General features: G+C 40.7%; 3 protein-coding genes, 2 long non-coding RNA genes, 1 other non-coding gene and 1 pseudogene across 11 annotated transcripts; 3 read left to right on the top strand and 4 right to left on the bottom strand.

The window, feature by feature from the left end:
• Window positions 1-25,512: 25,512 nt before the first annotated feature.
• TRNAA-CGC (transfer RNA alanine (anticodon CGC)) lies at window positions 25,513-25,585 on the top strand. The gene has a single exon. It is a non-coding gene; the product is annotated as a tRNA-Ala (tRNA).
• Window positions 25,586-83,311: 57,726 nt separating this feature from the next.
• Window positions 83,312-264,502, bottom strand: LOC125963039 (uncharacterized). The gene is made up of 2 exons (XR_007474792.1): window positions 263,228-264,502; window positions 83,312-83,355 (listed from the first exon to the last, which is right to left on the bottom strand). It is a non-coding gene; the product is annotated as an uncharacterized LOC125963039 (long non-coding RNA).
• On the bottom strand, window positions 121,075-143,076 carry LOC117198686 (uncharacterized). Its single transcript, XR_004479907.2, has 3 exons — window positions 142,955-143,076; window positions 132,783-132,903; window positions 121,075-121,499 (listed from the first exon to the last, which is right to left on the bottom strand). It is a non-coding gene; the product is annotated as an uncharacterized LOC117198686 (long non-coding RNA).
• Window positions 143,239-148,136, top strand: C1GALT1C1 (C1GALT1 specific chaperone 1). Its single transcript, XM_004285590.4, has 2 exons — window positions 143,239-143,377; window positions 145,460-148,136. Exon 2 carries the CDS (start codon window positions 145,465-145,467, stop codon window positions 146,419-146,421), a length of 957 nt encoding a protein of 318 aa, XP_004285638.1. The 5' UTR covers window positions 143,239-143,377; window positions 145,460-145,464; the 3' UTR covers window positions 146,422-148,136.
• MCTS1 (MCTS1 re-initiation and release factor) lies at window positions 157,972-166,405 on the bottom strand. 2 transcript variants are annotated; one of them, XM_004285589.2, is made up of 6 exons: window positions 166,062-166,405; window positions 164,717-164,869; window positions 164,089-164,186; window positions 160,958-161,091; window positions 158,945-159,012; window positions 157,972-158,181 (listed from the first exon to the last, which is right to left on the bottom strand). In XM_004285589.2, exons 1-6 carry the CDS (start codon window positions 166,070-166,072, stop codon window positions 158,100-158,102), a joined length of 546 nt encoding a protein of 181 aa, XP_004285637.1. In that variant the 5' UTR covers window positions 166,073-166,405; the 3' UTR covers window positions 157,972-158,099. The 2 variants fall into 2 exon arrangements, with proteins under 2 accessions (XP_004285637.1, XP_004285636.1); XM_004285588.3 differs by lacking the exon at window positions 166,062-166,405 and adding an exon at window positions 165,438-165,985.
• Window positions 177,768-178,553, bottom strand: LOC101288369 (60S acidic ribosomal protein P1-like; annotated as a pseudogene).
• CUL4B (cullin 4B) lies at window positions 195,556-234,068 on the top strand. 5 transcript variants are annotated; one of them, XM_033416229.2, is made up of 21 exons: window positions 195,556-195,715; window positions 200,445-200,993; window positions 203,077-203,192; window positions 212,961-213,064; window positions 214,518-214,587; window positions 215,350-215,423; window positions 216,223-216,385; window positions 216,665-216,754; window positions 217,055-217,137; window positions 217,760-217,827; window positions 218,726-218,844; window positions 219,449-219,641; window positions 220,998-221,102; window positions 221,597-221,707; window positions 222,164-222,255; window positions 223,364-223,471; window positions 224,343-224,456; window positions 225,467-225,572; window positions 226,674-226,846; window positions 229,178-229,330; window positions 231,432-234,068. In XM_033416229.2, the coding sequence occupies exons 1-21, from the start codon at window positions 195,694-195,696 to the stop codon at window positions 231,525-231,527; spliced, it is 2,709 nt and encodes a 902-aa protein (XP_033272120.1). In that variant the 5' UTR covers window positions 195,556-195,693; the 3' UTR covers window positions 231,528-234,068. The 5 variants fall into 5 exon arrangements, with proteins under 5 accessions (XP_033272120.1, XP_004285634.2, XP_033272124.1 ...); XM_004285586.4 differs by lacking the exon at window positions 195,556-195,715 and adding an exon at window positions 199,579-199,705 and having other exon boundaries at window positions 222,164-222,249; XM_033416233.2 differs by lacking the exon at window positions 195,556-195,715 and adding an exon at window positions 199,579-199,705.
• Window positions 264,503-288,358: the final 23,856 nt, after the last annotated feature.

Here is a 288,358-nt window from a genome sequence, read left to right as displayed (position 1 = left end):
TTCTTTCAATGGTGAGAAATAAACATGAGTGACATGGATTGTGGGGTCTGATACGGATGGTGGGGTGGGGTGGGAGGAGGGCTCTGCTCCAGGCAGTTATTCAGATATCCAGCCTCCTTCCACTATGTGGCATCTTTCAGGGCCTCTGAGTCCTCCACTAGATCCTATTCATCCAGCAGGCAGATTTTGAAAAGAGAGTGAATGGAAGGTTATGAGAGAGGGTTCGGCGGGCCAGGGTTAGAAGTGGCACTCATCATTTCAGGTCACATTCCATTGGTGAGAACTGTGATGCAGCCCCATCTAGAGCAGGAGGGCAGGGAAGGGCAGTGTGGTGCTGTGCTCAGGAAGAAGAGACACAGACATTAGTGATCCCTGGTAGTCTCAACCAGGCCGTGAGGACAGAAGAAGGGCCAAGTCAGGTGGTGGTAGTTACTGTCTTTGCTCCCTCTCCAAAAGGCTGTGTACAAGGCTTTTCACGAAGTAGATGCTTAAGGAGCAAAATCTATAGTAATACGAATTCCCTGAAATAGCATCTGTTTTTAGAGCAGAAGTTGCCTGAAAAGATAACTAACGCTCTGGAGAAGACAGGAAGAAGTGAAGTTCCTCACGCTAAAAGCTGCCTGACTGAAGGTTTCAGACTAGAGCAAAAAAGCATGAGCAAGTCACTTTGAAAGCTGTAATGACATATCTTGATTACAGCTATAATGAGTCATAAAGCTTGGAATTTCATCCTGTGTCAAAGCCTCCAGGTATGGAGCATTCTTGAATCTCATTTTTATTCTAACCAAAATGTGAGAAGCCAACCACCAACAAGCCAGCCAAAAAAGCCAGAATCCCCTTGACACATTTTACTCTTAAGGGAACACAGACCAAAAGCACTCAAAAAGAACCATCGAGATGCAAACCCCAACCTTCCAAAGTGCAAAATATCGACAAATCATATCTACAATACAAATTGTGGTGTTTTCTTTTGTAAATTAAATCCCGTTTTAAAAAATAAATATTTCCAGAAAAATATGAAAATATTTAAGACATGTACGTATAGGAGTTGCAAGCTGAGGAATTCCTGCAATTGTTACTTTTTTCCTATTTGCCATGGATTTTTAAAAACTTAAGGTTTCTCTGAGAAGGGAGAAAAATATTGGCAATACCAATTTGTAGCTTAAAAAGATCATTTTTAAATGTACAAACATCCTTAAGGCTTTTAAGGTTCTAATCTGAAAATCAGCTGTAACAGTTGCATTTTCACGGTTACAGGTATACATGGTCAGCCTGCAGTTAGCCAGAAAATTCCATTCTGTGAGCATTTTGTTTAAAAGAGGCTTTGCTAGAAATGCGTATTAAATGAATAAATAATGAAATTGAACCAACTTGACTGCACATGTCCCTGGCTGATCTATAGATCTAAATGTCTTCTGAAGCATGAATTGCCTGACATTTTATCTTTGGATGAATATTGCTGCCAATCATTCATTTACCCTTTCAAAAGTTTCATTCATTTCCCCACAAGAAACTCTGAACCCCAAAACACTAAAAGAAAACTGGGAGGATTTGTATTCACAGGCTTCTAGGGGCTGTCTGAGGGTCACCATGGAGGTTATCTTCATGTTGAATGGCTTTTCGGCCAAAGCCCACTGGCCACCCAGCCCAAGTCCATCTAAGACAAGAGGCTAGTCTCCTCCTGATGAGGAAAAACATCCTCTCTCCCAGGGAGTGACCTTGTCAAATTTGAAGGTCACAGCTTATCCCCTTCCTGTCTGTTAGAGTATTTGCTCAACAACTGAGATAAGTTATCTTTACTAGCTTAAGAGCAGACCTTCCTTAGAGCCTACAGAGCAAGGGCCCCACAATAATGTCCCTACTGAGCATTCTGAAAATTCTCTCTCTTCTTCCATCTAAACCTTTTATTCAGTCAACATCTACATTGATTTGACCTAAACTGCAATGGAGTACCTGTTGCTGCTATTTTGGAAGAAGGATTTATTGAGCAAATAAATAGTAAGTTTATTACACAAGTAAGTTGGGTGTGGGGCTTCATGAGCTCCAGTTTAAAAAGCTCCCTCAACACACACCTCATTTTATCCTCATAATCATCCTATGAAACAGGTTTTATTGTCCCTGTGTTACAGACAAGGGAACTGGGGCTCAGAAAGTAAGGTGACAAGCTCCAGGTTACACAGATTGGGTTGTAAATAAGGACACAGACATCATCATCATCATTATCATTATAAACAATAATAGCATTTAGTATGTATTGACCAGTAATTATGTAACAGGTATTTTATTAACTGTTTTACATGCGTTACTGAATTCAATGTATATAATCAGCCTGTAGATTAGGTATTATTATCGCTCCCATTTTACAGATGAAAAACAGTGTCTCAGAGAAATAAAGCAACTTGCCCAAGGCCATACAGTTAATAAGTCTTGGGATATGTTTAACCTGTCTAAGAAAATAAACTGCATTTTAGAAATTTGGCAAATTCATTTTTTTTTTTTTTTTTTTTTGCGGTACATGGGCCTCTCACTGTTGTGGCCTCTCCCGCTGCGGAGCACAGGCTCTGGACACGCAGGCTCAGCAGCCATGGCTCATGGGCCTAGCCGCTCTGCGGCATGTGGGATCCTCCCAGACCGGGGCACGAACCTGTGTCCCCTGCATCGGCAGGCAGACTCTCAACCACTGCGCCACCAGGGAAGCCCTGGCAAATTCATTTTTTAAACACAGTTATCAATTAAAAATAATTCTTACCTACTCATAAAAATTGGGGAGTGCTCTAGATGAAATATTATTGGTAGTCTGAGTTACCATGAGATATAAAACTGAATTTCTGTATTAATCAATTTAGATTTTTCACTCCTCCAAAATCCCCACATTTTGACTGAATTAGTGATACTTTATTATAGTTCTGGCATTTTGGAGGGATGAGAAACATCCAAATTATAATTTGAAAAAGCATATTCTTGTAATTGCTTTGATTTGCTTTAAGTCATGATATTTATTTATTTACTTTTATTTTTGGCTGCCTTGGGTCTTCGTTGCTGCTCACGGGCTTTCTCTAGTTGTGTCAAACAGAGGCTACTCTTCGTGGTGGTGCACGGGCTTCTCATTGCAGTGGCTTCTCTTGTTGCTGAGCACGGGCTCTAGGCACGCAAGATTCAGTAGTTGTGGTACGTGGGCTCAGTAGTTGTGGCTCGCGGGCTCTAGAGCTCAGGCTCAGTAGTTATATTTTGAAATTTCAAACTGCATGGAAAAGTTGTGAGATTCTATACATATCAAAAGGCAGTCAAAAGTTATCATTGCTATAGTTGATTCTCCTCTCCAATGCATACAAACACACACACACACACACACACACACACATTCCCTCATCTCTGGTCTTAGAGATTCCCACCAGGGCTTACGGGATAGTGCACACACACACAAACAGACACACAAACAGTAAACCCATAGCAAACTAAGCCCCTACTATGTGCCCACAAGCTCATGACATTAGAACACATAATACTCCTCCTGGAGCAAACAATCTGACTGGAGAAATAAAACTCACACAAGAAGAGCTGAGGGAACACTTAAAGCAACAAGTGCTACCCAATGGTCAATTCTTTTGGCTGTTCATCAGAATCATCTTGGGAACTTGTTCAAATGCAGGTACCCCAGCCACATCTCTGGAGATCTGGCTGCTCCAAGGAGTCTGACTAGTGAGAAAGGGAATATTTCCTGCCAAATCAGTAAACAAAGGATGTCACAGTCATCAGCAATTGCAGCCACCACCAGACAGTGAGCTGGTGAGCCCTAAGGTAACTCAGGAAGGAAAGAATACCTGCCATCTAGCAGCCATCAGACTGCAGCCACTCCCTATGGTGAGCCCTGAGGAAACTCAGAATGTGAAAATACAGGACACTGGCCCCAGATAGCTGAGGTGCATATCAAAGGAATGATTTCGGTGAGCCCAGACTCTTGCATCTTCCCACACATAGAAAAGCGCTAAATTCCTTAACTTGACATATCTGGTTTTCTTTAATTAACAAAAATCTTTTGATGCTCCCAACTACATGCCCTTTGTTGCAAAACTCCTATATATCCTAGCTCCCCCCTCGCCTCCTCGGAGCAGTTCTCTCAGGGTTACTTGAGATGCTGCCTCCCGGGCTTTAAGTCCTAAAAATTTCCACCAAATAAAACATAACTCTCAACTTTTAGGGATTATTAATGCTGTGGACAGAACCTGAGATTATGGTTTCCGAACACCTCGTTTTCAAAGCAAGGCCAAATGGCAAACATGGCAGATCACGAGCCAATAAAGAGGGCACATTCACCCAATTTGCAGAGGAAACAAACCTGGAAAGACTAGTGAGTGACAGAAACTAACCCTAATAATCTATCTGCAATCCTATGAAGAATTGATCAAGTAGAATTCCTTGAGTGCCACCACATGCCTCACACAGGCGGTAGAAGTTAATACCCACGTTTACTCCCACACATGCACAAATGGAGAGTCATCCACACACGTCACACAGGTAGGTACCCTGCTGCCAAGCCGAGTCCCTAGTCTAGTGTCTGTGTCCCAGTAGAGAACTGCTTGCCACTCTGCCTGGCCACCCTTACATTACATGGCAGCAAGCCCTTTCTGCTTGCAAACCTCCAAAATCCTATCTGGACCTCGCATATAAAATCCCTGAGGCTGCCAGGCCTCCAGAGGAGCCTGCTATGTGCATTGTAGGAGACGGGAGACCAGATGTGCTGGTCACAGAGATGGACTTCCCAGCTCCTGCCTCAAAGAAGGACCTACTGCCCAGTTCCCAAGAAGGAGGTCAGCAGACAACCTCCAGCTGTCAGCGCCTTTCGGTTGTGCCTCAGCTGCAGAATGGCCTCACCTGAGATCACATCTGTCCAGGGACAACCTGCACCCAGTGACTGAGCAAGGCAGTGGTGGGAAAAGGCCAAGCCACTGCAGGTCTACATAGGACAGCTCTGACGGACAATCCTTATTACAGAACTTCCCCACCAAGTTGGCCAATGCTTTGACCAGCCTATCTCCCAGTTCAACTTCTGCCTCTGCCCAATCCTGCTTCTCTCCTTTCACTTCATGGGTATTAAATCCCTAACAAATAGCTTGCACCTCAAACTGTTTCAGCATCTGCCTCCAGAGAATCCACCCTGTGACACCAGGCCAGGCCAGTTCAGTGACAAGGCCAACTGCACTTGGAAGAGAAAAAAGCAAGGGACTTCTGGGGCCCTTGGTCAGGGCTGCCACTACCTTGGTGGTCCCCAAGATGCAGGAGTTTGCTTTGCTCTGGCTTCAAGTCAATCTCTGGCACTCAGAACTATGTACATAGATTTATCCAGGTCCCTGTTACTGAGGATAAATCTGATGACAGAAAGGCAGGGGGAGGAAGCCTTATCCCTGGGGAGAATTAGCCATCAATATAGAGGACTGGTTAAATGCATTAGGATACACTGCTATCCTGGAATGATCCACAGCCCTTAAAAAGAAAGGGTGGAGGGAACCTTCAAGATGGCGGAGGAGTGGCATGGACATATATACACTACCAAAAATAAAATAGATAGCTAGTGGGAAGCAGTCGCATAGCATAGGGAGATCAGCTCGGTGCTTTGTGACCACCTAGAGGGGTAGGATAGGGAGGGTGGGAGGGAGACGCAAGAGGGAGGGAATATGGGGATGTATGTATACGTGTAGCTGATTCACTTTGTTATACAGCAGCAACTAACACACCATTGTAAAGCAGTTATACTCCAATAAAGATGATAAAAAAGAGGTAAAAAGTATATTTGCTGCATGAGTGTCCAAAATACATTGTTATCTGAACTTTAAAAAGCAAGTTTTAGAACAGCTTTTGTAATACAATGCCATTTTAAAGTTAACACAGTGTAGTCCCATTTTAAATAAATTTAGATTATAAGAATTTGAAATACAGTAAGTCCCCTACATACGAACGAGTTCCATTCCGAGAGCATGTTCGTAAGTCCAATTTGTTCACAAGTCCAACAAAGTTAGCCTAGGTACCCAACTAACACAATCAGCTATATAGTACTGTACTGTAATAGGTTTAGAATACTTTTCACACAAATATTACATAAAAAAGAAAGAAAAAAATAAAGAAAAAATTGTTAATCTTACAGTACAGTACCTTGAAAAGTACAGTAGTACAGTACAACAGCTGGCATACAGGGGCTGGCATCGAGTGAACAGGCAAGAAGAGTTACTGACTGGAGGAGGGAGAGGAGGTGGGAGATGGTAGAGCTGAAGGATCATCAGCAATAGGAGACACAGCTCAAGCTGCAATTTCACTCACGCCTGACGTTGATGGCACAGGTTCTGGTTCCTTGCTGGATTCAATTCTATCTACCCTCTTGAAAAAACAATCCATGATGTCTAGGTAGTACTGTACCAGCTACATCACCGCTGCTTTTACACTTCTTCCAGCCATCCTGGGCTTGAAATAAAGATACTGTACTACTGTACTCTATACAGTACTGTACACTAAAGTACACAAAAGCACAACAACTTGCAGAGGATGCACGCACGTGACAATGTATGCCAGACACATGAACTAACTTATGTGATTGGACATGTGAATGCACGTTCGCATCTTTGAAAGTTTGCAACTTGAAGGTTCATATGTACGGGACTTACTGTATTTTGATATAAAAATATTTCAGTCCCGGTTTATACACATTTGAAATAATGCAAATCTCCCTAAATTAAAACGTCATCAAGAATCACATAATTTCAAAACCTGAAGGCCAAGTGAATTGTAAGGCATATTTCCAGTGTTGCCACATGGTGGCGCCACTTTAGCTGATAAACAAATTCTGGTCTTCCTTTGTCAAGACTGGTCTTGAATTATGCAAATTTCTAATTATGTTGGGCCCTTGGGAACACATTCCTTGCATAAAACACAGATGCCCTGAATACTGGTAGGTAGAACACTTGGAGGACTATATACCAAACTTAACCGGAGTTATCTCTGGAAAGTGGAAATGGGGAGGGTGGATGTTACCTATGTCGTACACTTCTAATTTTATTATTTTTTTATTCAGTAAGAACGGAGGTATAACAGGAAACAATTTCTGATGAAAATAAATACCTTCTTCGGATTCTTAAGTAAAATCCCAAGTGTATTTCAAATGCCAGGCAGATGGCAGATGGCATACACAGGCAAAGCAGGACGCAAGTCATCCTCTGGCCAGGCATCTGGTGTTGCATATGAAAGAGTCAAAGCCAGAGGAATGCGAATGCCTCAGCCCCTCTGGCCCTAGCAATGTCTTTGCCTTGCTGCAGGTTTCCTCCCAGGCTCCCTCAGCCCTGCAGCCTCTAGCCCAGAGCCACTGCACAACACGACGACGTTGCCCTTGTCCTGATTCTGAGCATGGAGCTTCCATCAACCTTAGAGGGAACACCTGGAGAGGAAAACTCCTGCCAGAATTGGCCAGAAGCCCCAGTGAAGCTCTAGGTCACCGTGCCACTCTGACCCTCAGAGGAGGGCTCAGGGGTTAGGCTGCCCAAATTACTAATAGCAGCAGCTCTCCTTTGAGAGCTTACCCCATACCAGGTATTGTACTAAGTGCTTTATATACATGATCTCATTTAATCCTCATAACTACCTTGAGGTGGGTACAATTATTACCCCATTTACAGATATGGAAAATGAAACAGACCAGAAAAGTTAAAGACACCTACCCAAGGTCGTACAATAAGTGACAGATTTGAATCCAGATCTATCTGACTGGGGTGCCAATGCTCAAGGTTTGCAGCTATTGCTTCTCCGTCCACACTTGAGCCCTGAAGCAAAGCAGAGCTGAATCCTCCATAGCTTGCCTAAATTTCAATGGATGAATATTATTCTATGGCTTGGAGCCTTTGAACCAAAATCATAATAATCATAATAAATTTCTGAGCCAAAGATGGACCAGATACCTAGAAATACTGCCTCTCCATCTGTTCATTCATTCATGCATTCACTCAAATCTCTATGCAGATGACGGGCTGCTTTGTTTTCTGGTCACATATTAGGTCAAGGATGTGTGGATGAGTCCAAGGCCAGAGCTCCAGGCCCTTGCTAATTAGGAGATCCTTGGCAATATTTACACCTCAGAGAGTGAAAAACATGACATAAAAGATCATCTATAGTCAGGAGGTAGAGCCAAAAGACAAGAAAATGGGAGTCAAGAAGGAACTCTGACACTGGCAGTGCTAGGAAACTGAGTACGTAGTTAGCCTTGAACCCTGAACCAAAGACCTGCTATGTATAAAGCACATAGCATAACAGAACCTAGTGCTGTGAGATTTCCAGCCCATGTATATGTCAATGCCACAGAGAGCTAGAGAACATGTATTTCTGTTGCTCTCCCTGTGTTCTCTGATTTGCTAGACCAAGAGCTCTTTGAGGACAGGAACAAGTAGCACACCCCCAATCTCTAGCACAGGGCCTGGCACAGAACTAGGGCTCAATGAATGTTGGCTGAACCAACCTCTACCTATTCTATCACAAGGAGGCACTTGATTTTGTTTTCTGCTTAGGTTTATTGTTGTCCATTCAGGAAAGATTTCAGATATATTTGCTACATGCTAGAGACAGAGGGTAATTCAAAAGGAATTGACAGGGCTTCCCTGGTGGCACAGTGGTTGAGAGTCCGCCTGCTGATGCAGGGGACATGGGTTCATGTCCCAGTCTGGGAAGATCCCACACGCCGCGGAGCAGCTGGGCCCTTGAGCCATGGCCGCTGAGCCTGTGCGTCCAGAGCCTGTGCTCCGCAACAGGAGAGGCCACAACAGTGAGAGGCCCGCGTACCGCAAAAAAAAAAAAAAAAGAAATTGACACTGTTGTTCGTGCTCTCCAGGGGCTTACATCCATATTGGGAGATAAGATGAACCACAGGCACACAACACAGTTACATAGAAATACTGGGAAGTACCAGTTATCCTCAGCTCCCAAATGCAAGTCTTAGGACCAACTCATCCATTCAGAGAGTGCTGTTATGGCTGCCCAGCTCACAGGGACTGTAAGCAATTCAGGATTATTCAAAGATATCATAACACAGAAAGTGGAGATTGGGGAACTTCCCTGGTGGCGCAGGGGATAGGACTCCACGCTCCCAAAGCAGGAGGCCTGGGTTCAATCCCTGGAGAGGGAACTAGATCCCACATGCATGCTGCAACTAAGAGTTCGCATGCCACAACTAAGAAGCCCACCTGCCTCAACTAAGGAGCCCGTGTACCGCAACTAAGGAGACCACCTGCCGCAACTAAGGAGCCCAAATACTGCAACTAAGGAGCCAGCGAGCTGCAACTAAGGAGCCTGCCTGCCGCAATTAAGACCCGGTGCAACCAAATAAAATTTTTTTTTTAAAAGTGGAGATTGGTGAATCTGAGTTAAACCCCATGCATGTCATTTACTAACTTTGAAACCAGATGATTCTCCTGCTTAACCCTCAATGTACCAGGAAAAATAGTTATAACCACTTACCATCTAGATCTAATGGACCTTTTATAGTTTTATATTTTAAGTCATTTTACAAATAAGTAACAGAAGTAAGGATAAAGGGGTAATGAAAAACAATTTGATTAGCAAGCTTAATAAGAATTCAGGCAAGTAAATCAAATTTTATTCCATATTTTCCTGGTTTTGAAGGTATATCTACCCCAAATGGGCAATATTCTTTTAATGTAACTCACTGCTCAACAACTGTCACGCACAAACCTGGAACATATCACCTTATAAATACTGACTCCAGATTTCAAACACATCTCTAAGAAGTTCTGGTTTGTTGTTGCTTCTGGTTCTTCATACACTTAAAATGTCAAAATGTAATACTTTTGAAAACTTTGATGGCTCTTAACATTTTCATTTTTAGAATTCTAGACACTGATTAGAATGACCAATTCAATGATGTTTAATTTTTCATTTCTACATTATCTTTTTCCATCCATTCACCTTTGGATATACATTACATCTGCTTTCAGCATGTCTCCACTTATGAACTATATCAAGTAAATTTTCATGCAGAAATATTATAAAAGATAAAAAGAATAGTGCCACATGTCCTTTTAGCAAAACAGGGTAGTCCAGATTCATATCACAAAATATTGCCTGATGAAGTCCTTCCTATTGAATGACTAGCTGGGTAAGAATATCATGTTTCCTTTTTGTCCTTGGAAATACACTGCTTCCTCATAGATGCTTGAGTTTGAAAAATTGTATCTAGGATATCCAGGATATCTACATCTGTAGACTCACAGTCTGAGATTTCACTTACATAATCAATTTCGCCATCACCATTAGTCTAGAGTGCTGCTGTCTCTTTCGATTCATCTTCTGATTTATCTAATAATTGGGAAACATCATCCTCTGTCAATTTTCTTCTCTTAGTAGAAAATTAAAATTTCTGCATTTTCATCTGTGTTTAATAAAAGCCTATAAAAACCTACAAAGATGTGTTTTCAGACTTCTTTATACATTTTTGCAGGACGATGCACGACTTTGGGCAACACAATAAAAAAAACTGAAAGTGGTGTAATGGTGATGATTTATTCCAGAATTGCATTATCCTTCTGGGCTATTCCAGGATTCTATTATATTCTTATTATTTTATAGTTTTTTTCCACCATAGTTGAGAATAACTGACGAGTAATAATGAAATAATTCCTGGGACACTGAAATAGCAAAGTGTTTCAAGATACAGATCTTCCTCAACTTATGATGGGGTTATGTCCCAATAAACCCAACGCAAGCTGAAAATATTAAGTAAAAAATGCATTTTATATACCTAACCTACAAAACACCATAGCTTAGCCTAGCCTACCTTAAAGGTGCTCAGAACACTTACATTAGCCTACAGTTGGACAAAATCATCTAACACAAAGCCTATTTTATAGTAGAGTGTGGAATAGCTCATGTAGTTTATTGAATACAGTGCTGAAAGTGAAAAACAGACCGGTTGTGTGGGTATAGAAGGGTTGTAAGTGTGTCAGTGGTTTACTCTTGTTATTGCGTGGCTGACTGGGAGCTGCGGCTCGCTGCGCTGCCCGGCATCACAAGAGAGTATCTACAGCATATCCTTAACCCAGGAAAAGATCAAAATTTGAAGTACAGTTTATGCTGAATGCATATCACTCTCACACCATCGTAAAGTCGAACCATCGTAAGTCAAGGACGATCCGTCTGTATAAGAAAAATAAGATCAGTAGGATACCATAATGTATCTTAACTTTATAAAAGGGTTCAGTGGACTCACATAGTAATTGCAAGACAGAATAAGTTGTATTCTGTTCTTAAAAAAATAATTCTTACAAGTTAGAACTGTTCAAAATAGACACTTAAAAGATAAAATTGCATCCAATAGGTCCTGATGATACACCTAGGGTTAAACCTTCCAAAGGTTCCCAATTGCCTTCAGGGTAAAGTCCTTGACAAGAAGGACCCTTCTAATTTGACCCTTGCTTACTGCTCTAGCTGCATCACTGGACACTTTCCACTCTACTCCAACCACCCACACTCCATGCTCCAGCTCTGCCAAACCAGCTGTGGTTCCCCTGAATACATGGAGCTGTTTCACACTTCTGTGCCTCTGCTCATACTGTTTCTTCTGCTTGTAATGCCTTCCCTCCCCAATCTGCTTGGTGAACTCCTACTTTTCTTTAATTCTTAGCTCAGCTATCACCTCCTCCAAGAAGCCTTCCCGGATCCATTCCTCAGCTCAGCTTCCCTGAGCTAGCTACGCTCAGCAGCACCTTCAGCTTACCTTTCTCGTTGTGTACTAACACACCCTCTTGTCATTGTTTGCTTGTCTGCCTCCCTTCCCAGTCAGTATACTCCTATAATTCAGGAATTGTTTCTAATTCATACCCATAAATTCAGTGTCTGGCCCCTCAGTAAATGTTTATTGAATGAACAAATGAATGAATGAATGCTCCAGCAGGTATGGGGCAGAAAGTTTCTATTGGAGTACAATGGGAAATAAGACTTGAAAAGCTGAGTAGGGCCAAACTATAGAGAGCCTTGAGCAAGGACCCTTACATTTATTAGAGTGTCCTACAGTTTAATAGGCCTTCAAATACTGATCTCATTTGATCTTCCAACAACCCTATAAAGTTGGTAGGGCAGGCAGATGAGGAAGTGGATTCTCTGATCCATCAAGTAACTAGCTTAAGGACACACTGCTAATTAGAAACTGACATGTTCTGGCCCCTGGTTCAATGCTCTATTACACCAGAGTATCTCCAGGCTGAGGCATTTGGGATTTAAACTGTGGTGTGGACAGTGGGAGAACCATGGAAATCAGTGAATAGGGGAGCAACTAGATAAAGTAAAGGTTTTCAGAATCTTAAACTAGGAGATGACTATTATTATTCTATACTAAGAATAAAGTCTGGGTATAGTGACAATATTTGCAAACTAAAAGACAAATACAAGACTACAACTTAATCTGATCATTTTACCCTCTAAAATTCACCTTCCAGAGTGGAAAGGGGGTTCAAGGCAGCTTAAAGTGCATCTTTATGTGGTGTCTTGGATCTGCTTCAAAATAATCTGGGGCTGGGTGAGGTATGGATGAAGTAAGATTGGCCCTGAGTTGATCATTGTTGAGCTGAGTGATGGGTACATGAGGATTCATGATACATTTCCATCTACTTCTGCATATTTCTTAGTTTAGGTCCCCTAAAAGCAAGGCCTGAGACAAAGACGTATGTGCTGGTAGTCTATTTGGGAATCAATTCCAGGGAGCAGGATTAAGGGAGTTGGAAGAATAAAATAGAGAAGGTAGAAACTCCAATATAAGAATATTATTCAGGTCACCACTATGGGTATTGGGAGCTCAAATCTGCCAGGATGACCTGAGATGCATACAGAATGCCTCCCAAAATTCACTGCCTAATATATGGAAGAAAAACACATTCATTCATCCATCCTCAACTTTCCCCACCCAGAGGATGGGAACAGTTCCTGAGGCAAATAGTAGAAAGACAGAAGGAACACATTAAAGGTAGGATACTTTCACTGTGAGCTGAGTCTCAGCTTGCATGGAACTGTCCATTAGAGCTGTGGCTAAGATCTGATATGGACCAAAGATATACTATGGGAGTATCATCTGCTACAGTATACATTTGATATTTTCCATGATAACAACTTAAACAAAAAATAAAGTATATCTTTTTTTTTTTTAAAGAAGATGTTGGGGGTAGGAGTTTATTAATTAATTTATTTATTTTGGCTGTGTTGGGTCTTCGTTTCTGTGCGAGGGCTTTCTCTAGTTGTGGCAAGCGGGGGCCACTCTTCATCGCGGTGCGTGGGCCTCTCACTATCACGGCCTCTCTTTTTGCGGAGCACAGGCTCCAGACGCACAGGCTCAGTAGTTGTGGCTTACGGGCCTAGTTGCTCCGCGGCATGTGGGATCCTCCCAGACCAGGGCTCGAACCCGTGTCACCTGCATTAGCAGGCAGATTCTCAACCACTGAGCCACCAGGGAAGCCCAATAAAGTATATCTTCCTCCATCTTTATCCCATCCAGGAAGGGTAGCCAGAGGGAAGAAGGCCTTCCTCAGTTTGGCCTTGGGAGTGACTACAAGAGCATGAAGGTCTCTGGGGCTTTGGGAATGCCAAGTTCACTTCCTTAGGACTGAGCTATAAAGAGATACAAATGCATTGTGATTATGCTGAGAAGTGAGATTACTGCATCTGAGTAGACTGAGAGAGCAGTCAAATGGATGGAGTCTTTTTTCCCCTTTGAACTCACCCAGTGATCTACAGCTGATGTAATTTACAAATGATGGTTTCACTGACATCTCTTTTGTCTGCATCCTTAGCAAGGCTTCCTGAGCACTGCACACCCTCAGTGGCCCCAGCTGCTCCACACAGCTTGAGACCGAGGGACCTGCCAGTCTAGTCCACCAGCTCTTGGGCCCCAGGACTCTTCCTAAGGATAGACACAGTAGATGGCCACCCTTATGGTACAGTTGAACCTACCATACAATTACTCCTAAGGGCTCACTCAGCCAAGTGGGCACTGGGTGCCCAAGATGCACATTGGCCCTGGAATGCAGAGCTGATGCTTTCTTCAACCCAGAATGACTCTTTAACTGTCTTATTCCCCCAGCCTTAAAAAGTGTCTCAGGAATATTCAACCTAGCCTTTCACCTGGAATAGAGGGACATGTAAAGGAAAGAGATGGTGTCAAGTGTCCCGAACAGGACTCTGGAATAGGATTCTGGCAACAGAAAGGAGCCAAAATTTGTTTTGGCTAGATATTGCCTAGTACAGTAAAAAGAACACAGGCTTGGAACTAAAAGGTCCAAGTTCTTATTCTTTTTGTTCTATTTAGAGCTGGGATACTACAAGGTACAGTCTTACTGGGCCTTGGTTTTCCCTTCTGTCAAATGGGGCTAATTATCTCTGCCTTGCCCAACTCACAGGATTTTGTGAATATTTAATCAAATTATAAACATGAGCACTTGGATTCCATAAATTACTCTAAACACAAAGAATAATTATTAGAATGATAATGTTAGCAAATATGTACTCCATACAAGGTCTGATTTCTTTGTTTTATTGTGTTTGTCTCTTAAAACAGTCTAAACTTACCTCAAATGCATGAAGAGGAAGAGTGATTTTCATTGCTCTCATTCAAGATTCAAGAATCTGAATTCAGTATAATGGAAGAAAATGAGGGACAAGGAATAGCTGGGGATCACTTTCATCTGAACCATTCCCTCAAAGATGGGCACTAATAATGATAATGCTAATAGCTAACACTTAATGAGTAGTAACTATGTCAGGCTCTGTTCTATGTGTACTACATATATTAACCCATTTAATCCTCACAAAAATCTTATAAGACAGGTACTATTATTAGCCCCATTTTACAGATGAAGAAACACAGGAACAAAATGGTTAAGTGTCTCGCCCAAGATCACATAGCCAGTAAGCGGCAGAGGTGGGATTTGAACACAGTCTAACTCCAGAGCTTACAATCTTAGTCTTCACCCTATACTATCAAAATATCTACTGAAAACTCTTCATCTCCCCCACCCCTCTCACCCCCTACTCCACCCAAAAATATGACTGTCACTAGTTATTAATTGATCCTGGAATTAGTATCATTGAATCACTTCTTAAGGTTAACTAACAACTGCAAGTCATTGCCTCCAAGGACCTGCTTCCATGGATAGGTGTCATCTGGTACACAAGTGGTACTTATTACACATTTGGCAATTGAGGGAGGGAGTGGAAAGTGGGAATGGGTGCCTGACATGAGAGAGGTGGTTGGACTTCTACCATGAGGATGGATTTATTTGTCAAATTTATTGAGTTCTCACCATGGAAAACAGAGTCAGCTGCTAGGGACTGGGACCTGCCTGGTTCTGAGTCCTTGCAGCTCCTCTCTCCTCACAAATGGCTCATTTGCCCCCATCACCAGGCTAAGCCCCACTTAGGTTCTAACTCTCATGCAGACCAGTGGCAGGAAGTCCAAAGGGGCCTCTAACAGTGCTTGGGGGTTCACCACCACATCCTGTTGGTCTACTAAGGATCTTGGGCCCCAGCACTTCTTCAGGCTTCTGCCTTGTCCCTTATTTAAGTCCCCACTTGCTGCCCAATTCTGGGAATGGGTTCCTTCAACTGAAACCCAGGTCCTCCAAACTTGGGGCCTTTAAATAATAAAAGTAACAAAAAAACAAATAATGACAGGCAGCTCCTTCTCAACCTTCAGTCACTTCCCATTTGGGTCAATATAAACCCAAATTCTTTACAATGGCCTTGGAAGCCCTCACAGTCTGCCACCTCCTACCTCTCTGACCTTTTCTCCTACTGGCCTCACCCTCATCCACTCCACTGCTGCCACACTGCTTCCATGCTGTTTTGCCAACACTCCAGGTATATTCTTGATTCGGGGCTCTGTACTTTCTATGCCCTGCACATGGAACACTATTCCCATGGATTCCTTATGATTTGCAAGGGAAATAACAGTAAGCATACAGTAGAAAAATGGATAACACCTGGTCAAGGTGATCAGGATTGGCACTATCAGTGAAGGGCAGATAGCTATCATGTGCTTCTGTGACACCCTGAGAAGGACCCAGCATCGCTCAGGTAGTTTTCCAGCTAAAGATGCATCACCTGAATCTCACCATGGGGAAACATCAGACAAACCCAAACTGAGGAATGTTATATTTTTTAAAAAGGACTTTATTCTCCAAAAATGTCAGTGTCATAAAAGACAAAGGCTTTGGAAATATTCTAGATTAAAAGAAGCTAAAGAGACATGACAATGAAAAGCAATATCTGACTCTAGGTTGGATCCTGTACTGGAGGGTCAAATAATGCTGTGAAAACACTATTTAATCAACTGAAAAAATTGGCATAGAGTCAGTGGGTTAGATAAAATGTTGTACCTGTATTAAATTTCCTGAAGTTGATAATTATACTGTGGTTATGTAAGAGAATATTCTTATCCTTAGGAAGTATCCACTGAAGTATTAAGAGGCCATGATCATGATGATATATATAACTTACTCTCATATGGTTCAGGGCCCCATTAAGAAAATGAAAACTCAAGGCACAGAATGAGAGAAAATATTTGCAATAACCAAACCTGACAGAGGACATTTACCCAAAGTATAAAAAGAGTAAGAAAAAATTCAGTTAACACATGGCCATAACATTTGAACAGACACTTCACAAAAGGAGATATATGAATGGCCAACAAGTGCATGAAAAGATTCTCAACAAAGAAATGCAGATTAAAACCATGAGGGACTTCCCTGATGGCGCAGTGGTTAAGAATCCGCCTGCCTGACAAAGGATTAATCTCCAAAATTTACAAGCAGCTCATGCAGCTCAATATCAAAAAAACAAACAACCCAATCCAAAAATGGGCAGAAGACCTACATAGACATTTCTCCAAAGAAGATATACAGATTGCCAACAAACACATGAAAGGATGTTCAACATCATTAATCATTAGAGAAATGCAAATCAAAACTACAATGAGATATCATCTCACACTGGTCAGAATGGCCATCATCAAAAAATCTACAAACAATAAATGCTGGAGAGGGTGTGGAGAAAAGGGAACCCTCTTGCACTGTTGGTGGGAATGTACATTGATACAGCCACTATGGAGAACAGTATGGAGGTTCCTTAAAAAACTAAAAATAGAACTACCATACGACCCAGCAATCCCACTACTGGGCATATACCCTGAGAAAACCATAATTCAAAGAGTCATGTACCACAATGTTCACTGCAGCACTATTTACAATAGCCAGGACATGGAAGCAACCTAAGTGTCCATCAACAGATGAATGGATAAAGAAGATGTGTCACATATATACAATGGAATATTACTCAGCCATAAAAAGAAATGAAATTGAGTTATTTGTAGTGAGGTGGATGGACCTAGAGTCTGTCATACAGAGTGAAGTAAGTCAGAAAGAGAAAAACAAATACCGTATGCTAACACATATATTAACACATATATATGGAATCTAAGAAAAAAAAAGTTCATGAAGAACCTAGGGGCAAGACGGGAATAAAGACGCAGACCTACTAGAGAATGGACTTGAGGACACGGGGAGGGGGAAGGGTAAGCTGGGACAAAGTGAGAGAGTGGTAGTGTGTATATGGACATATATACACTACCAAATGTAAAATAGATAGCTAGTGGGAAGCAGTCACATAGCACAGGGAGATCAGCTCGGTGCTTTGTGACCAGCTAGAAGGGTGGGATAGGGAGGGTGGGAGGGAGGGAGATGCAAGAGGGAAGAGATATGGGAACATATGTATATGTGTAACTGATTCACTTTGTTATAAAGCAGAAACTAACACACCATTCATTGTAAAGCAATTATACTCCAATAAAGATGTTAAAAAAAAAAAAAGAGAGAGAATCCGCCTGCCAATGCAGGGGACGTGGGTTCAAGCCCTGGTCCAGGAGGATCCCACATGCCATGCAGCAACGAAGCCCACGCTCCACAACTACTGAGCCTGCATTCTAGAGCCCACAAGCCACAACTACTGAGCCTGCATGCCACAACTACTGAAGCCCATGCACCTAGAGCCTGTGCTCCACAACAAGAGAAGCCACCACAATGAGAAGCGCACACACAGCAACGAAGAGTAGCCCCCGCTCGCCGCAACTAGAGAAAGCCCACATGCAGCAACGAAGACCCGACGCAGCCAAAAATTAATTAACTAATTAATTTGGGGAAAAAACCATAATGAGATATCACTCCATACCCACTAGAATGGCTAATATTCAGAAGACTGATGATACCAAATGTTGGCAAGTGAAACTCATACATCACTAGTGGGAATGTGAAAAGATATAACCATTTTAGAAAATCGTTTGGCAGTTTCTTACAAAGTTAATATACAATTATCCTTTGAACCCAGAATTTCATCCATAGGTACTGCATTAATCTTTCTATGCTGCATAATAAATTACTACAAACTTAGTGGCTGAAAACAACACAAATTTATAATCTCACATTTCTCATGGTTCAGGAGTCTGGATGTGGCTTAACTGTCCTCTCTACAGGGTCTCAGAGGGTTGCAATCAAAGTGTTAACCAGGGTTGCAGTCTCATCTGAGGTTTGGGGTTCTCTTCCAAGATTATATGGTTGTCCACAAAATTCATATCTTTGCAGTTGCCTCTCTATTATAGACTCTCTTTTAAGGGCTCACCTGATTAGGTCAGGCCCACCCAGGATAATCTCCATTTGCTTAACTGAAAGTCAACCAGAGAACTTAATTACATCTGAAAAATCCCTTCACCTTTGCCATATAATGTGATCTAATCATAGGAGTGATCTCTCATCATATTCCCAGTTCTCACCCACATTCAATGGAGGGAATTATACAGGACATATAGACCACAGAGTAGGAATCTTGAGGGCCATCTTAGAATTCTGCCTACCACAGGTACTTACCTAAGAGAAATGTTACACCTTTTGATATTGTACCACAGTTCCTGAATGTTCTGTTCTAGTAATAGTACTACTAGTAGTACTAGTAGTAGTGCTAGTAGTACTACTACTAGTAGTAATTATTTTCTCTTTGCATTTCAGTTTGGTAAGTTTCTACTGACCTGTATTCACAGTCACTGATTCTCTCCTCAGCTGTGTTGACTTTGCCAACAAGCCCACTGAAAGCATTCTTCATTTGTTACTGTTTTTTACTTCTAGCACTTCCTTTTGACTCTTATAATCTTCATCTCTCTGCTTGTATTACCCATCTGTTCCTGCATGCTGTCTACTTTTTCGATTAGAGCCCTTCACATATCAATCATAGTTATTTTAAATTCTCTGTCTGATGATTCTAATACCTGTGTCATATCTGAGTCTGGTTCTGATGGTTGATCTGTCTCTTCAGACTTCTTTTTCTTGCCTTTTGGCATACTTTGTAATTTTTTGTTGACCACCGGACATGTTGTGTCAATAGAAACTAAAGTAAATAGATTATTAGTGTATTTATGGGGCTTCAAATTCCTCTAGTGTCCTTGTTTTTGTTTCCTTTTGACCTTGGTCTTCCCCAAGTATGCCTCCTTAGAGAATGTCTGTGTCTCACAGCTCTTTTAGCTATAACCCACTGATAGCATGCCGGAGACTGGTTGGTGTGGTGGTAGTTTGTGGGGGAAGGGAGCATTCTATAATCTCCTGATTAAGTCTCAGTCTTTTAGTGGGCCTGCATCTCTAGGATGTGGCCTTCACAAGTATTTCTGTCCTTCCTCCAGGGGCATAGCACTCTTTCTACCCTGTGCCCAACTCCCTTCCTTAGCTGCAGCATTCCTAATCTATTTCCTTAAAACCCTGTCCCTTCTTGGCTATTTTGTTCTTTTCGGGTTTTGTTTTGTTTTGTTTTAAAGTGTGATAGGAATGCTGGAGCTGGCTGGAATGGGGGTAGAAAGTAACCCCCTTCTCCCAAGTGGGATTAAGTTTCAGTATCACCCAATGGTAGATGTTTTTCCCAAAAGAGGAGCCCTTTGTCATGGATCAAGCTTCAGGTGTGTGTTGCAATGGCTCCTCCTCCCCTTCCCCAGTCAGGGCCAGGAGAGCATCTTTCTCAGATCCTCACTTTGAGAGCCTGGTGGAGTTCCTGGGGGAAAAACCTGTAGACGTGGGGGGGGCCCACTTGGACTGTGGCCCCCAGGAGTTTCTCACTCTCATGCTAGCCCACATACAGCCTCTAGTAATTTGTCCAAATTACTAGCCAAGTAAGTGATCCTACTGCTTGTGGAGTCCAGTGACTTCTGCTCCATGTCAGCAAATCTCAAATGCTGTATCTCTGCAGATTTTTTTTCTTGCCTTTTGGCATACTTTGTAATTTTTTGTTGACCACCAGACATGTTGTGTCAATGTTGTACACATGTTGTGTACCTGTCTCATGTTATACATGTTGTGTACCTGTCTCTGCAGATTTGTGGATGGCAGTTTGCCTTCTGACGGGAGTGGTGATTTCCACTCTCTTTATATGTCAGAGCTGAAATCAAAAGTCACTTCCCTAAGAGAATGAAAATATGTGTCTGCACAAAGACTTGTACACAAATAGTCACAGAGCTTTATTCATGACAACCAAAAACTAAAAAAAAAAAGTCCATCAACAAGTGAATGAATTAAAAATGTGATATATCCCTACAATGAAATACTACTCAGCAATAAAAAGGAATGAACTACTAATCCATGCAACAGTATGGATGAATCTCAGACTGCTGAGTGAAGGAAGACAGATGATACATTACTACGTAATGCAAGATTCCGTTTATATAAAAGTCTAGGAAATGCAAACTAATCTGGAGCAACAGAAAGCAGATCAGTGGTTGCCTGAGGCTGGGCAGGCGGCAAAGATTGACAGCAAAAGGGAAGGAGGAAGCTTTTGGAGGTGATGGATATGTTCTATATCGTGGTCATGGTGTTGGTTTCATAAGTATATTCATATGTCAAAACTCATTGAATTGCACTCTTTCAACGGGTGCAGTTTATTGTATGCAAATTGTTACTAAATAAAGTTGATTTCCTAAGTGCTATCTTTGGTATTAGGTAGGCAGAGGTTTTAATCTCAACTCTGCTACTTATCGGCTGTGTGACCATGAGCAAGCCACTTGACCTCTCTGAATCTGTTTCCTCATAAGTAAAAGTCAATAATACTTTGTATATTTTTCATGAATATTATATGTAATGACTCACATGAAGCATATAGTATAGTATGATATCTGCCACGTATTGAATTTTCAATAAATAAAAGAGGGTAAAGACAGCAATGATGACAAATTTTAACTTTGAAACAGTTCTGTCACGGGTAGTCCCTGTATCCCATTGCCATACAGGGCAGTAAAGTCCCCGTCCTCTGTAGCTCCTATGGTCACTCCCTGTGGCCTCTGTGTTTTCTTGTCTCCTAGAACTTTTCATACTGCATGGCAATTGTTAGTTTCCTTTGCCAATGCCTAGCAGCATTTATATTCTCCTAATATACACTGCTTCAAAGATTATCTGGTTTAAAAAGGTTGGTTTTTATCACTATTCAAGGTCTTAGGTACCCACTGTCCTCATGCTAGTCAGAGCCCCCACTATGATACCTTATCTAGGCAGACCTTCTCCAAGAAGCAAGCCTTGCTACAGCCCTTGTCTTACCTATGCAAAACCTGTCTGTCCTATATCCCAGGCCTCCAGGATCTGCTGAACAATGGGAGTGGATTCAGGAAACTAATAACTGTTGACAGTATATGCCTTGTCTTCCCAGGGAGCATATTTATATTCTAACAGGGAACTTAAGCCAACCAAGAGACTTGTGGTAAAGATTTCAGGCATGTGGTACACTAGGAAAGGAACTCATTTACTGTGCCCCTTGGGTCACACACTGGATGCTACCTCTAACTCTGGCTAAAATACTGGCCCAGAGCTGGGCTTCCATTTCCTGACTATTCCCCACCATGCTCCACACTCCACACAGTCACACAATCGCAACGTTTCAGAAAGAGACCATCTTGGCGAGATCATCTAATCCAGTGATTCTCAAAGTGTTGTCCCCAGACCAGCCACATCAGCATCACCTGGGAGTTTATGGAAATGCAAATTCTTAGGCTCCACCATCTGAATCAGAAACTCTGAGGCTTATGGTTACCAAAGGGGAAAGGGGGTGGGGGAGGGATAAATTAGGAGTTTGGGACTAGCAGATACAAACTACTATATATAAAATAAACAACAAGGTCCTACTGTATAGCACAGGGAACTATATTCAATATCCTGTGATAAACCATAATGGAAAAGAAAAAAAGATCTGCGATTTGACAAGCCCTCCAGGTGATTCCAATGCATGTGAAAGTTTGAGAAACTGCACTAGACCAACAATGCCATTTTACAGATGAGAACATTAAGACCCAGGTGTCCAAGTTCACCAAGTTGATACCTGATAGAACCAGTGCTCCGACCCTCAATCCAGTGCTCCTTCTAATATACCACGTAGCTCCAGACACATGCTTGTTGACTACCAATGGAAAGGGCAGTAACCTCTTCTTTCTACTAAGAAAGAGCTTAAAATGTTATTAAGTGTTCCAGTAAACTCAGGATGGTTACCAAACATGTGGGATTAATCAAGTACAGCCACGTGCATTCCCAAGGCCAAGGAGAGACTCTTCCTGCTTTTAGCATTAATTTTGCTTCCCTTCACATCAGAGATTCTAAATAACAACCACCTCAGACAAGTATTTGTGGTGTTTAGCTTTTTCAGCCTGCTGCAAGCAGTCAGCCAGAAGCAACACGCAAAGCACAGAGCACAGACGTATCCAATCCTTTCTGAAACAGTAAATAGAGCCACTGACGCCTGGCTCCCTAGGGCACTGCAAGAAGCAGCTAGCACATCTGGCAAGAGAAGCCAACCACACCTCCCCACCTTGGAGAACAGGGTAATTGAGTAGCCAGACCTTTTAAAATGATCCTGATTAGTGGAGCAGCTGGGGACCCACATATACAGGCGGGGCCAGGCTGGTTGGGCAGCCCACTGCCTTTGATCATGTTGAAACAGATTAATGTATGTGAAAGGATGAGGCTTCAGAAATCATTCACTTGATGTAGTCAGCACTCCAGTACCATCACCACTACAACCACGATCCAGAAAAATCCTAGATGCCGCACATGGGATGGATCTGAGAAATAGTTAGCGTTTTTAGAACAATTACAACTAGAGTATGCCATCTACCATCATTGAGGCAAAAGAAATTACTCAGGGTCAAATTAGCAGAGAATCCATAAAACCATTCTGCTCATAAATCATCACTCGAGAGTAAGACTCTTGTTCAGAACTTGATAATAAGCTCAAAGTGGGAGAGATGCAGAAGGAGGGACTCTTGTTCTTTCCTTCTCTTGCCATAAGGATCCTTCCGTTTCTCCAACTTCCTAAATCTGTGACTCTACAACTTCTGCTTATACCTTGTTTTTTTTTCCTTCTTCCAGCCTTTCTCCTCTCTGCCCCACCCACCCTTGTTTCTTAGGCTCCCTCTCCTCCAACTGCAGTCCTCATGCTGTCCCAGGCCCAGGCAAGAGCCTGAGATTTGGGTGAAGTCAGCAGGCTGTGCCTCCCTCTCCTGGCAAAAGAGGGGAAAGCAGGGCCACTGCTGTTTAGGTGCGGCCCACACAGCTGCCAGAATGTTGGGACTCACTCAGCCTGTCTGGGGCCAGAGCAAGGCCTCTTTGCAGCCCTTCAGCAGGAAGGCCTCCTAAACAGCACAGACAGCTGTGCCACTGGCCTCTCCACGTCTACCCAGGCCCTGTGGGCGCTGGCAGCTTCTGTCCCCACTAGGCCCCAACCTATACGATGCTAATCTTGGGGCTACAGTGGGCCCTGTTCTGAGGAACTCCTAGGCAGGCAGGTATAGAAGTGGCCATTGTCACCATCTCTGCCATGCACCCCACAATTGCACTCCTGTCATCCTTTCCATAAGTACAGAGCCCCACAGCCTCCGTGCAATGAAAGCTGCTCCCTTCTTGTTGGGACTTGGTATTTGGACTCAGTCCCCCCACCCCACATACACTCCTGGATTTTATGCCGTTTTCCCTTCCTCCTAATCTAGGTTTTATTCCTCAGCTCCCCAGCGCTTGCTCCCAGCATGCCCTTGTGGCTCTAACAGCACCTGCTGGGGTTGAATTATAACCCCCCTCCCCCCTCCCCTTTCTTTTCTCCTCACTTTTTTCCACTCCCTCCCTCTTCTACTTTCATCCCTGCTCTCTAAACTCTTCTCCCTCCCTCCCTGCCTTCTGTACCTTCCTTTTCCTTTTCTGAATCCCTTCCCCCCACCATAATTATGGCACATTTAGTGTCTACATGAACGAGACAGAACCATCAGTCTGTGAACAGCATCTGGGGACAGAAGTGTCTCCTTATGACATTGACCATTTTACACAACAATTTTCAAAGATTTGAACCTGCTGCCCCGTCAGTCTCTGAAGCTGATCTTCCCATCTCAACAATTTTCCATTTTAACAGAGGCTGTCAGGGATGAGGATGTTAAGACAGTCAAGTGCTCTTTGCTTCCCTCCAGCCACCAAAAAGCAATTTTCACTAATACTGGTGAGGATTACATTAAAATTGTGTAAAAGAAAGGCATGACCTCATTTTTTTCTTTTGTCTGCTGGTGCTCAGCAGGGCTGTGAAGGTGCTCTCCCCCACAAGCTCCAGGTGTCTAGGCTGACCTGAAATGTTAAAAGCTCAGGGGTTGAGTGGAAAGGAGGACATTCACTCTGGATCACCATAATCCATTACCATTGGTTGAGCCTAAAACTTCACTGACCCAACTTCTCCCACACCATTGTTCATGCTTTTCTTGGAATTCAGGCTAACCTCCCATTTCAGATCTTTGGAAGGGGAAAGTCTGGTTCAAAATGATACAAAGTATAAACTGGTGATTCCCAACTGACTGTCATCAACATGGGATGGTGAGGTACAGGTGTCTGTAAATTTGAAAACGCTCCCCAGATGAATGATCTGCTATATCCCAAACACCCAGCCTTCCAGAGCTGTAACTTGTCTTCTTAATTGAAAGCACAGAGTTTGACTTTAATTGCCCTCCTCCCCATCAATCATTGCCAGGTAGAAGTCCTCGGGAGGCCTGTCTAGGGAGAAATGATAAAGCAAAGATCCCCTAAATACATACAGACTCACTTTTAAAACCTAAAACATTCCACTTGCACATTGTACTCTTAAGTAAAACTATTAGCCCTGACAGCGGAAGTGTCAACAGAACTATAATGCACTGATTTGCCACTAGATCTTTTATGTGACCTTGTGTTCTTCGACAAGAATGCCTGAAAAAGGCATTCCCCATGTTTCTAGTAAAAGAGACCTTACAGGCACATTTTGTTTTCAGTAGAAAAAAATCTCCCTGCATTTTCAAATAGCTACTTAAGCTCCAAGAAAATCTTTGTCAAATCAGATCCCCATTTTCACAAAATCTTCTCTATTTAAAACTAGCAGTGGGCATGCTATATTTAAAATGGATAACCAGGGACTTCCCTGGTGGTCCAGTGGCTAAAACTCTGCACTCGCAATGCAGGGGGCCCAGGTTCAATCCCTGGTCAGGGAACTAGATCCCACATGCCGCAACTAAAAGATCCCACATGCCGCAACTAAGACCCGGCACAGCCAAATAAATAAATATTTAAAAATAAAATAAAGTGGATAACCAACAAGGACCTACTGTATAACATAGGGAACTCTGCTCAGTATTATGTAACAACCTAAATGGGAAAAGAATTTGAAAAAGAATAGATACATGTATATGTATAACTGAATCACTTTGCTGTACACCTGAAACTAACAAAACATTGTCAATCAACTATACTCCAATATAAAATAAAAAGTTAAAAAAAAAAACTTGCAGTGGGCATACTGATCATGGGTTCTGGTCCTTGGCTTTGGTAGGCTAATTTCCCAAAGGATTGTGTGCAGTGCGTGGCTGAGGCTCTTATAGCCAAGGAAGGTAAGTTACAGCTCTCATTTCCAAACATTGACCTCCCTACTTGGGATAGGATTCTCCCTAAGGTAACCCCCTAACTTCTTTGTGCATTGGTCAGCATATTCTTTCATCATCTTGTATTCAATCATTCACTCAAATATTTATAGAATGCCTACTATTTGCCAGTCTATTGGCTGGGTGCTTATGAGAGTACAGCAGTGAGCAAGGTAGTCACACAATGTCTTCCCTCAAAGAGTTCACGAACTAGTGTTTTCCTGGGTCACACTGTCTGATTCTTGACTCAAACTCCTTTCCTAAGTCCCTTACTTGAACCAGGTGTTCCTATCCTGCTCCTTGGACCAACTGTGGGCATTGAATCCAGTCCACAGGGGTCTCCTGCCTTAACCCCATGCCTGAGACCCAAGGCCTAGCTGGAGAGATCTTGATAGGGAAGCAAAGAGGCCAGACAGGTTAGCATTACCCCTTGATCTGGAACTATCTTTTGCCCAGTCATGATCTATCCATACCCAGATTCCTGAAACCCACATCACAGGAATCTGATGGCCAGGTGATGATTGTTCCTTTGTCCCCGTGTTCCCCGACACTACCCAATCATTGGAGCTGTATGGAGCTTTTCAACATTCAAATTAGTAGTGTGGTCGTAACACCTTGAAATTGATGTCTCAGACCTGTAGGTGGAATAAAGATAGAGACATCACTCAAAACCTGTATCAGTCAGGGTCCCAGCAGGGAGTAGATGGCACACTCAAAATGGGTATTTTGGAGAGTAAAGGTTAATAAATGGACAATTTATAAAGGTGGGGGCAGGGTACCCAGGGCTAGTAACAGGAGTGGGGGATGGTCAGGCCTTTGATGTCATCCCTACAGGTCAGCCTCCCCTCCCGAAGCAGAGTGCAGGGTGGAGAAGGATGGAGAGAGGGTCTGAAGGGGCACATGGAAGCTATCCAGAACAGAAATTCTCATTCAAATTTTGCAGGAATTCAGACCAGAGCTGAGATCAGCGTCTTATGCTTTGATCTGTGAAAACTGGCTTTGGTACGCAAAGGAGTAGGATAAACTAAATGGCAAGGAGAGCTTTTATTCTTCTGAAAAAAGTAAACATTTTCAGACATTTTTAAACTAGGGAAGAATCCATTTTCATAGAACAGTGAATGATTTTTCTTATCTATTTATTAAAATAGGTTCTCACTTTGGTAACATTAGCTCCTGTTACCAACTGTGACTGAAAGGAATGAAACTGTGTATTGAAAAGAGCCTGGATTTCAGATTTACAGCTAATTCAGGTTGGTTTCCTTGTACCACTGCCTACCACCCTACCACTACCCACCCCCTGCAAAAAATAAAAGTTAGGTATACCAAATTAAGGAGCTTTACCACTTATAGTAACATTTTAACACTGTTATCAATGAACTAAACATTGCTTTTCCACAGTCCACTAGAAGAGCCTAATAACAAGAAAACAAGCTGATGTTGGGGCTTTTATTTTTTAAAAATAATAATAATAAATGGACCTTGTTCCCAGGCCTTCCTCTGCACAGCCCGTGCCCCTGAGCTCCCTCCCTGCCTGCATCACTGACCCTGAGCATCTCCCAGGTGGCTGGCATGGTAGCACTGAGACCCTGCCTGGAGCCCAGGAAGAGTCCATGAGGGACAAACACTGATAGGCTGATCTTCAGTATCAGATGGGCTCAGCTATTTACCAGATGCGCCACCTTGGGTGACTAATTTCTCTGAGCCTCAATTTCCTCAACTTTAAAATGGGGATAATGATAACGTCTATATCATCAGTTGTTGCTGGGATTAAATAAGACAATGGTCTGTAAAACACCTAGCACAGTGCCTGGCACCTGATAAGCACATGGTAAAACCCATTATTTTTAGACTCAGAAACAAGAACTAATGCGGAAAAAAAAGGGAGGAAAAAAAGCAGGGGTGAGGAGCGGGTTACGTTTCAATCAACTAGAATGTTACATTGCCCAGAGTCCCCTTCCCCAAGGGGTCCCATTAAGTCAACATTTATTGTATTGATTTTTCCCAGTGCAACGAACATTTTACAGGTTAAGCATCTCTACTGCCCGTTGCTGTTTCACAGGTGGCGCTATAGTAAGATCTCCACTCACATCAATGCAGAAGCCTTTATCTCTCTGTCAAAAGCGGGAGGTAAAGCAGGATAAGAGACCTAGGTCACTGCAGGGAAAAAAATGTGTCTAGGAATCCTCAAGGAATAGGTTGGGAGGGGAATCTGAGGCGGAATAAGAGACAAAAGAGGAAGAGAAATTGTCATGATGTGTTTGTTTGGCTCTTAATCCAGAGAAGCCACATCTGCAAATGTTAGGCACACTTTCATATCTGATTTATTTCTCCCTTTAACCTTGCGGCACAAAGTCCAGGGTTACGAACTCCCCCGACAACTGCCATTCCACCAAGGGGAGACAATAAGAGGGGACAAGAACACCCAGACAAATCCGAACACTCCCCTAACCCCCTACACAGCCTCCCTCTTTCCATCCTTGCTCCTCATAGTCTAGCCTCCCCACAGCAGCCAGAGTGACCTTCATAAGTCAGATCATGCCACTCCTCTGCTCAAAACCATCCAATGTCTTTTCATCTCACTCAAAGTAAAAATCTATCTTACAAGGGCCTACATGGCCCTGAGCAACTTGTCCAGCTGCTACCACTGCCACCATGAGCTCTCTATCTACTACTCTCCCCCTTACTTCCCTCCGGCCACACCAGGCTCCTTGTTTTTCCTAGAACACCAAGCACACTCCTGACTTGAGCTCTTTGCACTGGCTATTCACTCTGCCAAGAAGACTCTTCCTCCAGAAATCTGCATGGCTCAACCCAGGAACTTCTTTCAGGTCTTCCTTAATTGTCCCTTTTTCCATGAAGTTTTCCTTGACCACTGTTGTGGTCAAGGAAATGTTTGTGTCCCCCCAAAATTCATATGTTGAAATTCTAACTCCCAATGTGATGATAGTGAGGTGGGGCCTTTGGGAGGTGATTAGGGCCTAAGAGTGGAGCCCTCATGAATGGGATTAGTGCCCTTATAAGAGAGACCCCTGAGAGCTCTCTCACCCCTTCTGCTGTGTGAGGTCACAGGGAGAAGACAGCCATCTCTAAACTAGGAAGCAGGCTCTCACCAGACACCAAATCTGCTGGCGCCTTGATCCTGGACTTTGCAGACCCCAGAACTGTGAGAAATAAGTGTTTGTTGCTTAAGCCACCCAGTCTATGGTATTTCTGTTATAGTAGCCCAAGCAGACTAAAACAACCACCCTAATTCAAAGTGCCTCACAAATCACTCCTGCCATTCCCTCCTAACTTCCTTTATTTTTCTCCATTGTACTTACCATCATTTAACATTTTATATATATAATATATATAATTATCTTATTTATTATCTGTCTTTCCCATTAAAACATAAACTCCATGAGGGTAAGGATTTTTGTCACTTTTATTCATGGCTGTATTCCCAGGGCCTATAAGAGAGCCTGGTACATGATAAGCACTCAATACAGGCATACCTAGGAGATACTGTGGGTTCAGTTCCAGACCACTGCAATAAAGCAAATATAGCAATAAAGTCACTCACATTAATTTTCTGGTTTCCCACTGCATATAGAAGCTATGTTTACAGTATACTGTCGTCTATTAAGTATGCAATAGCATTATGTCTATAAAACAATGTACATATCTTAATTTAAAAACACTTTATTGCTAAAAAATGCTAACCATCATCTGAGCCTTCAGCAAGTTGTAATGTTTTTCCAACAGTAACAAAGATCACTGATCACATATCACCATAACAAATATAATAATAATGGGAAAGTTTGAAATATTGTGAGAACTACCAAAATGTGACACAGAGACATGAAGTGAGCAAATGCTGTTGGAAAAATAGCACCAATGGACTTGCTTGATGCAGGATTGCCATAAATCTTCAATTTGTTTTTTAAAAAAACCCCACAATATCTGCAAAGCACAATAAAATGAGGTATGCCTATATTTGTGGAATGTGCAAATTCACATAGTTTAAAGCAGTGGTTCCCAGCCCTGACTCTACTTTAGAATCGCCTGGGTGGGGTGCTTTTAAAACCTGCTGATACCAGTTAAATCAGAATCTCTGTGAGCAGGGCCCAGGAATCTGTTTTAAAACTAACCAGGTGATCCTAATGTGCAGCCACCATTACCCCCGCTTCCAAAAGTCAAATAACTCTTCATGTCTTATGAGTAACAGCAATGTCTGGGACAACACCACAGCAGAGGCAACCACTTGCAACCCTCTTACCTCGAAAGAAAGAATCTGGATGAAATCGTGTTCAAATGACCATCGAAGACAGGACCTGTTCCTCCGTGGGGTCAACTTGGGTCTGGGAGCTGGCTTTCTGTTTCAGAAATTAACAAACTGTATTTTGTCAGCCGACACAGGGGGGAATATTCTTGAGGAATTAACTCCCATTCACCAAACTCACAAGAGATCGATAACACAGGCTGCAACATTATGCAGCCACAAGACTAACTCAGGGTCCGTAGCCTTGACAGAGAGGAGGGCCACACAGAGACGCAACGCTGGATGCCTAAGTTCTAACTGTGGGGAGGGATGAGAAGGCAATCTGAAAGGGGGCACTGCCAGGTAGGCACTTCTCAAGAGAAGCATGCCATGTGGTAGCCATCTGTAGCCACTATACACGGAGCCTCTGCTTTGCCAAGGTTTTTAACACTGTTTTTAACAAGTGTTTAGAGGGGCCAAACACCTGTCAGTGAGAAGAAAAGGGGTGCATCAAATAGAGAAAAATAAATTTGCATTTCCCACTGAAAAGAAGAAGCAGAAAAAAAATGCATGGCAGGGGGACAAGAAGTTTAATAAAAACTACCATGTTGAATGAGACATAAAAAATCTCATTTAATCCTCCCAATAGTGTTGTGAAGGAGGTACTATTTTTATTCCACTCTATAAGGAAGAAACTAAGGCTCAGAGAGTTAAATAGCTTACCCAAGATCACACAGCATGTAGTAGAGATAAGGCTAAAGCCCTCTAGAACCCATGTGTGACTCACCTGGAGAGCCTGTTCAAAATGCTAACTGTGGGGACCCAGCCCCAGAGATTCTGATGTGGAGGGTCTGAGAGGGGGCCCACTAATCTGCATGTTAAAAGCCCCACTCCTGTGCCCGGGGAACGATGGTGCAAGTGGTCCTTTTTGAGGCCTCACAGCTCTTCTCTCTGTACGAAGCCCTTGGGCAAGGAAGCTGCCTCTTCCCTCTTCACAGCACATCCAGCTAGACTTTCAAAGACCCTTAAATGACGATTCTCTTGTGTTCTTTGATCCTCTTCCACTTCCTGGAGTTGCTTGATGAGTTCACAGACCCTTTGCAGGGAGCTCAGATCAGGGACAAAATGCACAGGTGTCTTTGAGTGAAGCATCTGTCCCAGCTGGCTCATATCCCAAGAGAAGGGGATGAACTCTCCCCAACAGGAGGCCCCCAAATTAGGGAGGGGTGACAAGCAGCTCTGTTGCAGATTAAGTCACCCTGAGCACCTTTAAGAAGAGAGCATCTGTTTGGCCTTAAATTGGTTTTATTTGGTCTCTGATGGTTTCTTGCTCTACAGCCTTCTCTGCATAAATCCCAGGAGAAAGGAAAGCAAACACTGGATCCGGGAGACCTGCTTGCTGTGGTGAGTGCAGGAGCCTTCCCAGCTGCTGGGAGCCTGGGCCCCACTGCCTCTGGTGGGAGGGGTTTCCATTCTCTGGCCAGAAAGCTGTTATTTTCCCAACCACAGTGAAATCACCTGCATTTGGATTTAATTCTGCTTTGGTCCTCCTTCAACACACTGTTCTCACCCTCAGCTCCTCAAAAAGCCAGCCCCAACCCCAGCTCTCCCCTTCAGCTTCTCCCCGCTCCACTCCCTCAGGCCAGGTTTCTGGGGAAAGTCGAGGTAAGATTCTCGGTGGCTTGGTGGCTGTGAGGGTCTCCAAGCATTTCATTTAAAAGTGGTGTCGCCAGAAATTGAGTTATTTGTAGTGAGGTGGATGGACCTAAAGTCTGTCATACAGAGTGAAGTAAGTCAGAAAGAGAAAAACAAATACCGTATGCTAACACATATATAGGGAATCTAAAAAAAAAAAAAAATGGTCATGAAGAACCTAGGGGCAAGACGGGAATAAAGACGCAGACCTACTAGAGAATGGACTTGAGGACACGGGGAGGGGGAAGGGTAAGCTGGGACAAAGTGAGAGAGTGGTAGTGTGTATATGGACATATATACACTACCAAATGTAAAATAGATAGCTAGTGGGAAGCAGTCGCATAGCACAGGGAGATCAGCTCGGTGCTGTGTGACCACCTAGAGGGGTGGGATAGGGAGGGTGGGAGGGAGGGAGACACGAGAGGGAAGAGATATGGGGATATATGTATATGTATAACTGATTCACTTTGTTATAAAGCAGAAACTAACACACCATTGTAAAGCAATTATACTCCAATAAAGATGTTAAAAAAAAAAGAGTGGTGTCGCCAATTCCACTCCTTCAGAAAGGATGAAACCATTCAGAAATAGCACAGAGTACTCAAAACTCCACTCTGCCACTTTGTGTAAAAGTTACTTTAATCTTTCTGAACCTGTTTCCTGTTGTACAAAAAAGGGATAATGACATCTATTATGCTCAAATAAGATGAGGATTATATTTTTTAAACTGATTATTAAAGTGCCTGGCACATAGGGGCTCAGTAATAATAATTGCAATAATAAATAGCTAACATTTATTGAATATTTATTACATGCCAGGCACTTTTCTATTTGCCACATTTGGATTAATTTACTTAAATTACAAGAACCCTCTGAAATAAATACCTTGTCTTGTGCCCGTTTTACAGACGAGTAAACAGGTTTAGAGGGGTCAAGCAAATTGCCCAAGGTCACAACATGAGTTAGAATCAGAGCTGACATTCACACCCAGGTCTGTGACTTCAAAGCCTGCTGCTGCTGTCATTGTCATTGTCTTTGTTGTTTACTAAGCAGCTGCTGTGTGCATCAAACTTGGACAGTTATGAGGACCACAAATTATGCAGGAGGGATTGTCCCCATTAAGTTCATAGTCTAGATCAGATAAGGAGGCAAGGCCTATGCATTAAAGAGAAACTAATACAAAGTAGCCCTGCCAAGTACCCAGGTGCAGTTCAAAAGTGCAGAAAGGGGAGGATATTGGGAGACATTCCTCCATGGGTCTCTTGTGCACCTGTATTTGTTGCTGGCCATGCTAACAATGCAAGACCATGAGTGCTCTTTATCTGGGACATTTCTCAGGGTTACGTTTGCAGCGAGGAATCTTGAGGGATGAATTAATGTCACCTCTGGGACAAAGAGTAGGCACACTTACTGCCTGCTACAAAATGCTGGGTTCCCCAAGCTCAGTGTCCCTCAGCCGTGATGTAAACCCAGTATGTATAAAGCATGCATCTGCCTCCCTCTGTGTTGCCCTGTGGGACTTGGGGATATGGGGAACTGAGGCAAACATGTTGATGTTCATACTACTTGCCGTGCTGTGAGTCATACAGTTTGTTGTTTCTGATCCGGGAGTCTTGTGTTTCCTTCCAGCACCCACAAAACAATAACAGGCTAAATTATGAGCTTGTAAGTAGGGTAAAATCAAATCCCAGACGTGACGAAAGATACAACCTATTGAGAAGCTGTGACATGCCACACATACTTTTAGGCCCTGGACATTACACAGTGAACAAAACAGGCAGAAGTCCTCTCTCATAGAGTATGTGGGCAGGCAGACAAAGGTACAAATAAACCAGATGAATAGAGGTGGTGATCCACGTTGTGAAGGAAATAAGCAGGGGTGAATGAACCTCAGTGTCCTCATCTGTAAAATGGGGCCAGTATTAACAGCTACACCTCAGGATCATTGTGAATGCCTGGCTCATGTAAAGTCTTCAACAAATATGGACTTTCATTATTATTCCTCCTTCTTTCTCCCATGGAAAGGAGGCAAGAAAGTGACTTCCTGGCATGCTTTGTAAGAGCTGAGGGAAGAGAGAGCTGCAGGAGAAGAGAAGAGGCTCTTGGCAGCTCCTGTGAGGGCGGAGGCCAGCAAAAACCTCCTTTCCTAAGCAGATATGAGGTAAACAGGTCCTTGCCACCTGATTGTTTTGGTGATCAGTACCTGGGAACCAGGAATTTGAAATATTACAAACAAAAAAGAACTTGGCATTACACCAGTCTATGACCTTGGTGCACCCCTCACACATGAAGGTATCCACTGCAAAGCCAGTCTCAGATGAGTGGTTCTGACCCCAGGAGCTCCCTCCCACCTCCCTCCCCCCAGTCGCTGCCCAGGGCACTGATCCAGGGCCCTAAGGGCAGACAGAGCTGGGCTGGATGCTCGAAACTCAGCAAGCCTCCTCCCACCTCCACCACCCAAATGCAGCTGCTTCCCCTGCAGCCGCTCCCCACCCCAGCGCTGATCCCCACAGCAATGTTTCCAGCCTGTTTTCTCCTCTCCAACGTCTCCCCAGCACCTGTGTCAACATGAAGCTCACGGACAGACCCCACTCCCTGCCTAGATGCAGCAGACAATAGCAAATGGGGCTGGAGTCCCATTTTTCTTTCTGAGCCATCGCACAAGAAACTATTTCGAGGACCCATTTTGCGCTATGAGTGCCTCCCTCCCCTTCAATAACTCACCCAGACATCGCCCTAATAGCTCTGTCTCTCTAGAGGACAAATAGCTGGCCTCCAATCACCCAGACCCATTTGCTGCTGCGGTGCCTGTATGTTCAAGCGATGGTCAGTGATCAAGTGGCTAATTCACAATAATGATGGGGCAGGACACCTCCTGTTTCTGTTGCAGACTTTGCTTCCATGTATTATATTTTAAAGGCCTTTCTGAGAGTTTTGAAAAAGACCTTCTTTAGAAGGGCATGTACCCCTTATTCTGTGATGGCTGGAACTGGTTTCATCAGAGTTTTCCTCTGAGCTGATTATTACCTGAGCTCCCCCAGGCCTTGCCAGGCCACACTACCAGTCCTCTCCCAAATTTTACCAGCTCTTGCCTTTATCTCTCACACGGAACTTAGCCTCGAACAAAAGACCCCTGAATAATAACTGAATGCATAAGGAATAGCTGCTTCCTGCCAGGGGCTGCTGCCACTGCACCCCTGTTTATTCTTTGGTACCTGTGCTAAGGAACTCTGTCTGCTGCGCACTCCTATCTGCAGCTACCACTGAGGCACGGAGGCCCTTGGGATGCCAAAGTCACCGTGCCATGTATTGTTATGGATGGAGATAACGCCTCTTCCCTTTGTGATACCCTTTCTTAGAGGAACAGCCAAGCAGGCTTAAGTGCTGATGTCCTACCAAGGCTTTTTTTTTTTATTTAGAGACACCCCCCCCACCCCCTGCTTCTCTTCCACCTTCTTTTTCTGAAAAGATTCCAAGATGATTTGAAAGGCAGCTGGACCAGGAGATGCACACATCTGCATTCAGTACTTTCCCCTTCCCTCCCAAGACTAAGGATTTCTTACTGGAACCAGCTCACTGTGTTTGGTTTTTGTTTCCCTCAGAGTAATGCACATAAATCAAACCTCAACCCTCTGTATTCTCTCCAACACACCAGCATCACCTATGTGCTCCTTGGTCCTCCTCCTTACAAGGGCTAAGTTAAAAGAGAAGAGAGAAAGAGGGAGAGCGCAAAGGTGGGGACACCCAAGTGGCCTTATGTCAGGTTTCCACTAGCAGTAAAAGTCCTTCAAAGGCTATATACTTATGTCAACATCAGAGGGCAAAGAAGAATGTGCAATGGCAGTTTGTGGTCAGAAGCAAAAGGTTTCCCATGTCCTCATAAGAGAAATTCAAGAGAATTCCCTGGCGGTGCAGTGGTTAGGACTTCGCGCTTTCACTGCCAGGGCCTGGGTTCAATCCCGGTCAGGGAACTAAGATCCTGCAAGCCATGCAGTGTGGCCAAAAAAAAAAGAGTTCAAGCTGAAGCAGGAGGCTATCAGACAAAAGACTGTGTAGACTATCTCAGGATGAGATGGGGGAGAGAGGATCATTAGATGGTCTTCAAGGCCCGTTGTAGTCCTGAGGATGGAGAAATTGCTTAGAACAATACAGTTTTGCCCGAAGTGTGTGAGGCAAACCACCAGTGAGATGTGAGATGATTGTTAGTCATGCCCAGATAAACATTTCTAATTAACAGTTACAGGCTAGTTATTACACTTTTATTTAGGGTATTGATACTGGATTTCAATGTACGATAGTGCTATAAAGTTTCCTTTTAATGAAAATTTGTTTAAATATAAAAAAAGTTGACTCAAAAATATTAACGAGGGGACTTACCTGGTGGCGCAGTGGTTAAGACTTCACGCTCTCAACGCAGGGGGCCCGGGTTCAATCCCTGGTCAGGGAACTAGACCCCACATGCATGCCACAACTAAGAGTTCACATGCCACAACTAAGGAGCCTGCGTACTGCAACTAAGGAGCCAGAAAGCCACAACTAAAGAGCTGGCGAGCCGCAACTAAGACACAGCATGGCAAAATAAATAAATAAATATTTTAAAAATATTAAGGAGGGGCTTCCCTGGTGGTGCAGTGGTTAAGAATCCACCTGCCAACGCAGGGGACACAGGTTCGAGCCCTGGTCTGGGAAGATCCACATGCCGCGGAGCAACTAAGCCCATGCTCCACAACTACTGAGCCTGCGCTCTAGAGCCCATGAGCCACAACTACTGAGCCCGCATGCTGCAACTACTGAAGCCTGGGTGCCTAGAGCCCGTGCTCTGCAACAAGAGAAGCCACTGCAATGAGGAGCCCGCACACCACAGTGAAGAGTAGCCCCCACTCACCGCAACTAGAGAAAGCCCGTGAGCAGCAACGAAGACCCAACACAGCCAAAAACAAATAAATTTATAAAATATATATATATTAAGGAAATACTAGTATAGACAGTACAGTCTCAAGAGGGCCAAGTTGCCCTTCTGTGCTGTCAACAGGCTATAGCGTGGGTCACTTAGCAATAAACCCTCCCAGTCCCTACTCCCCGAAACACTTGGGAACATCTCTTTCCTTACAGGTGCCTGCAAGACATCTGCAGGGAAACAAACTCCTTACAGCTCACTGTCCAAAAGCCACTCAGCCAAACACCAATGCTGCTTCCAGTTCAAGTTGTCTTTCACTTGAATCTGCATCATTTCTCTCACTTAAATATCTGAGGAAGGCCCTGGTGGTCCTCTCAGATCCCCAGATTTGGATTCTTTTTCCCATGTGAATAGGCATGGGGCTTCTAAGCAAGTCTCCTTTTTGGTTTTTCTCCTATTGAATATTCCACAAGCAGTGGCTTCCTTTGGAATCCTATAGTTTCTGTTTATGAGGATAAATTGACTTTAGGCTAAAAGTGTCAAGAGCCTTAACTGATATGGGTTCCCTGTTGGGAAAAGAGGTTTAAAGTAGACTGAAGTACAGTCGTCCCTCAGTATCCATGGAGGATTAATCCTGGAACCCTCCAGATACCAAAATCCAGAGATGTTCAAGTCTCTTATGTAAAATGGTATAGTATTTGCATATAACCTACACACATCCTCCCACATACTTTAAATAAGCTCTAGATTACTTATAATACCTAATACACTGTATAGTTGTAAATACAATGTGAATGCTATGTAAATAGTTACTGGCACAACAAATTCAAATTTTGCTTTTTTTTTTTTTTTTTTTGCGGTACGCGGGCCTCTCACTGTTGTGGCCTCTCCCGTTGCGGAGCACAGGCTCCAGAGGCGCAGGCTCAGCGGCCATGGCTCACGGGCCCAGCCGCTCCGCAGCATGTGGGATCTTCCCGGACCGGGGCACGAACCCGCATCCCCTGCATCGGCAGGTGGACTCTCAACCACTGTGCCACCAGGGAAGCCCACAAATTTTGCTTTTTGTTACTTTCTAGAATTTTTTTTTTTAACAAAACAATTTTGATCCATGGTTGGTTGAATCCACAGATGTGGAAACTGCCAATTTGGAAGGCCAACTATAGCAGGGTTTTTCAAGGCATACACCAAGGAGACAATTTAGCAGATTTAGCAAAACCCTACCCTGGAACCCCACAGAGAGCAATGTGACTCTAAATTGCCCTTTGATAATGGGGCAAGAAATCAGGGTCTCCGAAGCTTAAATGTGCTTTTTTCCAAATTATCTAAAGGGGGCCAAACTCTCCAGTCCTAACCCCAGTGCCCCAAACCTGCAATCAGTACACATGGCTAGTTTGCCCATGTTGAGAGCAGCTGGCAGCTACCTCCCTGGCTCCAATTCTCACTTGCTCTCACTTGTTACCTGTCTACTTTTCTCACACAAAATGAACTCTCCCCAGGTGAACTCTACCACCTGCAAGTTTTGGAGAAATGTGTAGAATTTCTCTACAAGTGTCTAGGCAGTTCTGATGGTCACATAGAGGTCCCTGAGAATGTTCTGTGATTGCTCCCCAGGAAAGTGGCAGAGCTCAGGAGGAGGAAGGAGGGGCCCATTGTCCAGCCTGTCCCCTGCAACTTCTAAGCCCATCTCTTCAGGCCCCCGCAGCCTTTAAACCCCTGTCCTGGCTCCAGCAGCTCTGCTGGTGGAGGCTATCATTTTCCTCACAAAGACAGACTGAGAGATCTATTAAAAGAAAATAAATTTAAGAGTTTATGAACACTTGGAAAAGCAGCATCTTAATGATGTAAGACAGATTCATATGCCACAAGCAGGAGCACACATACTGTACTTCCCAGAATGCTTTGAATGGTATTAGACTATTTTTTGTTTACCAGCCTTGAGGCATCATTACACAAACCAGATTGGGAAAGATGGTGGCTGCCAAAGCAGCTTGGATGATGTGTAGGGACCCCCCTCAAATTGAAAGCTGTTCCTCTCCACGCCCCTGTGGCCCATACAACACACAGGAAGCAGGTAAGGGGGATGGGGCCAGGTGGGTTTCACTGCCACCTCCTGAGTGGGACTTCATCTGAAAGGGACCTCAGGCCTTGGGGCTCTGGCTCTACATTGTTCAGCTGCCAGTAGATTAAGCTTTAACAGAGAAATTCTGTCTGGCTGTGGCTCCCCAAAGGATCTAAGCCTGGAGTCTCTCACCATTTATTCATTTAATCAACAAACATTTAATGAATTTCTACCATGTGTCAGCAGTGCTGACACAGCAATGGAAAAAAAAAACAAAAAACGATGTAATCTAAAAACTCATGGAGCCGAGGGTCTGATGGGAGATACAGACAAGGAAATGAGCAATTACAATGCATGATGTGAAAGAGCAAGTGCTGTGAGAGAATGAAGGAGAGCATCTCACCCATTCCAAGAGGGTCTGGGAAGGGACCCTGTGAGATAATAGAAATATATACATTGGTCTCTGCGTGCCACTCCCCCTCCCCCAGGTTCCTGGCACAGAGCTCCTAAAACCCTTGTAATTTCCTAAGTGGTAAGAGCAGTAGGAGCATCTTTGGTTCTAACATTTGATCTTTGACCCTGGTTCCCGATGCAGAGCTCCTAAATCCCTTAGAATTTCCTGGGTGATAGCAGTGTCTCTTGATCTAATGAGGCGACTCTGGGTGAGCTCCTGGATAATTTCCAGATGGGGGCTGATCACCAGAAAAACCAAGCCATGATTAGAAGCTCATAACTTTCAGCCATGCCCCTCATCCTCTGGAAAGGGGAGAGGGGCTCGAGGTTGAGTTCATGATCAATCATGCCTATGTGATGAAGCTTCTATAAAAACCCCAAAAGTATAGGGTTTAGAGAGCTTCCAGGTTGATGAACACATCTGCATGCCAGGAGGGTGGTGCACCCCAACTCCATGGGGACAAAGGCTTCTGTGCTCAGGACCGTCCCAGATCTTGCCCTATGTACCTCTTCATCTGGCTGTTCATCTCTATCTTTTATCATATCCTTTATTACATGATAAACAAATAAACGTGTTTCCCTGAGTTCTGTGAGCTGCTCCGGCATATGATCAAACCTGAGGAGTGGGTCATGGGAACCTCCAATTTACAGACAGTCGGTGAGAAGCACAGGTGACAACCTGGACTTTCAACTGGCATCTCAGTGGGTGGCAGTCTTGTGGGACTGAGCCCTTAACCTGTGAGGTCTGCGATAACTCCGGTTAGTGTTGGAAAAGAATTGACTTGTAGGACACCCAGCTGATGTCAGAGAATTGTTAGGTGTGGAAAATCCACATACCTGATGTCAAAAGTATTGTTAGTGTGAGAACAAAAGAAAACACAGTGCATTTTTCTCATAGAAATTCACACAGAAAGTGATTTCTGAACTGAGGCCTGAAAGATGAAAAGGAATTAACCAAAAAAGGGTGTTCCAAGCAGAGGGAACATGTACCGATGACCATAGGTCAGTTTGAGGAGCAGTGGGATGGAAGCATGGAGTTTGAGGGTGTGAGAGGGTTTCAGTTTAAAATGGAACCGGAAGATAGGAAGTGGAGAATCTCATGCATGCACCCTCAGAAGAACGGAACTTAACCGAGAGACGGATTTCCATTAAATGCCTGATTTACAGAGGACGGAGACTTATCTCCTAATCAATGAACATCTCTCCCCATCCTCAAGCCAGTGAACTTACTGCTTGGACTCTGGCTGGACTTCCCCCTCTTTGCGCTCCTTGCTTATAAATACAGCCCGCCCCAAACACTCAAGGGACTCACCTGTAGCTTGCTATTGTACTTTCCCCTGCTATTCCTGAATAAACAAACCCAAATTTTGGGTAAGTTGAGCTTGCCTCAGTTTACCTCCTTATTTAGGTTGACAAAAGTTAATCATAATAGGGACTTCCCTGGTGGCACAGTGGTTAGAATCCACCTGCCAATGCAGGGAACATGGGTTCAATCCCTGGTACAGGAAGATCTCACATGCCTCAGAGCAACTAAGCCCGTGCGTCACAACTACTGAGCCTGCTACGCTCTAGAGCCTGCGAGCCACAACTACTGAGCTGGCGTGCCACAATTACTGAAGCCCGCGCGCCTAGAGCCCATGCTCTGCAACAAGAGAAGCCACCGCAATGAGAAGCCCGCGCACCACAACGAACAGCAGCCCCTGCTTGCGACGACTAGAGAAAGCCGGCATGCAGCAACAAAGACCAACGCAGCCAAAAATAAATTTTAAAAAATAGCTTTAAAAAAAAAAGTTAATCATAATAACACACAGCATTTATCTAGGTTGTCTGAGTGCCGGTACTGTGCTAAGTGTTTGCTGTGCGTTGTCTCAGTTGATGCTCACAGCGTCCCTCAGATGAGACAATGGAGAATGGAGGCACAAGAAAATTAAGTGCCTTATCCAAAGATACACCGCTGGTGAGTGGTGAAGCCAGGAATTAAACTCTAGTCGTCTGGATCCAGAACCCACATTCTTAACCCCCACTCTATAATGCCCAAGTCTCTAACACAGATGAATAAAGCAAATGGTGGGACTTTAGCACAGGACTTGAACCTTTGCTCCTAAAGCCACCAACCCCACTTAGAGGTCCAAATCTCTCCCAGCTTCTGGCCCTTTGTGACCTCAGGACCTCTGTCCAGTCCCTGGTTTCTTGCCAATAACTTGTGCCCAGTCATGACTCTCTCTGTTCCCTGGATCCTTGGTCAGCATGTCAGGTTCCCAGATCTGAGGCCAACTCCCTAATTCTTCTGAAAACTGGAGCCTTTCTTGACTCTGAATCCCAGTCCCCGGTCCCCTCTTATCAGACCCACAGGTACCATACTATGCCTACTTCTCTGTGTTCCTTCCTATTCTGGTTTCCTAGGCCTCCCCAGGTTGCTTTAGTGTCTCTGTGTCTCTGTCTGGTCTCTGGGGTACAGCCATCCCCAGTCTAGCCTCACCCATAGCCCAACAAAGACCAGACTGGGAGGGGTGGGGTGGGGCAGGAAGGGCAACTGTGTGAGAGGCTGGCCAAGTGGAGAGACTAAGGAATATGGGTAGGGCTGGGGTCAAGAGCCTACAAAGAGAGCTGTCCTTATTCTAAGAAGGCATGTATGACCCAGCCTCTCCCCCAATACCCTAGTCCAATAGCTAGCTGAGGACTGATATCCCTTTAAAAAGGGGGTTCAGAAAGAAGAAGGCAACTGAGAAAGCAACAAGCCCAGGGGAAGAGAAACATGTACTTAATTTCACACTAGATCAGGGGTCCCCAACCCCTGGTCCGCGGACCGGTACCGGTCCGCAGCCTGTTAGGAACCAGGCCGCACAGCAGAGTACATGCCTTCTTTCCCAGGTGTTCACTTTGGTTGGTGGGGGGAGGCACACCTAGAACCTGAAAGGAAAAGGGAGAGGGCCTCATAGGTGAGGAAATGGAGCCAGAAGGGGAGCCAAGAGTACTCACAGGCATAGATGTCACAACCAGGCAGAGATGACAGCCTGACCCAGGTCAAGGCTTGCCTAGACATGGTGCTCTCATCATACTGTGGATGTGGTTTCTGACTTCATTTTAGCACATGGCCCAGACAGAAAACTCAACGTTACCTGCTATTTATGCAGCCCTGCCCTACAAAACCACTGAATCTGCTACAGTCCCTATGATGCAGGAGCCAATGGGAAGTTCCCATTTTAGGCAACCCTCCTCCCCTTTCCCTATTCCAGAGTTTAGGGACAGCTGTGGAGCAGATGTGGGAGGAAATTAGCAGCTAGCCCAGGGCTTCTCAAGTTTTAACATACAATTTATCACCTGGGGACCTTGTTAAAATGCAAATTTGGATTCAATAGGTTTGCGGTGGGGCGTAGAGTTTGCATTTCTAACCAGCTCCCAGGTAATCCTGGAGCAGCCAGTGGAGAGACACGCTTTAGATAGCAAGGCTATTCCTGCTGCTATAGTGCATTCCATTCCATTCCATTGCCCTGCCTCTACATAACCTGTGAAGTACTAAACAAATATGGAGGAATCTTATTGTACTTTTATTTGATAAATCTAGCAACCCTAAATAGAATGGATGAATGAACTTCCTACAGGAGAAAGATGTGGTGGCAGCCCATTAATAACAACAAGGTAAGTAAAATTACACATGCTAAGAGGGAGAGTTATATTTTCCTTGAGTTTTGTATAGTTGTTTGTTGGTCATCAGACACGTAAAACACCTTATGACCTTTCACCAACAAAGAAAAGTCTCTTCAGGCTGAGCTAGAAGTGAGGTATTAACATAGATATTAATACATCTTCACAGTTCAGCTCAATTACCACATTGTTTATCGCATTGCTTTACAACATGGTAGACCAATAAAGCTCTTTCTTCATTTTATAGGGTAGGGAACTAAGGCTGGCCAGAGAGGTGGTTCACCTTGCTCAAAGTCACGTGGCTATTAATAACAAAACTGGACTAGAACTAGAACTAGGCAATGAGCCTAGTGCTATTTTCACTACAAGAATTTGTTAAAATACTGTTTGAACAGGGGAAAGACTTTAAGTTGATTGGTCCCACGTGGTCCCCATACCCTACCATGGGGAGCTTGTTGGAGGTTTCCTACGTGGAATTTAACATTGTTTTGGACTGGAGAAGAAGTTTTCCAGACTCTCAGTCACTCAAACAAATAGACGTCTTTTTGAGCATGGCTTACCCATTTGATTATGCAGCAAGAGGGAGGGAGGGATCTCTACAGAGGTCATGAAAGGCTTTTTGGAGAGTTAAGGCTAGAGCTGAGCCTTCAAGCATGTATAAGAATTATATAACCAGAGCGGATGCTTCAGATGGGAAACACCATGAGCAAAAGGTATTGATACAAGAAAATACATTGTATATTTGAGTATAGCCCTTTGCATATCAAGTTTAAAACTTGTTAAATCACCCTTCGCCTTTTGGTTCTGTAACCGAGCAGGACCCTGTGTGGCCTTCCCCGGGCAGGCCCTTCCCCCACGTCCTCTGCTTTAGCTCCTCTCTGAAGTACCTAGATAACAGTATCTGATGCACATTTCCTGAGTTGTTTTACAGATATGAAAGCCCACCACTGAATGGAAGATGTTAACTACTTGATGAATCTGAGTATAGCCCCCAGGCCTGCTGGAGCCTGAGGACTGATAATGTTGACCCCTGTGACACTGCCCTGTTACCTCACCATCAACCAATCACAGAATTGTGCATGAGCTGATCACATATCCTGTGACTCCCCTCCCTCTCCTGGCCTTTAAAAATGCTTTCCTGAAACCCTTCGGGCAGTTTGGGGGGTCATGAGCCACCCGTCTCCTTGCTTGGCCCTGCAATAAATCTTTCTCTGCTCCAAACTCCAACGTTTTGGTATTGTTTGGCCTCACTGTGCATTGGGCACACAAACTTACATTCACTTGGTAGCACTTTTCCAAAATAGTTTCCTTTTGCATTTCCAAGTCAGTGGGTCACATTTGAATTGGTCCTTCATTCTCCAATTTCACTCTTCACTCTCATTGTACTTCTGGTAGTCTGCAAGGCCATTATGTACAGTTGTGCATGTTGTTCACTGCACAAAGATGCCCAGTCATGGAGGCAAATGGGAGCTGAAATCCAAAATGTACTGGACTCACCAAGCCATGCTTTCTTTCCTAACTTGGTACATTGTGTGTTTGCCAGGCCATGTGCCCAGAAAAGAGGGCACTTTTTCTAGTTTACACAAAAGTGCCCTAGCTGTAGCCAATGCACTATATCAGCTGTAGGTCAAATTGTGAGGTAAATGAGATTTTGCTCTGATTTCTCCTAGCTCCAAATCTTTAGAGCTGAAGCCACAAACGAAGCCACACCTGTAGACTAAGATCTGCAGCAGTTCTTATAATAACCATGACTGAAGTAAATCAAGATTCCCAGTCACCCTTTGGGGAGTTTAGAACTGCCACTCTCCTGGATCTAGCATCACATGGCCCAGGGATGACCTAGGCCTAACACGGCTCCCTTGGTTTCATTTCCTTCTAATCCTAAACGGGATGACTCTGAGTGCCACCAGTTCCCGAGTCAGTTAATCTTTACTATAGGAACACTACTACATTTCTGCATGACTCATGACCAAGCTTATTCCTTCCTTCTCATCTCTCCAACCTGGCAGTACCATCAGAATTGGAATTAGAAATCAGGGGGGCACTCACCTGCCAATACCCACCTACCATAGTGACTAGTCTTGTGCCAAGTCCTGGCTCTCATGTTCTCCTACCTGCCCTGTACCACCAAGAGCCACTCTTCTCCACAACCTACCAACTAGGGCTTTCAGACCGCCAGGGTTTCCCCTTCTTTATCAGGGTTAAAGGGCTAAGCTGCTATAACATAAAGACCCAACAATGCAGTGAAAAAAGAACAATGAAGTTTCTCTCCACATGACAGTCCAAGGCACATAAGTGAGCTACTTGGCTCCATTCAGTCATTCGTGGACTTGGGTTCATTCCATCCCATCATGTTTCTCCACCCTCCTCTAGGGCAACAGTGTCATCTGCCCAATTGAAGCTGTGTTCCAATAACAACCATGTTTCTGCTCACAGAAACAGGAAGAAAGCATAGAGGAGAACATGTGTAAAGGGCTGGTCTGAGAATAAGCACACATCACTTCTGCTCACATTCCATTGCTCACACAGACACACCTGACCACAAGGGAGGCTGGGAAATGTAGTTCCCAGCTGGACGGCCTCATCCCAGCTACAATTCCATTATTATAGAAGATGCCATACCTTCTTTCCTGTCAGGAAAAAGCATCTGTTTTGTCACAATTTCCTACCCAGAGTAGAAACTTGACAATTCAGTTCAATCAAGTTCAACCAACTTAAATAGAATTAAAACTTAATGTATTAATAAATGTGTTTAATATGTACCATACACCTTTCCCTTAGGCATGGTTTCTTAACGTATGGTGCATAGACTCTGGGTGGTCCAAGGTCACTAATTTCCCCAGAAATCTAGCAAGTGGCAGAGGAAAAAGCAATGAGATTATTTCTTCACATACCTTCCACTTATTTGAGATGTAAGGCTAATTATGATTTTTCACAGCAATCACATTACATTCTTAACAATCTTTATGTTCTTCAAGATTGGGCATGAATAAGAGCTGTATTTGTCAACACTCATTTGTCAGGGTACAATTCATCTCTGTTAACATATATTTGTGCCTTTTGCATGTTATTGCTTATGCTTGTTAAATTTGCATTTTATGTTATAGCTCTTGTGTACCATTACATCCCCAACCTAATCAACCACTCAAAAGAGGTTCACTGAATATTAAAGTAGCAATAAAAATAGTAAATTAAATGCTACAACTCAGTTAACATCATGAACATAAATAGTGAACAGGACTCCAGTATGAATACAAAATATGAATCTGTATGTGCTGGGACAAATAAATCTGTGCATGTGACAATAGCACACAAGCAGCCAAAAATGCAAATGTGAAGTAAGAAGATAAATATCTGAATATCTGATTTTGTTACCTTTGCCCCTAGTTTCCAGGATGCTGTTTGTAATAAAATCTATCAAATTGAAGCATGAAGTCATCAAAGCTTTTACATAATTATTAAACAAAGTACAGTGAACCCTGTGATAAACCAACTGAATTTTTTGAGAACAAGCATGAAGTAATTCCTTGTTGTATGAAATTGATGAATATTGTGACTAAGGCAGAGAAGATACTGAAGTGATAGGAGTATCTTTCAAAGTTGTTAGGCCTCTTGGCAAAACAAGTACAAGTCACTTTATTGTCAAGAAGCTTGTAAAACCAGGCACAACTTTAATGACAAATGACTTAGAGAAAGCAGAATGAGCTATTGGCAAAATTCCTGTAACAAACAACATCAGCGGACATCCATAATAGCTATAGCACACAATGGAGAAGGGCAATTACTAACACATGTGGGTGCTAGCAGATTTTTTTTTTTTTTTTTTTTTTTTTTTTTTTTTACTATGGAGTCCGACAAAACCACTGATATGCAGACTCTTGGCATAGCAGTGGTATATATACAGGGAGAAGTGCTCCACGACGCTTTTGCATTTTTGACCCTGAAATCCCACGCCATAAGGGGAAAGGAGTTTTTGAAATTAAGCTTGTAATTTTGAGATAATTGTAGATTTACATGCAGTTTAAGAATAATACAGAGAGAGAGCTTCCCTGGTGGTGCAGTGGTTAAGAATCCACCTGCCAATGCAGAGGACACAGGTTCGAGCCCTGGTCCGGGAAGATCCCACATGCCGTGGAGCAACTAAGCCTGTGGGCCACAACTACTGAGCTTGCGCTCTAGAGCCCATGAGCCACAACTACTGAAGCCTGCTCACCTAGAGCCCGTGCTGCGCAACAAGAGAAGCCACTGCAATGAGAAGCCTACGCACTGCAACGAAGAGTAGCCCCCGCTCACTGCAACTAGAGAAAGCCCACGCACAGCAACCAAGACCCAACACAGTCAAAAATAAATAAATGAAATAGATAATTTTTTTAAAAAAATTCTATAAAAGAAGAATAATACAGAGAGAAACCCAGGTATCCTTTACCCAGTTTCCCCAATAAGATTATCTGTAAAACTGTAGTACCATATCACAACCAGGATACTGACATTGATAGAGTCACAACACAGAACATTTCCATCGCCTCAGGGATCCCTCATGTGCTCCTTTAATAGCCACACCCACTACCCCCACCTTAATCCTGGCAACTACTAATCTGTTTTCCATTTCTGTAAGTCTGTCATTTCAAGGATGTTATACATTTGGAATCATACAGTATGTAGCCTTTAGGCATTGTTTTTCTTCATTCAGTGTAATTCTTTATAGATCTACCCAAGATGTATGTGTGAAGCAATAATTTGTTCCTTTTTACTGCTGAATACTATTCCATGACATGGATATACCACAGTTTGTTTAACCATTCACCTGTTGAAGGACATCTGGATTGTTTCCATTTTGGGGCTATCACAAATAATGCTGCTGTGAACATTTGTGTAGAGGTTTTTGTGTGAACATAAGTTTTCACTTCTTTGGGATAAACACCCATGAGTACAATTGCTGGCTTGTAGAGTAGTTGCATATTTAGTTTTATAAGAAACTGTCCAACTCTCTTCCAGAATCTGTACCATTTTACATTTCCGCCAGCAATGTAAGAGTGATCCAGTTTCTCCACATAAGAGGAAAGGTTTTCAAAACAATACAAAACCACACTCGTAGATACAGAGAACAGATGGGTGGTTACCAGAGGGGAGGGAGTTTGGGGGTAGATGAAATGGGTGAAGGGGGTCAAGAGGTTCAAACTTCCAGTTATCAAATAAATAAGTCATGGGGATGTAATGTACAGCATGGTGACTATAGTCAATAATATTGTATTGCATATTTGAAAGTTGTTGAGAATAAATCTTAAAAATTTCTCATCACAAGAAAAAATGTTTTAACTTTGTATGGTGACAGATGTTAACTAAACTCATAGTGGTGATCATTTTGCAGTGTATACAAATTTTGAATCATTATGCTGTACACCTGAAACTAGTATAATGTTAAATGTCAATTATACAGCATTTTTTTTAAGAAGAAAGATTTTTAATTCAGTTATCAAGTGTTTTTTGTGAATCACAAAGTAGACTGGAAAAAGGACACTGGGATCAATTCTGAAGAGCATTAGCCATAAGCACAGTCCAGAAATATGTTGCTAAGCAAATAAAAGAGGTGGCACCCAAATGCCAAGCCACTCACTGCTTGATACGCTGATAACAGTTAGCAATCAGTAACATGTCCCTTGATCACATTCAGTATTGAAAAAAACCATAAAAATTGTGAATATAATCAAATTGTGGCCCCTAAGGGTATGTCTTCCCAGCATGCTGTACAAAGAAATGCAGCAAATACCAACTCCACTTTTCTACTCTAAGCATGCCAGCTGTTGAGAGAAATTACTTTCCTGCAAGTTATTAAAACAAGGGATGGTGGCAGGGGGGAAGACTCTGACATTGATAATGACACTAAGGATAATTTCTCAGATTTTAAATGCCTTGCTCAAGAGGTATTTCATAGCCATATATTCAGAATCTCGAAGAGGCTGCAAGTAATTACTTCAGTGATGAAATATCACTGTGCTTAATGTTAAAGATGAAATGAGCAGGATTTCTTTAAAAAGACGAAACGATGGGGCAGTTTTATCACTAAGAATTTGACTCTGCCCCAACATGTGGAGATTTCTTCACTTCTCACAGAAAGAAATAGACTACATATTGTTGGGGACATTTAAACATCACATCCAAGTCTTTCAGTAGAACTTGCTACCACACTTTGTAGAGCAGAATCAATCAAAGAAGTGATCAGTGAATCCACACCCATCTACTTCCTGGTTTAACTATTCAGCCTTCCAGCCTTTGAGTATGATTTGTTCAAGGACTCTAGCATCTGATGGAGTGCTTCAAAGTGTCAGCAGGGAGCTTTCATTGTAATTTCTGGCCCATGTTTGTTCCAAACACCCAAAACTATACAAGGAAGCCACTAAATACTTAAGGCAGTTCCCAATGACCTATGATTCTGAGTTAGGATTTCTAACTTTTTATTATGAAAATTCTCGAACATATACAAAAGTAGGGTGGATAGGACTATGAGCTTCCATGTACCCACTACTCAGCTTCAGTATTAGTGCAAATGCCTCTGGGGCCCTACATCACAGTCCCTCCATCCACCTCTGATTTCAGCCAGAGCTGTGATGGACAGTTCTGTGCAAGCTCAGACTCATATCACCCCAAGAGCATCACACCTCAAGATCAAGCTTCTCTCTTTCTGCTTCTGCCCCAGTGCCTTCTCCAAAGCCAGTCCACATCAAAGCACAGCCTGGAAGAGTGGGAATGCTAATCCCTTTGGGGATAACCTTGAATGGGGGGAGGGGCGGGGATAGGAACAAGTGGATGAGAACTACCACCGCTCATCCATCAGGGGGACAGTTCTGGGAGATGTTTGGTATCCTTCTCAGGAAGCCCAACCAGAATCAAGCCCTTGTGGCGCAATGTAGCAACCTCACAATGCACCCTCACGTTGACTTTTCCTCCTTCTCTAATTCTCCCAAATACCTCACTCCTGCTTCCTGGGACAACACCCCAAATATACCCAACTACTCCCAAGTCCTTGCCTCAGACTCTGCTTTGGGGAAACCTAACTAAGACAAATAAGTTATCAAATTATACGATTTTTATTTCATCTATCCTGGGGTATTTTAAAGCATTTAAAGTATTTTAAAGTTTGGATTTTTTTTTAATTTAGTAGAAATAGGAAGGAAAGAAACCAGTTCAATATAGAAGTTGATCTGTGGTCAAGCTGTGCATCACCAAGGTAGACCTATACACCTTGGTGAAATATTGCCCCTAAATCTCATCCCTCTCCCTTATATTAAGTTATTATTAAATATATTATTCTAAATAATATTTTAATATAATGGTGATAAAAATGCGATAGGGTTTCTTTTCAATTTACCTCAACAGTGGTCTATGTGTAGGGGGGCTGCCCATTACGTGGCTCTTGAAAATCAACAATGAGAAACACTGACCATCCAAAGACTCCCCACAGCAGTTCACAGGAGTCTGTGAACGCCTATAAAAATGTAGGCTGACATGTGCACACACATGTGCGTTTCTGCAGGGAAAGGTCTTTCACCAGATCCTAAAGCAAGTCCTTGACCAAAAAAGGGCTAAGAATCACTGATGAAAGGCTATCAGGCATTATGAACCTGACTAGGGATGATTTTTATGGGAGTGGGAGCCTTTCTGGAACTCTTTAAATCATTCTACATGGCTGATCATCATCTTTGCCAAACTGCATGGCTAACCTCATTATGTGAAACTAACTAGAATTGATATGATTACAATGAAAAGATTTTCCCCTCCTCAAGGTCTAGTTTATAAAGAAGAGATTTTTTTTTCCCTCAAGGCCTAGTTTATAATAAAAGGTTTCTTCCCTCCTCAAGGCCTGGTTTTCCACATCTGGATTAGATGATCTGGTCCCAATTTTCTTCTCAAAGCTATCTCTCCTAGCCTCAAAGAACTTTTGGGATTTTGCCAATGAACAGGAAAAGGATTTAGATTACAGTACGTGCTTTTTGCAGACTAGCCCTAGTTCTCCCAGATAGCTCTGTACCCTGAACTGGTGCACTTCCAGGAATGTGAGAGATTCAGGGCCAGCTGTCAGTGAAGAAATTCCTTCCACCTGCATCTTGTCCAGCCCTGAAATTACTAACTCAGAAAGGAAGTTGGAAAGTTAAAGAGGCACACTTTCTCTAAAGAGACTTAATTAGGTTTAGCATTTGGGTTTGGGTTTTTCTTTTTTTCTTTCCCTATTAACAAAGAACTATTTGTACATCATAAACACAAGTAGAGGAAGAAAATTACATCTTAAAATCATTTCCACTTAAAAACCAAGACAAAAATGGTACAGGTGGCTTTTTAAAAGGCGGGGGGAAAAACTCCTCCACATAAGCCCTTTTCTTGAATAGGCCTCTAACTAGCCCTCGTGCAGCTGCAAGGACGCATTTAATGTTCCTGTGATTTATTACTCTAAAGAGGATATTCTCAGTCATCATCTGCAGAAGAGGGCCTAGCAGGATGTAGAATGGGAGACTAAGAACACATTGGAAGGAGCTGAATTTTCCATGTGGTTTTCATTTTCTTTTTGATTGTACACTGAAAATCTCTTTTTTAAAGAGTTTTTTAGACACCACAAATATCACAAAGGCACCCTGCTCCTAGGGCGGCTTGCAGCAGGCCTGAGCAAGGAACTGAGCCCACTACGAAGGGGAGGAGCCCAAAACAAGCTCCATATTGAAAGGTAAAGCTTCCTAAAGCCTCCTCTTGGCACAAAATGTCCTCCCTGACTCAAAGACTTATAACTGCTATGGTGTGTCTCCCGACCAAGTCACCATTGGTAGGTAGTAAAGAGCAGCTAACTACATGACAGGGAATGTTCTGGGCCATTTGCTTGGGTTATTTCATTTAACCTCAATTTATCATACCCATTTTACAGATAAGGAAACTTTAGCCAAGGGAAGTTTAATCACTTTACCCAAGGTCACAGAGCCTGTGAAAAGAGAGCCAGGATTTGATCCATGGTTTGTATGATTCCAACAGTAGTGCTTTTAATGACTACATAGTTTTCACCCCTTCCTTTTCTTCTAGGGTCCGTCCCTGACCACAAATGCCAGGCTTTATACTAGCTCCTGGCTACCTAGGAGCTCTAGCTACCGTAGCTATCTGGCCTGCCTTCAGGACTAATGCCTCATGCATGAAATTTCCCATTTATCCAAATATATCTAACCCCATTGAACTCTGGGTTTCCCATCAAATCTTTAAGAAAAACTATGGCACTTTATATAATGAAAAGCACTTCGGATTCTCTTGGTATTATCTCTAAAATTGCTCTTGTGTATACCCCCCCACACACACACATCTTCTCATTGTACTAGTTCACATATATTGAGCATTCACTTTGTGCCAGACATCATGTTAATTACTTCACATGAATTTTCTCATTCAATTCCCCACAGTAACCTTATGAGGTAGCTACTATTATTACTCCTGCTTTACATATGAGAAAACTGAGGCCTAGAAAAATTCCGTCACTTACTCAGGCAACTGGAGGAGCCAGAATTTGAATTCAGTTGTGTTTGACTTGAGAGCCCAAACCTCGAAAGCACTACACTCTACTTACACTCTTCTTACCAGTAATAAGTCACTCTGATAGTATATACCTGTGATATAATGTGGTGAGACCTGCACTTTACTGCTGTGTTGTTTCTCCCAAAATCCATAGCCCCAGCAAATCTTGAGCAGAAACATCAGACAGATATCATTGGAGGGGCGTTTGAAAAAATACCTGACCAGTATTCCTCAGAACAGTCAAGGCCATCAAAAACAAGGAAGAATCCAGGTGACATCAGTGAAAATGGTAGAGTAGGGAACTGCAAAAGTTCATCCCTCCACAAAAGCTATGAATAAACTGCCAAAAACCATCAGAATTAACTTTTTCAGAACTCTGGATACTAATCAAAAGCTTGCAGAAACAGGGGTATATTCAATCAAGAGAAAGCAGCTGGATCTTGCTAAGAGAGATTTGTGGCATTTTAATTTACCTTGGACCCATTCCTTGCTCCCCAGCTCGGCAGTGACCTTGAAGACAACAGCAGCCCACATTCCTGGTATAAGTACCCAGTACCCAGGACAGCAGAACAGACTTTATTCTCAAAGAATTGTGTCTGTTTATTTTAATGTGCCTGGAGACTTCCTGAAAGACCAACTCAAAGGGCCTACCTTTATTTAGACTAACTCAGAACTCTCCCAGGGCTGAGGTGACTACCCAGGGGGGCAATTGTTAAAATCATCTGAAGGCAAACATTAGTAGCTGCCACCTGGGGTAACGCATAACAGTTGGGGAAACAATAGACTAAGCAAAAATCTGGGGAGGAAAGGCTGGGCAATGAGATGCTTTGGGGAATAAGGGCTTTGAAAAGCTTCCACATATTCCTGGGAATCTAGAAGGCCACACGCATGCCCAGGACCGGGCGCATACTCAGAAGACAGCTGAGAAGGCCCTAAGTGCTATATCTGATTGACAGTGTATACTTTTCTTCTTTTTTTTTAATCTTTTGGCCACACCACGTGGCCTGTGGGATCTTTGTTCCCCGACCAGGGATCGAACCCACACCCCCTGCATTGGAAGTGCAGAGTCTTAACCACAGAACCACTAGAGAAGTCCCCCAATGTATACATTTTCTTATATAACGTAAAGAAAATTAAACAACATGTATTGTTTGTGACATGAGAAAACATAGAAATGTATTTTCATATCACATTCAGTATACATTTTGGCCACTCACCTCCCCTATTTTTAGTATGCTACTCAGGCTCACAACTGTGCACTCTTACCTTCCATCATGATATGTACAACTGGAAGACAAAACCAAAATTGTCTTCTAGAATGAGTTCCAAAGTCACCTTGTAACCGAGCAGGACTGTATGGGGCCTTCTGGAGACAGGACCCCCCATCACCACCACCACCAAGTCCTCTGCCTGCCTCTTGTTTGTAGAAAAGCTGAAGTCTCCCAGGCCTCTCCTGAGTCACAAAAGCCTGGATCGAGAATTAATGATTGAAAGGATGTGAACATGTAGTGACAAAAGTAGCAGTTGGGCCAGGAGAATGGATAAGAATTTAAATGGTAAATCAGACATACGGCAGTCACAGAATCTTAAGTTCCTCCCTGAAATACCTAGATAACAGTATCTGATGCACATTTCCTAAGTTGTTTTACAGATGCTAAAATCCTCACCAAATGGAAGAAGTTAACTACATGATGACCATGAGCACAAGCCCCCAGACCTACTGGAGCCTAAGGATTGATAATGTTAACCCCCGTGACACCAACCTGTTACCTCACCATCAACCAATCAGAGAATTGTACACAAGCTGGTCATACACCCTGCGACTCCCCTCCCTCACCTGGCCTTTAAAAATGCTTCCCTGAAACCCGCCGGGGAGTTTGGGCGTTTTGAGCATGAGCCACCCATTCTCCTTGCTTTGCCCTGCAATAAACCTTTCTCTGCTCCAAACTCTGATGTTCCAGTTTGTTTGGCCTCACTGTGCATTAGGCACATGAAAACTGTTCCATAAACAGACTTTTTATTTTTTTAACATCTTTATTGGAGTATAATTGCTTTACAATGTTGTGTTAGTTGCTGCTGTATAACAAAGTGAATCAGCTATATGTATACATATATCCCCATATCCCCTCCCTCTTGCGTCTCCCTCCCACCCTCCCTAGCCCACCCCTCTAGATGGTCACAAAGCACCGGGCTGATCTCCCTGTGCTATGCAGCAGCTTCCCACTAGCTATCTATTTTACATTTGGTAGTCATAAACAGACTTTTAAATTACCTCCAAGTTCTCAACCCTGTACTCACTGTCAAAGTTACATGGTTCCTCCAATTCCCAAGCCTATCTGAAATTTTGAAGGGAGAATCAACTTACTTTTCATTGGTCTTCTTTTGTGAGCACTTGGGATGAGACCTTCCTCCATTCTGTTCAGTCATTTACCAGTCATTCATATGCTTTTCCTCCTCATATACTGAGGTTAGGAGTTACTGATGAAGCCTGGTTTCATCAAACATGGAGAAGAAAGAGATAAAAAAATAAAATCAATGCACCAGTCCATGATATCCAATATCTGACTATTAGGTGTACTAGAAAGAGACAACAGTATAAAGGAGAGAAGGAAATATTAAAGAAAGAATACAAGATTATTCCCCAGAACTAAAGGACATGAGACTCCAGATGAGTCTCCAGCTAGAAAAGCCCACTGAGTATCCAGCACGATGAATGAAAAAAATAGCCCCAGTAAGGCTTATCATCATTACATTTTGGAAAAATCAGTGCTAAAGATAAGTTATTCTAAGCTTCCAGAGGGGGAATAATCATAACAGGACACAAACAGAGATCAAGAATACTGATTGGGAATCAGAATCACATTCAATTCCTCAATAGCAACACTGGAAATTAAACACTGGGGATTTTTTTTTCCAACTTAGAAATACACACCCAGCCAAACAACAAGAAGTTCTAGAAAAGAATAAAGACATTTTCAGATATTCAAATTCTCAATTTACTTCCGATGCATCTTTTCTTAGGAAACATCTTGAGAGGAACGTATGAAATCCAGGAAACAGTGAACGGAACGTAGAAGAGATGCAGAGAGAGATCCCAGAATGCAATTGTGCATGAGGCCAGAGCAGGGCTACTTGAAACGTGGAAATAAAACCAATATATCGTTTGCAGAAAAGTGTTGCAGATAGCTCACTGAAAGATCCTTTCCTATTGAACACCAGAAACAAAATGCAGAAATGAAAAAGAAAAAGATCAGTGGTTATTTTAAGGGAATTTCTGGAGAAAATGTATTTAAAGGAACTTTAGAATATAGTTAAATGTAGTTAACTATATATAGTTTAAATACAGTTCACATGATTATATGAACACATTCCTAGGGCCACACTCAGAGCTTCAGAAGGGCCTGGTGGAAATACAGGACCCTGTAGCTCAAGCTTCATTGGTGTCAAGGCAAATCTATCTTTAGCACAGGCATTGGCACTTTTCTGAGGGTACCATCAAAGAAGCTCCTTCAAGTAGCTTTTGGGACAGTTCCACCTCATTGTTTTTAGAGTCATACCATGTCTGTCTTAAAATGAGAAGTATGTTCTTTGCACACATAATTTTATTGAACACTTGATCTTTGCCAGACACTGTTCTAGGAATTTTACAAATACTACTACAAGCATGAATTAATTCTCACCATAACTCTGTGGGCAGATGCTATTATTATCTCTTTTACAGATATAGGAAGTGAGGTTCAGAAGATAAAACTATTTGCCCAAGGTCATGTAGATAAGTTGTAGAGGCAGGATTTAAAGTTAGGTCTCTATGATCCCAGAACTCTAACTTGTTTCACCACAGCCAAAACTCCAAAATTCTTTTCATTTACCTGATTCTTCCACTTTCCTTATCTGTCATTGAGCTTTTCCAGCTGCTTCTGACCATGGCATTCTTTGTTTAAAACCCTTGGTTTTCTTTGGCAGTAGCTATGGCTGCCATCAGCACAAACAATGCTATCACCGCTGTTATGCCAGCAAGGTGAGAAGGAGACTCCCACCTCTTGCAGTATTTACAGGATTTTTTCCAAGCATCCTGACTCAGATTCCTGGATCTGTGTATTCTAACTATAAGGGATGTAGTACTCTATATCAATCAGAGTATCAAGGCATATACTACATCCATATAATATACAGCAGCCAACCCTCTTTCTGGACCCTTAGCAGAGCCTTCAACAGCCCGTTCTATTGTTCTATCAGCTATTCTGTAAGCCCTCAGACAGTGGTGCCAGTGTGGGCAATGTGGGCAGAGAAGGTGAGTCTAGAGTAAAAAACCATTCAGCTGAGGAAGGATCACTGCCCTCTTCAGGACAGACGAGATCCAAGTAATTGATCTGACACCAGGTAGCTGGCTGGTCTCCCTGAAGAACGGTGCTGTATGAGGGCTGCCACACGTTTGGGCACCTTGCTGTGGCAGATGCTAGATCAGCTTTAGTGAAAGGAAGTCTACCCACTGGGTGTATTTCCTTCTCCACTGTCCTTCAGAGCCCCTGCTGATTGGAGCTAGAATGGGACAGCAATCCATTTCCACACGGTGCCAACATATTGCCCTGACCCATCTGCTAATCAGGCCAGAATCCGTTCCTCCTCTGTCAGTTAATAGCAGCAGACAGCACACCACCACCAACAACAACAACAACATCAGGCAACACAGGTGTGGCTTGAAAGAGGGGTGGTGCCACAGAAACAGGTGACACCTGTCTGGGCCATCTGCTCTGATGCTTTGTTCATGCCTGCTGGACCTGCTTGAGCCCAGTCCCAACTGTATCACTTCCATCCACAATAGACTGTTGCTGTTCATGCCCAACCTTACAACTCGGTATGTCAGTTAACACCCATTTTACTATGAGGAGCTCGTTTTCACAGTCGGTGTCTGTGGTGGACATACCTAAGGTGACTCCCAATGAGTCACATGCTTATATAATGCTTTCCCCTTATGTGTAGGCAGAACCTGTGACTTGCTTCTAGCCAACAGAAGATGGCCAAGGTGACAGGACAATCACTGCAGTGATTATGTTACATTATATAAACTCCACCTTGGCAGACTGGAGTGCTTCTCCTCCTGGCCTCTAAGAACTAAACTGCATGGCAACTACAGTTAATAATATGGTATTGTATACTTGAAAGTTGCTGAGAGTAGATCTTAAACATTCTCACCAAAAAAAAGAAAAAAAGTTAACTATGTAAGGTAATGAATGTGTTAATTATCTTGATCTTGGCAATCATTCTACAATGTATATGAAGAAGAAGGAGAAAGAGAGGGAGAGGGAGGAGGAGAAGAAGAAGAAGAGAAAGAGGAAGAAGAGGAAGGACGAAACGGCAATGTTGTAGGAGGACCTGTGTGAGGGCCATGTGACAAGAAACCACGGGCAGTCCCTGAGACTAAGAGAGGTGCCTGGTCAACAACCAGCAAGCAAACAGAGACCTCAGTCCTACAGCTGAAAGGAGCTTAATTCTGTCAACAACCACATGAGCTTGAAAGAGGACCCTGAGCTCCAGAAAGGAATGCAGCCTGGCCAATACCTTGATTGCAGCCTTGTGAGACCCTGAGCAGAGGATTCAGCTAAGCCAAGACCAGACTCCCAACACATGGAAACTACCAGATAATAAATGTGTGGTGTTTTAAGTTGCTAAGTTTTTGACAATTGTGTAACTCAGCAAGAGATAACTAATACAGTGCCCCATGATGAGCTGCTCAGTCTTACTAGCACACTAGATGATGTTTTTAAAAGAACAGTTTTCTGGTGGGAATGCAAATTGGTAGAGCCACTATGGAAAACAGTATGGAGGGTACTCAAAAAATTAAAAATTAGAATTACCACAAAATATAGCAGTTCCACTCCTGGGTATTTATCCAAAGAAAATGAAAACACTAATTCAAAAAGATATATGTACCCCAATGTTCATTGCAGCATTATTTACAATAGCCAAGATATGGAAACAACCTAAATGTCCATTGGTAGATAAATGGATAAAGGAGATGTGGCATACACACACACACACACACACACACACACACACACACACAGAGGAATATTACTTAGCCATAAAAAATGAAATCTTACCATTTGTGACAACATGGATGGGTCTAGAGGGTATTACGCTAAGCAAAATAAGACACAAAGAAAAATATCGTATGATCTCACTTATATGTGGAATCTGAAAAACAAAGCAAACAAAAACAAAATGAAAACAGACTCATAGATACAGAGAACAAACAAGTGGTTGCCAGAGGTGAGGGGGTGGGAGTGGGGCAAAATAGGTGAAGGGGTTAAAAGGTATAAACCTCCAGTTATAAAATAAATAAACCATGGGGCTATAATATACAGCATAAGGAATATGGTCAATTACATTGTAATAATTTTATATGGGGACAGATGGATACTACAATTATCATGGTGATTATTTCATAATGCATGCAAATGTCAAATCACCATGTAGTATACCTGAAACTAACATAATATTGTACGCCAACCACCAAGGGCATGACCCTGCTCCAGAACCTTAGAGATCTGCACTGTGACTTTCCTAGGGTTTGCCAAAGGCTTAATCTAGCACCACTGGATCTGATACATCATAAGGCCCAGAAGGCAGATCAGCTTGTCAGGTGGTCTAGTCCTCCTGCAGAGCCCTCTCTTGCTCTGGGCCTCACGTGAACCCAGCAGCCTTCTAGATTACCAAATAAATGAGTCAGAGGTGTGTTCCATGTGTTGTATCCAAAATCCCAAAAGATCTATCAGTGCTGTGCCTCTTTCTTAGTGGTAGGAGGTATAAAGTACAGGGTTTTGTCCTTTGCCTTTGAGAGTATATTCTGCCCCAGACCCTCAAACCTGCAGAAATTCATGATGTAAATATATTCATCAATATAGTGGGCTAGTGTGATATTCTTCAGTGTCAAGATGTATAAGCCCTGAATACAATATTATTATAGAAAGTATGAGAGCTAAAATAGGCCTGAGGTAAGACAGTGAGCATGTCCTTGCCATATAAAGGTGAACTGATTGTTAATTCTTTATTGATGTATGATTTACATACAAAAACTATACAGTTCTTAGTTTTGACAGCTGTATATACTGATGTAACCACCACTCAAAATAAGATATGCAACATTTCCATCACCTTGGAAAGTTCCCTCCTGCCCTTTCCAGTTAATCCCGACACCCATCCAGAGGCAACCACTTTCTGATTTTCTTTCTCCATAGATTTGTATTGTCTGTTCTTGGAAGTCGTTTAAATGGAATCATGCAGTATGTATTTTGGGGTATATCTGACTTCTTGCATGCAAATAATGTTTTTGAGATTGTGAACTGCTTTCAATTCTCCCTATGAATGAGCATAAAAAATTTCTAGAGCAGGGTGTGTACTTTTCTTTCAAAGCTGTGCCAAGATGTAATTCTGGTTATTAACTGGAGGTAGTGAGGATGGTGAGATGCATCTTGAGAAAAAAGGTCATCTCACAAGGCAGCTGCTTCAGGTGAAATCATTACATAATCTCCATGAAAAGGAAACTTACTCTCCTCTGGCAAGGGAAAAGCAGCTGCTTCTGCCAGCAAGAAAAGCTCGGGGAAACTGGAGGTTCATAATACTTGGATTCATCTATCCAAATAACCACTCCAGATCTCCATGTTCCAATTTTTCCCTATCTGATCTTGAAAAAATGCCCTGACAAGGTTGTACATTTAGTCTTTTTTGCACCTCTGCTACCCTTATTATCGGATCCTGAGCCTGATTTTTAGTATAGTCTGTCCTGCAGCTGCAGGAGATAAGGATCTCCTTTAAATCTTCCACAGAGGCAGAGTTCCTCCTGCAGTCAAAAGCAACAATTCTACTCCAAGATCCTTATAAATAACATTGTCCATATATCGATTAAGTGCCACAGTCACTTGACCTCCGCATATCTTGCCTTGTGCCTACATATCATACCAATAAAATACCACATAGCACAGGTGAAAGCCCGCGAGATTGCAATGCCATTTCATGGCAGGGGTTATCTTCACACACTTAACACCAGCAATAGGGTCCCTACTGCTTTTATTTTTTTTTTAATTTATCCTTTGGGGTTTTTTTTTTTGATAATTTATCCTTTGTTTTTATTTATTTTTTTAATTTTTATTTTATATTAGAGCATAATTGATTAACAATGTTGTGTTAGTTTCAGGTGTACAGCAAGGTGATTCAGTTATACATATAGATGCATCAATTCTTTTTCAAATTCTTTTGTCATTTAGATTATTACAGAATATTGAGCAGCGTTCCCTGTGCTATACAGTAGGTCCTTGTTGGTTATCTATTTTAAATATAGAAGTGTGTACATGTCGATCCCAAACTCCCAGTCTACCCCTCCCCCCAACCGTTCCCCCTGGTAACCATAAGTTCATTCTCTAAATCTGTAAGTCTGTTTCTGTTTTGTAAATAAGTTCATTTGTATCATTTTTACAGCTCATGTGACTCAATATCCCCAAAACAAACAACCCAGTCAAAAAAGTGGGCAGAAGACTTAAATAGACATTTCTCCAAAGAAGACATACAGATAGCCAAGAGGCATGTGAAAAGATGCTCAACATCGCTAATTATTAGAGAAATGCAAATCAAAATTACAATGATGTACCAATTCACACTGGGCAGAATGGCCATCATTAAAAAGTCTATAAATAACAAATGCTGGAGAGGGTGTGGAGAAAAGGGAACCCTCCTACACTGTTGGTGGGAATGTAAATTGGTACAACCACTATGAAGAACAGTATGGAGGTTCCTTAAAAAACTAAAGCTAGTGGGAAGCAGCCGCATAGCACAGGGAAATCAGCTCGGTGCTTTGTGACCACTTAGAGGGGGTGGGATAGGGAGGGTGGGAGGGAGGGAGACACAAGAGGGAAGAGATATGGGAACATATGTATATGTATAACGGACTCACTTTGTTATAAAGCAGAAACTAACACACCATTGCAAAGCAATTATACTCCAATAAAGATGTTAAAAAAAAAAACTAAAAATAGAGCTACCACATGATCCAGAGATCCCACTCCTGGGCATATATGGGGAGGAAAACATGGTTCGAAAGGATACATGTACCACAATATTTGTTGCAGCATTGTTTACAATAGTCAAGACATGGAAGCAACCTAAATGCCCATTAACAGATAAAGAAGATGTGGTACATATATACAATGGAATATTACTCAGCCATTAAAAAGAATTAGGTGGGCCTTCCCCTGGCACGAGCGTCCTGATGGAAAAAAAAAAAAAAAGAATTAAATAATGCCATTTGCAGTAACATGGATTGGACATGGAGATTATCATACTAAGTGAAGTAGGTCAGACAGAAAACGACAATATCATATGATATCACTTATATGCAGAATCTAAAAAAAAGAAATGATACCTACTGCTTTTAGACAGGAGAACAACACAGCTCCCAAACCCCATCCTGATAGTCTGTTTTCTAGAACCATTTCTAATATCAAATGTCTTAGCCAGGGTCTTATAAAACAGAACCTGAGGGCTTCCCTGGTGGCGCAGTGGTTAAGAATCCGCGTGCCTACTCAGCCATAAAAAGAAACGAAATTGAATTATTTGTAGTGAGGTGGATGGACCTAGAGTCTGTGATACAGAGTGAAGTAAGTCAGAAAGAGAAAAACAAATACCGTATGCTAACACATATATTAACACATATATATGGAATCTAAGAAAAAAAAAGTTCATGAAGAACCTAGGGGCAAGACGGGAATAAAGACGCAGATCTACTAGAGAATGGACTTGAGGACACAGGGAGGGGGAAGGGTAAGCTGGGACAAAGTGACAGAGTGGCATGGACATATATACACCACCAAACGTAAAACCAATAGCTAGTGGGAAGCAGCCACATAGCACAGGGAGATCAGCCCGGTGCTTTGTGACCACCTAGAGGGGTGGGATGGGGGGGTGGGAGGGAGGGAGATGCAAGAGGGAAGAGATATGGGGATATATGTATATGTATAGCTGATTCACTTTGTTATAAAGCAGAAACTAACACACCATTGTAAAGCAATTATACTCCAATAAAGATGTTAAAAAAAAAAAAAACAGAATCCGCCTGCCAATGCAGGGGACACGGGTTCGAGCCCTGGTCTGGGAAGATCCCACATGCCGCGGAGCACCTAAGCCCACGAGCCACAACTACTGAAGCCCGCACGCCTAGAGCCCAAGTGCTGCAACTACTGAAGGGTGCATGCCTAGAGCCCGTGCTCCGCAACAAGAGAAGCCACCACAGTGAGAAGCCCGCGCACTGCAACGAAGAGTAGCCCCTGTTCGCCACAACTAGAGAAAGCCCGTGCGCAGCAACAAAGACCCAACTCAGCCAAAAATAAATAAATAAATTTATTATTTTTTTTAAAAGAAAAAACAGAGCCTCAGTCAGAAAATCAAGTACTAACCATATGGGAGTTGTGCAAGCCTAAGGCAACAAGGATGAGGAAAAAAGGCAAGTGAGGCAAGGAAAGATGTAAAACAATGTGACACAATGCATTACTTCACTGGCCATCATGTCAGAAACTGCAGGTCACTTGCCAGGTGTGTTTGCTCACAATGGTTGAAAGGAAAACACGCATACACGTTTCAGAGTTGTACACAACGGGAGAAATTAGGAGAAATTGATCTGCCTGGCTCCCTCCTGCCTCCTCATTTCCACTAGTCAGTCCCCTACCCCAGGGTACTCATTCCCCTTCACTTCCAGTTGCATCATCTGGTCCCTTGGCAGTTTCTCACGAAGCCAGATCCCATTCCCATGGTATGGCATTTTCCCCAGGTATGGAAGTGGAGTGATAACTTGGCACTCACAGGTAAATGGGTAGAACATGAGGGTCATGCAGGTGTAGGGCATCAACTTAGACTACCTTGTAGCTCTGAAAGTTCAGGAGGGATGCTCCCAAAATGGAATGACGGCAGCACAATTTGGAAAGTGGGCAGCATCTCAGAAAAGAATCCAAGAAGGCACATAAGCTTGTGTCCAATACAGGTTAGCCCAAGTAAGACCAAAGGATAGTCTGGACTAGAGTAGTGACATTGGGGATGGAGAAAAGAGGACAGATTTAGGGTACATTTTGAAGATAGAGTCAACAGTACTTTCTAATGAACTGGATGTGAAGGGTCAGGGAAAGGAAGGATTCATGGATGACGCTTACATGTTTTACTTGAATAACTGGATAGTACAAGATATCATCTCTGAGATATGGAATATGGAGGAGTAGATTTGTCAGGGAGGGGAGTGATATTTAGTGTAATACTGTCGACATTTTGATCAAAAACATTTTGTGTTTATTTTTTAAAACTGAAGCATTAGACTTAACAACCACATCCCAGGACAATTCCATTCCATAATTCAAAGGCCAGCCCTACACATGGATAGGACCAGTCACAACTTGCATGATGTAGTTGGGAATACATGGACCCACCTGCCCCAGAAGATCTCCCCCACCTATTGGCCAGCTGCCCGCAATATATGTTCTGATTATCTATCGCTGTGTGACAAATCATCTCAAACTTAGTGGCTTAAAACGACAACATTTATGCTGGTCACAACAATGGACAAGGTTTGGCAAAGTGGGCTGATCTTTGCTTCATGTGACATCAGCTGGGGTGGATCAATGGGGAGCTAGAGGAACTACATCCCAGATGGCTCACTCACACTGATTGGCAAGTTCATGCTGGCTGTCAACTGAGAGCTCAACCAGGGCTGAGGGCCAGGAGCCTCATTTCCTCTCCACAAGGACCTTTAAATGGGCTGGTTGGCTTTTGTCACAGAATGTGTCCGAGTTCCAAGAGTGAACACCCCCAGAGATAGGAAGTGGAAGCTGCCAGTTTCTTGAGGCATAGGCCCAGAAACTGGTACAGTGCCACTTCTGCCATATTCTATTGGTCAATCATTCACAGAATGCAGATTCAAGGGGAGGGGATTAGACATCACTTCTCAATGGGAGGAGTGTCAAAAATTTGGGGGCCATGTTTTAAAACGACACAGCTTAGAACCCATAAGCTGCCACTAGGTAATGGTGTCTTTGGTTTCATGGTGGTGGAGTAGGGGATACTTAAGCCATTAAGTGTCCACTTATATGATTTTGTCAGGTGAACTCTTGATACCCCTCAGGTTCCTGAGAGAATGGTAGCCAGGATGGAGAGAACAATATAGATAATAATAGAGCTACCACTTTTTGAGCACTTACCATGTGTCAGACATTGTTCTGAGCACTATACATATATCAGCTCATTGAATCCTCCCAGCAATCTCATGAGATAACAATATTATTATTGCTATTTTATAGATAAGGAAAGCGTGTGTGGCACACAAGGGTTAAATGATTTGTCCAAAGTTGTACAGTCAGGGAGTAGTTGAGCTGTAGATTCCAGCACAGATCTGTCCACACTCCAGAGCCCACACTCAAAACCATTATACCACATTGGAAAGGGTAAGAGGTGGGCTTGTCAAAGACAGAGGGGCTGCCAGGCCACAGCCCTGAGCAGAGACCAAGGGTTTATCAAGCCTTCACTGGTAGCTGCCTTATAGGAAGAAGTATGTGTAAAATAACAGAGCTCTTGGGATTTTCGACCACAAAAGATTTGTGGTCTGGAAAAGCATGAAAGGAAACAAATATTCATTGTTGAGTACCTTTTTTTCAGGCATTACACTAAGTGCTTTATGTGCATTAATTTCATATAATTCTCTGAACAATCATGTGGTATTATTATTACTGCCATTTTGTAGCTGAGGAAACAGAAGGAGATTAAGTAACTCAATCAAGGTCACATAGGTGATAAGGGGCCATGATGGGATTCTAGATCAGATCCAACTCCAAACCCAAACTCTTAATCATTACATGTGAAACCTTGGGGTTCTGTCTATAGTGGCATAGACCCAGGGTTGGGACTGCTGTGTACAGCCTTGGGGAAAAGATTGCTGAAAAAGTTGGGAGAAGGTGCAGGATACTCTGAATCCATCTAGTCCGTCATATTGCTCTTAGCCAAGCATCACCTCTAGCTGGTTGCCTCCCTTTGTGCCGACTTCATTTTATCCAAGATCTCATTAACAGCCAAGAATATTGACTCTACAAGGCACAAGCTAGTCTGAGCAAATCCATCTCCAATTACTCTCCTCTTTATTCCCAGTTAATAGCTAACTATTGAAGAAAGATTAAAATAATTGACTTCCCGATGACACTGAACAATTAAGTTCTCAGCTCTCTTCAGAAATCTAATCACTACCTAAGTGGAGATTAATAGAGATGGATCCTCTCTCCATCTAATTCCCATTTTGCAACCAACTACCCATTGCAGGCTTCTGACCCTTCCAAGATAGTTTCCCTGAAGCAAGTTTAAATCTTAGCTCAGTCAAGTAAACATTTCCAATCATCAATTAACCTGTTGTTAATTGCAAAATAACTAGTCCAGAAAAGTGGGGAGAGATGGTAACAGAAGGGGGTCTAGATTTCAGGATACCAGTTGGGCCACTTAAATGCTTCTTGAAGCATGCCCAAAGAGATTAGGTTCAAGCCTACCTGGCTTCCTCCCTATAGATTTCTAAATCCTGGTAGCCTGGTCCCTTGACCTTCAGCTCTGACCCCTCTCTAGTCTGAGGCAACACAAAGTCTCTAGTCTAGAGAGCAATGAAGACCTAAGACTAGAAGACCATCACTCTGAGGCCTGTAATGGAGTCCTAACCTAAGTTTGCAGACTGATATCCCAGGGTTAACTTTAGATCCCCATCTCACTAACACTTTGAACATCTCTCATCCCAGCCTGACCTGGAGTTCAATGTGCTTCTACTCAGATGCTTCCTTCCAAAATGGTTCTCCTACCCAGCCTACCCAACTTTCACTGGCCAGACCTAGACATCAGTCTATGAGCCACTTGTCCTAGAGACACCTCCTGGAAGAGTTCACAGCAACTGTATCATTCTTAATCCTAGTTATCACAGGAGCTGAGGGAGGAAGCTACCACTTTCTGGTTGATGGCAGCAGCCTGTTAAGTAGTTGGCAATGAACTTGGCAATGAACATTAACTAATGAACTTTAGTTAATAATATGTATCAATATCGGTTAGTTAATTGTAATAAATGTACTGGAGTAATGCAAGATGATAATAAAAGGGGAAACTCTGAAAGACGGGGAGAGGAGACATATGGGAACTCTGTACCTTGGACTCAGTTTTTCCGTAAACCCCAAAGTTCCCTACAAAATAGTCTGTTTAAAAAACAAAAAAAAATTACTTATGCTGATTGCATTTCTCATTAAAAAGGATCCATGGGGGCTTCCCTGGTGGCGCAGTGGTTAAGAATCCGCCTGCCAATGCAGGGGACACAGGTTCAAGCCCTGGTCCAGGAAGATCCCACATGCTGTGGAGCAACTAAGCCCGTGTGCCACAACTACTGAGCCTGCACTCTAGAGCCCGCGAGCCACAACTACTGAAGCCCATGTGCCTAGAGCCCATGCTCTGCAACAAGAGAAGCCACCGCAACGAGAAGCTCACGCACCACAACAAAGAGTAGCCCCCACTCGCCACAACTAAAGAAAGCCCGCGCTTAGCAACAAAGCCCCAATGCAGCCAAAAATAAATAAATAAAATAAGTAAATTTTAAAAAAAAAGGATCCATGGCTCCCTGGAGAAATGGCTGTTTCCAGATCTAAAGTAGAAAATGTTCAAGATGAGACTGGGGCATCTTGTCATACCAGAAAGCAAGGACGCTATCAAAGACTGCTGAAGACATGTCAAAAAGACAGAGGAGCCAACTTGAAAGGCCTTCTACCGACCAAAGATTGTCAAATTAATTGAGCATTAAAAAAATGACTGAGGTTGATTCAAGCACATCAAATATATAAAATTCTACAACTTCATTATTATACTTAAGAAAAAAACCCATTGATTATCATTGGAGGTTTCTAGAGCAACAACTCATTAGCTAAAAATTAATAAAGGTAAAGAATTAAGCATTGATTCTGCATTTCCTGGTCAAACAGTATTTCAGGGTCACTAAAATAGTTGAGAAGGAAAGTTCTTCATCATGGAGAATGCCACTAATCAATGCAAAAGGAATGATAGGATGATAAAATCACCATTTCACAACTTCAAACGAAATAATGGATTTAGACAAAGATCATCAATGAATTCTAAACCTATTAGGTGAAAGCTTAACAAGGAACAGGCCAAACACACCTCATAATGAAATCAATCTCATGGCTAAAACTGGGACAGACACAATGTGCCTTCTGACTGATGCAATTAAATGTACACAGAATTACCTACAAAGTATTTTGCCAAAAGAAATGAACCTGAAACAAATCAATCCTCTAGTCTAGATCTAAATACCAGTATATAGGAAATAAAAGAGATAGAGTAACAAGTTAAATGGTACCAGGAGGTAATCAGCCAAATGCAGAAAGTAGAGCATTTTAAGGAACAAATGACCCAATTTCTCCAATAGTATAGTGTCTTAGCCGATTCAGGCTGCTGTAACAGAATATGTAACAGACTGGATGGCTTATAAACAACAGATACTTGTTTCTCACATTTCTGGGGCCTGGACATTCAAGATCAGGGTGAAAGCATGGTTGGGTTCTTGGTGAAGGCCTGCTCCCTGGTTGCAGACAGTTGTCTTCTTGCTGTGCCCTCGCATGGTGGGAGGGGTAAGAGAGCTCTGTGGGGCTTCTATAAAAGTGCTTCTATAAAAGCACTACTCCTATTCATGAGGGCTCCACCCTCATGACCTAATCACCTCCCAAAGGCCCAACCTGCAAAGACCATCACATTGGGGATTATATTTCAATGTATGAATTATGAATTTTGGGGGGACACAAGCATTCAATCTATAGAAACTTGGCAATTCTATTCCTTTAAAATATATATTTATTGAGGGACTTCCCTGGTGGTCCAGTGGTTAAGACTCCATGCTCCCAATTCAGAGGGCACAGGTTTGATCCCTGGTCAAGGAACTAGATCCTGCATGCCGCAACTAAAGATCCTGCATGCTGCAACTAAGACCCAGCGCAGCCAAATAAATAAATATTTAAAAATACATTTATTGAGGGATAATTTACCTTCTTTTAGTGTGCAGGTCTATGAGTTTTGAAAAGAACTCATACAGTTGTATAAGCATCACTGTGATCAAGATATAGGACATTTGCATCATATGAATTTGGGGAGGGTGGGGACACAAACATTCAGCACATAACACATGGGAAGAAAATGAGGAGGGGAAATTGTTACAGACTAAAAAAGACTCAAGAAACACAGCCACAAAATGTAATGTGTGGCCCTTGTTTGGATCCTGATTCAAATTAACCATTTCTTAAGATAAACAGGGAAATTCGAATATGAGCTGGGTATTAATAAATTACTGTTAATTTTGTTAGAAGTAATAATATCATTGTGGTTATATATTAAATAAGTCCTTAGTTTTTAAAAAGTGGGGTAAATTATATATGTATCTGTGTGTATACATACATACACATACACACACATGTGTGTGTGTATACATATATATATGTAACTTTTTAAAAAGACTTTGACTCTAAGAGTAGAAAGGTTAAGTATTGGTTGAAAGAGCAGCTTTTTTTTTTCTTCGCTTGATTGCTAGAGCACATTAGTGTCATAACAGCAGAGACAGACACAGAAGCAACTAAAGACTTTGATATTGGGTTAAAGGAAATGGGTGACACAAAGCACTCTGCTTGCAAACCCACTGACTGGAAGGCCCCCACGAAATTAGCTGGCTACTAAGGCTGCCAATGGCTTAAAAGTCTTGTCTTACCAGCTGGAAATCAATTGAGCTCCTGAACCAAAAGCTTTCTTTCCAGAAGGTGGTAAGGGAAATTGTCCAGGACGTCGAAATAGGTTTGAGTTTCCAGATTACAGCCTTAGTGTACTTCGGAAAGCCAGTGAAGCATACAGGGTGGTTTTATTTGAAGATTTTAACCTGTGAGTCATCTGTGATAAGAGAGTCTCTGTCAGGCCCTAAGATGCCCTGTTAGCCTGCTGGATAGAGTGAGAAAGACCTTAAGTTAAGGCAGTTTTTATGTGTTTAATAGTAAATTATGCAAGATATTTTGTTTTCAACTTATGACTTTTCTTACAAAGAAATGTTTATACGTTTTATTTGAGCTTACATCATCCCATCATTCACTCAAGATGAGTGTGAAGAGTGACTATCCAGATTAATGAAGGGAGCACTATGGCTCAATGGTGGCAAACTGCTAATCTATAGAATGGATGCGTGGTAGTTCTTTCTCCTAATGATGAATGTTTCTGTATATTAATGAGTTATTGGGTAGCAATTACAATACTAGAACATGTAGTGGGCTCTGTTGCAATAATATTGCTTATGATTTGATCCAAGTAGTTAATAGTTGAAACTGTTTTTTAAAAATTGAACTTGAATTCTGAGCATCATAAATGATTATGACTACAGACTTATTTACACAAGGTAAAGTTTATAAATCTTTGACTGGGAGTCAAATTTCTAACAAGGAGTCAATGACTGCTAATTTTTTATTTTGTACAACAACGGATGTCCAAAACCTAGTATTTCTGCTCTTGCTATGTCTCAATTCTATTAACTCCCTTCTGGGGAAAAAAAAAAAGACAATTCTACAGGAACTCAGAACAACTCCATGTAATAGCTTAAAATCATATTAATTCAAATTAATATTATTGGAGGAATGTATGACATTACTACCATAAAATAATAATGTGTAAATTATTAATATACTAAAATAAAATAATTTTCTTATTCCTAAAAAAAAAGAAATTGAACTTGAACCTAAGTAAGCATCTAGATCCAACTACTAAGTTATAGGAAATACAGAAGACAGAGGAACATGTTAAACACCGTGGGATAGCTTTCAGCAAAATCCAGGCTGTGGAAAATTCTACTGAACAAACAACCCAGTTTCTTCAATAACTAAATTGCAAAGAATAAAAAGGTATGAGAGGAACCTATAAATTAAAAGAAATGTAAAAGACATATCAACCAATTACAGTGTATGGCCCTTATTTGCATCCTGATTCAAATAAACAGGAAAAACAAGACATTTATGAGACAACTGAAAATTTATACATGAACGAATATTTTATTATAATTAAAGACATTAATTTAGATGTATTATGAATATTTTGTGGGTTTTTATCCTTTTTCTTTTACAAATATACACAGTCATAGTTACAGATGAAATTATATAATATCTTTTATTTGACTCAAAACAATACAGGAATGGATCTGCTCTCACCACTCCTATTCAACATTGTGTTGATAGTGCTAAATTAAAGAGAAGCTAAATAAATGGAGAGAGATACCATGTTAATGTGTTGAAATACTTAATTCGTGGGAATTCCCTGGTGGTTCAGTGGTAAAGCATCCACCTTCCAATGCAGGGGACATGGGTTCGATCCCTGGTCAGGGAACTAGGATCCCACATGTCGCGGGGCAACTAAGCCCATGCACCACAACTACTGAGCTCATGCGCCTCAACTAGAGAGGCTGCATGCACCACAACTAGAGAAGAGAAAAAATCCCGTGCACCACAACTAGAGAAGAGAAAAAATCTGCGTGCCACAACTAGAGAGAAGCCTGTGTGCCACAACGAAGAGACCTCATGCCGCAATGAAAGATCCTGTGTGCTGCAACTAAGACCTGATGCAGCCATAAATAAATAAATAATTTGTTAATATGTCAATTCTCTCCAAATCGATCTACACTTTAAACATAATTCCAATCAAAAGCCCAGCAGGATATTTTGTAGAGCTCAACAAGCTAATTCAAAAACTTATATGAAAAAGCACAAGAAATAGAAGAGCCAAAACAATTTTGAAAAAGAACAAAGTCATAGGACTCATGATTCATGCTCTCAGGGCTTTCTATAAAGCAACAGTAATCAAGAGAAGTGTCAAGATAAACAGACAGATGAATGGGACAGAATATAGCCTAGAAGTAGACCAACACATAAGTGCTCAATTGATTTTTGACAAAGGTGCAGAGGCAATCCAAAGGAGAAAGTATAGTTGTCTCAACAAATGAAATTGGATCAAATAAACATCCATATGCAAAGAAAAACAAAACAAAATATTGACCTAAATCTCACACACTATACAAAATTAACTCAAAATGAATCTTAGAAAACATAGAAGAAAATCTTCTTGATCTGGTACTCAGTAAAGAATTCTTAGACATGACATAAAAAACATGATTCATAAAAGAAAAAAATGATTAATTAGAACATCAAAAATTTTAAATTCTGCTCTTGAAAAGACACTGTATTGAAATGAAAACACAATCCATAGACTGGGAGAAAATATTTGCAAACTGTATATCTGATAAAGGATTTGTATTCTACCTATCTGTCTATACCTCAAAACTCAACAGTAAGAAAAAAAACATTCCAGTGAAAAAAAATGGGCAAAAGGTATGAACAGACATTTCACCAAAGAGGAAATTGAAATTCGTTTCCACAGAAACCTGTACACAAATGTTCATATCAGCTTTTTTCATAACAGTCAAATTTGGCAACAACCCCAAAGTCCTTCAATGGGTGAATGGACAAATTGTGGTACATCCATACCATGTGATACTATATACTATAAAGTGTCATAAAGGAACATTTTAGGGTGATGCAAATGTCCTATATCTTGATCACAGTGATGCTTATACAACTGTATGAGTTTTTCAAAACTCATAGACCTGCACAATAAAAGAAGGTAAATTATCCCTCAATAAATGTATTTTTAAATATTTATTTATTTGGCTGCGCTGGGTCTTAGTTGCAGCATGCAGGATCTTTAGTTGCAGCATGCAGGATCTTTAGTTGTGGCATGCAGGATCTAGTTCCCTGACCAGGGATCAAACCTGTGCCCTCTGAATTGGGAGCATGGAGTCTTAACCACTGGACCACCAGGGAAGTCCCTCAATAAATATATATTTTAAAGGAATAGAATTGCCAAGTTTCTATAGATTGAATGCTTGTGTCCCCCCAAAATTCATAATTCATACATTGAAATATAATCCCCAATGTGATGGTATTTGGAGGTGGGGCCTTTGGGAGGTGATTAGGTAATGAGGAAGGAGCCTTCGTGAACGGGATTAGTGCCCTTATAAAAGAACTCAAAGTGTTCCCTCGGCCCTTCTGCCACGTGAGGCCACAGTGAGAAGATGGCCATCTATGAACCAGGAAGCAGCCAGCTCTCACCAGACACAGAATCTATTAGCAACACCTTGATCTTGGACTCCCCAGCCTCTAGAACTGTGAGGAACAAATATTTCTTGTTCAAGCCACTCAGTCTATATGGTATTTGTGTTATAGCAGCCCAAACAGACTAAGACACAAGTATAGAGGGAGTAATGGGGATATAGATGTTACAAAATTGACCATGGGTTATTAATTATTTAAAATGTCTGATGGAAACATAGGGGTTATTTATACTGTTCTGTCTACTACTGTATCAAAATCTATAATATACCGACCCCAAAAAATGGAATCTGAGAAATCTGGCCATACACATTTGTGATAGAATATGGGCTTTTCCATAGGTGAAATTTACAGTTTCCTTAGATAGATAGATGATGATGATGATGATGATGATGATAGATAGATTGATAGATAAAATATTTTTAAGCAAAGGAAATCTGGTAGCTGAAGAAAACATTATAGGTGTTTATATAAGAGCTATTTTTAATATATTGTAGAGTAGCATTTTTAAATTAAATGTTTTGCAGTTTATAAAATATAAGTATGCTCTGTCCACACCTCAGAACAATTAAATCAGAATCCCTGGGGTTTGGGGCCTGGACATGGGCATATTTTTAAAGCTTCTCAGGTGATTCTAGTATATAGCCAGGGTTGACAACCATTGCTTTGGGAGAATTGTAATAAGAAAGACAAGGCTCACACTTTAGTGTGAACAGCACTGAAAGTCCACTTGTTCCTTGAAGCAAGTACCACCACTATAATCACTCACCCAGCACAACAGCTTCATTCACACCCTGCCCTATCCTCACATACATCTAAATCTCCCTGTCTTAAAGCCTCTGGAGATCTTGATTTATACACCCCCTTGTCCTCTTTCATGTGTCTCCTTCTCTCCAGGATACTAAATGGACATGGAGGTATCTAAGCAACTCTGTGTGAGCATGTGTGTATGTGTGTTTCACAGATCGAAAGGTCACAGAGAATAGATTTCCCAGGGACATAGAAAACTGTAACAGAGAACAAGAGAACAACAGGTCACTGAATCAATTCCAGAAGTGGTATCAGTAAGTCAATAAGCAGAAGCAAAGTACAATTTGGTTGATGCCACACGGCTAGCTTTTAAATTGGGGCTGCTTTGGAGAAATAAAGAAGAAAAACACACCTAAGAGATCAGCCTGGGTAGCATCTCTGTTGTTTGGAAAGTTCTCTGTCTATCTCTATCTCTCCTCTTAAACATTAGATAAGATGGTTTCAGTAAACTTAGGCCCATGGATTTCAGAGTCTATGAAACCCCTAAAATTCTATGCAAAATTCTTTGTGTGTGTGCATTTTTCTAAGAAGTCTCATAACTTCCATCAGATTCTCAAAGAATACTAACAATCACTATCTTAAACAAAGGTGTGCACGTGTGCACGTATGCACACACACACACACACACACATTCACACACACATCCTGTCTTTAGGGATGTTTTAGTTTTTGATGCCATGCCGGCAGACCCCATAGCTATTTCTGCATATGAAAAATAGCTGACCTGATCTCACCACTGCTTCCTTTCTTTTCTTTCTTTCTTTTTTCTTTTTTTTTGGCACTTACTTTTAGAATCTGCCCTGTCCTGGTGTTCATTTCTCTGGCTATCAGGCCTTGCACTGCATGCTCAGGGTTATATCTCAAGTTGTAAGCCATTTTCAGCCATTAGTATTCCCACACATACTCATCCTGAACTCTACCTCCACTTCATCCTGCTTGAGTTGCCCCACTCCCAGGTTCCTGCTGTTGGGCCTTCCCTGCTCACAAATGATCACTATCTGAAGCCTCAGATCTTGGTCCCCACCCATTCTTGGCCTACTTCCTCCCTTGGTCCTTAATAGCTGAGGAGCACAGAATGATGAGCAGAGCAATCTATTGTTAGGGGGAATATAGTTAGGGGGAAATGGGCCACGTAGAGAAGCAGTGGAAAATGAAATCAGGCTCAGTTAACTTAGGACCAGGTTGCAAAGGTCCTTGAAAGAAGGCTGGCAAGGTGGACATCCCTCCCCAAGGAGAAAATGGGGAACCACTGGAGATTTCTAAACTGGGAAAATGGCATGATCAAAGCAATGCTTCAGGGCAACATTTCTGAAGAAGTTTTGTATGTAATATTAACTGATGTTTCATGAAAAAGAAGTTTTGTGGTCAACTAAGCATGGGAAATGCTGGGTTAAAGAAAGTTAAAAATGTTTATCACAGAACTTCTCAGACCCTTTAACATGCTAATCATGTACATCGTGAATTTTCAAATTTGAACATTCCCTGGTTTCTAAACTTGCGTTAGCACAAAATCCTCTTTTTAATGGGGGCTAACGTTCCTCAAAGCACAATTTGGGAAACACGACTTTAGGAAGTCCTGTTAATCTGGCAACGGTGTACAGGTGAGGCGGAAGTGAGATGAAAGTGGGCTGGGAGACTATGGGCAGCAAAGCAGGTCTAGTGGAATAGCAGCCCACACTACCACCTGGGCAGTGAGAATTAAGTGGAACTGGCGAATCAAGAGACTATGTGAAGAAGAACAGGGGGGATTGGGGTTAAGCTTCTGGAGGAAGGCAGAAACTGTGTCTTATTCCTGTTTTATCGCCTACACTTTAGCATCTAGCAAAGAGCTTTGCATATGAGGGAAATATACATACTTGCTGACCATTACTATATTCCAAACACTAGAGATTTAATAAAATTACTTTTTTCTGTTCCACTTTAAAAGTAGTTTACCTGGTGTTTTTAAATATAATTAGCACAATTTGCAAAACTAATTTACTGTTCACATTGCAACTGAAGAGGGGATTGGGGTTATCTAAACAGAGTTTCTTTTTATCTACTTGCAAGACAGACTGTATATTTTGGTGAGAGTGTTGGACTGAGAGCTTTTGTATGAAAGAGAAGAGGGAGGAAGAAGATAAAGAAAGAATACTCTATCCCAGGGATCTTTTGATTTGTTACTCAGCCCACCTCCCCAAAGCTTTCATGGTATCTATATAGTTTACAGTGTTATGGTTACACGAAAAAGACACAACATTAACAGTTAACAAGTTCACTAGCCAGAGAAATCTGACTGAGGTAAGAAATTCCAAAGCACAATTAGGGGAAATTTTGCTTGGTTAATCAAAGTTTACAGAGTTAGTCCCCATAATTTATTTTTCCTTTGGGCACACAGCTTGTGGGATCTTAGTTCTCCGACCAGGGATTGAACCTGCGCCCTCGGCAGTGAAAGCGTGGAGACCTAACCACTGGACCGCCAGGGAATTCAGTCCCCATGATTTTAAAATCCTCATGTCATGCAAATGTGAAATAGATAGCTAGTGGGAAGCTGCTGCAAAGCACAGGGAGATCAGCTCGGTGCTTTGTGACCACCTAGAGGAGTGGGATAGGGAGGGTGGGAGGGAGGCTCAAGAGAGAGGGAATATGGAGATATATGTATACATATAGCTGATTCACTTTGTTGTACAGCAGAAACTAACACAACACTGTAAAGCAATTATACTCCAATAAAGATGTATAAAAAAATCCTCATGTCATGGATCTCTCAGTTGATGTTAAGTCAGTTACAACAAGTTGTGGAGTTCAGATTGTTCTCCCAAGATTTGACATTAACATCACCTTTTTGGTCACATTTTAAAATTAACCAACATGTTTCTGACTTTTCATAGCCCCTTTTAGCAGAAGCAGTCCCTGGTGATGGCAGAAGAACGTGGTTTCCCAAGAGGGTTCCAGCAGCCTTCAGGACATCATCCATGCCAACAGTATCAACATGGTAGCCAGAGATTCTTAGGCAATAAATACAGCCCCAATTCCGGTGGAGCTTGACTGTACTGCCACCCCCTTGAAAGGAAACAGCTATCCCCAAGGCTGCTGCACTTTCTATATAAACCTATACACAGGGGTGGGGGGGGACCTTCAAGATGGCAGAGGAGTAAGACGTGGAGATCACCTTCCTCCCCACAAATACATCAAAAATACATCTACATGTGGAACAACTCCTACAGAACACCTATTGAACGCTGGCTGAAGACCTCAGACTTCCCCAAAGGCAAGAAACTCCCCACGTACCTGGGTAGGGCAAAAGAAAAAAGAATAAACAGAGACAAAAGAATAGGGACGGGACCTGCACCAGTGGGAGGGAGCTGTGAAGGAGGAAAGGTTCCCACACACCAGGAAGCCCCTTCGCGGGCGGAGACTGCGGGTGGCGGAGTTGGGGAGCTTCGGGGCCGCAGAGGAGAGCACAGCAACAGGGGTGCAGAGAGCAAAGCGGAGAGATTCCCGCACAGAGGATCAGTGCCGACCGGCATTCACCAGCCCGAGAGGTTTGTTTACTCACCCGACAGGGAGAGCGGGGCTGGGAGCTGAGGCTCGGGCTTCGGTCGGAGCGCAGGGAGAGGACTGGGGTTGGAGGCGTGAACACAGCCTGCAGAGGGGTTAGTGCGCCACGGCTGGCCGGGAGGGAGTCTGGGGAAAAGTCTGGACCTGCCAAAGAGGAAAGAGACCATTGTTTCGGGGTGCACGAGGAGAGGGGATTTAGAGCACCACCTAAACGAGCTCCAGAGACAGGCGCCAGCCATAGCTATCAGCTCAGACACTAGAGACGGGCATGAAACGCTAACACTGCTGCTGCAGCCACCAAGAAGCCTGTGTGCAAGCACAGGTCACTCTCCACACACCCCTGGGAGCCTGTGCAGCCCGCCACTGCCAGAATGCCGTGATCCAGGGGCAACTTCCCCAGGAGAACACACAACGCACCTCATGCTGGTGGACCGTCACGCCGGCCTCTGCCGCCGCAAGCTCGCCCGGCATTCCAATTATAACTACCATACCCCTCCCTGCCCCTGGCCTGAGTGAGCCAGAGCCCCCTAATCAGCCGCTGCTTTAACGCCATCCTGTCTGGGTGGGAACAGAAGTCTGAGGGCAACCTACATGCAGAGGTGGGGCCAAAACCAAAGCTGAACCCAAGGAGCTGGGTGAACAAAGAAGAGAAAGGGAAATTTCTCCCAGCAGCCTCAGGAGCAGCGGATTAAATCCCCACAATCAACTTGATGTACCCTGCACCTATGGAATACCTGAATAGACAATGAATCAACCCAAAATTGAGGCAGTGGACTTTGGGAACAACTGTAGGGGGGTTTGCCATCTGAGAGTGACTTCTTTCTGATTTTTATGTTTATCTTAGTATAGTTTTTAGCACTTGTCACTGGTGGATTTCTTGATTGGTTTGGTTGCTCTCTTCTTTTTTTCTTATTACTTTTTTTAAAATAATTTTTTTATTTTTATTATTATTTTTAAATTTTATTTTCTTTCTTATTTTTCTCCCTTTTCTTCTGAGCCATGTGGCTGACAGGGTCTTGGTGCTCCGGCCTCGTGTCAGGCCTGAGCCTCTGAGGTGAGAGAGCTGAGCTCAGGACATTGGACCACCAGAGACCTCCCGGCTCCACATAATATCAATCAGCAAGAGCTCTCCCAAAGATCTCTGTCTCAACGCTAAGACCCAGCTCCACTCAATGGCCAGCAAGCTCCAGGGCTGGACGCCCCATGCTAAACAACTAGCAAGACAGGAACACAACCACACCCATTAGCAGAGAGGCTGCCCCAAATCATAATAAGTTCACAGACACCCCAAAATGCACCACTGGACACAGCCCTGCACACCAGAAAGACAAGATCCAGCCTCACCCACCAGAACACAGGCACCAGTCCCCTCCACCAGGAAGCCTACACAAGCCACTGAACCAAACTCACCCACTGGGGGCAGACACCAAAAACAATGGGAACTACGAACCTGCAGCCTGCGAAAAGAACCTCAAACACAGTAAGTTAAACAAAACGAGAAGGCAGAGAAATATGCAGTAAATGAAGGAGCAACATAAAAACCCACCAGACCGGGCTTCCCTGGTGGCACAGTGGTTGAGAGTCCGCCTGCCGATGCAGGGGACATGGGTTCGTGCCCCGGTACGGGAAGATCCCACATGTTGCGGAGCAGCTGGGCCTGTGAGCCATGGCTGCTGGGCCTGCGCTTCTGGAGCCTGTGCTCCGCAACGGGAGAGGCCACAACAGCAAGAGGCCCGCATAACGCAAAAAAAAAAAAAAAAAAAAAAAAACCCACCAGACCAAACATATGAAATGGAAATAGGCAATCTACCTGAAAAAGAATTCAGAGTAATAATAGTAAAGATGATCCAAAATCTTGGAAATAGAATGGAGAAAATACAAGAAATGTTTAATAAGGACCTATAAGAACTAAAGAGCAAACAAACAATGATGAACAACACAATAAATGAAATTAAAAATTCTCTAGAATGAATGAATAGCAGAATAACTGAGGCAGAAGAACAGATAAGTGACCTGGAAGATAAAATAGTGGAAATAACTACCACAGCAGAATAAAGAAAAAAGAATGAAAAGAATTGAGGACAGTCTCAGAGACCTCTGGGACAACGTTAAATGCACCAACATTCTAATTATAGGGGTCCCAGAAGAAGAAGAGAAAAAGAAATGGTCTGAAAAAATATTTGAAGAGATTATAGTTGAAAACTTCCCTAACATGGGAAAGGAAATAGTCAATCAAGTCCAGGAAGTGCAGAGAGTCCCATACAGGATAAATCCAAGGAGAAACACGCCAAGACACATATTAATCAAACTATCAATAATTAAATACAAAGAAAAAATATTAAAAGCAGCAAGGGAAAAAAACAAATAACACACAAGGGAATCCCCATAAGGTTAACAGCTGATCTTTCAGCAGAAACTCTGCAAGCCAGAAGGGAGTGGCAGGACATATTTAAAGTGATGAAAGGAAAAAACCTACAACCAAGATTACTCTACCCAGCAAGGATCTCATTCAGGTTTGATGGAGAAATTAAAACCGTTACAGACAAGCAAAAGTTAAGAGAAGTCAGTACCAGCAAACCAGCTTTACAACAAATGCTAAATGAACTTCTCTAAGCAGGAAACACAAGAGAAGGAAAAGGCCTACAAAAACAACCCAAAACAATTAAGAAAATGGTAATAGGAACATACATATTGATAATTACCTCAAATGTAAATGGATTAAATGCTCCCACCAAAAGACACAGACTGGCTGAAAGGATACAAAAACAAGACCCATATATATGCTGTCTATAAGAGACCGACTTCAGACCTAGGGACACATACAGAAAGAAAGTGAGGCGATGCAAAAAGATATTCCATGCAAATGGAAATCAAAAGAAGGCTGGAGTAGCAATTCTCATATCAGACAAAATAGACATTAAAATAAAGAGTATTACAAGAGACAGAGAAGGACACTACATAATGATCAAGGGATAAATCTGAGAAGAAGATATAACAATTGTAAATATTTATGCACCCAACATAGGAGCACCTCAATACATAAGGCAAATGCTAACAGCCATAAAAGGGGAAATCGACAGTAACATAATAATAGTATGGAACTTTAACACCCCACTTTCACCAATGGACAGATCATCCAAAATGAAAATAAATAAGGAAACACAAGCTTTAAATGACACATTAAACAAGATGGACTTAATTGATATTTATAGGATATTCCATCCAAAAACAGCAGATTACACTTTCTTATCAAGTGCTCATGGAACATTCTCCAGGATACATCATATCTTGGGTCACAAATCAAGCCTTGGTAAATTTAAGAAAATTGAAACCATATCAAGTATCTTTTCCAACCACAATGCTATGAGACTAGATTTCAATTATAGGAAAAGATCTGTAAAAAATACAAACACATGGAGGCTAAACAGTACACTACTAAATAAACAAGAGATCACTGAAGAATTCAAAACGGAAATCAAATAATACCTAGAAACAAATGACAATGAAAACAAGACAACCCCAAACCTGTGGGATGCAGCAAAGGCAGTTCTAAGAGGGAAGTTAATGGCAATACAATCCTACCTCAAGAAACAAGAAACAGTTCAAATAAAAAACCTAACCTTACATCTAAAGCAATTAGAGAAAGAAGAACAGAAGAACCCCAAAGTTAGCAGAAGGAAAGAAATCATCAAGATCAGATCAGAAATAAATGTAGAAGAAATAAAGGAAATGATAGGAAAGATCAATAATACTAAAAGCTGGTTCTTTGAGAAGAGAAACACAATTGATAAACCATCAGCCAGACTCATCAAGAAACAAAGGTAGAAGACTCAAATCATTAGAATTAGAAATGAAAAAGGAGAAGTAACAACTGACACTGCAGAAATATGAAATATCATGAGAGATTACTACAAGAAACTATATGCCAATAAAATGGACAACCTGGAAGAAATGGACAAATTCCTGGAAAAGCACAACCTACCGAGACTAAATCAGGAAGAAATAGAAAATATAAACAGACCAATCACAAGCACTGAAATTGAAACTGTGATTTAAAATCTTCCAACAAACAAAAGCCCAGGACCAGATGGCTTCACAGGCAAATTCTATCAAACATTTAGAGAAGAGCTAACACCTCTTCCAAAATATAGCAAAGGGAGGAACACTCCCAAACTCATTCTACGAGGCCACCATCACCCTGATGCCAAAACCAGACAAAGATGTCACCAAGAAAAGAAAACTACAGACCAATAGCGCTGATGAACATAGATGTAAAAGTCCTCAACAAAACGCTAGCAAACAGAATCCAACAGCACATAAAAGGATCATACACCATGATCAAGTGGGGTTTATCCCAGGAATACAAGGATTCTTCAATATACACAAATCAATATGATCCACCATATTAACAAATTGAAAGATAAAAACAATATGATAATCTCAATAGATGAAGAAAAAGCTTTTGACAAAATTCAACACCCATTTATGATAAAAACTCTCCAGAAAGTGGGCATAGAGGGAACTTACCTCAACATAATAAAGGCCATATATGACAAACCCAGAGCCAACATCATTTCAATGGTGGAAAATTGAAACCATTTCCTCTAAAATCAGGAACAAGACAAGGATGTCCACTCTCACCACTATTATTCAACATAGTTTTGGAAGTTTTAGCCACAGCAATCAGAGAAGAAAAGGAAATAAAAGGAATCCAAATTGGAAAAGAAGAAGCAAAGCTATCACTGTTTGCAGATGACATGATACTATACATAGAGAATCCTAAAGATGCTACCAGAAAACTACTAGAGCTAATCGATGAATTTGGTAAAGTAGCAGGATATAAAATTAATGCACAGAAATCTCTTGGATTCCTATACACTAATGATGAAAAATCTGAAAGATAAATTAAGGAAACACTCCCAATTACCACTGCAACAAACAGAATAAAATACCTAGGAATAAACCTACCTAAGGAGACAAAAGACCTGTATGCAGAAAACTATAAGACACTGATGAAAGAAATTAAAGATGATACAAACAGATGGAGAGATATACCATGTTCTTGGATTGGAAGAATCAGCTTTGTGAAAATGACTCTACTACCCAAAGCAATCTACAGATTCAATGAAATCCATATCAAACTACCAATGGCATTTTTCACAGAACTAGAACAAAAAGTTTCACAATTGTATGGAAACACAAAAGACCCTGAATAGCCAAAGCAATCTTGAGAAAGAAAAACGGAGCTGGAGGAATCAGGCTCCCTGACGTCAGACTATACTACAAAGCTATAGGAATCAAGACAGTATGGTACTGGCACAAAAACAGAAATATAGGTCAATGGAACAGGATAGAAAGCCCAGAGTTAAACCTATGCACATATGGTCACCTGATCTTTGATAAAGGAGGCAAGAATATACAATGGAGAAAAGACAGCCTCTTCAATAAGTGGTGCTGGGAAAACTGGACAGCTACATGTAAAAGAATGAAAGCAGAACACTTCCTAACACAATACACAAAAATAAACTCAAAATGGATTAAAGACCTAAATGTAAGGTCAGACACTACCAAACTCTTAGAGGAAAACATAGGCAGAACACTCTATGACATAAATCACAGTAAGATCCTTTCTGACCCACCTCCTAGAGAAATGGAAAGAAAAACAAAAATAAACAAATGGGACCTAATGAAACTTCAAAGCTTTGGCACAGCAAAGGAAACCATAAACAAGATGAATAAACCCTCAGAATGGGAGAAAATATTTGTAAATAAAGCAACTGACAAAGGATTAATCTCCAAAATTTACAAGCAGCTCATGCAGCTCAACATCAAAAAAACAAACAACCCAATCCAAAAATGGGCAGAAGACCTAAATAGACATTTCTCCAAAGAAGATATACAGATTGCCAACAAATACATGAAAGGATGCTCAACATCAGTAATCATTAGAGAAATGCAAATCAAAACTACAGTGAGAGGGCTTCCCTGGTGGCGCAGTGGTTGAGAGTCTGCCTGCCGATGCGGGGGACATGGGTTCGTGCCCCGGTCCGGGAGGATCCCACATGCCGCGGGGCGGCTGGGCCCGTGAGCCATGGCCGCTGGGCCTGCGCGTCCGGAGCCTGTGCTCCGCAACGGGAGAGGCCACAGCAGTGAGAGGCCCGCGTACCGCAAAAAAAAAAAAAAAAAAAAAAAAAAAAAAAAAAAAAAAAAAAAACTACAGTGAGGTATCACCTCACACCAGTCAGAATGGCCATCATCAAAAAATCTAGAAACAATAAATGCTGGAGAGGGTGTGGAGAAAAGGGAACCCTCTTGCACTGTTGGTGGGAGTGTTAACTGATACAGCTACTATGGAGAACAGTATGGAGGTTCCTTAAAAAACTAAAAATAGAACTACCATACGACCCAGCAATCCCACTACTGGGCATATACCCTGAGAAAACCATAATTCAAAAAGAGTCATGGGGCTTCCCTGGTGGCACAGTGGTTGAAAGTCCGCCTGCCAATGCAGGGTACATGGGTTCGTGCCCTGGTCCGGGAAGATCCCTCATGCCACGGAGCGGCTAGGCCCATGAGCCATGGCCACTGAGCCTGCGCATCCGGAGCCTGTGCTCCGCAACGGGAGAGTCCACAACAGTGAGAGGCCCGCGTACCGCAAAAAAAAAAAAAAAAAAAATGAGTCATGTACCACAATGTTCACTGCAGCAGTATTTACAATAGCCAGGACATGGAAGCAACCTAAGTGTCCTTCGACAGATGAATGGATGAAGAAGATGTGGCACATATATACAATGGAATATTACTCGCCATAAAAAGAAACGAAATTAAAAAAAAAAAAGAAACGAAATTGAGTTATTTGTGGCGAGGTGGATGGACCTAGAGAGCATCATACAGAGTGAAGGAAGTCAGAAAGAGAAAAACAAATACCGTATGTTAACACATATATATGGAATCTAAAAAAAAAAAAGGTTCTGATGAACCTAGGGGCAGGACAGGAATAAAGATGCAGACGTAGAGAATGGACTTGAGGACATGGGGAGGGAAAAGGGTAAGCTGGGACGAAGTGAGAGAGCAGCATTGACATATGTACACTGCCAAACGGAAAATAGATAGCTAGTGGGAAGCAGCTGCCTAGCACAGGGAGATCAGATCGGTGCTTTGTGACCACCTAGAGGGGCGGGATAGGGAGAGTGGGAGGGAGACATGAGAGGGATGGGATATGGGGATATATGTATACATATAGCTGATTCACTCTGTTATACAGCAGAAACTAACACAGCATTGCAAAGCAATTATACTCCAATAAAGATGTTAAAAATTAATTCATTAATTTTTTTAAAAACCTATACACAGCAAAACCAGCATATCAGTCTGTGCCTCTGTTTCTTCATCTATAAAATGGCGATAATAACAGCACCTACTTCATGTGATTGAGGCAAAGATTTAATGAGTTCATATATGTAAAATGCTTAGTACAATGCCTGACAACAGTAAGTGCTCACTGTTGACTATTTTTACCATTATTATTGTTGTTTTTGTTGTTAATGGAATATATTATCAAAGCCCAACAATCTATCAAGATCCAACCATACAGTGGTTGGCAGATGGAAGATTTTCTTATAGGAGCATGCCCTATTTCCTTCATTCAAATCTATACCTTTCTCACATGCATCCTCAAAGCCCATTTCCTCTGTGGAAACCTAAGTGTGAAATCTTGAGTTTCTTTGCCATGTAGGCCCCTTCAAATGTCCTCATTTACCAATATAGACCAAAGCACTCAAGTTTCCATAAAGTAATATGGCAAGGCAGCAATGAAACACGACTGTGATGAGAATGCTCCCAAGAATAAGAACCAAGTCTTTTTCATCTGTCAATCCTCAGTCCAGTGCAGAGCCTGGTCCGGAGTAGATGCTCAGTGAAATTTCATTGAATTGCACGAGAAGAGAAGGAAGAAGCAGTTCTCAACCTTCCCTAGCAGGTATCACAGCATTAGGCAGTAGACGAACTGAGAGGGAGATACTGTCACCCACAGCATGAGTGGGGACATGGCAAGACCTTCATTCCAGAGTCACTTTCTTTTACATTAGATGCAAATTCATTACTCTTTCGAGATGGCCTTAGCCTCCTGTGTTGTCACCATCAACCACTAGCAGCATGGTGTTGTGAACAGAAAGTGCAGCTCTGAAAGTGCTTCCTAACCAAAGTGATCCCGCACACTGGCCTGTCATGCTGCCTTATCTTCTCAGTACAGTCTTCACTCTTTAAAGGGTTAAGATGTATACTTTATACTATCTTTTCTCCTATACTGTAGGGTATATACTTTATACTATCAAGGATTAACATGCAGCAGAGGGACTTCCCTGGAGGTCCAGTGGTTAAGAATCCGCCTGCCAATGAAGGGGACACGGGTTCGATCCCTGGTCTGGGAAGATCCCACATGCCGCGGAGCACATGTGGCCCCAACTACTGAGCCTGCACTCTAGAGCCCCCGAGCCACAACTACTGAAGCCCAGGTGCCTAGAGCCATGCTCCGCAACAAGAGAAGCCACAGCAATGAGAAGCCCATGCACTGCAACAAAGAGCAGCCCCCGCTCGTCGCAACTAGAGAAAGCCCATGCACAGAAACGAAGACCCAATGCAGCCAATAAATAAATAAATAATAAAATAAAATAAAATTCTAAAAAAAAAAAAAAAAAGACTCTGAGCTTCCACTGCAGGGGGCATGGGTCTATCTCTGGTCAGGGAACTAAGATCTCACATGCCACACGGCCAAATAAATAAATAATGTTTTTCTAAAAAACGCAGCAGAGATTGGGTCATCTGATTAACATGGAGAGAGCCAGATCTCAGCTCTTATAGCTCTTTTGCGGGCAACCTATGATTCTTCAAGCCTTCTGAATTCTGTATTATAATATCCTTCTATACTTTTAATAAATGATATTATTACACAATTATATATATTATACTCTTTATACTTTTATTCTTTTATATTTGATTAGGCATGTGGTAGGTACATGGTTCTCCTGCATAATAATGTGAGAAAGCATCCTTCTCCTAGAGTTGGTGACCAGTCTTCTGGTACTCTATGTTTATATCTGATATCTTTCTCTGACACAGTGGCATAGAGCACATAGGTTAAGTGACTCTTACTTGCAGAGACTTGACGGGGCCAATGTCCTAGCTGCGTAACCAATCCAACAGTGCAGATTTTTTTAAAATTTATTTATTTTTGGCTGTGTTGGGTCTTCGTTTCTGTGCAAGGGCTTTCTCTAGTTGCGGTAAGTGGAGGCCACTCTTCATTGTGATGTGCAGGCCTCTTCGCGGCCTCTCCTGTTGCGGAGCACAGGTTCCAGACGCACAGGCTCAGTAGTTGTGGCTCACGGGCCTAGTTGCTCCGCGGCATGTGGGATCTTCCCAGACCAGGGCTCAAACCCGTGTCCCCTGCATTGGCAGGCAGATTCTCAACCACTGTGACACCAGGGAAGCCCCAGATTTTTTTAAATGGTAGGAACAATGGTATGAAGCCAAATTTGGAGAAGGAGCCAAAAGAGTTTATGAATCAAGACTGTCAAAAGCAGTAGAGACCTTAATATATACCATATACAAAAATTAACTCAAAATGGATCAAAGCCCTAAATTCATAGAAGAAAACATAAGGGCAAATCTTCATTACCATGGTTTGAAGCATGTTTCCTTAAATATCACACCAAAAGCACAGGTAACAAAAGAAAAAAATTAATTAAATGCACTTCATTAAAACTGAAAGCTTTTGTGCATCAAAGGACACCAAGAGAGTGAAAAGACAAGCCACAGAATGGGAGAAAACTACTCGCAAATCATATATCTGATAAGGGTTTAATATCCAAAATATATAAAGAACTCCTACAACTCAATAACAGAAAGACAAACAACCCAATTTAAAAATGGGCAAAGGATTTGAAAAGACATTTGCCAAAGAAGATATACAAATGGCCAATAAGCACAAGATGCATCGTTAGTCATTAGGGAGATGTAAAGCAAAACCAAAAAACGATACTACTTCACTCCTACTAGAACAGCTATCATCTTTTAAAAATCAGAAAATAACAAGTATTGATGAGAAGTTGGAGAAACTGGAGCCCTCATGCATTGCTTATGGGAATGTAAAATGGTGAGGTCACGGTGGAAAACAGTGTGGCAGTTCTTCAAAAAGTTAAACATAGAATTACTATATGATCCAGCAATTCCACTTCTAAATTGAAAGTAGGGTCTCAAAAAACAGATATCTGAATACCAATGTTCATAGCAACCTTATTCACAATAGCCAAGAGGTGGAAACAACCCAAGTGTCCATCAACAGATGAATGGATAAATAAAATGTGGTATACCCATACAATGGAATATTATTCAGCCACAAAAAGGAATTAAATACTGATACATGCTACAACGTGGATGAACCTAGAAAATATTATTCTGAGCAAAATACGCCAGGCACAAAGAACAAATTTTACATAATTCCATTTATATGAAATATCTTGAATAGGAAAATTCATAGGGACAGAAAATAGATTAGAGGTTACCAGGGGCGAGGAATGGGAGGGATGAAAGAGTGGGGAGTTATTGTTTAATGGGTACAGAATTTTTTGGGGGGGTGACAAAACTTTTTAGAAATAGTGGTGATGGTTGCACGACATTGTGAATGTAATTAATGCCACTAAATTGTACGCTTAAAACAGTTTAGGGCTTCCCTGGTGGTGCAGTGGTTGAGAATCTGCCTGCCAATGCAGGGGACACGGGTTTGAGCCCTGGTCTGGGAAGATCCCACATGCCGTGGAGCAACTAGGCCCGTGAGCCACAACTACTGAGCCTGCGCGTCTGGAGCCTGTGCTCCGCAACAAGAGAGGCCGCGATAGTGAGAGGCCCGCGCACCACGATGAAGAGTGGCCCCCGCTTGCCTCAACTAGAGAACGCCCTCACACAGAAACGAAGACCCAACACAGCCAAAAATGAATAAATAAATAAATATTTTTTTTTAAAAATCTTTAAAAAAAAGTTTAAATGGCAATGTTTATATCATATATATTTTACGACAATTTTAAAAAAGCAATTGCTTTATTCATGTCACTGTTTATATTTGAAATGAGAAGCCATAACAGAAGCAGAAGCAGCTCAAGGGCACCTTGACAGGGGGCCTGAGAGGACCGTGCCAGCAATTCCAACCTTGCTTTTGCACAAGGATGATGGTAGTTCAGTGTGCTGGTTCAACCATCCCCATTCTCATCAGATGCTGCTTTGCTGAGCTTCAGGTAGGATGCATGATCCATGACTCTATACAAGAGATCTCTGGAGGCCCTGGAAATTGAATGATCTCAACACTTGTGTTACGCAGGGATGGGGTGGGGTGCTCCAACAACTGTGGGTGAAGCTAACATGTTTGCTGCCCAGGGTTACATGGCACAGAACCAAGGAGAAGATTCCAAAGGTAGAGTCCTGAGGATGCCACGATGAAAGTTGATATAGAGCCCAAAACATAGATCACCCAGTCTGAGGGCCTAGCAGAAATGTAGAATCATGATATGAAAGCAAAAATGGGAGAGATGCCAGGAAGCTAACCCAGGAAGTGAGTTAGGGTGGGCCTAAATTAATCCTGAGCTGTCTGCCTCAGATTTTTTAGAGGATTCTCATGCCTGATTTTGCATTTAAAGGCCTTAAAAGAACAGGAAGTTGAAGGTATTTTGACATTATAAACCACAATTATTAGATTCTTTTAAGAACATTCCCTTTTAAAAAGAGAAGTTACCTGGGAAACTGACAGGAGCTGTTAGCCTGAGAAGAGAAGAATCAGGGTATGTAAATCTTTTCTCCTCTGCAAATGATCTATAGAAATAGCGGCATCCTTCAGATGCAATAAAAGAACGTAGAGGACATTTCATTGTAGGCACAGGGACTTTAAAAATGGAAGAGATAACAATTGCCTATTGCATGACAATTGGATATTGGATATTGGAAAGTGGATACTACATGAAACAGATGTTCCTGGGATGTTAGTACCTGCTATGGAAGCCCTACCCCAGAGTGACCAAACCCACAAGCTAGTTGTCCAAGTCAGATCAGTGTGCTAAAGGCTAAGAGTGGTAAGAGGTAGAGAAAATGAGGACAGCTGAGTGGAGCTGAGGCAAAGAGGGAGACAAAACCTCTGGTAGAGGAGACTTATTACACAACTGGGAAGGCTGCCCCTTTCAACCTCAGCAGTGCTCCTACAGCCCATGCTTATCAATTCAGTGCAGGGACTATGAAATCATGAGGCTCACTAGATTCTTCTATTGCCACCTAGCAGAGATCTGGGCCCAGAAGGAATGAAAACGTCTTTGAATGTAGAGAGGAGGCAGAGAAGGTATAGAAAAGTGAGGGGAAGCATTGATAAAATAAAGTGTGGTGGGGTATAGAACCCAGCCTGCTTCTTCCATTACAATTTCAAGGGCTGGGTTGGGGCTGGGGGCTGGGGGTGGGGGTGGCTTGCCAGAATCCCAGAAGAGTCAAGGATTAAATATTTACCCATCAGTCAGAGGCTAAAATAGATTATAATGTGAAACTAGCTGATTTATGAGAATTACTTGAGCAGTAGAAAACTGAAATATATTAAAGTCATCCATCAGGCCCTGCTATTGCTAGTAAATGATAATTGGCTGAATCCATTTTCTGGGCTTGCCAGCCAAGGTTGCTCAAGCTCCTCTTCTGACAGAGAGTAAAAGGAGCAGGCCCTAGGCAGTTAGCCCTGAGGGCAGGATTTGAAAGAGAGGTTCTTCTTTCCTGTATTAGGCATAAAACAATAAATAAACAGTATGGTGGCAAGGGGAGAGGGATGGGGTGGGGAGGAAGACAGCAAGTCGAAGTTAAATAGGGAGTTCAAATATGCTGTCAGTCAAAGTATTTAGACCTGAGGTTCTTAACCTTTTTTGACCCATAGACACCTGTGACAGTTTGGTGAAACCTATGGATTTCTTTTCAGAATAATATTTTTAAATGCGTGAAATAAAACATAATGAATTACAAAGGAAACCAAATATGCCGCTATACAATTGTAGAATATTTTATACATGATATAGTAATATGTGCATTTTCTTATTAACACATTAAATAATAAGATCTAGTGGTGGGTGTAATCACTACCATAATTTCAAAAGCAGTGATGGGCATAAAAGGTATTTGGAAATCTCTACAACTTCTGTCATATGATATAAAAGGATTCCTACTGGTTTCAAAGTTGCAGGTACTGTGAATATACTACTGTGGTTCATTGCTTACATTCATGACAGAAGAAAACGTTAAATATCAGTCAGAGGGACTTCCCTGGTGGTCCACTGGTTAAGCCTCCGTGCTTCCAACACAGGGTGTGGTGCGGGTCCGATCTCTGGTCAGGGAACTAAGATCCTCCCACATGCCGCGAGGTGCGGCCAAAAGATTTAAAAAAAAATCAGTTAGAGGTTAGTGAAAACAAAACTGTATTCTTTTTCCCCATGCAAATTTAATGACCCCTTGATTTTCATCCATGGACTCCCTGGGAACTTGTGCACCCACATTAAGAACCCTTAGGAGGGGCTTCCCTGGTGGCACAGTGGTTGAGAGTCCGCCTGTCGATGCAGGGGACACAGGTTCGTGCCCTGGTCCGGGAGGATCCCACATGCCGCGGAGCGGCTGGGCCCGTGAGCCATGGCCGCTGAGCCTGCGTGTCCAGAGCCTGTGCTCCGCAACGGGAGAGGCCACAGCAGTGAGAGGCCCGCGGACCGCAAAAAAAAAAAAAAAAAAAAAGAACCCTTAGGAGAAGTGAAAAATAGGAGACCAAAGAAGAAATGGTGAAAAGTTAAGAACAAAGAGTCAGAGAAGGGGCGAGAAGGAGTTCTAAATGAATTCAGATGATGAAGAGCAGATACCTATAGTGGCTTTTTAAGTGTTCCCATCTTGCACTTGTTTGGCTGAACTGCATTCAGTTAAAGGGCCTGGCAAAAGGTAGGTGGGGTGAAAATGAAAGAAGAGTGGCTATGTGTTGAAAACTACAGAAACTGGGTGATGAGTACATCAGAGTTCTTTATACTACTCCCTCCACTTTTCTGTATATTTGAAATTTTTCATACTAAAATGATTTCAAAGTAATAAATAAAATAGAGGATCTCACATGCTGTTTGGTATCATAATTCCTGAAATTCACTCATTTACCTATTCAGTCAATAAATACTTATTGTTACCTCTGGCACAGTGTAGAGTCTACAGAGGCTAAAACCAGACTCACGTAGGGGTCAGACCAGGAGAAACAGTTAAGGAGGCATCAGTTCCATTCCAGAATAAAAGCCAGAGAATGGTAGGATGAAGCCAAGGGATGGAGTAAGAGGTCTTGAGGGAGGACATCTGGATGAGATTTAAGTTCTTAAAAGAGAGAGGGAGAAGAGGGTGGGCACACTACAATGGAGGTGGGGCTGAACAGTATCTGGGCACAAGCTGGCTGAGGCAGGAATGGAGGGAGTGGAGAAAAATGGCTGAAGAAGGTGGGGAGCCACCAACAGCAGCTTTTGCCTCCTCCTTCACAACTCTGCCTAGCCCTGCATGGAGGGATCTACATGGTAGCTATTTTCTGCCCCCAAAAACAAATTCAAGAATATACCACTTGGGTAAATCCAAAAAGGCAGGTCACATGAAAGCTCTCTCCTAGAAACATGAGTTTTAAAGTTTATTATCAATCTCAAAAGAAAAACATATATATTTAATTTTGTAAAACAGAGCTTTAAAAGGAACACAGTATAACTTGGAACTAATGCAAATCAAATGTCAGAGAGAAGAAATTAATTTCTGTGTATATTTCATTTCCTCTAACATTTGCCTAACTTGGAAAACAGCAACTGGGTTTTAATAACATTGGAGGAGTAAAAATTCCCAGGATATAACCCTTTAAATGTTTTCTTCCAAAGCCTGTTCCAATAACAGCTTAGTAATTATTGCGCTCACAGGAGAGCTCTGACTGATACCTTCCAATAGGGGCCTGAAGAACTCTGCTGGCAGCCAGGTGCCCGCATTCTAAACTTCTGACTCATTCAAGAAAAGAAGCAAAGTCCAGACAAGTTACATCAGGAAACCCTTTGGTAAGAAGCTTGGCAAATGAGAGGAACTCTGCTTCAATGTGTGCTTCTCCTTCACTCGCTACTAACTGTGCCTCCTTTAGCACTTCCAGTGGCTCTCTTGACTATGACACAGTGACTTGAACTTACCCAACAACAACTCCAATTCCCTTCAGATGCCCTAGTTACATCTGCCACGACATCTGAACAGTAGGTGGTCCAGCCCCTGTCCACAAAGGTACACGATTCGCAGGGGACAATAATACCTTTTATAAACCTTCTTACGCCCACAGTCAGCAGCAAAACAAAACAAAAAAAGTCCTATTTGCCAGTAGCAGCGTTCAAATAGTTTACTGATTTAAAATCAAATTAACCTAACCTATCCTGGTCAAGAACACAGGCTCTGGAGACAAACGTGAGTTTTAATTTAAGACACCTCTTCTTACTCAGTAGCTGTGGGACCTTGGACAAGTTACTTAACTCCTCTGAGACTGTTTCATGATCGGGATAACGATAGTTATGTATCTCCTAGAGTTGTTGTAAGAATTAAATGAGAGATTTTGGTGCAGCTCCTCCCCTGGCATGCCACTCCCCCAGAATGCAGGCCCACCACTCCACTAGCAATGGACTCCCTCCGGGGCATGAGCCTCAGTATGAGCACCCAGAGCTCTTAGGTGCCCTAGGGCAATGTGAACACTTACTCTACCCCCACCCCACTACCAAGGCCAAAGGACAAGAGAATGGCTACCTGAAAAGCAATAAAGATTAACATCTATAGGCAAAGGGGAGTCTCCTCACTCTGAATAGGACAGAGGAGGCAGCCCAGACCACCAGAGGTGCCACTGAGTCAGTATCTCCCAGTCTTGAGTCCAGCAGAGAGCCCATAAGAGACTCAGAAGAAGGAAAGGAAGAGGATGAGGGGAAGAAGAAGGGAAGAGAGATGGAAAGGAGGAGGAAGAGAAGAAGAAATAATTTCCCTTACAGGAGCCTTTCAAATAGAGGCCCATCCTTCAAAAGAAACCAGAAAGGGGTTGAAGATGTTGTGTCTCCTGCCTCACTCACCAAGGGGATTAAGAGAAGGAGGAGGTCAGGCTGGTAGTATTAAGCAGTCTTCCAGGAAGAAAAGCCCACCACCACCACTCCCATCCCAGGAATCCCAGGCAGAGGTGACCTCTGCCAGTAGTGGCAGAGACACAAAAAAAGAGACAGTGATCTAGGCCAAGAGCTGTCCAGGCTGGAGACCAACACCGGCACCAAGAGCCAGGGAGCTGGGTGGGGGCACACAGTTGATTTCTAAGCTGCAACAATTTGTCCTATAGTTGTACAGTCGCTGGCCAAACCTGGTGCTCTGGCTTTCTCCTCATGCTAAAAAAGGAACAGACTGCTGACCCCTCCCAGCCACGTTTACCCCCTTCTCCTTCCTGAGGCATCTCCCATTATCCATCTGGCCTTCCTTCCTCAAGGACAGTTGAAAATGGTCTCTCCCAGTTTCCCAAGTGAGTTTAGGGAGGTAAAATTCTCCTGTCTGTGTCCCCACCTCCTTCTCTGGCTCTACACCTGCAGAGGTCAATTTCTGATTCTCCTCCCTACTTCTATTCCTGTTAAGTTTTGTTTACCCTGCCCACTAAGCCCCTGAGCCAGTAGAGTGCCTAGACTCTGAGCATCCACACGCTCCACACCATGTTGAGTTTTTAGCCTCTTGTGCTATTCCCAGGGTCTGAGTTAGAGCACTGGCCATCACTAAGTTTATGCCTCCAGACTGTGAAAATCAACTCTGTGTTCCTTTTAGACATGATAGGGACATGGTTAGGCTTTGGGGAAGGGGCAAGAAAGTATCTAATGTAAAACAACTTCTTGTTATCTCTTTCCCCCCTTGTTGCAATTAACATATAATGGCAAACCCTGGATAGATACAGAAATAGATGGTACAGATATAGCTAGAAAGATGTAGATGTACAGATAGAAATGGATACAGAGATAGATATTTAATTGCTAAAACCATTCTATCCCACTTGACTTTACTGTAACTTTTTTTTTTTTTTTTTTTTTTTGTGGTACGCGGGCCTCTCTCTGTTGTGGCCTCTCCCGTTGCGGAGCACAGGCTCCGGACGCGCAGGCTCAGCGGCCATGGCTCACGGGCCCAGCCGCTCCGCGACATGTGGGATCTTCCCGGACCAGGACAGGAACCCGCGTCCCCTGCATCGGCAGGCGGACTCTCAACCACTGCGCCACCAGGGAAGCCCTACTGTAACATTTTTAAAAGAAATAAATGCTGCTCCCTTTAGGAATCAAATAATTAAATAAATAAATAAATAAATAAGTAGATAAATAACCAAGCTCATAGATACAGAGAACAGATTGGTGGTGGGGGGTGGGGGCAGGCAAAGTGGGTGAAGGGAGTTAAAAGGTACAAACTTCCAGTTATAAGATAAATAAGTCAGAGGATGTAATGTACAGTATGGTGATTATAACTAATAATACTGTATTGTATATTCAAAAGTTGCTAAGAGAATATTAAAAGTTCTCATTACAATAAAAAAATTTTTGTAACTTTGTATGGTGATGGATGTTAACTAGATCTATTGTGTGATCATTTCAAAATGTATCCAAGAGGGATGGACTAGGAGTTTGGGGTTGGTAGATGCAAACTATTACATTTAGAATGGATAAATGACAAGGTCCTACTGTATAGCACAGGGAACAATATTCAATATCCTGTGATAAACCATATGGAAAAGAATATAAAAAAAGAATGTCTGTATGTGTATAACTGAGTCACTTTACTGTACAGCAGAGACTGCCACAACATTGTAAATCAACTACAATAAAAAAATAAAAATAAATAAAAACAAAATGTATACAAATATAAAATCATTATGTTGCACACCTGAAACTAATATTATGTTGTATGTCAATTATACTTCAATAAAAAAGAAAGAAATGCTGATCCCTCTAAAAAAGAGAGAGAAATTCAATAAGATAGTCTATGTATGGTCCTTAGCAAAAACCTGGCACAGAGTAAGTGTTCAATAAATGTTGGCTTTTGTTATTATTCATTTTAAAGATTTCAGAGTGCTCTTTTATTTCTCCATTCATTTGCTCATTCAAAAAAATTATTGTTTGGGGGCTTACTTTACCATGAGCATAACAAAATACTAGATACTGGAGTTGGAGTACAAAGAAAGATAAGAACACCTCTAAAAAGTTTCTACTCGCCAGGAGTTTACATTGTAATTGTGGAGACAAGCTGTATGCATGAGCAATACTGTCAGGAACCCTGGCAAGGCATTAAGTCCCTAAGTGAATGATTCAGATTGAAAGGGTACACTTGATGGAGTTGAAGGCAAAGATGGCTGCGAGCAACTTGTGTTGACCTTTGAAGGATGGCCAAAAGTTGTGGTGGCAAAGGACACTGCAGAAAGTGGCAATAGCATGGGCATAGACTTGAAATTCCAAATGAGTAAAACATATTCCAAAGTCAGTGAGAAGTAGGACAGTGGCCATGGAAGTCGGAATCCGCTAAGGAGTGTGTAACAACTCACATGCCAAATCAACTAGCCCTGAAAATGGACGGTGCTGGAGCATTGGGCCCATACCCGGCCACTGCCAGCAGCCGGAGCATGCAGCTCAACATCAAAAAACAAACAACCCAATCAAAAAATGTGTGGAAGATCTAAACAGACGTTTCTCCAAAGAAGATATACAGATTGCCAACAAATACATGAAAGGATGCTCAACACCAGTAATCATTAGAGAAATGCAAATCAAAACTTCAATGAGGTATCACCTCACACCAGTAAGAATGGCCATCATCAAAAAATCTAGAAACAATAAACGCTGGAGAGGGTGTGGAGAAAAGGGAACCCTCTTGCACTGTTGGTGGGAGTGTTAATTGATACAGCCACTATGGAGAACAGTATGGAGGTTCCTTAAAAAACTAAAAATAGAACTACCATATGACCCAGCAATCCCACTACTGGGCATATACCCTGAGAACACCATAATTCAAAAAGAGTCATGGGCTTCCCTGGTGGCGCAGTGGTTGAGAGTCCGCCTGCCGATGCAGGGGACACGGGTTCGTGCCCTGGTCCGGGAAGATCCCACATGCCGCGGAGCGGCTAGGCTGTGAGCCATGGCCGCTGAGCCTGTGCGTCCGGAGCCTGTGCTCCACAACAGGAGAGGCCACAACAGTGAGAGGCCCGTGTACCTCAAAAAAAAAAAAAAAGAGTCATGTACCACAATGTTCATTGCAGCTCTATTTACAATACCCAGGATATGGAAGCAACCTAAGTGTCCATCGACAGATGAATGGATGAAGAAGATGTGGCACATATATACAATGGAATATTACTCAGCCATAAAAAGAAACAAAATTGGGTCATTTGTAGAGAGGTGGATGGACCTAGAGAGTGTCCTACAGAGTGAAGAAAGTCCAAAAGAGAAAAGCAAATATCGTATATTAATGCACATATGTGGAATCTAGAAAAATGGGATAGATGACCTTAACTCCCAAGCAGAAACTGAGACAGAGACATAGAAAACAAATGTATGGATACCAAGGGGAAAAGGGGTGGGGTGGGAGGAATTGGGAGATTGGGATTGACACATATATACTATTGATACTATGTATAAAATAGACAACTGATGGGAGCATCCTGTATAGCACAGGGAACTCTACTTAATGCACTGTAGTGTCCTAGATGGAGGGAATATGTGTATATGTATGGCTGATTCATTTTGCTATGCAGTAGAAGCTAACACAACATTGTAAAGCAACTATATTCCAATAAAAATTAATTAAAAAAAAGAAACTCAGTGAGAAAACCAGCCTGTAGAGGGACCATGGCAGAGGGCAGCATAAAGTACAGCTAGGGTTATATTAAGATTAATGCCTAACAGGAGTTGGGGATACATAGCTCAGCTTCTGACATGTTGGGGCCAGGAAAAAGTTGGTGTCTGTAGGGAAGGGGCACTGATGGTGAGGAAGAACAGTAGAGGGTAGGAAGCAACTGTATGTGGAGATGATAAACTAGGTAATAAATGTCAAGTATAGGAAAAGCCTGTACTAACTGGAAAGTTTGAAGCAATTCTTTTGGGCAATAGAATATTCTAGCAACTAAGTGTTAAGCAGAAACCCCTTTGGATTATTCTCCACAACCAAGCACACACCCCTTAGAAAGGCTTTTTATAAAACTGAGCTCATCCTTTCTTAGTAAGCAGACTCTGGGTGAGACACAGTATTTTTCTACTGGCCAAGAGCCTAAGGGTCATTGCTATCAATTATGAAAAATTAGGGACATCTAGGGCATATAGTTCTCAGATCAGCTGAGTGTGGACTGAGCCTAGGACATGCTGTACAAATTAATTTTTAAAATAAATTTCGGATACAGCCTATTTTTGTATTCTTTGCTTTGTTCTCCTAAAAGCTAAGCACAGCAAGGTAAGAAAAACAAAAGTTAAAATTGAGTTAATTAAATTCTGCTTCCAGCCAAGATGGATTAACAGGAACTGGATACCCTTCCACCTTAAAAACTACGAAATTGTATAAACACATGAAAGAATGTTTTTCGGACACTGGGCAACAAGCAGTGAAAGACTGCAAGTCCCAAGCGTGTAGAAACAAAGTGAGCCCTACAACTGCACCAGTTGACTGCACTGAGGCAGTTTCCAGGATGCAGTGCAAGGAGAAGGAACCCAAACAGAGCCCAGCAGTCTCGCTGAGTTGAGTAGACAGAGAGACTGGTGTTCAGGGGGGCCAAGGCAGCTATAATTTTTAGGGTAGACTATCAGAAAAGAAGGAGCTACACAGAGAAAGAGCTCTAGAGATATGCAGAAGGGTCCCCTTAAGTCTTCGGCTGAGTATTGATCTGCACAGATGTGAGAGAAAAATACCCAGGGCCAGGGAAAGAAACCCACAGAAAAGAGTAATTAGAATAATTCCTGGAGCTCACATAAGGCTGGTAACACTCCATGTCCTAACCAGCCAGAATAGAAAGATCTCCTAATACACAGATCATCCAGTGGAATCCTCAGAAGGATGGTACCTTAGTAGGGGGACAAAATTAACCCTAGTCTAAAGGATGTTCTGAACCTGTCCTGACAAAGTTTAAAAGCAAGACTTGAAAGGATCAAACTAATTCTGAGTAGCTTAACTGTGTGTCAGAAAAATAAATCCAACACTATTTAAAGGAATGCAACAAAATCCAGCAACCAACAGCTAAAGTCTAACAATGTCTGGCGTTCAATATAAAGTTACTAGGCATATAAAGAAGCAAGAAAATATGACTGCTAATGAGGAAAAAAGTCAATAGAAAGAGGTCAAGATATGACCAAGATGATGGAAATAGCAGACAAGGACATTAAAACAGCGTTATAAATATGCTGCATATGTTTAAGAAGGTAGAGAAAAACACGAGCACAATAAGAAGAGGAATAGAAGATATAAAAAAGACTCAAAAGGAGCTTCTAGAGATGAAAAATTACAGCATCTGAAATGAAAAGTACACTTGACAGATTAAAAGCAAATAAGACATTGCAGAAGAGGAGTAAATTTGAAGAAATAGCAATAGATTTTTTTCAAAACTGTATACTGAGAGAAAACAGATGGAAAATTTAACTAGGGTTACTAAATAATAAAACAATGAAAATGAAAGTAAAACATCAAAATTCTGCTAAAGCAATCCTTAGAGGGAAATTTATAGCATTGAATGCTTATATTAGAAAAGAGGAAAAGTCTCAAATCAATAATATGAGCTCCCAAGAAACTAGAAAAAATAAAATGAAACTAGAAAAAAAAAGAATGAAATAAATCCAAAGCAAACAGAAAGAAGAAGAAACTAGAAAAAGAAGAATGAAATAAATCCAAAGCAAACAGAAGGAAGGAAATAATAAAGATAAGAGGAAAAACTAATGAAATTAAAAACAGAAAATAATAGAGAAGATAAATGAAAAAGCTAATTAATTTAAAATATTAATAGAAGTAATAACCTGACAAAGACTGATAAAGGAAGGAAGATAAGACAAATTACCAATACTAGAAATCAGAGAATGACTATCAGTAGAAATGCCTCACACATTAAAAGGAAAATAAGGGAGTACTACAAACAGCTCTATGTACATAAATTTGACAACTTAGATATAACAGGCAAATTCCACAAAAAACACAAACTATGGAAATTCATCCAAGATGAAATAACCTGAATATTTCTATAACTATTAAAGACATTAAAGTTATATTTTTAAAACCTTCCAAAAAAGAAATCTCTAGGCCCAGATGGTTGCACTGCTAAACATTTAAAGAATAAATAACATCAATTCTACACAATCTCTATCAGAAAGATAGTAGAGGAACAAACAATTGCCAGTGCATTTTATGAGGCCAGCATTACCTTGGTACCAAAACCAGACTAAAACAGTATGAAAAAAGAAAATTACAGACCAATATTTCTCATGAACGTAGAGGCAAAAATCTCCATCATGGTAATAGAAAAACATGGACTTTAGAGGTACACAGGCCTGGGTTAGAGTCCAGAGTCTGCCATTTACTAGCTACACCATCTTCACCAACTTAACCTCTCTGATCTTGTTTCTCATCCATAAAATGGAGATGACTGTAACTAATTCCATAGCTTTGTTGTAAAGATTAAATGAGATAATATAAAATTTTAACATAATTCCTGAAACATAGTAGCATTCAATAAATGTTGGATAGTAGTCCTATTCCTATTATTATTGATGTTCCCACACACGTAAAAATGTGAGTTCCATTTAAAGCAACTGAAACAGAGTGGACAGTAGTACATGCCTCTGATCTTGTGGAAGTTGGACAAGATGATACATCCAGGGTTATAAAGCAGAGGTAGTGTGCATACCAGGAGCAAAGACCTGGGCCAAGTGGTTAATAGAAGTGGAATGAGAGAGTGGAATTCCTCCGTCCAAGGATTGATAGGAACAAAGGAGGAAGCATGACTTCCCCTCAGACACAAGTACTTCGGTGAGGAGAGAATGTGAAGTCCTGCCAAACTGAGGGCTTCTGGAGTCAAACAACCCACGTGACCTCAGACTCATGATAAGTAGATTCTGAATCAGTGGATCTGGGATGGAGCACAGGATTCTTAACATTCTCAACAAGCACTACAGATGTTTCTAGTGCACATGGCTCATTGTTAGGGGCTGAATAATGGCCCCCCCCAAAACCATATGCTGAAACCCTAACACCCAGTACCTCAGAATGTAACTGTTATTTAGAGGTAGGGCCTTTAAAGAAGTGATTAAGATAAAATAAGGCTGCTAGAGTGGGCCCTAATCCAATCTGACTAGTGTCATATAAGAAGAGGAAATCTGGACACACAAAAAAGATACCAGGAATATGCACACACAGAGGAAAGGCCATATGAGGACGGCCATTTGCAAGCCAAGGAGCCAGGCCTCAGCAGAAACCAAACCTGCTGATACCTTGAACTTGGACTTCTAGCCTCTAGAACTATGAGAAAACAAATTTCTATTGTTTAAGCCATTCAATCTGTGGTATTTTGTTATAGCAGCCCTAGCAAACTAATACACTCCTAAATCATACTTCTTAATTCAAAAAAATACTAAAAATCACAGGTTTCAAAATTCAAAAACTATAAAGGATTATACAAAGAGAAGTCTCCTTCCCACCATGCCCCCAGCAACTCATTCTCTTCCCTGAAGGCAATCAATGTTATCAGTTCCTTACATTTCCTTCCAGAGATGTTTTGTGCAAATGAAAGTAAATACATATATTTGAGCAGAGTCATGAGCCACACTTTAGAAACCCTGCTGTAGACAGTGGGAGAGCTGTTAGGGTTTTCTGAGCTGCAGGTGACATGGTGATGGGATTGGCAGGCCTGCCAGCAGGGGAAAAATGACTGTTGGGTCCCAGCTCAAGCACGTAATGGTTGGAAAATGGGTAGGGAGCATAGTGAGGGGACCATGATTCACACGTAGGTAGTAAGGGCCTAAACAAGGCCAGTAGCTGTGAGACTAGAATGGCAGAGACATGTAGGAAAAACACATCCAAGGGCAAATGAGCAGGACTTAATTAATAAAATGATTTTGTTTGTACTCCTCTAAATTTTAAAATTAATTGGCATGATTGAAAAATACACCTCTCCTCACTCCCATTGGTTTCAATATGGCCAGTGAGCCAGAGAAGAGTGGAGTTTTTTCCTAGACTTATTTTAGATCTCCTGAAAGACATATTGTCCACAGTTGTCAGAGATTTGTGATGAAATTATTATTTCTGATGAAAAAAATTTTTAAATCCTCTGTGGGAAAAACCTTTAGCTGCTTCAACCATAGAAAACAGTGAGAATGATAAGCTTTCTGTGGACAAGGACTCACTGCTGGGTGGCTGAAGCTAGTGTTAAAACAAAATTTGTATCATGGCACATTTTGCTTAAAACCTGTTGGTGACTCTTGCTGCTCTGAAGACAAGATCCAGACTCCTTCCCACAGCGTCCAAGGCTGTGCAGTGGCCTCGTGGATACTTCCAGCCTCATTGCCAGCCACTCTCCTCTCTGAAACAAGACCTTCTGTCAGGTCTTCAGTGGTGCCAAACTCCTGCCTGTTTTGTGGTATTTGCACATGCTGTTTCCTCTGTCTATAAAGCTCTATCCCCTCCTATTTGCCTAACTCCTGTTTACTTCAGGCCCCAATTTAAGTGTCACTTACACAGGGAAACTTTCCCCTAGATTAGGAAAATTTTCCTTTTTTTAATTGAAATATATTTGACATACAACATTGTGTAAATTTAAGGTGTACAACATGTTAATTTAATACATTTATATATTGTAGTATGATTGCCATTGCAGCAAAAATTAGTACCTCTATCATGTCACATAATTATCCTTTCTTTTTAGTGGTTGGAATAATTAAGTTCAAGTCTCTTAGCATGTTTAATGATTATAATACAGTCTTGTTGTCTATATTCACTGTACTATGCATTAGATCTCCAGGCCTTATTTACTACTAGTTGCAAGTTTGTATCCTTAAACATCTTTCCTGTCCTACCACCCTGACCCCAGCCCCTGGTAACCACCATTTTACTCTCTGTTTTTAAGAGTTTGGCTTTTTTAAAAACACAAACACTAATTCGAAACAATACGTGCACCCCAGTGTTCATAGCAGCATTATTTACAATTGCCAAGGTATGGAAACAACCTAAGTTTCCATTAACAGAGGAACAGATAAAGAAGATGTGGCATATACATACAATGGAATACTACTCAGACATTAAAAAGAATGTAATTTTGCCATTTACAACAACATGGATGCACCTAGAGATTATCATACTAAGTGAAGTAAGTCAGACAGAGAAAGACAAATACCATATGTTATCACTTATATGTGGAATCTAAAAAATACAACAAACTCGTAAATATAACAAAAAAGAAGCAGACTCACAAATATAGAGAACAAACTACTGGTTACCAGTGGGGAGAGGAAGAGGAGAGGGGCAATATAGGGGTGGGGGAGTAAGAGGTGCAAACAATTAGGTATAAAATAAGCTACAAGGATATATCGTACAACACTATACTTCAATTAAAAAAGAACATCCATACCCTTGTGGTCGGCCATACAATTGATTAATTGAATCAAAAAAAAAAAAGAGAGAAGGGCTTCCCTGGTGGTCTAGTGGTTAAGACTCTGAGCTCCCAATGCAGGGGGCCCGGGTTTGATCCCTGGTCAGGGAACTAAGATCCCATATGCCTCACAGCATGGCCAAAAAAAAAAAAAGAGTTTGACTTTTTTAGATTCCACATATAAGTGAGATCATACAGTATTTGTCTACAATATTTGTCTATCTCTGTCTGAATTCTCTCACTTAGCATAATGTCCTCAAGGATAAAGAAGATGTGCTATATATACACAAAAACACACATGCACATATGTGTGTATATATACATATACATACATATATACATACATACAATGGAGTGTATATATATATATATATACACTCACACACACACACATATATATACATACATACAACAGTGTGCGCACACACACACTGGAGTATTATTCATCCATGAAAAAGAAGGACATTTGTAACAACATGGATGGACCTTGAGGAAAAGTTTCTTTAGTGTTAGTTTTCTTAGCACCCTCTTATTTTCCCTCATAATATTTATTAACGTCTGGCTCCCCAAGTCGACGGTGAGCTCCAGGAGAGCAGGAGCTATGTGTCCTTTATTCATTACCATATCCCCAGTGCCTGGTAGCATGCAGGCACTCAATGAAAATTTCAGTTGAAGGCAGAGAAACAGTAAAATATGCCCTAGGAGTGGTTTCCCCATGAGAAGCCTGGTAAGAGAAGTGACTCAACTACCTTCTTCACTTTCTCCCTCTGCCATCTCAGCAGTTTTGTCCAAGTTCTCCATTCCTAGCCTAACCTAGTCTTCAGCCCACTTCTGTCCTTTATTTCTTGAATCAACAGTCCTCTCCCCTCTCAGTCTAGCTATTGTTTTCCCAATTTTTATAGAAACTGGATACAGAAAAAGATTTCACTTTCTTAATGTTGCTAGAAGAAAAACAATGCCAGTTCTGTTCTATAAAAAACAGTAACAGGGCTTCCCTGGTGGCGCAGTGGTTGAGCGTCTGCCTGCCGATGCAGGGGACACGGGTTCGTGCCCCGGTCCGGGAGGATCCTACATGCCGCGGAGCGGCTGAGCCCGTGAGCCATGGCCGCTGAGCCTGCGCGTCCGGAGCCTGTGCTCCGCAACGGGAGAGGCCACAAGTGAGAGGCCCGCTTACCGCAAAAAAAAAAAAAAAAAAAAAAAAAAAAACAGTAACAGACTTTCAGATTCAATGTCAAGTTGATAATAAGGGCAGCCACTGCTCAGTTCCAGTCAGTTGTTGTCATGAGGAAATGGGGGCTCTATGTGCCAGATTCTGTTTTTGCAGAAGTAAGGAATCCATGTTTTTGTATGAACCCTCCTATTTTTGAAATATTGGCAACTATCTTTTTAAATGTGAACACATGTTAGCTTAATACAGCACATCTATGGGTCAAAGGTGTCCCATATGCCACCACTTCGTGACCTCAGAATAGTAAATAATTTAACTATAATGCAAATCAGAATGAAAACAGTGATATTATGGGAGTAAAAGCAGCATGTCATAGGAACACCATGACGTGGAACGACCACAAAATGGACATTGTCATATTAATGGATCCAGTTTTTAAAAAATAGGCCAGGTGACCCATTTGTGTGAGAGCATAGCCAAGGCAGGGTTTCTGTACTCCAACCTTTGTTTGGAGTCACACAGCTTGTCCTATGATTCATGACATGCTCTCTTGCCTATCTTTGCCTCCTGGATCTTGGCAATGACGGCAGGAAGTAAGGGAGGAACGATGATCAAAACAAAGAAAAAATAAGCTTAGAAAAGAGCATGGTGTTCTTTCAGAAAAGCACTACAGGAAATAAGTTCAAGAAAAACGATTCTTAGGCATTTGTATTCATTAATAGTTCATTCCTAGGTACACCTGTTCAGTTTAGCCATTTTGGTTGTAATTTCCAATACTGCACTTTAAGATCCTCACTTTAGTCCCTTGCCTCATCTCTTCAGTCTCCTAATTAACCAGAACATTCAACCATGTGTTTGCCACTTAATATTACCTAACCTCAATATTCTAATTTTCCTTTAGTAAGAGTACTCCTAAATGTTACTTAAATCTAACCACTTCCTCAAAGCTTATCTGGACTATTCTCACTAACTCAACTTATTTCTCCAGCCATCCTTCTTCCTTTTCATTTCCTTAATCTGTGATGCTTTGCGAATACCTTTGTGTAGCTCCATAATTCATGGACTCTTTTATGATTTACCTTAGGTAATTAGTTTCCTGGAATATAGCCATAGTCCACAAAACTAATGTTCATAGCTCTCTTGGGACTACCTGAAATCTTAGATGAGCATTTCTGAAGACAAGTTACATAAAGAGGTTTGAGAACATGTGGGACATATAGAGTCAAACGCAAGAATGTTCAGTGAAGAATTGTTTGTAATAGAAAAAGACTAGATAAATCCATCACTTGGAAAATGGTTAAATGTATCAGGGCACAACCCTCCTGTGGATTACTATGAATCTTTCCTGTATGAATGGACACAGTTTGTCTTAAGTTGGGTTTGCTAGAAGCAGGGCCTGAGACAAGGATTCTTGTGCACGTGATTCATTGGAGAGGTGCTCTCAGAAGGGAGTAAGGCAGTCAAGAGAGAACCAGGGGGGAAAGCTAGGCAAGAATTTGGTCTTAGCTGGAGACTAGCTTCAACATGACCCCACAGAGATCCTCTGGAGTATACATTGCACTACAGAGCACCCCTCCCCTAACTCGAGGAAAGGGCCTTTTGTACCCCCATGCCCATCAGTCCAACAGTTCTCAAAATGTTTGAGTTCCCTTTTTCCAGTGTACCAAATAAATGGCCATGGGTCCCTTTGGGAAAGGACGGAAGGAATCATTACTACATATACTTGCAGTTTATGTATACCTTGCACTGGTATTGCAGGGTCCTTTCTACCTGGAAACTTGGACCCCCATTTAGTACATGGGTTCCAGGTCTGAAAACTGTCTCATATCCAGAAACTCAGCACGAGGGCATGACTTTGTATTGGAGCAACTGCTCTCAGCATCCTGATTATTCAAGCTTGATTGCTTTTGATTTTGCAGATTGAGCAGTGTCCTTGTTGCCTGCCCATCTATTTTGCCCCTAGGGATATCATATGATATGCACCACCTCCTCAACTCCCACTGGGTCAGGCCCCCTTGGCTGCCACTCTGACCTAGTTCCTTATTATGATTGTTGCATCCACCTAGCTTCTGGCAGTTGAGCATAACCACCTGGCCTCTATTACTTCAGTTTCCCCACCACCCCCTTTGCTAGTTATGAGCCTAACTCTGTGATTGCCTCTCCTGCTATCCACCCTGGCCTGCATGTGGCCTGCACATGAACTTCTTAGTGATGTTGGTGCCCTCTCACCAGCACATTCCTCATGGCCTTGGTGAACAGTGTGTTTGTTCCCTGAGCCCTCATGTGCAACATAATCCTCCAGTGGATCTTCTGGCCTCACATAACATATCCACTCCCAGGGTCCACTGAGCCTTCTAAGCCACTGTCTGTCATGGCAGTTCAGGCATTTCTACCCAAAGTTAATATCAACCAACATGTTTTCCATGCTTCTAGGATCCAACCTTCTAAGTGTGTTAGTATCGTTATACAGGGTCCTTGCCAGGGTGTTAAATCCTGTATCACAGGAGAATATTCCTATATTTATAAACTATCTTTTATCCAAACTTGTGGTCTACCCCTCCATGGTTTAGCAAAATCTTTGCACATACCTACTGTCCCAGCTCCCACTGATACATTTTGACAGATGCTGCAGTTTTATCAGGGTATTGTCCCTTTCCTATCTTAGCAGCATAGCACATCCCCAGTTGGATTACATGGTGATTTAACCCTTGTTATTGGAGGAGCAAGGTGGAGAGGTGGGGAGGCAAACCCTGAGGGGGGAAGGCACATATTGTCTTGTAATGGAGAGGCCTCTGTACTGTGTTCAAGCAAATGAGGAATGCTAGCTCTTAATAAGGAGGAATGGGCCACTTCTACAGGCTCAGAGGGTCAAGGCAATCTGGAAATTCAAGGTTTTCAAGGCCCAGAAGTCCCTTTCTCATATGTCAGTCTCATTCTTTCCCCACCAGAGCCCTGACCTTGGCATTGCAGACCTGCCTTAGTTGGGATTTTAACTACCTTTGGAGATTGACTACCCTTATGACTAAGTCTTGGGCCTGATCCTTCCCTTTCTCTCTCATCCTGCTGCAGGAGTGACAGCTTCTTTATATGCTACCAAAGAGGTTCTATGGCTTTCACACTTAACTTTAAATTGCCAACTAATCGCTTTCAGCTTTTTGTAATCTTTTTCCAGAGTGTCAATCAAACTTAGAATAACCACCAAATTCTATTATTTTACAGATTACTAGTCTCCCCATATTTCTAAAATATATATAAGCCAATAGCTAATATATTCCCTTGCACCAACGAAAGTTTTAACTGCACTGTGACCTTGTGTCAGGGAATATCCATGCTCCATCTCTCACCAGTATGGCATCTTCAGTGCCAGCCAGGCAGTGGGTAATCCAGGTCCAAAATCCTGTAACATGTGCTTCCACAGACCACTCTGGGCACCAACTATCACAGAGTCTGGGTTCCCCAGGCAACAGACTCTGAGATAGGGACTAGTGCGTGAGATGTTAATTTGGGAGTGCCCTTCGGATCAACACCTGTGGAAAGGCAGTGGAGGAAACAGCATTGGTCAGTGAAGCTATAATGCAGTCCTAACAAAGGCCTCAGCCAACCCCATGGTAAGCTCTGGAAATAGAATAACTGGTTGTCCCAAACTGGGTTAAGAGGCCTGGGCCTCTGTACCCCTGCATTGATTAGTCATCGGATGTAGGCTTCCCTTGGGTGAGTCACTTTTCTTTAGCTGAGGTGATCCCTAAGGAAAGCTGACACCTGAGGGCCATCTTCTAGATGCGCTCCCAGCAGCTGAGGGAATAACATTTTCATTGCTGAAAGGAGATCTAGGCAGCACATTAGAGCATTCAGCACATGTGCTGATAGCCATACCATGTGAATGCAAACTTTCTGATCTGCTTTCTAATGGGTATAGAAAATAACACATTCATTAGATCAATAGCCACATATGTTAATCTGCTCTAGTGATGATACCACATTTGACACAGCAGTTGGTACTACTACTTAGTAAAATTTTTGGTACTTCATTTTGTCACCTGCCGTGATTCATCTGGTTTTTTTTCAGGGGCCACACAGTGAGTTAAATAGGAACCTGATGGGAACTGCACTGTATAAGTTGTTGAGAGCACTAAATTCTGCAATTCTCCCTGGGATGCAGTATGGTTTTTAAATTTTATTTACTTACTTAACTTACTATCTTGATATGCGGGAGTGAGGAATTTCTGAGGCTTCTATTTGGCTTTTCCTACCACAATAGTTCTTACTCTACTGGTCAGGGAACCAATGTGAGAGTTCTGCCAACTGTTGAACTTCTCCAGTCTAGTTATACAGTCTGGAACTAGGGAAATGACCATCAGGTAGGTCCATACACCCAGCAGACCCATGATGAACCATTCCTGGGCCAGGACTCCATTAGTTATCTGACCCCCAAATGTTCCCTCTCAAACAAACTAAGGGCGCTGGGTTTCTCCACTGTAAAGTTACTATTTTTCCCCTTGCAATCAGTAAGTATCTTGGGGGAGGTACTTTGAGACTACACAAATATCCTATTTCTTCTCAAACTTTTGCCCACTGATGTTAGCATCTATCTTATCCACAACAATTATTATTATGATATTTGTCTAATGGTGATTTTGTATTTTTCTCATTTTTTCTACATTTCTTACTTGGAATTCATCTGTAAGGTTTGTCCCTTCTCCCCAATATTTAGGTGATTTCTAAGCTCACTTAGGAGTCATTGTATTCATCACAACTTGTAACTTTGTTTTTCTGTGTAATTGGTATGGGTCTGTCCCTACAATCAAGTAGTCAAGCAGTCCCTAAGCAGCAATGCATTGGCAGCTGCTAGGTTGACTTACTACACTTTCATGGATTCAGCCAATTGGAAGACAACGAGCCTAAATGGATACAGACAGTTTATTACTTACACAGGCAGCAAAAACAAGATCATCATGGTGTCGGCACCCCATGTCCCTAGTCCCACAGGATGACATTGAATTGGAGGGGCCACATGACAGATGACATGAGCAGTGGGTCACTGTTGCAGAGGAGCCAAATCTAAACTACAGCCAAGCAGCTTATACTGCAGCTATACTGAAAGGGATTGTGTCCGTGATGGTGGAAAGCTCTATGCCTTACCAGAACCAGAGAGACAGATGAGAAACTGTTTCATGGTAGCCTCCCACAGGATAGGGAGGTGGATAAGAAATGGTCTTGTAACAGTTCCTCACAATGTTGCTTATCTTGCCATGTTCCAGAGAGGATTACAGGGCATTCCTCTAAGACTTGAGTCAGACCATTGTTGAGCCTTGGCTATGTGGCCTGTGTGGAGACATTCATGGTCACCAAGGCACCGTGGAGGAACTATTCTCCTGCACCCACAACTAGGGTGAAAGTTCCATGATTCTAAATTCTATATCTGGCTTGTTCACTGCTATAACCCCACTACCCAGAATAGTGCCTGACATATAGGAGGTGCTCAGTAAACACTTGATTTATGAATTAATTAATTACTAGGGACATAATGTCTGCTCTTCTGAAGTGAGGAGATGTCTGCCATCCCTCTCTCTACCTCAAAGTGGGATCCATGTCCTTCTCTTTCCTGGTTCTTCTTTAGCTCTAATGATTTACCTCTGTCACTGCTATTCAGTTTGCTTGCACTACTAAAATCAGACTCAACAAATGACATTTCTAAGATGTTTTTTTACTCCCCTTCCCTCTTCCCCATTGAATGCCCTGAGACCAGTCTCTGAGAAAGTTGGACTGACTCTTAGAATGTTGAGTCACTGACTTTCTGTTAGAGCAGTGTGGTTCTCAACCCAGGCTGCACCTTAGAATTAGCTTTAAAAGAGAAGAAAAAGGAAACTTTTTCCCAGGTTTCACCCTTAGACTCTGATGTATAATAATTACTCTGCTGTGGGGCCAGGACATGGGTAATTGCTTTAACTCTCCAGGTAGTGTTAATGTACAACCAGGGTGGAGCACCACTGCCTGAAGTAGAGGACAGTAACCCACACCAAGTGCTTTTGGGTGCACCTGCTTTTGAGACCTTAAATATTTTTAACAGGAAACAAAATGTTTCATTCCACAAAAGAGAGAGAACAATGAAATGCAAATGGCACCAGAGATGAATTAGACTGGACCGAAAGACAGTAGTGCTTGAGCGCTGGGTTCTGAAGTCAGATGACCTGGGTTGGAGCACAGACTCAGCCACTAACCAGCCAGGTGATCTTGGGCAATTCACTTAACTTCTCTAACTGAAGTTGGAAAGCACCGATCACCATGCCTGGCATGTAACAGGTCCTCAATATGTGTTTATTTACTCTGAACATGAATCTCTGAACTTCATCTTAAATTGAGGGCAATAATGCCCACCTGCCTGCCTACCTCCTAGACTGAAAATAAATAATGGCTGTAAAGGCACTTTACAGATGTTTAGGTGTTATACAAATGTAAAGTATAAACATTATTTTTCTTTTATGGAAATGTTAAACATATATATCACTTTTTGGAAACTTTTCTAAGAATTTTTCTGCCTGTAGTCTCACAGAGCCTCACAACAGCCCTAGGATTAAACTGGGCAGTAAATTAACTAATAAGAAAACTGAGACAAGAGAAGTTGTTGCTCAGCAGAACTAAGAACTGGATCCTAGAACAGTTAACTCCAAGGCAGAGACTCTCTTCACCAGATGACTGTTATGAAAGGTCTATTCATAGATCCCCTAAATAAGTAGGTTGGTCATCTGATCAGTGCTCTGGACTGTTGAACATGTTGGGACAGTTTCTATTACTTGTCCCTTTCAAAGCAGGGAGGAAATCCAATCACTATTCCCTGGGTCTGTGTTCAGTCCTTAGGTACAAAGTTTATTTAGTTTTTGGTTTCCCTCCATCTCTGTTTTCTCATATAAAACATTTCAGTGACCATGCTGCTGATACATCGAGAAAAAAAAAAGACACCTTCCCCACTTCGCCACCATCACCTTAGTTTCTTGCTATGTGCCACTTTTCTAATTTCAACACTGAAAAACACTGTGACAATGGCAACACTAAAGACCAATAGCCACAAGATGGCAGAGTTTACCATTTCATTTTTTTCTTGCTTACATCATTCATTCATTCATTCATTCAAGAATTATTCTTCGAATGTCCACTATGTGTCTAGTGCTTTTCTAGGAATCAAAAGGATTACAAAAGAGGCACACTATGTGATATGGTTCCTGTCCTTGATGAGCTTGGGGGAGGGCAGTCTGTGGGGAAGAAAAAACACACCTGAGAACATTTAAATGAAAATACACATTAATGTGTGATTACAGGCCAAATGAATGATACAGGCTGCTGTATGACTTTACAATGAGCCAGAATGGGCAGGAAAGTCTGCATGGAGGGGGTGAAAAATGAGCTGGGGCTTGAAGGATTAATAAAATAGATAGGTTGGAAAGAAAGAATAAATCCTAGGCAAAGGGACCAGTGTGGGTCATGCTACTGAGGTAGAAATGAGCAAAACATGTGCCCAGGTCAGTGATGAGACTAACCTGGTTATAACAAATGGATATTGGGTAAACAAGATTGAAATAAATTAGATCTCCATTGATTTTGCTAGAATGATGCTCACCATAAAAGCTAAAATTGTCTATTAAGTCTGCCAATAACCGTAGCCTTTGGGCAGGCAATTTGGTCTAGCTTCAGTTCTGTTGTTTGTGAAATGTGCAGGTTGGACAAGATGACCTCTAACAGCCCTTCCAAATATCCTACCACCTTTTTTCAGAGCCCCTATGTATTTAGATCTATTATTATTATGTAACTATAGTTACCACAGGCAGAGTTATGAGACTCTGAAGTCAGACTAGAACTAAGTCCTCATTCTGCTACTATCTTTGTGACTTTGAACAAGTTGGCCTTTTCTGGGACAGTGTTTGTTCTCAGACTCATGAGACTTTAATGAGATCACACATGGAAAGTGCTTAGTACAGTGTCTGGAATATAACATGCACTCAACAATATTACTGTTACATCTTACAGATGATTGATTAGTCTGAGCAAGTACCTATTAAAATGTACAGCAAAACCAGAATATCAAAGGGCCTGTGACAGTATGCTGTCTCAGCCTGCTGGGGAAAAAACTCCCTCATGATATACAAACATGATTGAATCTTCCTGTAACCTTGAGAAATAAAGGGAACTTTGAAGGAGGCAAGAAAAGCTACAGAAGGTTGAATTGGGGCCTCCGAGAATTAAAATGTATTGTTTACTTTATATGCTAATAACATCATCTGGAATGCAGAAACAATGGAGTAGGCCCCAAAGGATTGACTTTTGAAATGGTAGCAAACCTCTGAGGGTACCAATATAAAATTTATACTTGATCTAATCTATCCTACTTTGGATCTTTGTGTCCCTGATTCTCCAAAACTCCCTGATTACCTTGAGAAAACTGAATTAATTTCCCATGTCCTTTGTTTGGGGGAATTAGCTAACAGCCCATTTTCCTCCACTCCAGTGTTATCTGATGTGCTTAAGCCACTGCTGCTCCTTTGAATAGATATCATTCTAAAAGGGATCTTTGGGTAGGAAAAGCCTTCATGAGGCAAGGGATTGAATCTCCAAAGGTGGAATCTAAGAAAATAAGACATGCAATGGAGGAAATAGATTCAGGAAGAGCACATCACTCTGTGTGCTTCAAATCAGGCAGTGGCCAGGAGCAGGTGTTTAGAATCAGACAGATGGGATTTCAAATCCAATTTCAAGTCCTAGATCTACAACATACTAGCTGGGTGATCCAGGTAAATAAATTAAGTCCATTTCCGGAACTGTAAAATGAGGATAATAAGGATCTATCTTACCAGGTTAGAAAGATTAAATAAGATGACATAAAGTTATCCAAGAAGAATCTGGGTTTTTTTTGTTTTTTTGTGTGTTTTTTTTGTTTTTTTTGCGGTACGCGGGCCCCTCACTTTTGCGGCCTCTCCCGCTGCGGAGCACAGGCTCCGGACGCACAGGCTCAGCGGCCATGGCCAACGGGCCCAGCCGCTCCGCGGCATGTGGGATCTTCCCGGACCGGGGCACGAACCCGTGTCCCCTGCATCGGCAGGCGGACTCTCAACCACTGCGCCACCAGGGAAGTCCCAGGTATAATTTTTTGAATGCTTACATATTGTTATTATTTAATCACATCTGGTGATTAAATAGAACTGACCGTGTCCTAGTCTTTTCTGAAACCATGGTGGGCTCCTCCCAGAGAGCCCTGGGGCCTGTGAGGTGGTCTACCCTCTTTGTATTTCAGGCAGAGGGTGGAAGGAGCAGCAATGATGGGAAGCCCAGACCTCTCTCTGGCCACCGGTCCCACTGCATGGGTAATAGCCACATGCAAGACACAAAGAGGGAAACTTAGACAGATGAAACCCATACCTTCCTCACTACAAGTGAAAAATAAAAGCACAATTCAGAATAAATTATGCCCAGACTTCTGCTGGGAGAAGTTTGCCCACTGTTTTACATAAAGGCCACCAGGTCTATTAACACCCTGAGTGCTTAAAGGAGTGGAGTTGGGGGAAGCAGGTAACAGGCAAGAGCTTTCCTCTCTTCTACCCTCCCAACAACTACCCTTCCCAGCAAACCTCAAACCTCAGTTTTTCAGACCCCTTCAGTCTGCTCCCAGAAACCTCAGATGGTTTCTGCTTCCCACTTTGGAGACTCCAGGCTTTTCCCAAGTCGTTCCCCTCTATCAAAATGTACCTATTTGTTCCCTCAAGTCCTTACTCTTTACCAGATGTCAGGGATATAATTCAGGGTTAAAGCACACTAATATTTTGATGATTTTGTTTCCACTAACTGCAGATAAGAGTTTCAAAGAATGCATTATGAAGGATATTAAATCAACAAATATTTCTGAGGGCTTAGTGTGCACCCAGCATTGTGCTAGATCCTTTAACACTGTACCAAGGAACAGAAGATTTGCCACAGTGGGTCTACCCAGGCTACTACCCAGCTGCTAACATTAGCAACAAAGAATATGCTCAGGAAAAAACAGAGATGGAACGTTCATAAAACCTTTCTGGCTGGCAATTTAGCCAAACAAAGCAAAAGCTTTAAATTTTTATATAATCCTTGACCCAGTAATTTTGCTCCTAAGAATTTTTACTAAGGAAGTAACCAGAGATATATACAAAGATGCAAGCACAATGATGTGTATTGCAGGATTATTATTTATAATACCAAAAACTTGAAAACAATCTATCCAGAATAGAGGACTGGGTAAATAATTCATTCTGCATCCACACGATAGAATACTGTATATACATTAAGGTCATATTAATACAAAACTCTTTAAAAAGAGAAAAAAATTATTTATTGCTGAGTGTGAAATTTTTTCTTTTAATTTTATGCATAGAAAAAAGATTGAAAAGATATATACCCTAAATGTTGAAAAAAATGATTATCCCAAAATGATAGGATTACTAAAGACCTTTTTTTCAACTACATGTTTTAAATTTTCCTGAAGAAACATTCTTTTTTAATTGGAAAAAACAATAAAACTTATCTATTTTTTAAATTTAATATTCCCTGAGGACTGTTTGTCTTCCTTATAACATCAAAGAGTAGCTAAAATCCCAGCTTCTCCTAATGTAGCCATTTATGGTTTTGCATTTATAAGTGTGTCTAACACTTTTAATCCTTTTGATTTCTGGTTAGTAACTTCTTATTATTTTTTAATCACTATACATTCAAAGAAAGTTGCAAGAAATGTATAGGGAAGTCCCATGCAATGTTTCCTTGGTATCCCCAATATTAGCATCTTATACAACTATAATGCAACATCAAAACCAAAAATTGACATTGGTACAATTCACAGTGCTTATTCAGATTTCACTAGTTATACATGTATTCATTTGTGTCTGAGTATGTGTATGGGTGGGTGTTTAGCTCTATATAATTTTATCACATGTATAGCCTTGTGTAACCACCACAACAATGAAGATATAGAATATTTTCGTTACCACAAGGATCTTTCATGTTGCCACACTTACCCACCTCCCTCTCCAATTCCCTAACCCCTAGGAACCACTAAACATTCTTCCATCTCTATAATTTTGTTGCTTCAAAAATGTTGTATAAATGGAATCACACAAGATGCAACCTTTTGGGAGTAGCCTTTCTCACTAAGCATAATTTGATGATTCATCCAGGTTGTCGTATGTATTCATAGTTTGTTACTTTTTCTTGCTAAGTAGTATTCCAAGGTATGGATGTGCCAGTTTGTGCAACCATTCATCCACTGAAGGACAGTGGGCTGTTTCCAGTTTTTGGCTATTACAAATAAAATTTCTATGGGCATTCGTGTACATTTTAGTATTTTTTAATTCTCAATTTATGTCACCCAAGAACCCAAGAAAGCCTCCTTCTCCCGTATACTAGGACTTGTTGGAAAAATCCATGTTTACCTTGCCCATACTGGCACAATTTTATGAGAAACAAGTTAGACTAAGAAAAGAACATGGAGTTACACTGTATTTTCTCACTGAATTTTTTAATTTATCTGTCTCTGTCCCTCGACTATGAACTATATGGAGGCAGGGATCATGACTGAATTGCTTCTACTCCTAAGGCAGGGCACAGGACCTAGCATAGAGTAGGTGTTTAGAAAATGTTAGGATCTCTAGGGTGGGTGGGGCCCAGGGATAGATGTTCTATGAGAAACTCCATGCATTATAATAGGCAGTCAAGGTTGAGAACTACTATTCAGCTGAATAAATTAATATATAAAGGAGAAGAAGGAAAGCTCATGATAGGAGAGGGCAGACTCAGGACAGAGGTGTGGATAATGATGTTCTATTATCCTTCTCCACCTTAAAGAGAGAGTTCTGTGTCCAGATTAACCTCTAGACTGCATGGTAGAGATCAGTAATTTCCAGTGCTGTGTTTGAGAAGTGCTATTGTTGAATTCCTACCTCTGACTAGGGCAAAGAAAAGCCAGCTTTTGTCTTCCCTGTGGTGTTTTCCCTATTTGAAAGGCTGCCCCACTCATCTCTGGAGGCCCAGACACCTTGAGGAGTTTGATGGAAAAAGCAACTGGTGATATGAATTACCTGGAGGCGCTTATTTGTTTAGATGGCATAATTACATTTGGCAGAGCTTTGGAGGAGAGGAACAATGGCTCCTTATATTACTGGATCGCCGGGAAAACACAGCCTAAAATTGTCCCTTGACAAATGCCAGCCCTGCCAGACCCCAATAAAATACATTGGACATATAAAATCACAACAGGGGCTGGGCACAGACTGGGGAAAGATGACTGAATGTCCAGGGCCCAACATTTAAAAACACTGGGGGGATTCTGTAGACACTACAGGACCTGATTGAAGGACTGTTGAAAGATTGCAAAACACCTCAGTGAGTTGGTTCCTGAGATCAGAAACAGAAGACAGAGCTGAAGAAGGAGGGGAAGGCTTGTAAAAATACCAGGGCCTGTCAGTCAGGAAGACTTGTTCTTGGGGCTCAACTGTGTTGCATATCAGAGTAAAGCTGCTGGGGGAGGCCTTCAAGATGGCGGAGGAGTAACACGTGGAGATCACCTTCCTCCCCACAAATACATGAAAAATACATCTTCATGTGGAACAACTCCTACAGAACACCTACTGAACGCTGGCAGAAGACCTCAGACTTCCCAAAAGGCAAATAAATCTACACGTACCTGGGTAGGGCAAAAGAAAAAACAGACAAAAGAATAGGGACGTGTCCTGCACCTCTGGGAGGGAGCTGTGAAGGAGGAAAAGTTTCCACACACTAGGAAGCCCCTTCATTGGCAGAGGCAGGGGGTGGGCACGGGGGAAGCTTCAGAGCCATGGAGGAGAGCGCAGCAACAGGGCTGCAGAGGGCAAAGCAGAGAGATTCCCGCACAGAGGATCAGGGCGACCACCACTCACCAGTCCAAGAGGCTTGTCTGCTCACCTGCGGGGGCGGGTCGGGGTGGGAGCTGAGGCTCGGACATCGGAGGTCAGATCCCAGGGAGAGGACTGGGGTTGCCTGCGTGAACACAGCCTGAAGGGGGCTAGTGCGCCACAGCTAGCCGGGAGGGAGTCCGGGAAAAAGCCTGGACCTGCCTAAGAAGCAAGAGACCATTGTTTCAGGGTGTGCGAGGAGAGGGGATTCCTTCCCTGTCTGCCCAAAGAAGGCAGAGCACCACCTAAAAGAGCTACAGAGATGGGCGCAAGCCGTGGCTATCAGCTTGGAACCCAGAGACAGGCATGAAAGGCTAACGCTCCTGCTGCAGCCACCAAGAAGCCTGTGTGCAAGCACAGGTCACTATCCACACCTCCCCTCCCGGGAGCCTGTGCAGCCTGCCACTGCACTGTACCATTTTTCTAGGTTCCCATAAATGCATTAATACACAATATTTGTTTTTCTCTTTCTGACTTACTTCACTCTATATGACAGTCTCTAGATCCATCCACGTCTCTATAAATGACCCAATTTCGTTCCTTTTTATGGTTGAGTAATATCCCATTGTGTATATACACCACATCTTCTTTATCCATTCCTCTGTCAATGGCATTTAGGTTGCTTCCATGACCTGGCTATTGTAAATAGTGCTGCAACAAACATTGGGGTGCATGTGTCTGGCTTTCTCTGGGTATATGCCCAGTAGTGGGATTGCTGGGTCACATGGTAATTCTATTTCTAGTTTTGTAAGGAACCTCCATACTGTTCTCCATACCGGCTGTATCAATTTACATTCCCACCAACAGTGCAAGAGGGGTCCCTTTTCTCCACACCCTCTCCAGCATTTGTTGTTTGTAGATGTTCTGATGATGCCCATTCTAAATGGTGTGAGGTGATACCTCATTGTAGTTTTGATTTGCATTTCTCTAATAATGAGTGATCTTGAGCAGCTTTTCATGTGCTTCTTGGCCATCTGTATGTGTTCTTTGGAGAAATGTCTATTTAGGTCTTCTTCCCATTTTTGGATTGGGTTGTTTGTTTTTTTAATATTGAGCTGCATGAGCTGTTTATATATTTTGGAGATTAATCGTTTGTTTGTTGATACATTTGCAAATATTTTCTCCCATTCTGAGGGTTGTCTTTTCTTCTTGTTTGTAGTTTCCTTTGCTTTGCAAAAGCTTTTAAGCTTCATTAGGTCCCATTTGTTTACTTTTGTTTTTATTTCCATTACTCTAGGAGGTGGATCAAAAAAGATCTTGCTGTGATTTATGTCAAAGAGTGTTCTTCCTATGTTTTTCTCTAAGAGTTTTATAGTGTCTGGCCTTACATTTAGGTCTCTAATCCATTTTGAGTTTATTTTTGTGTATGGTGTTAGGGAGTGTTCTGATTTCATTCTTTTACATGTAGCTGTCCAGTTTTCCCAGCACCACTTATTGAAGAGACTGTCTTTTCTCCATGGTATACCCTTGCCTCTTTTGTCGTACATTAGTCGACCATAGGTGCGTGGGTTTATCTCTGGGCTTTCTATCCTGTTCCATTGATCTATATTTCTGTTTTTGTGCCAGTACCATATTGTCTTGATCACTGTAGCTTTGTAGTATAGTCTGAAGTCAGGCAGTCTGCTTCCTCCAGCTGTTTTTTTCCCTCAAGACTGCTTTGGCTATTCGGGGTCTTTTGTGTCTCCATACAAATTTTAAGAGTTTTTGTTCTACCTCTGTAAAAAATGCCATTGGTAATTTGATAGGGATTGCATTGAATCTGTAGATTGCTTTGGGTAGTATAGTCATTTTCACAATATTGATTCTTTCAATCCAAGAACATGGTATATCTCTCCATCTGTTGGTATCATCTTTAATTTCTTTCATCAGTGTGTTACAGTTTTCTGCATACAGGTCTTCTGTCTCCCTAGGTAGGTTTATACCTAGGTATTTTATTCTTTTTGTTGCAATGGTAAATGGGAGTGTTTCCTTAATTTCTCTTTCAGATTTTTCAACATTAGTGTATAGGAACGCAAGAGATTTCTGTGCATTAATTTTGTATCCTGCAACTTTACCAAATTCATTTATTTGTTCTAGTAGTTTTCTGGTGGCATCTTTAGGATTCTCTATGTATAGTATCATGTCACCTGCAAACAGTGACAGTTTTACTTCTTCTTTTCCAATTTGTATTCCTTTTATTTCTTTTTCTTCTCTGATTGACGTGGCTAGGACTTCCAAAACTATGCTGAATAATAGTGGTGAGAGTGGACATCCTTGTCTCGTTCCTGATCTTAGAGGAAATGCTTTCAGTTTTTCACTGTTGAGAATGATGTTTGCTGTGGGTTTGTTGTATATGGCCTTTATTATGTTGAGGTAAGTTCCCTCAATGCCCACTTTCTGGAGAGTTTTTATCATAAACGGGTGTTGAATTTTGTCAAAGGCTTTTTCTGCATCTATTGAGATGATCATATGGTTTTTCTTCTTCAATTTGTTAATATGGTGTATCACATTGATTGATTTGCATATATCGAAGAATCCTTGCATCCCTGGGATAAATCCCACTTGATCATGGTGTCTGATCCTTTTAATGTGTTGTTGGATTCTGTTTGCTAGTATTTTGTTGAGGATTTTTGCATCTGTATTCATCAGTGATATTGGTCTGTAATTTTCTTTTTTTGTAGTATCTTTGTCTGGCTTTGGTATCAGGGTGATGGTGGCCTCATAGAATGAGTTTGGGAGTGTTCTTTCCTCTGCAATTTTTTGGAAGAGTTTGAGAAGGATGGGTGTTAGCTCCTCTCTAAATTCTGATAGAATTCACCTGTGAAGCCATCTGGTCCTGGACTTTTGTTTGTTGAAAGATTTTTAATCACAGTTTCAATTTCATTACTTGTGATTGGTCTGTTCATATTTTCTATTTCTTCCTGGTTCAGTATTGGAAGGTTATACCTTTCTAAGAATTTGTCCATTTCTTCCAGGTTGTCCATTTTATTGGCACAGAGTTGCTTGTAGTAGTCTCTTAGGATGCTTTGTATTTCTGCGGTGTCTTTTGTAACTTCTCCTTTTTCGTCTCTAATTTTATCGATTTAAGTCCTCTCCCTCTTTTTCTTGATGAGTCTGGCTAATGGTTTATCAATTTTGTTTATCTTCTCAAAGAAGCAGCTTTTAGTTTTATTGATCTTTGCTATTGTCTTCTTTGTTTCTATTTCATTTATTTCTGCTCTGATCTTTATGATTTCTTTCCTTCTGCTAAGTTTGGGTTTTGTTTGTTCTTCTTTCCCTAGTTCCTTTAGGTGTAAGGTTAGATAGTTCATTTGAGATTTTTCTTGTTTCTTGAGGTAGGCTTGTATAGCTATAAACTTCCCTCTTAGAACTACTTTTGCTGCATCCCATAGGTTTTGGATTGTCGTCTTTTCATTGTCATTTGTCTCTAGGTATTTTTGATTTCCTCTTTGATTTCTTCAGTGATCTCTTGGTTATTTAGTAACGTATTGTTTAGCCTGCATGTGTTCGTGTTTTTTACGTTTTTTTCCCTGTAATTGATTTCTAATCTCATAGTGTTGTGGTCAGAAAAGATGCTTGATATCATTTCAATTTTCTTAAATTTACTGAGGTTTGATTTGTGGCCATAGATGTGATCTGTCCTGGAGAATGTTCCATGCTCAGTTGAGAAGAAAGTGTAATCTGCTGTTTTTGGATGCAATGTCCTACAAATATCAATTAAAGCTATCTGGTCTATTGTGTCATTTAAAGCTTGTGTTTCCATATTAATTTTCTGTTTGGATGATCTGTCCATTGGTGTAAGTGAGGTATTAAAGTCCCCCACTATTTTTGTGTTGCTGTCGATTTCCTCTTTTAGAGCTGTTAGCAGTTGCCTTATGTATTGAGGTGCTCCTATGTTGGGTGCATATATATTTATAATTGTTATATCTTCTTCTTGGATTGATCCCTTGAACATTATGTAGTGTCGTTCCTTGCCTCTTGTAACATTCTTTATTTTAAAGTCTATTTTATCTGATATGAGTATTGCTACTCCAGCTTTGATTTCCATTTGCATCGAATATCTTTTTCCATCCCCTCACTTTCAGTCTGTATGTGTCCCTAGGTCTGAAGTGGGTCTCTTGTAGACAGCAAATAGAAAGGAACTCTGAAGAGCAGTACAAAATAGAAGACTTGTTTTTGTATCCATTCAGCAAGCCTGTGTCTTTTGGTTGGGGCATTTAATCCATTCACATTTAAGGTAATTATTGATAGGTATGTTCCTATGACCATTTTCTTAATTGTTTTGGGTTTGTTTTTGTAGGTCCTTTTCTTCTCTTGTGTTTCTTCTCTTGTGTTTCCCACTTAGAGAAGTTCCTTTAGCATTTGTTGTAGAACTGGTTTGGTGGTGCTGAGTTCTCTTATCTTTTGCTTGTCTGTAAAGCTTTTGATTTCTCCATCAAATCTGAATGAGATCCTTGCCAGGTAGTGTAATCTTGGTTGTAGGTTCTTCCCTTTCATCACTTTAAATATATACTTTTAAATATATACTTTTTTCCTATATTTTTTGGTTGCATGTCTTTTGATCACCTCTTCATCCAATACACCTTTTGTAGTACAATTTCTATAGAGAGAACAGAAAAACAACTCGGTTTTTTTCTGAGAGTTTGAAAAGTATTTTGCAGCTTCACAAGTCACCACCACTGGTCAATGTCATGGAAATTTTTTGGATTGTTATAAAATTTGGGAAATCCTCCGTCATTTCTTTTATACGTAAGCTGTAAGATTTTACGATGTGTCACGGTTTTTAAGTAATAACTAATCTTAAATAAGCTTTAGATTTACCACTTCAGAAATGTTTCCACAAGTCATTCCTACACTCGTACAGCCAGCAATAACTTAACTATATGCAGAAGTGATAGCAAACCACATAAGTATATCCCACTAACTCCAAATAAATGTATATGCAATTCAATTTCTCTTTGGTTTGATCCCCAAAAGAATAGCTCTGATGAAGACAGAACTCTCCCTAGAAAACAAAGCAAGGTAGGGAATTCCCTGGTGGTCCAATGGTTAGGACTCCATGCTTTCACTGCCGAGGGCCCAAGTTCAATCCCTGGTCAGGGAACTAAGATCCCACAAGCCACTCAGTGCAGCCAAAAAAAAAAGAGAAGCAAAGCAAGGCAGAAAATATGAAAAGGCAGAAGTGTTTTCTGGGTAGGAAGAAGGTAGAAGACACTCATTCTTAATATACCTTGTATCATTCAAAGTTAATAAAAGTATTCCCTTCCCATGTACGTTTGAAAGTATTCTAGCGTTGTGAATTCTGTTGTAGAATTTGGAACACCACACCCCAGAAGAATGAAGCCTCAGAGGAAAGCTGGTGGACCTAACTTAAGGTAGGAGAGGTTTCACCCCCATTGAACTTCAAACCTATGCTGTGGCAAAAGATTTTCTAAAGGAAGACAACAAGGGAATTCCCTGGAGCTCCAATGGTTTGGACTCTGTGCTTCCACTGCAGGGGGCGCAGGTTCAATCCCTGGGCGGGGAACTAAGATCCCACAAGCTTCACAGTGTGGCCCCCCCCCAAAAAAAAGAAGAAGAAGAAGACAGCAAAGACCAAAATCCTAAAGGAAAAGATGGACAGATTTAACTGTATTAAACTTTAAAACATCTGTGTGGTTAAAGTAAACAAAATCAAACATCAAACAAAAAAACTAGAAGAAAAAGTACCTGTCATTCATATTACAAAGGCTTAATAGCCCCAGTACAGAAACCCATTAAAAATTTTAAAGCATGAGGAATCTAACAGGAGAACCATCAAAGAACATGAACAGGCCATTTACAGAGGAAGAAATACAAAAGGCAAAAGTTGAAAGAACTGGCCAAGATTTAGGGAAACTAAGCCCTCTCACCCTGTTATCAGGAATGTAAATTAGTTCGCCTTTATATGGGGCAATTTGACAATATAAAAATAACACTAACATTTATAAAGAGCTTACTATTTACCAAGTACTCTGTGAAGTGCTTTATACTGATTGAGCTATTCAATCCCCACTCAACTTGTATGGACATTCAATGTGCATCATGTGTAATAACGAAAAACTCGAGATTCCTCAGACACTGAACAATAGGGTTTGGTTAAATAGAACATGGAATCTCTATACAATGGATTGAAATAATTTATATTTACCAACATGGAAAACCCTGTAAAATGTAGTAAGTTTTTAAAAAGGCGACAAAAGAGAATGTACAATATACCTGTTAAGTAACAAAATTCAACTAAGTTGTTTTTTAAAGATTTATTTATTATTTATTTATTTATTTATTTTTGGCTGTGTCAGGTCTTAGTTGTGGCACACAGGATCTTTGTTGAGGCATGCAGGATCCTTCGTTGCAGTGTGCAGGCTCTTCATTGTGGTGCGTGGGCTTCTCTCTAGTTGTGGCATGTGGGTTTTCTCTTCTCTAGTTGTGGTGCACAGGCTCCAGGGCACGTGGGCTCTGTAGTTTGCAGCACATGGGCTCTAGTTGAGGCACGCAAGCTCAGTAGTTGTGACATGCGGGCTTAGTTGCCCCTCGGCACGTGGGATCTTAGTTCCCTCACCAGGGATCAAACCCACGTCCTCTACATTGCAAGGTGGGTTCTTTACCACTGGACCACCAGGGAAGTCCCTCAACTGAGTAAGCTTTAAAGATTTTATTGGCTTTATTCAACAATTCATGAATTGGGCAGCATCTCATCTAGCAAATAGAAAGGAACTCTGAAGAGCAGTACAAAATAGAAGACTTTTACAAGCAGAAGGTGGAGGGACAAGGAAATTACTAGCAACGAGTGGATTGTTTCAAGCAAGGTCACCTTCCTTTGGGGGACAGCAGGGGTCTATCAGGTGGATTACCTCACTACAGCTGACCAGACAATTCCAGACTGACTGGAATTACATTCCTGGGAGAGGCTGAAACTGCAATTAGGTTAGGTATTAAGTCTCAGTTTGGTGATGTGGGCTTAGCACAAGTGACTCCATTTGGGGCCTATTGTCTCTTTTTTAACAATTCCCCCCTTCTGATGAGACTCTCAGCTTAACTGGGAGATGTGATCAAAATTTAAGCATTAGTGGCACTTTCAGCTACCACTCTGAAGTTCCCACAGTTTTGGTGATCCTCTGTGTAGTATTCACAGGTCATGACTTTTTAGCTGAACCTCTGTGTCATTCACGGGTCATAACTTCAGGTTCACAATTTTTTAGCTGGTCGTTCTCTTCGTTCTTTCCTGACATTCCAGTCTTAGAACATTTGCTTGGTGGTGAGCAGCTGCAACCATGCATTTAAAGCTTTTGAGAGAACACAGCACACCAGGGAGACTACTATGACTGTGGTAAGCAGGATAATTCCCAAAGTCTGGAGTGCACTTTGGAGTCATGGTCCCCAAGACCCAAACCAATCAACTACATCAAAGAAAGAACCCGTTGAAGGAGTTACTTTCTTAAGCCAGTGACTTATTCAGTGATCTTATACAGCTGAGTTTCAACTTCAGCAGTACTAATCCAGGTGCAGCAAATGGTGCTGGCCACAGCACAAACAACTCCTTGCTCAGCTAAAAGATAATCAAGGGTTATCTTTTTATCAAGAGCAATCTTGATCAGAGAGTGTAAGGATTTTTGTTGGGCAGCTATGGCTTTTGCAGTAGATTCTGTAGTATTTTCGAGAGTTAAGGAGAGGTTCCTGATCATAGCCTTACTTGTATTCACTCCTAACCAGGGAAGTAGGGACCTGCCAAAGGAAGTGAATCCTGAATCATGAACACCTCCTGGGAGGTCTTTTCTAACTGGACAATGTAAATTCAGGGGAGTTGACCAATGAGGTGTCTCAGTTTGATTGTGGACAGCTAGGGGCACAGTTAGATAACCTAAGAGGCATTGATTGCTCAGTTATGCACCAGCCATCTAGGCATTCATGGGCTCAAGGAGAATGACAAACACCACAGACAAAGATAAATCCTGTCAGGGCACAAACCATTCCCACCAAGGTGGTATTGTTAATGGATTGTTGCATTTGTCCATTCAAGCCAGGGGTCAGTTAGGTTTTCAGCACAATTGGAAAGTAAACCTCTAAGCCTGAAATGAAAAGTTGTTCTAATTCCTTGCAAAGATGAGTGCTGCTGGTGAGAGCTTTTCATGATTGGGGGAAGATCTGATTTAGATAATCATAAGAACATGGGGGTGCATATGTACTATGATTTATACAGGTATTTGTATCTAACTGGGCAAGTACAGTTATAATTGAAGAAAAGTCAAAGAAGGCACAGGATGTTCTGGCCATGAAAGTCAGACTCTAAGTGACTCCTGGTGGGGGCGGGGGGGGGGCGTCAATTGGGAATAGAAGAGAAATTGGTCACAGGGAGGACCAGGGGGTCTTCTGGCAACACAGATAGGCATTTTTGATGACAAATCCAGCAGTCTGAAAGGTTAACTCTATTAGCAATGGCCTGGAAGAGTAAAGGAAAGAAAGAGAAGGAGAGAGAGTTTCATGTTTAGCTAAAGTATGAAGTCTTGATCTGGCATCTTGGCAGTCTACATCAATGTTAGCTACTTCTCTTCCTCTGATTTGGAGTCTCCAGTGTCTACACAGGACCAGTTGTCGGGTGCAGCCTTCTTTAGCTGTGAGATGTGTACCCAAGGTTCAAGTCCCTGAAGTTTGGCTGCCATCTGGATAAATGAGGAAGACCTGGTATAGTCCCTTCCAAGAAAATTTAACAGCAGCCTTTATTCTTAGTGATTCCAAATCAGAAGGGTGGGAGAAAATTGGAAACGTTAGTTTGGAGAGTTATAGCCAGATATTTGAGGAAACTAAAAGAATTGAGGATCCAGTCCAGTTTACAGGTATATAACAAAATTTCAAAGACAGTTAACAGGACTAAAATCTAGTATCTACAAAGGTGCAAACATAATTTTTCTCTCTACAATCACCCCCATTTTTTTACCAAGATAATCACAGTAAAACTAATTTGTTTGCATTAAAACTGGCCTTGTTATTTACATAAGTGCAGCAAGAATAGTGATTGACCATATAAGTTCTTTTTAAGACAGCTTTGCTGGAACTTTTCATAAGAAATCTCAGCTTGAACTCTTAAAAGCCTCTGAGGACAGGAAGCCTAGCCAAGATTTTGCCTATAGTTGTGTGAATTCCTCTCTTCTTCAGATCCCCAAAATATCCTGAGCTTTCTAAGCCTGCCAGGAAGTGACCTTCCTTACTTACCTGGTAAGGCTGCCGGGAATCCAGTAAGCAAAGTACCAGGTCGATGTTTCTGAGAGGCTTTATTGGCTCCATGAAGTCAACCTTAGTACGTTAAAGCTGTCTGGTCATATCTGAGTCTATGCATGTCTCTCTCAAATATGACTTTCCTGTCAAAGCCTTGGTATTGTAATATAGCCAGTGTTTCTAATTGTGTTCTGTTACAAGGAGAACAAACAAATCCTTATTGAACTTATTCAAATAACTAATTAGGGCTTCCCTGGTGGTGCAGTGGTTGAGGGTCCGCCTGCTGATGCAGGGGGCGCAGGTTCGTGCCCCGGTCCGGGAAGATCCCGCATGCCGCGGAGTGGCTGGGCCCGTGGCCCATGGTTGCTGAGCCTGCACGTCTGGAGCCTGTGCTCCGCAACGGGAGAGGCCACAACAGTGGGAGGCCCACGTACCGCAAAAAAAAAAAAAAAAAAACCTAACTATATTGCCATGAAAAGAATACTCAAGAGTTTCTAAATTATGGAGGGATTGGGTAGGGAGAAAAAGTACATGTTTCATCTTTGCTTACAAAGGTATACTTTACCAAATTGCTGCATGTCATAGCTAGCTTAAGAGAAAAAGTTTCCTTAAATCTGGAAAAACAAAACATTAAGGAACCAGCAATGTTTCAACCAAAAAGTCATTAAAAATTATAATCATCCTCCTCAGTTCATTCAGACCCATGTAATTAATACTTGTTCTGCTTGAATCCAATTTTTCCATTAGCTCTGGAAATTCTCACTGAGTTCAGCTTTATGATATTAAAGTTATCAGAAACCTGTACTTGTCAAAGTTCATTCCGTGAATCTCCTTGAAGATGGAAGTACTTTGCAGGAACATTTTTACAAAAGTATCAGAGTAAAAGAGTAACTGTCTGTAAAAAGACTTAAAAAATGCTCATTGTTAAAGATCTGATGAGAATTAATTACAATGGAATTGATGAAGAAATTTGGTTATTTCTGTGACATACAACATTTTAAGATAATAACTGGAATTATTACTGATAACATACCAGGACACTTCAAATTCCCAGAAATTTCATACAATTTCTGGATCACATATATCTATACAAATACAACATAAAGAAGGCTTAGTACTACTTATTTGACAATGCTTCCCATGTAATTTAGCATATCAAATATGCCTAATAAGTTTAACATCTCTCTTTTTCTAAGGAGAGTAATTCTGTTGTGATTTTCCAGGGGCTTCTGGAAAAATCTCAAAGTTACTTCCAGGTCAAAAAGACTTCATTTAGAATTTGATTTTTTTTTGGTGGGGGGGGTAGTTTTCAAAAATATCAAAAGGCTTTAAAAATATTTGGTCAAATAGGATCATAGGTCACTGAAACAATACTTAATTATCTATTTAGCCATAGTGACAATTAGACTTCACAGGCAAATACAGAAAATTAAATACTTGTAAACAAACAAACAAACAAAATACCTTAGCTCTTTTAATAAAGAAGACTCAATTTTCTTAAGTAATCAAAGACTTGACAAAGACAATGTGAAACAGGAAATTATTATTATTATTTTTTGCGGTACGCGGGCCTCTCACTGTTGTGGCCTCTCCAGTTGCGGAGCACAGGCTCTGGATGTGCAGGCTCAGCGGCCATGGCCCACGGGCCCAGCCGCTCCACAGCATGTGGGATCCTCCCGGACTGGGGTACGAACCCACGTCCCCTGCATCGGCAGGCGGACCCTCAACCACTGTGCCACCAGGGAAGCCCGAAACAGGAAATTATTTTGATAAGACACAAAATCTTTATCTTCTAGGCAAATTACTTAAAAGAAAGAAAAACCATTTACAATCTCTTACAAGAGCAGATCAATAGTGCACAAAATCTTTGTCCTTTTAACAGAGAGAAAACCAAATTCTAATATTGCACCAGCTACTTTTGATATTAAAACTCATTTTTCACTCAAATAAGTTCATTTTAATATTAGCCAGCTTAACCATGCATAAAATTATTTCCCAAGATTCCTTTCCCATAAACCTTTTAAAACTTTCTTTTTTTACATTTAGATTTTGTCCTATGTTTTCCTTCTTTTCCATTCTGAAATAACCAGCCTTAGGACAAAATTACTTCCCTTTCCCTCAACAAAAATGCATTTCCATTCCTCATACCTTCTTTTACTGAAAACATACATCCTACTTTCCTTGCATACGGAAACTTTCCCTTATTATTTCTAGTAGTTTTAATTACATATAACTTTTAACCCTTAAAAACTTTAATTTCTACTGAAAATAAATAAGTAAACAATTGTGAACTATTTTATACATTAGCATTTTGTGGCAAATTTATAAACATTTTATATTTTCTAGAAACATATGCTTTTTCATAGTGATTTTTTTTCAGTGTGGCACAAAACATGTTTACTAATAAACCCAAATATCTTTAGCTGCTCTGTAAAACAAAACCAAAAGTGGATAAACCTACATTCAGTAATTAGTGTTTCAGTATTTCATCTTATTTGGAAATTATCTAGATATTTAATGACTATCATTTAATTTAACTTAGCAAAACTTTAAGGTTTCAGGTTACCAAAAAGATTTGGGGAAACTGCTTAAGCAGATATACTGTAAAATATAATTATTGCTAAAAAGTTCACCTATAAACTCTTATCTCACTTACATCTATTTAATTCACTTGTTTTCAACAATTATGCTTAGATTACTTCATCATACCAAGTTATGTTTCTTACTGACAAGTTTTATAACAGAGATATCATGAACTTATTTGACTAATAAACCTAGGTAGAATAAAAGTTGTATGTCTGCATTATATTCAATGTTGATAACTCTAAAGACATGTCTATTTTAATTAAACCAACAGATTTAAATTAGCTTTAATACCAAATATTTTCCTAGATCACACGAACCTGAAAAGCATTTGGGTTAGTTTCTATTATATTTTTTGAGAATTTTATAAATACTTAATTCATATAGGCATTCATTTTCTTTAAGCCAATTAAACAGAACTCTTTTACAAATTAATTTTGGCAATACCATCTGGAGGTAAAAAAAAAATACCACACATCTACAACATATATAGAGACACACATAAACATACAGATGCAAACTTTATAGTTGAGACTTTATAGTTCTTGTCCTAAAATTTTAACCATGAGACAGATATGATAATATAAAACTCACTAGCTTATAAAAGAACAGTTGAAATAAGTATACCTGCTCCAATGGCTATGGCTAAAGCTTCTTCTAATATTTGTGGAGAAGACACTGAAGATTTGTATTTGTCCTTAACAAGTAACCTTATAGAAGCTGTAGACCAGATTTGGGGCAAGAGAGCTTTTATAGCAGTTTGTATTTTTTAAAAGCCTTCCCCCCACTTTTTTCTTTCATTCTCAGGAATTGGCAATGGTCTAGATAAGAGTTCCCAGAGAAAGACTAGGTAAAACATTTACTTCTCAAAGGCTCAGGGAAAGAATGCAAGTTCCTCCAAGAAGGACTTTTGTTCTTTAAAGACCAGAATTTTTACAATACTTACAAGCTTTCTGAGATAAGTAGGGGAGGTTTTGGGATAGGTAAAAAAGATAGGTGGACTTTGCATTTTTTCTGGAGCCACATTTCTGGTTTTGCAAAGATCTGTAAGATAAGGACAGTTGCTTTTAATTTCTCAAGAAATTGGGTTGCAACTTAAATGGCATCATAGGTTGTTCCACTCATCCAACCACATTATCTTCAATCTGCTTTTCTGTATCAGGGAGAAGATTCCCAACTAAGATGAAAACCAAAATATTTCTATGTTCTGGATTTAGAAATATTTGTCTTTGGAATGTTTTAGTAAATCCTTCCACAAAGGCTTCAGAAGGTTTTTCTTTCCCTCTGGGTGTATAGTTTTCATTTTAGCTTGGGGGAGAAGGCCTTTAAAAAAGTTCCCAGGGCTTCCCTGGTGGCGCAGTGGTTGACAGTCCGCCTGCCAATGCAGGGGACACGTGTTCGTGCCCCGGTCCGGAAAGATCCCACGTGCCGTGGAGCGGCTGGGCCCGTGAGCCATGGCTGCTGAGCCTGCGCGTCCGGAGCCTGTGCTCCGCAGCGGGAGAGGCCACAACAGTGAGAGGCCCGCGTACCACAAAAAAAAAAAAAAAAGTTCCCAATAGGCTTTGAATATCAGCTTCAATTTGGCCAACTTCTGACCACAGAGCTACTTTAAAAAAAAAAAAATACTTTCAAATATCTTGTCAGGTTTCATCCGGGAAAAACAGTAAATATTTCTGGCAGTATTGAACAATTCCTTGGACTAAAGAGGCGCCCCCAAAGAGGGTGCAAACGTATTTTATTTTCCTTTCTCTACAGGATACAACAGACAGAGATCTGGGAGAGCCAACTGTAGCAAGAATTATTACCCTTAGCCAGCTTCTGCCAGTTTTCCCAGGATCCCATCTGCAAGCTCTGAGTGGGGTTTAAAGTAGAGAGTGTAAGCTCTGGTATCTACCAGAATTTGGTAAAGTTTTTGATTGATTTTAACTTTAGTTTCCCCTTGGCTGCTTAAGGGAATAAAGTAGCAGTTTGCTAGAAAAATCCCTCAGAGTCTCATCAACTCTGGCCCCTCCTTAGAAGGTAGATTTGGGGGCATTCAAGCTGATGTGAAGAATTTGCATAGGACCTTTGAGGATCTCTTTTCCAGTATCCTAGTTGATTACAATAGATATCAATCTCTAGGACAGCATTTTGATGATGGACCCCTAGGAGGGTGTAATTCAGGAGGCCTTGGTGTTGTTTTAGATACCTTTTGTGTCTTTGATTTTCCATTAGCCTTTTACAACAAAATTTTCACTGAAGCTATTTTGGAATCTAGAAGCCTTTTGGAAGCTTCTACATATCAATTAAAATAGGTATCCCATTCTGTTTGTTTGATTTGGGAACCTTTGCTTTTTAGTGAACCTCTTAACTGAACGATCTTGTCTAGTTGGAACATTCCCCATAATGGCCATTGTAATTCTAGGATTTTTTTTAGCAAGATTCTGCCATTTTTGTAGATATTTATAGCTTCCGGGACCATAGTTCTTACACATAAAATAAGCAGGTGTGCCAAAAGGTGGTGCATTCAACTCTTTGGAATTTAAGGATCCCATTTCTTTTAGCTAAGCCTTTTTGGTCTCTTGGAGCCAAACTACAGTAGTCTGTCCTTAATCACAGGGGAAACATTCCAAGAAAGACCCCTAGTGGATGCCTGAAACTAAGGATAGTACCAAACCCTATATATATTTTTTCCTATACGAACATACATACATATTGTAAAGTTTAATTTATAAATTAGGCACAGTAAGAGAGTTACAATAATAACTAATAACAAAATAGAACAATTATAACAATATACTGTAATAAAAATTATGTGAATGTGGTCTCTGTCACAAAATATTTTATTGTACTATACTCACCCTTCTTGTGATGATGTGAAATGATAAATGCCTATGTGATGACATGAAATGAGGTGAATGACGTAGGCATTGTGATGTAGCGTTAGGCTACTATTGACTTTCTTATGATATGTCAGAAGGATCATCTGCTTTGGGTGATCCTAGATCATCGAGCCATGATGATGTTGATGGCTGGATGTCAGGAGCGGACAATGTCACTGGTTGGGGATCCTGGGCAGGATGGAGCTGGAGGGCTCAAGGTTTCATCAAGCTACTCAGAATTGTGTGCAATTTAAAATTTATGAATTGTTTAATTCTAGAATTTTCCATTTAATACTTTCAGACGGGCTTCCCTGGTGGCGCAGTGGTTGGGAGGCCGCCTGCCGATGCGGGGGACACGGGTTCGTGCCCCGGTCCGGGAGGATCCCACATGCCGCGGAGCGGCTGGGCCCGTGAGCCACGGCCGCTGAGCCTGCGCGTCCGGAGCCTGTGCTCCGCAACGGGGGAGGCCGCGGCAGTGAGAGGCCCGCGTACCACAAAAAAAAAAAAAAAAAAAAAAAAAAAAAAAAAAAAAATACTTTCAGACCATGGTTGACTAGGGGTAACAGAAACTATGGAAGGTGAAACTGCAGATATGGTGGGACTACTGTAATACCTAAGAGGGTTGTGCTGCTGCATTGGGGATTGTGTGGTGTTTTACAGCATACCTCATTGCATGGAAATTTTCTTGAGGTTGGTGATCAACTTATCCTAACACAGGAATCTTAGAGTTAGGTGGTGAGTGCTCCATCAGTTTTTAAGTACTTGACCCATGCCCACCAATTTTGCGACTTTTGGCTTCCAAGAATCCCATTAGCAATAGCCCTTATCTACACAAAACAAGACAAACATGTGCACCTTAACACACGAGCAGTAACCAAGAGATGTTACTGTGGCCTGGACAAGAGAAGGCCCTGTACACACCACCAGCAATTCCCAATGTGGAACCTGGGACTCGGGAAAGGACTGAACCAGCAGACCCAGCAAGTGGGGACTACAGACTGGGATTCTAAACAAATGGGGAACTATTGACAGAATCGCCAGCAGTTCCCAACGTGGAATCTGGGGACTAAACTAAGGGCTGGGGTTTTCCAGTCAAATAGGGGATTGTGGTCTAACTACCAGAAGGTCCCAATGTGGAACTGCAGAAAGCCAATTAGATTGGAAGCTCAAGGCAAAGAGAGTGGAGCTCAGAACCAAGAGGAACTTACCCACGGCCCTCGGAAATGGCAAGAAAGAGAACTCAAGGGGTTCACAAGGTATCACTCCTGTGTTTCTCATTGTCCCTGAAGCCATCAGAAGTCTCCTTCAGTCCCACTGCTGCCACCGAATCTGTTAAAGAACAAAGTTCAACTGAGTAAATTTTAAATATCTTATTGGCTTTATTAAACAATTCATGAATTGGGCAGCATACCGTCTACCAAATAGGAAAAAGCTCTGAGGAGCTGTACAAAATGGAAGACTTTTACAGGTAGAAGGAGGCAGAACAAGGAAGTTATTCTAACAAAGAGCTGGTTGTTTCAAGCAAGGTTACCTTCCTCTGGGGGACAGCAGGGGTCCATCAAGGAGATTACCTCTTTAGTGCTAACCAGGAAATTCCAGACTGACTGGTTAAGATTACATTCCTAGGAGAGGCTGAAACTGTAATTCGATTTCCTATGTATTAAGTCTCCATTTGGTGACATGGGCTTAGCACAAGTGACTCCATTTTGGGCCTTATCTCCTTTTTTTAAAAATAAATTTATTAATTTATTTGTTTATTTTTGGCTGTGTTGGGTCTTCGTTGCTGCACATGGGCTTTCTCTGGTTGCAGCGAGTGGGGGCTACTCTTCGTTGAGGTGCGTGGGTTTCTCATTCCGGTGGCTTCTCTTGTTACGGAGCACAGGCTCTAGGAGTGTGGGCTTCAGTAGTTGTGGCACGTGGGCTCAGTAGTTGTGGCTCGCGGGCTCTAGAGCACAGGCTCAGTAGTTGTGGCGCATGGGCTTAGTTGCTCCATGGCATATGGGATCTTCCTGGACCGGAGCTCGAACCCATGTCTCCTGCATTGGCAGGCGGATTCTTAACCACTGTGCCACCAGGGAAGCCCCCTTATCTCCTTTTTAACATACAATTTCTATAGCATAAAAAACTGTATGAATATGTGTCTATATATGTATATGTATACAGAAACATCTCTTGGATATGTACACCAAAATAACAAGGGTTGTTTCTACGTGGTGGGAGTTTTAGATGATCTTGATTTTCTGCTTTATACCTTTCTATTATGTCTTTGTTATCACTATTCCTGCTGCCCAGGAGTAAGGTCAGCTTGATGAGCATACAACCTGTGCTATCACACAGGGTCCCATGCTTAGAAGAGCCCATGTTTGGTTTAATATTCTGCTGTCACTATTTTGAAATTCTGAGTAATTCATGAACAAGGGGCCCCACATTTTCATTTTGCACTGAGCCCTACAAATTACATTGCTGGTCCTGTCAGGAGTATAGCTTGCCTCTTCAACGCTCATCCGGAAATGTGCTGTTCTACAACCACCACGTGAGAACTTGCTACTCTCATTTTTGTTCCTTCAAGTAGAAGGGTGATACCTCTCAACAAGGAGGCTTTTCACCTATTTTTTCCACTGTCAGCAAGACCATCAATCCTCTCCCTGAAGGGAATGGAAAGCCTCTGAGGGCAGATTATTTTTTCTTCCCTACTAGATTTTAGTTTTACGCTCTCTCCCAGCCCCTGACAGGATGGATTGCAGGTGTCCATAATAGAGTACCTACGTTCCAACATGCCAATTCTAGGAGGAGAAAAATCTGTTCTCCTGTGATCCACAATCAATCCCAGCCACTACTCTAGCATCAAATGCATATGTGTACATTTACATATGTGAATTATTGTTAAGTCATTCTATAATGAGCCTTCGTGCCTAGAGCCTTGCCAAGCAAGGTTTTCATAATATCCCTAAGTAGTTTAGCAACAACTCAGAGCAACAACTAAAGCCAATCTTCATAGCTATCAGTGAATATACCCACGCCCATATTCATGAGATTTCCTTATAGTTTATTCCCATCAACTAAGCTTTTTATTGTCAAGAAGTTTCATGTAATTCTCCACCTGGAGATTTCACTGTGCATTCCTTCCTTTGGATCTTTTATAAAGATTTTTTTTTAAACTAGCCTCCCCACCAATCCCTAAGAAATCGTATTTTCAAAATGTCAAAATAATGTCCTTAACCTCCTTTAACTCTATGTCTGTTTCTTATTTCTAAGGTGATATCTACTGAGAGGAAAGAGGGTCAAGGTCCTATAGTGACTCAATTCCCTTAAAAACAGTGGTCATGGGAATTCCCTGGTGGTCCAGTGGTTAGGACTCTGCGCTTTCACTACTGTGGGCCCGGGTTCAATCCCTGGTTGGGGAACTAAGATCCTGCAAGTGTGGCATGGCCCCAAAACAAACAAAAACCTAAAAAACAAACAAACCCAAAACAGTGGTCGTAAGATCTTGTCAAAAACTTTTGGAGGTCAATTTATATTATATCCATCAAATGTCTTATCTGCATGCTGTTTAATCCTTCAACCCACTTAGCTAGATAAGAATTATAGAAATCACCACATTTCCTCTAAGGAGTTCTTTTGGTTCAAATATCCTCTACTAGCTTTACTGACACGACATCAAACTCCCCAGTTTTTGAGTGACCTCCATTGTTCCATAACTGTCACATAAACAAAAAACTTTTAATTATGGATATTTTCAAACACACACAAAAGTATAGAAAATAGTGCAATGAAGTTCCAGGTAGCTACTACTCAGCTTCAGCAATTACATTTGCCTATCTCAATCATCACTTTTAAATTTTGTTTCTCAATTTAGAGGAAATTTTGAGCATTAGATTCTAACTAGGAATACAGCCAAATTCATATTCTCACTTGAAATAAAGCTGTCACCTAAGTAGCAGTTATCTAGTTAAAATCAAAGAGCATCCCCATTTCCATCTCTAACCAACCTGCTTTCTAACTCCCTCTCCTCCCGCCCCTGAGCTGCAACTGGCACTTGTCCCAGCTAACTGGTCTAATCCTTTCAACTACTTAAATGTAGGACAGGAGGACTTTGAGAATAGATTTGCTTAGCATACTGCAGAAGAGGCAAAATTGCCCTCTGACCACTGCATCCCAGGGCAATTCCATTTCAATTCTTTAACTTCTGTAGAAGTGAACAAATAACAGCATTGGAATAAAGCTTATTTTTCAGAACTTTTGTTCAAAGCTCAGTGTAAAAGCATGCCCACGTCTATCCATGTGAAAGTGGATATTACACAAAGTAGGCAAGAAGAGCAAGGCTCAGAGGGAATAAGATGGAAGATTAAGTTATGGATCAAGGGAAAGGAAGTAATGTTTCTAGGCTCCCTCTGGGAGACTTTATCTCCTTTATCTTCCCAGCAACTTCAGGTATAATCTAATTCCCATTTTACATATGAGGAAACTGAGGAAATTCAAACCTCAGAAGTCCTATGGCTCAAGACACCAGTTTGTTAATGTTGCAGGAGGAACTGAATCTGATCTATTTGACTCCAGAGCCATGCCTTTCTAAGTCAGGAGCACTGGAAATTGGTTGGGATCCCCAGGACAATCCTTTCTGAGGCCTGAGCCTGCAAATAAATACCACTTTGTAATAAGACTTTCTCTCTTTCTCACCAGATGGTCCCCTAAATTAGTTGAAGCCTGTGGGCCTTAAATATAAAATAGGCAGATGCATCTTGATTATAATACAGCAGTTTGGTTTTAGTTGCAAGTGTTATGCTTAAAATGCAAGAATGTGATTGATTTACAGAATTTTTTTTAAAGGATAGGGGTTTTTTTGTGCTTGGCCAGCCCAGCTCCTGAATGCCTGGCTGCTCTCCAAAACAGACCGAACTACATGTAGGCAGGCCACCAAAAGTAAGGGTTCTATTTCTCTGGGACAGCCCTGAGCAACAGGACCTTCGCCCAATCCATACTGCTGATGCTGCCTCTATGAGACCCACCGGAGGCAGTTCTTGCTCTTCCTCCCTTAGCCAGACTAGGCAAGAGGTATTTCGTCAAGAAGTCCCCAGCTTGCTGGAATAATATCCACCCAGCTCCTTCTCTGCCATTGGCATTTACCGTAGCCTGCCTGGATCTAGAAGCTGATCCCTCTGGACTAAAGATCGTGCCTCTTCTTCTCCAATGAGTTGAGGGGACAAGAGGCAGCTTTAAAACTTGCTTCTCTTTTACTCACACTTAGTATGCCTGTTTCGTCTGTATGTAAAGACTCCACTCACCTACAGCTATGAAAAACCCCGCTCTAACTTTGGAACTGAGAAATCATTCTTTATTCAGACACGTGCTTCCTCCACAAAGCATAGCAGCTGGGTGCATTGGAGGCAGCAGTGAGGGTGCAGGATCCAGGAGGGATGGGGAAGAAAGCAATTCTGAAAGGGAGTGAGGAGCAGTCTCAGGGAAGGGAGATGTCATCAGAGGGTTAAGCAGGCAGCAGGAAGGAAGAGGAATTCACTATTGAGGAGAAATGGAGAAGGGACTAAGTACCAAGCACTATGCTAGATGCTTCACATATACCAAGTGAGGAGGGACTGGAAATGGAGAGAAATTTATGAATGCTATTAAACTAGTGCAGGCAAGAAGTAATTAGGGACTTAAGAGAGTGGTGGCAGTTTGAATGGGAAAGAGAGGACAGAAGCAGGATTCACTGTGAAGTGAGGCTCGGCCCAACTTAGTAATTGATTGGGTGTAGAGGTCAGGGAGAAGGAAGAAACCAAGAGCTTTGGTTTTCATAATAAGTGACTGGGAAGATAAGAGGAAATGATTGTCAGGAGATGGATTTAGACAAGGTTAATCAATTCAGTTTGGGGCCTATTTAAGCTTTTAAATTTTTTTGTTATGCAAATTTCAAAACATAGACGAAAAGAGAGAATAGGATATTGAAGTCCCATATACCCACTGCCTAACTCAACAATTATCAACTCACAGCCAATCAATACCCTTACCTATTCCTTCTCTCCCCAACGGGATTATTTTGAAGTAAATCCCGGACATCATATGATATTATCCATAAACACTTCAGTATGTATTTCTGAAAGATATTCCTAACATAGCCACATATAATTATCTCACCTAAAAAGGTAACATTAAGCCTTTAATGTCATCAAATACTTAATGTCATCAGTAATTATTCAAACTTCCTCAATCGGCCCCTTGTTTGTTTGATTTATATAGTTGATTGGTTAAAACCAGGATCCAGATAAGCAGTCCCATTGAATGTAAGATTCTGTCTGAAACAGCCATATGGAGATATCAAGCAGGCAACTGAAATTTTGGGTCCAAAATTCAAGAGGTAGAGGCCAGAAATATAGATGTGGAAATCATCTTCCCAAAGAGAATCGTTGAAGCTATTTGAATAGATGAAGCTATTGAGTATGTATTAAAGGGGAAGAATATAACAATAAAAATGGCCCAAGGATAGAACCCTGGGGAAAAACTACATTTTGAAGAGAAGAAAGAGACTGAGGATGGGGACGAGGAGGGATTACTCTGGGAAAGAAACAAGAAGCTGAAAAGTTGAAAAAGAAAACAAGATTAGTGTTGTCCCCGGAACCAAGAAATGAAAGTGTTGCACAGAGGGAGGACCACACAATTTTCCTCACTCAATGTTTTCCCTCAAAAGAGCCTTGTACTAGGACTCAGTCCCTACTCTACTGTGTGACTTTCTAGCTGTGTTACAAGTTGAGCAAGTCACCTCCCTAAGTCCAAGATTGTTCAGATTTAAAAACACATAAGACCAGGCCTGATTAACAGGCTGCTATGAGGATCAAATGAGAATGGAATCATGTGAAGAAGGCCTTTGTTAACTGCAAAGCACTGGACAAATAGGAGAGGCTGTTCGTTCAATACATCCTTATTGTTATTTTTATTAATTATGTGAAAATATAACTGCTAAGTGGAGGATTTAAAGTTTTTAATATTAGGAAATCCTGAATTTGAAAGGCCATGATTCTTCAAGAGTCTCATTAGATATAATAGCCGGCTCTTAGGAGCATCTATTGTGTGCTAGACACCGTTCTAAATCCTCCACATACCTTAACTCATTTGATCCTCAAAAAAAAATCTTATGAGATAGGTACTACTATTAACCTTGTTTTACAGATGAGGAAGCTAAGGCTGAGAGAAGTGACCTAACTTGCCCTAGGTCACACAACTAGGAAAGTAGCTGAGCCAGAGCTTAAGCCAGGTCTTTCCTATGCCAGAGCCTGACTTCTTAATCACTACACCAAACTTCCTCTTAAAAATATGCCTTGGAAAATTAGAAGACCACCATATTGCAACCCTAATGAATTATGGATCTAGGCATCAATGGCAGCTACCATCACAAAGACAACCAGACAGGGCTTCCCTGGTGGCACAGTGGTTAAGACTCCACCTGCCAATGCAGGGGACACGGGTTCAAGCCCTGGTCCAGAAGATCCCACATGCCGCGGAGCAACTAAGCCCATGTGCCACAACTACTGAGCCTGTGCTCTAGAGCCCATGAGCCACAACTACTGAGCCTGTGTGCCACAACTACTGAAGCCTGCGCACCTACAGCCCATGCACTAAAACGAAGAGCAGCCCCTACTCGCCGCAACTAGAAGCCTGTGCACAGCAACAAAGACCCAATGCAGCCAAAAATAAACAAAACAAAATAAATAAAACATAAAAAAAAGACAACCAGACATAATGTTCCTTAAGGAAGCACATGCCACCACCTATGAGGTAATTTTGCACCCCCTCCCTCCCCCGCAAAAAATTGAACCTGAATCAAACAAAGCTTTTAGATTAGGGTTATGGTTGCCAGATGAATTTCAGGATGCCCAGTTAAAACTGAATTTCAGATAAACAACAAATAATATTTTTAGTGTAAGCATGTCCCATGCAATATTTAGTATGTCCCATACACTAAATTTGGGACACAGTTATACTAAAAAAGTATTCATTGTTTATCTGAAATTCAATTTTAACTGGGAACTCTGTATTTCTATTTGCTAAATCTGGCAACCCTACTTTAGATCCAACTACCCATTTATAAGGAACACAAACGGCAGAGAAACACATTAAAGGAACCAGAATAAGGCTATCTGCACCAGACTGGGTAAATGTACAAGACAAACAACCAGACTTCTTTAACAAAGAAATGTCAAGAGCGAGAGAGAAAGAGAAACCTATAGACTAAAGAGACTTAAAAGACACAAAACTCCATCACTATGTGTAGACTATTTAGATTCTGCTTCAGATTATTAAAATACCATGACACTTGTGATATTATTGGTAATTTGATCACTGTCAAGTAATTCCATAAGTATATTAAGGAATTATTCATTTTTTAGTTTTCTAGTGGTATTGTGGGTTTTTTTAAGAAGCCCTTATCTCTTATACATTTTGAAATGTTTATGGATGAAATGACATGTCCCAGAAGTGCTTCACAATAATATGGAAAGGAGGGAAGTGGAAAGAGTATAGATGTAATAAGATTGGCTTTGAATTGAGGATGTTGAAGCTTCCTTAAAAAGTACACGTGATTTCATTATACTTTTCTATTTCGGTATATGTTTGAAGTTCCCCATAATAAAAAAAGGCTTTTGAAAAAAACAATACCTAAAACAGAGCCTGACCTACTGTAAACACTTAATACATATTTGTTGGCAGGCAAATGGGTTTAATTTTAAAAAAGGAAAGCTTCCAGATGGTCATCAAATGGAAAAACATTTTAAAATGAGATTGCAAGCATGAATATGCCTGAAAACACAAATGAGATTCATTTAGGGACCAAACTATACTCAAATGGAACCAATAATGAATTTGCTCAGACAAGGGAATTTGTTTATTAAAGATGAACAGTTGTGAAATTCTGGGCAGAAGAGGTTCATATATTATAGCTATTAATTTTGGTAAACACAGAAGACATTTTTAACCCTTCAAAAAGATGTTATGCAGAAAACAATCCACCTTAGATTTTCTTCAATATTTATTATTCCACTGAACTGTTGTAGAAAGTCATGTTAATTTCCCAAAGGCCTTTGGACAGATTTCGAAAATTTGAATGTTCAAATGCAAGTGATCGCCAATTACTAAAAATTAATGACTTCTCATGCTGAATAATGCATGCACTTGGCAGGAGGACTTTACCAAAAATGCAGTGTTGTCAGTTTTTAATGCAATCTTGCCTTAGCTGCTGGGTACATGAAGGCAACCAAATTCAAAAGCAACCCTCAGCCCCCCACACACAAGGAGCAGGTTAGTGTGTTTACTGAAGTGTTTAGTGCAGGTGAGATAAGCTGTTTATTTTATGCTTAATGTTACACTATATGGATGCACTGTAATTAATTCAACCATTCTCTTATTGGATATTTCCCACTATTATCAACAACAATGCATTTGACCTTATACATTTAGCCTTACATTCTGGTGCTTTAATTTCTGGGGGAGAGATTACAAGAAATGGGTTAGCTGGGCCAAAGAATATTTATAAATATTTTTAATTTTAGCAGAAACTAATTGCATGTATTTTTAAAATTAGGGCTACGATGTGGAATGGCATTTTAAAAATGAATCACCTAACTACAAATCAACCATCTCACTAACCTCACTTCAAATGCAAAGTATGTTTAAGCTCTGATTTAAGTAGAGAACTGGGTTCTTAGACAATCTCTCATTGACAGCACTTTTGGTGTTGAAAATTCCATGGTTTATTCTGTTTCAGAGCATCTTGTATCAGTACTTCCAGTTTGGTATTCCTTCCTGTACTAGAAGGAAGCAGCATCTTAAACTGACTCCTTGCCACTGTCTCTGAATTCTGAGTGCCATTTCTGTCTTTCCTTGGTCCCTTTTTGCAAGGAGCGACTGGCTGTCCGCACTCTTCAAAAGGTATTTTTATTGGTATCTTTTCCTCTTATTCTTTTTGTCCCTCTAATTTTAAAGATCTTTTTATTTGCTGTTCTTCAAATTCAAAAATAACAAATGCTTGTTATAACCAGTGAAACAAGGCAATAGGAGGATGTATAAACACAAAGCTAATCATCACACGTCGACCTCCTGATGTGATCTATATTAATAGCCTGCTGAGCAGCCTTCCACAACTCCCCTTGCTCATACAAACAGATCAAACATATGTGCACATATGTAAAATTCTGTTTGTTTTCACCAAAGTATAATCATACTATACACATTATTCTGCAACTTGTTTCACTTAACTCTATATATATATATATATACACACATATATTTATATATATGTGACAATAGACAATATATGTTATTTAAGAAAATATAGTGGAGATACTCTGCAGTCATAAGTTCTTTTCCAGTTCTAGAATTCATTTTTGTATTCCTTTGGAGAACATACAACCATGTATTTGTAATGAATTGTTTAATGTCTTTCTTCCCTGCTAGACTGAGAGCTCCTTGAAGGCAGGGGTCTAATTTTGTTCACCACTATATCTCCAGAATTTAGGGTAGTGCTGCCAGGACAGTAATTGCCTTTATAAAATCTATTTGTTCATTGTTTCAGTGCTTCTTGAAACCTTCAGTCTACTTAAACTGGGTCATTGCCAATACTCAAATGTACGTGTCTTTAGGAACTCAGGCCTGAGTAAATCACCACTCAATGTTATTTAGATGGAAACTGGTGACAGTACATTTTAAAAATTTGTAAGACTTCGTGCTTTTTAGCAAAAAACCCTTTCTGCCACAAAAAAAAAAATGAATTTTAAAGGACAGATCACATGTTTAGCAGAAAGAGAGCTCTACACTTATAATTAGAGCTGAATTCTAGTCCCACCTCTGCCATTAATTACTGTGTGGCCTTTAGAAAGTTCCTTATCCTTTCTGGTCCTGGTTCATCTGTTGCTCTAACATTCATTAATTCCAAAACTATGTACTGTCCCCTGCGTGCGGCACTAGGTTAAGTGCTAGTGATACAGGGGTGAGTGATATAACAGCTAACAGTTAACGAATGCTTACTGCATGCTTGGTCTTTTGCTAATGGAGTCAAAGGCACTATCTCATTTAATCTTCCATGATAGCACTACCGTGATACTTTCTGTACTTTACAAAGGAGGAAACTGAGGCATAGCGAGGTAAAGTAACTTTCCCAGCATACCAAAGGACGCGGTGAAGACAGGATTGGAAGCCGGACAGTGGGGCTTCAGATGCCGTTCCAACCACCTTAGTGATCCTTGCCCTCATAATTCAACGACTATTGGCCTGCATTTAATCCCAGCCCAGTACTGGGTGGAGCGCCTTCTTGTCAATGGGAGGGTGCAGTGCCTCAGGTGCTTGTCAGAGAAACCATTGAGAGACCTGACACGATCTCAGTCAGGTGAAACACTACCTCGCTCTCGCAGTTTCCACAACCGGAAAATGAAGCGGTGGGACGTGTCAGCGGGTCGTACGCACGCACGCCTCTCTGGGCGTCCCATTGGGTACGGGTGAGCGTGCGGGTCACGCCATCAGGACGCGCTTCTCTGAACTCGGCACGGGGCGGGGAGAAAGGGCGCGCTGCGTGCGCGCGGGCCCTTCCGACGTCGGCGCGGGCGGGCGGCTCCGCCTGGCCTAGGGCTCCTTTGCCCCGCCCCGCTGCCCGCGCCGTTGTGGCGTCTACTTCCGGGTCCTCACCACCTTTAGCGAAACCAACGAGAAGAAACCGCCTGCATGTAGAGCAGCCCGACCAGGAACGTATCCGAGTGGCGCGCGAACGTGAGAGGAAAGCCGTGCGCGGCTGCGCTTTACCGCCCCTGAGCCGCTCTAGACGCGGGTGAGTGCTGGGGCATCGGCTCGCACCTGGAGCTGCCCGCGGAGCAGCCCCCGGAGCGGCCTGACCCCGCCCCTCTCCGGGGAAGGCTTGGGCCCGGGCCCACTCCCAGCGTACTCCACGCGGTGTGTCCGGGCAGGTGCAGTGTGAGGAACAGTGAGGGGGCTAGTTAGAGCGCCGGCTTCCTAGAGGCGCTCCCTCGGCCCCTCCTTGGGGTGTTGAGATGACCATGTTCTCTCCCTCACTTTTGTTCTCCATTTCATTCTCTTCCTTTTTCCATACTCCGCCCCAACCGCCTTCATCTAAAAGGATTCATCTCAAAAACCACTCCGGTCGTTTCTGCCTCGCTTGTGCTTGTGTGCGGTTTTAAGTTTCCCTTGCCTCTGCACCAAATATCCTATCATGTGCATCTCTAGATGCTACTCCTTAGAAAAATTTGTGCAAATGATTCATAAGTAGTATCCCCATCAGGAAGAATTCTGACATACATATACCATTATCAATCTAAGAGACACTAGTGAATTATTATATAATGGCCAGACATATTGAAAATTGTGTAATATGAAATGCCAAAATCCTATATAAAATAATTCATTTTGGAGTGCATCTGACAATTCTAAAACAAGCAGAGCTTGTTTCCTGTGAATTTTCTTTTCCTTATTAGAGCTGTGTTTGTTGACCAAGTTCTGTGAGTGACACAGGAAACCTGTCCTGCCTCTTTCCCACCCGACTTCCCACCCCTCCTTAGGAATTACATCTGTCAAGTTGTTCCACACGTTGTCCTTCTAAGGTAATGGAGGTCAAAGTCCATTTCCTCTAGAAGAAAACCAAGGGATGGTTTCCTTGTAGCAGTACGGTGATGCTGGATGCAAAATATCAATTATGGTTAACAGATCCTACATGTTTTTCCATTTGTAGGAAAACAAGGTTATTCAGTAACTTTTTATTAAATTCTCAATAATATGGGTGGAAGCACTGTTGAGATCTTTATTCTGTAATAGAAAAACCATTAAACTGATGCCAGGATATCTGATTTCTAGTTCGGTTCTATTGCTGACTGTGACTTTGGGTCAGTTACCTAACCTCTGTGGACCCTCTGTTTCCCTATCTGTAAAATGAGAAAAGTGACATTAGATAGCTTCTAAGGCCACTTTCAACTTTAAGAAACAAAGGGAAAATCTAAGTAGCTCAGTAGAACATTCCTTGTGGAGATAGAAGGGAGATTGAGAAAATCTCAACAGTTGTATTTAATGTTGGGTTTTCTTTTAATTTCTAATTGAAATAAAAGTGTAGACTTTTCCCTTTTTACTTCCCCAAAGAATAAGAAAATGCCTTTGGAGGAAATAAAAATGTTCATTAATAGTCCCCAGATATGCCTATATTAACTCAGTTCTCATCCAAATAATTTAGCTATTTTCATTATGGGCTTTTATTATTATACATCAGTTAGTTGAGATACTGTATTGGAAACCATTTAGTCTTAGGAACAAAAGGGTAAATATTAACATATATGGTATCAATTCCAAGATGTACTCAAAACACCTAAGGACAGCAGCCATCAGTTAAATAAAGCACTAGGTTGAGAACAGAGGCCAGCACAGATACCATTGGTGATTTACCAATTGTATGTGGTTTTATCTGTTCAATTTAAGGTTTTGTTGTAAAAGTCCATTTATATCCACAGAGGTATTTAAATAATATAATGCAAGCTTGTGAAATGAAATTCCTTTAAAGAGAATGATGGACAGACAACCTCTGTAATATCAGTTTCTGGGGTTAGTGCTTTGGTTTAGTACTTGGTTAATTAAATCCCTATAGATGAAGTGCAAAAATAGCCTCCCAGAAAATTCTATGGCAGCAAGGTGTTGCTGCAAAGTTCCACTTTGTACTGAACAGTAATCAGGTATCATTGGAAGCAAAAAATTCTTAAGACTCTCTTGTGCTACTTGCACTGACTCGATTTCAAGCTTGGGAGCCTTTTTTTTTTAACATTAAGAGCAAAATGTAAGTATAGGGGGAATATCAAATCAAATCACTAGACTCCTTTTCTATTAAGTATCCTAAGGATCTTTTTCTTCTTTATAGGAAAAATGCTTTCTGAAAGCAGTTCATTTTTGAAGGGTGTAATGCTTGGAAGCATTTTCTGTGCCTTGATCACTATGCTAGGACACATTAGGATTGGTCATGGAAATAGAATGCACCACCATGAGCATCATCACCTACAAGCTCCTAATAAAGAAGATATCTTGAAAATTTCAGAGGATGAACGCATAGAGCTCAGTAAGAGCTTTCGAGTATACTGTATCATCCTTGTCAAACCCAAAGATGTGAGTCTCTGGGCTGCAGTGAAGGAGACTTGGACCAAACACTGTGACAAAGCAGAGTTCTTCAGTTCTGAAAATGTTAAAGTGTTTGAGTCAATTAACATGGAAACAAATGACATGTGGTTAATGATGAGAAAAGCTTACAAATACGCCTTTGATAAATATAGAGACCAATACAACTGGTTCTTCCTTGCACGCCCCACTACGTTTGCTATTATTGAAAACTTAAAGTACTTTTTGTTAAAAAAGGATCCATCACAACCTTTCTATCTAGGCCACACTATAAAATCTGGAGACCTCGAGTATGTGAGTATGGAAGGAGGAATTGTCTTAAGTGTAGAATCAATGAAAAGACTTAACAGCCTTCTCAGTATTCCTGAAAAGTGTCCTGAACAGGGAGGGATGATTTGGAAGATATCTGAAGATAAGCAGCTAGCAGTCTGCCTGAAATACGCTGGAGTATTTGCAGAAAATGCAGAAGATGCTGAAGGAAAAGATGTATTTAACACCAAGTCTGTTGGGCTTTTTATTAAAGAGGCAATGACTAATCACCCCAACCAGGTAGTAGAAGGATGTTGTTCAGATATGGCTGTTACTTTTAATGGACTGACGCCTAATCAGATGCATGTAATGATGTACGGGGTATACCGTCTTAGGGCATTTGGGCATATTTTCAATGATGCATTGGTTTTCCTACCTCCAAATGGTTCTGATAATGACTGAGAAGAAATAAGAGCATGTATATGATCACCGTGTAGGACATGTGGTGTTATTTGTAGTAACAACTGCATATCCAACACAGCAGTATGTTTCTTTTCTTTTTTTTTTCGTTTTCAGTTTGGTGGCACTGGTTTATTCACACATTGAAGTTTAGTAATACATTTTAAAATAGGGTAGGGTTTTTTTCCTTAAAACACACATGAGAATTTCAACTGTGTTGGAAAGAAATGTTTTAATAATAATAATTTTACAAATAAAGAATATATTTATAAATAATATATTTATGTGATAAATTCTAAATTATGAACATTAAAAATCTGTGTGGCACATGTTTTTGCTGATTGGTTAAAAAATTTAACATGTCTTTTTAGCTTTCTAAGATACGCAAATGAAATCTCTAGTTGTGAATTTGTGATTAAAGTAAAACTTTTAGCTATGTGTTTCTGTTACTTCTAACGTTGGTTTATGTTCTAAGCCTTCGCAAGTGCCAGTGGATTTGCTTTCTCAAAATACACAACCAAGCAATAAAGGGAATGTTCCCAACCACTGTTAAAGTGAAAGTTGAAATCTATCCCTGAGAGAAAAAGTGAAAATTAATTATAAAGGTTAATAATTTTCCTGGGAGCTAATTTAGTGGCCTCCCTCAGCATACACAATTTCAGTGTAACCCTCTGTACTTCTCTATGCAGATATTGAAGTTGGAGTGGTGACTGTAAAGAATGTAATGTCATTTAACTGTATTGTTTCCCAGTTAATCAAGCTCTCAGCTGTGGCTTGGATAAAAATATATCAGTTGAGATTTATTTACTCCTGCAGAGCAAACGAGTTCTGTGGAAGTCTTCTTTGAAGAACTCCTTTCGGGAAGTCTGGCAGTTTCACTTACTTGAATTGAGTCTGTCCTGGCTTTTGTTTACCTGTTCAAATTTTTAGATTTTTCCCATGTTCATGATTGCACCATATCCAACAGTTTTTGGTGTGGAGGCCTTAACCTCACCATTCACCTTGGATTACTCGGCCATTTGCCTGATTTCGATGGCTGCCCAAAAGCTTTATGGATGGTGGATACTACAGCTTCTGTGTTTATAAATGTGTGAAACACTTGGAGCTGACTTGTCCTAAAATCAGGCCTGCACATGCCATATTAAGTCAGATCCATAAGCCCCCATAGGGTGTGAAACCATGACATTTTAGAGGTTAATTTTTCTTATAACTGGCTTCATGATGTTAATGGTCTCCTACAGCTTTTGCAAGCCAGAAAGAATTTCCTCAAGAGGGCCTCGGGCTTCAAATTATTGATCATCAGAGTAGTGTGTAAAACCCTTTGTTTTAATTTATAGATTTTCCTCACTGGGGCTCTTGATTAAAATGAAAGGTTATTAATTTTGAAAAATAATAAAACCCTTTTATCAAGCACCAAAATATGTGGTCTCAGATGTAATTACTACAAACCAAATCATATTCAGTGTGAGTGCAATGATAAACAGTATCTCACTGAGTGTGACACCCAGTTTACAAGTGTCACATTGCCCCCAACACCAGTATCTTAAAACTTTTTCTACTATATTTATCGCCTTCAATACATTAGTGTATCAAGGTATAGTTGTAGTAAATATATCAGAAAATGCATTCCATTGTTTGATTTCCTAGTGGGTACTAAAGTAACAATTGCTTTTTAAACCAAATTGATGCTCTTGATTGTATTTTTTTTTTTTTTTTTTGCGGTACACGGGCCTCTCACTGTTGTGGCCTCTCCCGCTGCAGAGCACAGGCTCCGGACGCGCAGGCTCAGCGGCCATGGCTCACGGGCCCAGCCGTTCCGCGGCATGTGGGATCTTCTCGGACCGGGGCACGAACCCGTGTCCCCTGCATTGGCAGGCTGACTCTCAACCACTGCGCCACCAGGGAAGCCCTTGATTGTATTTTTATACATGAGTATTCCTTTATAAAATGTTAGTTGTCTTAAATAATATGCTGTCTCCTTGAACTTATTTGTACCTAGTCTTGTAGATAAATTTGGAATCAGTAACACAGAAAATTGTGCTACAGAAGTCATGGTTACAGATTTGATCATCATGCATTCAACAGCCAAAAACTATAACCCTAACTCCACTCTGTTATTGGGAAGAGAGTCGGGAAGAGTGGAGGTCTAATGGGAATTGATCATGATTGTGAATATATTTTACATATGGCTGGGTAATGCCTACTATATTGGACAACACAGGTCTAACCAGTTCTGGAAGTGTGAGGCCCACTGGCTGAGATGTGAATGAGAGAAAACTTCAAGTTTCTTCTAAAAGTTATATTTATCTTTCTGGTTTTCTTGAATGCAGGGAAACTGCAACCTGACTTTCAGCAGGCCCCAGGCCATCTCCTTGCACAAGTTCAATCGCTAGACCTTCTTTCTCAAAACATTGGATTTGGAGCAAAATATAGATTAGACCCCTTGGCTTTTTTTTTAATGTAGCTAAAATACTGCTTGTGTATCAAATCTGATTTATAATGCCCAGATTCAGGGAACACCTGTATTAGAAAAGTTACTGAAAGCACAGAGTTTAGTAATGGTGTACCACTGATTTTCCACTTAAAGTATTGTGTTCCTTTTAGTGCTAGCTGACTTGGATTGATGCATTCAATGCATGTCTGAGTGTTTATGTGAAGAGCCTGTTTGTAAAAGTTTAACTTTCTTTTGGCATTCAAAGAAATTCAGGGAAGGTTTTGCCAACCTTCCCACCAAGGAGTCCCCCAAAGTCTAATGAAAAAATAATCACTCAATTCCAGTATCATCAAAGATAAAATACTATAAAGTATTCAAAGGGTAATGGGGGAAATGACTTATTTAGAAAGTATGAAATGATGGTGTATGTCTGGGGTCTCTAGCATAATAGAAAGGAAAGTCCACTTTTATTAGTGTGGAATCTATATACTATACTACTCCTTGTATATATTGAGTATCTATGAACTTAACACTAGACCTGGTATTTTGTGGAAAGCAAAAAGAGCCCAAACACATGATTCATACAGGGAGTCAAATAATCATTTCATGTAAGCTTTGCACGAGCAATAAAACAAGCCATTGTTTACTATTAGAATATGGTGGTCCTCTTTGCCTTAAAAGTCCTCAATTTGATAAGTGCTATTTCTCTTAACCCACATAATTCCCATTTCTTTGATAGTTTTCACTGATTCCATGCAAGAATGGCCACATTGGTTTTGCCATTGCTTTGGCAATTTAGTGAAAGCCCTGGCAGGAAGAGCAGGGCCTAAAAATAAGACTCAGATTTTCTATGAATGGATGGATGGATGGGAGTGAGGATGGATGCCATTAATTATGGGACAGGCTTGTGTTTGGAAAAAAGTAAGAAATGCTTCTAATGAGTGACTGATAAGAGACATCCACAAAGGTACTCAAAGTGCTGAATAAATGGGGATGTTCTAACAGTCAAAACACCAACCCCATACCATCTGAGGGGAAAAGGGGAAAAGTGGTCCTAACTTGATGAAGACTTTATTTTTTAATTAATTTTTACTGGAGTGTAGTTGATTACAATGTTGTGTTTCAAGTGTACGGCGAAGCGAATCACTTATACATATACATATATCCACTCTTTTTTAGATTCTTTTCCCATATAGGCCATTACAGAGTATTGAGTAGAGTTTCCTGTGCTATACAGTAGATCTTTATTAGTTATCTATTTTATATATAGTAGTGTGTATATGTCCATCCCTATCTCCCAACTTATCCCTCCCCCCAATGGAAGACTTTAAATACTGGCACTGAGAATCTTCTTTTCCATATTTGCCACTCTAAGGTATTCACCTCCAGAAGGAAGCTTCAGGGAATACTGCCTGTTCTCTATCCCAATGCCATCCAACAGAAATACAATGGGAGCCGCATGTGTAGTTTAAAATTTTCTAGTAGCCACATTAAAAAAGACAGAGGTGGGGCTTCCCTGGTGGCGCGGTGGTTGGGAGTCCGCCTGCCGATGCAGGGGGCACGGGTTCGTGCCCCGGTCCGGGAAGATCCCACATGCCGCGGAGCGGCTGGGCCCGTGAGCCATGGCCGCTGAGCCTGCGCGTGCGGAGCCTGTGCTCTGCAGCGGGAGAAGCCACAACAGTGAGAGGCCCGCGTACCGCAAAAAAAAAAAAAAAAAAAAAGACAGAGGTGAAATTACTTTTAGTATTATATTTTACTTAACCCAATATATCCAAAATATTGTCATTTCAACATGTAATCAACAGAAAAAATGAGATAGTTTACATTCTTTTTTTTATTAAGTCTTCAAAATCCAGTGTGTATTTTACAGTAACAGCACAGATCTAACCAATTCCAGAAGTGTGAGACAACATCCCACCCCGGGGCTGTCATATGAATGGGAGAAAACTTGAAGTTTCTTCTAAAAGGCCTGTTTATTTTTCTGGTTGTCTTGAAGGCTACGGAAATTGCAACCTGACTTTTAGCAGGCCCCAGGCCATCTCTTTGCATGAGTTCCATCACTGGATCTTCCTTCTCAAAATTAAGTCATTGGATCCTCCTTCTCAAAATTAACTCATTAGATCTGGAGTAAAATATTGATTAGACCCCTCAGCCTTTTTCCTTAGATTATAATTGAACCAAATTGCTCCTGTCAATTTTAATATTCACTAATCCTTTTCCCAACCTATCTTTTGGATGTATTGATAGTCACAAAGCAGCTGCTAGTTCTGCCTTTGCACTTACACTCTACCCTCATCTCCCCCACTTAACCAACCCTCCCCCTTGTATCCTTTTCTTTAAAAATCCAGGAAAGGCTTCTAAATGGTATAACATTTAAATGGTCACAAATCACCTAGCCTGAAGGTGACAGAAAAAGTTCCGACCTCAGGACTAAGTTCAATTTCAAAAGATTCTCCCAGAATACCCTGCTAATGAAGAGGGAAACAGAACATTCCTCAGAAGCACACTGCAAGCAACCCAGTCTTACTGCATTCTAATCCTACCCATATTTTCCCACTGTGGAATAGAGGCTTGGCTAACTTACACTTCTCTCCAATAGCCCATAAACAAAGATGGTGATGCAACTGTGGGCCAAGATTAACATTTTATGAAACGTGAGGGGAGATTTTCTGCAAAATAGGCGTTGCAGGAGGGAGGTAGGGAGGTTTAAGCAAATTCTGAGTGTAAATTCTTTATACGTGAAGCATAAATGGAAGGTAGAAAAAGTCTCTTCTAGCATGTAATCTCTTTGTCAAAGAATATTTCTCTTGACTGTTTTAACACTTTACCACTCAAGTATTTTTACAAGTTCTGAATTAATTCCAAGTGTTTTATGTATTTTTTCATATTTACATACCATCTTGCCTGAAGTTCTTGCTATTTTTTTTTACATCTTTATTGGAGTATAATTGCTTTACAATGGTGTGTTAGTTTCTGCTTTATAACAAAGTGAATCAGTTATACATATACATATGTTCCCATATCTCTTCCATCTTGCGTCTCCCTCCCTCCCACCCTCCCTATCCCACCCCTCTAGGTGGTCACAAAGCACCGAGCTGATCTCCCTGTGCTACGCGGCTGCTTCCCACTAGCTATCTATTTTACGTTTGGTAGTGTATATATGTCCATGCCACTCTCTCACTTTGTCACAGCTTACCCTTCCCCCTCCCCATATCCTCAAGTCCATGCTCTAGTAGGTCTGTGTCTTTATTCGTGTCTTACCCCTAGGTTCTTTATGACATTTTTTTTTTTAGTTCTTGCTATTTTATTCAACCATGGTTAAATTTTAGAAAAATTCCACCTTGTTCTAAAAACTGTTTACTTGCATATCAGTGATACTTAGCTTTATTATCAATAAATTAAAAGCTTAATTTTGAAATTTTGGTGCATTTTCAGGTGGCCTCTCATCTTCCTGAAGGTTGATACTTATTTGCTAAAGGCCTTACAGATGTTGAGATACTTAGCTTTTAATGCATTTGTATAAGCACATTTATAGATTTCAGAAAAATTGTCTAGAATTATCCTACTTTTAATGGTGAGAAAAGGATGCTGTGTTTAATTTTTATTTTAATATTAAAATATTAGATTTTTTAAAATAAAAAATATATGATAATGTAAAAATAAAAAAAAACAGGCTTTGCAATCAGGGACACTTAGGTTCAAATCCCAACTCTGCCATTTATTAGCAGTGTATCTTCAGGAAAGTTATATAACCCTTCTGGAGCCTTAGCTTCCTCACTTATCAAATGAGAATTAAAATCTACCTCATGGAATAGTCATAAAGATTAAGCAAGATATATAAGTAGAGCTTGTGCGTATAGGAATGTTATTTATTTCCCTTTCCCTCTGACCCATTTGAACAAGTTTAACTAGCACTTTACACAGTTAAATATGTATCAATCCTTTTATTAAGTATCTTTCTGGTAAAATATTAAAATATTGATGTGAATAACAGCTGGTATTGAATATTCAAAGTCACAAGGGAACTCCTTAATTAATAGTTCTAAGATAACATCTGTACATTGAATCTGTGCCATGCAATAAAACAGCTCTTCCTCAAGCAGCTTTTTAATAAAGTAAATATTTTTTAAGGAGAAATTTGGAAGTTGCTTTTAAGAACATTAACTTAGAACATATTCCCCCTTCACAGTAAATTAGACATTATTGGAGCCGAAATTGCCCAAATCAGTATGGTTTCTATCTCCTCACACTTTAATCAAGATGCTTCTATTTATATTGACAAAAACCACTGCTTAAGTGACACTCTTGCATCCCCAGTAAATGCATCTGGGCATTCGGTACTTGAGAGAGAATTGGATTTGACAACACCCAGAAGCTCACGAGGCCATGTGCCTTCTCTCAGACCTCTGCATTTGGGAGCAAGAAAGCAGAATTACTTTGTGGACTCCTTTCAAAACATTTTACAAAATATAAAATTTTTATCTTGTAAAGCACAAAATAAGTGCAGTGTAAGTTTCCAAGTTTTTACTATATTTTAACCCCTACTTTTTTTTAAAACAATAAAGCATTGCCAGTGAAAAACATCTTCCAGTCATGTGCATTTTGAAAGCGATTTAGGAGATAGAGATTAATTTGATGGGTTAGAGACTGCTGTTATCCCACCAAATGAAGCTGTTTCTACTCTATATTCAGATACAATTCAGGTCGAACTTTTTGTGGGATCTTAGTTCTCCGACCAGGGATCGAACCCGTGCCCCCTGCAATGGAAGCACGGAGTCCTAACCACTGGACCACCAAGGAATTCCCAGGTTGAACTTTCTTAAATCCAAAATGCTTACACAAGCAAACTTTAGAAAGATCTCAGTCTCACAAAAGCATTCTTTTTCCTAATCCTGGATAAGTTAGCTCTCTAAGAAAGCTGTCCAGAGCCTACAGGGCAAAAAGGACTCTCCTCCCATCCTCCTCACCCTGCCCAATTTAATCCAGATGTTTAAGTGAACAGTGAATTTTGGCTTTAAAAAATGAATTCTGAATGGGGCAGCATTAGAACTGATGAGAACAGTGTCCAGACTAACAAGTACAAACCAAATCTTTCAGATCATGAAAAACTAAAAATTTGTCAAAACATTGGTATGAAGGGACTTCCCTGGTGGCGCAGTGGTTAAGAATCCGCCTGCCAATGCTGGGGACACAGGTTCAATTCCTTGTCCGGGAAGATCTCACATGCCACAGAGCAGCTAAGCCCATGCGCCACAACTACTGAGCCTGCGCTCTAGAGCCCGTGCTCCGCAACAAGAGAAGCCACCGCAATGAGAAGCCCACGCACTGCAATGAAGAGTAGCCCCTGCTCGCCGCAACTAGAGAAAACCCACGCAACAGCAACGAAGACCCAACGCAGCCAAAATAAATAAATTTAAAAATAAATTAGGGAACCTAGATAAACAAAGTTAAATATTTACCACATTTTGTTTGGGCATACATTCATTTCATATTCCCATTAATATATAATTGCTACATTATTAATGTTCTCATGAACAAAAGAGTGAAATATTTACTATAATGAAATACGTCTATAAATTTAGTCATTTGCCATTCTTGTATCTTCTGAAGTACTATGCTTAGAAATATTGTATCCTCGGTAGTGGATTTGTACATGCAGGGGGAACTTGGCTGGATATAATCATTATTTGACAAATGCCATATGACTTTATGTTTGGGGACTATCAAATCCCTCAAATTAGAAATGTTCATAGCTGTCCTTTGGATAAATCCAGCTGCTTGTTTTGGGTCCAGAACATTAAAAAAAGGAAAAATGCAGCTGCCAACAGAACACCACCAAACCACTATAATAGTCTGCTAGAAGAGGGTTTATCAGGCCTTTATATTACCACACAATGGGACAACAATCTGAGTTGGAATGCTGAATTGTTGCAACTCCAAGACATCTGGATTTTTTTTAACCTCACATTGGATATAATCTAGGAATATTTTTATATCTGGTTCATGTATAATTTGCAAATTTTGATGACTGAAATTGGAAATGTATTAGTAACTTCCTACTGGCTTTATAAGTTGCTATTGGGCTGTCACCATTACCCAGATTTTTTTAAACGTAAATTTACTCACTAGACTGGAAGCTCCTTAAGGGTAAGGGCCACTTGTCTATTATTCATCTTTGTGCCACATGCCTAGAACCTAGTGGATATTCAATAAATGTCCATTGAGTTGAACTGACCTCGGCTGAGGAAAAGTGTGTCAGATGCACAAAAATGACTAGGTTGTAGGTTGGCTTGACACAAAATGTGTCAAGCTTGACACCCTAACTAAAAATGAACTGAAGACACATTGCCTGTGAGAAAAACAGGCTCTCCCTGTATTCCTACTCTCAGGAATATGGGAAAACTAAGTTGCCTTTAAGCATAGTGCATAAAGAGGCTGATAGTTAAACCTCTTTGAATTGGCTTCCTTGCATGACCTAATGTTTAGAAACAGACTGGGCTCCAACCTATGGAGTGACACCCCGGATTAACTCTATAACCTGAGGCCTCAGACACAGGGGGAGCAGGAAATATACATATTTAGTCCATATTACCAAGGCAACAAAGTCAATGTACCTGAACATAGTAGGAAAACAAGCACAGATGATGTTGAATATTTTAAAAGTGTTCCCCACACCCACCATAACAGTGGTTAGAAACATAGATAAATTATTTCTGAAACCACACAATTAAAACTTCTCTAATATATGTGTGTGCTTTGTTTTTCATTGCTAACACTCCATAGGCAATCTTGGTCAATTAACATTATCTTAGTACCAAAAATAAGGTTCAAAGTTTGGTTTTGACATAAATGACTTATTTTCTTTTTAAGCATATAAGGAGCTATAGACCTCGAATAGGCTGCCTCTCCCCCAAATGGGGAAACATCTGAATTTGAAACTAGTAAATCAGCATAAAATGAGACTATCTGTTGAAGAAACCTACCCTGAAAGATCATTTATAATTGTGCTACTGATGAGATTATTTACACTTTTATCCACCAGGAATAAATAATAAAATATAAAAATATAGTAAGCTGTAGAATATAACTGTCATAACAAAGAAAAATATTCTACATAGAACTAAAAAAGGATATAGGAAGAAAAGTATCAGGGCACCTCTACAGGCTAGGAAAGAAAGATTTTGGCAGACATAAGCATTCTAATTAATGATGAAGCAGGAAAAATTCTCCAAGCCTTACCCTGGCCCAGATGAAATACTCTCCCAAATTATCAACCTTCCTTTACTCTTATCCATCTTCACCAAGAAACTTCCTGTTTACTAATTGTTTACCCTAAGCAGACTTACCACTATAAATTAATACATTTACATTCTAACGTGGGAATCTCCAAGTCTTATAGGTTTTGTTACTGGAAAATAGTTTCTCAATCTGAGTCAGACCCTGGATCTATACCCTTCACCCATGTTATATCTTGGGAGGCCCAGCTGCAACAGCCAGCCAAATGGTGTCTCTCTTTTTACTATCCACCCTCACCTTTCTCACCAACTTCTAACCGTAAAACAGGTCACCACAATCTTGTAAATGTCTGTATCCATCTGAAAAATAAAATCACATGTCATATATTTGTAAACAACCAAATGAAGATGGCTGAAACACAGTATTGGGTTGGCCAAAAAGTTCGTTCGGGTTTTTCTGAACAACAAACTTTTTTCCAAACAAACTTTTTGGCCAACCCAATATAACAGCAATGTTATTAGGAAGAAAGACCTGTTATCACTGTATAAATTCATAACTGCTGTTTAATTCTCAAAACAGCTTACTGTTCTCACTGAAGTAGGTCCATGGTCTTCATACGCCACTTATGATAGGAGATACGCATTCTTTGGGGAATACAGTGGGGACTCAAATCTGGAAGTTCTGGGCATCTGTGTAGTATGATTCAAGAGAGGGCATTAAATAAATTGAACTGGAATCTGATCAAGCCGATCTGTTTACAGGCTATACAGGGAGTACAAAAACAAGTTAAATTACTTTACAGTGATACAATCAACAAAATCCAGAATGTGGGAAGAAATGCTATATGACAAAACAACTAGATTTCTTACATAATTAATTTAAAGGGAAAACGGAGGGGGAACTTAGAGATTAAAACAGACAAATAACAACCAAATGCAATATATGGACCTTGTCGGATACCAATTTCAAGCAAACCAATGGTTAAAAAAATAAAAAGAGAAACAATTGGGTCCATCTGTCACATAATTGAACACAGTTCAGATATTTGACCTTATTAAGAAATAGCTGAGACTTCCCTGGTGGTCCAGTGGTTAAGAATCTGCCTTCCAATGCAGAACATGGGTTCGACCCTTGGTCGGGAACTAAGATACCACATGCTGCGGAGCAACTAAGCCCGCATGCCGCAACTACTGAGCACGCAAGCCACAACTAGAGAGAAGCCCACGTGCCACAACGAAGATCCCGTGTGCCACAACTAAGACCCGATGCAGCCAAAAATAAAAAATGAATATATATATTTTTAAAAAGAAATAGCTAAAATTTTTAGGTGTGATAATGATATTATGGGTTTTTTTTAAAAATACATATTTCAAAGACATATTAAAGAAACTGGATGAAATGATATATCTGAGATTTGCTTCAAAATAATCAGAGAGTGGGGTGGGAAGGAGTGAGATAGAGATGAAATAATATTGGCCACGAATTGAAGCTGGGTGATGGATACAGAAAAGGTCCATTATACTATTCTACCCATACTTTTCTATACGCTCAAAATTTTCCATAATGAAAAGTTTAAAAACAGCAACAGCAAACAAAAAACACATACAAAAGAGAAGGGGAACTTCTAGGTGCCCTGGGGTAATGGGATAAAAATCCCAGTCTAGCTTCCAGCCCCATTAAGTAGTCAGATTCTCTGGGGGGGTCAGCCATATACTAGCAAGTTCATTTACCAAATCTTGCCCTTCATCTTACATCATTAGCCTGAGAAAGGACATTAAGTTGTCTGAGTTTGGTTACTTACCAGACACCTTTTAATGTCCAAGTTTGTAACCCAAATTTAACTTGAGTTTAAGAAAAAAATAAAATAATTTTTGAAGCTAACAGAATTTTAGCATCTGTTGAATTTATTCAGCATAACCACAGAGGTATTGTCTTCATGTTGTCACACATAGACACAAACACAGATACAACACAATATCCATTTTTAGCCCAAGTGCATTCCTTCTGAGGCTCATTTATATGTCTTCATATGCCACAGCCCATCATTTAAATAATGGATATTTTCAATGCCAATTCCTTTGTTGACTTTCTCACTGCAGAAGGAATAAAGCACATAAACATATTGTTAAGTATTTTTATAGGCTTACTCATGGTAAATATAATTCAGGGTGCATTGCTATCTTGAAATTATTGAGCCACATGTAGGGAATTTATTTATATTACACTAACATTATCATCTACATTAAACTACATTACTCTGCTGCAGTTCATGTCTTAAAGCGATTCTAGTGATCTAACTAGTGGGTCCACAGAAACAGAGTAATGATGTCACCAAACCAGGAGAACATCAAAGTGTTATAATTAACCCTGAAACAAAATTAATAGGAATATTTTGGTCATGAGTTCCAACGTTTTTAAGTATATTGACTATATTTTGGTAATATATCTTTAATATTTCCTTAATATTTTATACCACCATGTTAAAATATAAGATAAATACTGTGTGGTACTAAATTATGTCACCGTTTTTAAAAACTAGCAGTAAAATATCTTTCTCCACACCTAATCTAAATCATACTAAATAAAAAAAATTCCTAAAATACCACACACATACATATAATACAGCTGTGTTGGCACACAGGTTCTTTTCAGAATGCTAAAGGAAGAATGCAATCCCAGAGACAAAATAGGTTTCAATGGCTTCCTAAGTGTTAGGAAAAATCAGAAATGAGGCTTCTGTGCTTAAATATTTATAAGATATGGTATGAATGAGAGCAAATTTCACCTGTAATTCTGATTCTTCCTGCATAGGTTACCTATATCTTAAAAGCTAAGGAGGCCTAACAGGAGACTTACATATCTTCTGCAGACATCTTCATGACTCCAACACACAGAGCATGCTGTTTTCCTTCTGCCATGATTGCCTGAAAACACACAGCTAAGAAAACTATCTATCAAAATGCCTTGGAGAGGGGGTGTCACATTACTACTTAAGCCACTGTGAACCCAACTTGCACCTTCGCCTAGTCCATTAACTCCTTGAGGGCAGGGACCTAGCAAAATTTATGGGCAGATTGCAAATACTCAATACATGCTAAATGAATGAATCTAATAATCATTCTCTGTTTTTAAGTCAAATGTTAATAATACCATAACCCAATGCCAACAAAAGAAGAAGAAAAAGAAGTCATGCAAAAAAGGAGACAAAATTTCTTGCATATAAGTATTAAAAATGGAAATAAATATCAATTGTTCTAGTGCTTTAATCACTAAATGGTGGTTTTATATAAAGGACACATTAAAACAATAATTATATCCCCAATCAATCTTTAAGAGTCCAATGTAAGTTGCAATCTATCCAGAACAACCAGAATGTTCTTGGTTATCATTTGAAGTGTCTAGAATGTTAAACACTGCAGTACATATTTTAAAAAGTAAAGGTTCAAGGGTACACAGCCCCTCTCTGTACTAGTTTTGCAACTTTCCCAAAGTCTATAATTATTTCAAAATAAAAATTATTTTAAAAGTAAAGGCTAAGTACTAGGAAAATTTTCCATTTAGGGGAAACCCCAGAACTATAAACTTTAAAAACAGAAAAATCATAAACATAAAAGGGTAACCTGTCCTCACAGAATACTTTTCTCCCTTGGTTTTCAAGTCATTCATTCATTCAATGTTCCACAAATATTTGATCACCTATTATGTGACCAGTATCTATATCAACACAAGCTGTTCCTAAGATATAAATATATTGATACAACTTATACTACCCCTTAGATATAACTGCCACAAGAGAGAACACCCTCCTTTTGAGCACAGGACACACTCTTAAACCCACTCTAATGGCCTTTCCGCTCCAGTGATTTCCCCATTCCCACCAAGTATGGTTCCTTTTCTCAACCTGAGGCAAATGGCCACTTTATCTATGACAAAGGAGAAGATGTCCTCCTGTCCAGACTAGGTGATAAAAAACTAATCTGGAATATAGCTGAAACAGCACTGTAGAAATGGAAATAATGCAGAATTATTCAGCTCCATCATGAGTTGAATAGATTCTTAAGGACTATCTGGGACTTTATCATTTCTCTTTGAGAAAACATGTTCTGAGGCCCAAACAACCAACTTAAAAATGAACTTTAGGGGGCTTCCCTGGTGGCGCAGTGGTTGAGAGTCCGCCTGCCGATGCAGGGGACACAGATTCGTGCCCCGGTCCGAGAAGATCCCACATGCCGCTGAGCGGCTGGGCCCGTGAGCCATGGCCGCTGAGCCTGTGCATCCAGAGCCTGTGCTCCGCAACGGGAGAGGCCACAACAGTGAGAGGCCCGCGTACCGCAAAAAAAATAAAAGAAAAAAAATGAACTTTAGAATAAAAGTTCATTGGAACTTCAAAATAAAACCACTGGGACTGCCAATGGTTCCCACTACTCACTTCTAACATTCCACCTGGTGCTTAAGTTCTTTTCCCTTTTGAGTGCTTTTACTCCAGGGTATCTGGGGTAATTCAAACATAAAAGTAGCAAGATGATGTCCAAATAAGTGATCCAATCATATCATATACAACCTCTCTATTAATAATTAAGAGTTTTATACTGTGTCCTGAGTCTGATAACACTGGTCTCTAACTGAGCTGAAATGCAGTTGGGACTCTTTTGTTACTTGTTCTCATTTAATCTCTAAGATGGGACAGAATTTAGTCTCAAGAAATAATGTTGCTTCCCACATCTTCAAATGTAGCCAGAAAGGCATGAGATAACAGTAAGAGTAACCTCCAAAAAAGTACATCTAATGTTCTCTGGGATGACAGATCTTTCAGCAATAACAAGAATACAATGAACACATTTTCCAACAGTTACAGCCTGGGAAGGATACAACAATCGTATCTACTGCAGCAGGGTAAAGTTTAGCTCCAGGAGAAGTTAAGCCTGGACACATGATATTTGCTCCACTGAGTACAAATTTGATGGCTCCTTTATCAACCTGCTGGTGTGGCAGGATAAAAGGATCTAGAAGAAAAGAAATGCATTACATAAATTAGTAAGACTAATGACTCAACAGAAAAAGGCAAAGGACATGAACAAATATTTCCCCAAATTACAGTATTCTGTGACACATGCAAAATAAAACTTAAACACCCTCCTTCACTTATCAAATTGGTATATATTTTTAAGAAAAGTATTTCCCAGTGCTAGCAAGAGTGTAGGAAAACTGACATTCCCAAATACTGCTAGAAGACTTATAAATGGGTACAAGCTTTCTTTAGGACTACCTGGCAACATGTATCAACAGCCTCGAAAAGGTTCAAACTCTGACTCAGTAATTCTACTTCTAGGACTTTATCCTAAGAAAAAAATGAGAGATGTACAATATATTTAGATAGAAAGATATTCATTATAGCACTAATATTTATATTAGAAATAAACTGGAATCAACCTAAATGTCCAGCAATAAAGTAAGAGATAAATGACTTAAAGTATGTCTATAATACCTATATAATAGGACCATGTTTTTGGAGAATACCCTGGGAAATATTCAAAATATATGATAAGTGAAAAAAGCAGAATAAAAACTGCCAGAAATGGGGCTTCCCTGGTGGCGCAGTGGTTGAAGAGTCCACCTGCCGATGCAGGGGACACGGGTTCGTGCCCCGGTCCGGGAGGATCCCACGTGCCGCGGAGTGGCTGGGCCCGTGAGCCATGGCCGCTGAGCCTGCGCGTCTGGAGCCTGTTGCTCCGCAACCGGAGAGGCCACAACAGTGAGAGGCCCGCTTACCGCAAAAAAAAAAAAACTGCCAGAAAGACCAGTGGTTGCTAGGGGTTGGAAGAGACGGGGAGGTGGGAAGGATGAATAGGTAGAGCACAGGGAATTTTTAGGGCAGTGAAACTATTCTGTAAGATACTGTAACAATGCATACATGACATATGCAATCGACAAAAACCACAGAACGTACAACACAAAGAATGAACCCTAATGTAAACTATGGACTTTCGTTAATTATAATAATGTATCAATATTGGTTCATCGATTGAAGCACGGCAATGCAGGATATTAATAAGAAAAGAAGGATGGGAAGGAAGTATATGGGAACTCTCTGTACTTTGTTCATTTTTTCTGTAAATCTAAAACTGCTCTAAAAAAGAAAGTCTATTATTAAAAAACAAAAACTATTTAACAGAGAGCCCAATTTAAAAAGGAAAAAAATATGCATTTACACATAACACACAGACACACACACAATACAGGAAATAATGGGATGGAAGTACACTGATATACTAACCATGGTTACCTCTAGGTCATGGAAATACAAGTGATTTTACTTCCGTATTTTACAAATCTCTAGAATGAACACATACTCCTTCTGTAATCTTAAAAAATTTATTTGTGTGTGTGTATGTGTGTCTATTAATAATTCATAACCTAAAAACTAAAGGATCCCCAAAGGATTTAAAACAATATCTATTGGAAAAACTTTTTAGGCCTCTCAGGGCTCTCTAGGAATAATAACAATAATTGGTAAAATGTATTCATTTTAATGTCTTACCACTAGCTCTCCCACTAGTCAGAGAACAAATAAGTCTTTTTCCTACCAAGACTAGAAATTAATTTAAACACAGCTCCAAATTAAACATCTTACTGAAAAAAAGGAAGCTGAATGAATGAATGTGTTTACTACTCAGAAGCCATAATTTGTTTTCTAGATCTCCATCCTCATTAATATCTGTCCTTTAATAATAATGATAATGATGATCCTGATCATGGGCATGATGACAAGTAGTAGTAGTGGATGGACATTTACTGAACAATTACTACATCATAATAATGGCTATTATACATTGAGCACTTACTATGTTCCAGGCATTGTGTTAGGTGCATTACATGTGTGTTACTATCTTATTTAATCCTCACAACCCTGGGAGATGTAACATAAAATTGCTTCCACTTTTAAAGATAAGGAAACAAAGCTTAAGTGACTTGACAAAAGTGACATGCACTGGGAATTGAGCCCAGACCTGCCTAACTCCAAGTTCACACTTTTAACCACCATATCATCCTTCTTCTTGCACAAGAATAACTTTAAGATGTTCTAAAAGGTTGGTTCCCAGCAAAATATTATTAAACAGGAACATCTTTTTCTTCCAACTTATTGTGAAAATGCTTAACATATAGAAAAACTGGAAGAATAGTTCAATGAGCACCTGGATACCATCCACTTAGTTTCAACAATCGTTCATTAGCACTTTGCTATATTTGCTTTATCTCTTTCTATTTATACACACATATTTTTTTCCTCTACCATTTGACACTTCAGACACAATGCTTCACCATAAATAAGCACACATGCCAGACACATACTGGCTTGAAAAGCAGAAATTTTACTTTGCAGTTGAAAAACTCTTGTACACTGGGATAGCATCTTCCTTTGGGTTTTCTTTTGTAATGTAATCAATCTAACAACATGCAAATGTGGGTACATAATAAACATTATTTTGTTTCTTAACACCTGACCTTGGCACTCAACTAACAATAACTGGGATTCCATGCTTTCCCTTATACAGACTTACCTCTATGAGGCAAATCTGGATACAAATGTAAAAGAAAATGCTCACAGCACTTATTACAGTTTGTGAATATATATTCGTGTAATTATCTAATTGTTGTCTATTCTCCCAACTAGACTGTTAGCTTCCTAGGGACAGGGACCATATCTATCTTTGCTTCCTATCACATTCTCAGTACCTAGCTCAGTGCCTGGCACAGAGTAAGTTTAAAAAATAGTTTTTGAATTAAGTAATGAATGAATGAATGCTCTTTCTTGGGCTTTCTGGAATGCATAATGAGAGAATTTGCATTTTTCAGATTTACCACAAGATGGGGAGGGGGGAAATCTTTTTAGTTTTATATTCCATATAGCTTAGTACTAATAAGTTAACTACCAGAAGTCACTTTCAACTCCTTTTGTGTCTTTCTATATGCCCAAATACATATTTTCTAACAAGACTTACATTTGTGAAGTAATCTTAGAGTTGGATAAAAAGGCCCTTCTCTTTGTCTAAAAAACAGTAACTCTCCATTTACTGTAAGGATCTCTATATGTTCATGGCTGTAAGACAAATGTCACAAAGTACCAAGTTAGATATTTTCTTTCAAAAATGAATGTGCCAAACATCCTTTAAATAATGTATAATATGAAGCATGCATATACAGAGATACAGTAAGCATTAAAAAAAATTTCAATAAAGATCCAGGGCAAAAAAACATTTTTTTTAACTCATACCAGTCCAGTAGAGAAAAAGGAAAAATATGACCTGCTACAATTTTATTTCACATTTTATTATTTTAAATTCCTTTTCAGATAATTAATAAAACAAATCTCTAAAGCACAAACTGAAATAAATCCAACTCTGAATAAAAACATTTAATTAACTCTTTAATAAAACAATCAGTACACAAAGCCACATTTTCACAAACATAGAAAAACACTTGAAAATACAAATATTGATAAGTTTTAGAGTTACTCATTTAGAGTAGATAAATAGTTAATGTGACGATAATTACATTTATTATGAGTGCAATCTAATCATTCAATATTCAGCTTCTCTGAACTTTACATAGAAAAAAATAAAGACTTACCATCGCACTATTTTGACAGGATCTTTCTTAGGCATGATTTGATTAAGCCATGGTTCAATACCTGGAAATTGTTCTAACAATTGGTTCTTAATACACTTTATAACTGAGGTTTTCAACTGGATGCAGTTGGACACATTTTCTTTTTCATCAAATCTGCCAAATGATTTTTGCAAGGAAAAAAAAGGCATTTCCAAGAAGACATATCAGAATAGCTAAAAGTATTGTTTTAATTAGTCATCTATTTCCAAGCAAATATTTAGACGTCTAAAATAATTATGAAATAAATTGTTTTTTTAAATACCATTTCCCTTTTATTGTGTCCAGCACAAAACCAAAGTCTTAATACAATATTAAAATAAACTGTCATAAAGTCACAATTAGCTGGGAGGGGGGGGCGAGGGGAGAAGGATATGAGGCATATTTCACATTATAATCTGTAATTAGCTACACAAATGCCTCTCCTGGAAAATCTTACTCAACTCTACCCAGGAAGAAACAGATTCCCACCTATAACAGAACCTGTGTAAAAAAACAAAAGCAAAACAAAACAAAATGAAAATACCCTCAAGCGTTGATATACAAAAGACCAACCCAAATATAACAGTGAAAATCGGTCCCTCCTAGGCTATGTAATCTGCTGAGATTCTTTTTTAAGTGATGATGACGACGGTATTTAACATTCCTATTTATTTTTGCTCAAAATGTCCTGCACAAAACCCACCTCCCTTTGCCCATGATCCCCCTTTGCTTTTTGCGTCTACCAAATCTGGAAGGCAAACCCACTAGGTAGGTTCCAAAGAATTTTTGTCTTCCTCACACTGAATAGCCTATGGGGCAGTCACGCTATTTTCAAGACAAGGTTCATCTGTCAGCTAGGCAATAGGTATCACAGTCCGCTAGCTTCCTGTCACCCAGACTCCTTCACTCCCATGACCCAGGAAGTCAAGCCTTCCCTTATTCAGTTCATAACTAGTAACCACAAGGCAGTGAGTGCAGGGCTCTCCTCTCTGCTAAAGAGGATATGTCCCCAAATCACAGTGCAAGGATGTGATTGGTAGAACCCTAGGAACGGAGATAGGACTAGGAAAGGGGGCAAAAGAGAAAGAGAGGTAAGGAGAAAGAAAATGAGGGTGGGAGGACCCAAACCCAACTGAGGATTAGGGACGAAAAGCTTAAAGAAGTGTTGCTAGTTGCCAGTTGAGAGAACAGTACTATAGAAAACCTTAGGAAGTAAGGATGGCAGGGGCGGGGGAGAGAGAAAGAGAATCTTTGCTCTCGCCCTCTTCCCCACCCCCACCCCCACCCCCTTTGTGAGCAGCCAACGGAGGCCACAGCATGTCCTTACTTCTTGAACATGATCCAAGGTGAAGGGGGCGACGATAGGGAAGGGCCCGGAATGGGGAAAAAATTGAATTAGCAAGGGTCCGGCAGATCCCCTTACACGAGGAAGGCCGGAACTGACAGTCGGAGCTGTTGTCGTTATCCGGAAAGGGAGACAGCCAGCCGCACTTTACGGTTCTCAGAGAAATTTGACTACTTCCGCTCCTTAAAATCGTCGGCTCTTTTGCCGGCCCTTTTTGGTTTACCGATCCCTATCCAGAGCGGGTAGCTGAAAAGGCGGGACTTGTGATGGAAGAAGAGATAGAGCAATCATTGTAAGAGCAGGAAGAGAAGATGGAGGGGGCGGGGCAATCAATCAAGGCAGTATTTAAGGCCATTGCGTCACTACGGGTTCCTCAAAGGGTCAAAATTCTTCCGTGTTTCATTGCTACCTACAGTTATTTTTTAGTGGGAATGGTTTTTGTTCCCTGAGACAACCGAATGGATTGGTGCTTACCGACCAGCTTGAAGCCAAGCAAGCATCTTGACATCATGTTTATGTACTCGTGGGCTTGCCAAATTTAGCAAATAAAAATATAGGACGCCCTGTACAGGACATTTGGATTTCAGAAAAACAATGAATACTTTTTTTAGTATAACTATGCCTCATCCAATATTTGGGACATACTTATACTAAAAAAAGAAAAAAAGTACGTGCTATCTGAATTGAATTGGGCGTCCTGCATTTTAATCTGGCAACCATATTCACTGGTCACAGTGAGGTGCCCCCATAGAATTATTCACTAGGCTGCTGTCCCCTGCCTCACCCCCATGGCTATAAGTTGAGCTATTATAAATATAAAGAGGTACCTTCCCTGAATGATAGAATGTCCTGTAGCCGATCGATACTAGACTAATCCGATTGAAGAGATAACAGTTAAAGAAACACGTTTTACTTACGTGATTTTAAAAAAGAGCAAATCAAGGGTTTTGATCAGCAAAGAAAGCATAGAAAAATGCAAAACCTAAACAGGCACTACCCAGGCGGTGGGATGGGTTTGCACTTATCTGTAAAACAAATACACCAGTCTCTCCAGGGAGCAAATACTCTATACTGGGGAGATGGGCCTTGGCAATGACAGCAAATGGTATTATGCGTTTGAATTGTACTGCTAACTCACCTTGCCTTGATTCTATGGTAGCAACAATCTTCTGATTACAATTTAGCTTCCCACGAAGATCTGCCCGGAAAGGACTTGCTATTTTCAAATCATATCTGCGTGAACAATTGTCTTTATAAATTAATAAATTGGCATTATGGTTTATACATCAATCTCTTGAGAACGTCCTTAGCGTGAATCCGCATTCCCAGCATCAGTCAACTCTGTGACATTTAAATATCGTTTATGAACATACAAAACTGAAGCCCAGACCCCAAGCTGTGGTTAGTGCTACACTGTTAGGCTTCTTACAAAACAGGAGAACTTTCCTCTACTGGCAACTCACATCGCCCTGGGAGCCTGCCATGTAACAGTAAATATATTATAACAACTATAAACAGTTATAATTAAGCGGTTGGAGGTAGGAGAAAATAAATATTTTGTGTTCAATCTAAACATAACACCTTAGTAATAACAATGTATTCCACTAGTAAATAAAATTTAACTTGATGAACTCCAAAATTAATAATACCTAGATGGACTTCCTAATTTCTTGAACTTCCTAATTTTTTGAACCTACTAATTTTAGACTTATTAAAAAGTATTATGCTGAGTATTTGCAGTGCTAGAAATAAGAGCTAACTTTTAATTCTATAAAAATTATACATAAGGACTTCCCTGTTGGGCCAGTGGTTAACACTCCACGCTTCCACTGCAGGGGGTGCCAGCTTGATCCCCGGTGGGGGAACTAAGACCCCACATGCCGCGTGGGGCGGCCAAAAATAATAATAATAAGGTTTTAAAAAATAAAAATAGGGCTTCCCTGGTGGTGCAGTGGTTGAGAGTCAACCTGCCGATGCAGGGCACACGGGTTCGTGCCCCGGTCCGGGAAGATCCCACATGCCGCGGAGCGGCTGGGCCCGTGAGCCATGGCCGCTGAGCCTGCGCGTCCGGAACCTGTGCTCCGCAGCGGGAGAGGCCACAACAGTGAGAGGCCCGCGTACCGCAAAAAAAATAAATAAAATTTATACATACTCTAAATTATGACAAATCCCACATGCATGGAATAGATATATAGCTACATGTGCATACATATTTTAATCCACTTTCATATACTCTGATAATCACAGAAACTGAATCTGAATTATGACAAATGCCAAGTTAGGTCATTAGTATTAACGAGGGAGATATTTAGTTGTGTATGTGTACATGAATACCTTTATTCATAACCCATCTACACAGATACATAAGCAGGGCCCACTTTTCACTTTTAATGTGTTTCTGGTTTTGTGTTGTAAACAGGATTATTTTTCCAAGGTTATAATTGGGTGTTTACTCCTGACAGAACTCATCTTCAAATAAATCACTGCTACAACAAACAATATGTCATAAAAGAAGAAATACCTCGAAATAAACCTCTTCCAAAATTGAAATAATGAACTTCATTTATTCATGCAATAGTTATAAAGGACCTTTATGTTTTAGACATATATGCTGTCTATACTAGAATTCATGCATAGATGTTCTGTGCAATTTATTTTACAAGGGACATCAATGTACATGCAGCACAGGACACAAAAAACCCAAGTCTAGCATACAGTTTACTAAAATAAGTAACCTAGCTATAATAAGCATTAAACATTTAATGATTGTATTTGCTGTCTTAGAATTTTGAAACAATTTTATAGGATCATCTTGACATAAGACTCTAAAATGCTGCCCAAGGAAGTTTACAGTAAGGCCTCCTTTTCTTCTTCATAAGCTTCCTTGAGCAATAAGCATGGTACCAAAACCCTTCAGAGTGTCCAGTAAAAAATGGTTTCTTTAGGAGGTGGGCCATAGCTTTGAACACTGGAGGAGGTGCTTTCACTGCAAGAAAGAATTGGGCCACTGCCAGACCCCTACTGGGTCTCTCATCTCTCAGAATCTACAGCCTGTGAAGTCTTCCATTAAGGTCACTTTTCCCACAAACCGCCCCGCAGCCTTATACTTCAGAGCCACCTGCAGCCTGACTTTATATCCCCCACAAGGTCAAGACATACCTAAGAATCACACCACTACCCCCACCACCAATCACTGTGCAGAGCACAGGTGAGAAAATGCATTGGCCACGGCCTGGATCTTTCCATACAGAGCAATATAAGGAACACCAACCAAACAGCATCATCAACCTCTAGTCCCAAATACAGCTAAATTTGGAGAAACCTGAGAGACCCCTATTTATCAAAAGACTGTCAGAAGTAACCATCTTGACAAATTTATGATAAGCCAAACTCACTGTGCCTCACTTACATCCCTATTTTCTTTTGTCATCGCCCAATATGTAAGCACCAAGTTCAATCTATTATTATGTGACCTTGGGCAAGTCACTTAAACTCGTGTGCCTGTCTTCTCATCTGCAAAATAAAGGCTCTACTTTATGAGGTTGTTATGAGGATTAAATGAGAGAATACAGGCAACGCATTGTTAAATTATTAGTATTGTTATTATTAAATTACTATTGCTGTCATTGTTATTCCTCTCTTCTAACCTCATTCCCATATTCCTCTGTGCTTCTTCTCCTGCCACCTGACCTCTCATTACTACCTTAATTTCCAGGTGCTTCTGCTATGCCTCCCTGGAACACAATTGCATGATTAACAAACTCTCCTACCCATCCTCCAACTTATCCCTGAATGTCCAGTGATATTCCTGGCTTTCCCATGAGATTGGAGCTTCCCTTACAGTCCTTTCAAGTGAAAGTGATTTACACCAAGACGCTGCATGTACTAGGGAGTCAGGAGGTGATGTGATGCCCTCTTCCAGCCACACTACAACTTCTAGACAATTCCTCCTTCACCCTCAGGTAAAAAAAAAAAAAACAAAAAACCCTGATTCTTCTTCCTCCAGGTTTCATACTATCTGGTTACACCTCGACTTCCTCTTTGCTGTCCTCTACTCATTCATTGAAGATCCTGGTTCACAGCCTTTCCTCTCCACCCTAGAGTCGTTAAGCACTGCAAGAGAAAAATCACAGTTAAATAAACAGGTACCACCCTGAATTCATAGTCACCAGCCTCAAATGGACCTTCAATATTCCTGGGGAAATCCTTTCATGTTTTCAGGTCACTCTCTCATTCTCCCCAGTGATTCTTTCAAAGCTTGCCCATTTTCCTCAAAACTCCAACACCTCAACAGCCCCTTCAATCTACCAAATAACTCACCTCTTAAAGATAAGATAGAAGTCTCCATATGGGAAACAAACTTCCTACTACCTACTACTACTAAACTAGGAATATATTCAGAGCCATCCTCTACTGTTAAAATGAGAGAGAGCCCTCTTCCAAGCTAGGTCTAATTGCTCCATCTTCCAGATCCCTTTCATGTACAGGTCCTCAGTAACCTTACTCAAGCTGTCATTACCTCTGTCCTATACCTTCAACCTCTCCCTCTCTACTGGCTCCTTCCTCTCAGCTCTTTCAACGGAAATACATGAATACACCCACATCGTATAACATTCAAACAACATGGAAGTATAATGACCATAGTCATAGCTAGCATCTACTGACTACTTACGCTATGTCAGGCACTGTTGTGAGTGCTTTCATGTATTAACTTATTTAATTCTCAGAGTGACTTTATGAAGTAGGTACTATTATTATTTCCATTTTATAGATGAGAAAACTGAGGAAAAAAGAGGTAAAGTAGCTTGCCCAAGATTACCAAGCTATGAAGTACCAGAGTCTGAAATATATATATATATATATATATATAGTCACTTTGCTATACACCAGAAACTAACACAACATTCTGAATCAACTATACTTCAATTAAATTTTTTTTAAAAAAACACACACAGGGCTTCCCTGGTGGCACAGTGGTTAAGAATCCACCTGCCAATGCAGGGGACATGGGTTCAAGCCCTGGTCCGGGAAGATCCCACATGCCCCAGAGCAACTAAGCCTGTGTGCCACAACTACTGAGCCCACGTGCCACAACTAGAAGCCACCGCAGTGAGAAGCCCACACACCGTGCAGCAAAAAAGACCCAATGCAACCAAAATAAATAAATTAAAAAAAACAAAAAAACAACACACACACACACACACAGCCATGCTACAGCTTCATTTTAAATTCATGATCACTAATCTCAAGTGGGCCCTTAATGCTGCCTGGCAATTATAGTATATATCCTTAGACTAGTGCTGTCCAATAGAACTCTCTGCAATGATGAAATATTCTGTAATCTGTGCTCACCAAAACAGTAGCCATTAGCACATGTGGCTACTTATGTTTACATTTAAATAATTAAATTAGATAGACTTTGAAAAACCAGTTCCTTAGCCATATTAACCACATTTCAAGTACTCAGTAGTCACATGTGGCTAGTGGCTAAGTATTGGACAGCTCAGAATAAGCCATTCAGTCTCCCCTAGATGACTATTTCTCTCCTTCAACCCCCAACACCTTTCACAGACTCCCACCACCCCATCTACCCACTTCTACCAGCATCTCAAACACATGTCTAAAACTGTACTTCTAGACTCTCTCCATTCTGTCCCCTCATACACTCATCTGTCCCCAAACCTATTTTATCCACAGTCGTCAGTTATTGACAACTCCATCCTTTCATGTGCTCAGACCTGAAATCTTAGGAATTTCCTTCACTCCTCTTCCTCTCACACTCCACCCCCAAGTCATTGGTAAGTCCTATTGATTCTTCAAAATATATCAAAAATTCAACCACTTCTCATGACCTTCACAGCTACCATCCTAGTTCAAGCCATCATTATCTACTGCCTGGATTGTTTCAATAACCCCCAAACTGGTCCTTTACCTCTGTCTCGCACCACAATCTGTTTTCAACACAAGCCAGATTTTCCTATTAAAAGTGAAATTCAAAGTAAAGTCTTTTCTCTGCTCAAACCTCTCCAACAGCTCTCCATCTCAACTAGAGTAAAACCGGTATCTGTACAATAGCTTACAAGGTCTTTAATTGTCTAGGTTCCTGTTACCTCTTCAATTTCATTTTCTGCTACTCTTCCTTCCCTTTTCTTACTCTTCTCCAGTCACACTGACTGCCTTGCTATTTTCCAACACACCACATCTTAGGGTCTTTGCACTGGTTGGTACTTCTACCTGGAAAGCTCTACCCCAGATCTCCACATGACCAATTCCCTCACCTCCTTCAGACCTTTGCTCAAATGTTACCTTCTCAATAAGGTATTGCCATAGTCTCTCCTTTTAAAAACGCCATCTAGGGACTTCCCTGGTGGTCCAGTGGGTAAGACTCCACGCTCCCAATGCAGGGGGCCCGGGTTTGATCCCTGGTCTGGGAACTAAATCCCCGCATACATGTAAAGATCCCGCATGACGGGCTTCCCTGGTGGCACAGTGGTTGAGAATCTGCCTACCAATGCAGGGGATACAGGTTCGAGCCCTGGTCTGGGAAGATCCCACATGCCACGGAGCAACTGGGCCTGCGAGCCACAACTACTGAGCCTGCACGTCTGGAGCCTGTGCTCCGCAACAAGAGAGGCTGCGACAGTGAGAGGCCCACGCGCCGCGATGAAGAGTGGCCCCCGCTTGCCACAAATAGAGAAAGCCCTCACACAGAAACGAAGACCCCACACAGCCAAAAATAAATAAATAAATAAATTTATAAGATCCCGCATGCCACAACGAAAAGCCAGCGTGCTGCAACTAAAGTCCCGGCGCAGCCAAAATAAATAAATAAATAAGTATTTTAAAATGCCATCTACCACCCGCCCCCATCTCTTTACTCAGTTCGGTTAATAATGACCTCCGCCTTGCCAAAACCAAAAATCATACTCAGTTCTCATTTTACTCAAACTCTCAGTAGTATTTGAGTTGACCATGATCTCCTTCTTGAAACACTTTGGTACCTTGACTTCCTTAACACCACCCTCTCCTGATTCTCCTTAGCCAGGTTCATAGCTTTCCATACCATCTATATACCTTGGACTTCCAATTTGAAATCTCCAGCCTGGATATCTCCTCTACACTTCAAACTATCCAGAGTTGACATCTCCACTTGAATAATAGACACTGCAAATGAAACATGTCCAAAATAGAATCCTTGATTTCAGCCCCTTCCCCAACACGCAATCTTCTTCATCTCAATAAATGGGAGTCCCACCCACCTATTTTCTTGGATCAAAAATCCCTGAAGCCCTCTCTTTCTCTTACATCCTTCATTTAGTTCATCATCAAATACTATCACCTTTACTTTCAAAATATATCCAAAATCTGATCGCTTCTCACATACCTCCAACACTATGACTCTAGTCAAATTCACTATCATCTGTCACCTTGACTACCAAACTCATCTCTTACTTATTTTGCTTCTTGCTTTCACTCTTATGCCTGCTGCCTTACAGTATATTTTTTACACAGCAGGTAGGATGAACCTTTTAAAACATAAGTCAGATCATGTAACTCCCTTGCGCAAAACCCCCAGTGGCTTCCCATCTCAGTTATAATAAGATCCAAGGTCCTCATCCTGCCCTGAAGGCTCTACACAATCTAGCCCCCATCTACCCCTCCATCTCATCCACTACTACTTTCCCTTTCTCTGCTCCAGCCACATTGGCTTTCCTGCTATTCCACAAGCATGCCAAGCATGGTCCCTTGCTTCTCAGAGTCTTATTTTTTTTCATTGGTTCTTGGATGAATAGAATTAAATTAATCATAATCTTTGATTCATGGCACATTCTCTTTATTAATACAAGTATGGTTCATTTTTAATTAGTTTTTTAAATAACATAATAAGTATCCATGAACCTAATAACTAAATCTAACCATATGGCCCTAATCTCATTCCTCTGCCTCCCCCCACCCCCTGGCAAAGAATCATTATCCTGAATCCTGTGTTCATTGTTTTGTGGTGCTCCATTTAATACAATTTTATGTCATACATATATATGCACACACACATATATATATATATACACATACATATATAGATATGTACATATCTACATACATATATGGATATATATATATCTTTCTTAAAAGTATAATTTTTATTATAATGTATTTTAACTTTATACAGCTGTATGCTGTATGTACTCTTTGGGAACCTAATTTTTCCCCCTCCATATTTACTTTTCTAAGATTCACCCATGTATATTTGCATGTTGCTGTGGTTCATTCATCTTGATTGTTGTATAATATTTCATTGTATGAATAACACTTCAAGGCCTTGGCACTTTTGCCCTCTGCCTAGAATGTGTTTCTCTTAGATAGCCACATGACTACCTCCTTCACTTCACTCACTCCATTATTCAAATGCCACCTCATCTTAACACTATCTAAAATAGTGCACCATTTTACACTCTCTCTTTTACTCTTCTTTACTTTTCCCCATAGCACTTATCACTACTGCTCTGAATATTCTCACTTTGCCTCTCCGGATCCACTCTCCCCCTTTCCACCCTGCTCTGTGCCCTGCAGCAGATCTTTATGATCTGCAATAATAGGCTTCCTTGCCTTCTGGTTTCCCCTTTGGTTTTGCCTGTGAGAGATACCCTCAAGAGACAGGAGGGTGGGAGAGACTGGAGTTGTAGCATTTATTCCCCAGCTCCCTCCCTGCTGTGATTTTCCAGCAGCTGTGACGCTCCTGTCCGGTGACTCTCTCCTATTGCCATACTCCTCTCCAGGTTGACTCAGGGCCAAGCTATGGTAATGTCTTCTCATTCCCCTCCCACCTGTGGCTGCTGAATCATTTCTTGTCCTTTCACTTACTATTGTTTACAACTTTGTAAATACTCCTTCATTAAATGCTTATCAATCCTTCTGTTTGAATGCACCTCTCTTTTCTGCCAGTACCCTGAGTGACAGGACTGCCTGACGTTAAAATTATTTATTTTTGTTGTTGTTGATTGTCTGTTTCCCCCAGTAGATAGTAAGCTTCAAGAAGGTAGGGGCTTCCCTGGTGGTGCAGTGGTTAAGAATCCGCCTGCCAATGCAGGGGACACGGGTTCGATCCCTGGCCCGGGAAGATCTCACATGCTACGGAGCAACTAAGCCTGTAGGACACAACTACTGAGCCTGCGCTCTAGAGCCCGTGAGCCACAACTATTGAGCCTGCATGCCACAACTACTGGAGCCCACGTGCCACAACTACTGACACCTGCACGCCTAGAGCCTGCGCTCCGCAACATGAGAAGCCACCGCAATGAGAAGCCTGCACACCACAATGAAGAGTAGCTCCCACTAGCCGCAACTAGAGAAAAGCCCACGCATGGCAACAAAGACCCAATGCAGCCAAAAATAAAATAAATTAAAATAAAATAAATTTTTTAAAAAAGAAGGTAGGGACTTTGGGACTTCCCTGGTGGCGCAGTGGTTAAGAATCTGCTTGCCAATGCAGGGGACACGGGTTCGAGCCCTGGTCTGGGAAGATCCCACATGCCACGGAGCAATTAAGCCTGTGCGCCATAACTACTGAGCCTGTGCTCTAGAGCCTGCGAGCCACAAGTACTGAAGCCCGTGTGCCTAGAGCCCATGCTCCGCAACAAGAGAAGCCACCGCAATGAGAAGCTCACACACCACAACAAAGAGTAGCCCCCACTCGCCACACCTAGAGAAAGCCCATGTACAGCAATGAAGACCCAACACAGCCAAAAATAAATAATAAATAAATAAATAATTTTATTAAAAAAAAATAAAATAAAAGAAGAAGGTAGGGACTTTATCTGACTCCCTGCTATATCCCTAAGGCCTAGAATAGGCTGAACTCATAATAAACATGCAATAAATATTTAAGTGAATTATCAATACATATAATACTGCATTTTAAATGCTTACACACAAAAAATTGCTTGCACATACCTCTTTCAAAACAAATGCCATTATTTCTTTAAGCTACATACCTAACAGAATTGCAGAGTTGAGGGTTAAGTGGATATTTCATTTAGTAGATAGCACCAAATTTTCCTCCATTCTCCTATAGAAGGAATCAGGGCTCCATGGAGAAATGGCTGACTCTAGGACTGGAGCATGGAAAATATAAAATGAGTCGGGAGCACCATAAAATTTTTTTTAATTATAAAAAACTGAACAAACATAAAAACAAAAACCGCCTGCAATTATAGAGGTATGTCAAAGGGATATAGGAGCCAACTGAAAGAGCTTCCAATGGCCAAATTTGAAACAATATGAGCAACAAAATTATCATTGGATTATAATTCAAAGTATAAAATAAATATCAACAAATCCATACTGATATTAATAAATGATTGAATAAATAAATTAAAGGAGAGTACACAAATCTCTTGTACAGAAGAATTCCAAATAATTTATGTAGATACTTTCTCAAGCCAGTGGAGCATAACTGCCCACTCCTTAAGTGTAGGATGTGCATAATGACTTCCTTATAGACGGTGGAGTTTGGAAAGAGAGAAAGAGAGTAGTGTTGCAGTAGAGAAACAAGCCAAACACTGTCTCAGCCAGGCAGTCAAGGTTCACCTCATCAATGATAAATCATGTTGATAGCATGTACCCTTGGTATGATGTATAACTATGGAAAATGCATCAGACAAACTCAAATTGAAGGATATTCTACAAAATATCTGACCGGACTCCTTAGAACTGTCAAGGTAGTCAAAAACAAGGGAGGTCTAAGAAATGGTCACAGCCAAGAGGAGCCTAAAGAGATATGACTAAAGATGATGTGGTCTCCTGGATGGGATCCTGGAGGAGAAAAAAAGGGGCATTTAGGTAAAAACTAAGGAAATCTGAAGAAAATATGGACATTAGTTATGAATAGTGTATCGATATGGGTTCATTAGTTGTGATAAATGTACCACAGTAATACTAACAATAGGAAAAACTGGGTACAGGGTATATAGGAGCTCTCTGTAATATTCTTACATATTTTCGGTAAATGTAAAACTATCTTAAAAGAGTTTGTTAAATGTTTTAAAAATACCCTATCAGGATGGCTATAATTAAAAAGACAAATAATATCGTGTGTTGGCAAGGATGTGGAGACACTGGAACCCTCACACATTGCTGTGGGAAGATAAAACAGTACAACCTCTTTGGAAAACAGTTTGACAGTTCCATATAATGTTAAATATGGAGGTACCAAATGGTCCAGCAATTCCACTCTTAGGTATCTACCCAAGAAATGAAAACATATGCCCACAGAAAAACTTGTACATGAATGTTCATAGCAGCATTATTCATAATAGCCAGAAAGCAGAAACAACAGAAATATCCTTCAACTGGTGAAATAAATAAATATGGCTTACCCATACAATGGAATATGATTCAGCCATAAAAAGGAATGAAGTTCTGATGCATGCTACTACATGGATGAGCCTTGAGAATATTAGGCTAAGTAAAAGAAGCCAGTCACAAAAGACCACACATTGTATAGTTCCATTTATATGAAACGTCCAGAATAGGCAAATACATAGAGACAGAAAGCAGATTAGTGGTTGCCAGGGTATGGGGAAAGGTGGGAATAGGATGTGTCAGCTAATGAATACAAGATTTCTTTTTTTTTTTTTTTTTTGGTCAGCAAAGAGCTCTGCTCTTTATTGAACGTGTTACTAAAGAGGTTTAGTCAAAAAGACCAAAGCCCATGTCATCATCAGACTCTTCACATTCTTCTTTCTTTACTTCTACTTTCCTCAGCTGGGGCAGCAGTGGTGGAGGGGGCAGGACTTCCTGCTGGTGCTGGTCCACCAGCTGCTGAGGTTCCACATTGCAGATGAGGCTCCCAATGTTGACACTGGCCAAAGCCTTTGCAAACAAGCCTGACCAGAAAGGTTCAACATTTACACCAGTTGCTTTAATGAGGGCATTGATTTTATCCTCCATGACCATCACCTCATCGTCGTTCAGGATGAGGATGGAGTAGATGCAGGCGAGCTCTAAGACGGAGGCCATGGTGCAGGGGAGTGCTAGGCAGGGGCTGCCCGGCGCGATTCTAGTCGCCCGATGATGTGAGGGCCTCACCCCAACGCGGCCTTAGACACCTAAGTGGCAGCTGAGGAAAGGGACAGGATTTCTTTATGGGGTGATGACAATGTTCTAAAATTAGAATGTGGAAATGGTTGCACAACTCTGTGAATATACTAAAATCATTGAACTGTATGCTTTAAAGGGGTGAATTTTATGGCATATAAATTCTATCTCAAGAAAGCTGTTATCTAAGGGACTTTAACCAGAAAAAAATTCTAAGTGTGTTGATTTTGGGGGCTCTTTCTGTTGCTAATTTGTAATGTTATTGCACTGTGATCAGAGACTGTTACTCCTATGATTTCTGCATTTTTGCAGACTAATAAATGAGTCATTTTGGAAAATGTTCTATGGGTATTTGCAAAGAAAACACAATCTATGTTTGGACAGGGTAATCTCATATATATTATATATATATATGTGTGTATATATATATATATATTCAACCTTGTTGAGTAGTGTTATGATCTTCTGTATATCCTTACTTATTCACATGATCTGATGATTTCTTAGAGAAATATTTTACTTCAAATATGCCTGAAAGTCTGGCCAGCAACTCCAATCTTATCTCTTATTAAGTTATTCTGAATTATTTCAAACCTTCTCCACTTTTCTCAAATTTTTGCCACCCCTCCCCTAACCATCACATCCTACTTTATACATAAAAATGGAAAGGAAGATGGGATTGCCTTCATCTGCCTGGTACCAAACAAACAACTTACAACTGTCTACCTTCATCCCGTTCCATTTAACTTTTCTCATTCTTCTGACAATAGAAGAACTACCCCTCCTTCTGAGACCCATTTCTCCACCTGCCCTTGGTATTCCATTCTTTTCCATTTCCTCAGAAACCTTGCCTTATCAATTATCCTGTTTCTCTCTTGATTCTTCAGCACCTCTCTCTCTGGAGTCTAATTCTTCTCTCCTTGAATCTGGGCTTGTCTTAGTGACTTCTTTAACCAAAAGAATGCAGCAGAAGTGATATTCTGGAATGTATAAGGCTAGGACAAACGAAGCCTTGCAGCTTCCACCTAGGCCTCTTGGAACACTTACTCTTGGACTCTTGAAGCACCATGTAATGTGTCTGCCTACCCTGAGTCCGTCCTTCTGTGAGAAGACCCAAGCTAGCCACGCAGAGAGGCTGTCTGGAGAAAAAGATGTCCAGCCTGCCCCCAAATATTCTAGTTCTCAGCTATTCAAGTCATCCCAGCTGAGGCCCCAGACATCATGAAGCCAAAATGAGCTTGATGTGCCTTGTCTAAATTCTTGACACAAATAATTATCAGATATAATAATAATTATTATTACATTTTTGTTTTAAGCCACTAAATTTTGGGATTGTGTGTTAAGAATAACTAGAAAAGAATAACTAGAATGGGGACTTCCCTGGTGGCACAGTGGTTAAGAATCTGCCTACCAATGCAGGGGACGTGGGTTCGAGCCCTGGTCCAGGAAGATCCCACATGCCGCAGAGCAACTAAGCCCGTGCACCACAACTACTGAACCTGCACTCTAAAGCCCACAAGCCCGTGTGCCACAACTACTGAGCCCACATGCCTAGAGCCTGTGCTCCTCAACAAGAGGAGCCACCACAACAAGAAGCCTGCGCACCACAACGAAGAGTAGCCCCCACTCGCCGCAACTAGAGGAAGCCCGAAGACCCAATGCAGCCAAAAATAATTAATTTAAAAAAAAGAATAATTAGAACGGTCAAAAATGACCTTCGTGTTGCTAAATGTAATTGACATGTTTTCATCCTCATTTATTTGACCTGTCAGTAGCTCTTCTTTCAGGGAACCATTGCCTCTTTTTGAAATACTCCCTTCCTTTGGTTTATCTGACACATCACCCTCCTGGCTTTCCTTATACCTCTCTACCCTCTACCTCCTTACCTTCCTTTACTCAACCACTGAATCTTAACATTTAACTCAGTTACAACCCTTCTTCTCACTTTACAGTCTCTCTTTAAGTAATCACATCCATATCTGGGGCTTCAATTACCCCCTGTTCATATATCTCACAAATTGAAGTCCCCAGTTTTTCTCTGAACTACAAAGATTTTTATGCCCACTACACATCTCCTCTTACATGTCTCAAAACACCTCCAATTCAACATATGCAAAACCATAGTCTTTTCTTCCACCTCCCCCTACAAACCAAAACCAATAACCTGGTCTTCTTGCAGTGTTCCCCATCTCCAAGAATGGCACCATCGTCCATCACTTGCCTTTTGCAAAGCCAGAAACCAGGAGTCACCTTTGCTATGTCCTCTCTCTCATCTTCATGTGCAACCCACCCTGAAGCCCTATCAATTTTGCCTGTTAAATCTCTTGAAACTCTCTTCTTCTCTCTCAATGTTGACCACTTGCACCACCTCTAAGATATCTTCCGGCATATAGTTAGAGCCTTCTTGTCACGCCATGTGGCTTGTGGGTTCTTATTTCCCCAACGAGGGATTGAACCCCGGCCCTTGGCATTGAGAGCCTGGAGTTCTAACCACTGGGCTGCCAGAGAATTCCCACTTAGAGCCTTCTAATTGAGCTCCTTGCTTTGACTTTTATCCAGTCAATACCTTTTACAGTCAGAATTGTCTTTTTCACTTTTAATCTTTTCAATGATTCTTATTGTGCTTAGAATAAGGACACAATTAACATAACCTCTGAGACCCTGACTATTTACTCCTTTAGTCTCATCTTATAAAATTCCCCACTTGCTGATTGTCTATAGCCGAACCAGCTCTTTTGTCCCTTGTATGCACTGGGCTTCCTCCTACCACAGGGCCTTTGCACAGACTTTTCCCTCTGCTTGAAATACTTTTTCTTCCTCTTCACTCAGTTAACTTCAAATCTCTGGGGAGGTTTTACTTGCTCAGGGAACCTTCCCTGACCTCTCACACCTCTGTGTACCTCTCCTACAGAGCACTCATCACGGTTGTAATTTTACATGTATTTGAATGAATATTTGAATGATGTCTATCTCCCTGACTAGACTGAAAGCTTCATGTGGCAGGCACCAAGGCTGTTTTGCTTGCTACTATGCCCAAAGTACCCAATACAATGCCTGGCACATATAAGGTGCTAAATATATATTTGGGGGGGAAAGTAGGGGAGAAAGCAGGAAAGGGGATAAGGAGGGAAGAGGGAAAGGAGGAAAGGGAGAGCAAGAAAGGGGATCCTCCACCTATGATTGGTTATTTGTAAATTTGTATTCTGTTAGTATCCTAACAGTCTTTGTCACTAATTCATGTTGTTAGGTGCATAAAGGTACATGATTGTCACACGTTCTTAGTGGAGTGTACTTTTTTGTTGTTGTTGCGGTACGCAGGCCCCTCACTGCTGTGGCCTCTCCCATTGCCTCAACCACTGTGCCACCAGGGAAGCCCAGAGTGTACCTTTTAACAATATTAAATACCCTTTTGTCTCTTTTAATATTTTTGGCTCTGAATTCTATTTTTGTCTGATTCAAATAGTGGGGTTTTTTGTTTGTTTGTTTTTTGCTAGCATTTGGACAACTCAAAGTTTTACTGTTTCTTTGCTTACCACTATTTCTTATATTCCACATCGTCCTCTTTTTTGGATTCATTTCTTTCATTTTGCTGTAATACCTACCTGAGTAATTCACAAAGGTTCTGAATATACCTACAATGTGTTCTGAATATGTCAGAAAATTAGAATCTGAAAATTGGAGTTTTGTTCCTTGTATTACTTCACTCCTTCCCTTTCCCCACTCAGGGACAATTGTTCTATTTACAGTAGTCCCTCAGTCTCCACTGAGGATTGGTTCCAGGATCCTCCATGGATGCCAAAATCCTCAGATGCTCAAGTCTCATATAAAATGGCGTAGTAAGGCTTCCCTAGTGGTGCAGTGGTTGAGAGTCCGCCTGCCGATGCAGGGGACACGGGTTCGTGTCCCGGTCGGGGAGGATCCCACATGCCGCGGAGCGGCTGGGCCCGTGAGCCATGGCCGCTGAGCCTGCGCGTCCAGAGCCTGTGCTCCGCAACGGGAAAGGCCACAGCAGTGAGAGGCCCGCGTACCGGAAAAAAAAAAAAAAAAGGCATAGTACTTGCAAATAACCTATGTACATCCTCCCATATAGTTTATTATTATATTTTTTTATTTTCAGGTGTATTTATTTATTTTTATTGAGGTAATATTGGTTTATATTATATAAGTTTCATGTGTGTAACATTATATTTCTACTTCTGTATACCCTACAACGTGCTCACCACCAAAAATTCAGTTTCCATCCATAACCTTACAGTTGATCCCCTTCACCCATTTCATCCTCCCCACATTCCTCTGGTAACCACTACTTTATTCTCTGTATCTGTGTCTATGTTTTTGTTTGGTTTGGTATGTTCATTTATTTTGTTACAATGGAGTACTATTCAGCCATAAAAAGATGAAATCTTGCCATTTGCAATAACGTGGATGGACCCTGAGGGTATTATGCTAAGTGAAATAAGTCAGACCGAGAAATACAAATACTGTATGATTTTAATCATATGTGGAATATAAAAAACAAATAAACAAAAAGCAAAACAAAATAAATGAACTCCTGTATACTTTTTCTCAAATTGAAGTATGGTGGTTGTACAATATTATATGTTACAGTTGTACAATATAGTGAGTCACATTTTTTAAAAGTTATACTCTATTTATAGTTATTATAAGAACTCCCATATATTTGAAATCATCTCTAGATTACTGATAATACCTAATACATGTCAATGCTTTGTAAATAATTGTAAATACAATGTAAATGCTATGTATATAGTTGCCAGCTCTGTAAATTCACTTTTGCTTTTTGGAACTTTTTAGAATATTTTTGATCTTTGGTTGGTTGAATTGCAACCCTCGTTCTTCTCTCTCTTTTTTTTTTTTTTCCCTGCGGTACGCGGGCCTCTCACCGTTGTGGACTCTCCCGTTGCGGAGCACAGGCTCCGGATGCACAGGCTCGGCGGCCATGGCTCACGGGCCCAGCCGCTCCGCGGCATGTGGGATCCTCCCGGACTGGGGCACGAACCCGTGTCCCCTGCATCGGCAGGCGGACTCTCAACCACTGCGCCACCAGGGAAGCCCGGTTCTTCTCTTTTATGTTGTAGATTTTCTCCAACTATTTCTGGTAATCCTTTGTTGTCTATGCATATTAGTGAATAAGGGACACACTGATTAGCAAAGATAGCTTGCCTGGGTTCCCTCTGCAGTTGTGTGTCAGACTGCCCTGTCTCCTGAGCAGAAGGACTTTGTGTAAGTGGGTTGTGTGTGCTGACCTGTCAGGCTTCCCTTTAAGGTAAGTAACTATGAATGAGACAGAAAGGCCATTCTCCCTACTCCCCGCAAATTGCCAAAACAATTTTACTCTGGCAGTGGAGAACTTTAGTGTATTTCTCTCCTGTTAAAAGTTCCTTCTCTTTTTTTGTTTTTCCATATATTTTGTGGAAGTCCAGATTACACCACGGTCTGCTCTGTTTTCTTCTAGGATCCTACACTCACAGTAGCAAACTTTTGGAAGCAAATAGCTCACTTTCTTTAGTGTGAAATTTTAGGCTTTAACCTTGGACTGGGTTGGGGGAAGGAGACGTAGGACTGATCACAAAGGGGCCCAACTGATCCTTCTTTTCTGAATACAATTCTTTAATTGACCAGAGAGCCTCCCCTGCTCTTTGCATTTATTCATTCTGAGATTTTATTTACTCTGGATTTAATCCAGTAAATTTCTCTTGCACGTTTTGGACTGGGCTCCTCCTACTTTCTTATCAATATAATCATATCTGATTTCTATCCTCAACGGATTCTTCACAATTTCTGAACTGCTGATGATACACTTTCCTTTAATTATACCACTCTTGGTCCTTTTGCTATTCTGATGTTTTAAGACGTTTGGGGAGGGGAGGATGGGGACAAAGCACTTAGGCTGCCATCTTGATCTAATCTGACCAAAGTCATTTTCTTATGTCAATTTCACTGAGGCAAGGAGAGTGGCCAGTGCTCACTCTGAGAGGCCAGGGGAAAGGGCATCTTCCAGTGCTGGCTTCTGATTAGTCAGGACTTCTAATAATGGTCCATTAGGATTGAGAAATCTGGTGTCTGAATATCAGTGCTTCTGAGAGAGACAAGGTGACAACTAGCAGACATGATCCTCAGAGCAGAAAAATTGTACACAAAAAAGTGCCCCCATTGGGTGAGTTGATTAGAAAAAGGCACTCCTTTGGGTAGGCCAATTAGAAAAATGCTTGCCTTTCTCTGCTGACAGTGGCATCCCTGCATTAGGGCCCAAGGCTTGTGGACTAGCAGAGTATGGGCTAGATTTCATCCTCTCCCAGCCCCAACACACATACCCCCTCAGTGGTACACCTTTGTGCAGGGCATATCCTGCAGAACCATATATAGGCAAATAGTAGTCTCTGCCAATGCTACGTACAATGCCCAGAGACAAGGTCTCTGCCATCTGGGGCTTCTCCCAATTCCATGTACAGGGCTGAGAGGTCAGGTTCAAGCTCAGAGACTTTGCTCAAGTGGGCCTCCTATGGCAGCAACCTTTGCTCCCCACTAGCCACTGTCCCAAGAGACAGCCCTCTGACCTCCCTGAGCTCTTGCAGAGCCAACATTGAATTGCAGCTCAGAGATCCTGCCTCCAACAATTGCAGAGCTCTGGTTTTAGAGACTAGGCCCTTCTCACTGGAGACAGAGCCACCCTCAGCACCAAGAGCAAGGTCTTTAATGCAAATGCCAGCAACAACTCTCAGAGACCATCAACCACCACTAGGCCACTCCAAGAGCTGTCCTCAGGAACTAGGGACAAGGCCTGTACTGACCAGGCTACAGTGCCTCCTCCCACAGCCTACCCCACTCACCCGACCTGGGCCATCCGCTTATCTACCAGAAGTAATTATCGTGGCAACCCTGCAGGAATAAGGCATGGATGTCCGCTACAGCGTTTTTTGTTTTTGTTTTTTATTTATTTATTTATTTTGTTTTTATTTTTGGCTGTGTTGGGTCTTCATTGCTGTGCGCAGGCTTTCTCTAGTTACGGTGAGTGGGGTCTACTCTTCGTTGCGGTGCACGGGCTTCTCATTGTCGTGGCTTCTCTTGTTGCGGAGCACGGGCTCTAGGCATGCAGGTTTCAGTAGTTGTGGCACGTGGGCTCAGTAGTTGTGGCACAGGGGCTTAGTTGCTATGTGGCATGTGGGATCTTCCCAGGCTGCGGCTCGAACCCGTGTCCCCTGCATTGGCAGGCGGATTCTTAACCACTGCGCCACCAGGGAAGCCCCACTACAGCATTTTGAAGGTTCTGAAAATGTAATAAACCAAGAAAATAAAATAAGCTGTATAAAACTAAAAAGGGGGAAAGAGAAAAAAGTATAATTATTTGCAGATGATATGATTATAGGCATTGGGAATCCAAGAAATGCAATTTTAAAACTATTAAAACTGAGGAGTCTATGTAATGGACATCTGTTGTTTTGGTTTGCCCAGCATTCCTTCCACCCTGCTTCTGGTAATAGCACTTCTCTTCCTTTGGAGATCTGTCACTCCTTCACTGTCCTTTCAATATAGTCCTGGTGGGACGAGCAATGTTAGTACTTTGCCCCATTCCCCCTTTGCACACACAGCTGGGCACCTAACCCAGGATGGACTAATCATAATATCAAACCCGGCTGGACACTGTGGCAGCTCCAAGAGGTAGGCATATGACCCAGACCAGAGATCTAATACCTTCCTTGGAATATTCCAAATCAGAGGTAAAGAAGTAGCCTTCTCTTTTCTTCAGATCTTAAACCATAAGTAGACCCCAGAGTAGTTGATAGCTGTGTCTCTACCATGTGGAAGAGTCTTAGAGAATGAGGCAATACAGAGAAGAGAGAGGCTGAGAAGACAGATGAAGAAATGAGTGCCTAGGTACTGGCTAGACTTGAGTCTCTGGATCAAGGTGTGTCTGGGATCTGCCCTGTCCTTCCCAGTTATATAAACCAATAAACTCCATTTTCCTCTTCAGCTTATTCAAGCTGGGTTTCTGCCACTTGGAAATAAGAGTCCTAACTAATAATACAAGCTGGTTGTAAGATAAATGTACAGAATCCCATAGGTTTCATTTTTCCATTTTTTGAAGCATTATAACGTGGTTCCATTTTGTTTTATTTTCCAACATTTAATATAAAAATTTTTAACATACAGAAAAGTTTAAAGAATTTCACAATGAACACCAATATACCCACCACGTAGATTTTACAATTAACATTCTATTATTATATTCCAATAGCTTTCTTTTATTCTAGCAATACTAGAAATAGAAAGAGGAAAAAGAAGTATCCCATTCACAGTAGTGGAAAAAGGTATGTGTGAAATGTCAACTGGCACAGACAAATAAGGGCCCCCAAATTCTGCTCTCTCTAGACAAAGGATGAGGAAAGGACCAACCTAGCAAGACAGAAAATTTTAGACAACTGATGTACTCTAGCCAAACGCCACGGAAAAACTGTGCCCCGCCCCTCACCCATGCCACCCTGGGCAGGCTACCTCGAGGCGGCCATCCCACTTCTCCTACCCTGGCCCACTGAGTGGAGACCACGTGGGGAGCCTGGCGCCTCTCCCTCTCCGCGCTGGGATTGTGTCCGAGGAGACCCCGAGGAGAGTCAGAACTTTCACTACCACTCAGTGGTGTTAGTGCAGGAATTGCACCAGTCTTGAAATAGAACAACTTTGGCTGACCTGCTGATGTCCCATAGGTGGTATTATTCAAGAGAGAATAACCCAGACTTTGGATAATGTATCCATTGATAGCATATCTTTTTGAGTGTTCGTTTTTTCGCTTTTGGCGCCAACTAGGCCTTCGTTAGGTGAGTGGGGTTTCCCCTGAAGGGATTGGTCAGATCTGCTGTTAATCATTGTTGAAAACCGTTAAATCCACAGGAAATCCAACCTCAGTGGGCAGAACTTAGCTCAGCGGTCTGGCCCTTGTCGCTAGCGTGTTTACCGAACGATTGTCTTCCGAGACCTGGGGCCTCTCACCGGACCAGGGCTCGAACCCGTGTCCCCTGCATTGGCACTGTGCTACTAGGGAGGCCCTGTGAGGATTTTCTTGAAGATACGAAACAAATAGGATAAAATTAGTTGGGAAACCAGTCAATGAATCCATAATACCATCCAGATATGGGAGAGGGCAGCTGTAAAAGTGAATTCTCTGTTTTCTCACAGAGACCCCAACGATAGATGATGTCACAGTCATCTGCTTGGGATGGGAGTGCCAATGGAGCCGTCTCAGAAGGTACTGGTGGTAAATAAACTAATAAAACTTAAAGTTCAAATAATTGTTAAGAATATGTTGGGCTTCCCTGGTGGCACATTGGTTAAGAATCTGCCTGCCAATGCAGGGGACACGGGTTCGAACCCTGGTCTGGGAAGATCCCACATGCCACGGAGCAACTAAGCCCGTGCGCCACAACTACTGAGCCTGTGCTCTAGAGCCCACAAGCCACAACTACTGAGCCCACACGCCTAGAACCCGTGCTCCACAACAAGAGAAGCCACCGCAATGAGAAGCCAACGCACCACAACGAAGAGTAGCCCCCACTCACCACAACTAGAGAAAGCCTGCACACAGCAATGAATACCCAACGCAGCCAAAAAGAAAGAAAGAAAGAAAAGAAAGAATATGTCTAAGAAGCTTGAGTAAATTATTAAGCTATTACTAAGAAGATCAAGCAGAATGAAACCATTATAAAAAATTAATAGCAAGGTGGAAATCAGTTTCCTGAGAGGGATCAGGGGATGGTGGTCAAGTGGGCACTTCTGCTTTTGCTTTGCTGTGGTTGTTTTATAGTGAGAATGAACTCATGTAGTATTTTGACAAAAACTTTTTAAAGTTTGATCATATTTAGTGTTGCTAATGGTGTGGGCAATCAGTGGTCATTCTGAAGGTGGGTGTGTATGTGCAACATTCCTTAAGGGTAATATGGCAGTCTATCGAAATTTAAATATACCTTCTTTTTTTTTTTTTTTTTTGTGGTACGCGGGCCTCTCACTGTTGTGGCCTCTCCCGTTGCAGAGCACAGGCTCCAGATGCACAGGCTCAGCGGCCATGGCTCACGGGCCCAGCCGCTCCGTGGCATGTGGGATCCTCCTGGACTGGGGCACAAACCCGTGTCCCCTGCATCGGCAGACGGACTCTCAACCACTGCGCCACCAGGGAAGCCCCCTTCTTTTTTTTTTTTTAACATCTTTATTGGCATATAATTGCTTTACAATGGTGTGTTAGTTTCTGATTTATAACAAAGTGAATCAGTTATACATATACACATATCCCCATATCTCTTCCCTCTTGCGTCTCCCTCCCTCCCACCCTCCCTATCCCACGCTTCTAGCTGGTCACAAAGCACCGAGCTGATCTCCATGTGCTATGTGGCTGCTTCCCACTAGCTATCTATTTTTCATTTGGTAGTGTATATATGTCCATGCCACTCTCTCACTTTGTCCCAGCTTACCCTTCCCCCTCCCCGTAACCTCAAGTCCATTCTCTAGTAGGTCTGCATCTTTACTCCCGTCTTGCCCCTAGGTTCTTCATGACCATTTTTTTTTTAGATTCCATATATATGTGTCAGCATATGGTATTTGTTTTTCTCTTTCTGAATTACTTCACTGTGTGTGACACACTCTAGGTCCATCCACCTCACTACAAATAACTCAATTTCGTTTCTTTTTATGGCTGAGTAATATTCCATTGTATATATGTGCCACATCTTCTTTATCCATTCATCTGTTGATGGACACTTAGGTTGCTTCCACGTCCTCGCTATTGTAAATAGAGCTGCAATGAACATTTCGGTACATGACTCTTTGAATTATGGTTTGCTCAGGGTGTATACCCAGTAGTGGGATTGCTGGGTTGTACGGTAGTTCTATGTTTAGTCTTTTACGGAACCTCCATACTGTTCTCCATATTGGCTGTATCAGTGTACATTCCCACCAACAGTGGGAATTTCAAGATTGCTTTGGCTATTCGGGGTCTTTTGTGTTTCCATAAAAATTGTGAAGTATTTTGTTCTAGTTCTGTGAAAAATGCCAGTGGTAGTTTGATAGGGATTGCATTGAATCTGTAGATTGCTTTGGGTAGTAGAGTCATTTTCACAATGTTGATTCTTCCAATCCAAGAACATGGTATATCTCTCCATCTATTTGTATCATCTTTAATTTCTTTCATCAGTGTCTTATAATTTTCTGCATACAGGTCTTTTGTCTCCTTAGGTAGGTTTATTCCTAGATATTTTTTTCTTTTTGTTGCAGTGGTAAATGGGAATGTTTTCTTAATTTCACTTTCAGATTTTTCATCATTAGTGTATAGGAATGCAAGAGATTTCTGTGCATTAATTTTGTATCCTGCTACTTTACCAAATTCATCAATTAGCTCTAGTAGTTTTCTGGTAGCATCTTTAGGATTCTCTATGTATAGTATCATGTCATCTGCAAACAGTGACAGCTTTACTTCTTCTTTTCCAATTTGGATTCCTTTTATTTCTTTTTCTTCTGATTGCTGTGGCTAAAACTTCCAAAACTATGTTGAATAAGAGTGGTGAGAGTGGGCAACCTTGTCTTGTTCCTGATCTTAGTGGAAATGGTTTCAGTTTTTCACCATTGAGTACGATGTTGCCTGTAGGTTTGTCATATATGGCCTTTATTATGTTGAGGAAAGTTCCCTCTATGCCTACTTTCTGGAGGTTTTTTTATCATAAATTGGTGTTGAATTTTGTCGAAACCTTTCTCTGCATCTATTGAGATGATCATATGGTTTCTCAGAAATACTTTTACACATGCACAAAGATATATGTTACAGGATGTTCATTGCTGCATGTTTGTAGTAGCAAAAAATTGGAAGTACCAAACGTCCCAAAATAGGGGAATGGTTACATAAAATGTGGTATGTTTTTATTAGCAAATAGTACACAGTTTTTAAAAAGAATTAGATAGGGCTTCCCTGGTGGCGCAGTGGTTGAGGTCCACCTGCTGATACAGGGGACACGGGTTCGTGCCCCGGTCCAGGAAGATCCCACATGCCGCGGAGCAGCTGGGCCCGTGAGCCATGGCCGCTGAGCCTGCGCATCCGGAGCCTGTGCTCCGCAACAGGAGAGGCCACAATGGTGAGAGGCCCGCGTACCGCAAAAAAAAAAAAAAAAGAATTAGATAGATCTCCATGTACTATCATGAAAAGATCTCCAATGTATATTAGGTTTAAAAAGCAAATTGTAGAACTTCATGTACAGTAATGATACCATTTTTTAAAAAGACAGTAAAGCTTATTTGTATAAATATAAATATATATGTACATAAATGCTGAGGAAGGCTGTGCACCAAACTTAACAGTGAAGGAACACTTCCACTTTTTATCCTGTGTTCTTCTATATTGTTTTCGTATTTTTTTTTACAAAAATGTGTTTGTGTGTCATTTGTATAAGTAAACAAAACCGAAAGGTAACCATTAATAGAATATAAATAGTTCATAGAACTTCCCAGCCACTAATAGTTAAAAAAAAAGGAAATTCAGTCAGTCCAGCAAAAGTAAGGAAGGGGGAAAAGAAACAACAAGAAAGTGTGATAATTAGAATTTTTTAAAAATGACAGGAATATGTACATCCATATACAGTTGTCCCTTGGTATCCACGGTGGATTGGTTCCAGGACCCCCTCGCCCCACCCCCTCCCCCTCCCCCTCCCTCCCCCCTCCCCCCTCCCACCACCTCCCCTGTTCCCCCCTCCCCCTTGCCCTCACGTCCCCCCCACCCCCTGCAGGAATAACAAAATACCTGATGTTCAAGTCCCTTACCTGAAATGGTATAGTACATTCCACCCTCCGGATCCACTGATGCAGAACTGGTGGATACAGAAGGCTAAATGTACTATGCTGCCCATAAAAATGGTGAGGTAAATCTATGAATACTGACACGGAAAGATGTCCATGATATAATATTAAGCGAAATAAAAGTCACAGAACAATTCACATAGTGTGAACTATTTTTTTAAAAAAGCAAAAACTCTGTATATAGCTAACTATATAGAAAAAGATCTTTAATTAGCAAACTGTTAACTGAGGTTACCTTTGGGGATTGGGGGGAGCTGTCACCTCATTTTATAGTCAAAGGTTGTTGAGACCTGGACATCTCTAAATGTACAGCTGATCATATTACTCCCTTCACTGCTTGAAGCCCTTCAGTGGGTTACCCATGACCTAATGGAGTGAATCCAAACTCTGGAGCATGCCGTACAAAGTTCGTCATGGTCTGAACCCTGCCTGTCTTCGTCTCCCGCCATCCTCCCTGTAGGCCTATTGCACATCAGTCACACAGCATGGTCATGCTTGCATTTGCTTAAATGGGCCATGATTTTCCTCATACTTCCATGTCTTTGTACACATTGTTCCCTTTTCCAGGTAACTTGTAGATTTCCAGATCTCACCATCCTGATACTACAAATTAAGTTCAGATTTGTATAATTAGTATACAAATAACAATTCCAAGCCCCCATCTTGTGGACCATGGGAAGTCTATTCTTCCACCAGGTTGGAGGGCGATTCCTCCAGCTCCTGAGTAATTTCAGGGAATCCAGGAGAAATGTTCCAAAAATCAGTCCTAGTTGTCGTTTTCCATCTCTTCCAGGTATTCATTCTCCAAACTGCTATACTCTAGCGTTCAACTGATCACCACTTGCTGTCTTTATACTTAAACTTTTTTTTATTATATAATTTTAATATATACATAAGAATATGTGTGACATGTAATTTATGGAGCATAATAATAAAACAAAAATCCAAGAACCCATCATCAGCTTAAGAACTAGAACACTACCAATGCTTTTGAATCTACCTAAATTCTCCCCCTTTGCTTCCCCTAAAGCAGTCCCCTATCATGGATTTTGTGTTTATTATTTCCCTTCTATATTTTAAGTTTTATCACATTATATATCCATGAGTTTTCTTATCTTTGAGCTTTACAAAAAATTACCAAATTGTATGTATGTATTCTGTGATTTGCTTTTCTCATGTAACATTATTTCTGTGATTTATGCATGTAACTGCAATTTATTTTTCAATGCTGTGTAGTATTTTCTTGTGTGAATATACCACATTTAGTCATTCTGTCGAAGAATATTCTCTTGCCATTCTTTGAAGTCTGTGTCAAAGGTGATGCAGACTAGGAACAGAAAATCCTTAGTGTGTTTTGAATCACTTCGTCCTTTGTGCCACCACTAAACATTCTCCATGTATCTTTTTTTAGCACTTAGCATATTTAAGAGCAAGGGTCAGCAATTTTTTTTTCTGTAAACGACTAGGTAGGAAATATTTTACGCTCTGCGGGCCATATGGTCTGTTGCAGCTACTGAACTCTGTTGTTTTAGCACAAAAGCAGCCACAGAAAATATGTAGATGAATGAGTATGGCAGTGTTCCAATAAAACGTTCTTTATAAAGATAGGCAGCTGGCTGAGTTTGGTCCACTGGCCATTATTTCCCAAACCCTGCTCTAGTTCGTCTGAATTCCTGTAGCATTGTCCAATATTGTGGTCATACGTGCATCTGTATCATCTCATTTCTTTCTCATTATCTTATTTCCCATGCCTCATCACCCTCTCCTCCTGCCCTTTGTGATTCTGAGTTCCTGTATCTAATGATGAGCCCAACTTGTCCAATTCCTGAACCAGTGTGGCTCAAAGCAAGAATTATTATCAGTAGCCACAGCTCCAACAGCAAGTAGGGTATAGAAGTAAGGCTCAGTGCTAAGAGGCCTAGGAATTGCTGTACCAGATTTGAGACTGGGATGCTGCCTTGATTTCTGTCCTGAGCACTCCAGGGTTTCTGGTTAAGACTGAAACTACTCCTGAGAACTATCTCCTTGCAATTTCCTGAATATGCCTTATTCTCTCTCACCTTCAGGATTTAACTGTGCTCCCCATTTTCCCTTTTTGTGCCCCCCATCCTTCCCACTCCCCTTTCCTGGCTAGTTCCCACTTACTCTCTGGGATTTAAATTTACTTTCTCTGGAAGCTATTCTTAACTCCCCACCCCTACCCTTTCTCCACCCCACCACACCCTACCTTCCTAGGCTGTGCAGGTGTCTCTCCTCTGTGTTCCTATTACCAGCCTTTATCTGCTCTGCCCTGTAGTTTTATGCCTCGCCCACTAGGCCAGTTGAGAACTGTTTGAGGGCAAGGATTGTCTTTGTATACTCAGTGACTGGATCATAATGGGTCCTCGGGCAAGGTTTGTTCAGTGTTTGCCTGGATTTGGCTAGGAGGAGCTGGATTCAACCTTTGGTGAAGATCAGCCACTGGCTGAGGGTCCAGCCAGGGAATGGACCGATTTTCTATAACCAAACTGCCACTCTCTCTTTGAAGGTACATTGCTTGGTGCTGTGTGCTGTGTGCTTGATGATGGCCTGAACTAAATCCAAGCTTGGGCTCCTTTTGGGCACTGTGATTTGGCTCATCTCCATAAAGGAGTTGTTTCATTATTCCTCATTTTTTTCCTCCTGGTGAGTGGGGCTCTGAACGTTTTTTCCTAACTTGTCTATTACTTGAAACATTTTTATGGCATGTCTCCTTACTAAATTATAAACTATGGGAAGTACTGTATTTGGAGTTAGAGAAAAGCTGGGTTTGGTTTAAGTCTGTGCTTTGTGACTTTGGCAAGTCATTTTAACTTCCTGCCCTGAGCATGTTTCTCATCTGTAAAATGGGGATGGCACTTGACCTATTTCACAGTGTGGTTATGAGGATAAAATAAGATTGTGTGTGAAAGTGCTTTGAAAAACTGTAAAATCAACTGCAAATGGAATTTCGTATTAGTTCTGTATTCCCTTATGACATCTGTAGTCCCTTATGACATCTAGCACCATGCCTTGCCCAGAGTAGTTTGCTCAATACATTTTTATTGAATGACCAAATGAATTGGCAAGAGAGATAATGCTATCTGTGGGAATAAAGAACATTTAATAGAATCAGGAAAAACAGATCATTTGGCAATAGAAACATCCATATGGTGAGTGATAATTCAAAAGTTGGGCATTTATGGATAGCTCCAAACCTACATTCCCAATGTCTGCTCTTTGTTTTGCTTATTTAAAAAATTAAAATTTTCTTTTAACATGATTTTGGCAGCTGAGAGAAGCTGTCAAATTTGACTTGATGCTAAATATGCAGTCCTCTCAAAGCAGGGTTGGCCCCAGGCAATACTGTGAGGTCAGCAAAATGTACTCTCAGAAATCTTTCCTCCCTTGATGGTAACTGTCCTCCCCTACCCACATTGCAGTGCCTACACATAGTTCTGTTTACCTCCAGGCACTTAGGACTTTTGTATTATCCTTTGTTCCCAAGAAGCATTCACCTAAAAGGGTCAGGAACTAAGTCTTCCTGGCTAATTTGCATTTGAAAAAAGGATTCCTAGAGAAGGCGGCTATTTTTATCAAAAGGAATGAATAAATAATTGTGAAATTTCAGGCATTAAAAGGAATACAAAGGCTTATCAGCCTCATTCAAATCACAGTGGTACTTATTTCACCTACAGTTGTGGCCTCAACCCTGGAGTTATGTAGAATCACCCAGAGAGCTTCTTAAAAAAACTGGTAATTGAGGCCCTACTCACTGAGATTCTCATTCCGTTGGACTAGGTGCAGACCTGGGCAAAGGTGTTTTTTTAAAAACTCCCCAGGCAATTCTGTTGTGCAGTTAGAGGTGGGAACCTCTGATTTAAACCTAAATTGGCCCTGCTCTTAAGAAAAGCTGAAGCCATTGGAAGATCAAACCTTAAAGCAGGGTGGGGGTGGAAGGGCTGTGAGAGTCATTGATAAAGTGAGCAGAAGGTTAAAAATAGGCCCAGCAACTCCAGAATAAGCAAGTGCTTGGCAGCACCAAAGGAAGAAGTAATCTGTGACTGATCCGTCCCCCACTCGCAAACCCCCAGGAGAAACTGCCTGCCCCTAACTGTTGCTTCTTAAAAATCTACTTTCCAGATGGTTCACAGGTTATAACAGTAGATAAAATCTCTTGAGATAAGGAGATAAGTACTCTAATGGTTGATGTACCCAAGTCAGTAAATATTCAGTTGATGAGATAACTTTACATAGAATGGATTTTGTTAAAAACAGGAGATCTGTGTCATTTATTTACATTTTACTGAACACCATAGGTTCAGCATTTGTTATTAAATTCCTTGCTTTATAAAGCAACTCCAGGATGGACAAAGGGTGAATTCACATTGTGTAGCTGGATCATCATTGCTTAAGCTTTGGCCTTGGTCATCCCCTATCAGTCCTTTGCTACTGATAGCATAACAAAACCCTTATTATGACATGTTTACTATGTCACCACTGCTAGGTCTGACTCCTCTGTATTTCCCTCCTTCAGAGATGGTCCTTCGGAAAAGTGGGTAGAGAACCTGCTTTTACCCAGAAGTTGTCTTTTCTGGACGCGTTCTTAACGCTTGCTGCGGGAACATCTTTCTGAGCAAGCAGTTATCTCCTGTTTTTAAGGAAGATCCCACCCATGGATAACAAGGCTTCACAGAGTGAGTATTCACTGACAAACCCCTCCTCAGAGATGTCTGGAGAAGACCCCAAACCACGCACCCAGGGGAATCTCCATGATCAAAAAAGGGAAACTGGTTACACTCTGCCTTTTTAGAGAGATGCCTATAAAAATAGGGGAATGGACATTAGATAGTCCTCTGTCTTTATTTGTATCTCTTCCTTTATGCATATACTTACCTTTATAAATAGCTACAGATTTATTTATTTACTTGATTAAAAGAAGGCCAATAATAACTGTACCTCATCTGGCAGCATTGTTAAGTTTTATTAATGTTTCTAAGATATGAGTTGAACTCACCAGATGAAAGATTCTGTATATGGAATATGTTAAGTGCCCAATCGGGTTTAGTCTGATAATGGCCATAATTGTATGGTGTCCTACATTGCACGACTTGATTATTGTGGTTTCATTGAGTTAACCTTGAAAAGTGTATTTTAATGCTGAGAATGTCTTTAATGTTGGTTGGCAAACATTTGGGTATATAGAATATAAGCTTATGTTTTAGTTAGCCCCAATTAGTCGATTCTTGATGTAAAAGATGTTTTACAAAGCAATGTGGGTTTTTCTTCCTTTTAAATTGGTCCGAAGTTCCAAAAAGACACAAAGTCCTGGTCTTCATACATCACATAGTAATATCTAAGTTGGTTTGTGTCACAAAATGTAAATGTTAAATTAAAAAAATTACATAAATTACGTATCCATATTAAGATGTGCTAAATATGTGAGAATTGACCTGGCACAAAATAAATTAAGACTGTAAAATGTTAAAAGGAAGTTTTTTTTAATTAATTATTTTATTTATATAAATTTATTTAGTTATTTTATTTTTGGCTGAGTTGGGTCTTTATTGCTGCGCACGGGCTTTCTCTAGTTGTGGCGAGCAGGGGTTACTCTTCGTTGCGGTGCAGCCTTCTCAATGTGGTGGCTTCTCTTGTTGTGGAGCACAGGATCTAGGGCGTGCGGGCTTCAGTCGTTGTGGCACACAGGCTTAGTTGCTCTGTGGCATATGGCATCTTCCCGGACCAGGGCTCGAACCCGTGTCCCCTGCATCGGCAGGCGGATTCTTAACCACTGCACCACCAGGGAAGTCCTCAAAAGGAAGATTTTTATTAACCACTAAGAAAAAAAAGAAAAAATATTTTCCTATGAAACTCACTTAAGGATATTTCATGGAAAACTTAACTAGTAGGTTAGACTACTGGGTCATTCAAAGTGAGCTAGAGCTCAAGAGTCAAGTATCTGTGCTTTTAGAGCTAACATGTAATGTGGAAGACTGAAGGGCTTAGATAACCGTGTCAGATTGGGAGCTATGATTACTACCACGTAGTTGAATATTAACAGGATTTAGCTATCCTGTATGTTAGTATAAAAGTTTATCTTTGTATGGCACTAATTTTTGTAATTTTTAAAATAGCTAGCACTTCCATACACCCTTCTGAGGAATATAATTACATGAATTAGAACAAGGCCTACTTTTTTTTTTCTTTTTTTTGGTCTTGAAAAGTCCTTGGTTAAAATACAAATCCTCCTAGAAAGGGTACCACTTTGGGCCATTATCAGCTGGCCCATCCATACACCCTTCTAAGGAATATAAGTACATGAATTAGAACGACCTTTATCATTGTCCTGAAAAGTAGCCAGTTAATCCTCCCTTATGAAGACATGGCATTATTTTATTCTCATTCAATGAAATACTCAATTCAGTAAGTATTTACTCTGAATTTACACAGTTGTTCAGCACCGTGTGAAATGTGAGACAGAATAAAAGAGGGTTTAATATTTTCAGATATCTTCCCTGGCCTTAAGAGTTTACAGTCTCATTTTGGACAGGAACAACAACACGGTTCATTCGAAACAGGTAGGAGTCCATCTTCCCCCTTTGAGGCCTCTTATCTCTCTTCTCTGTGGCCCTGGGGCCTTAGTTCCATTAGAGCCTTGCTTTCAGCCTGTTGTCATCAAACAGCACAAAGCTGATAGTGGCCCAAGTTGGTGCCTTTTCTAGGAGGATTTGCTTTTTAACCAAGGACTATTCAAGACAATAAAAAATAAAAAGTGGACCTGTAAACAAAATTAAGAAAACTGATTTATTCTTAGGGTTCTGATTTGTCTATCTCAAACTGTACAATACAAACTGCTTTTACTCCATCCATAATCCTGTCACTACCCTGCTTTTAAAAGCCCAGTTTGGTCTCCATACCATCTACCCTACCCTACAGGGTAGACTCCAAAATTTTTGGCTTCATGTTCCAGGCATCCTTGAGCCTCATTTTTCTTACTTTCAACCAGACATACTACTTTCCAGCCTCACTGCACTTTCCATTTTTCCATAAACAGGCCAGGCCCTTTCACAACTCCCTGCTTTGCCCCTGTTTCCACTGCCCAGGATGGCTTTCACCCTCTCTCCTCTTGTCTTTTTGGAAACTTCCTCTTTGAGACCCAGCATAAACCTCAATTCCTCTGTGAAGCTCTTCCTGACTATTCCAGAATTCTCTCAAATGTCTTGTTTCACCTGTTGCTGCAGCACTTTGTACGTTGGTTATAGTACTGTTATACAAATTAGTTTTGAGACTCTTCTCCCTCTGGCTTCTTGATGGCAGGACCTGGTGTAGTGTCTGGCATACAGAGTCTTTCAGTACATGCTCCTTGAATGTTTCCGCAGTTAGAAAGATCAACAGGTTGGCAAATTTAGTTTTATTTGACATTGTGTTCTCCTACATCCCCTCCCCCCCAATACCCTCAGGTTAAATAAAAACTCCCAACAGGGGATTTACACGGTTTATTGTTGCTAATTTAACCAAATTTAGAGGTTTGTTCTTAGGATTACTTCATTTTAAAATTTGCACTCATGAACTATATTGGTAGAAAAGATTGACTTTTGCCAATATTGTTGTCCTAAAACGTCTTGAGACAAAACGTATGAACCAGGATTTGGTAAAAGAAGTGGCTCTGTTTAGTCTGTAAATTACTGAGTTAATGATTGATGGGGCTTGGGGTTGGTCCTGGGAATTGTGTTAGGGAGAAGTGTTAGTTACCTTCCTGTTTCTTGGCCTTAGAATGCACCCTTAACTCGGGCTTCCCTGGTGGGACAGTGGTTAAGAATCCGCCTGCCAATGCAGGGGACACTGGTTCGAGTCCTGGTCTGGGAAAATCCCACATGCCATGAAGCAACTAAGCCCGTGCACCACAACTACTGAGCCTGTGCTCTAGAGCCCGTGAGCCACAACTACTAGAAGCCCGCGTGCCTAGAGCCCGTGCTCCGCAACAAGAGAAGCCACCGTCGATTAAGACCCAACGCAGCCAAAAAATAAATTTAAAAAAAAAGAATGCACCCTTAACTCTAGCCAGCCATCTTAGAAAATGCTCCTGGTAGGAAGGTAAAAGGATTTGCAACTACATTACTGAGAAAGGTATCAAAACACTCAGTATTGGGTCAGCTGTGTCCTTGACATAAAAGAGAAACAATTTATAGCTCAACCGAATGAAAAACTCATTTTTCTTTCTATATAAGTTCTTTTTCTTTTCCTTTCCTATCTTAACATCATGACATTCCTCCCTAGCATTAGGCATAATGGCATGATTCTATTTTCCTCCATTTCGGGTTACTCCTCTCGCCTTGCAACCCCTCCTTATTCCTTTATCGCTTTCAAAGTTTCCATTCTCCGTTCCCTTACTTTTACTCCCTCCCTCTTTTTTCCCAGCTAGCTCACCCCGCCCCTCACCGTCACCACCTTCCCTCCCCTTCAGGCTCCTTCCCGCTCCTTCTCCCGCCACCACCCCTCCCTGCCCGCCTCGCGTTCAGGAAGCTCCAATCAGGAGCTCCGAAGGTGTCTCGAAGGCCCGCCCCCTCCTCCCTTTCCACTTCTCTGCCCCCCCTTCTCCCTCCCCCACCCCACCCCCACTCAAGTCCTGCGGACCTGGGGGCTTCGGGATCTGGGCGCTATGAAAAGTGTCTGCTCAGTCACTTCCGGTAAGGGCGTTGCGGCGCGAAGCTTCCCGCGGGACTGTTTAGGAGGGGGTGGAAGTAACCGGTGGGCCGGGGGAGGAGAGTGCTGCCTGGGAAGGGGAGCGGGAGAGGGAGGCGGAGGGAGAGCGAGCGCGAGCGTCTCGGGCGCCTCAGCGGCCCCTTTCCCGCCGCCTCCCCACAAGCCAGCTCCCCCGCCCCCCGGCCGCCTGCAGTGCTGCTCTCCACCCCCCACTCTCGCGGACTAACACCGCCCCTCCCTCGCCGCCGCGTGACCGGAAGTGGCGCCATCTTTAGCTTCTTGTGCTATTGACAATAACAAGCTCCGGTTCTTTCCCCCTCCCCCCTCCCCCCAACCACGGCATCTCCCCTCCCAGAGAGAGGGAGAAAAGGAGGAGGAGCTGCAGCCTCACAGACTTACTGAGTCGCTCCTGCAGAAAGGGGGGAGAGAGACCAAAAAGCAGGGGAGGGGGACGGCACGGCCGTTTACCTGTCTGCCTCCTCATTCGCTCTCCCCCCTTGTTCTGCTCACTCCTGGTGTCAGCCTATCCTCCTTCCCAAACCCTCCCATTCCCCCGGTGGAGCCCCCCCTTCACTTTCCTTCTCGTCCTCTGTGTTTCTCCTCTCTTTCTTCCCTTCCCCCTCTAGCATTGCCACCTTCTCTCCTACACGCACTCAGGCATATAAACGTAGGTTTTTGATGCTCGTCTGCCTGTTGACCCCGCTATTTTCATGTTTCCAACAGGTTTTTCTTCCCCCAATCCCTCAGCTGCTGCTGCTGCTGCTCAGGAGGTCAGATCTGCCACTGATGGTAATACCAGCACCACTCCGCCCACCTCTGCCAAGAAGAGAAAGTTAAACAGCAGCAGCAGCAGCAGCGGCAGTAACAGTAGTAACGAGAGAGAAGACTTTGATTCCACCTCTCCCTCCTCTTCCACTCCTTTACAACCCAGGGATTCGGCATCCCCTTCAACCTCGTCCTTCTCCTGCCTGGGGGTTTCAGTGGCTGCTCCCAGCCACGTACCGATACAGAAGAAGCTGCGTTTTGAAGACACCCTGGAGTTTGTAGGGTTTGATGCGAAGATGGCTGAGGAATCCTCCTCCTCCTCCTCCTCATCTTCACCAACTGCTGCAACATCTCAGCAGCAGCAACTTAAAAATAAGAGTATATTAATCTCTTCTGTGGCTTCGGTGCATCACGCAAACGGCCTAGCCAAATCTTCTACCACCGTCTCTAGCTTTGCTAACAGCAAGCCTGGCTCTGCTAAGAAGTTAGTGATCAAGAATTTTAAAGGTAACCAAGGCCAAAATCCATAATCACCTAAGGATTTGACACTTGAGTGGTCACGTGCTCTATTTCTGTTAATATATTAAACAGTATAGAGGTGGCCTAATGTTTTATGCATAATCAATGAGGTGGAGGGAGGTCCTTTTTGGGTGGAGGGTTCATTTTCCGGGGGTGGTTAGTATCCTTGTGCTGAAGCAGACACCAGGTGTTTCTGTGCAGTATTTTGAGGTCTGTCTCAGCCTATTGTATCTAATCTGTTATGCCTTATAACACTGACAATCGATATGATTGATCCGGATTTTACAGGTGAGAAATTTGTATTCTAAAAAGGTTTATTTATTTCAGGTGCATAGTGAACCTTGGCACTGCTGGGATTTTTATTTTTATCCTTCAGTAGGCCACGTTATCTAGTCCCTAGAAATGCAGGTAGGACTAGTGATTTTTTTCATGTTCAAAGAAGACTTATAGTTAGATTTATAATGTTGAATACTACACTCTTGAAACTCATTGTGGAAGCAATAGTTGGAGAAAAGTATTTATGATCTCTTCATTTCTTTCCAAAGGTAGGATTTGGAAGTGAAAATACTGTGTATACACAGTAGTAACTCTGTGTACCACTAGTCTAAAGATAGGAACAATTACTACATCTTTTTTGTTTTTAATCACTGAAATGGGTCCTAAAGTACTGACCTGCAGCTTTTAGGAAAATTTGTTCATTTCAAGTTTTTGAGATATGTGCTTGAGAGTACTGTGAATGCATTGATGCAAATGTAAAATCAACAATTTTTTTAAATGTAATTGAGCTGAATTACTTTTTAATCTCTTGAGTGTGTTTCTGTTTCTCTTTTTCGACACTCTTAACTGGCAAGTAGTGGATGCTAAAATGTTTATTAAATGGGCAAGTAAAATGAATGAACTAAAGTAATATTTACCAGAACAGTGCCTTGTGGCTAAATATTAGTATTGAGAAAATTAGATTCTCCATGCTTGTATTTTCAACATTAGTGTGGAAATCGGTAATATGCTCTATTTTGTTTTAAGCAGAGTATAGTGTTGTTTATTTTTAACCTTTTCTTTTTTCTATCACTCCTCTCCCACCTCCAGGCTCTCAAGTGTTGTAATCTGATTTAATAGTAGACTTTTCTGAAGTAAATATGAATTGTAATTGACTAATTTGTTCACTGTTTTATTTAAAATATATCAATTTAATAGCCAAGGATTTTTAAAGAGATGAGCTATGACCCTAATTGCATTGTATACCGGTTTCAGAGATTTTGTTTGGGTTTTTTTCTCCCCCTCCCAAAATAAAAACACATTATTAAGGTATCTGGATGTTTTAATTTTAAAAAACCTCATTGCTGGTCAGTGAAGTTTAAAGCCTGGATTAAGATGTACCTTTCCATTCTGAAAGTGCTACATAGGTTCTGGAGTTGTTTGGATGTTTTAATTTTTTAATATTTTACTCTGCTCATAAATGCAGTTTAAATTAAAACATGAATTAAGATGTTTCTCTCCATTCCTGTAGATACTACATAAATAAGGGGATCAAACAGACCTGAGTTAGAATCCCAGTTTTACCATTGACTAGCTATGGTGACCTTGGGCAAGCCTTACTAAATGAGTCTTCCAGCTTCAGTTGCCAAATAAGGATAATAATACTTTCCTTAGGACATTATTAGGAAAATTAAGATGTTTATAAAGTACCTTGTACATAGTAGGCACTCAGTATTTTACGTTTCAGGTACAAAATTCATGTTGACTTTGGTTTACACATGATGGAATAGGATCAGGATTGTTAATTTTTTATTTGTCATTCTTGAATTTTTATTTTTTGAAGCAATTCAGTCAATAGCAGGAAAAAACCCTCACCTTCAGTTTTAATAGGTGAGTCAAAATGACTTACACAGTATTCTGGCATTTCAAATTTTATTCTTTATACTAAGCTTAAATATAATGGTTACTTTAATAGTTAGATATAATACTTATAACAATTTACCCTTAAAGAGCAGTAATACTAGTATTTTGTGGATCTTTTCATTACTATATCCTACATATTATTCTGATTATCAACCTTTTACATATCATCTAGATAAGCCTAAATTACCAGAAAACTACACAGATGAAACATGGCAGAAACTGAAAGAAGCAGTGGAAGCTATCCAGAATAGTACTTCGATTAAGTACAATTTAGAAGAACTCTATCAGGTATGTATTAACTTGGATTACCAGATTTGGTTAGCGTAAATTGAGGTGAAATGTATATGGATTTTACTTTCTGAAATGGGCGCTTATGTAGATTTTTGGTTCCCTTCTAATTACAATTTCTTGATTAATATATGCACTCTGTTTTATAATCAGACCATATGTTCTGATATAAACTATGGGTACAGTCTTATTGGTATAAATTGGGCTTATCTTGGACCCTTCTCATTAGGATTTATAGTTAGGAGTACCTAGCTGTAATAAGTTTGACCTATAATAGAATCCTATAGCCTGGATCCCAAAGATGATTTCTGGTGACATGTCATTCTGTTGTGATACTTCTTGCTAAGTGGTGTTACCTATATAGGAAAGCCCTCAAGAAATGCAGATATTCTCCATATACTTTATTCTACGTCTTTGCTGTTAGCATACTTTTGCCATTTCTTTCTCTTGTTCTTTATGTTGTCTTTTCTCCTGGTCTACAAGACATACCTTAGCCCAAAAATGATCAGCAGGTTGTAGTTCAGCAACTTGGTCTGAGGTTCAGGTTTGTTTCTTTTGCTTAACAAATGGATCTGTATTTGAAGTGTTGAACGTAAATATACAATTAAGGGCAATTCCTGATTTAGACTTCTTGCTACCAAGATACTTTGACCTACTGTATTTTTGCCACAACCAATTCAAGAAGTTACTTTCCATTATAGAGTCAGCAGTTTCATATTAAAAAAAAATCCAATGGCTTGAGTTTTTGTATTGATGAGTACTTTGTAAGAAATTATGTTCGTTCAGTTTATCAGAATTCGTAGTTTTCATCTATTCATTTTAGTTGTAGAGATAGTTTGGTGATGGACAAACAGTGGATTAGGAGTCAAAAGACAAAGGGATCTAGTTTTGGCTCTATTACCCTTGTGGTCTTGGGCAAGGTACTAAACCTCTCTCAGCTTCTGTTTCCTCCTTTGTAAATGGGGGAAGAACTCCTGCTCTATCTACCTCACAGCGTTGCTTATAAGACTCAAATAAGATGTTTGTGAAAAACACCTTGAAGCACTACGATAGAAATATAAGTTGATGTTATCACTAGTTAAACTTTTTCATAAGGCACAGTATGACTTTTTCACTTGTAATAGGTCAATTGAGATCACTAGTTTCTGTTGCTGTTTAAATTTAATGCGTCAATGCATGCCAAACAGAATGGTGCCAAATACATAGTAGTGATGCTGTGTAATATTATAAGCATTATAATGCTATGTAAGTGTCAGGGAGTAGTCAGTAGTAGTACTAAGGTATTAAGGATAAGCCCACCTCATTTGGCTCTGTTGGTATATTGCACATGTGGCTCCTGAGATGTACAGTAATAAAAGTAGAATTACAGTTGGAAAGGCCTTAAGCGATTATGTGGTCCAGTATCTTTTCTTTGTATAGTGTATGTGGCAGCCTACAAAGTAGGATTATCTCATTTAAGCATTATAGAAACCCTTTGTGAAGTAGATAAGGTAGTAGTTATCATCCCTATTCTATTGAGGAAATGGAGTCTCAGGGATTCCAAAGTCTAGAGTCGTGTATTGGCAGAGCAGGGGACTTAAACCGAGATGCCCAGGTTTTTAGTCCAGTGCACTTTCACTAATACACCGCAGCACTTCACATACCTCTGTAGTGCAGTGTTTGAAGCAAATAGTCTTACTTTAGGAAAAGAAACTTTGTCATCAAAGAAGGTAATTTTTGGGGGCTTCCCTGGTGGCGCAGTGGTTAAGAATCCGCCTGCCAGTGCAGGGGACACGGGTTTTTTTTTAAAGACAGTTGGGTCTTCTTACTTTTTAAAAAAATTAATTAATTAATTTATTTTTGGCTGTGTTGGGTCTTTGTTTCTGTGCAAGGGCTTTCTCTAGTTGTGGCAAGCGGGGGCCACTCTTCATCGTGGTGCGCGGGCCTCTCACTATCGTGGCCTCTCTTGTTGCGGAGCGCAGGCTCAGTAGTTGTGGCGCACGGGCCTAGTTGCTCCGCGGCATGTGGGATCTTCCCAAACCAGGGCTCAAACCCATGTCCCCTGCATTGGCAGGCAGATTCTCAACCACTGCCCCACCAGGGAAACCCGGGGGACACGGGTTTGAGCCCTGGTCCAGGAAGATCCCACATGCCGCAGAGCGGCTAAGCCCATGCACCACAACTACTGAGACCCCGTGCCACAACTACTGAAGCCCGCGTGCCTGGATCCCATGCTACGCAACGGAAGAGGCCACAGCAATGAGAGGCCCACGCACTGCAGCGAAGAGTAGTCCCCACTCGCTGCAACTAGGAAGAAGCCCGCACGCAGCAATGAAGACCCAACGCAACCAAAAATAAATAAATAAATTTTAAAAAAGAAGGTAATTTTTTTTCATTCGTGCTTGTGTATGGTGTTTCTTTGGATTTGCTGGCATACAGCATCTTTAATTTAAGTAATGTGTTACTTTACATATTTCATATTTCTGACATTTTTAAAAAATTTATTTATTTATTTACTTATTTGGTTGCTCCAGGTCTTAGTTGCGGCAGGCGAGCTCCCTAGTTGCGGCTCACGGGCTCTTTAGTTGTGGCATGCTAACTCTTAGTTTCAGCATGCGTGTGGGATCTAGTTCCCTGACCAGGGATCAAACCTGGGCCCCCTGCATTGGGAGCTCAGAGTCTTAACTGCTGCACCAACAGGGAAGTCCCCATATTTATAACATATTGATTGTAGTTGCTAATGAACCCTATTTACTTTACCTTGAATATTTTTCTAGAGCTTTTGGGTTAAAAAAATATTTTTCCTGGTAAGTTGATTCTGTTAAATCCCTTTGTGTTTCAAGAGCTCATAGCTCACATTTTTTGTGTTTTTCCTTTCTTGTACTTCAGAATTCTTTACCTGCTGTCGTTCAGTTGCATTTCTTTAGCCTAAAGTCAGTGTTACAACTTTTCACTCTTTGCATTTTTCATAATACTTTCCTACTTCTGTAATAATAAATTCAAAAGCATTTGTTTCTAGCTCTTTTGCTGTTTTTGACCTTAATTTTATAAATGCTCCTTGGGATTGTTCTCAGAAAGAGTATTTTGAGGTGTTCAAGTTCAAAAAAGAGGATAAAAGGATAAAGGGAGTAAAATTATTTCATACCATCTGGATTTCAGGTGCTTGTTGGATTTTTAACAGGTTGAAATGTAATTTAAAAGTACTCTTCTAAAATTGAAACAATATAGAAGTATGTAGTGTACCAAACAAAAGTTCTCCAAACTCCTCAGCACACACCCCCCACCCCCGTCCCTGAAGTAAACACTTACTTGGCATATGTCTATGCAGAACTTTTTTCTATGAATGAAAAACCATTTTGCTTTAAGGCTTAAGCATGGAAGTCTTCCCTAGTGTGGATTGCATATACTACCTCGTAAGTTTTTAATTTCTAGAAAAGAACGTGCTGTTCTGAGTATATTTGCAATAAGTAAACGTTGTCTTTTAAAAGTGATTTAAGTGTGACTTGTACCTGAGTTTAAAAATTATCTTTCCGGGCTTCCCTGGTGGTGCAGTGGTTGGGAGTCCGCCTGCCACTGCCGGGGGCGCGGGTTCGTGCCCCAGTCCTGGAGGATCCCGTGTTGCCGCGGAGCAGCTGGGCCCGTGGGCCATGGCCGCTGGGCCTGCCCGTCCAGAGCCTGTGCTCTGAGGCGGGAGGGGCCACGGCGGTGAGGGGGTGAGGGCGGTGAGGGGCCCGGTACCGGTACAGCAAAAAAAAAAAAAAAAAAAAATATCTTTGCTCCACAACCTTGAAATCCTGTTAAGAGTGAGGCAGTGGTTCATGTTGTTTTGGTTTGGGTTTTTTTGTTTGTTTGCTTGTTTGTTTTTGATTGACTACAGATAGGAGTATGGTTAAATGCACTGACTTTTGAGTTGTTCAGCCTGCCTTAGATTTGAGATCTGCCACTCATGATAACTTTGGGTGAGTTACTTCTCTAAGCCTTGGTTTCCTCATTTGCAAAATGGGGAGACTACCTATATGGCAGGGTTGTTCAGTTGTAAATAAAATACTGCAAAAACGTACTTACTACACTGCCTGCTGTATGTCCGTGTCATCAGTGATGATGATGATAAATAGTATTTGAGTCTTTAAAAAAGGTATCTTTAAGATTATGTTTTATTATACATCTCTAAAGCCACACATGTTTTTAAATTCTAAATCCACACTGGGCCAGAACAGCTGGCTGATAAATAGATTACATCCCAAATATGCATCAGAAAACATCATTAGCCAAAGTGAAAAAATAATAGAAAAAGAGAACTCTCTAGGAACAGTGTCCCTCTGCACTGCTCAAGAATGTGTCTTGTTTTTATATGTAGTATCTTAATAGTTGGCATCTTGGTTTTGGTGTGTGACTTTTTTACTAAGTGATATTTTAAGTAATGGGATTATTTTCCTCATGTTCTCAGCCTTGTGTGAATAGCTGTGTAGTGTTTTTAAATCAGCTACCTTTTTTGGAGCTGGCTGGTTTCTGTATGAGTGTTACATTTATTCTTAGTATAAATTTTTAGCTATTATCTTTGAAGGTAAGCTTAGTCCATTCTTCAATTCCGATGAAAATGATTTCATCATTAATAATGAGAACTCTTGTTTGGTTAGCTTTTTGTGAAATAAATTTTAAATAATGGAGCCTTTCAATTAATGATTCATTCATCAAGTACATGACCGCAAGACTGGAAGCAAATAGTGCATCCATCTGAGTATAGGTTATTTTCCATTGTAAAATCGGGTTTCTTAAGCAGTCAGTGGAGAGCAGGTAGTAGATTCTTAGCAGAGGTGACAAGCTATTATATTCTATGTTGATGACTAGGTATTATGTTCTGTAAGTTTAACCTTTGATGTGTTTAAGCTTAGTCTGTCACGTTACTATTACTCCTGTTTTTACTGAATTGTTAATACTATCCCTGCTATTTATCCCAACTACAAATTCTTAGTCCTTGATAATTTGTCTTATTTAAGCTCTTTTTACTAGATGTAAAAAGAGAAATAATTTAGGTTTCATTGTTCAGCTTCCTTTCTGCAAATTCTTAGTTTTTGATATATTTTGATTATCTTACATTAGGCATTTTTACTAGATGTAAAAAGAGAAATAATTTAGGTTTCATTGTTCGGCTTCCTTTCTGCAAATTCTTAGCTTTTGATATATTTTGATTATCTTATTTTAGGCATTTTTACTAGATGTAAAAAGACATAATTTTGAGTTTTATTGTTGTATCAGTTGTTGAAAAGTTTTGTGGTATGCTTTTCTTTCTCTCTTTAAACATTATGGTTTGAAAAATAAGCCCCAACCTGTTAGGCCAGTGACCAAAGTTCAGCACCCTGGTGGGAATTTAATTTCTTAAGTGTCTGTTGTTGCTAAATCAGAAAATTTTCCAGATTTCCTCCCTTACCATTTATTTTTGCATTCTTTGTATTTTTATCCTTATTTTAATCCTCTTCATTTTTTTATTCTAGTCTTCTTACCCTCATTTCCACTCTTTTCCTCGTACCAAATGCAAGCTCCTGTGCCTTTGCTGTTTCTAAATCTTATATTCTGCAAATTTCAGGAACTATAGTTTTGCATTTCATTTGCTACACGTTTATATTTTCTTAGGAGTTTTTTTTTTCTTCAGACAAACATGTGTTTGATGCAATGTATGAATTTTGGAGGAAAGGGGCTGGGATTTAGAGGAATAAAAGTTAAAACCTTATTAGAATGTTTTTATCTTATATCCAACTACCTGCAAAAAGGATTTAAGGCAGCATATTTAACCAGTAGTGATTGGGAGCTTAAGTAAAAAGATAGTTTTTTTTAAGAGACTTATAGAATTATCCAGAATGTTTAATACAAATAGTTACCTGTGAAACAAGGTTATATTAGTAATAATTATACCAGATCAAACTTCTAGGGATTTCCAGAGTGTTTAGTGAAATGTAAAATGATGCATGTCTAAACTAAAAGTGCTTTTCAAAGGTCTGGAATAAAATAAAGTTTACCTCAAGCTCCTCAATAGTGATTTAACACTTATTCATGTTTCTATCCCAGCACCTAACAGGACAGAGTACTTAGTAAACACCCCATTCTTGTTGAATCAGTGACTGTGTGACTGCTTACTGTGTGCAAAGCTGGACAAATGCCATGGGCATATAGAGATCACTTAGTCCTTGCCCCTAAGGTGCTTATATTCTAGTAGGCTCATGAAATTAGTAGTTTGTGACCAGCATTTTTAAAAAAAGGTAAAATAGAAAATATCGGAGTACATCACACATAGTAATGGTAAGTACAGTTTCATGAAGATTTTGTTTCAATTACATAAATTTTATGTATAATGGATTGTGACATAAAATGTATTTCTTACTGTGGCTTGTCAAAAACTTTTGGAAGCCACTGTTTTAGGCACACATGATTGCTCCAAACAAACCTTGCTTGAAAGTGAGCAAAGCAGAGTATTTAGATCACGGGGTGTATGGAAGATTATAGACAGACATGAGAGTAAAATAATGGTACTATTGAGCCTTGAATGCCATGCTAAAAAGTATGGTGGTGGGGAAGATAGGGTTTTATTGGGGGAGGCAAGTACTTAAGTTTTTTGAACAGTTAGAATATTCATCTGGTTCAAAGCCCCAAAAGTATTACAGAGCATGTAGTAAAGTTTCACTTCCACTCCATCTTCCAACCCTGCTCCCCCAGCTAATAACCCTCTTGACAAACGTAATTGGGTGTATCATTCCAGAAATGGTTCATGTGTGTAAAAACAACTGTGTGGAGGGTTTTTTTTGCGGTACGCGGGCCTCTCACTGTTGTGGCCTCTCCCGTTGCAGAGCACAGGCCCCGGATGCACAGGCCCAGTGGCCATGGCCCACGGGCCCAGCCGCTTCGTGGCACACGGGATCCCCCCGGACCAGGGCACGAACCCGCGTCCCCTGCATTGGCAGGTGGACTCTCAACCACTGCGCCACCAGGGAAGCCCTGTGTGGAGGTTTTTTTAATTAATTTTCTTCCTTTTTTTAATTTACATAAATGATAGTAGACCATGCATCATACCATTCAGTCCTTTGTATTTTTTTATACCACTTATGGGATTTCTCCATAAATGGTACCTGAAGAGCTTGATGGAAAAGTTCTTAAGGAATGGAAATTACTAGATCTGGTCTATATGTTAAGCAGTCAAGGCTAAATTAGAGAAGCAGGATGTCCTCTTCCATCTTGACCTTCAAAACTCACCTTAGATCCTCCTGCCTTTCCCTTTCCTTCTGTTGTTGCTTCTCATATCTTAAACCATTCTCCAGCTAAACACAGCTGAAGCTGTATGCATATGAAGACCAGCTTAATTCTCTTATTTCTCACTATTCCCATAAGTTCTTTATCTATTTCCCACTGGGTCTTTGGGACTCCACCTCTTGTGCTCCAGAAGCCTTTCCTGACTTGCCTCTGCCCTAAAGATTGGGTTAGGGACCTCACCTCTATCTTATCCCCGTCATAGCACCCAACACAGTATCTTGTAATTATATGTTTTCTGACCAGTTTTCTCCTTACGCTGTAAGCCCCTTCTGTGTGCAGGACACATTGCTAGTTATAGGTACATTAGGGGTTTTTTTTGTTTTTTTGTTTGTTTGTTTGTTTTTTGGTTTTGGGGGTTTTTTTGCGGTACGCGGGCCTCTCACTGCTGTGGCCTCTCCCGTTGCGGAGCACAGGCTCTGGACGCACAGGCTTAGCGGCCATGGCTCACGGGCCCAGCTGCTCCGCGGCATGTGGGATCTTCCCGGACTGGGGCACGAACCCGTGTCCCCTGCATCGGCAGGCGGACTCTCAACCACTGCGCCACCAGGGAAGCCCTACATTAGTTTTTTGAATATTTACTATATTCACCTGGTTCAAAGCCCAAAAAGTATTAAAGAACATATAGGTACATGAGCACATGGTCTCTTTCTGTCATTAAGGAGAGTTGGGGGACAGGATATACACATTAAGAGATACAATATTGACTCAGGGACAAGTCAGTGTGGTATGATTGGTGATAGTGCCAAATGAGTCACTGGTAGCCAAGGCAATTAAGGAAAGCTTATTGGAAGAAGTGGAACCTAGCTGAGTAGTAAGGGAATATGGTATCTTGTGTAAGAAGATAAATAGATGCGATGAGAACTAATATATGGAAGAAAGAGTAACACAGCAGAAGGGAATGGTGAAGGAGGACTTGGAAAAGTACTGCAGGTGGGAAATGTGGAGAAGGTGAAATACAAAGACAGAATCTAAGCAGGAAAACGAGAAATGCTGAGAAAGTTAGTCACTCAAAAGGAACACCAGGATACAATGAGAAGACTACTAAAGGAGGAAGGAAGAGAGTCCATAGAGGACTAATGTGAACCAGTCAGGCACATGAAATAAACATAAACACACACTTAGGCATTTGTGGCCTGACCCAAGGCCCCATGGAAAGTGGTGGCCAGCAGAGACTTAGCCTTCTTATTCCTCCTTAGCTGCTATATCTAAGTGGTCTGCTGTTTCCTGGTAAGGTGTAGTGCCTTTCCTCCTTTGGTATAAGTGGTTTCCTTTAAGCTTTCTTTTCATTTGCTAGTTTATTTGCTGGACGTGCATGCTGGGAATATGACTTCCAGCTACATATTTATAAAATTCCACTCCAACCAAGAGGACTTGGATGGTCCCTTAGAGTCAATTTTAATGGAATTTTTGCCTTGTGTTGTGGTGAGAAAAAAATCCTGGTGTTATACTTAAGTCATTAATAGTTGAAATTGTAGATTATATCAGAGTTCATCCAAAGAGTTTTACCATGCCTGTTGTATTAAATTTGAAAGTCTTTTGATGCACATAAGAAGAAACTCACTGAAATCTCAAGTTTGTCCTTTTGGATCTGAGTATAAAAGGCCAATTCAACTATTAGAATGAAGTAAAAATTCAGTATTTCTTTAGTAATTAATGTTTATCCCATTGTGCAAATTTTAAAACCTCTATTTATTTAAATATTCTTAAGCTGCAATGTTGGAGAAAAATCCCTGTGTATAATTATATCATACTCATTATAATACTGCTAGCAATAAATTTTGCATTGCTCTGTTCAGGAAAACCAAAGAAAGTATAAACAAATTTTATTTCAGTAGTGGTTGGACCACCCAGCCCATCTAATAAACAATTGGTGAAATTATTTTCAAACTCAAAATGGAATTCTGCTTATGAAAACAATTAACATTTTTAAGAACAAGACAGAATTTATATGTAGCAGTTGTTACAAATTGGTCTTCACAAGGTGAGAATTTGGCTTGATTCCCTCCATCCTTAACCTGTACTGCCACAATAAATGTATTAATTTGTGTGTGGGGGGTTGGTATAGTACACTGGTTATGAAAAATGTTCACTACCCATGTTGATATTTTGCTATTTTACCTTGTGTTTTATTTTATTTATTTATTTATTTGCGGTACGAGGGCCTCTCACTGTTGTGGCCTCTCCCGTTGCAGAGCACAGGCTCTGGATGTGCAGGCTCAGCGGCCGTGGCTCACGGGCCCAGCCGCTCCGCGGCATGTGGGATCTTCCCGGACCGGGGCACGAACCCGTGTCCCCTGCATCGGCAGGCGGACTCTCAACCACTGTGCCACCAGGGAAGCCCTTACCTTGTGTTTTAAATGGACGAATAATCCTTTTTAATAAGCCGACATGGTAGAAATAACAAATAATAGGAATTTGATGTAAATAATCAAGAAATCCCCCCTCCCCTCCCCATTCACTCCGTAAGAAAGTATGTGTTTAATTTTGCAGGCTGTGGAAAATCTCTGTTCTTACAAGATTTCTGCAAACTTGTACAAACAGCTGAGACAGATTTGTGAAGATCACATCAAAGCACAAATTCATCAGTTCAGAGAATATCCTTTTAAAAACAAAAAACCTTGTATTTTCATCTATCCCTCCCTCTCTGTCCCTCACTTTTAAACCCAGCTTGAAATGGAATGCCTGTGTTTTGTAGATTTATTTTTTGTTCATCTTGCCTCTAGAGTAAGAAGATGCAAAATTTGACTTTTTATCTCTAATTAGGGTCCAAATCTACATTGTGCTATTAATGTAAATAAATAAAATGTCTTTATATCTTTACTCTTTTTGAGGAAAGATAATTGGGAAATAATAAACTGAAAACACAATGCTCAGTTATGTCTAAGACTTGTTTTTTGTTGTTTTGGCCTAGTGGCTTTCAGGATCTTAGTTCCCCGACAAGGGATTGAACCCGTGTCCCCTGCAGTGGAAGTGCAGAGTCTTAACCACTGGACCTCCAGGGAAGTCCCTAAGACTTGTTGTTTTTTTTTTGTTGTTTGTTTCATTTTTTTCAAAGACAGTTTTTTGGTTTGGTTTGGTTTTTTTTGTTTTGTTTTGTTTTTTGCTGCTTTGGGTCTTCGTTGCTGCGTGCGGGCTTTCTCTAGTTGTGGTGAGTGGGGGCTACTCTTCATTGTGGTGCTCGGGCTTCTCATTGCGGTGGCTTCTCTTGTTGCGGAGCATGGACTCTAGGCGTGCACACTTCAGTAGTTGTGGCACGCAGGCTCTAGAGCGCAGGCTCAGTAGTTGTGGTGCATGGGCTTAGTTGCTCCATGGCATGTGGGATCTTCCCAGAGCAGGGTTCGAACCCGTGTCCCCTGCATTGGCAGGTGGATTCTTTTTTTTTTTTTAACATCTTTATTGGAGTATAATTGCTTTACAATGGTGTGTTAGTTTCTGCTTTGTAACAAAGTGAATCAGTTATACATATACATATGTTCCCATATCTCTTCCCTCTTGCGTCTCCCTCCCTCCCACCCTCCCTATCCCACCCCTCCAGGTGGTCACAAAGCACCGAGCTGATCTTCCTGTGCTAGGCGGCTGCTTCCCACTAGCTATCTACCTTACGTTTGGTAGTGTATATATGTCCATGCCTCTCTTTCACTTTGTCACAGCTTACTCTTCCCCCTCCCCATATCCTCAAGTCCATTCTCTAGTAGGTCTGTGTCTTTATTCCTGTCTTACCCCTAGGTTCTTCATGACATTTTTTTCCCTTAAATTCCATATGTAAGTGTTAGCATACGGTATTTGTCTTTCTCTTTCTGACTTACTTCACTCTTAACCATTATGCCACCAGGGAAGTCCCACTAAGACTTGTTTTTGGAGGTATTTTTTTTTTAGTGGGATCTAACATGTTTTTACAGTTTAAGAAGTAGTATTCTGTTTCATAATTAAGTGCTGTTTAGTTTCATTTAGTACCTAGGGCATTCTGTATTTAAGACAGATGTGCTCTTACGTTGCATATATTACTTGTACTAAGCGCTTTTAAAATATCCTTAACGTATATCTCACGGATTCATTGGATAGTGTTCTTTTTCTAAAGAAGATCGATAGATGTTGGCAGAACCATTGCAGACAGATGGTAAGATGGAAAAAGCATTACATTTCAGCTAAATATTGTAGTTAAAATAAGTTTCTTCAAATACAGGAATGCTAGTTTTAAAAGCTTTGCAATGGTGGGACTGAAACTAATTTTGGTTGAGTTTTCTATTTTAAAACTGCAAGTTACAGGTAAACCAGTATTTTAGAATGACTTGCACCTTACGATCATTTTTATTTTTGTAGCACTTAAGCAAAAAGTATTTATCTCATTAAAAAAGTTACATTTTGCCTGTCAGTCTTGATGGCTATCCCACTCGCTATTTGGTTACTTGTGAAGGTGCCTGATGGTTCTGCATTTTAGATTATTCAGATCACAACCTTTTCCTTTTTCCCTAATCTGGTATTATTTTAAACCTTATATTCTGCAAATTAAAAATCTTAAAATCCATCCCACCCACCCAAAATCCCACGTATACAATTTAAGGCAGTTTCACCCTGAGGACTGTTGCTGAGGAAAAATTGTATGCCCCTTTATTCTGTTTTTTAGTTGCTTCTCAGATTGCAAAGAAGTCATAGACCATTTTAAGTGTCTTTTTTTTTTCTGGAAACTACAGCAAGAATTAAGGTTTATTAATGGTTTAATAAAAATGGTGTGGGCATATTCTCAGGTAGATGTGTTTATCTGCATGTTTGATCCTAGTAGTCTGGTATATATACAAGCAAACCCTGCAATCTTGTTTTATAAAATATTTCAGCTTCACAAAATATAAAAAGTTGTTTGATTTCTTTTTTTCATTGGCAGATCATGATCAGGAGCATTTTTTTGTTTCTGGATAGGACTTACGTTCTTCAAAATTCAATGCTACCCTCCATTTGGTAAGGATACCAGAAAAAAATTATGAAAAGATTTGTAACAAATCATAGTCAAATCTTAATTACACTGATAGAAGAGAGTGATACTGTGAATATTCTCCTAAAAACTCATATTTGGCTTCTAGACTTCTGTTTATAGCAGTTTTACCTTGTTAATTATGTTTTGCCTATGCTAATATTGGAGATAGGTAACATTCCCTGGGCATATAATAACTTATGAAGAAGTTTCTTTGTTAGCCAAGGGGATTAAAGTTTGCTCTGGATTGTCTGAGTGTGCATCATTTTGTTGCTGATCAAGATTTCACTCATTATCTTTTAACATTATTGTGGAAAATTCCACGTATACACAAAAACAGAAGAGTATAATGAGCTCTTCCCCCCATCATGTGCCTAGCATCTACCTACAGCAATTATCAGAGTTTACTGATTTTTGAGTACTGAAGCCAGATGACAAATGAGCAATTAAGCCTTCATTACCAGTACAGTGAAGACCATTTTATAGCTTTGAACTAATTTTGCCTCTTGATTTGACCAAGGAAGAAATCCACCAAAGAAAATAATACAGTAAAACTTAGTTATGGAGGAAGATGGTAATTTAGCTTCAGTTTTCATTAAAGACAAAATGAGTTTCCTGTATGCTTTAATCTAATAATGTTATTTAAAATTAAATGTGTGGATTTTATACTTTTACAATTGCTGCTTCAAAGCCTGGAACCCTAACTAACATGTGGTGAGAAGTTAAGCCTCTCCAGAAGTGGTATTGTCGTCAATTAATTTAAATTATATATATTTTTTATTTTAGGGATATGGGACTGGAGTTATTTAGGGCTCATATTATAAGTGATCAAAAAGTCCAGAATAAGACAATTGATGGCATTCTTCTTTTGATTGAGAGGGAAAGGAATGGTGAAGCAATTGACAGAAGTTTACTGAGAAGCCTTTTAAGCATGCTCTCTGATTTGCAAGTAAGTCAACTACTTCACTTACTACAGAGCTGATTGCTATCCCTAATTTGATGTTTAAAAAGCAAGCTCAGGGAAATTCCCTGGCGGTCCAGTAGTTAGGACTCCACGCTCTCACTGCTGAGGGCCCAGGCTCGATCCCTGGTTGGGGAACTAAGATCCCACAAGCCGCGAGGCATGGCCAAAAAATAAAAACCAAACTCATAGTGCTGTTCCCATTAAGGGCATTCAATAAACATTTATTGGATAATTGAACTCCTTTATTTTGTTATCCCTTCCCAGATTTATCAGGATTCTTTTGAACAACGATTTTTGGAAGAAACTAACCGACTTTATGCAGCCGAAGGCCAAAAATTAATGCAGGAAAGAGAGGTATTTAAAAATCATGATTAATAAATCCACTGTGTCTCACAATAGACCCTACTTTATTGAACATAAGCTTCCCTTTGCATTTATCTTCCCAACATTATGCTGCTTTTCTCTCACTTAGGTGCTCCTTTCTTTTCTCTCTTCTTAAAGGCCAGAATTCTGGATCATAAACTCTACCTATAATTTTACATATGATTCAACCCTGTCACATTTGACAGGGCTGCTTCCAGGATCTTTTGGAGTTGACATTTTCTGAATGATTTATGGGGAGGAAAACAATAATATAAAAAACTATCTTTGTAGGTTCCTGAATATCTTCATCATGTTAACAAACGTCTAGAAGAAGAAGCAGACAGACTTATTACTTACTTAGATCAGACCACCCAGTAAGTATTACATGCTCAGCCTAATAGCTTTAACCTGTGTTGTTGAATCACTTAAGGCACTTTGGGCATCCCCAAACATGTTAGTAACTGTTTTCAGGTATCTTGAGTCTTTAACAATTGTTTTCATAATGCAACCTATTTTCCCTACTTAATTAGATTTAATCAAGGATTTGATAATTGGTTGTCTGTATGTGTTTAGGATGTAATTAAAAAATAGTATTACAAGCTGATGTGATCTTTGAAATCTTCAGGCTGATGAAAATTCAGTGGGTGTTCATAGGAGAAAGTATTTCTGTGCTTTCCTAAATATTACCAACCAAGGAGTTCCTGTAAGCAGCACAGATAAATTCCTTACTTTCCTAGTGAAAGAGAAATTTGGGAAAAGCCAGCCATAGCAAGACCCTTAAAATATTTGTTTCGTGATGTAACAAATTCTGAAATATGCAATGTTTTCCTTCTAGTCATGAAGTAGAGTAACTCTGAGCACAATAAATTTATACATAGGAATAGGAATATTGAAATTAACATATAATGAGCTATTTGATTTTTTTCACCCCAGGAGAGACTATAAATTTTCAGGAAAGTCAAAGTCAATAGTTGTAAACTTTTTTTTTCCTTGTAGAAAGTCATTAATTGCTACTGTGGAAAAACAACTTCTAGGTGAACACTTAACAGCAATTCTTCAGAAAGGTAATTGGTAATTTACAAATAAGAGATTACTTTTAAAATGGTAGCAGCAAACAAGTAGAAAAAGTTTTAAAGATTGCCCTTTTAAAAGTTTGGTAGCGTGTGGCTGCATTTCTGAGGAGGGACACAACCCCTTTTCCCTATTCATCACAGTAAACTTTCAGGAGGTGCCTGTTTCCTTAACTTAAAGATACAGGGAGTGAGATGAGAGGAGACTACCAACTCCAGTAAAGAAACAGTGGGAATTGGGGAATTCTTGATTTAATTTTTAAGACTGAAGTAATAAGGAAATGCATTCCTTTTTGCACTGAAGTGTTTTTGTTTCTAGCATATAAAACCAAGCATTTCTATTAATCCTAAGTGATCTATGAGTATACCCTGAATTTTACTTTGACAATGCTACAAATAGGCAAAAAAGTCTTACCTTTCTCTCCAGCCATCTTTTCTTTTGTTTAAGGTATTTTAGTACATTAATGCAGTTACACTTTTATTTCATTCTGAAAATCAAATACTTTAGAACTTCATTTAAACTTGGCCTATTGATGCATGGTTTTTGAATATATATATGTGTATACTAATGCAAATATAATGTGGCTATTGCACATATGAGGTATTTATAATGTGTATTTATGTAAACCAATTTTTATAAGTTGGTTTATACATCTCATCTACTATGCTAAATGGTACAAACCATTACACAATTTTTGTTTTTATATAAAGTTCCCTATAGTTAGTTTTCACTTGGAAAGGTGATTGTTTCTTTGAGTTTAATTCAAAGCACATCTCTGTATTAAAATCACAGACTAGTCATAGTTCAGACCAGTATCACAATAACTTATTTTTCATTAAAATATCTGACATTTTTGTTCACTTTTTTAATACCAAATGTTTCAAAATTCAGGTTTAAATAGCCTCCTTGATGAAAACCGAATTCAAGATTTATCTCTCCTGTATCAGCTCTTCAGTAGAGTTCGAGGTGGCGTTCAGGTTCTCTTGCAGCAATGGATTGAATACATTAAGGTATTAACATTAACCTGTTTTTTTCTCTCTCATGGCTTATAATCTATACATCTAGAGTACATATCAGCAAGAATTTCTTATTTGTTAGATCCTTTTTTTTTTTTAAGTAATGGGCATTTTGGGAACAGTCAACCTGAGAATGATAGCTGTGTGGCAAATTAGCAATAAAACAGTTCTCTTCTTGATGTCCGATGTGATTTCTAGCTCCAATAATTATAGCAGTGAATGTGGAAAAAGGAAGAGGGCTTTTTTTGGATCCAAATTTCTTTCCTTTCTTTGATCTTACACTGAAGGCAGATTGCTGTTTTTTAAAAATTCAACCCGACTTTTTTAAAAGTAGGAAAAAGACCCTAGAGACTTCTACAATAATGCCCCATTATGATATTACATAGCCAGTGGCCATTACTTATTTTATGACTATAGATGAATGGCATCAGTCTGGATGTTTTATAACTTTATTTTTTTATTTTATTGACTTCAAAGCCAGCTTTATCTTAATTTTTTGAGATTTTAAAGTATGTGTATCTACTTAAAATATGATTTGGGGGATTGTTTTCATTGTAGATAATTAAATTCTAATAGAAAGTCATTTTTGTTTCTTTAGGCATTTGGTAGCACTATTGTAATTAATCCTGAAAAGGATAAAACCATGGTTCAAGAATTGCTGGATTTTAAAGATAAGGTTGACCATATAATTGATATCTGTTTCCTGAAGAATGAAAAATTTATCAACGCCATGAAAGAAGCATTTGAAACATTCATTAACAAAAGACCAAACAAACCTGCTGAACTTATAGGTATTTCTCTAGTCCCTTTTCCCGGTTCTTTAATGTTCTTCTTTTACTCATAAAGTTCCAGTTAACCTGAAATTTTGACAAGGTTTTGTATATTAACACCTAATTTATTTGGAGTTGCATACTTGGTGGTTTCTAAGAAGCTGGATGCAAGGAATAAGTCCTTCATGCTAAAGAATATCTCAAAACCCACATGTCAAACATGGTCTTTCTTTGTAAGACCCTACTTACTTTTATTTATAAAAAGCTTGATAGCTGTTTTACAAGCCTCCTGCAATTTAGAGGTGAGGCAGGGTGCCATTTCTTGAGGCCCACACATAGGGCTCCAGGAAAGGGTAGCACAAAATTACAGTTGCCAGTGAGAAAGGTAGAATGTCCAGGATGAAAATAAACCTAATAATCTGGGCCCATTTAGAGTAAAAGGTGTGGTATACTTCAGTTCTCAGTTTTTCCCACCTGGGTACCACTTAATGTCGAGGAGGAGGTAGCTGAGAAGGTCCTTCGCCAAAAGGATGAAATTTTTTTTTTTTTTTTAATTTTTGACTACGTTGGGTCTTCGTTGCTGCGCGCGGGCTTTCTCTAGTTGTGGCGAGTGGGGGTTACTCTTCGTTGTTGTGCGCGGGCTTCTCATTGTGGTGGCTTCTCTTGTGGAGCATGGGCTCTAGGCGCGCGGGCTTCAGTAGTTGTGGCACGTCGGCTCAGTAGTTGTGGCTCACGGGCTCTAGAGCGCAGGCTCAGTAGTTGTGGCACACGGGCTTAGTGGCTCCGTGGCGTGTGGGATCTTCCCGGACCAGGGATCGAACCCGTGTTCCCTGCATTGGCAGGTGGATTCTTAACCACTGCGCCACCAGGGAAGTCCCAAAAGGATGAAATTTTGTTGATTTACTACTTACCCTTAAAATTTTTGCAAAATTTGCCTCCTACTCTGTAATGTATCTGGTTTGTTTTAATAGAAAAGGGTTTAAGATTGCCTACCATCAGTGTAAAATGAATACTTCAGAAGATGTGCCATGTCTTTCAATGGCTTTGATGACCCCAGCACAGGGCTGTATATACACCCCCTACCCCCGGGGTACCCATATCCCGCATATCCCATTTTTAGTAAGCATCAGTATGGTAGAAAGTACATTAGATGTGGAGCCAGAAGACTTGGGTTTGAGTTGAGACTCTTGTATTTTTTAGCTCTGTGACATTGAACAAGTCACTTCGTCTCCCTGACTTTGGAGACTGTTTTAAAAATGCATGTATACATGTGAAACATTGAAAAAGTCAGTATATCATACTCCTATTTGGTATTTATAGTGACCAGTACCTTATGGATACATGATCACTAAACAACAAACTTTCCCCCCATTTTAGCTAAGTATGTAGATTCAAAGCTTCGCGCAGGCAACAAAGAAGCTACAGATGAAGAACTTGAGAAAATGTTGGATAAGATTATGATTATATTTAGATTTATCTATGGTATGTATTTTTGTTTTAATATTTTTCTTTTAAAACAAAGCACTCAACAGAGAAACTAGCGAGTATAACCAACCTAGAAGGTATATTTATTTGGGGGTTAGCTATTTAAAATTCTGTTACATTCCTTGCATTTAATTTATTGGGGTACTTGAGGAATGTTACTTAATTGCCTTGTGCTTTGACTTTTCCACTATTAAGAGCCTTGAATTTTGCTACTTATTTTAATCTCTAGAATATTGATGCTAAAGCTACTAGTTGACTAAAGCTTTTCTAAAGAAAAGTTAATTCAGTCTTAATTCTTTACAGCAAAGAACTTTTGAAAGGTTTGGCACAAAAATCTACCTCTAATGTTTCTTGCATTTAGCAAACTTGGATAAAATCTATAAATTTAAATAACTTGGAGTAATGGTGCGATTTATTAAGCACTTTGAGTCAATTTTGTCAAAACCTTATATTGGAGTATTATGAGAGTTGTGTTTTATTATTTAACATAGGCAAGGATGTTTTTGAAGCCTTCTATAAGAAAGATTTAGCCAAGCGCCTGTTAGTTGGGAAGAGTGCATCTGTGGATGCTGAAAAATCAATGCTGTCCAAACTTAAACATGGTATGTTTGTCATTCTTTCTGTTCCTTTTCTTCTTTGATTTCTGAGAGAAAATGTTAGCTTAGTTTTTAAAACTCTTTCAGTCAGTTGCCTCTTTTGTTAATCATTGTATGTTCGTATGATAAAAACGTAAATTGAGTAAGCTCATTAGGTTTCCAACCTATTTACATATCCAGAGCTGTTGTGATTTTTTTTTTAAATAAAGCATTGTTCTTTTATTATTTGTATAAAAGTTTCCCATTTATCTTATGCCTAAGTAGTAGATAAGGTTACTACAGGTTTAAAGATTTGACTCTGAATTAGTGGGGCATACACTTTGGGGTAAGGATTTTTTGTTCTTATGAATAGTTACAGATCATATTTCATGCTAAAGTAAGTTTTATATTTCATGTTTTCAATTCTAAATTCTGTGTTTTTACCACTTTAAAATACTGTAAATGTACAAACATCTTTAATAGAATGTGGAGCTGCTTTCACCAGCAAACTTGAAGGAATGTTTAAAGACATGGAACTTTCTAAAGACATCATGATTCAGTTCAAACAGGTAAAAGTGAGTTAAACTCTTACTTAATTCCTCCAACTTAAATGTATTTAGTTATCTCCTTACTTTGGTTTGTACTGAAGAGGATAAATAGAAACATGTATTTGTTATAAATACTTCATAGCAACTTAGATGATAGTCACAGTAGAGGAAAAAAATCACGAATGAAATGTAAGTATATTTGACCTACTTCAAAATTTATTCTCAGTATACACCCAAGATAACACAAAAATAGAAATAAAATGTATTGAACAGAAGTAAGGACAAGAAAAGCTGTAGCTAGTGAGAACAGGGCTTCTAGCATCTAATCGCTGTTGGTGAGTTGCATATTCAAAGCTGGTGATGGGGAGGGAGGAGAAGTGATAGAGTGGTTGTATAAGGCCTTTAGGGACATTGGGAATGAAAAGCTAGATCCATAGTTTTGCAGATGTTGGTAGAAGCTGGTTTTAAATTTTTGAGATTATAGGTAATAGTGATAGCAAAGTAGATTTTCCTCTCCTAGGGTTTTAATAATGACTTCTTTACCACTATATTGCTATGGTGGGAAATGAGAGTGGAAGACTCGAGAAAGATCAGGGTCAGTAGGATCATGGGCCCTGTAGTAGCTACAGAATAGGGTTTATTTGCTTTGCCCTTTCCCCTTCTTCCTTCCCCATTTCAGGCCACCCCCTGCAAACAGGCAGTGGAGCAGATGAAAAACCAGAGACTTGGGCTGGCTGGTGGGGTGAGGAATGGGGGTTGCTGCCAGGTTTTCCAAGCCACACAGGGGTCTCCAGAGATGGGGACTGCAGGTGGTATGGGGAAAGGAATGGAGAAGAAATCCTGTAACAGCCCAGTCATATGTGAGAAATTATTTATTTAAGTCGTTAATGCCTCTAACAGAGTCACGTGATCTTTGTGTGCCATTGTAGCAAAATGTTACCCAGTGTACTTTTCTAGTGCACTTAATATAGGCTTCATTTATAGTCCTTTTAATAGTTACCTTTTATTTTAAAGATCGTCAGTATTCACATGTAGTTTTGTAATGGGGAACTTCTTAAATGGGTCATTATTATGGCATGAAATGTATGCACTTTTATTTTTTAAGATCTCAGTGTGTGTGTTGATCTTATTGTAGTATATGCAGAACCAGAATGTACCTGGGAATATTGAATTAACTGTGAATATCCTGACGATGGGTTATTGGCCAACATATGTGCCTATGGAAGTTCATTTACCACCAGAGGTAAGAGTTGCTGTTTAGGACTTGAGTTATAAGCATAGAAATACATGACATTTCTATTTTGCTTATCATTGAAAAATATGTAGTTTTTTAAAAGTTTGTTGTCAGTAAGCACGCCACCACCAAATGTCAACTGTTTTTAATACTTTACTCTTTTATTTTTATTACTCTTGTACTTATATCATTAGAGCATAGCTAAAGATGCCAAGTTTCTGAGTTCAGGGCCAATTTGCTTGACTCTTCTTTCAGTTCCCCAGATTGTACCCATCACTCTGCCCAGCTCTCAAAAATTCTTGTCCGTATATCACCTGGGGGTTGGACTGCTGAGTGATGGATGCTTGAGTAAATCCAACCTAACTCCTGGGGAAATGTCTTAACCCAGGACTGAAGCTTAGAAAAGGGTTAAGGCTAGAGAGATAGATACTGAGAGTCCTCCATGGAGATAATCATGGAAGCCCAGGGAGCAGATCTGCCTCATTAAGAGGGAGAATGTGGAAACAGGAAGAACAGGCCTAAGGCAGAACTTTGAAAAAGGCTCACATTTGGTAGGTGGTAGGAAGAGGTACCTGTGAGGGAATCCAATGAAGAAGCAATGACGAGATAAAGGAACCAGCATGTTGCAGAGACACAGAAGACATTGGAGATGAATGTTTCAAAAGAGGGGATGATAAATTGTTGCAGACAGATCAGAGAGTGTAAAGACTGATTAATGCCATTAGATTTGGTGGTTATTACCTTACATCAAAGTGATCAGTGGACCTGCTCTGTATAGTCTTTAAAACTTCCAAAAATTTTTACACCAGATAAATATAAAAAGTGGTGAACGTGATATTGGATACAGAGCTTAAATAAAGTTTTGTTTTATTTATTGTAGATGGTAAAACTTCAGGAGATTTTCAAGACCTTTTACCTAGGCAAACATAGTGGCAGGAAACTTCAGTGGCAGTCAACCCTAGGACACTGTGTGCTAAAGGCAGAATTTAAAGAGGTAAGTGGATGTTCCCCAAACTTAGTTTTCACCTTCATCTTTGATATTGAGGTCATCCCTCTTAATTTGAAGGTTTAAGGTGTTTTATAAATTTGTCCTGAATATCTGCATGAGATAGTGATAGCTTGTCACAGCCCTGTGTATATTATAAGAATGTGGTCTTTTCCACTGTTGATTGGGCCCTGCTGCAAAACCAAAACCAATAACCCTTTTCTCCCACACCCTTTCCCCACCTGTGGATGCAAAATTCATGCTGCCTCTTCTTTTTTTAAAATTTTATTTATTAATTTATTTATCTATGGCTGTGTTGGCTCTTCGTTTCTGTGCGAGGGCTCTCTATAGTTGCGGCGAGCGGGGGCCACTCACTATCGTGGCCTCTCTTGTGGCGGAGCACAGGCTCTAGAGCGCAGGCTCAGTAGTTGTGGCACATGGGGCCAGTTGCTCCGCGGCATGTGGGATCTTCCCAGATCAGGGCTCGAACCCGTGTCTCCGGCATTGGCAGGCGGATTCTCAACCACTGCGCCACCAGGGAAGCCCCCACGCTGCCACTTCTTGACAGGAAACTTCTTTTCTTGTTGCTGGGAGCTAGAGAATATAGAGTGGGCGTTAAGGGGAACAGTTCTTATATCAATTTCAAAAAATCCTACAGCTTTTCATGACTAATCTGAATCAGAAGAGTTGAAAATGCATTGAAATAGTGATTTCTTGTTGCTCATGATAAATATCTGTAATGACACATAAAACCGAGTTATTAATTTTCATTACTTTGTTGTTTTAATTATAAGGCTTAAAAAAAGACCTGTAGAAAGGTCACCCAATCCTTCCTCCTGTTTTAGGTAGGATCACACGTAAACCCTACACTGAACATACTGGCCTTTCTGGATAATGTTAATCCGAGTTTCTAAATCCACTAATTGAAAAATGCTTTTCCAGTAAGAGATTAGTTATTTGATTAATTTTCATGCAGTTTTTAAAAAAATGATGGCTAAACACTGTTGTTTCTCCAACAGGGTAAAAAGGAACTCCAGGTCTCTCTTTTTCAAACACTGGTGCTGCTAATGTTTAATGAGGGAGAAGAGTTCAGTTTAGAAGAGATCAAGCAGGCTACCGGAATAGGTTTGTGTTGAATCGTTTGATTAGCATGCATTTTTCGGTGTCCACTATGTGCACTCCACTTGGTTAAGAACTCTGGGGGACTATAAAGGGATAATCCCCCTCCTCAGCACTTACAACCATGGGGAAAGGGAGAAATGACAATTTCACAACCAATAAGTACCAATCTGTGGTGCTGACAGAGTGTGTTAGGAGTTCAGTGAAGCAAGAGATAACTCTGGACTGGCACAATTGGGAAAGCCTTTATGAAGGATGTAGGACTTGGGCTGGGCCTTCAGATTTAAGTTAGGGAGAAGGCATATTTTGCAAGAGGAAATACCATGAGAAAAGGCGTGGAGGGAGGAATCAGCACAGTGTGGGCAGGAGTCATAAAAAGTTTAACTGCAGCATAGAGTAGTGAGATACAAAGTTAGATAGGTAAGCTATGGAGAGCCTTACAGATCTAGCAAGTGAAACATACATTGTAGGATCTCAAGTGTGTGACATATTGGAAGTGACTTATTTGGGCAGCTTGCCTATAATCAGTAGATAGTAGGGCAGCTTGAAGGATGAAGAGATTCCAGTCCAGAAGCTAATGGGGTAATTCAGGCGTAAAGTGATAACGAGCTTAGACTAGAATGAGGCCAATGAGAAGAGACGAAGCATCTCTAAGGAAGCAACTACTAGATATGTGGAGGATGCAGGAGAGGGAAGAGTTAAAAGATGATTCCAGGGTTTCTCAACAGAGGAGGTTGGTAGATTCATAACTAACAATTGGAAAGAAAACAGTTTTATGGGGAAGATGATGAATAAAACGTTGGACATACTAAAATTGATGATAGTAAAAGAGCCAGCTGGAGGTATCCTTTAAATGTAGGACTGGGGAAAATGAGATGTCATTTCTGAAGATGTGGTGGTTATTCACTCGGAATGATAACTGAAGCCTTTAGAGGACGACCAGGAAAAAAGCCATTGGATAGGACAAAGAGGAAGTTGTTCATGATCTTGGGGAAAAAAGGAAACAGTTTTATTAGACGGGTGGGGTAGAAGCTAGATTGAGGTTGAATGTAGCTGTGCGTGTTGATGAGTTAGTAACAAATAACTAAGCCACTCTTTCTTCTTCAGAGGATGGGGAGTTAAGAAGAACACTGCAGTCATTGGCTTGTGGCAAAGCTAGAGTTCTGGCGAAAAATCCAAAGGGTAAAGATATTGAAGATGGTGACAAGTTCATTTGTAACGATGATTTCAAGCACAAACTTTTCAGGATAAAGATCAATCAAATTCAGATGAAAGAAACGGTATTTCTTTTGCATTCTCCTCATTCTAATGTACTGGAATTATATATGTTCATAATAAATATTTATAAAGAAGGTTTTAGCCTAGAATACTACCACTAACATTAACATTATCTATGCCTATATCTAGCTCAGTGTATTCCAGTATTTGATTTTGCAGATTTTGAGGGGGCGGGGGTGTACACAATTGGGCCTGATAGTTTTATATCCTGCTTTTTGTGTGTTTAAATTAAGACTTCAGAATTTTTAAAATTTATTTATTTTATTTATTTTAGGCTGCATCGGATCTTCGTTGCTGCTCGCAGGCATTCTCTAGTTGCAGTGAATGGGGGCTACTCTTCGTTGCGGTGCACAGACTTCTCATTGCGGTGGCTTCTCTTGTTGCGGAGCACGGGCTCTAGGCATGCGAGATTCAGTAGTTGTAGCACACAGGCTCAGTAGTTGTGGCTCGCGGGCTCTAGAGCACAGGCTCAGTAGTTGTGGCGCGTGGGCTTAGTTGCTCCGCGGCATGTGGGATCTTCCCAGACCAGGGCTCGAACCTGTGTCCCCTGCATTGGCAGGCAGATTCTTAACCACTGTGCTACCAGGGAAGCCCCAAGTCTTTAGAATTTTTCCATGCCATTAAGCATCTTTATAAAATGGCACATGGCCACACAATATTCTTTTACACAGCTATAATAATTTATTCAACCAATGTCCATTGTTGGGCACTTAAATTCATAACCTCTTAGTATTGTAAATAAAACAGCAAGATACATCTCTGTACCTAAATCTTAATCTCTCTGATCCTTTCCTTACGAATTTACCATGGAAGTAGATTTTTTGGGTTAAAGAGTGTGAACATTTTAAGAGTCTGAATACGTTATGCCATTTTGTGTTCTAGAAAGATTGGACCAATTTACACTGTCTAATGTGAGTGCCTGTCTTACTGTGCCCTTGCCAGCACTAAAGATTATATTTTCTTTTTTTAATCTTTGCCAGCTTGCTTGGTGAAAAATTGCAAGGTTTAGTTAGTGTTTCTTTGATCAACAGTGAATATTTTGTTTGTTTTTACCATTTGAATTTGTAAGAGATTTTTATTAAGGAAACCAACAACTGCAGCATTTCCTGAAACCAGTTGGTTTCAATTCCAACAAGGTTTAATGCAGTACTTGAGAAAAAGTTTTATAATAGGGATAGAAGTCAGGGTCGCAAACAAGTTCCCGTCTCGTTAACATTCACATCAAAGGCGTGATATTCCCTTAGATTACTGTGTTATTTTAAAACGTGTGCTGTATCAGAAAGAAACTAACTGCAAAAAGCCGAAACTAGGGACTTCCCTGGCAATCCAGTGGTTAAGACTCTGCGCTTCCACTGCAGAGGGCACAGGTTCGATCAGGGGAATAAAGATCCCGCATGCCGAGTGATGAGGCAAAAAAAAGAAAAGCCCAAACTACTCTTTTAATTTAGGTGCTAAAGAGGAACATTCTTGCTTTAGCATTAGAATTGGTTAACTGACTTTTTTTAAACTGTGCGTTTCTGATTTATATATTACAAAATAAAAATTAATGAAAAATAATTTGGGACTTCCCTGGTGGCACAGTGGTTAAGAATCCGCTTGCCAATGCAGGGGACACGAGTTCGATCCCTGGTCCGGGAAGATCCCACATGCTGTGGAGCAACTAAGCCTGCGCACCACAACTACTGAGCCTGTGCTGTAGAGCCCGCGAGCCACAACTACTGAAGCCTACGCTCCTAGAGCCCATGCTCTGCAACAAGAGAAGCCACTGCAATGAGAAGCCCACACACCACAGCAAAGAGCAGCCCCCGTTCGCCACAACTACAGAAAGCCTGCACAGCAACGAAAATGCAAGGCAGCCAAAAAAATACAATACAATAAAATAAAATGTTAAAAAAAAAAGTTTGACTACTGGTTAGCTTAGCTGGTTAGTATCATACTTTGAGTCAGATGTCAGAATCAGTCACTTTTATAGATAAGCTAATGTCGTACAGAAATCTGGTCAATAACCTCTTGTGACACATTAAGATTTTGAGAAGAGAGTAAAAGAAAATGATAAATTCTGCATCAGCTGTCTCTCTTTCTAGAAAAGCAGCTCAAAGATGGTATTTTTCTATTAACTAATATTGGTGTTACTTCATTGATACAGGACATTAGGCCAGATAGGAGTTATGTTTGTAGGGTTTTTTCTGTCCTTGTCAGTATTTATAAGGTTTCTTTTGATAGTTCAGCATATTTAAAGCATTAACTGTGTCATGTCCCTAAAATGTACAATTTGTATAAGTAATCAAGTTTCACTTCAGGTACAGTTCCTAAGTTTAAAACTTTTTTGTTAGGTTGAGGAACAAGCAAGCACCACAGAAAGAGTATTTCAAGACAGACAGTATCAAATTGATGCTGCAATTGTTCGGATTATGAAGATGAGAAAGACACTTAGCCACAATCTCCTTGTTTCAGAAGTGTACAACCAGTTGAAATTTCCAGTAAAGGTAGGTACTTCTGTATTTTATTATTGAGCTGCTTATATATAAAAAATATTGAGTTTATTATATATAAAAATTAGATTTTTCAGACACAAGTCTTACAAACATAGAATAAAACCTCAAGACCATTTGGAGGGACAAAAGTTTTCATTTCTTATGCTCATATATATGATTCCAGAAAAACCTTTGTTGGCATATGTGGGCATCTGTGACAAAAGGGGAAAACAATTTATAAAAGCTCCTATACCTGAAAGTTTAGCTGCTAAGTGAGTCTTTGAAATTTTCAAGTTTATTCACGTTATTTTTTTGAGCTTCTTTGTTATTTTTGTTTCCTTTTTCTCCTTGAAATACCTAGCTATTTGACAGATTTGGTTATTTTAATTAAGTTAAATCTATTTAGTTAGCTTGTGTAAGTGTCCATTAAAAACTATACAGATAACTAGTAATCATTAGGCATCTTTTTTAAAGCTTATCGGTAGTTCTGGCAAACAAATTAGTCGTCACATGGACATGTTCCATTATAAATGCCCAGTAATAAAGCGCCTTAGACAATGTGGTGTTGTACTGGACTGTATCTCATGTTTTAGAAGATTCCCAAACTCTTATGATGATAAACACTTCGTAAAGTTTGGATAGACTCTTGGCTGTTAGGGTTCTCATGAGCTTTGGGCCTAGGTAAGTTATTTCACCTCTTGAGCTTGTTTCCTCTTTTGTAAAATGGAGATGATAATAGTACTTATCTCGTAGGATTATTGTGGAGCTTAAATGAGATAATATATGTAAAACTTAGCACTGGGCCTGGCACGTAAGTGCTCATTAGCTGTCACTGCTAATAAGGTAGGCTTTCTCTCTCCTCCAAACCTAATACTGCCTTCTCATTACCACACACTCACCCTCATGTTCTGCCTTAACAATCATTTCACCTCTAGCCAGAGAGATCACTGATGCTAGCTAGCTAGGGAAGGTAGAGGATCACTGTAATAAATATTGTGCTGATATTCTAGGTCTTTCACCATAATTAAGAGAAAGTCATTTTGATTTTCAAATCTTGGAATTCAAACTTTGGTGAAATTTTGGCTGCCCCATCAAACTACTTTCCCTTTTTACCTTTCTTGATCAAGTAGCCATTTTACACAATCTAAAAAACTGTTAGCAAGCAAGATTATATTGTCTTTATAGGCTAGATACAAAAGACAGTGGAATTTTGTTACCCAAGAGCTAAGAATGCAATCATGAGAATAAGCTATAATCTTTCTCAATGATTTTTCAACAAATAGGATTCAAAAATTCAAATCATTTATAGCAGGTAACAGTTAAACCTTAAACCTGAAATACGAAGATCTGAATTAGATGATACTTCACTTATCAAACCATTTGTTGTAGTATTCTTGTAAATAGTGATTTCCATAGTACATTTTTTATTTAATTTATAAATATGCAACCTGACTTTGAGAACCAGCTTTTGTCCAAATTTAGGGTCTACTTATTTTCTCAAACTATCTTGGCAAAACTAAATAGCATTCTGTTTCCTTAAACTATACAGTGTTCCTTTTGTGAAGTTATGGTAGTCTTTTGTATTTGTGCAGAGAATAGCTGGTTCTTAGAAGACCTCTTTAAAATAGAAAAGTAAAGTATTGTATAACAGTATGACAGGGGACTTCCCTGGTGGTCCAGTGGCTAAGACTCCCCGCTCCCAGTGCAGGGGGCCTGGGTTCAATCCCTGGTGACGGAACTAGATCCCACATGCCACAACTAAAGATCCTGCATGCAGCAACAAAGACCCCTCATGCTGCCGCAACTGAGACCCAGCACAGCCAGATAGATAGATATAGATAGATAGATAGGTAGATAAATAGATAAACAGATAAATAAATAATATAAGATGTGACAATGTATGTATAGTGTAAAAACATCTTTTAACCTGGTTTATTTTCATTATACTTTCCTCTTTAAAAAATCAAGGAGATTTAAAAAATAAAAATTAAAAAATATTAAGGAGATTAAATACATTAAATCAATGAGCCAAAACTGTTCTTTTGGGGTATTGGTAAATGGGCTTGAGCTAGTGATTATGAGCTTTGCACTGAAAATTTGCCTTCTCTTACAGCCTGCTGATCTTAAGAAGAGAATAGAATCCTTAATTGACCGGGACTACATGGAAAGAGATAAAGAAAATCCAAACCAGTACAATTATATTGCATAAAATGTTGGCCTTGGAGCATTTGGTGTCATAAACAGTAACCAGTGGATAAACTAACCTGTTATTATTTGACTTCTTTTATACTACCAATGACCAAATGAAGCAGTGTAATGGAAATAGTTGAGTGACTTTTCAGTGGTTAACATGCCCATTTAAAGAGTAATACTTACCTTTAAGAAGAATGTTGTTGAACTCTTTGCATGTTATTTAGTATGATGTGCAGAAAACTCTTAAGAAAGTACCTGGTCTTCATGATTCCTATTTGGAACTGGGGAAGAGGTCCCTATGGCTATTAAAAAAAAGAGGAGGGGGGTTCTTATACACCATTAATTATGAAGCAAAAGGTTTATTTGCTTAAAATGTCATTTAAAGATACTTAAACTGCATGCAAACTTTATTTACTGTACAGAGTTCTGGATGTATTTATCAAATAGAAAAACCACCCTGGACTTGGTTGTTCACCTGTTTTGTGATTTCCCTTGAAGAGAAAAATAAGTTGTCATAGCTATTGATATTTTACTAAGTAATGTTCTGTTACACTGAAAGGGATGTTTTTAAAAATTTTATTTGGAAACAAGTTTTCAAGCAGAGGGACAGTTGCTTACATAGTCTTGTATACACACATCCTAAAATGTTCCCATGGGATGTGTGTATATGGTTCAGCCCTGAGTTTACTGTGCTGATTAACAGGTACTTATAAAAATAGCTGAAATAGAAAATTGCTGGTCAGTTGTACTAGAAGAACATGGTAGGAGAGAAAAATCCAACTCTTTCTTCATATTAAAAATGAATATAATATGAACATCGCAAAAGAGACCAAAACCCACGTGTTGTGTAACTTTTTACAAGAGCAAAAATTCATAAACTAGTTTTCAACTTCCTTTAGACTTTAATGTTGTTTGGACAGTTTTGTCTTTAACTTGGACCAATTGTAGATTGTTACAGGCTTCCTGGGATTTAGCATTCCTATTTTCTCTACCAAAGTTTTTTTTTTGGAAGCACCTCAGCTCTCCTTTTTGTTGGCATATAAGCATTTCCTTTCATCCTTATTTTAACTTCCTAAAGCCCTAGATAGAACTAGATCCTTCCTCATTTCCCCCATACACCCCCTAGTTGGGAAATTCAAATTCTGTATTATGCTGATCTTATTCCTTTCAAAATTGCTTGAAGATAAAGAGTTCTCATAGCCACTGGACACCTACCTTTCAGGGGAATGTCCTAGGATTGTTCATACATAGAAGATAGCAGAAGTATTGTTTTTCAAATTGATAATGTGAGTAAAAGTCTTCTCTTTTACCATCAGTGGTTTTTTGTTTTGGGATTTGGGGTTCTGTTTTGCTTCCTTGTTTGTTTTTCCTTGAAGCTTTGAAGGGAATTGATCTTGGAGGAAAAGCAGAAATTTTGTTTTGATTTTTAAAAAAATCAGAACTGCTTTAATGCTTTTTCACCGCCATGGCCTCTCCCGTCGCGGAGCACAGGCTCCGGACGCGCAGGCTCAGCGGCCATGGCCCACGGGCCCAGCCGCTCTGCGGCATGCGGGACCCTCCCGGACCGGGGCACGAACCTGCGTCCCCTGCATCGGCAGGCGGACTCTCAACCACTGCGCCACCAGGGAAGCCTGCTTTAATGCTTTTTTGCAGCAGTGTATTTCCTTGACTATTTGGAACCATTAAGAAGAATACCTAGGTCCTAACCCTCAACTGAGACTTTTGGCTCTTGTGTTTGCTATTGATTGTTTTCTTGAGTTCTCAAAGACCTGTGACCAGCTATTCTTTTTAAAGTTGCCTGTTTTCTTTATAACTACATCAAACTTACACACTGTTGTCCACAGTATGTGGTATTTAGAATGCCTTCCTAACTATTTTTGAGCAGCCATTGCCTGTATTTTCTTTTCTTTCTTTCTTTTTTTTTTTTTTTTTCGGTACGTGGGCTCTCACTGTTGTGGCCTCTCCCGTTGCGGAGCACAGGCTCCGGACGCGCAGGCTCAGCGGCCATGGCTCACGGGCCCAGCCGCTCCGCAGCATGTGGGATCTTCCCGGACCGGGGCACGAACCCGTGTCCCCTGCATCGGCAGGCGGACTCTCAACCACTGCGCCACCAGGGAAGCCCTGCCTGTATTTTCTTAGAGCCTCCCTGGTTTCCTTAACTGAGCTTATCTGACAAGGAAATGCAGCTATTTTTTTGCCCTCTCTCCATACTGGACCATCTAAGTCAGTGTTCTAACTCATCCCTGATGGTCTGTGAGATACGTAGACTGTTCCACCAGACTCGATAATTACTCTTAAGGAATTTTTAGGTAGAATTGGTACCATTAGGAGACTCTTGGTGTTACCTTTGTTATCTTGAAAGCTGGTCCCTTCCCTGAGGCTCTTAATTTTTTGAAAACTTGATGCTATTTCAGCTGAAAAAATTGGTGAGACTATTAAACAAATTGAGGGGAGCTGTTTAAGAAATTGAAAAGTAATTGCAAACAACATTGGATAATTGTGACTTTCAGTTCTGTATCAGTTGAATTTTTGTGCTCTTTTCCCTGTGTACGTGGTGGTTCTATTTTTCTCCAATAAAACTTTTATTTAAAAAAAGTTTCTGGAGAAGATCTGTAAAATTCAAATATTGTAAGAATATTATAAAACCACAGAACTTAACATCTTCTTCCTAATGATTTCTTTAATTAATTCACAGTTGTCAATTTTGTTATTTTTTAAGTTTCTCTTTAATTTTTGTGGTGGTTTGATAGTAATGCTGTAGGAATGTGGAGGGGAAGGTATGGTAACAGATGATTCCCAGGAATCCTCAAGGTGAGTATTTATTCTTAAATGTTCTATTTTAGAAAAATCAAGCACAAGTAGAAACATTGTTTCATCCAAATCCTCAGAATCAAGTAGTTTCATAAAGTCGGTATGAAACTAGTCTAGATTTAAGTTGAGAAGAATTGGTGTTAATTCTTTAAATACTTACTAGAATTCATGAAGCTATCTGGTCCTGGGCTTTCTTTTATGGGGAGTTTTTTGATTATTGATTCAATCTTTTAATAGTTCTTTTCAGATTTTCTATTTCTTGAGTCAGTTTTAATATTTTGTCTTAAAATAACTACCCTGACTTTTGTCTAGTATTTGCTTGGTATATCTCTTCATTGCTTAACAGCCTTTTCTTATATTTTAGGTGTGTCTCTTCCATAGTAGATGGATTTTCTCATCTTTCCCCTAATCTGAGAGTTTCTGTCATTTTTTTCATAATACACATTTATTTTTTTATTAAGGTATAGTTGAAGACAATTTCTGTCCTTTAACTGGAAGATTATATCCATTTGCATTTGTTTCTAACATCTTACTGGTTGCTCTTTATCTCTTCTAATTTTCTTTGCTTTTTCTTCTTTCTCAGCTTTAAAAAATATATATTGAGTTTTGTTTATTTTTTTATTCCATTTTCCCCACTACTTATTTGGAAGTTATATATTCTATTTCTTTTCTTTTACTGATTACCCTTGATATGTTAGCATATATGCTTAACAAAGTCAAAAATATCTAAATTTTCCTCCCAATTAATATAAAGATGTTAAAACACTTTAATACTGATCACCTCTCCCCCAACTTAACACAGTGTTGTTGTTCAGTGTTTTAGTTTTGTCCTCTTTTAAAAATGAACACCACAAATTAAAACATTAGTCTTTGCTCAAACACCACCTTCTCAGTGAAGCTTACCATAGCCATTCTATTTAAAATTTCAACTTGCCCACCAACGCCACCACACACACTACCAATTCCACACTCACCCTGCTCTTTTTCCTTTTTTACATATCATTTGTTACCTTTTACATACTATGCAATTTACTTGTTAACAATACTTACGGCATATTGTCTGTTTACTCCACTAGTGTAAAGTTTAAGCTCCATTAGGGCAGAGACCTTTGTTTTGTTCATTGATGTATCTCAAACACTTAGGGAAGTTTCTAGCCATAGTAGGTGCATTAGGTTCCTGTGGCTGCTGTAACAAATTACCACAAATGTAGTGGCTTAAAACAACAGAAATTAATTCTCTCACATTTCTAGAGGCCAGAAGTCAGAAATCAGCTTTACTGGGCTGAAATCAAGGTGTTCACAGGGCCACACTCCCTCTAGAGCTACATTTCCTTGGCTCATGTCCCCTCCCTCCACTTTATTTTCTTTTTCTTTTTTTGTTTTCTTGTCCCTTCCTCCAAGTTAAAAGCTGGTTCCATAACATCTTTTTTTTTTTTACTGTTTTTTAAATGTATTTATTTTTATTATTTATTTTATTTTTGGCTGTGTTGGGTCTTCGTTGCTGTGTGTGGGATTCCTCTAGTTGCGGGTAGCCGGGGCTACTCTTTGTTGCAGTGTGCGGGCTTCTCACTGCAGTGGCTTCTCTTGTTGTTCAGCATGGGCTCTAGGTGCTTGGGCTTCAGTAGTTGTGGCACATGGGCTCAGTAGTTGTGGCTTGTGGGCTCTAGAGCACAGGCTCAGTAGTTGTGGCACGTGGGCTTAGTTGCTCCACGGCATGTGGGATCTTCCTAGACCAAGGATCAAACCCATGTCCCCTGCATTGGCAGGCAGATTCTTAACCACTGCGCCACCAGGGAAGCCCTCAACCATTATTTTGTTTTTCAAATATTGCCTCTCCTCCATTCTTTCTCTTTTCTCCCCTTGGAACTAAGTCAGACATGTAGAGTTTCTTATTTTATCCTCTATCTCCATCATATTTTCCATCCCTAAGGCTGCATTCTTGGTAATTTCTTTAGAACTATTTTCCAATAAACTAATTGTCTTCAGAGCCCAATCTTCTCTTTAATTCATTCACCAAACTTTTAACTTCAACAGTTTATATTTTTATTTCTAAAAGTCTTATTTGCTTCTTATATAAATCTGCCTAGTCATTTTGATAATCTGCTGTTGCTTGCTCATTTTTGTGGTTCTTTCTTTTAATTAAATATTTTTCTTACACTAGTAACTTTGTATCCTGTATCAGGTAATTCCAATATCTAAAGCACTTGGGGGATATAAATTTGTTTCTTTTTTTACAGAAGTTCCTTATATATGTTAGATCATCAGTGGCCAATAGAAATATAATGTGAGCCACGTGTAATTTTAAATTTTCTAGTAGCCATTTTAAAAAAGTCAAAAATAAACAAGTGAAAATAATTTTAATATATTTTATTTAACCCAATCTATTAAGGTTCTCCAGAGACATAGAACAAGTAGTGAGTGTGTGTGTGTGTGTGTGTGTGTGGAGAGAGAGGGAGAGGTTTATCATAAGGAACTGGCTCACACAGTAATGAAGATTGAGAAGTCCCATGATCTGCAGTCAGTAGAGCCAATGGTGTAGTTCCAGTCCAAAAAACCAGCAGACTGGAGAAACAAGAAGAGCTGTTTCAGTTGGAGTTCAAAGGCAGAAAAGGACTGATGTCTCACCACAGCAGTCAGGCAGGAGGAAATTCCCACTCACTCATGGGAGGGCCAGCCTTTTTGTTCTATTCAAGCCTATGATTGGATGAGGCCCACCCACATTAGGAAGGGCAATCTGCTTTACTCAGTCTACCAATTCAAATATTAATCTCATCCAAAAACACCCTCAGAGACAACACCTGAAATAGTGTTTGACCAAATATCTGGGTACACTGTGACCTGGTCAAGTTGACACATGAAGTTAATCATCACAGCCATCATAGCCAAAGTATTTTTGTTTCAACATGAAATCAATATAAAAATTATTAGAGAGATTTTACATTTTATATGAAGTCTTCAAAACCCAGACTGTATTTTACACCTCCAGCCCATCTGAATTTGGCTTAGTCACATTTCATGTACTCAATAACTGCATATGACTAGAGACAATTGTATGATACACTGTAGCTTGACTTTTTACACTTTTTAAAAAATAAATTTATTTTTTGGCTGCGTTGGGTCTTCGTTGCTGTGCGCAGGCTTTCTCTAGTTGTGGCGAGCAGGGGCCGGGCTACTCTTTGTTGCTGTGTGCAGGCTTCTCATTGCAGTGGCTTCTCTTTGTTGTGGAGCACAGGCTCTAGGCATGCAGGCTGCAGAAGTTGTGGCACATGGGCTCAGTAGTTGTGGCTCTCGGGCTCTAGAGCGCAGGCTCAGTAGTTGTGGCGCATGGGCTTAGTTGCTTTGTGGCATGTGGGATCTTCCTGGACCAGGGTTCAGACCCATATCCCCTGCATTGGCAGGCGGATTCTTAACCACTGTGCCACCAGGGAAGTCCCACTTTTTACACTCTTATAGATGACTTTTTATGTACAGAATTTCTTAATTTAGTCAAATTTATCAATCTTTTCCTTTATGTTTAGAACTTTTTTGTATCTCGTTGAAAAAGTATTTCCCTACCACAAGGTCTTAAGAATATTTTTTTCTTGGAAGCTTTATTTTCTTATGTTTATATTGAAGTATAGTTGATTTACAATATTATATTAGTTTTGGTGTACAGCATAGTGATTCAGTATTTTTACACATTATACTCCATTAAAATTATAAGACAATGGCTATAATTCTCTGTGCTATACAATATACCCTTGTCGCTTATGTAGTTTATACATAATAGTTTGTATCTCTTAATCCCATACTCCAACTTGCCTGTCCTCCATTCCCTTTCCCCACTGGTAACCACAAGTTTGTTCTCTATCTTTTTCTGTTTTCGTTTTGCTATGTACATTCATTGTACTACTTTTTTAACTCTACATTTAAGTATTTGTCTTTCTCTGACTTATTGCACTAAGCATACTAATCTCTAGGTCCATCCATGTTGCTGCAAATGTCAGAATTTCATTCTTTTCTTATGGCTGAGTAATATTTCATTGTATATATATATACCACATCTTCTTAATCCAATTGTCTGTTGATGGACACTTGGGTTGCTTTCATATTTTGACCATTGTAAATAATGCTGCTGTGAACACTGGGGTGCATGTATCTTTTTGAATTAGTGTTTTCGTTTTTTCTGGATATATACTCAGGAGTGGAATTGCTGAATCATATGGTAGTTCTATTTTTAGTCTTCTGAGGAACCTCCATACTGTTTTCAATTGTGGCTGTACCACTTTACATTCCCACCAACAGTGTAGAAGGATTCCCTTTTCTTCACATTCTCACCAGCAATTGTTATTTGTAGACTGATTGATGATAGTCATTTTGACAGGTGTGAGGTGATATCTCACTGTTTTGATTTGCACGTCTCTAATGGCGATGTTGAGCATCTTTTCATGTTCCTGTTAGCCATCTGTATGTCTTCTTTGGAAAAATGTCTATTCAGGTCTTCTGCCCATTTTTTATTGGGTTTTTTTTATATTGTATGAGTTGTTTATGTATATTTTGGATATTAATCACTTGTCGGTCATATCATTTGCAAATACTTTCTCCCAGTCCATAGGTCGTCTTTTCCTTTAGTTGATGGTTTCCTTTGCTCTGCAAAAGATTTTAAGTTTAATTAGGTCCCGTTTGTTTATATTTGCTTTTATTTCTTTTGCCTTTGGAGACAGATCTAAAAAATTATTGCTACAATTTATGTCAAAGACTGTTCTGCCTATGTTCTCTACTAGGAGTTTTATGGTTTCAGGTCTTACATTTAGGCCTTAATACATTTTGTGTTAATTTTTGTTTATGGTGTGAGTCTCTTGTAGGCAACATATTCAAGTGTATTGTTTTTTTTATCAAATCAACCACCCTCTGTCTTTTGATTGGAGCATTTAGTCCATTGCCATTTAAAGTAATTATTGATAGTTGTGTACTTACTGCCAGTTTATCACTTGACTTCCAGTTGTTTTTGTTAGTTCTTCTCTGTTCATTTCTTCTTTTTGTTTCTTCCCTTGTGGTTTGATGATTTTCCTTAGTAGTTTGCTTGTGTACCTATCTTTTTAGTTTTTGTGTATCTGTTGTTGGTTTTTTATTTGTGGTTACCATGGGGTTCATGTGTTGGCCTATAATTATATCTACTAATTTTTTATTTTATTTTATTTATTTATTTATTTTATTTTATTTTTTGGCTGTGTTGGGTCTTCGTTGCTCTGTGTGGGCTCTCTCTAGTTGCGGCGAGTGGGGGCTACTCTTCGTTGCGGTGCGCGGGCTTTTCTCATCGTGGTGGCTTCTCTTGTTGCAGAGCATGGGCTCTAGGCGCGCGGGCATCAGTAGTTGTGGCACGTGGGCTCAGTAGTTGTGGCTCGCGGGCTCTGTAGCACACACTCAGTAGTTGTGGTGCACAGGCTTAGTTGCTCTACGGCATGTGGGATCTTCCCAGACTAGGGCTCGAACCTGTGTCCCCTTCATTGGCAGGTGGATTCTTAACCACTGCGCCACCAGGGAAGTCCTATATCTACTAATTTTAAACCAGTAGTCATTTAAGTTCAAAAACATTCTAAAAGGTCTACATTATTTTTACTCCCCTCCCCACATTTTGTGTTTTTGATGTCCTGTTTTATATCTTCATGCTTATCCCTTAACTGTTTATTTTAGTTATAGGTGCTTTTACCACTTTTTGTCTTTTTATGTTCATACTGTCTTAAGTGGTTGATTCTCAGTCCTTACTATATATTTGCCTTTCCTAGTGGGATTTTCCCTTTCCTATACATTCTTCTTATCCACTTAGAGAAGACCCTTTAATGTTTCTTTCAGGGTAGGTTTAGTATTGATGAAATCTTTTAGTTTTTGCTTGTCTTGTTCTTTATCTCTTTTTCTTTTATAAATGGTAATCTTGCTGGGTACAGTATCCTAGGTTGTAGGTTTTTCCCTTTCAACACTTTGAACATATCATGCCACTCCCTACTGGCCTGCAAAGTGTCTGCAGACAAACCAGCTGATAGCCTTATGGGGATTCCCTTGTATATGATTTTGTTTTTCTTTTGCTGCCTATAGAACTTCCGCCATGCAGCATGCAGGATTTTCCCCGACCAGGGATCCAACCCATGCCCCCTGCAGTGGAAGCCTGGAGTCTTAACCACTGGACCACCAGGGAAGTCCCAAGACCTCTTTAGTTATCTTTAACTTTTGCCATTTTAACTATGATATGTCTTGGTGTGGGTCTGTTCGGGTTCGTCTTGTTTGGGACCCTCTGTGCTTCCTGTATAGATATCTGTTTCCTTCTTCAGGTTTGGGAAATTTTCAGCCATAATTTCATTAAATACATTTTGAATCCCCTTCTCTCTCTCTTCTCCTGGGACCCTTACAATGCAAATGTTGGTACACTTAATGTTATCTCTTAAATTGGCTTCATGTTTCCAATTTTATCATGATCTTAAATGTAATACATAAAACTTCTAGAAAAAAACAGGGAAAAATCTATGGGGATTTATGATAAAAAGTTCTTAGATATCAAATCAAAAATATGATTCATAAATGGAAAAAGTGGTAAATTAGACATAAAGTTAATATTAATTGAGCATTGTTATGATTTTATTTTCTCACTTTTGTTTATTAACTATAGCTGTGTTTTGTTGTTTTAGATTTTATAGTTATACATCTTTAACCTGTCATATTCTACCTTTGGGTGATATTATACCATTTCACTTACGGTATAAGAATCACACAGTAGTATTCTTCCATTTCTCCCCTCTGGATCTTTATTCGTTTTGTTTTTATATATGTTGGAAACTACACAAAACACTGTTCTTGTTTTTAAGTCACATATCTTATAAAGAGATTTAAATGATTTTTTTAAATCTTACATATTTACCCATGGAGTTATCACTTCCAAAGCTCTTCATTTCTTTGTATACATCCAGATTTCCATCTGGTATCACTTTTCTTCTGAAGGACATCATTTAACATTTCTTTTACTGGGGGATCTACTGGTGATGAGTTCTTTCTGCTTTTTTACATCTGAACTTATTTCACCTTTGGTTCTTATAAGTTATCTATTTCATATAGTAGTGTATATATGTCGATCCTAATCTCCCAATTCATCCCACCACCATCACCCACACCGCCGCTTTCCTCCGTTGGTGTCCATACATTTGTTCTCTACATCTGTGTCTCTATTTCTGCCTTGCAAACCGATTCATCTGTACCATTTTTCTAGATTCCACACATATGCATTACTGTATGATATTTGTTTTTCTCTTTCTGACTTACTTCACTCTGTATGACAGTCTCTAGGTCCATCCACATCTCTACAAATGACCCAGTTTCATTCCTTTTCATTGCTGAGTAATATTCCATTGTATATATGTATGACATCTTCTCTATCCATTTGTCCGTTGATGGGCATTTAGGTTATTTCCGTGACCTGGCTATTGTAGATAGTGCTGCAATGAACATTGGGGTGCATGTGTCTTTTTGAATTACGGTTTTCTCTGGGTATATGCCCAATAGTGGGATTGCTGGATCATATGGTAATTCTATTTTTAGTTTTTTAAGGAACCTCCATACTGTTCTCCATAGTGGCTATATCAATTTACATTCCCACCAACAGTGCAGGAGGGTTCCCTTTTCTCCACACTCTCTCCAGCATTTGTTGTTGGTAGATTTTCTGATGATGCCCATTCTGACTGGTGTGAGGTGATAACCTCACTGTAGTTTTGATTTGCATTTCTCTAATAATTGGTGATGCTGAGCAGCTTTTCATGTGCTTCTTGGCCATCTGTATGTGTTCTTTGGAGAAATGTCTATTTAGGTCTTCTGCCCAGTTTTGGATTGGGTTTTTTTTTTTAATATTGAGCAGCATGAGCTGTTTATATATTTTGGAGATTAATCCTTTGTCCGTTGATTCGTTTATAAGTATTTTCTCCCATTCTGAGGGTTGTCTTTTTGTCTTGTTTGTAGTTTGCTTTGCTTTGCAAAAGCTTAGAGTTTCATTAGGTCCCATTTGTTTCTTTTTTTTTTAATTTCCATTTCTCTAGGAGGTGGATCAAAAAAGATCTTGCTGTGATTTATGTCAAAGTGTGTTCTTCCTGTTTTCCTCTAAGAGTTTTATAGTGTCTGGTCTTATATTTAGGTCTCTAATCCATTTTGAGTTTATTTTTGTGTATGGTGTTAGGAAGTGTTCTAATTTCATTCTTTTACATATATCTGTCCAGTTTTCCCAGCACCACTTACTGAAGAGACTGTCTTTTCTCCACTGTATATCCTTGCCTCTTTTGTCATAGATTAATTGACCATAGGTGCGTGGGTTTATCTCTGGGCTTTCTATCCTGTTCCATTGATCTATATTTCTGATTTTGTGCCAGTACCATACTGTCTCTTGATTACTATAGCTTTGTAGTATAGTCTGAAGTCCGGGAGTGTGCTTCCTCCAGCTCTGTTTTTTTCCCACAAGACTGCTTTGGCTATTCGGGCTCTTTTGTGTCTCCATACGAATTTTAAGATTTTTTTGTTCTAGTTCTGTAAAAAATTCCATTGGTAATTTGATAGGGATTGCATTGAATCTGTAGATTGCTTTGGGTAGTATAGTCATTTTCACAATATTGATTCTTCCAATCCAAGAACATGGTATATCTCTCCATCTGTTGGTATCTAATCTTTCATTTCTTTCAGCAGTGTCTTATAGTTTTCTGCATACAGGTCTTTTGTCTCCCTAGGTAGTTTTATTCCTAGGTATTTTATTCTTTTTGTTGCAATGGTAAATGGGAGTGTTTCCTTAATTTCTGTTTCTGATTTTTTGTTGTTGGTGTATAGGAATGCCAGAGATTTCTGTGCATTAATTTTGTATCCTGCAACTTTACCAAATTCATTGATTAGTTCTAGTAGTTTTCTGGTGGCGTCTTTAGGATTTTCTATGTATAGTATCATGTCATCTGCAAACAGTGACAGTTTTACGTCTTCTTTTCCAATTTGTATTTCTTTTTCTTCCCTAATTGCTGTGGCTAGGACTTCCAAAACTGTGTTGAATAATATGGTGAGAGTGGACATCCTTGTCTTGTTCCTGATCTTAGAGGAAATGCTTTCAGTTTTTCACCACTGACAATGATGTTTGCTGTTGGTTTGTTGTATATGGCCTTTATTACGTTGAGGTAGGTTCCCTCTGTGCCCACTTTCTGGAGAGTTTTTATCATAAATGGGTGTTGAATATTATCAAAAGCTTTTTCTGCATCTATTGAGATGATCATATGGTCTTTATTCTTCAATTTGTTAATATGGTGTATCACATTGATTGATTTGCGTATATTGAAGAATCCTTACATTCCTGGGATAAGTCCCACTTGGTAATGGTGTCTGATCCATTTAATGTGTTGTTGGATTCTGTTTGCTCGTATTTTGTTGAGGATTTTTGAATCCATATTCATCAGTGATATTGGTCTGTAATTTTCTTTTTTTGTAGTATCTTTCTCTGGTTTTGGTATCAGGGTGATGGTGGCCGCATAGAATGAGTTTGGGAGTGTTCCTTCCTCTGCGATTTTTTGGATGAGTTTGAGAAGGATGGGTGTTAGCTCTTCTCTAAATGTTTGATAGAATTCACCTGTGAAGCTATCTGGTCCTGGGCTTTTGTTTGTTGGAAGATTCTTAATCACAGTTTCAATTTCAATCCTGGTGACTGGTCTGTGCATATTTTATGTTTCTTCCTGGTTCAGTTTTGGAATGTTATACCTTTCTAAGAACTTGTCCATTTCCTCCAGGTTGTCCATTTTATTGGCATAGAGTTGCTTGTAGTAGTCTCTTAGGATGCTTTGTATTTCTTCAGGGTCTGTTGTAACTTCTCCTTTTTCGTCTCTAACTTTATTAATTTGAGTCCTCTCCCTCTTTTTCTTGATGAGTTTGGCTAATGGTTTATCAATTTTGTTTATCTTCTCAAAGAACCAGCTTTTAGTTTTATTGATCTTTGCTATTGTCTTCTTTGTTTCTATTTCATTTATTACTGCTCCGATCTTTATGATTTCTTTCCTTCTACTAACTTTGGGTTTTGTTTGTTCTTCTTTCTCTAGTTCTGTTAGGTATAAGGTTAGGTTGTTTATTTGAGATGTTTGTTGTTTCTTGAGATAGGATTGTATTGCTATAAACTTTCTTCTTAGAACTGCTTTTGCTGCATCCCACAGGTATTGGATCATCGTGTTTTCATTGTCATTTGTCTTGGTATTTTTTGATTTCCTCTTTGGTTTCTTCAGTGATCTCTTGGTTATTTAGTAACGTATTGTTTAGCCTCCATGTGTTTGTGTTTTTTACGGTTTTTTACCTGTAATTCATTTCTAATCTCATAGCGTTGTGGTCAGAAAAGATGCTTGATATGATTTCAATTTTCTTAAATTTACTGAGACTTGATTTGTGACCCAAGATGTGATCTATCCTGGAGAATGTTCTGTGGGCACTTGAGAAGAAAGTGTAATCTGCTGTTTTTGGATGGAATGTCCTATAAATATCAATTAAATCTGTGTGGTTTATTGCATCATTTAAAGCTTGTGTTTCATTATTAATTTTCCTTTTGGGTGATCTGTCCATTGGTGTAAGTGAGGTGTTAACATCGTCCCCCACTATTATTGTGTTACTGTTGGTTTCCTCTTTTATAGCTGTTAGCAGTTGCCGTATGTATTAAGGTGCTCCTATGTTGGGTGCATATATATTTATAATTGTTATACCTTCTTCTTGGATTGATCCCTTGATCATTATGTAGTATCCTTCCTTGTCTCTTGTAACATTCTTTTTTTTAAAGTCTATTTTATCTGATATGAGTATTGCTACCCAAGCTTTCTTCTGATTTCCATTTGCATGGAATATCTTTTTCCATCCCCTCACTTTCAGTCTTCAGACCCACTCTAGGTCTGAAGTGGGTCTCTTGTAAACAGCATATATATGGGTCTTGTTTTTGTATCCATTCAGTGAGCCTGTATCTTTTGGTTGGAGCATTTAGTCCATTCACGTTTAAGGTAATTATCAATATGTATGTTCCTATTACCATTTTCTTAATTGTTTTGGGTTTGTTTTTGTAGGTCCTTTTCTTGTCTTGTGTTTCCCACTTAGAGAAATTTTGTTGTAGAGCTGGTTTGGTCGTGCTGAATTCTGTTAGCTTTTGCTTGTCTGTGAAGCTTTTGATTTCTCCATTGAATCTGAATGAGATCCTTGCCGGGTAGAGTAATCTTGGTTGTAGGTTCTTCCCTTTCATCACATTAAGTATATCATGCCACTTGCTTCTGGCTTGTAGAGTTTCTGCTGAGAAATCAGCTGTTAACCTTATGGGAGTTCCCTTGTATGTTATTTGTCGTTTTTCCCTTGCTGCTTTCAATAATTTGTCTTTAATTTTTGCCAATTTGATTACTATGTGTTTCGGCATGTTTCTCCTTGGGTTTATCCTGTATGGGACTCTTTGTGCTTCCTGGACTTGGGTGGCTATTTCCTTTCCCATGTTAGGGAAGTTTTTGACTATAATCTCTTCAGATATTTTCTCTGGTCCTTTCTCTCTCTCTCTTCTCCTTCTGGGACCCCTATAATGCGAATGTTGTTGTGTTTAATGTTGTCCCAGAGGTCTCCTAGGCTGTCTTCATTTCTTTTCATTCTTTTTTCTTTATTCTGTTCTGCAGCAGTGAATTCCACCATTCTGTCTTCCAGGTCACTTACCCGTTCTTCTGCCCCAGTTATTCTGCTATTGATTCCTTCTAGTGTATTTTTCATTTCAGTCATTTTATTGTTCATCTCTGTTTGTTTGTTCTTTAATTCTTCTAGGTCTTTGCTAAACATTTCTTGCATCTTCTCGATCTTTGCCTCCATTCTTTTTCCGAGGTCCTGGATCATCTTCACTATCATTATTCTGAATTCTTTTTCTGGAAGGTTGCCTATCTCCACTTTATTTAGTTGTTTTTTCTGGGGTTTTATCTTGGTCCTTCATCTGGTACATAGCCCTCTGCCTTTTCATCTTGTCTATCTTTCTGTGAATGTGGCTTTTGTTCTACAGGTTGCAGGACTGTAGTTTTTCTTGCTTCTGCTGTTTGCCCTCTGGTGGATGAGGCTATCTCTGGGAGCATTGCCTCTTAATGTCTTCAGTTCACTTATTTTCTTCCAGATTACCAAACTTAGTAGAACCACAGGCGTTCACTCCTCTCCTGCAGTCTGCCAAACCTCCAAAATGCCTTTTTTCCTCTGGTTGCTTTTAAGTTTTTCTCTTTGCCACATGTTTTGAGCTCTTTCATTACGGTGTTCCTTATGGTATTGTTTCTTCTAATTGGGGTTCATTGAGCTTTTGGGATCTGTGGGTTTATAGTTTTCATAAAGTTTGGAAAGTTTTTTGCTATTTTTTTTCAAATATTTTTTTCTGCCCTCTCCCTCCTTTATGGACTCCAATTAGGCTATTTGAAATGGTCACACAGTTCATTAATGGTCTTTACATTTTTTGGTATTTTTCACTCTGTGTTTCTTTTTGGATAGTTTTGTTTGCTTGTTTGTTTTCAAAAGCAGTTTTTATTATTATTAGAAGTTTCAATTTATACCTAAAAATGGGTCAAAAATAAATGAGCTCTTAAAGACTTGGGTTAAGTATCTCTGCTATCATTTACAAATTGATATATCTTAATATTAATGAAAACTAAATGATTTAGTGATCATATACATCTGATATTTAACTATTATTATAAACTACCTTGTTCTGTACAAGTATTCAAGGACAGGGAAGATATTTAATAGAATAGATTATTTCCTTCTTTAAATCATTAATGCAAGTAGCATTTATCTAGGTCACAAACTAAACAGGTGATGACAAGAGAATAATATCCACAACTCAAGTTTAAGAGTTCTTACTTAATGGCTATATTTTTTATGTATAGTCCCTTGTCTCTTGTTACTGAGAAGAATGTTTCTGATATATGAACAATTATAAAATAAGCCAATAAGGGCTTCCCTGGTGGCGCAGTGGTTAAGGATCCGCCTGCCAATGCAGGGGACCACGGGTTCGAGCCCTGATTCGGGAAGATCCCACATGCCGCGGAGCAACTAAGCCCGCGAGCCACAACTACTGAGCCCACATGCCACAGCTAACCTGCCCATGCTCAGCAAGAAGAGAAGCCACTTCAATGAGAAATCCCCGCACCGCAGTGAAGAGTAGCCCTCACTTGCAGAAGCTAGAGAAAGCCCGCATGCAGCAACGAGGACCCAACACAGACAAAAATTTTAAAAAGCCAATAAAATTAATTTTCTGGTTACAATTTTATACTGTTTTAAGTCTTTCAGTTAATAGTTTTAGTTCTCTAAGTAGTATATTATCAAGAAGTCAGAAGTTATATATTAGGAACCATGAATAAATCATTGTATAAGATTTCTCAAGCTTTGGAACATGCAATGTTTATTGTTTTAATTTTTTCTGCTTTTCTAAATCTCCTGCCTGTTTTCTAGGATAAAAACACCAACAATAAGAGGGAGGGTACACTACATTAAATAATTTTTTGGTAAAAGAAAAGGCAAACCATATTAAATATGAACCAGTTTGATGTGTTTCAAGCAAGATATTAGTAAGCTACATATCTATAAAGTAACATAAATCTTCAATTTCCAGCGTTATAGCAAACATGATACTTAGAAATGTGAGATGAATGATATTTAACATATTTAGTATTATGACAATAAACTCTTCAAGTTCAGGTCAGTAAGAATGTAGCCATCTTTCTGTCACTTCTGCAATCAGAGAAAGTATATTTGCTTCCCACACAAATCCCTCCATCCTGTTGCCATAGCTCTCTTTAGTTTTCAGACATATGGCAGACACCTGGTCTAAGGGTGCTGAATTGCCCTAAACACACTTCAAACTTCCAAGTCATCTCAGTGGAAGTAACTATCCCAAGGAAGCTTGAGGTGAAGGAGTTACCAACTCATCCACTTCTCCCCTCCCTACCCCAACCCCCTCCCTTCATGATACATAGCATGGCCACATACTTTACGAAGACGTCTTCAGGAAAATTCTAACCCTTTTTTTATTTGTATATATATATATATATATTTTTTTTTTTTTTTTTTTTGCAGTACAGAGGCCTCTCACTGTTGTAGCCTCTCCCGTTGCGGAGCACAGGCTCCAGAGGCTCAGGCTCAGCGGCCATGGCTCATGGGCCCAGCCACTCCACGGCATGCGGGATCTTCCCAGACCGGGGCATGAACCCGTGTCCCCTGCATCGGCAGGCAGACTCTCAACCACTGCGTCACCAGGGAAGCCCTATTTGTATATTTTAAACTACAAATAGGATGAGAAATTTTAAAAGTTGTACAGTCAGCCTTGAAATGTTTGTTCACTACACATGTGTTGATCTTCATATTCAGATTGGTCCTCAGTCAAATGAAAGACATATTCCCAAATGATATCCTCTTAAAATAACTAATTTTTAAAAATTAGGTATAGTTGGCAAAATTGTAAGATATTTAAAGTGCATTGTGGTGATTTGATATGGAGATATATATATATACATATACTGTGAAAGAATTTCCACCATCTAATTAACACATCCATCACCTCATTTATTTTTTCTGTGAGAACATTTAAGTTCTACCTTCTTAGCAAATTTTAATTATACAATACAGTGTTAACTATAGTGACCATGGTTTTGTTTGTTTGTTTATTATTTATTTTTGGCTGTGCTGGGTCTTTGCTGCTGCACATGGGCTTTCTCTAGTTGCGGCAAGTGGGGGCTACTCTTCATTGCGGTGCGCAGGCTTCTCTTTGCAGTGACTTCTCTTGTTGCAGAGCATGGGCTCTAGGCACGCAGGTTTCAGTAGTTGCAGCATGCGGGCTCAGTAGTTGTGGTACACGGACTTTAGTAGTTATGGCGCACAGCTCAGTAGTTGTGGTGCACAGGCTTATTTGCTTTGCGGCATGTGGGGTCTTCCCAGACCAGGGATCAAACCTGTGTCCCCTGCATTGGCATGTGGATTCTTAACCACTGGACCCCACCAGGGAAGTACTATAGGGACCATGTTTTATATTAGATTCTCAGACCATACTCATCTTATAGCTAAAAGTTTGTATCCCTTTTCCAACCTGTCCCTATTTTCCCCACCCCTGTCCCAGCCCCTGGCAACAATTTTTCTGCTCTCTGTTTCTATGAGTTTGACTTTTTTTTTTATTCTACATGTTACTGATACAATACCGTATTTCTCTTTCTCTGGCTTATTTCTCATAGCATAATGCCTTCAGCTCCATCCATGTTTTCACAAATGGAAAGATTTACTTCTTAATCATAACTGTTTTGTTTGTTTATACACACACACACACACACACACACACACACACGCACCACATCTTCTTTATCCATTCATCCGTTGATGGACACACCTATGTTGTTTCCATACCTTGGCTGTTGTGAGCAAAGCTGCAATGAATATGGGAGGGCAGATATCTTCTCAAGATCCTGTTTTCATTTCCATTGGATGTAAACCCAGAAGTGGAATTGCTGAATCATATGGAAGGGCTATTTTTAAGTTTTTGAGGAACCTTTATACTGTTTTTCACAGTGGCTGCGCCAATTTACATAAGTGTTCCCTCTTCTCCACATCCTCACCAGCATTTGTTATTTGTAGACTTTTTGATGATAATCATTTTGACAGGTGTGAGGTGATATCTCATTGCTTTGATTTGTGTTTCCTTGATTAATGATGTTGAGCATCTTTTAATGTACCTATTGGCCATTTGCATGTCTTTTGTAGAAAAATATCTGTTCAGTTCCTCTGCCCATTTTTTGATTGGATTTTTAAAATTTATTTATTTATTTTATTTTTGGCTGCATTGGGTCTTTGTTGCTGCGTGTGGGCTTTCCCTAGTTGTGGCAAGCGGGGGCTACTCTTCGTTGCGGCGCACGGGCTTCTCATTGTGGTGGCTTCTCTTGTTGCAGAGCACCGGCTCTAGGCGCGCGGGCTTCAGTAGTTGTGGCTTGTGGGTTCCAGAGCACAGGCTCAGTAGTTGTGGTGCACAGGCTTAGTTGCTCCACAGCATGTGGGATCTTCCCACACCAGGGCTTGAACCCGTGTCCCCTGCATTGGCAGGCGGATTCTTAACCACTGCACCACCAGGGAAGTCCTGATTGGATTTTTTAAAAATATTTATTTATTTGGCTGCATCGGGTCTTAGTTGCGGCACGTGGGTTCTTTGTTGCGGCATGTGGGATCTTTCATTGTGGCGCACGGGCTTCTCTCTAGTTGTGGTGTGTGGGCGCAGTAGTTGAGCGGCGTACGGGCTTAGTTGCCCTGTGGCATGTGGGATCCTAGTTCCCCGCCCAGGGATCGAACCCACATTCCCTGCATTGGAAGGCAGACTCCAACTGCTGGACCACCAGGGAAGTCCCTTGATTGGATTTTTTGTTTGGTTTTTTTTTTGTTTTGTTTCTATTGAGTTGTATGTGTTCTTTATATATTTTATGGTTCTAGGTCTTATGTTAAATTATTTAATCCATTTCGAGTTGATTTTTGTGCATGGTATAAGATAGGGGTCCAGTTTCATTGTTTTTTTTTTTTTTGTCAGGTAGTTTCAATTGCTATGCCTTCCAAATCACTAATATGTTCTTTGGTAATGCCTAATTTGCTGTTAATTCCATCCAGTATATACTTCATATTACACATTGTAGTTTTTATCTCTGAGTTCATTTTGTGTCTTTTCTATATCTTCCATGTGTCTACTTAATTTTTTGAACATGTTGAATATATTTATAACTGGTTTAATATTCTCTGCTAATTCTAACATTTCTGCTTTGTTTTTGATCAATTGATTATTCTCCTTATTATGGGTTGTGTTTCTTTGCCTATTTGCACATCTAGTTATTTTAATTGGATGCCAGGCACTGTCAGTTTTACCATTTGGGTCTTGGATATTTTTGTACTTCTGTGAATCTTCTTGAGCTTCCTAGTGTTGATTATTTTCTGCTACTCCAGCAAGACCTATCTGTCTACTCTACTCAATGCCCTGTGAATCATGAGGTTTTCTATTCTGGCTGGTGGGAACAGGCACTATTCCTGGCCTTATGTGAGCACCGGGCATTCTTTCTTCAAATTCTTTCAGATAGTTCTTTTCTGTGTGAGTTATTTTCCTCATGTGAATGCACTGCTTAGTTTTCTGCTTAACACTTGAGGGGCACCATCTGCAGATCTTTGGAGGTCTGCCTCTGTGCAATTCTCTCCTCTCTGGTATTCTTTTGTATGTGCTCCAGTTGCCTTGGAGTCTCCAGATGCTCAGCTGTGCCTACTCAATCTAGGAAGTCTGCCAGGCTGCCTTGGTTTCCCCTTTTTGGTAGACAGGCTCGATTCATGGACCTGTTACAGTAGTGCAGGGCCCCAAGCTCCAAAAGGGCCCATGTTTGGATTTAATGCTCTGTGGCCACCATCTTGAAATTCATAATAATCTTATATTTGTGTTTTGTAAGTGAAATCCTGTGGTGCAACAGAGCATACACTGGGGGCTTGGAGCCAGGGTTCACATGTGGCCCTTCCTCTCTCTGTCTCACTGCCTCTTTGGATAGGTTCTTGCTAACCACTCTCCTATCTCTGGCACCTCAGCTTCCTCCCTCGTCCCCCGCCCAGCAACTAATGATACCCTCTCTCTCCAGTGGGGGCTTGGGCATGGGCACAGGGAGAGTCAGAATCAGATGCCTATTTCTGTGGAATCTCAGGGTGGGGCATGGTGGCAACCATCCCTGCCCCAAGCTGGCAGTTCCACAGTACATTCAACAGGAGATTCAGCTGGGATGAACCTCTTGCCTACTTTCTTCCAGTTACCTACCCATCCTGGCACAGAAGTTGTAATACTCTTTGGGGCTGCCTAAACCACAGTGGTTTGGGGTGTCAGACCCATGGGAAGTGGGGATTTCTGGCTCGTCTTCCTGGGGGCACTGATTCAGCTGGTGGCATGAGGGAGAAGCCAACAGCTGGTTTGCTGCAAGCGTGTGTGTGCATGCCTTGTCAGAGGGCACAGCTTCTGGGTACCTCTGAGGGTCTGCACTTGCCCTTCAAGTATCCCATGTCTGAGGGAATGTAACATTAAATAGCACATAAAAACCACCATGATGGGTTAAGAGAGAGAATGTGGAAGAAAGGAAAACATTTTTCCTTTTTCTTAAATTTATTTATTTATTTATTTTTGGCTGAGTTGGGTCTTTGTTGCTGTGCGCAGGCTTCCTCTAGCTGCAGCGAGTGGGGGCTACTCTTCGTTGCGGTGCGCGGGCTTCTCATTGCAGTGGCTTCTCTTGATGTGGAGCACAGGCTCTAGGCACATGGGCTTCAGTAGTTGCGGCTGGTGGGTTCTAGAGCTCAGGCTCAGTAGTTGTGGTGCACGGGCTTAGTTGCTCTGCGGCATGTGGGATCTTCCCACACCAGGGCTTCAACCCGTGTCCCCTGCATTGGCAGGCGGATTCTTAACCAGTGCGCCACCAGGGAAGCCCTTTTCCTGCCTTTTGAATAAGGGCTTTTACTTTTTCATTTTGTACTGGGCTTTGCAGCTTATGTAGCCGGTCTCGATCAGAGGACTCACCTTATTTTTTAACCATCTTTCAGGGATCACTTTTTCTTCATTGCCTGATGTATCTTAAAAAATCATTGTTTCATGAATTTTGTATTTTTTTTCTCTCTCTTTTTTGCTTGTTTCAGGCACAGGGTGAATTCAGTCCTTGTTACTCCACCTTGGCTGGAGGCAGAAGTCTTCTACATTTCCATACGTTTATCTTGAGTATTATGCATTAGTATTGTGCATAAGTATTATGCAACTGCATAAGAAAGAGTTCAATATCAGATTAATGGCAAGCTAAACTAATAGTAATATTTGGAATTCTTAGGGATAAACACATCAGAAATGGGTACAAATCTCATTAAAATGCAAAACATATAACTCTCAGGGAAATCATTTCAAAAAATTTGACCAGAATCTGTCCTCAGGCTTTAATATCTGCCCCAGTGCCCTGGGACCCTCCCAGCTAGCCCTGGGTTCCAGGATAGCATATAAAGAGTTAATCCACAAATGGGTCATTCTGTCCAATTTCCCTAAAGACACAAGCTGGCAATTAATCATATAAGACCAATTTGTCATCAAATCAATTGTCCAAAGGTCTCATAATCCAGAACACAGTGTTTTGAAAGGACACATGAAATCTATCATGCCCCCACATAGCCTGGCCAGGATTGCATTTGAGGAGTACAGGTCAGTGATGGACAGTTTTCGCTGGACAGATTAGGAATGTCACCAAAAGGCCAGTGCGGTGGGAAGTGCCTAGTAGCTGGGGGACAAAATCCAATGGCCACGGCCTCTGCTGCTGCTGCTTCCCTTCCTCATCCCACCAAAAGAGCACACCAGCCCCTCCTCCACCTCCCCTCAGGCACACGCTCCTTGACCATTAAGAATGTCCAACCCTTGCAAAGGCTCCAACCATTAGCGTTTAACCAATCTATGAAGAAGTAAAATTATGGTGAGCTGGAAAGAGCACTGCACTTAGAAATAAAAGATTTGAGTTTAGGGAATTCCCTAGGGGTGGCCTAGTGGTTAGGATTCCAGGCTTTCACTGCCATGGCCTGGGTTCAATCCCTGGTCAGGGAACTGAGATCCCACAAGCTGTGAGGTGCAGCAAAAAAAGATTTGAGTTTACTTCTCTATCACTACCTAATGGTGGGACCTTGAGCATTTCTGGGCTTCCCTGTCTTCATCTGAAGATGGGGAAAATAATTTTCTTACCTTCATTTGCATGATTGTTGTGAGGATGAAATTAGATAATAGGGAAAACTTGGTGTAGTGTAAAGAGCATGTTGGATTCAACAAAATTATGCTTCCAATTCCAATATAAACACTTTATAGTTGTGTGACTTTAGGGAAGTTACTTAACCTTTCAGAGCCATAGCTTCCGAATCTGTAGAATGGGATAATATCTGTCTCACAGAGACATTGTGAGGATTAAGTGAGTTCCAAAGTGCCTGACCTCTAAAAAGCACTCAAGAAATTATAATAAATTACAAAATCTAGATAATATTTTGTAAAATTCTATACAAATGGAACAAGGAGATATGCAATGGGAGGAACTTGCTTTTTTTTTTAAAGGCTGTAACCCTTTTTCATAAAGATTGATTATCCTGGTTCTTTGCCATAACGTCTTTTTTTCCATAACATCTTTAAATTCAAGATTTCACAATAATAGTTTTCAGAGAAGCTCTGATAGTAGTGTCATAAAAGGATTGAAAAATGACTTCCGGAAAGTGGGCAAAGACCTCTAGCTCTCCCCAAAATAAGGTGCTCTAGGAACTAGCTTAGGACACCGATTTCCTCAGACAAAATACATAGTTCTTGACTTTTTTGGCCTCCATAGGCTCATCATTGTTCACATGTTACATGATCTAGTGTTTGCCCATCAGAATGTTTACTATTCTTCAACTATTCATGTATATTTTTGTGCAGCACTTGTAATTTTCATATTCTAATTTCCTTTCTATTGTAACCCTACGTCACTTATTACTAGGACTTTCAACACTCTCACTGCTTTTGTATGTATCAGATATATGTTAATAATGTTCATTAAACTGCTCAAACCTAGGCAAAATCACAGCAAACACATCCAATGAATGCCAATGCCAGAGACCAAAATGACAGTCAATAAGCTGCTGGTGGCAGACAGAGTTAATGACATTTGCCCTCCATACAGCTTTGTGGCTCTAAGAAATGTCTCAAATAGAGGAGTTTCTGTGTGTATAGGGAACTTTACTATATGCCAGGCATTATGCCAGGAGCTGAAATGCAGTCGGGAGCAAGAGAGATCTGGTGTCTGCTCTCCCCAAATTCTCAATCTAACTGAGGGCACAGATCAGGAAAGGGCAACTGCCATGCAGTGTGATGAAATGATGGGGAGCTATGGAAGCACAGAGGAAGGTCACCTAAGCCAGACTTGCAGAGCAGAGAAGACTTGTGGAGGAAGTGAAGTCTAAGCTGAGACCAGAAAGAGAAGTAGGATTGAGTCAGGTAAAGATGGAGGAAAGAGGGTCCTATGCAAGGAACATGACCTGTTCAGGGAACTGTATTTCAGTCCTGCTGGATGCAAATTGTGATGAGAAAGGCTGCAGAGGGAAGCCAGAGCCAGGCCACACAGGGCCTTATAACCCATGGGGAGGGAGTTAGGAGTAGTTGGGTGCTCTGGAAGGAGACACTTGGAGTCTCAGCTGTTTATTCTATTGATACTTAGTAGTGTGAACTTGGACAAGTTATTTAAGATTTTAAGCCTCAGTTTCCACATGTGTAAAATGAGGACAATGCTCTAATAATACTTCATAGGCTTGGTTAAGTGTTCATGAGATAGCACACATACCTAACACATAGAATGTGCTTAATAAATATTAGCAATTATTATTTCTATCTTATTTCATCTAATATGAACTTGACATATATTGGCTGGTTGGAAAATTGTTGGTCTCATAGATTTGTATAGGATATATGTATGTATGTATATACATAAATACACACATACATACACATATCTATTTTCAAATTATATTTTTTTCTTCATTTTGTTGATTATGAAACAAGTTTTATATATTGATATACTCCTATTTGGCCTCCCTTTCTTTTCTGATTTGTCTTCCATGGCTTTATATCTTAAACATTATCATGCCTTCAGCGATAGTATCTTCTGTCTTCCTCAGTCTTTTTGAAACTTGCTGCTTCTGTGTCTTCCTACTCTTTGCATCTAAATTGATAGCCTTGGGAACGAGCGCCCTCTGGCTTTCATCTTGTGTCAGTTCAAGAGACAATGTCCCATTAACTGTGATCTACAGTCCCTGTGATCTGCGGTTTCTGCTTATGTGCAGAAACCCTCAGTCCCAGAGAACGTGAAGGCTGTTAAAGCTGCAGGTTTCACAATACAAAACCTCTGGCTATTATAAAATTGTCCTTGGCCTTGAATTTTCAAAGGTATCACACAGCTACTTATTAACCTACATTTCACGTTATTGTATCCGTACACAAAGATTGTTACATATAAAGAGACTTTCCTAGAAGAAAAGGTACAAAGATTTGGAGACCTGGAATCGAGACCTATGTATCAACTATTACTGTGTGGCCTTGGAAAAGTCCTTCTCCCAACTAGGCCTCCCATTTTTCAAATGAAAAAGTTAGACAAGATCCATGTTTTGCGGAATATGCTTTGTAGAATACTCTATTAATTTTGAGGTATCACATACACACAATCGAGAGAGGAGAGGCTACATTATCAAATAAATTTGGAAAATGGGGTGTTAAACAAAATAAAAGTGTTTCTTGACTGTAGGAGTTCTCACATTTTGCAGTGCTAATACAGTACGTGTTCTGAATTTGCAAGACATGACTATAGATTCCCACTGTCAGTTGACTGCAGAACCCTTTGCTGGAAGAGCATCTTGCAATGCCAATATTCTACGAAAAATATTCTTGAAAATGCTGGTCTATGCAGTAATTTAATTTGGTGAATCTTCCTGATCACCAAAGACAAGGTCAGGCAAGCAATGTGCTAATGTTAGGATGCCAAGTCAGTGATAAAGTCTGACAACAATCATGAACATAGCCTAATAATAATAAAAACGATAATGATATTTATCAATAATTCAATAATGGTTATTGAGTGCTAGATAAGCCAAGGCACTGTGCCAAGTGCCTTATACATGTTATCTCATTTTATCCTCACAACAACTCAAAGAGTTTCTGTTATTTTCCCATCCTAAAGATGAGGAAACTGAGTTTGAGAGAGATCAAATAAGTTACTTAAGGTCAGAAAGCTACTAAATTTCAGAGCTGGGATTGAAGCCCTGGCCAGCTGCTGCCAAAGGAAATGTGCTAAGTATGCTATACTTACGGTGATAATATAACTTCTTGTCCAAACCAAGACACTTTTGAGAGTGAAGGGAACTCTAAAAATAACCTTATAATTTTTGAAATATTAACTTTTCCACCAAACTGATTTAATTATATTGGAGTGCAAAACCCAGGGTCAAAAAGAAAATCCTTTTTTAAAAAATGAAAAATCTACTTGTGTATATTAAAGCAAGATGTAAGTTATTGATATTGATTATCTGAACATTTAAAAATAGCATAAGAAGACTTCCCTGGTGGTCCACTGGTTAAGACTCTGTGTTTCCACGGCAGGGGGCACAAGTTTGATCCCTGGTGGGGGAACTAAGATCCCACATGCCACACAGCATGGCCAAAAAAAAATTTTTTAACTCCCCTGGTGGCACAGTGGTTAAGAATCCACTTGCCAACGCAGGGGACACGGGTTCGATCCCTGGTCTGGGAAGATCCCACATGCCACGGAGCAACTAAGCCCATGCGCCACAACTACCGAGCCTGTGCTCCAGAGCCCACAAGCCACAACTACTGAGCCCACGTGCCACAATTACTGAAGCCTGCATGCCTAGAGCCTGTGGTCCACAACAAAAGAAGCCACCGCAATGAGAAGCCCACACACTGCAATGAAGACTAGTCCCCACTCGCAGCAACTAGAGAAACCCAGCATGCAGCAATGAAGACCCAACGCAGCCAAAAAATAAAATAAATAAAAAAAAATAAAAATAGTGTAAGTAGAGTAATTAATATTGGTTCATGTTCAAATAGTCTAATCAGTTTCTTAGTCCTGCCTTTTATAATGCATCATTGGTATCTTCGTGAAGAATGTATTTTTTCAATATGGTATTATTATTTTTAAATTTTTTAAAGTGTCTGCAATAATTTTCAAACTTGCATTTGATGGTTAAGAAATTTCAAATTGTTCATGCTTTCAACTGGCTCATTTCTGTAAACCACCCTATTTTTCCTTTTTTAACATACTATCTAATTTTTTATTTTTTTATTGAAGTATAGTTGATTTACAATATTATGTTAGTTTCAGGTGTACAGCACACATAGTGATTTGGTATTTTTATAGGTTATACTCCATTAAAAGCTATTACAAAATGATGGCTATAATTCCCTGTATTGTACAATATATCCTTGTTGTTTATTTTATACATAATAGTTTATACCTCTTAATCCCATACCTCTGTCTTGCCCCTCCCCCCTTCCCTCTTCCCACTGGTAACCACTAGTTTGTTCTCTATATCTGTGAGTCTGTTTCTGTTTTGCTATATACATTCTTTTATTGATTCATTTCCACATATAAGTGATATCATACAGTATTTGTCTTTGAGTTATTTCACTAAGCATAATAATCTCTAGGTCCGAGGAAACTTACACAAGCCTCTTAGATAGCCTCATCCACCAGAGGGCAGACAGCAGAAGCAAGAAGAAAAACAATCCTGCAGCCTGTGGAACAAAATCCACATTCACAGAAAGATAGACAAGATGAAAAGGCAGCGGGCTATGTACGAGATAAAGGAACAAGATAAACCCCAGAAAAACAACTAAATGAAGTGGAGATAGGCAACCTTCCAGAAAAAGAATTCAGAATAATGATAGTGAAGATGATCCAGGACCCCGAAAAAAGAATGGAGGCAAAGATCGAGAAGATGCAAGAAATGTTTAACAAAGACCTAAAAGAATTAAAGAAAAAACAAACAGAGATGAACAATAAAATGACTGAAATGAAAACTACACTAGAAGGAATCAAAAGCAGAATAACTGAGGCAGAAGAACGGATAAGTGACCTGGAATACAGAATTGTGGAATTCACTGCTGCACAACAGAATAAAGAAAAAAAGAATGAAAAGAAATGAAGACAGCCTAAGAGACCTCTGGGACAACATTAAACGCAACAACAGTCTCATTATAGTGGTCCCAGAAGGAGAAGAGAGAGAGAAAGGACCAGAGGAAATATTTGAAGAGATTATAGTCGAAAACTTCCCTAACATGGGAAAGAAAATAGCCACCCAAGTCCAGGAAGCTCAGAGAGTCCCATACAGGATAAACCCAAGGAGAAACACACCAAGACACATAGTAGTCAAATTGGCAAAAATTAAAGACAAAGAAAAATTATTGAAAGCACCAAGGGAAAAATGACAAATAACATACAAGGGAACTCCCATAAGGTTGTTCAGCTGATTTCTCAGCAGAAACTCTACAAGCCAGGAGGGAGTAGAATGATATACTTAAAGTGATGAAAGGAAAGGACCTACAACCAAGATTACTCCACCCGGCAATGATCTCATTCAGATTCAATGGAGAAATCAAAAGTTTAACAGACAAGCAAAAGATAAGAGAATTCAGCACCATCAAACCAGCTCTACAACAAATGCTACAGGAACTTCTTTAAGTAGGAAACACAAGAGAAGAAAAGGACCTACAAAAACAAACCCAAAACAGTTAAGAAAATGGTAATAGGAACATACATATTGATAATTACCTTAAACGTGAATGAATTAAATGCTCCAACCAAAAGACACAGACTCACTGAATGGATACAAAAACAAGACCCATATATATGCTGTCTATAAGAGACTCACTTCAGACCTAGAGAAACATACAGACTGAAAGTGAGGGGTTGGAAAAAGATATTCCATGCAAATGGCAATCAGAAGAAAGCTTGGGTAGCAATACTCATATCAGATAAAATAGACTTTAAAAAAAAGAATGTTACAAGAGACAAGGAAGGATACTACATAATGATCAAGGGATCAATCCAAGAAGAAGGTATAACAATTATAAATATATATGCACCCAACATAGGAGCACCTCAATACATAAGGCAACTGCTAACAGCTATAAAAGAGGAAATCGACAGTAACACAATAATAGTGGGGGACTTTAACACCTCACTTATACCAATGGACAGATCATTCAAAATGAAAATAAATAAGGAAACAGAAGCTTTAAATGACACAATAGACCAGATAGATTTAATTGATATTTATAGGACATTCCATCCAAAAACAGCAGATTACACTTTCTTCTCAAGTGCGCACGGAATATTCTCCAGGATAGATCGCATCTTGGGTCACAAATCAAGCCTCAGTAAATTTAAGAAAATTGAAATGATATCAAGCATATTTTCTGACCACAATGCTATGAGATTAGAAATGAATTACAGGTAAAAAAAAAAACGGAAAAAGCACAAACACATGGAGGCTAAACAATACGTTACTAAATAACCAAGAGATCACTGAAGAAATCAAAGAGGAAATCAGAAAATACCTAGAGACAAATGACAATGAAAACACGAAGATCCAAAACCTATGGGATGCAGCAAAATCAGTTCTAAGAGAGAAGTTTATAGCTATACAAGTCTACCTCAAGTAACAAGAAAAATCTCAAATAAACAATCTAACCTTACACCTAAAGAAACTAGAGAAAGAAGAACAAACAAAACCCAAAGTTAGCAGAAGGAAAGAAATCATAAAGATCAGAGCAGAAATAAATGAAATAGAAACAAAGAAAACAATAGCAAAGATCAATAAAACTAAAAGCTGGTTCTTTGAGAAGATAAACAAAATTGATAAACCATTAGCCAGACTCATCAAGAAAAAGAGGGAGAGGACTGAAAGCAGTAAAATTAGAAATGAAGGGCTTCCCTGGTGGCACAGTGGTTGAGAGTCTACCTGCTGATGCAGGGTACACGGGTTCATGCCCCAGTTCGGGAAGATCACACATGCTGTGGAGCGGCTGGGCCCGTGAGCCATGGCCACTGAGCCTGTGCGTCCGGAGCCTGTGCTCCGCAACGGGAGAGGCCACGACAGTGAGAGGCCCGCGTACCGCAAAAAAAAAAAAAAAAAAAAAAAAAAAAATTAGAAATGAAAAAGGAGAAGTTACAACAGACACTGCAGAAATACAAACCATCCTAAGAGACTACTAAAAGCAATTCTATGCCAATAAAATGGACAACCTGGAAGAAATGGACAAATTCTTAGAAAGGTATAACCTTCCAATACTGAACCAGGAAGATAGAAAATATGAACAGACCAATCACAAGTAATAAAATTGAAACTGTGATTAAAAATCTTCGAACAAACAAAAGTCCAGGACCAGATGGCTTTACAGGTGAATTCTATCAAACATTTAGAGAAGAGGTAACACCAATCCTTCTCAAACTCCTCCAAAAAATTGCAGAGTAAGGAACACTCCCAAACTTATTCTATGAGGCCACCATTGCCCTGATACCAAAACCAGAGAAAGATACTGCAAAAAGGAAAATTACATACCAATATCACTGCTGAATATAGATGCAAAAATCCTCAACAAAATACTAGCAAACAGAATACAATGTACATTAAAAGCATCAGACACCATGATCAAGTGGGATTTATCCCAGTGATGCAAGGATTCTTCAATATACACAAATCAATCAGTGCGATACACCATATTAACAAATTGAAGAATAAAGACCATATGATCATCTCAATAGATGCAGAAAAAGTTTTTGACAAAATTCAACACCCATTTATGATAAAAACTCTCCAGAAAGTGGGCATAGAGGGCACCTACCTCAACATAATAAAGGCCATATACGACAGACCCACAGCAAACATCATTCTCAATGGTGAAAAACTGAAAGCATTTCCTCTAAGATCAGGAACAAGACAAGGATGTCCACTCTCACCACCATTATTCAACATAGTATTGGAAGTCCTAGCCACGGCAATCAGAGAAGAAAAAGAAATAAAAGGAATCCAAATTGGAAAAGAAGAAGTAAAACTGTCACTGTTTGCAGGTGACATGATACTATACATAGAGTATCCTAAAAATGCCACCAGAAAACTACTAGAGCTAATCAATGAATTTGGTAAAGTTGCAGGATACAAAATTAATGCACAAAAATCTCTTGCATTCCTATACACTAATCATGAAAAATCTGGAAGAGAAATTAAGGAAACACTCCCACTTACCATTGCAACAAAAAGAATAAAATACCTAGGAATAAACCTACCTAGGGAGATAAAAGACCTGTATGCAGAAAACTATAAGACACTGATGAAAGAAATTAAAGATGATACCAACAGATGGAGAGATATACCATGTTCTTGGATTGGAAGAATAAATATTGTGAAAATGACTATACTATCCAAAGCAATCTACAGATTCAATGCAATCCCTATCAAATTACCAATGGCATTTTTTACGGAACTAGAACAAAAATCTTAAAATTTGCATGGAGACACAAAAGACCCTGAATAGCCAAAGCAGTCTTGAGGGAAAAAAACAGAGCTGGAGGAATCAGACTCCCTGACTTCAGACTATACTACAGAGCTACAGTAATCAAGACAATATGGTACTGGCACAAAAACAGAAACATAGATCAATGGAACAAGATAAAAATCCCAGAGATAAACCCACACACCTATGGTCGACTAATCTATGACAAAGGAGGTAAGGATATTAAATGTAGAAAAGACAGTCTCTTCAATAAGTGGTGCTGGGAAAACTGGACAGCTCCATGTAAAAGAATGAAATTAGAACACTCCTTAACACCATACACAAAAATAATCTCAAAATGGATTCGAGACCTAAATGTAAGACCGGACACTATAAAACTCTTAGTGGAAAACAGAGGAAGAACACTCTTTGACATAAATCACAGCAAGATCTTTTTTGGCCCACCTCCTAGAGTAATGGAAATAAAAACAAAAATAAACAAATGGGACCTAATGAAACTTAAAAGCTTTTGCACAGCAAAGGAAACCATAAACAAGACGAAAAGACAATCCTCAGAATCGGAGAAAATATTTGCAAATGAAGCAAGTGACAAAGGATTAATCTCCAAAATATATAAACAGCTCATGCAGCTCAATATTAAATAAACAAACAACCCAATCCAAAAATGGACAGAAGACCTAAATAGACATATCTCCAAAGAAGACATACAGATGGTCAAGAAGCACATGAAAAGCTGCTCAACATCACTAATTATTAGAGAAATGCAAATCAAAACTACAATGAGGTATCACCTCACACCAGTTAGAATGGGCATCATCAGAAAATCTACAAACAACAAATGCTGGAGAGGGTGTGGAGAAAAGGGAACCCTCTTGCACTGTTGGTGGGAATGTAAATTGATACAGTCACTATGGAGAACAGTATGGAGGTTCCTTAAAAAACTACAAATAGAATTACCATATGATCCAGCAATCCCACTATTGGGCATATACCCAGAGAAAACCATAATTCAAAAAGACACACACACCCCAATGTTCCTTGCAGCAGTATTTACAATAGCCAGGTCATGGAAGCAACCTAAATGCCCATTGACAGACGAATGGATAAAGAAGATGTGGTACATATATACAGTGGAATATTACTCAGCCATAAAAAGGAACGAAATTGAGTCATTTGTTGAGACGTGGATGGATCTAGAGACTGTCATACAGAGTGAAGTAAGTCAGAAAGAGAAAAACAAATATCGTATATTAACACATGTAGGTGGAACCTAGAAAAATGGTACAGATGAACCAGTTTGCAGGGCAGAAGCTGAGACGAACAAACATATGGACACCAAGGGGGGAAAGCCGCGGGGGGGTGGGGTTGGTGGTGGGCTGAATTGGGCGATTGGGATTCACATGTATACACTGATGTGTATAAAACTGATGACTAATAAGAACCTGCTGTATAAAAAAATCAATAAAATTCAAAAAAAATTATGAAAATCAGAGCACAAAATTGTATTTAGGGTATTGGCCCAGTTGATATTATATGCATTTTCTGGGCATTATATGTTGAAGAAAGTCTGAAGGGACATAAAGGTTATTAATAGCTGTGTGATGAAATTATAGATCTTTTCCCCTTCTTTGAAACTGTATGTATTTTCCAATTTTTCTTTAATAAACATGTATTACTTTTGTAATTAGCATTCAAACTTTTAATAGCATTTTGTTGGAACACAGCAGATATCTTCTTTCTGGTGTTTCATTGGCATATCTGTCTCTACAGAAAAAAAATAATCTCTAGGTCCATCCATGTTACTGCAAATGGAACCTACTCCCCCACCTGCAATATACACATCCATGCTCACCCTTGGTTTTTTGGGGTTTTTTATGCGATACGCGGGCCTCTCACTGTTGTGGCCTCTCCCGTTGCAGAGCACAGGCTCCGGATGTGCAGGCTCAGCGGCCATGGCTCACAGGCCCAGCCGCTCCGCGGCATGTGGGATCTTCCCGGACTGGGGCACGAACCCACGTCCCCTGCATCGGCAGGCAGACTCTCAACCACTGCGCCACCAGGGAAGCCCCCAATCCTTTTTTAGGGATACATTCCAATGCCTTCCTGTTTTTGCTGTTATTTGCTGAGAGCTTCAAAAGCCAAAGAGATTGTTTTTTAGGACTCTATTTGTTGAATATTTTCATTAAATATTTCCAACTGATGTTGAATAAAATAACCCCAAATTCAGAGAACTCTGTAAAAAGTTCAATACCACTGTAGGACACTTAGGTGGACTGACAAAGTGGTTCTTCAAAAGCACAAACATTTCTAACGTCTGACTGACGATGGAGGGCAAAGCGAGAAAGCATATGCTGGGTTTTTATTTCTTATTTTGGGTATTCAACATTAACTTTGTCACATACAAAACCAAGTTTGGACCCTAGTAGTATATGTAGAAAAAACTATATTTGGAAATTTGACACTACAGCTTCTCTTTCAATAGGTATAATATTGCAGCTTATTTAGATGCAGTTGTCAATTGTATGTGCAGTATAACCAACCCCAAAGATGTTCCTGCTCTATAGATTTCTTAATTGATTCAGAACACTATTTTTACCATGACATTTTCCTCTGTTAAAATTTGCAGGAGGGGTGGGATAGGGAGGGTGGGAGGGAGGAAGATGCAAGAGGGAAGAGATATGGGAACATATGTATATGTATAACTGATTCACTTTGTTATAAAGCAGAAACTGACACACCATTGTAAAGCAATTATACCCCAATAAAGATGTTAAAATAAAAATTTGTGTTCATCTTGGGGACTTCCCTGGTGGCACAGTGGTTAAGATTCCACACTCCCAATGCAGGGGGCCCGGGGTTCGATCCCTGGCCAGGGACCTAGAGCCCACATGCATGCTGCAACTAAGAGTTCGCATGCCACAACTAAGGAGCCCATGTGCTGCAACTAAGGAGCCGGCGAGCTACAACTAAGGAGCCTGCCTGCTACAGCTAAGGCACTCACGTGCCACAACTAAGGAGCCCTTGAGCTGCAACTAAAGGAGCCCACCTGCTGCAACTAAAGGAGCCCACCTGCCGCAACTAAGACTCAGCACAAGCAAATTAATTGATTAATTAATTTAAAAAGTTGTGTTCATCTTATCACTGAGAAAAAAACTTTACCTTCAATGTTACACTTTGTTACTAAACTTACAGTAGCATTTATAATGCTGACAAATGTCTAACCTTCATCAAAATTAACTTCCAAAATTGTTATTTGATTCCATGCATTGGAGGAAATAACTGAACCATTATTATTATTATTTATAAATTTATTTATTTATTTTTGGCTTCGTTGGGTCTTTGTTGCTGCACGCGGGCTTTCTCTAGTTGCAGAGAGCAGGGGCTACTCTTCGTTGCGGTTCGTGGGCTTCTCACTGCGGTAGCTTCTCTTGTTGCAGAGCATGGGCTTCAGTAGTTGTGGCACACCGGTTTAGTTGCTCCACGGCATGTGGGATCTTCCTGGACCATGGATTGAACCCATGTTCCCTGCATTGGCAGGCAGATTCTTAACCACTGTGCCACAAGTGAAGTCCTTGAACAATTATTAATTTAGCTTCTCTTCCATTTGAAGCACCTGAAGGCACTGATATAAAGTTGATATCACTGAACCATTTGTTTGGCTAATTCAGCCAACACCGAGCCTGTTATTAGAATAACTATGTACTGACTTCTGAAGTAGATGGTGATGCTTCTTCTGGTTTCTGTGCGGTAAGTTATATCACTGCAGCCTCCATGGATGGTAAACATCAATAGACATTTTGTGTGAGCTACATATATAACATCAAACTCGGTGCCTAGATTTTTTTTTTTTTTTTTTTTTTTGTGGTACGCGGGCCTCTCACTGCTGTGGCCTCTCCTGCTGCGGAGCACAGGCCCCGGACGCGCAGGCCCAGCGGCCATGGCCCACGGGCCCAGCCACTCCGCGGCATGCAGGATCCTCCCGGACCGGGGCACGAACCCGTGTCCCCTGCATCGGCAGGCGGACTCTCAACCACTGCGCCACCAGGGAAGCCCCAGGTGCCTAGATTTTTATAAACACATACTTTCATTTACTGGTACTCATTACTTCTAAGAGGATTTACTGTAAAATAGAAAAGCATTATCAATCAATAAAATATAGTTGTAGATTTATACCATGCATAAATTACACAACCACTGTTGCAAGAATGTTCAGACTGCTCTATATACTGTCTGGCAGGACTGCTTAGCTTCTATTTCCGACACATCCTTCATGTACACCTAACCTGTATTTTCGAACATCTCCCATTGACCCTGCTAACTAGTGACCTGGCAGCTTCTGCAACTCATATCTGGAACTCACAGGCAAGGGAACAACTGGCCAGTGTACAGGTGGCAGGCAGCTGGACAGTGTCAAATACATCCTTCACCACTACCTGAAACCTGAGGTTGAGAGCTGTCCCTGGCTGCTGTGATCTGGGCATGTTTCCTTTTATCCCTCATGGGGAGGTTAATTATGCTTATCTGGAAAGGGTTAGAAAGAGAGATTATCACTGGTTGTTGTTCAGATTTGCAGGGTTTGAAAATTGTAACTTGCAGAAGAAGCAACGTGGATGCCTATTAAACATGCTGATTCCTGGGTCTAACCTGAGAGATTCTGATTGAGTAGAATGGTGTAGAGGCGGTGGGTCTGGGAATTTAACATGCATCCCAAGTGATGAGAAACATTGTCGTGAGGCCTGATCGATTTCTGGGGCAGCCCTCGGCTAAGAGTTACTCTGCCTCTAGCCCTTACGGTTCCTCATCCTAACTTACCCTGCTCCCATGCTATATAAAACCCTACCAATAGCACAGGACCCGTTTGGCAATAGTCTGGTCTCCTTTCCTCTTGGGGAGAGCAAACTTTGCTCTTACGGCACATGTAGAAGTGTCTGGTGCACAGACATTTCAACTCACTTTTCCTCTATCAAGGGATGACTGCCAATCCTCTTCCTTAACATGTTGAGATACACTTGGAATTCAGTGTTCTGAACAATCAGCAATTTGGTATGTGTTACTGCGTTGTTGGTTTACCCCCCGATGTGGTGGACACAAAGAACACACCCTCCCGATCCCCGTTCAAGGAAGGACCTGCTGCCCAGCTGCGGAGACTGTGCTCAGACCCCAGCGGTCAGCCACTTCAGGGTTGGCTTCCACGTCAGGTCACGAGGTCATGCTCTTGCCAGGGCAGCCTGCTTCCGGTGATTGAGAGAGAGAGGAGAATAAAGGCCTGGACTTGTCAGCCCCTTGAGGGACACTCTGCCAGGCAACACTCGCTCCAGACCTCCCCGTGGGGTGGCCACGGCTTTGTGACGCTAGCATCACTGTTCGACTTTTCCCTCTGCCCAGTCCCGCCTCCCACGCCTTCCTTTCGCAGATATTGATCTCTAAACATCTTGCAACCCCAATTCCACTTCAGCATACGCTTCTGGAAAACCCAAGCCGTGACACTCCACTTCTTGCCCTCACAGCAGCTACGCTAAAGAACATAAAGTCCAGGGCAGCTCAGCACCAGGTGACACAATCCAGGTCCCCCTCACAATGCTTCCGTGTCCTGGCCCACAGCCACAGGAAAGGCCGCAGGCATTGCATTGCAGGACGTGAGGCAGGGAAAGCTTCATGGAGTGAGCTGAATTTGAGGTGAACAAGGAGAAGTAAGGAGAGAAAAGGGGGAAGAGAACTAATACCCACTGAGTATGCCTTACGACTCGGGCTCTCTGCTAGGAATTTTACTTGCTTTATTTCATTAACGCTCTGCTCACGATACTATGGGGTGGGTGGTTCCTCCACCAATAATAACAAAATAAAAATAGGTACCATTGATTAAGTGCAGTCCTTACTATGTATCAGGTACTGTTTTGAGCCTTCACATTCATTATTATCTCATTTATGCCTTAAAGGTCTTCAAGGCCTGGGAAGCTTTCAGATTTTTTTAATATAAATTTATTTACTTATTTTATTTTATTTTGGCTGTGTTGGGTCTTCGTTGCTGCATGCGGGCTTTCTCTAGTTGTGGTGAGCAGGGGCTACTCTTCGTTGCGGTGCACAGGCTTCTCACCGCGGTGGCTTCTCTTGTTGCAGAGCATGGGCTCTAGGTGCGTGGGCTTCAGTAGTTGTGGCACGTGGGCTCAGTAGCTGTGGCTTACAGGCTCTACAGCGCAGGCTCAGCAAGTTGTGGCGCGCAGGCTCAGTTGCTCCGCGGCATGTGGGATCTTCGCGAACCAGGGCTCGAACCCATGTCCCCTGCATTGGCAGGCAGATTCTCAACCACTGCGCCACCAGGGAAGCCCCAAGCTTCCAGATTTTGAAGACATTCATCAGACTCCCAGCCTCTAGCACCAGAGTTCCATGGATTTCACTTAGGATCAACACCTGTGTGATAGTCATTCTCCCATCTAGAGTAGGGGCTCCAGCCAAATGATCCCACTTTCTGCTCCTCCTCTGCTGACCCTGATTCACTCAGGACTCTGTGAGGGAGCTGAGGCTTAGAGAAAATAAGGGACTCACTTCTACTCACACAGCTAGCAGAGTCTGAGTAGCAGAGTTTGAGTTCAGACCTAGGTCAGCCTGACTCCCTAGCCGGATTCCTGACTCTGGTCCTGTTACATCCTACTGGTCTGTGATGTTTTCTTTTCTTTCTGTTTTTATTTGGTTTTGAGGCATGGTGGCTTTGTGTTTTCTTAGGTGTCACAGCCCTTATAAATAAAACACTAACGAAATATCCTCATCTAGGAAAAACTGTGCAAATAAAACCATGTGCCTATATTTACAGAAATTGAAGGTTTTAAAATAAGTAATAATTAAGTCACCCAAAAAGGGCAATTGATATTAATTTTTTTACCACTCAGTGACAGATAAAAGAAATGTAGTTTTGCATTTTATCAGTTACAGGCATACCTCATTTTATTGTACTTCTCAGATACTGCATTTTTTACAAATTGAAGGTTTGTGACAACCCTACATCAAGAAATTTATTGGTGCCATTTTTCCAAAAGTAATTACTCACTTGGTGTTTTTGTCACATTTTGGTAATTGTCACAATATTTCAATTTTTTCATTATTATTATATTTGTTATGGTGATGTGTGATCAGTGATCTTTGACATTACTATTGTAACTGTTTTGGGGCAGCACAAACAGTGCCCATATAAGACAGAGAACTTAATGGATTGTTGAAATGACGACAAAGGATTTAGAATATTACATAAACTTAGTTGATAAAGCAGCAGGGTTTGAGACGATTCACTCAGTGGACAAAGAATGTCATCTGCCATTTCAGTAAACAAAGGAGACGGTGGTCATCAAGGCATCAGTCACTGCAGCCGCCCCCAACGGTGCACACTGAAGGGATTCAGGATGGAGAAAAACTGGATACTGGCCCTAGATAGTTGAGGTGCACATCAAAGGGATAATTTCAATGACTCTTGCATCTTCCCACACATAGAAAAGCACTAAAATCATTAACGAGATGGCTGTTTTTTTGTGACTGGTAGTACTCTTTTACTGTTCGACTACATTTTTTTTTTTATGGCAAAAACTCACACACACACACACACACACACACACACACACCTCCTCCCTTATCTCTTTGGAACAGTCCCTCAGAGCTATCTGAGAGGCTGTATCCTGGGCTATAGTCCTCAGTAAGTCCACCAAATAAAACATAATTCTCAACTTTTACATTGTGCTTTTTTTTTTTCAGTTGACAACTCCAATTTTGAAAGAAGTTCTATGTGGGTAAAATGCTATCAAACAGGGCTTCCCTGGTGGTGCAGTGGTTAAGAATCCGCCTGCTAATGCAGGGGACATGGGTTCGAGCCCTGGTCCAGGAAGATCCCACATGCTTCGGAGCAACTAAGCCTGTGCACCACAACTGCTGAGCCTGTGCTCTAGAGCCCGCGAGCCACAACTCCTGAGTCCACGTGCCACAACTCCTGAAGCCCACGTGCCTAGAGCCCGTGCTCCGCAACAAGAGAAAACACTGCAATGAGAGGCCTGCGCACCGCAACGAAGAGTAGCCCCAGCTCGCCGCAACTAGAGAAAGCCCACTCGCAGCAACAAAGACCCAACACAGCCAAAATAAATAAAATAAAAAAATTTATTTAAAAAATGCTACTAAACTGCACTGCGTGTTATAGAGAAATCGTTGGTGAAAGGAAGAGTCAATCAATTTGGCAAACTTCATTTTTGCTTATTTTAAGAAATTGCCACAGCCACTCCAGGCTTCAGAAACCACCACCCTGATCAGTCAGCGGCCATCAACGTGGAAGCAAGACCCTCCCTCCACCAGCAAAGAGATTATGACTTGCTAAAGGCTCTGATGATGGTTAGCATTTTTTAGCAATAAAGTATTTTAAAATAAGGTATGTACGTTTTTTCATACATGATGCTATTGCATACTTAATAGACTACAATATAATGTAAATGTAACTTTTATATGAACTGGGAAACCAAAAAATTCGTGTCACTCACTGTGTTGCTGTGGTCTGGAACCGAACCCGCAATATCTCTGAGGTATTCCCATACTTACATAGTCTTGATTACCGTTTATTAGTTAATCCTCTGTGTTCCTTTTAAACAGCTTTATTGAAGCATAACTGACATTCAATAAACTACACATATTTAAAAGGTACAATTTCATGAGCTTTGAAATATGCATATGAACGAAACAGTTGTGGTGTCTCTTTCTATCCAAGTCATCTACAGCCAACCCAGGAGAGGCGCCAGGCTTTGGTACAGATTCTTGCGCCATAAAGGATACCAGGTGACTAAGTGCGCTGGAGAAAGACTTCAAAGCAACTACTGTCAGTGAACTCAGAATCACCAACGTTAGACATAAAGGACCGCCGCACTTTTTTGTTCTTTTCTCCGAGAGGCCGTGACTAACTGGTCAGAATTGCAGGCTACTCTTGGCGCCAAGGCCAAGAATAAAGCTGCATCGCACTGCAAAAACAAACTGCGTTTAAAGGCTAGGCCTCCAGGGGGAGAAAGCTCCTGGAGGAATGCCTGGAAAGCGGCAAAGCCTCCGGAGTCACTAGCTCAAAGTACAATAGTCGCTTTGCTGAGCAAGGTCGCCTTGACCGCTGGCAGCAATCGCGGCCGCCCACAGCTGCAACGGGCCCTCCGAAGGTACCAAACGCAGGAGACACAAAAAGCCAATGTTTCGCCCAGATCGATCTGTTCCTGTTCCCGAAACGCTGACCCACATGTCCAAAGGCGCGACAGGCGGGCCAAGATCCCTCTCCTTCCGCCACCGCTCTCAGCCTGGCCCGTCCGGGTCCGCCCCGCCGAGGAACCAAAGCACGGAAACCCATGTTCCCAGCTCCTGTAACAATACCAAGAGGGGGTGGAGAGGGCAGGGAGCCAACCACTTCTGGTTAAGTTTCGTTTTTATTAAAATCTTCACGTGACTGCCCGACTCTTGACTCAGCGATTTCTCCGAACAGCCTCCTTTAATGTATTGGTTTGTCATCACCGCCTTCACCTTTTTTTGTATAGTCCTATCTACCAGTTTTGAACTTTTATGGGGAATTCTCCCATTGGATACAAAGAACAAATAAATCACGGGTTAAATTCATTTAACCAATTCATTTCAAGCCCGCAAAATGATAAGATACGGGTTTTAAATGATCACTTGACAGTTTCCTCCCTCATTCTCCACGGAAGCAACTGCCACACATTTTCTCGAAAAGATCTTAAAAGGTTTTTTTTTTCTTCCCACTCCTCTCCCTTAGTTATTGGATCATTATAGACCTATTTTTAAACAAATGGGAAAATTATATAAAGACTTCATAAACAGATGTCCTGGAATCCACCCCCCCTCACCAGACACACCCCAGCAGTGACAATTCTGAAAAGTTTTGTGTGAATTGAATTTTTAAAACTCAAACCTTGATTTTTATTTTTAAAAGTTTATTTTAATCTTTATGATAAAAATACTACAGCTATTATAGAAAATGTGGACAATCAGACAATTCAAAAGACAAAAGGAGATTTACCTGGTGGTCCGGTGGTAAAGAATCCACCTTCCAATGCAGGGGGATGCGGGCTCGACCCCTGGTCAGAGAACTAAGATCCCACATGCCGTGGGGCAACTAAGCCCGCGCGCCACAACTGAGCTCATGTGCCTCGAGGAGAGAGCCCGCGTGCTACAAACTACAGAGCCCACGCACCCTGGAGCCCGTGCACCACAACTAGAGAGAGAACCCGCATTCCACAACTAGAGAGAAGCCCATGTGCTGCAACTAGAAAGAAGCCTGCAGGCCACAACTAGAGAGAAGCCCGCATGCCCCCATGAAATTCCCATGCGCCACAACAAAAGATCCTGCATGCCGCAACTAAGACCTGATGCAGCCAAAAAAATAAATTAAATAAACCAATATATTTTTTAAAAAGACAAAAAGGAAGTTATTTACAATCTCAACACTCAGAAACAATCCCTGTTAATAATTTGGAGTCTTTCCTTCCAGGCTTTTTATTATGTATTTTAAAAAATCATTGTAGGGCTTCCCTGGTGGTGCAGTGGTTGAGAGTCTGCCTGCCGATGCAGGGGACATGGGTTCGTGCCCCTGTCCGGGAAGATCCCACGTGCCGCGGAGCGGCTGGGCCCGTGAGCCATGGCCGCTGAGCCTGCGCGTCCGGAGCCTGTGCTCCGCAACGGGAGAGGCCACAACAGTGAGAGGCCCACGTAATGCAAAAAAAAAAAAAAAAAAAAAAAAATCATTGTAATTATACAATTTTGTTTATTTCCAGTTTTTTCTCCCTTATTACAATGTTTGCATTTTCCCATTGTATAACTTTTAATGACCCTTTGATAGTCCATTGTATGAATGTAACATGCTTCACTTAATCCTCCATTTTGAGACATTCAGTTTCAGTATTTTCAATTGAGTAAACTATTTGAAATAGCCCTGTGGTAAATTCTTTCTGTGAAGTGAGGCATCCTTTGAAATGCAAATAACCACTCCCAGATCAAATCTACCTTTATAAGTGTAAGGGCGGAAAACTTTTCTTACCCTTCTAGATTCTTTGGCTGATCTAATAATTAAATTGACATAAGGCAGATTAACAGGAGAAAAACAATTTTAATTATATTTAATTACATATGTATAGAAGACCCACAAAGAAAATGACGAGTCCCTGGCAGTCAGGTACTTAAGGCTTCTGTACCTTCCTGAGCTAAGGAGAAGGGGGTAGGGGTCTGGGGCTTCAAAGGGGAGGAAAACAATTCACAGGAAGATGGGAAGAGGAAATGTTTAGTAAACAAATGTTTGCCATGCCTTGCAAGGGAGTCTTTGTGATATAAAAGTTCTCTCTGGGAATAGCTCTCTTCCTCCTACTGGCCCCCTACCTCAATTCTTCTAGGCAGTTAAGGGGGAGGTAAAAAGCTTTTCCTGAGTCTGCTGGGGTTTAATTGCCTTCATCTCAAAACAATACACATGGCAAAGTGTTACATCTTGGGCTGATCTGTTCTGCTGCCCCTCAGCAGTTTTTGAGTTCTCATTTATTGGGTTTGCTTAAGGTAATACACACCTGAACTTTTTTTTTTTTTTTTAGTTTGGGAGTTGTTTGAGGTTTTCCTACAAATATATGTTTGAAAAAAACCCCAAAACTATTGTTCTAAGCATCCTTTGTGTTTTATCCACAGCGCTTCAACACCATGTATATCCATAAGTATCTAGATCAGGGACAGGAGTGATGTGACTCCCTTCCCACTCTTTTCCACTGAGTAGAGGCGAGAAACTTGGAGAGAATAGGCAAGCACCAGCACAGTGATTAGGCGTGGGGAGGAGGGGGAGATAGGGACTGAGCGCCTGGGGACTAGAGGGAAGTAAGAGTGTACTTGTCCCCAGGTGTTTATAGCCTGGCGGGTCAAACTAAATCAAACCTGGGACTTCCCTGGTGTTGCAGTGGCCAATGCAGGGGACACGGGTTCGAGCCCTGGTCCGGGAGGATCCCACATGCCTCGGAGCAACAAAGCCCGCGCGTGCCACAACTACTTAAGCCCGTGCACCAAGAGCCCGTGCTCTGCAACAAAGAGTAGCCCCCGCTCTCCGCAACTAGAGAAAGCCCGCGCACGGCAATGAAGACCCAACGCAGCCAAAAATAAATAAATAAATAAATTTATTTTTAAAAAAAATCAAACCTGTGTGTAATATTGGGCAGGCCGATTCTAGGTCACACAACGTCTTATTCTTTCATAGCTGTACCCTCTGATCTGGCCTAGTGTTGGCACAGGGAGGAGAATAAATCCATTCCTTCAACAATGGTTACTGAGTATCTTTTACGTACCCGGCACTGTACCTGATGCTTAGGATCTATCAGTGAACAGCAAAGGCACAAATCCTGCACTTTGTGTCATTAGCATTTTAGTGGGGGAAGACAGACCCTAAACAATAAACATAATAATTAATAAATTATATTTTATGTTAGGAGGAGATAGGGGCTGTGAAAAAAAATGGGCAGGAAAAGGGAGTTTGAAAGTGTTTGTGTGTGGGTATGTGTGTGTGGGTGTGTGTGGGTGTAGGGGGGTGTTTCAGTATTAAATAGAGTAGTCAAGACAGGCTCCATTAAGAAAGTGACAGGTAAGCAAAGACTTGGAAGAAGTGAGAGAGCCATCTGGATATCTGAGGGAAGACTATTCGGGACAGGGTGGGGGAGGGATAAATTAGGAGTTTGGGATTAGCAGATACACACTACTCTATATAAAATAAATAAACAACAGGGACCTACTGTATAGCACAGGAACAATATTCGATATCTTGTAATAACCTATAATGGAAAAGAATCTGAAAAAGAAAAAATATATATATATATGAATCACTTTGCTGTTCACCTGAAACATTGTCAATCAACTGTACTTCGATAAAAAATAAATTAAAAAAAAAAAAGAATGTTCCAGGCAGAGAAAACAGCCAGTGTTAAGGCCCGGGGGTGTGACTGTACATGAAGAACAGAAAGGCCGCTAATGCGGATGGAGAGGGGCAGAGCGTCTTGCTTAAGTGAGTAAATGGCTAGATACTAGATTACAAAGCAAGATGTTAGCAAGGATGCAAGTTGAAGGTATGAGTGCTTGAGCAGCCCCTGAGTTGGAAAGAAGTCATCAGATGAAGATGGTTCTAGGTAGATTTCCTGGAACTTGAGTGGCAGAGGGGAGGGAAGGGTGGGGAGGGCACAGAAAACGAAGACAGGGCCTCACACTGCCCCACAATTGTTGTCCAGATGTGCAGGTTTCTAGAGGGCTAGATGAGAAATCAAACTCTTTATTGAGACCATTGAAAACTGGCATGTGCTCTTATTCTGAGACTTTTAAGTGGCAAAGGAAGCAAGCAAACCAACCAAAAAAACAAAAACAACATTTTCCATCAAAATCTTATAAATGCCAACTTTGGGGGCAAAATGCTCAGGGCTCTTAGTCCCTAAAACTTGCTAGTCTTTCATACAGGGGTTGTTGTATTAGTTTTCTGTTGCTGCTTTAACAGATCACCACAAACTTGGTGACTTAAAACAACACAAACTTATTATCTTACAGTTATGGAGGTCAGAAGTCCGAAAATCGAGGTGTCAGCAGGGCTGCATTCCTTCCGGAGGCTCTGGGGGGAGATGAGTTTCCTTGCTTTTTCCAGTTTCTATAGGCTGCTTGCATTCTTTATCACGTGGTCCCTTTCCTTTTATAACATCGCCGTCCTTTGTATTTTCATTCACTGTAAATTCCCTCCTTTAACAACTACTGAGGCACGAGGAATTTCAGAAAGCTGTGGGATCTAAGTTGATAGAGTGCTTAGAAGTCATCTTATCTAACTTTTCTTTTAGTGCTGAAATGCATTTTGCATTTTCTGGATAAATGCTCCTTCAGCTTCTTTGTAATACACTTTAAGTGACTCAGAACAAGTCAGTGCGAGTTCTTACTTTTTAAGATCTTATGGTTAGAAACTCTTCCTTCCTACTGAACTGAATCCTGGCTGCTGACTTCAAACTAATCTTCCTATGTCCTCTCCAGTTCAACCTGTAGGACTTTGAAGACAGCTACCCCGTTAGGACTTCTGTTCTCCAGCATGAGCAAGTCCCCGTGGGGAGATCTCGCAGTTCCTCTCCATTCTGGTCTCCCTTTCCTGGAGGCTTTCTGGTTTAATGTCCCAAAACTGTGGTAACCCACCCAGAACTGGATCTATGACTCCGGGGCAGAGTCCATGGGGATATCACCTCTTTTGACTCGAGTTTTCTACCTAAGTGGTCCAAGCTTGCACTTTACACCTTTTTTTTTTTTTTTTTTAAGAGTCACACTGTTGACTCACATTGAGTTTGTCAGTAACAAGCACCTGCAGATCTTTTTCGCCAAGTATGGTCTCTTCCATCCTGTACCTGTGAAACACTAAAAACAAACAAACAAAAAAGTCAAAGCAGACTTTATGTTGATCTCTGTTTAGTTTTATCTCACTGGTTTGGACCCACTGTACCAGTCTGTTCCACATTGTTAGAAATCTTGATGCATTTGAATCTGAATCATCAGAATAGCTCGAGCTCCTAGATTTGGATCATTTGCAAAGTTTATGACCACTTAATTTTAAGGAAAATATTCCTATCATTTAAAACACAATTTTCTTCTTTCTTTTCCATACTTATACTCACTTCTAACACATTGGAAATTAGCATTGTCCTTCGGTGTGATTCATTAAACACTGAACAAATCTTGGGTTTTTTTTTTTTCTTTAGAGCAGAGAACCATAATTGCTTTTCCCATATCTGACTTACAACAGCGACAGATTAATTTTCTGCCAAAACTATATATATATTTTTTTCAAAACTATATTTTTAAGCAAGTAAATGGACCACAGACTTTTCTAGATATGTTTTCATTTAGGATAGAGTTTCTCAAAATGTATCCCACAGACCAAATACACCTGAATCACCTGGCTATTTTCTAAAAATGCAGATCCCTGGGCCCCAACCAGACTCTTAGATTCTCTGGTAGTGAGGCTCAGAAATTATCATTTGACATAAAGCACAGGTTATTCTTATGGACACTAGAGTTTAAGAACCCTGCTTTAGGACTTCCACACAGTGATCTATAGCAGTGGGTCTGAACCCTGACTGTACAGGAGAATCACGCAGAGACCTTTTAAAACCTTTGACAAACAGACCACACCTGGCATTAAGTCAGAATCTCTGGAGGTGGGATCCTGACATCTGTATGTTTTAAAAAATTCCTCAGGTGATTCTACTGTGCAGTCATTATTGAGAAACACAGATTTTTTTGAAGTATAGTTGACTGAGAAACACGAATTTATATGTTCCACAATATAGATTTTTTTCACATCTTTAGGTAAAATCTATATTTTATATATAAAATTGTATACCTAAAGTTCTGTTTTCTTTTTTTAAAATTTTATTGAAGTATAGTTGATTTACAATGTGTGTTAATTTTCACTGTACAGCAAAATGATTCAGTTATACATATATATATATATATATATATACTTCTTTTTCATATTCTTTTCCATTATGGTTTATCACAGGGTATTGAATATAGTTTTGTGCTATACAGTAGGACCTTGTTGTTTATCCATCCTATATATACTAGTTTGCATCAGCTAATCCCAAACTCCCCATCCATCCCTCCCCCACACCCCTCTCCCTTGGCAACCACGAGTCTGTTCTCTATGTCTATGAGTCTGTTTTGTTCCACAGTATAGATTTCGGGGTTAAATAATATTTAACAACGTGTCAAATCTCAAAAAAAAACGCTTTGAGCTCATAAAATGTCACCTGCTTACTTTGGACTTTGAATTATTTGTGCTGGAGTAAAAAAAGAACTTATTCAGCACTAAACATTCCAATAGTTTACAGACACCATTATTATTCAGACAAGGAAGGTTGATGACTGCAGCACCATGTTAAGCACTGCTGGCAGCGCTGGGGAAAAATATGCTAGTAGAAGGCACACTCCTCAAGGAACTTAGTCTAGTTGGAAAGTCAAAATGGACCTTGGAGAAGCTAGAGTGAAAAGCTATACAAAACATCGTAATGAAGTACCGAACTGTAGGACACATGTTAAATGCTAGTTTATAAGCTCACCAGAGAAGGAGGGTTTGAACTGCATCTTGAAAGCATTTCAGGATTTGAATTGTTGGTGGAACAAATGGACAGCTTCATGGATGAAGGATATTAGTTCTGATGACTTCAAGTGCAAGCAACAAAGTTCCCCAACTAACAGTGACTTAAGGTTATACAGACTTTTATTATCCCACTTAACAAGAAGTTGTGATGTGGGCAGTCCCAGGGTTTGTGTAGCAACTCAACCATATCATTGACATTTTTGTCTTTTTGCTCTGACATCCTCAGTGCAACAATGATGTCTCCCCTCATGGTTCCAAGATAGCTGCCACAGCACCAAACATCGCATCCTAATTCTAGTACCTCAGGCAAGAGGTTGATGGAGTGTTTTTCCAATTCATCTCATTTTGTGAGAGGAAAAATCTCTCCCAGAAGCTCCCTCAGAGTCCTCCTCATGTCTCATTAGCCAGAACTAGGTCACTTGGTCATTCCTATATCCATCACTACCAAAGGCTTGCATGAGTGGTTTAGAGCAATTGTGACTCATCTCTTGGAGCTGTGCACATTTTCACCTGTAACATAATCAAGGTTCTGTCACTAAGGAAGTAGGGGGAATGACTCTTTGGTAAGCAACAAGTTGTGTCTGCCACAGATGTAATGTCAATGAAAACTTATGTAGCAATAAGGAGACCAACAAAGCTAGAGAAGAGAATGTATAATGTGAAGATAAGATTGGCTTGGTAGAGAGGAACTAGATTGTGGAGGCCTTAAAAGCCAAGCAGAAAAAATCTAGAGTTAATATAGTCAGAAAGAGAAGCTAGTGAAAGGGTTTTGAGTAGTAAGAGGATGTGGTAAGAGCAATATCTGAGAGAGATCAATGTGACATTGGTGCGTAAGAAGGATTAGAGTCAAGGAGAGCAGCTAGACAATGACGGCCTGGTCTAGGGTGGGAATAGAGTGCTAAGGATAGATTCAAGAGAAATAGTAAAAGAAACATCAACAGCATTTGGTGAGTGGCTAGTTTGGGTACGGAGGAGCTGGATTAAAGATGAAGTTAAGACATTAAAAACAAAGTCTAGAAATCTTTATGAGGACAAAGGAAATGGGAAGGCTCACCTGGCTTGGGGAACAAGAGAAATGATGAGTTTGGTTTAGGAGAAATTAAGTTTGAGGTGACAATGAGCTGTTTGAGTGGGTATGTCCAATGGGCAGATGGATTTTCAGAGATTAGAAACAGCACCTGGTGCTGGAGACTTTGTACAACCAGGGTAATGGTTAGGAACATGGACACTGGAGCTAGACTGCCAGGGTTTGCACTTAATAGACATGTGACCATGGGCAGTGCTATGATCAAATGTTTGTGTCCCCCCTAAATTCATATGTTGAAGCCCTAATGCCCAACGTAATGATGTTTGGAGGTGGGGCCTATGGGAGGTAATTAGGTCATGAGGGTGGATTAGTGCCCTTATGAGAAGAAACATGAGAGAGATGATGTCTCCACCATGCGGGGACACAGAAAGAAGGTAGCTGTCTGTCAACCAGCTCTGGCTCTCACCAGACACTGAATCTGCCAGCACCTTGATCTTGGACTTCCCAGCCTCCAGAATTATGAGAAATAAATATTTGTTGCTTACGCCACCCAGTCTATGGTAATTTGTTATAGCAGCCCGAGCTGACAAAGACAGGCAGGTTATTTAACCTTTCTGTGCTTCTGTTTCCTCATCTGTAAAACAGAGACAATAATACCTACTTTATAGAGTTGTTGTGAGAATTCCATGTGAAAGGATTACAACAATCCCTGGCATATAGGACACGTGTAGCTATTACTATCTTTTTGGTGCCACCAGCTTAGAGGTGACCCTAGAGGCCTGCCATGGATGTGCTCTTCAAGTCTTCTCATTTTAGCTGCTCTTTTTAGAACAAAAGATACCAGAATCCTTCATTATCAGACAGGCCTATCTTGGAAACCCAGAAAGAAGCTAGGATTTTAGACTGTTACAGCTGAAAGTGACCATGGCGATTTTCTAGTCCAAAGTTTCTTGCACTTTTTTTTAGCCACAGAGCCCTTTGTTCAAGCAAAATTTCCCACAAAAACCCACGATCTAAAACAGAGAAAACTGGGGACTTCCCTGGTGGCGTGGTGGTTAAGAATCCACCTGCCAATGCAGGGGACACAGGTTCAAGCCCTGGTCTGGGAAGATCCCACATGCCAGAGCAACTAAGCCCATGCGCCACAACTACTGAGCCCACGTGCCACAGCTATTGAAGCCTGCACGCCTAGAGCCCGTGCTCTGCAACAAGAGAAGCCACTGCAATGAGGAAGCCCACGCACTGCAACGAAGAGTAACCCCCGCTCGCCGCAACTAGAGAAAGTCTGCGTGCAGCAACGAAGACCCAACACAGCCAAAAATAAATAAATAAAATAAATAAGTAAAGATCTAGCAGTAATTTAAAAAAAATACATAAAACAGAGAAAACTGGAGCCATTCTTGTTGGTGTGGAGTGAAAGTCAGGACGTCCTGCCCATCTGCTCTGAGAAACCTCCTCTGAGCCCATGGACTCCCTGGAACACACTTTGAGAAACACTGCTGTTGTCCAAACCCTTAGACAGTAGAGGAAATTGTGATTAAGTGGCTAAAGAGATTAAGTGACCTGAACAGGCCATGGAGTGAGTAGTGGCCAAACTGGGCTCAGAAACCAGCTTTCCTGGGTTTTATGCTGAGGAGCGTGAGCAAGTGTTAGGTGCGAGCCCTGTGCTGGATGCGGCAGGAAGGTTGGTGTCTGAATCCTGGTTTCACAGGTCTGCAGGTTGGCTGTGTCTACCCTGGAAGCCACCCTGGCTCTCAGAAATCACTGTGTCTGGAGAAAAAGGGGGGAGGAATATGGATGGAAGGAAAGGGATGGAATCAAGTGAAGTGTACTTATTGTTCATGCCTCCTATTACATCCCTAATGAAGGAGTTGACCAGATGGACTGTCTTCCTCAAAGCCCATTGTAAAGCCAACAAGGACTTCCATGAACAGTCAGCCGGAAAAGGGAATAAATAACATCTGGAAGAGTGAAGTTGCTAGGAAACTTACACATTTCAATTCATAAGAGTGCTAAGGTCTCCATTTAATAAATTCCGGAACTGAACAGGGCCCTCAGTGTTTTCCTGGCCTTTCTCAATGACATGAAATTTTAATGAAGGGGGCCTTTTAGAGCACAGGGTCTGAGCTAACTGAGAATAGAGCACTAGGCAACAAATACAGAGGTAAGAGTTCTATTCCCAGCTCTGCTGCCTACTTGGCCAAGTAACTTGACCTCCCTGGGCAAAATGAAGGGATTGAAGCAGACAAGAGCTCTTCTGATTTTAAATGTCTATCATTCCCTATCAGGAGCCTGCAGTAAGTGGCTGCCATCTTACTCCAAAGAGCTGGCAGCAGCCTTCTCAGTTACACTTGAAGCCTCAGGTTATTGTCACCATCAACAATGTCATAAAGTGGGGAGGTAAGAACCTCTGACTCTGAACCCTCTCCTCCAAACCCCAACTGCAAGGGAAGGGAATGATATGACATTATTGCCTAAGCAACACGCAGTCTCACAGTTTTGTGGGTCCTAATGTCCTGGGATCCCTCTCCTTCATAATCTATTCAGTTGAAAGAGAATGTGGAGATTCCAGTGAAGAGCTAAGGGAGGGGTGTGTGTGTGTGTGAGAGAGAGAGAGCGAGACAGAGACAGAGAGACAGAAAGAAAGAAAGAGAGAGTGCGACAGAGAGACATATAGACGAAGAGAAAGTGGTAGAAGCGGAAGTTAGCAGTTTGTCCTCGGTCAGCGGGCTGGTCTAGTGGAAAGAAGGCATGTATCTTGCCACTTTCCCTGATGTGACACAGATGGAAAAAACTTGGGAAATATTCTGCTGGGGAGACCATTCCGCCAGCTCAGCACTTAGGCCATATGATCTCCAAAAGCGAGAACCTATTCTGAGACTTGCCATTCATTCGTGAATTTGATAAGCATTTACTGAGCACTTACTATGAGCATAGATCGGTGAAAAAAATGGCCATGTCCCACTTGCTGTGCAGCAAAAATTATTGCGACATTGTAAATCAACTATATTTCAATAAAAAATAAATTAAACAAAAAATGGCCATGTCCTCTGCCCTAAAGAAGCTCACAGGCTCCGGTGGGGTCTGGGCCAGTGAACAGACAATTACAGTGTGCTGAACGCCATGATGAGGGAAGTCCAGAGCTTTAGGGGAGCACGTTGGTGAAACCCCCTTAACTCAGCCTTGACTGGTTAAAGTAGATTTCTTGGGAGAGAGTCATGTCACCTGAAGGAGAAGCAGAAGCCAGCCTGGTGTTGGAGGAGGTGGGAGGAGAAGGAATGTTCTAGGCAGAAGTAGGACCACAGGTTATTTTAATCTTCCTCTTGGTGTTTAGCAATGTTTTGCAAGCGTTCTTCATTGGACATGTATGCATTTATATAGAAAAAAGTTTTAAATATGAAGGATAGCAATGGCCCTTCCTTAATCAGTGAGCACCAGTGAGAAGTCATTAGGTCTATGACACACTGGCAGAGAGAAGGGAACCTTACAATTACTACGACTAATAACAGTAACAGGAATGTTTGTCAAGTGCTTACTACTTGTCAGCGTTTTTCATGTACCTCATTCAATCCTTGCCATAATCCTACGTCATAGGTACTACTATTATTGTCTCCATTTTATGGATGAGGAAACTGAGGCCCAGAGGTCACACAATTAGTAAGTAGTAGAGGCAGGAGTCAAATCGATGCAGTACAATGCCAGAGCCCCGCTCTCAACTACTGCACTATACCACCCCTCTTTAAATGATTAAAGTGAAACACACACACACACACACACAAACGAGACCAACTAGTGTTTAAAGTTGTCCCTCTTCTAAGAAGTAACTTCCTTCCATCAGCTATGTCCCTTCTCCTCCAAGTCGGGAGGGGGGTGTGTGGCAAGGAATATCAGATGCACACAGAGCATGGAATGACCTTCCTAATGTTGCATGATAATCAGATGGCTGAATGGGTTCCAAAGATCCACTTCAGCATCACAATGGCTGGACCTCACTCTGCTCCGGCCACACCAGCGGTGCTTACCTTGCGGCAAGTTTCCACTTTTCAAAACAGTGACATAAGTCTAAGTAATTTATTAAAATTCCCTTATTATTAATGGTGTTGTTATGTGATGCAATTCCTATGTTAACCACAGGGTGATGCTGCAGACAGATCTAGGGATTTGTTTGGGGAAGAGGGGTTTAAGAATATTTGCGTTTTATAAATTATGGTACAGGAACTTCCCTGGGGGCGCAGTGGTTAAGAATAAGCCTGCCAATGCAGGGTACATGGGTTCGAGCCCTGGTCCATGAAGATCCCACATGTCGCGGAGCAACTAAGCCCATTCAACACAACTACTGAGCCTGCGCTCTAGAGCCCACAAGCCACAACTACTGAGCCTGTGTGCCACAACTACTGAGCCTGCGTGCCACTACTACTGAAGCCTGTGCACGTAGAGCCCGTGCACCACAACAAAGAGAAGCCACCGCAATGAGACGCCCGTGCACCGCAATGAAGTGTAGCCCCCACTCGCTGCAACTAGAGAAAGCCCGCATGCAGCAACAAAAACCCAACACAGACAAAATTAAATAAATAAATATAAATTATGGTACAGCTACGCAATGAAAGCTAGTTAGAAGAATGAGGCAAAGCTATACGACTTTTAAAGACCATCTTCAAGATATGCCACTAAGTGAGAAAAGCAAGTCAGTAAACAATATGTAGAGCATGCTCATATTTATCTAATTTAAAAAATGTAAATATATATGCAGGTACATGCATAATTTTTTCCTGAGAGTTGAGAAAAAGAGACTGTTACCAGTTATTACTTCGAGGAGTGGGACTGGAGTCCAGGAGCTAGTGGGAAGCAGCCGCATAGCACAGGGAGATCAGCCCGGTGCTTTGTGACCACCTAGAGGGGTGGGATAGGGAGGGTGGGAGGGAGACGCAAGAGGGAGGAGATATGGGGATATATGTATATGTATAGCTGATTCACTTTGTTATAAAGCAGAAACTAACACACCATTGTAAAGCAATTATACTCCAATAAAGATGTTAAAAATTTTTTTAGAAAGTGTGTTTCCCTTAAATTTCATACTTTAAAAAATTATTTGATTTCTTAAAATGATTTGCACTCATTAATTTAAAAACCATTATTACAAAAAAATCTGATTGCTGTAAAAATTGAAATACTGTAGAAGTTAATGAAAGTCTCTTCTCCCCCACCTCTTAACCCCATTCCCCAGAGGACAGGTGACCTCGGTTTGGGGTCTCTTTACTCAGAGTGTGGTTTCCAGAATGGCAACATCAGGATCACCTGGGAAGTTGCCAGAAATGCAGATTCTCGTGCCCCACCCCAGACTGGCTCAAACTCCACAGTAGGGCCCAGTAATCTGTGTTTTCAGAAGCCTTTTTGGTGATTGTGATGCATGCTGCAAGTTGAGAATCATTAGCAGGTTAGACCAGATCTTTGGGGGACAGGTCGAGAAGAATCCTGCTGGGGGAAACAAATAACTCCAATGGCCTGTTTCCACTCACCCAGCGCACTCTAGCTCGAGGCTGGCAGCCCTTTGAGCCCACTGTGACCTTTCCGTTGGGGCTGAGTGATGACCGCACAGTCACAGTTTGGAGGCTTACCCAGAAAAGGGGGCCATGCCAGAGGGGAAAGGAAAAAGGAGTGTAGGAGAAACTAAAAAAAAATGAGTAGGGAAAGGAAAAATGGCAGAGAAAGAATGCAAATAAAATAATTGCATGATGTGGGGAGAAAAAAATGTAGCCTGCCATTTCAGTAAACAAAGAATGTCGCCCGCCACCAAGCCAGCAGCCTCCGCAGCCACCCCCGACAGTGCGCCCCAGGGGCATTCAGGATGGAGGAAAACAGGATAGTGGCCCTAGATAGGGAAGATGCATATCTAAGGAATAATTGCAATGAGCCCAGATTCTTGCATCTTCCCATACAGAGAAAAGCACTAAAATCATTAACTTGAGATGTCTGGTTTTTTTTGTGATTAGCAGTAATTTTTCATGTTCGACCACATTTTTTTTTTTTCCAGCAAGAAACTCCTCTATATCGCGGCTCCTCCCTTGCCTCTTTGGAACACTTCCTCAGAGCTCTCTGAGAGGCTGTCTCGGGTGCGGGCTATAGTGCTCAGTAAACTCCCCCAATAAAACAGAACTCCCAACTTTTAGACAGTGGGTTTTTCTTCGTTCAACAGATGGCACCAGTACCTCAGGGTCGCTCGTTTATTTAATAAGCATTTGTCATTTTTTCCATTCTAAATCTGTATCTTTTTGTTCATTTCCTCCCTCGGACCCACACATCTCATTGTTTTGTCATTTACCAACTCTGAGAGGGTCATTATTTCTGCCACCATTCAGTGTGTTCACATTTAGGGCAGTGTTTGCCGGTGACTCCCTGCTGCCTGGCTAAAAAGTCATGAGCTCTCAGAGCTGCTCCAAAGAGTCAGAATCTACGTATGGTGGTGGGGGACTGAGGAGTTTTGCCCTAGGTGGGGGTATGAGGTCGGGTAGGAGAGGAAGTGCACGTAAAAGCGCTCTGTTTACAGCAGTATCAATAATCAAGTCCACAGATGTGAAGCTCAGATCCCGGGGGATCTCACAAAGTTCCTCAAACCATGGACCCTAGTCCCACATACGGATCTGCCTCTCCTGCAGAAGAGCTCTGGTCAAGTTCTTTCAACTGGGTGGGGGTGATGGGAGACAGTGCACAAAAAAGGGAGTAGTTCTCACAGTGTTGGAGGAGGGGACATTAAACAACTGCAAGTATGGACACTCAGACCAAACAAAGGTTTGAGAATTTTTGGCTTGTTTCTTCTGACAAAATAACCCAACCTTTACTCACCACCCCCAAAACATTGTTCTGTCTCCTGAAGGAGGCTGTCCCAGTCAAGGAATGAGCATTTGTTTTTGTCAGGGGAAAAGGTGGTGATGGTGGTGGATTTCGCTTGTAAGGCCGCTGATATCTCTCTGTGTTCCATGCTTTCATTTGATGACATCTGCAAGAAGTTCAGGACAACAATTTGTTAAATGGAATGTTTGACTCATTGGGACACTTTGTTTTCTTTTTACTCTCATAGAATCCTAGAATTGTAAAGCTGGGGCTACCTTAGAGAGATCATGTCTGGCCCATTAATATTGCCTTGGGGAGTTTTGAGAAAAACATAATGCCCAGGCCCAACTCCATATCAACTGAATCAGAATCTCAAGGGGCGGGACCAAGGGGCATCTCTAGTTTTTAAGCCCTACAAGTGATCCCAATGTGCAGCCAGGATTGAGAAACAGCTCTAGTCACACTATGTTATTTTTGGATAAAGATATAGAAGCTCAAAGAGATGAATTGACTCACCCAAGGTCATGCTGCCAGTAAGTTGTATCTCATACCCAACTCTTCTGACTGCCCATCCAATGTTCTTTCCATCATCCTCTTTTGTCTCTTCTTCTGGAACTTAGAGTTTCACTGAACATTAAAGTTAGGCAGTTTACAGCTGAGGGAGAAGGGAGAGAGTTGCTTCATTAAGAATGGGGGGGCAACTTCTGAGTGCTCAACTCAATTGTGGGTTCTTCAGGACATAGCTGTTGCCTAGGCTTATTGATGGTGTGGCAGTCAAATGACCTTGTTTTGCTAAAGGTAGTGCCTAATACTGTAGTGTATGTCAGTCCCTCTTAGAGGAAGTCACTTGCTCATGACTCAGTTTCACCCATGACAGAACACATTCATTGCTAAGTGTTCTCACTTTCAGGAATTAATCACATTAAAGCAAAAGACAGTGGGGGGTAGATCTTAATATTTGAGCAGGGGCGGGTGTTAGGGTGAGGAGTCACAGGTCCCACTTAAGAACCAGTAAAAGCTATAAACTTCCCCAGAAAAATACACATACAGAAACCTTGCATGTAATTTTTGGGGATTCACAGACACCCCCCGACCCCAAGTTCATCCATTGGAACCAGATTAAGATCTCCTGGACTAGGTGATTTTGAAGCTCTATTTTAGTGTTGCTCAAAATGTAGTCTGGGGACCATAGGAATCAGAATTACTTGGGGTTCCTGTTAAAAAAATAAAAACAGATTCCTAGGACTGCCAAAGATCTACTGTTTCAGAATCTCTGGGGAATGAGGTTGAGGAGTTAATATGTTATTAAAAATCCCCATATAATTCTTTTGGAAACTAATATTTGAGAATCAGTGCTTTATCCCAACTTGAGATTTTTATAGTTTTTGAATGCTTTCGTTTGTTGAATATTTTAGGTTTCATCTGTCCAATTGTCAACTATACCAAGTAGTATGTTTAGTATGAATTCTAATTAAAGAATATTTACATGTGTATAGGCAGAGGAAAAACAACCTGAAGGATGGACAGATAGATAACAGTGTCTTTCTGTGTAGTAGGAATATGGATGATCTTTGTTTTTTTCCCTTTGTCCTTCTATTTTATTTCTCTCTTTCTCATTTTCTTTCTTTCTATGTTTAAATAAGACTCTTCCTCTTTCTGAGTTCAGTTTCCCCATCTGAAAAACAGGGTGTTGTAACTAGGTGAACTTCAAGGCCAAGCCCTGCTCTGGCGTTCAGTGACTCTGTATCACCCTTTAGCTCCCTTGTCCTTTTAATGACATGAACTGCATGGGCATCAGTGTTTGGAGAATAATCATGTATTATTTTTGTATGTATTCCGTTGCGATGCCTAGCAACCATTTTTACTCCAGCAAAAGTATCCTCTCCTTCCTCAAGGAGTCGGAACTGAAATAATCTC

This window comes from Orcinus orca, chromosome X (assembly GCF_937001465.1).
Source record: "Orcinus orca chromosome X, mOrcOrc1.1, whole genome shotgun sequence".
NCBI classification, from domain to species: domain Eukaryota; kingdom Metazoa; phylum Chordata; class Mammalia; order Artiodactyla; family Delphinidae; genus Orcinus; species Orcinus orca.
This window is presented reverse-complemented; position numbering and strand designations above follow the sequence as displayed.

Coding starts and splice junctions, on each gene's coding strand:
- C1GALT1C1 (XM_004285590.4), top strand. CDS start 145,465: ATGCTTTCTGAAAGCAGTTCATTTTTGAAGGGTGTAATGCTTGGAAGC.
- CUL4B (XM_033416233.2), top strand. CDS start 199,678: ATGAAAAGTGTCTGCTCAGTCACTTCCG. Junction 217,828..218,725: donor AACAGCAATTCTTCAGAAAG/GTAATTGGTAAT, acceptor TTCAAAATTCAG/GTTTAAATAGCCTCCTTGAT. Junction 224,457..225,466: donor TAAAGGCAGAATTTAAAGAG/GTAAGTGGATGT, acceptor TTTCTCCAACAG/GGTAAAAAGGAACTCCAGGT.
- MCTS1 (XM_004285588.3), bottom strand. Junction 159,013..160,957: donor CTGCAGTAGATACGATTGTT/GTATCCTTCCCA, acceptor GTGTGTTTTCAG/GCAATCATGGCAGAAGGAAA. Junction 158,182..158,944: donor AAGATGTCTGCAGAAGATAT/GTAAGTCTCCTG, acceptor TTCCTTCTGCAG/TGAGAAAGTCAACAAAGGAA.